The following is a 288,358-nucleotide window of genomic DNA, read 5'->3' on the forward strand; positions in this document are numbered from 1 at the left end:
CCAGGATAAACAGAGAACAGAAAGCCCCAGCCTTGCCATTGATTTTGATCCCTGAATGAATCATCACAGCAGCAGCATTAGCCTTGCCCTGGCACCCTGGATTCACGGGTGCTACGTGCCACTTACACAGCAATACATGTGTAAGGATGGAAGGACGTTGCAGACAGAAGGTTTAGCTGCCAAACACATAGCACCGTGTCCTACCTCTCTTCTACCTGAAGTCTTGCGTGCCCGTAGCATCCACAGCTCCAGCAAAGCATCATCTGCTCTGCCAGTCTCCTGCATGTATTCATAGAGGAGTAGTTTGCTCCATTGGTCTCTGCCACCATTTGGAGGGTATCTGTTTGCTTTTTCATATGCAAAACAGAGAGAAATAAAAGTCAGGTCATTCTTGTGGTGTCTTTTGATTGAGCGATGTAGGGATGTTTGGGCTTCCCTGGAGCTGTAGGCACCTGTGAAGGGTGGAAGCTTCCTGCAGGCTCAGGTCTCCACATGCACCTCCAGGATTTCTTTGCAGATGCCAGTGTCTGCAGAAAGGACCCAGGCCCTGCGAAAGAGAAGCACAACTTAGCACAGAGTAATCATACATAGGAATAAGGCAGGCAACGATATGAAAAACCTCAGGACTTCAGCCCAGAGCCTCCTGCAGCAGGGCAGGGGATGGTGGAAACCATGCGGGTAGCATGGGACCCATGCACGTGGGTCAGGAGTTTTCACCCCAGCCAACCTTTTTTTGCCTTTGCAAATTGATCTGCAGTGTGATGCCTTTGTAAAATTGAGAATAATTTGTCATGTGCTCCCAGAGCTGGCATCATCCCATGCCTGAGCCATCGGGAGGGCAAAGGTGGCTGGAGAACAAGTGACCACACTGTCAGGAGCTGCAGTGCAGGTAAAGGCTGACAGCATCTGCTGTCTCCATCCTTCTTGGCCCCAGCCTCAAGGTAAATAAAACCAGCAGTAGCCTCGTAACAATTATTTGCCTCATTAGCAGGCTGCATTTCACTCCTGGCTCTGGAGGTGCCCGTGAAGTGCTAAGATGCTCCAGTGTCTAATAGAGCATGAAATGTGCAGATTGCCCACTGCCTGTACCACCACCTCCGAATCCATGGGTCAGGCTGAAGAGGTATCCCACTTCTATAATATGGAATAGCTTCAATTTTTAATATTTGGAATATATTTCATGCCCTCTTGGCCAAATCCCCTTTCATTTCTGCTTAGTGAGAACTGTGATTTCCAGGTGACCGTGACAAATAAAGTTAGTTTCTGTCAGAGAATTCCTCCACCGGATTCTCAGCCCAATAATTGGCACTTTTTGTGAAAGTGCTGGAAAAAAAATATATTTGTTATGTTTATTCAAAAGTAGAGCTGTCTCCAAGGAAAAAAAATTAAAGATGAAAAGTCAGTTGTTCAGACAATCTTCAAAGTGCTCGACTTAATCCGCGGGGAACTCGATTTTGCTTTTCTCAGTGCAGATTTCTTCCCCCCTCGTTCACACACCTTGAGACAAAGGCTATAGTTAAGACAGCGAAGGGGGAGGGAAGAGGGTTTTTTTGTGTGTGTGGGATGCGTAGCAAATTTATTCTGGAGACCGCCTGAAATAGGCTTCAGAAAATGGATAGAGTGTCTTCTGGAAGAAAAGGCCCCTAAGTAAACTCTACCACCATTCAGAAGATTTGCTCCGGCACTTAACAAGTGGAGCAGGAAGAAAGAAAAATCTGTTGTCAGGTTTGGGGTGTTTATCAGCTACCCTCTAGACACTTGACCTGATGCCGGGGACCCCCTAATCCGCTGATCTGCATGCGGCGAGCCTTGCAGGATTCAGGCCCGTGGCCGCCACTGCAATGGGCTGGAGCACTTGTCCTAATGCGCTGATCCCGCAGCACATTGTCTGCCACTCACCTTCTCCCGCCTCCCGCCTCCCCCCGCCCCGCTCCCCCCAAATTTAATTCTACTCACAAATTGTGAAATAAGTTGTTTGGGCTGGATTTGTCGAGTGAATTGTCCTCCTAATGAAACAGTCTGGTCATTATACAGTTGTCGAAGGAAGATTTAGCTCTCCCATACCCCAAGACCCATGCAGGTTAACGTTTTGCGACGGACGGTTGACAAAGGAATGAATAGCCCAACGCTGTCAAATCAGGCTTACAAACAGCTTGGCATACAAACAGTTACTGCTTGTGTGCATGTGGATTTAGGGTCTCCGCTCTCTTAATGGCACAGATTTGTAAGTACAAATCGCTCAGTCTTCAAACTGTTTGCAAAGGGAAGAAAATGACCAAAAATTAGTTTGTTTTAGGAATTGTTTCCTCTTCCCCCACCATTAAAAAAAAAAAGGAAAATAAAAGAAAAGAAAAAGAAAAGGTGGATCAGGGAAGCACCTACTCCTATACTTGGCAAAGGGCAATGTATTCAGGCAACCTGGTTTTACCAGAAGACCCTGAATTTCTTCTCCCCCTTTTCTTTCCAAAGCAGCAGAAAGCCAGATTGAATTAATTCTCAAATCTAGGGATTTGCAGCATTCATTTCAATGATTTTTAATACCTGCTGATTAAAACTGTTTGCAATATTTTTTCCATTTTTAATTGCATTAATCATTAGCTATAATTATTTAGATTTGTGAACTCTTTTGTTCAGCAGCTCTGCCTGAACTAGATGAAAACAGTTTGATTTTCATGCGGTAGGACAACTTATTTTGCCTAATGAATTGAACTAAACAGAAATCCTAGAGTGAGAGTAGACTGTGGAAATTTTTTACCAGGTGATTTATCACCAGAGGGACACTTTAAATCTGGATCAGTTTTATTAAATCTACCAGGTGTTTATTAAAGCTGGAGCAGGAATAATAGCTGTCTGCAATATCACATAATGACCATCATTCTGCAAAGCCCCAAAATAGCCAGCCGAATACAGTGATCAAGTAACAAACAAGGATAATCTCAGGACGTGTTTGAAATAACTTGTGAGCGACAGCCTCATCCAACACACATTTTCCTCACGAGGACATGGGTTTAAAACCCCCTTTCCCTGCAGAAGTGCAGCGGCAGGGCTGGGGGTTACACTTGGATTCCCCACCATAGCTCCTTACTCTATCAAAATTTGGAGGAGCTGAAAGCTGCACCCCCAGCGATGCACAGGGACAAGCCGCTGGGGGATGATCCCTGGGGATGACCCCTCAGATGTAGTGTGGTCACCTTGTGTCACGTTACGGGGGTGTTACTGTGACTACATGGGACAGCTTCTTTCTAACAGCCCTGTGAAAGCCACAGAGGTGCTGGTAAAGACCTCTGACACGTCCCTGTTACCCCAATAGCTGAGGCTGAAGGCTGTGGTCCTTGGCCCTGCTCTCACGAGACCTGTACTGCCCTGGGATTTCAGGGTTTTTTGCAAGATTTTCCCCTTCGACTAGGGTCTTATTTGCAGTGAATGTGATTTCCCTCATTAGAAACAGGGGGAGGAGGGATGTGATTCTTCCCTTTTCTTCTCGTGGGGCCTTTCATCCTGCCAGGCAGCCACTGCCCAACTCCGCAGGGCACCGAAGATGGCAGAGGGATCTCTTCGGCTGAGACAACAGCCTCTGCTTCTGTGGGAGACATATAAGGCAGGGGGATGCTTGGTGTATGCTGCAAGCCCACGTGCCTCTGGGTCAGCCGGAATCTTTTTTTTTTCAGGTGACAAGGATTTTTGTTTGTTTGTTTGTTTTCGAACCAGTCTGAGGATGCTGAGATAGTGGTGCAGCTAACAGCAGGCCACACGGCGCCTAACTGGGCATGTCTGAAGTCTGTTAACAGGGCAAAATCATCCTCCTGTGGAGAAGCTGGTCTCCCTCTTCCCTCACTACAGAGGGAGCTTGGAGAACACCGCCAGGCTGGGCACCTAGCTCAGATGGATGAAGGGAGGTGAGATAAATCTCATGCCCTGACGTATCCTGAGTTAGCTGCAAAGATCTGGGTGACAGCTGCCGCTGCTGCAGCTCCAGCAGAGGACAGAGACAAGGAGGTCTGTGCTTGAATCCACTGAAAAAGAGAAAGCACTTGGTAGTTCTCCAGCTCTCAGGTAGCTACGTCTGGTAGCATCTGCAGCCCTGATCTCCCAGCTCTTCCCACCTGGCCACATCCCTGGGCCTGGAGCCAGGCCACCACCAGACATGGCTCATTTGAAAGTTGACATGAGTGTACCCAGGCTGCACAGCTATAATTGAAGGGTAGAGGCACCCCAAAGTGGACCAGCCGTGTGGTGAGACACAGGGACCTAGATTGAAGGCTAGAGGAGTTGGAGATGAGAGTGTCTGAAACGCATACAGGAAAAAGAAAAAAGCCTAGAAAAAAGATTGCTGATGTCCTTTGGTGAAAAACTGGAGGTGTGTGGAAGTGATGGAGTTTCCAGTGGGGTAGCAAAGGAACTCGTGTATTTTGGGGAGGACGGAAGGCAGAATCTTCATGGATGTCTGATAGGGGAAGTTTAGTGGAGCTGTGGTACCATTTTGGGTGAAAATATTTTTTTTAAATGATAGTGTTATAGACAGTTATCAATCTATTGAAAAATAAAGAGGAACACAATTGGTTAAAGTATCACCAAAAAGTTCTGTGCCCCCACTTCTTTAAATCTTCAGTGGCAGTTGCAGTCACACAGAATTTCTGAGATCAGAGCAACAGCAAGTAAAATAATCCTCCCTGACAATGAGCCCCCCTTCTCCAGCTTGTAGGCCCTTCAAAAACACAGGACTGAGAGGCTTGCCAGCTGAAAGAGTACAGCTCGGCCTTCGGACACCTGGTCGTCCTTTAGCATGCTATGGAGGATAGAAGTTACACGTGTCCCAGCTTTTGTAGAGACACTGAAGGGCAAACAGTATTGTGTAGGTTTGGTGGGTTTTTTTGCCTAATATCATATCAACAAGAGAAAGACAATTTCATTTTGTATATGAGAAGGAATGGTGCACCAAAGCAGCCTGGTAACATGCAGTCACTGCAATGTTTTGGAACAATTTTCCATGACGGTGTCGTTGAGCCTTTCATCTTTTAATTTAAAGCATTCACATCCTCTTGATGTAAATTACTGTCTTATTTGTAGGCTCCCTGAGATCACTAGGCATGACCATGAGCATATGTACTGTTTATGCACTGTACTATTAAACCAGTTGTGAACTGTGTTGCCATTAAAAAATGGAAGGACAATACAGCCTAGACTGGCTATTTTATGTTTATTAGTGTGAGGAAGAAGGGAAATAAGGAATTTTTCTTCAGCTGCAGTTAAAGGTCCGCACACGGGAGTTCAACAGTAAGATTTTTAAAATTCAAAACATAAGAATAAGCAGCACTTCATTGCAGAGTTGAAAGATAATTGTGCAATTAACTGTATGAGGTCAATAATGCCAGAGCTGGATGCTTCTGACAGATAGGGATAATCAATTCAGCCTCTGTATGAAAGGCTTGGAGGTAGCAATGGAAAAATAACAGAGCACAAATGTTTCAGTGTTATAATGAACACCAGACCAATCATTATTGACTTTTTTAAAAAAAAAAAACTTATTTTAAGTGCTAGCACACAAGTATCTTCTTTGATTAAATGTAACTTTAGAATTTTGTTTTAAGTTCGGTATCTGTCCCAATCTAAGTGAGGACATTAATTTAGAAATGTAGCAAAGTCTTCTCCTTGCAGTTTTAGTGTCTGTACAGGTAACCACCACGAAAGTTTTCAGCAGTGATGCCCCTACCTGGCTTGCTGCAGAGGGGAAGGCAACCATCTGAGGTCGCCTCATGTTGGTAGGCATCCAGACTTGGGTGTATCAGAAGCCACTTAAAAATCTGGCCCTGTGTGTGCACAGCCATGGCACTGGAGACAGAACGAGCCCTGGGGAAGAAAATCAGCAATCACAAATTCAGGAGGAAAGAAATGTGAAGCCATAAGGCTATGACCATGGACAAGGAGATCCCTTTCCTACTCAGGTTTTCCTGTGTAATCAGGCTGAGCTTCATCAGGCCAGCATGCCAGGCATTACAGCCCCTTACATAAAGGCAGAAATGTGGGCTGGAAGCACTGCCACCCTTCACCCAGGTTTGGTATTTACCATTCAATGTTGTGACTTGCTTGTACTCACCCCGTTAAGCTATTGTCACAGGGGGCAGAATCCTTCCACAGCCTAAACCATGTCCTAAAAGCCTCCTGGGAGGATGCTAATGAACAACGTGAAGCAACATTCAGTTCATGCCTGTGCTGTCCCCCACCCCTACCAAAGCAGTGCAGGCTCCATAACCTCACACCATGGGGTGAATGGGGACAGTGACTGCAGTGACGTGGTGACACCAGGGGAAAACTAAGCTCTTTCCTTCCTAACAATTAAAGCTTGATGCTGCAGGTTTTGCTGCGACCTCCTCCGCATGTCTTCTGTGCCCTGAAGCAGTGGGTGAGGAGCAGCCTTGCCACCAGAGCAAGTGGAGAACAGCACCTCACAAGACATCCCCTCCACCTGCCATGCTGCAATTTGGCCATTAAAACAAACCTCGGCCTGCAAAACAATTCAGCTCCAAGTGATTAAAAGGATTAATTTGGTGATGCTGCAATCAGAGCAAGAGCACGTGATTCATTATTCATCAATTAGGGGTCTCATCCACACACGGCTGATTAGGGTGCATCATTGCCTCAAATTAAGCACGAAAAAGATGTTTTAATGCAGCCATATGGTTCTACTTCAGAAGCAGTTAGCTTACAAATTAAGCACATTGACTAGTCATAACTATTGATGAATGAGGGAAGAGTGCACCAAATTTGTTTAGAGAGTTCCCCCTCCACTTGTGCTGTTGTTTTTTTTTTTAATGTGATCTAATGAATAAGCAGAGTCAGCTTTAATTGCCGACTCACTCCCAGATGAAAAAGAGAACCTCCAAAAGACCCTTTTCTCTCTCCTTCGCCGCATCACTTGCTGGAAAAAAAAGTGCAGGGCGCTTATATTTTTCCCCCTGGACTGCAGGCAAACCTCAGTTTTCCTTTTTCTTTACTCTGTGGCTACAGCTGAATTTAACCATCATGCTGCAGCCCAGCAGAGGTGAGGCTTTACACAGTTGTCAAGGAGAGAGATGGACTTTTGTCTGTGGTGGGGGTGGTTCTAGGGGGCTGGAGGGGTGCAGATGCTTTTCTGGGTAACAGGAGGGGTTGTGAGGAGCTGCCACCTGCAATGGCCTCCCGGCTAAAAGAGAGGACAGAGATGGAAATGGCAGCACACAAACAGCTTCTTGGTAGAGAGGGTGGCTGGTGTGATTTCTGCAGTGGGGCAGTCGGTGTGTCCAGCAATTACGTCAAGATGGATGATTGTACTGGCTCAGGAGATCTTCCTGCTTGCAGGTCCACATGAATATGCTTGTGATCTGGGGGACACCGCTCACTGCCAGCTCAAATCAAAGGTGAGATCCCTGCTGGCTTCAGCATGTGCTGAATCGGGCTCTTAACCACCAATATAGCCAAGGGGGAGTGCCAAAATACGTGAGATGAGGCTCCTACCCAGCTTTCTAATCTGAGACTACTAGGGTCAGAGATGGTTTTCAAATTATAAAAACTAATACTTTTTTTTTGCAATAGTTTGCTATTTTCAGTAAAACTATAAACTGTTATTCTTCCTAAGGATCAATATCCCATCCCTGGAGACATTCCAGGCCGGGCTGGACAGGGCTCTGAGCAACCTGATCTAGTTGCAGATGTCCCTGCTCATTGCAGGAGGGGTGGACTAGGTGGCCTTTGAAGGTCCCTTCCAACCCAAACTATTCTATGATTCTATAAAAATAAAGGAGGAGAGTCTTTTTGACTATCAGTTTTTAGGTTAGAGACTTTATTTCTTATTTGTTTGTACCCAGCTGAAGAAAATGGTAGGAACTCTGTTTATCTGCAGGCATTTCCCCCTTTTGTTTTGATGATTTAGTGTGCGTTGCCAGGCTGCTCTGGGGCTGCAGTTACCCACCTGGAAACCAGGACCATGTATTATAAATACAGTATGGACGGAAAATGACACTGCATGTCAAGTGAATGTATAGTCAGACATATACTAAAAAAACCCCTCACCCTTAAAATAAAGCCTTTTGTAATTTTTCAGACAAATTGTAGTAACATGGTATTTGCTGATTGTTTGAGCCGATATTTGTTTGGATTTCGCTTTATGGAAGTTGTCAGCATTTCAACATTTTGTTCTTGTTCAAAACTGGAAAATTACTTAAATTGGTGGCAATTCTTGAGGTTTTAGTGAACTGCAATACATCCAGGTCTACTTCAATTCAGTGGCTTTGTGCCCTGGTTGTTTAATTACAAACCGGAAACTAATGCAGATTCTCTGATTGTTTTCTCTTTTTTCTTTTGAAATCAAGGCATGTCCCACAGCCAGGAATTTATTTGTGCTAGAAATTTTTCTTTATGGGATTCCCATGGGCAGAATAGGAACCAGAATCCTTGAACAGTAGGCAACTATTTTCCTCCTATCTACGTGAAATGCAGACTTGTGTTGGTTTTGCAAATCAGAGTGGATCATGTTTTTTATGTGATTTTCATTTAGTTTTGAATCCACAGTACATGCTGCAATTAATTTCTTCCTCCTGAAGCTTTAAATAAAAGGTGGTTTAAAATAAAAAATGGCATCCATTAAATTTAATTAAGTTCTCCTGCAGCTGGCCTGGTGAAGGGGCACCTGCTAATTGAGAGCAGTTTCTAAACTGTAGATTAGTGAGACTATTCTGGTCAGCGCAGGGAAAGGCATTAATATTTTTTCCCTTGCACATGAGCACTGTGGAAATTGCCATGTGTAAAACTTACTTCAGTAATTTTACATGAAAGCAGAGATTGAAGAAAAGGTCTTGGTGACAGCTCCCTGGCCCGAACCCTCTGACCATCCCATGCAACACGTACGGCACAGGAGGCAGCGTGGGAGCTCAGCAGGAAACCCTCCAAAAAGGAAAAAGCCACCTGTTTCGGCATCCTTGTCTGTCACTGGCATCACCAACGATTCTCGGTCCCACTGGGAACTGGTTTTGTAATACAGCTTCTTGACCTCTGAGAGTTAAAATAATATTCAGCCACCAGCTTTGTTTTCACCAGACTGCCAATTTTGGAGCCCGCTTGCCACCCCTACCAGACAAAACGATGTGAAAGAGGAGCATAACTTTCTCTGTTACTTGATGTCCCCCTTTCACAGGTAGTTGGATCTCTTCGCCTCAGCAAGCTCCATCTGGGAACCAGCTCGGTGAGGAAGGACATTGCTCAGCTGATCCTGCCAGATGATTGCTCTGGACACCAGCGGCTTCAGTGCCTCAAGATCTTCCAAAATCAGCTGGGTCTGTCTGTGGCTTTTTGTTGTTAAAGGTAGCTGTGGGGAGGGCAATATACTGAATTCATAGAATCAGGGGCTGTTTATTCATTCAGTGCTCCAGTTGGGAAGACAAAGATATTAAATGAAGAAAGAAACGGTTTAGGGCAGCATCAAAACCTGTACAAGTTTAGCACAGCAGCAATACGAGTTTTAAACATAACATGGCCAACTTGCTCCAATACAATAATCCCTAATAATTTGCATGTCCCCACTTTTACAGCTTGATTTTGCAACCTTGTCACTAATAATGGCATTTTTCAGCTCATTGCCTTGTTTTCATTGTATTGATGAAGAGAAATAAGAGAGAGACTAGGGAGGAGAAGATTTTAAACCATTTTCACAGCATATCTTTGAGTCTTCACATTTTTAATCCATTATGGGATTTCTCAAGCTAACTATCAACACATACACACCACTGTGAACTGTATATGTCTCTCCATTCTGGTTTAAACGATCTGGAGCTCTGTAAGTACGAAATAATTTTTCTTCAATCTTGTGTTTCTTCACAAGTAAGGGAAATAAAACTGAGCAAGGTTTGTCATAACAGTGAGTCTGCATGTAGCATTCCCATCTGAACATAATATAAAACTCTCCCCTCTTTTGCGTAACTCCAAGAAGTCTCGAGCAGGCTTTCTTTTAGGCTTCCCAAAATGGCCTCTTCCAGATAAGATCAAGCAGGACGCTTTAGCGCAAAGGAATTTCTCTGAAAAGCTACTCAACAGGAAACAGGGATCAGAGCAGAAACTATGCCATTAGTTATTACTATGTTTCCTACCAGCAACTGGATAATAAAAATACAGAGTTGACTTTTTTTTGCAGGCATCGCTCCACGACCTCCAGCCTGTGCTGGTGCCCGTAACAAACAAAAAGTAAAAAAACCCAACTTTGCTATATTTTCCTTCTTCTTAAAATACTTGATTAGAAAGCTCCTTCAATAAAACTGGCAAGATAGGGCAGGAAGCTTTAACCTTCTCCAGGTGAGCCACTGGAGGGGGGCAGCACAATGAGCTGGTCAAGAAGGTGATGTTGGGATAGAGGGTGGTAAAAGAAGTCAAGATAAAAATGCAGAAACAAACTGAAAAAGGAGTAAATGTATCTGCTCCCTTCTCCGTCTCCAAAGGGAGCAATCTGGCTCGGTCTCCCTTTTTTCTTTATTAATTGGGGGGTGTGGGGAGAGGCAGAAATAGACAGCCTGATGGCATCTGAAAGAGATGGTCATCCTCCAACAGCTGTAATGAACTGAAAAGCTCATTATTTAAACACTAATGCTCTTTAGCATTGTATTTCGAAGTCATGCTTCGTATGAAAATTGCTGAGAGTAGAATTTTTTGTGGCATCTGCTTTTAACTAGTGATGGTAGCATAGTTTACTCCTGTGAAATGCCTGCAGCCTAAGCAGCCTGTGAGGTGTAAAACCTCCACGTGAGTAAGCAAGGGCGTTAGGAGCCACCATGGTGGGGGAAGCATGGCATCCATGGAGAAGAGTCCTCAGGCCACGAGTCGGTCTGCAGATCTGTGGGAGATGGGAAGAGCGTGTCAACACTGGAAGAAAGCAAAATGTGAGGCCAGGTCAGAAGTATCTGTGGCCTTTATGGGAGGTGCGTATCCAGCCTTTCCTTCTAGAGTGGGACTGATCAACTGCATCAGCTGATATTATAAAATTATGCTATGTATTAGCCATCTGTTGATGCAAAAGGAGATATCACTTCAAAAGCCAAAGTTACCGGGGCTCTTGGAAACAGTATAGTGAGAAATGTGTGCAGTCGTCTGGTCAACATAGACCAGCTGCTGAGAGCATGGGGACAGCCGCTGCTAGGTCAGGCCTGGGCTTTCAAGGCATTCTCCTGATTTATTCCTCTGGCTCTCAAGTCCTACATGGCTGTCTGCTACTTGGGACATACAAGACCTTGTATGTTTGTTGAGAGATTCAGTAGAAAATATGCCAATATTAAGTGTTTGTGAAACTAACAGAAACATGTCACAATTTGGGATATGTAAATCAGGTACTGAAATTGTTTATAAATGAGGTACCTGGTTTTTGTGTGTAGAATTAGTGTATTGAACAACTACTATGTTCACCCTGTTCATGACAAACTTCGAATGTAACTCTGGCTACACTTGAATGAAAGGTTTGCAACATTGAAAATCACTGTTATCAGACTCTGACAAACATCACTTCAGAGCTTTCACATAGATGCCTTTGGTAAAACACTGAGTCTGCTGATGGTACTTAAAAGGAATATATTGTTTGCTTGAATACTTTTGAAATCAAATGGCAACAGTTTGGGAAATTATGCAGGTAACAAAACATACTCCTAAAATATTTTAAGTGATGGTGTAAAATACTTCTGGTATAATCACAGGTTTACTCCTAATTTGGGTGTAAATCATACCACCCATGCAGAGACACCTGAGCTAGTGCTAATGCTGAGTTAATCAGGGTCCAACAGGGATTATTATTTTCCAGACAACTTGGGTATTGGCTTTGTATTGCTGCAGCCAGGCAAAGAGGGGAGTACCATGCAGAGACACCTGAATCTGTGCCACAGAGTCAGCTCTGGTGGCATTAGGGCTGCCAGGGAGTCTCAGCTAATTAGTTCTTTTGGGCCAGAACTTGCTCCGTGTGGAGCTATTTTGCTAATTTGGGTACCAATTTGAATCACTTGTACCATATTCCTTAGAGCATCTCATCTTTCATTTTATGTTCAAAGCAATCTCTCCTTGACTTGGTGTGATCATGAATGTTAGTAGAAACTGTACTTGAATTTTTTAATTTAAAAGCAAAGTATCTTGCCAGTTGTGTCACATTGTTAAATTATCCCACTGTACTATGAATGGACACAAATCACACTAAACATGACTGTTGCCAAGCCATGAAAATAATGCAAAACTAATATGAGTAATATAAACACGAAAAAACAGTCAGTATGGAAATGGGAATTTCCTTTGGGTATTATTTATACAGTCATTTATACAGTCCCGTTTTTCTTCTCTGAGCGGGCACCAGTCCTTAAGCTTCTCGTCATATTCCCTGAAATTTTGCTCAGAAAATCCCACTCCTCAAGGCTCACCGACCCACTTTGTCCTGTCACCTCCCTCTCTCCCTCCCAAGGGCAGCTTCTCTGCCCAGGCAGATGGAGCATCTCAGCCTCTCCACACCGTCCCTGTGCCCCCTTGCCTGCCCACCCAAGTTCCACCTGTAACGGGCTTTTTGGAAGTGGCATGTCCTTTTGCCCATTGAGACAGCAGGCTTCCCTACCTTGGAGGTGCTATCAGGGCAATAAGGAAAGACCTTTTGTACAGTCAAAAGTCTAAGGGCTGGAAAGGACTGATATAGAGACAATGCACAAAATCCCCATTTTACAAGAAGGCAATGTTTCTGTTAACAGACCCATGAAACCATATGAACTGTGTCTCAATCTAGTTAGTCTTTACCCTGTCTCTGCTGGACCACGACTAATCCTCTTTAGCCGAACAACTTCAAAGTCTTTGATCAGAAACCCCTTGCAAGCAAACAACGGCTGCCTCTTTGCCTCTGGTTACCTGCTGGCAAAAGCTGCAAGAAAAGGTGTTATTGGCGAGTGCCTGACCCAGGGCTCTGGGGCAGCCCTCGGGTTTCCCCCCACCCGCCACAAGACGCTGCTCCCCAGCAGGCAAACACCCAGGCTGGCCAGGTCCAAGTTACTGAAGCTGACCTCTTGCCGTCTGATTTGGGAGGGAGCAAGAGGAGAGTGGCGGTGAGGTGGGAGGGCAAAAGTGGCGGGTCAAACCTTGCAAATCTTTTTTCTCACATCAGCAGCCCCCACGGCTCCAATTCCATGAGAGGATGCACAGCAACACATGCATGGGGTGGAAGTGCCACAGGATGATTTATACGCATTTATGCATTGAGATTGAAAAATGCCACTGTGCTGGCACTGAATTTTGCAATACAGAGGCATCCACTTAGAGGTCAGTTTTATGAAAGTCAAGGATTATAGTTACTCTGGTTGCAGTCACACTCAGCTCTTGTAGAATGCCCGCAGCAGTTATGCATGCTGGGCCAAAGCAACATTAGCTCCGGATCTCTGCTTTTCACTACAATGTTCCACCTCTATTTCTCTCACCCTGGCAATAGTGTTCACTACAAACCTCATTGTGATGCAGCCTCTCCTTATATCCAAAAAATAGGCAAAACTATGGCAGCATATAGTCTACTTCCCCAGGAAAATGTATCTTCCACCAGTGAAACTTCAGCCCCAAACAGTGTCTGGTAACACCTTAGAACACACTTGTTCAACTGACTAGAACAAAAAGAAAGCCTACAACACAGAAAAGATTTTTTTTCTTTAAGACTTTGATATCACTGCTACTACTACACAGTTTGGTTTATAGGGATGGATGTCTCTCGGCTGTCCTTTCGGTTCTCCTTTATCCAGTCTATGTAAGTAAACAACAGCAATGTGCACCAGATAGGATCTGACAGTACCTCTAAAACAACATAAAAGCCCTTTGCATATGATTCTTTCTTGAGTTCCCTAGTTAGCTTTCATTTTATTACTATGAATGTTATATGGAGGCCAGGGCATTAACAACAGGTCAGGAACTGACTGCTGCTTAACCATTAAAATCTCCGGGTGCTGGCTCCAGAGCCGGTATACCCACAGCACGTCTTGTTTTGCAGCAACTGTGACAAACACGCTTTGCTGGATGTGCCAGATTTACACACCTGGGAATAGAAGTCCCTGTGTGAGGTGAGTAATCCCACATCAGCTTCCTGGCAGTCTGATGCAGGGCAAAAACCAGCCTCTGCCAAAACACTCAATGCTGTGAAGACATGCCCTGAACAATAACGGATTACAATAATCAGAATATTTTGTCTTCTTATGCAAAGATTCATTACAAATTGCCTTGCTCCTAGGGATGGGCAGTTTTGGGCACAACATGAGACCTGACTGAGCTCTCCACTTGACTCTCCTTCACCCTTGTTTGGGCTTGAAGCATATCTTTTCATTCTATTCTTCTAAAAAGATGGGAGAAAGCAAGGGTTGGAGCAAAGACAAACGGGACACTTGTAATGTTTGGGTCTCTGCAGTACAGTCTCTTCTAAAAAAGGAATGAGGGGGACCAGTGGGAGGGATCTAAGGCAGGGAAAAGCTGCAAGGATGGACTGGGGTCTTGACTCTGGGGAAAAAAAGGAAGCCTCCACCTCAAGCTAAGAGCAGTTTGCTGCCCAGATTGTCAAGGTGCTTCAGTTTCTGCTTGATGTGTGTGCTCAGTGGCAGGCAGACTTTCATGATAGCTTTCGGCCTACAGGACTGTGTAACATTTGCTCCCCACTATTTTGCAAAGGACAGGTCAATCTTTGTTACAATTTACATTGAAGATTCAATTAAAATATCTTAAAATTTAAGAAATAAAACACAGAAAACTTCTTTGTGGGAAGAAGGTTATCTGTCTTTGGGAATAATGTGTCCCATCTCTCTCCACTTCTCCAGCATCCCCCACAGCCTTCACATCTGAATGGTTTCCAGGCATGAACTGATTCATCCTTACGATGTACCTGTGAAACAAGGAGATGCTGGCAAGCCCATTCTGGAGGGCGGGGAAGACAGTGACATGTGCAAGGGTTAGGTTTACCGCACAGTGTCCTCCGTGTATGTGGTACACTTTGTGCACTCCAATCCACCGTCAACTTCATCCCTCTGGTGGTACCACTGCACCCCCTGCAGACTGGGGTCCATAGAGGTAAGGCAGCTTATATCTCTGCATTTCTGGATTTACTGCTTGCAATTCTGCTCTTACTCTGGTAACCCGTGGGAGAAGGAAGGAAGCTTTCTGCTCCCCCAAAGACGGGACATTTGTTTCACATTTACTGTTGAGTGATAGCTCACTTGCAAACAAATTACCATGAAGTAGCTGTTGTACTGCATGTTAGCGGCCCAGGTTGATTTACACCAAATTGTCCATCTGTCAATACGTCTAGAATAGATCCCTCTCTCCAGGCAGTAATATTCATGTCTAGTTAGTGCAGCACTTCTGAATTTAGGAGCTGAGACTGCACTTGAAATACAATGTCGTTCAGCAGTTAAATCACAAAAAGCACTCACTCTGTAAATAGTGGCATTATCCAAAAAGTTTGGAACTGCTGATCTAGTGCTAGCTGGAGCTCGGTCCCTGTAGGGGATCAAAAAAGGGGATTTTCACAAAAGTATTTTTTTTAAAACGGCAGAAAAAAAGAGACTGAACCACAAAGCCAAAACTTTTGCATTGGTCTAGATAGAAGTGTTTTGTTCTGGTTTTATGTACTTTGGTTTTAGAAAATAAAGCAGAAGGAAATTTAGTAAAAGAAATGCATAAGTAATAAGCATCCTAAATCTCCCATTGTAAACAATAAGATCTTCTGCCTGCTTTTCCCAAAGACTCCACAAATGAGTAAGCCTAGCATAAGCTTATGACATTCAGTGCATGTTCTAAGTGTGCAGCTTTTTTTCTCTTCAATCACTCGATTTTGGGAGGTTCTAGAACTGGATAATTACTTGTCGCATTCATATACTCCAAGAGTGGTTGCTGCAAGCGCCACGTGGAATCCCTGCTCTGCACCAGCGCCCTGGCTGCCACGGAGCTCCGTGGCAAACACCGTGGGTTCCTGGGTGGGCGTCAAGCACAACGTTCAGGAACCAGCACCTCACTAGCTTTACGGCATCTTGCATACTTTCATGCGGAGAGCAACAAGGGAAGAAACACTGACCACAGCATTTCATAACCTGAAGGTGAGCACGAGGGAGGTGCAGCGAGACTTGTACAGGAGTATTTGGGGGAGCATCTGAGATTCTCCGAGGCTCTTAAGGGCTGCTGATCTCTGCAATGCTGGCTGTGGATCTATCCTGCTTGTGTTTCACAGCAGAAGAATGGGAACTAACCGCTAATGCTCAGTTTCGCCTGAAAAATAATCGAGTGTCATTCACCAGCTGAATATAAGAGAGCTGGTGGCAGCAGGGAGGTTGCTCTTCCTACCATATGTCTTTTCTCTGGCTTTGGATCCATGGTGGCATTTGCGAAGTGTCAGCACTCGATTCTTTCCATTACCTGGTTTTAATTAACCCCCTGAAGCCCCTTTGTGAGGCCGGTGATATCAGCTGGGGCTCTGAATAGAAACCACCCCTGTCAAAAAATTTTGGAACAAGCTCCTCTTGAATGGGCCCAATGAGCCAGGGGGCTGTTTCCTCCTTAATCCCACATTTAATAGCACGAGCTGGGGACAATAGGCAGCTTCTCCAGCCTTTTGTGGCTTGATTCCGTTTGACATATCTAGCCCCGTTTTGTCCCCCAAGCGAGGACACGCCACCTCCGTGTGCTCCGCACGGGACACCCTCCCCGAGTGTCACCAAGATGAAACGGCCCTGGGCAGCCCCTGCCTTCGGACTGGCGCTGCCGGATCCATCACTGCCCACAGAACTGCTGACCGGCAGGGAGAGGTCTACCCAGCAGAGCAAAAAACCCTGGATGCCACCAGTTTTGGTTGGTTGGTTTGTTTGTTTGTTTGTTTGTTTTTCCTTATATTCCCGTAAGGATGTGTTTCCATCAAAGAAGTCAAGGATTATAAGATTTCGCCATGGCAACATGCTATTATAAATGCAAATGTAAAACTGTAAAAAGGGGAAGCCTTTATTTCTCATAATTAGATGACAAAAGGGTACAACATTGCAATTTTCCATATACTTTGAAACTGGATAAATCATCCTCTCCTCTGTCATCTTTTTTTCTGGAGAGCTATGTTTCTTCAAAAAGAGTTTCTGGCTGGTTACTGTGGAAGAAAATATTTTTAAATTTAATTTTTTATTTTATTTGAGTGATGAGATTGACACTTCACCTGAACAGTGACTAGATCTGACTGGCTGATGCTGTTCTAGGCAGGCATTTGCCATCCAAAAGGATGAGTAAAAGATCAGTGTTATCATCAGTCTGGGAGTCACATTTTAAATCAGGAGACTTCACAAGCAGAAGCTGTTCTGCCTGTGACCTTTCATTTGTATTTACAGCACCAAAGCTGATCACATGTTCATTATATATTTCTTCAAATGCCTGCTGCATGCAGAACAAGTGGACTAATTAGGTTTAGTTGGGAAAAAAACCCAAAAAAACCACAACACATGCTAGTACGTATACAGTTGGCTAGGTGTAAAACACTGAGCAGTAGCACATTATGCAAAGAACACCTGTTACTATCTTTTTTTACTTGTCAGTCAGTATTTATCTTCTTTGCTTACACAAAAAAAAACTTTAAAGAGTAACACAAAACTAAGCAATGACCAGCCTCAGTGTCAGACCAATCCTATCTCAGGAAAAGAATATACGTTTGAATTATATCATATATTATACTAAACCAATCTACTTTTCACATAAAAGAACAAACAAACAAACAAACATAACTCCAAACAAACAAACACACACACCAACAACAAAACACTACACACACAAAAAACCCCACACTATAAAGGCACTGGCCTAGTGCTGGCCCAAATTTCCATGTGTAAACACCAAAGTGTGGGGACTCTACTTTTGGGTAATGCACTTGGGACTCTCTTAAACAGACTTGTTTTCACAATAACGAGTCTTTCCAGGAAATCACAATGTCTTAAGTCTGGTTACAAAGATGAAAACAAAAATTAGTAATAACTCCTCTAATTTGTCTGTATACCATCCAATCAGACTTTTTCCCCCAGCTATTCAAACAGCCCTCTTTGAAGGTCCCTTTAAAAATAAATTTCTTTAATGATGCCTGCAAACTCTCATCCTGCCCTCCAAGGATTTTTTGCTAATTTGAAGAAGACCACACACATAAAATCAAATGCTTTTGTCATTTGTTTCTCTTTGTACCCACTTTCTAAAAGAAAGTATTGCCCGCGTTGTCCGATCACAAACATTGGAGTTCACAATATGGCATCTTTCCAAATGTTCTTTTTTCAGGGTAGCATTTTAGACAGTTGTTGAGCTTCATGGTAACTCTAAATTATATGACTTGCTGGAAGCACTGCACACTTTTCTGCGGTCCAATATACCTTATGCTTCGCTATTGGATTGGCTTTAAATCTCTTTGTGGTTTTAGTCCTCATCAACTCAAGCAAAGCAGGATTTAATCCTGTGACTTTATCACCTGTAAGAATATCCAGTGGTAAAAAAAGTTCTCTTGAAAGTGGTATTATTAAAAGCCACATCAACTGGTATCCATCATCAGGAGTTATTAAGCCTTATTCCAATGATGTATATGTCATATGGTACGTACTTCCAGCTACACGAGTATGGCTTGTGATCTCAGTTCTCAAGTTAAGCGGTGTTTATTCTAGTAACTATTTCCAGCACAAGCAAATGCAGAAGCATCACCCATCTAGGTGCCACAGGCCAAATCCTTCAGGGCTACAACATCCATTAACTCAACATCAAACCCTTAGACACCTGGGTCCTGACGTAAAATCCCTGCAGCTCAGATAGGCACTTAAGCTTCCTATGGGCTGAAAGAGGTTTGGGTTGTGGTTGGGATAGGATTTACAGCAGCCGTCCTGCCCAAGTCAGTCAGTAACATGTGCCAAAAAGGTACGTCTGAAACACACGCTTCAAGCACTAAACTCGAGCAACCCTTTATGCGTTTGCAGCACACCAAAACAGGCTCTCCTGGCACCTGAATGTTGGTCAACTTCATTGCATCATATAAATCCTGGACCACACTATTCCTGTTCTCCTTCCTTCAATATTGTTCAGTATAAGGCAACTCAACCACATTGACTCCTCCAACTACATCCTGACCTGACTGGCCAAGGACACAGTTGCTGTTGGGCAGACAATGCCCTTGTTGCCAAAGAAGGGGTTCAGTTCATGGTCATTTGTATCTGCTGTCTGCAGAGGGTCAAATATTGTCTCCATGCCCCTCAAACACATATTTGTCTCGCCTTTCTCCTTTTTCCTTGCTATCCTTGAGCTCTGCAATGCCTAGGATGCCTCACTAGCCTTGAGACTAGATCATAAGACATACTTCATCCGAAGAGGAAAGTAGCTGTTTTCCTTGTGATGTGATCACTCCCTGTAATGCCCCTGATGCCCCTGCCAGCTCTCCCCATTGGTGCCCCCATTGCCCAGGCACCATCTTGCTGGAGGGGCCAGAAGAGCCGGCAAGGGTAAATCTAAGTGCAAAGCTCTTGAGGGACCTTAGCCATGGCAGGCACCCATGAGGATTTAACCAACAGATGATAAGACAATGAAATATGGGGTCAGTGATGGTCTCAAACCATAATGACTCCAAAAACCTGCAGGCAGCACAATACGATGTTAAATAGATTTCTCATAATTTCAGAGAAATAATTTCAGATGTGCTGGGAGCCAGTATACCCTTTCATAGCAAAATAACTATCAGGACAGTAAACTTTAGCTAAAGGAACTCTCTTTAAATTGGCAGCTTACCAAGTAGAAGTGTGAGAGGCTGTTGCCTCTGGAAAGAGGTTTCTAGGAATAAAGTTATATATATACCTACCAGGAAACAATTAGAAATAATTAAGAAACGCTAATAACATCCTAACTAAAATGTCTCACATTTCTTCCCAAATCCTCCCAATTCACTGTTTTTGAGAAAATCCCTATTACCGTGTTGGGATTTATCCCTGCCAAGTAAAGAGGGAAAAGATGAGATTTCATCCTAGAAAGGAAAAAGTCTTCAAAAAGCCCATGAAATTAATCTGAAGGCATGAAATGGAAAAGTTGTTTTCATGTTAATAACTGAGTTGATGAAGGCTGTATGAAGTTCGAAGAACTAATGTAACATTAGAGTAGCAACAGCATTAGGAGTCATGTGTGTCTCCGCACTTGACTCCAGTAATTGTAACAAAGTCAGTATTGTGTTTACTCTTGAGAATTTTTTCAGGGCTTTTTAGTGATTTTACTCTCCACAGACTGTAGCTGGGAGTTAATAAAATCCCATGTTTGTAAAATGTTTGTATTCATTTACTGGTGTTTCTTAATTACGTAAAACTTATTGTTTGCACAATCGGTCAGCTGCTGCCCTCTGACTTCCAGGGGTAAAGCATAGTGGTGAGGTCCTTTTAGCTAGGAAGCTTCCTGCACTCTGAAGATCCACCTCCTCCATGAAACATGTTAGTTTTCACATCCTCAGTCTGAATTTGAGTACCTCATTTTTTGTCATGGGTGGATTTGTACCCATAGCCTAGTGGGCAGGAGGTTTATTAGGAGTGCTAAGGGGAAAGCTAGCTGGCTGATCGGATTTGTGGTTTAGCTGGGTATCAATGCTGGAAGCACATTTGGGATCCAACAAGCAGTAACAGACCTGAGCAAAAATGGTAACATACAGAAAAAATGTCAGCTAAACTTAGAACAAGTTTTAAGCCTTTGCCTCCAATGTTCACCGCTGGGTATGTCATAGGAGCACAGAGACATCAGAGGACATGAAGCTTGCCAGAGGCTCTGCTTCACTGAATGTTTCACACCTCTTTCTTCTGCCTGCTCTTTCAAAATCTGATTACACAAAGTTAAGGAAAGACCTTTAGCCTTCTGTAAAGGGATAAGGATTAAGAGGAAGTTTGCTGTTACAGAGTTCATCCAATCACACTCACTTCATCTGATACAGAGCCCTGAATGATACCCGAACAAATTGTTTGGTAGGACTGGGATATTAAAAGCTCTACTGTAAGGCTTCTTTCCTTCATTTTGAGTAAGGACCTGTCCTTCTCACTGGATGGTGCTTTGTTGTGTGATGGTCAGTAAATATGGGAAAAGCAATTAATCTGGAGGAACATACACAGGGATATTTTATATAGGAAACAAGAGGCATTTCTCCTTGGTGAGAAATGAATGTGCTCTGTTTCAATGCCTTTCCTGTCTTTGGTAATGAGATAAAGACGTGACACAAAGGGAAGGATATATTACAGAAATCCTGCATGATACTTGGTGCAAGTGTACTGCATCAACATTTACAAATGATTAGACACTGATCATCAGTAAAGATACAATTGTTTCCAGTGTTCCACTTCAAACACAGAACTGTAATAAAAGGAAACTCAGAGCATCAGTAATGAGATTTATTAGTCTAGAGGTGAACTTGGTGCACTTCAGGAAAACTGAGAAAGGATGTGCAGAGACGGCCTTAAAAATATGGCAGATAAGTCTGTAAGGTAAGAGTGACACAGCTTTGGTTCTTAAGCCTGTTTTTTATCAGGTACTTTTGTAAAAGATTTCAATGGCAGTGAAAACTATTTGCTTTCTACTAGCATCACTGCCTCTGAGGAGCAAAGAATTTTCCCATGAGCATATGGTCAAAACATAGGCAGGAATGTCTCACTCTTGCTTAAGCCAACTTTTTAACTCCCACTGAAACCACTGAGTCTTAAGCACCTTCTGCTTTGTTTTCCTGACCAAGCCATAAGATCCTTGCATTTCATCTTTAATACAAATACTGCCTTTAGTTTCATTTCCTGTTACTTTCAAGCACACAAACCAAGCCAGCATCTTCCCTGAACCAGACTCTTAGGAGAGTAATTCCAAAGACTCAGGCAGGGAGACAGGTAACAGGATTCTCTCTGTCTCCCCCATACAAATTTACCCTTGCCCAGGCCTAATATGTAAGGTCTCTCCAGCTTCATAAACCTCCCTCTTCTTTGGAAATAAAATGGTGAGAGGAAGGAAGGAAGGAAGGAAGGAAGGAAGGAAGGAAGGAAGGAAGGAAGGAAGGAAGGAAGGAAGGAAGGAAGGAAGGAAGGAAGGAAGGAAGGAAGGAAGGGAGGAAGGAAGGGAGGAAGGAAGGAAGGAAGGGAGGAAGGGAGGAAGGGAGGAAGGAAGGAAGGGAGGAAGGAAGGGAGGGAGGAAGGAAGGGAGGGATGAAGGAAGGGAGGAAGGAAGGAAGGAAGGAAGGGAGGAAGGAAGGAAGGAAGGAAGGGAGGAAGGAAGGGAGGAAGGAAGGAAGGAAGGGAGGAAGGGAGGAAGGGAGGAAGGAAGGAAGGGAGGAAGGAAGGGAGGGAGGAAGGAAGGGAGGGATGAAGGAAGGGAGGGAGGAAGGGAGGAAGGAAGGAAGGGAGGAAGGAAGGGAGGAAGGAAGGGAGGAAGGAAGGGAGGGAGGAAGGAAGGGAGGGAGGAAGGAAGGAAGGGAGGAAGGAAGGAAGGGAGGAAGGAAGGAAGGAAGGAAGGAAGGAAGGAAGGAAGGAAGGAAAAGAGACATGATCATCCGTGCAGCCTAACAGCCCCCATGATGCTGACACGGGCGGTTTGAAGCAGGGAGTTGCTCAGGGTACCGAGGTCCCGCCAGATGTTCTGCCCTCAGTGGCAGGAACAGCAGCAGGCACCTGGAGAGGGGCACTGCTCGGGAACCCTTCGCAGCATTTGGCTCCAAACAGGCACATCTAATCCCAGGCAAGGCGACCCTGCCAGAGCTGGGACAGCCACGGGCACCAGCCTCTCCTCCAGGGAGGATCTGCCCTGAGGGAGGCCAGCAGTCACCCTGGAGTCCCCGAGCACCCGTTCTCATGGAGACGGGCATTCTCGTTGCGACAGGTCTCTCCGGAACCTCCCGGTTTGTGATGACAAAGAGCAGTGCCCCCAGAACTGCCTGCGGCAGGGAGTCAAAGCCCCCTGGGGACAGCAGCCAGGGCTGGAGGGAAATCCCAGCAGAGCAAAGAAAACCCCAAGCCATCTCCGGTTTCTCCCCAGCCATCTGTGTCCCGTCCTGGCCGGGGAGGGCGAGCTGGAGGGGCTGAGCTCTGCTTGCTGTGTGCTGCAGGGGGCATTCCTCCTGCTTGGGAGCTGCTTCAGCCGGCGTGGTACAGGATGGCCGTGCCACGAAGTCGTGTCCTCCACAGCCTGCGGCGTGAGCAAAAGTTTCTGCATTGCAAATGACCCAGCGACGCACGATTCACTGCCTCAAATTGGGAGGGATTAAACCCACAACACGACCTGATCAATACCAGGCCGGGAGCTGGCCTTTCATTTCGGCCAGGAAGGTCGGGTGTGTGACAGAAAACGCTGCGGGGGCAGGGGGACTGGGGGTGCGGGCAGCTACCGCAACGCCGCCCCGGCCCCGCTCCTGCTGCAGCGCCCGGGGCAGGGGCGCGGCGGACCCCGCTCTCGGACGCCTCCAGGCCTCCGGGCGGGCAGCCAGCCAGGCTGCGGGCGCCGCCTGGCGGCACGGGCGGGCGCTGCGGGGCCGGCCGCGCTTCCCGGCACCGGCGGCGGCGGGAGAGGCACCAGCACCCCCCGGTGGCTGCCAGCCGCCACTTCGCCGCCCGTGGCACACGCGCGGGCACGCGTGTCGGCGCGGGTTGGTTTTGCTGTATTGGAAAGGCCGATGAATCCAGGACGGAGCATTTTCAGCTGCTGTTGCCCCCTATCCCTGAATGCCGGCAGGCAGCAGCGCAAGCGAACCCTGACCGCAGCAGCCCGGCCAGGGGCTTTTCGCGAACCGTAATTTTTGATTGCTTCCCCCCTCAGCTTTGCTCTTCACATCTGTGGTTTGCTTACATAAGAGACAAATCCCTCCTACAGCACTGAAAATCCCTGTGTTGATGCTAATTCCTTAATTTGCTGCTCAGATCTTTGCAATGTCTGCCACCTCAATTCAGCAGGTTTTCCAAACCACAGGTATTTCTAGGCAGCATTTTGCAGGAAGGTACAAGCTCCAGCTGCCCTTACCCTGAGCCAGCTAAACAAAAGCCAGCTGCTAATTGAAAATTGGCAGTATGGTTTCCATCCTCTGTCCTTCCCTCTTCCACCTCACGCTTGGCACAGCAGTGGAGCAACCTCTCTGCTGCTTGAGGAGGACCACAGAGATGTGTCTGCAACACCTGCGCTTCTCCTGCCCCTCTGATGCTTTTGGACTGTCAAGGGAAGCTGGTGGTTTGCTTCCCTAAAGATCAAACAGGTTGTAGATTACTAGATGTTGCTTGTTATTAGCTATATTTATCGTTGTAGAATCGACTCGGAGACTAGCCGAGGAGGCAGTTGGTGCACTAGAAGTAGAGAAATAACAAGGAAAGATTGATGGGGTGGGAAACTCAGCCTGCACATCGACTGCACACTGGCTCAGTTTCATGACCCTGCTACAGGCTGCATCTCCCTGAGGAACAGCGGGGCCCAGTCCTTTGCCTCCCCTCAGAGACCAGTGACTCCAGCTGGCCGATGACAGCTTCTTGCTGTCAAAGGACATGGAGAAATGGTACAGTTGGCCTGGTACATCACCGAGCATCAGCAGCCTGGTTTTCTTAATGATCTCTAAGCTGCTGCATTCAGTGGGAGATGGAGAGAGCTGAGGTTTATTGGGAAACTGCACCCAGCTGCCCTGGTGCAGTGATCTTCATAAAGCCAAAATCAGTAGAGTCATACGTCAGCCCAAATCTAGGTGTAACCACCAAGAACCCAAATGGTGCCATACACGAAATCAGCCAGAGCTTTTATTCCAGCTGTTAGCAGATGACTGTCTCCACAACAAAAACTACAGCCATAACTGACAGCAGAGCTCTTCTGGGGAGTGGCGGGTGTGACCAGCTCCAAGCCAACAAGAAAGCCCTGACTTACAGCTCCTAAATCAATATTGCAGTCATTTTGTGTAATGTAAGCCCAGACCTAGATACCCCATGTTAGTGCCAGCGGAATAATGACTGTTTGTCATGGGCAAGGCCCATCCTGCTCAGCTGTTTTAAACAACATTAAAACAATACATTTTTGTCTACGACATGCAATGAGAAAACACAATTAGGTACCCTGCAGAATTAAACTCCTCAGAATCACCTGCTGAATTGGGTGAAGCCAGCATAAGGTCTTCAATGCATGTGGTTTTTAACAGGAGTAGATTTATTTTTGTCAAGACCTTAGTGTGCAGCAAAATTGCTAGTACTGTACATAGAGCAGCAGGAGCAAGCAGGCTGTGCTTGAGAAATAACATTATGTCAGGTGGGCTATACATTTTGGGCTAAGCACATTGTTTTGACCTCCTTCTGAGAAGAAACCAAAGTCAAGTCCTCTGATATATTCTGGCTATCAGCACAGCCAGCTTCTTTCCTTGTTTTTCACCAAGTTTCTCAAGCCGTAGCAGGAGACATGATCTCGCTTATGTGTACACAGTCTTTGGCCCATGGGTTCACATAAGCACTGGTTGTTGCGAAGTGTGAAAGTGGAGTTTTGGCATTTGCTTAGAAATGTTTATCCAAAGTGGGATTTTGGTGTTTGTTTGGAAATGTTTATCCTTTGACAACAGGACAAAACATCCGGTTCACTTTATGGAAGATACTGAATGGTGACTACCAACCCTAATGGGTAACACTAGTCAACTCAGAAGCAAGCATGAATTTATCACACCAAATCATCATTCAATTCACATGGTTCTAATACTGCTGTAATACGTACATACATAATGTGTTTATTAGTACTCTATGTCATCATATGGGAAATTATACTATTCCATACTGTGAGATGTATGCTCTGTTCCATAAAACCTCTCTGCTACTCGGCCTCTTGCTGTTTATTTTTATTGACCTAAGGCTATAGCTTTTCTGATGCATTATAGGATTTCTCTTCACGTTCACAGGAGAAGAATGCACAGGACAAGGGGAAAAAGCACTCCAAACCCAAGCCTTCACATTCGCCCTGGAGGAATGTTGAAACTCAGAATAATTCTGATTCAAGAAGCTACATACAAATGTATATATGTACACACATGCACACAACCGCTATCAGGTGTATTTCTTTTCCTTCAAAGACAAATAGGAAAAGGTATTAGTCATCTTATGCAAGTGCTTTTGTAGCTGTCCACTTTGCACACAGATGGGAATACGATACCATTCCCCATGATGGCATACTGAGAGATGCTGGACACACATAAGCAGGAACACTGCTGGACAAAAGCCATTCAGCTCACTTATGAGTGTGTAAAACAGACCTAAACCCAGGCAAGGCTGATATCTATTCCTCAGCCTGGCTCTGAACCAAGTAGATGTTTAGAGCCTGACCCTGCAGTGTTGTGAGAGCTGAAACGACAGGGATGGGAGTGCCTGGCATAGTGCAGAATCTGGTCCTCAAGGAAGTAACTTATCAATTGCTGTCTAATGGGCTATGGTGCTACAGGGGCTGATGGCTGCTTATGGTAGCCGCCTGGCTGAGCAGAGAGCTACCCACAGGTGGGAAAGAGGGCATGGTCCTGCTGCAGTGACCTACTAGATGCAGGGTGTCAGAGGGCACAGGCTTAAGGAAGGCTAAATGTTGGGGTGGATTTCAGCCATCATCTTGGCAAAGTCATGTCTCGAAACTCAGCTTAGGAGCACAGGGTGACAGAGCTGTTTATTCCAGAAAAGGGAAGATTCAGAATGACCATTTTAAAATTTATTTTTTAAATATGTGGTCCATCAAGAGTTAGGGAAAAAAACCAATTTATTTGCAGGTTATATACTCAGGAAAACTTTCTAATGCTAAGTTTGATTAAATACTGAAGGCAGTTAAACAGGAAGGCATTGGAATCTCTTTAAGTGGAGATTTTAAAATGATGATCTAAAGTTGCTTTACAGCCTAGGAAATGGAGTACACAATGTTTTCAGGCCTCTTCAGGCGCTGCCTTTCTATGTTTCTGTGATTAATTTTAGTGTGTCCAGGAGAGTCACCTAAGATATCTACATTGCTGGAGCACAGCAATGTAGACAGGCTCTCTGGAGCAGGAAGGTACAACTGAAAATGAGACCTCTTTCCTCTGGGAATTAACTCTTCAACAGGTTTGGGTTTGGTTTTATTTTTTTTAGTTTTTACATAGTTCACAGACTTTGTGTCACATCAGGAGCTCTGCTCCTGGTTCCCTGTTTCTCTTCAGACCCTTCAGGGCAAGGGCCTCCTCTTGGTTTCTACAGGAGCTTGTATAAATAGCACTATGATGTTAGCTGGGCTCAGAAGATGTTACTCCAATTCAGATGTTAATAACAACCTCTAACAGATGTTGGAAACCCCGCTTGTGGGCTGCAGCAGTCCAGGGCTGAGCAGGGTGCCACAGGATGGCAGCCGCGCACTTCGCAGGCCTGCAGACACCATCTCTCCACCTCCCTCTCCCCTTGCTAGATAAGCAGCTTGTATAAAGGGTCTCCTGAGGGGAACCACAGACTTTGAAAGCTGCCTTCCCCTGTGTAGCTATAGCCAGGTACTGAAATCTCACTTTCTAGAAATTCTCAGCATTTTTAGCACAGACCCGAAGCCACCAGCAATTTGTTTCATCCTGTCATCCGGGTTTGACAATCAACATTTCCAGAGCTGAAGCTATACAGCAACCTGGTGCAAACAAGCGCTCTGCTGAGCTGAAAGGCTGGGATGAATAGTTCAGTACCAAACAAACCAAACTGGGGGGAATGAGTCAAGATGCTTAAGGGCAGGGCTGTCACTCAGAGGGACCTCAGGAGGTTGCAGGAGAGGCCGACAGGAACCTCAAGAAATTCAACGAGGACAGTTATAAAATCCTACACCTGGGAAGGAACAGCCCCTCGCAATGGCAAGGGATGGGGATTGACTGGTTGGAGACAGCTCTGCAGAAAAGGTCCTGGGGGTCTGGGCTGACAGCAAGTGGAGCACGGGCCAGCAGCCTGCCTCAGCAGCAGAGCGGCCATCAGCATCCTGGGCTGTTGGAACAGGAGCACAGCCAGCAGATCAAGGGAAGGGATTTTCACCATTTATTTGGCACTTCTGCTGCTGCATCTGGAGTAATGCATGCAGTTTGGGGGTTTGCAGTACAAGAGAGACATCATTAAACTGGAGTGAGGTCAGGAGAGGGCCACCAGGATGGTGAAGGCTGGAGCATTTGTCCCATGAGGACAGACAGAGGGGATGGGGCTTGTTCAGCCTTGAGAAAAGAAGGCTGGAAGGGACCTAATAGCCACCTCCTCATGTCTATTGGGAAGTCATAGAAAAGACAGAGCTAGGCTTGTTACTGAGGTGCACAATGGGAGAACAATAGACAGTGGGAAATACAGGAAGATCCAACTTGATATAAGGGAAAAAAATTCTCAAACACTGGAACAGGCTCCCCAGAGGGGTTGTGCAGGCTCTATCCTTGGAGGTTGTCAAGATTTAACTGGAGAAAGCCCTGAGGACCCTGGTCTGATGTCAGAGAGGTTGGGCCCTGCTCTGGGCAAAAGGTTGGACCACAGACCTTCTAAGGGCCCTTTCAGCTGAGTGACTCTGGGATTCTATGTAACCACGTACCTGAAGTAGCCCCCTGAGCAGTAATGGCTGAAGAGTTGGGGATGCAAAAGCTGGCTCTGTACCTAATTGCCTCCATAGCTGTGTGCGAGGAAGATAAGCAAGCTTTTTCATAATGTCAAATATCATGTATGCAGATACAAGTGTGTGAGAGACAAATGAGTCCTGACTAGAGCTTCCTATTGATCCCACCTATAATATGAAGCTGCAACATCAAACTCTGTGCAAGTGATGCCTAATAAACACATTGTCCACAAATTCTCAGCAGCAAGATGAAATCACTTGTAAGACTGTGGGCCTCATCCTGCTTTTCTTGAACATCAAGCTCTTGGGCATAGCAATACAAAACTTCTTTAGAAATCACTGGAGTAGAAAAAAATAAATTAACACTGTACTTCACAGCACAAATGGCATGCACATTTTTCAGTGTATTTGAAAGCAACAAACAATAAGCATGAGGAAAATCTAATAACCTTTAATTAATCACATTTTACAATTGACAGCATCTTATATTTTCACAGTGAGGCACATCAATGGAAGGACCTTCCTTTCCTTGTGACACGAAACCACAGTAGAAACACAAACAAACAATGTGGGGTGCCAAGGTGGAAAAGCAAGAAGCTGGCAGTAACTCAGCTTCAAACTGTCTCTCCATTTGCCCCAGGGACAGCTCAGCCCCGCACAGAGGAAGGATGAGCCAGCCTTAACAACCTATCATTTTCTTCTATATTGCTCGTACCAGATGATTATATCTTGCAAGAAAGGATTACAACTTGGTTAAGGGAAGACTCTTTATTCGTTTTACCTTTTTCTGATGTTTTGTGTTGTTGAACAACAAGGGCAAATAATGCTGTCTTTTGAGGACATTCAGAGTTCCTCCAAAGCTGTTGGTAACATATCCTTGGATTAGAGGTACGTACAGTGTCAAACCCAGGTTCACTCAGTTTCCATAGCTGGGCTATTGAGCTGGCTGTCAGCCAGATCCTTTCTTAAGTTACTTGACAGCACCCAGGTGACCCAAAGGAAGAATAAAATTACCAGAAATAAAGGCACTTTGTGTTAGCCCTAAAGGAAAATGTAAAGCTAAGGACAGTATGGAGCAAGGTGGAATAAAGGTATTCCCCTATTAGATGCATCCAAGAGGGACAAAATGGGTTTAAAGTGTTTATCCTGAAATACAACAGACTTTCTGATAAGTATATATTAAGTCAAATTTGCCACTACCTTACATGTGATATAAGTAAGGCAAAGTGTCTCATTGTGTAACATTACCAAATCCTATGTGCTCCTCATATTTACCTAATGCCCAGTTCATGCATTTATTACAAAACGGGGCTCCCCAGAGCACGTCTCCTTCGGGACCTGAATGGGCATCTTGTGAGTTCACGGGTCTGAATGGAGTTTTGATGAGCAGAGGGTGAAACAGTGCTCCTTTAATTCTGAATAAGGGTGAGAGGGGACTGGAGTTTCTCATGCACCAGCTCTCCCAGGAAAGAAAAAGTACAGTCACAAATCCCAAATTCACAAATCAGACAACTTGCCTGAAATATCTATAGCATAATTGGTTGGAATTTTTCCTTTACATTTGCATATGCAATATGTCTCATAAATGAGTAGGTAGGGCTTTAATCAGAACAGCATTTTAGTGTCTAACTTTCATTGGTTTCAGTGACAACAAAATGCCCAAACACTTCTCCAAATTGGGCCTAAATGACACTATCACTCCTGGCTTTGGCCAAATGCCCTTACTGAAGTGACAGCACCAGCAGTTCCCAGAGGGCTCTTGGGCATGTAAAGGCCAGGTCTTGTTTTTGAAGAAGCAGCAAATATCTTTTCATTTGAATCACAGCAATTTTTACTCTTTGTTCCCCGTGGGTGCCCTGCCAGAGTACCTTTGCCCTGCAGCACGTTGCCTCATGGCTTTTTTGAGATGCTCCTACTGCATTTCCTTGTGAAGCTACTTATGACTGGCCTCTCCTTATAAATCAATCTGCTGGTTACTCAGGCTAGTTAGTGCCAGGCTAGCTGTAGAGATTTCAGCTTTCAGTAGGTACTCTCTTGTGGTAACAGCATCATGAAACATGCCACAAAGATGTCATTTTCCATGCTGGATCATGAAGCAGCATCCACAGCGTTGAGAGCTATGTTGCACCTCTGCTAAGCTGTGAGTTGAAAATTTCCAGTTACTCCTTCCAGTTGGGTGAACAGGCTTTCAAAGAGGACCTGGGTTTTTTCTGTTTTAAACCTACACACAAAGCCCACAGAGAGCGGGCAGAGCAGAATCTGTCCCATGGGGACAGTCATGGGGCTCCACAAATGGAGAGCCAGGAGGGGAGCGCAGCACACCTGAGGTCCCACCTCCCTCCCTGTGCACCAGGCTGGACATCCCCTTGCAAACGTGGGTCACCGGCTGCCACTACCCAGCTACACACCAGCTCCCCTCCCAGAATTAGCGCTCCTGGGGAGGCCGTCAGCCACCTCTATGCATTTCCAGGTGATCCCTTCGTGTACGATGGCACGGGAGCAGAGGAAATAAAGACAGGTAGAGATCCTGCGGCAGTGGCGTTAATGACAGGGGTAGAACTTGGACCGCTCTCCCGCTTGTCAGGGAAACGGCACGGGTTGTCAGCTCTTTGAAAACATAAAAAGAGCAGCAGTGAGTGGGAGAGGAGGCAGTGCCAGCTGCCCTGCGGGCTGACGGCACTCCCAACCACAGCCCAGCATCCCTGCCTCGGCAAGCGCGGCCAAGCGGGAAGCCGGGCGGTGACGAACCCATCTGCTGGCACCCGGTGAAAGAGTAAGTCGCTCTCTTTGTTTCAGCTCAAAAAAAGGGGTAAACAACAAAGGAACATTTAATAGCTTGTATTTTTATGAATGAGGCCGTTTCTCTTCCAGCATAATTATTTTTTTTGCCAGTAACTCACTCTTCCTGGCAGGTATTTTGGTTTTCGATTTGTTGTTTTGTAATCATGGTGAAATAACAGAATCTGCAGAGTTTCTCTTTCATATGTTGCAATTGTTTATACACTGTACCTGTACGTCTTCGGTAATAATTAATAGCTCTATGAATAATAACCACAAACAACACAGGAAAGATTTTGCTACATCTCGCAGGCACTTCTTCAGGCAAATTTTTAAAGGTGATAGAAGTGTTAGTGGGAATTATTCCAGCTGACAGGAGCTGGGTCGTTTTATTCAACTACCTTGAGAAGAGCACTGGAAGAGGAGGCTTGGGAAAAGAACAGCTAAGACCTGTGTTTTATTCTGCCATTTAATATACCTGTGCTTTAGAACTGTGTTTCCTTCTGTCACTTAATGCATAAATCTGGCCAGTGATACAGCAAGGACAAAACAAACTACCTACACCATCACTATATGGCTCTAGAGTCTTAATGGCAATGTCAACATCCACTATCCGAGAGAGCGAACAGGACCTGAGACACCCAGCACCAGGGGGTCCCACTCTAGAGTTTCTGTCTCCAGCTGCTCAGTGGCCATTAACATTTCATAACAGCTTTCTGTCATGCAGCTTTCTCCTCTCACATATTTTTTTTCTTAATCTAGGATTTGAACAACAGAAAATGAAGTGTTAAAGTACGCTTTTTATACCATTTTCGTCCGTGAAGTACACATTATGTTTTGGGCTTGGCAAATCTTTAATTTCATGTAATGCTTAACTTGAACTTTTGTCCAGGTCAGGTTAGAAAGGGCATTTGGAAATAATAACAAGAAAAAGTTGCAGGCAAGTTTTCTTCCCTAGAGTTCACACAGTGCAAGTACCCTTGATCCAGGGAGTAGTTGGTTTGATGTAAAAAACAGAATTTTTAAAAGTGGCCTTAAAATTAATTTTAGTATCTCAGTGTTCAACTTGAGCCACCAAGGATAACTCTGGTTTTCAGACAGTGCTGACCACCCATCCTCAGCACACCTGATTTCCCAGAAGGTGTCCCTTTCTGGGGACAGATAAATAAACAGGGATTTGATTGTGCCTACCTTACAATTACAAAAGTACCTATTTTATGAAAATGTTGTGCATTTGTGAGCATACAAATGCATGCTCTATGCATGTGTATACACTTTTTTTGAATACTCAGACCTTAAATCACAGGAAGCACAAGCCTCTAACATTGTAGCTTACCTGCATTCAGCACATTCAGAGTCAGTACCAATACTGAAGGAAATTGTATTTGCTAAGCCTACTTTTTCACAAAAATAAATAAAAATAGCCTACTGGAAGGCAAAAGGCTAGATTTTTCAAGAAGTGAAAGAGGAAGTTATTGAAAAGTATTGATCTATGATTTAGAGTAGAAGATCTTTTCACAGTGTAACATATAACTGTGTACTCTGGGGTATCTCCTTAATGCAAAGCTAGGGTGCAATTTTTTATTCCTGACACCTTTTTGGTACAGGCCTCTCTCATAAGCATCAGGACCAGAGTTCAAGCCACTAAAGTTTCCATTATTTGAAAGCTGCAGAAGGCACTTCAGAGAAATATCAGTCAACAGACTGGAATAGCTGCCTGGTTAGATAGCAACATGAAGAAACTTATTTTTCTATAATGCCTTCCCTCTGAGACTCTTAAAGCACTTCATAACCACTGAACAGAAAACTGCAATTTGTAGTCATAGGTTGTAATAGCAGTCAGGATGCAAACACACTGCCATATAATGGCACTACTAGAAATAAAGTTCTGATTTTCTGTTTCATTAGATCAGATTTATACCGATTTCAACTCAGTTAAATAGGTGTAATGACAAATCCTGCCTATGGTGCTCGAGCAGGTAAGGTATGTTTTATCTGGTGCTGCTTTGTAAAGCTGCACAGAGCAGCGTCCTCCTCTCGTGCTGGTAAAGTTTTATACCACTTTCTTCTCACTTTTCATTTAAGTAAATGCTTATCCTGGTGCAATTCAAAGGTGAACACCCAGATCAATGTGTCAGATCAGTGTGCATCAGCCTTCCTGGACAGCACGTACTGTGCTGGAATAGTTGGAATAGCTCCATGTCTGTCCTGGCAAAGCAAATCCTGTCACTCATCTTAGTCCCCTGCTCTTTATTAGGAAAAGTGCAGACCATGTGTGTGAAGCAGGGCATGAAAATGAAGACCTCACATATGCATCCTTTCTACTATCAGGGCTGGGAATAATCAGGCTGTGACCTGCTGATGGTGACATACGTCCAAGGGAAAAAGGGAGGTATCATCACTCCCAGTTCTTTGGGAGGACAAGACTTCCTCCTTTCCCTTGGGTTCTCTCCTATTAATCTGCCTCCCTGCAGTTACATAGAATCAGAGAATCATTTTGGTTGGAAGAGACCCTGAACATCATGGAGTCCAACCATCACCTAAATCTAGCACTAAACCGTGTCCCTAAGAACCTCATCTACACATCTTTTAAACATTTCCAGGGATGGTGACTCCACCACTTCCCTGGGCAGCCTGTTCCAATGCCTGACAACCCTTTCCGTGAAGAAATGTTTCCTAATATCCAATCTGAACCTTCCCTGGTGCAACTTGAGGCCATTTCCTCTTGTCCTATCACTTGCTACTTGGGAAAAGAGACCAACACACTCCATGCTACAATCTCCTTTCAGGTAGTTAAAGAGAGCGTGTCACAACCTTCCCCACTGTAACATTTGCCTCCAGTATGGACAGAAGCTCTGCATGGGACAGACGGGCTTGATGACACCTGCATTCCCAGTCCCAGTGAGGATCCATGAGAAACAACTTTCTTTGCTCTTTCAGAGGAGTGACATCTTGCACACCTCCCACCTGGCCTTTAACAGAAACACTCTTTCTTTGCATTGCGAGAACCTGATTTTGCAGAGGTGATTTTAGATGAATTGTCTGTCTTGGAGCCTGTGTACACCTGAATACCAAAATACCCAGACATGAACATTTTCAATGGTCTGTGTGTTGTTCAAGTCGCCTATTTTATCTTGCATTTTTATCATTGCTGGGAAGGAATTTGTCTCGCTACACTTGATGGCACCACTGCTTCTGCACTGGCTGCTGAGCCTTATGACAGCAGCCCCAGCTTTTGCTGCACAAGCGAATGCAAATACAATTTTCGAGTTATTGACAATAAGCGTGGATCATGCTGCAGCCTGGGAGTCTGCGGAATGTCAACTTTTATCACTGAGCTATTTTCCCACATTTATCTGTGGAGTAATTAAATAGATATGGTAATTGTTTAAACAAAGACATGGAAAACAAAATACTGGTCTCTCTGCCACTTAGGAAACTCCTCAAACTCCCACAGAGTAAAAAGGTCAAATCCAGCAATTTGTTTCCCTCAAGGCCTGAGACTCCCTAGGGCCTTCTGGTCAGATAATGTAGCTATGCTGCAGTGAAGACTCCGACTCGACTTATGAAGAGAATGACTCTTCAGATTTGACATAACTCTTTACATTTTCCTGGAAACTTGTATCTCAACACCTGCTTAGTTCAGTAGAGGTAAACTTGCTGTTTCTTATGTGCATACCTCTCTGCAGACCAGAGATGTTATTTTTTTCAGCTATGATTTAACAATAAAAGTTTTTTTCTTTTTTTTCCAGAAAATCCGACAGGCTTTCAAGCAAATTGTTAGCATTATCTTTGAACAACAGCAACAAAAAAACAAACAAAAAAAACCCAAAAAACCCCCAGCAAAACAAAAAAAAGAGTTCAGTTTACTTTTTCAAAGGCCAAAGAAATTGCACTTCAAAAACCTCCAGTTAGTCATGATGCAAACACAGCCACCCTCTGCATTCTTTAAAAATACCATTTTCAACTAGCATTTTACAGGCTACACTGGTATTAAGTATCACTGAGAGTGTGCACAGATGAAGGCAAGTCTGGGGCATGCTTTGCTCCTTAGAGTAATGGGAGTTTTGTCTGTGCTCCTCTCCCTCCTGCCTCCCTTTTGTAGTTTCTGGGCAGCTGGTGAGCGACACATCGGCCCCAGTGATATGAGCCCATTGCCCCCCACATCCTCATTGCCACCCTTGCTGTGAAATGCACCATATTTTTTTACACGTTCCTCCCATACCTGCATGCATACGGGAAAAGATAGAGGCAGTCTTGCAGTTCTGCTACTAAATGCTTTTGGTTTTGTCCAGCCTTTCATGTTATTTTGATCTAAAATGGGTGGGTTAGGTATTCATCCTGTGTACATTACTCAAGCTGCACAAGATTATATGGATTTAAGCTCCTCTTTGCTTAATACAGCACTTTCACATAGGCACATGTTAACACAAGTGATCAATGAGGGGTTTTAATTAGTTTTTTTTTTCTGAATAGAGAATGGAAGAAAGCACCCTGTGAAGAAATTAATTGTATAGGCTCGGGACTTCCATTGAATAGGATTAACTTTCCTTGAGACAGTAGCATTCTCACACAACAGTCAAAGGCTTTTTATTGCTTTTTTGCAGTCTTTGTAATACACAGATCTGCAATTAGCAAAAAAAAAAAAAAAGTGGAATGATCAAAGCAAATTCAGAAACCTGAAATGACACTATTACTAAATAAGCATTGAAAATCTCCTTCAGCTATCAAAACCTATGAAGAGAAAAGATTGCGGGTGGAAGCTTGAGCTAGAAAACTTCTGGGATAATGTGTTACAAAACAGTGGTTTCAATGCTGGAGAGAGGATACACATCTAAAACCATGCATGGCTGAAGCAAGCAAACTGGAATAATTTTCTGCCGGTATCTATGTCTAATCCGATTTTCTCTCCAAAGGCCCTCCACTCAGGATAAAAATGAATAAACAATTTGCTAGATTTAGATCACTCATTTTTTTTTTTTTCAGAAGCAGGTTATTGCTACTGAAAGCAAGCAAAATTTCCCTAAAATCATTATGATTTTTGCTGGCTGCTAAGCAGAGAATGTAGCTTCTCTTCTCCCCTCCCTACCGCAGAGATCACAGCTCCGAAGCAGTGGTTGCCTTCCCCCTCCCTGGGCCGGCACAGTAGGCTGGACGGACTCCAAGGCAGCTGCTGGGATCTAGTTTTCCTCCAGTTTTTGCACCGAAGGAACAACACATTACTGAAGAACAAATATTGGACTGCCTATGAACTGCACAAATCAGGAGCCAAAGTAGAAGCAGAATGAGAGGCTCTTCTAGAAAAACGTTGTTCTTTCACCTTTACTTTCTGTTAGGAGATGTTTGTGAAGTTAGCAAAAAAACTTGCCCCGGGACCTCAGTTGTATACTCTTTCCCTATGTTCTGCTCTATTAAAGAGCTTCCTGATTTGTTCGGGAAGGCTTCCCACTTCTTCCTTCTCCTTCTCTCTTCCATCCCATCCCTGGGTTGCACTTGCCTCTCCTCCACCAAGTCCCTTATCGCCACCTTTCCCCCTTCATTCTACAGCTGCTTTCTTTGCCCACAGCTTCCTCCTTGTTCCACCACAGGAGCTGCTGTGGTTTCCTCCTCATCCACCTGCATCTGCTGAGTCTGTGCTCTGCGGTTTAGGTACTGCGTCCAGGTACTCGTAGACATGCTTTACTATGGACTCATTCAGTTGTTATGGAGCTGCTCTTGGTGCTTAGAGGTGCCTTTTCTTCCCTGTTCTCCAAGTATTCAACTCAAAAGGCCTGGTTGTATCAAAAAGTCCTCCAATTGGGAGTGATGCGAGAGTTTCCCAGCAATGTCAAGGAAGACTTTTCTGAAGCAGTTTATGATGAAAACTGGATGGTAGCTTTGGACTTCAGGAAGCTTAAATGCCAGATGAAAACCAAGAAGATTATACCAATCACCAAAGCCACCTTGATTCTGACGGGCTGTAATTGGCAGGTAAACACTGGGGAAACACTGTCAGCTGTATGGAGGAGAACTGGATCAACCATCAGTAATTCCTATAGGGCAGTCATACTCTACCAATGCTTAGTGAAGTTGGGTGACTGCTTAAGAGAAAAAGCAGACAGAAGAAAAGACCTCAGGGGCAATGCGGTGTAATTATTATTCAAGGCGCTGGCTCATTCTCATACACTGATTTAATTTTTTACTTCATTCTCAAACATTAAATGCTTACTACATTGTGACTACTCTGGATGGCAAGGCAGTGTGGGGGTATGACTCAGCAGCTATTTATCTACTAATTATACTCACCTCTTGTTTTTTCCACTTCAAAACGTACTTCCAAAACCAGACTAGGTAAAGATAGAAAGGGAAGGAAAGCAGGCTTTATTTTATCCAATTTACCTGGATTTATTTTATCCAATTTATCTTGATGTGTTGAATGTTGTAGCTGTGACAAAAACTGACCAGATGAACAGAAACGTTGCAATTACAGTGCATAATTTCAAAACACTACATAATTGTTTGCTGACTGTATGAGACAAACTTAGAAAAAGTATCAGTGCAGTTGGGTGAAGGACTTGTTATTATATCCCACCTATGCCTCATCTGAAACATGATTGTTTGGGTTATTGTTAGAAGTAATATCACCATGAAGAAACCATGTTGTTAGAATAAATCACCATCTTTTTGAACAAATTACTTCTTTACTGCATTGGACAAACAAGTGAACCCATGGTGGTATTACTTCTGCTGGAGGTCATCTTGTAGCCTGGCAGAGCTCTAGATTCTTTTACTCAAAAGTTTAAATGAAACCTTCAGCAGTAGCACAGGACTCCTATAGCACATATCACGCTTAGGCTACAGAGCCATTGTGTGTTTTAATCAAAATGTATTTATCGATCAGCTCAATGCAACTGGTTAATGAACAAATCCAATCACCTCCGGTATGAAAATTGTGTCACCATTTCTATTACTCCAGTCACTTTCAAAGACTGATGAACACCACATGTAAGGTCGGACGAGAATGACTGTCTAGGACAGCTGAATTGAATTTTATGGAAATAAAATGCAGATTAGCTCCTTCTTAGCTCGAGCTTCTGTAGACAAAGGGATTATTCTCCGCACCAGAACAGGTGCATAAAAGCAGGCAGGTTTTTGTTTACTGACCTGTAAGGGAAGCTCATTCAGATCATTTGCCAAGTTCAGATTTGAAGTACAATTCTCATTTCTGAAGTTCATCAATCTTCTAGAATAAACTGAAAAGATGAAAAATGCTTATGATTTTATTTTTACAGGACTGCTATACCCACTACAATGTTAAGCAAGGAAACGTTGAATGGCTTATGGAAACGAGCTGTAAAATTAGTTGTGTCAGGTGAAAAAGTCTTTTAAATATCTATAGATTTTTTTAAATGTTAAGGAGAAACAACACCCATAGATGTTGTCTTTGTAATTGTATGATAAGCCTCCCTTTGCCAAAGTGGGTAGCATAGTAGAAGAGTAAGACAGAGACTGAGTCTGTTGGGTTGTTTTATCACTAAAATGCTGCCTCCTAGCCATAATCAAGGCTGAAGTCGGCAGAACTAGCTGAACACACGCATATAATGAGACTGTTGCTTAGTCCCTGAATATGTACTGATTATATTGCTAAGCTTGATTTAAAAATTAGGGAAGAGAACAAGGCATATCCACCAGTTTTCCCTAGAAAATGGTACAGAAATTCTTGACATTTACCAAAATCTGATGCATTCCTTGGGTTTCCATAGGTTATACGTAAAATATTTTAGTGAGCTCAATGGGTAAATTATCTCTGTTAAGGGGAGTGGGTAATTCTCAGAGAGAGAGCATGATTGAAAGATGTATCCCATAACCCAAATTCTCCAGTTTTCTAAAGACGTTCCTTCGTTCTTCGTAAATTTGGAGATGATGGAGAACACAGCCCCAAAACAGGCAAAAGAATTGCCCCATATTTTCTTTCAGCTTAATGACAATATTACAATAAAGGGTTTTTGTGTATCTCCAAGATCCCTGCTGAATACATCTTTGCATTATGAGCAATCCAAAATATAAGGAATCTCTGCAAAGGAGGAAGATTTTTGAAAATAACTCAATTAGCTTTTGCAACTTCAAAACTACTTCCTGAGAGACTAAGGGTTTATTCTTTGTGTAGCTCACCATGACATCAACACAGCAAACTAAAAAAACATTAACAATTTTGCGTTTCAGTCCTTTCAATGATTAAACTCGGATCACCTCAGCCATTTAGCTTCGTAACAACAAGACATCATCCTGCATAGATTCAGGCCCTGGCCCTGTTTTTCAGACCCATGCTCTTCCTTGATCCTCTTTCTTTTCCCCCCATCTTCTGCCCTGGCAAAGTCCTGTCCCTCAACTACGCCATGTCTGCAACTTTTGCTTCACATTCTTCTTCCTTACTGAAACTCAGACTCTTCTGAGCCACCCCTAGAGAAGACAAGCTAAAGACCTCCTCCCCCAGGCTTTTAAGTGAAAAGAAACTCTTGGCTAACTAGTGATCCCCTCCCTCCTAACAGTGCCTTGACAGCAGTAATAGTTCAAAATGATACAACTCAGAGCCAACAACCTAGTGCAGTTAATTCACTTCTTCCTTGCAAGGCAGCTCCCCCCACCCCTAAAAATTTAAGTCAAGCTTTTTCCAAGCCTTAATCAGTCCAGACAGCAAAGCAATTTGATTAACAGCCACATAATGCACATTTTTCTATAGATAATTGGTAGCTTAAGTAAAGGTGCATTGCAGGTGTATTTGACACTTCACTGATGGACAACCTGCAACATATATTTCACTGCTTGCATATCACTCACCCAAACCACACAGAAACTAAATACCAAGACCTGAATTGATAGGAATGTTTCTGCATTGCAGGGAGCAGAAGAGGATATCAAGTATTTCTGGAGATAACATTTCCTGGAATGCCAAAATTAGAAATTTCATTTGGATTTTGATGGACAGACCCCAAATGCTATCAACTAAGCTAACCTTGAAAGAAATTGGGTTTTGGTTGGCTGCAATACAGTAGTCAATAATAAAGACTCCCCACTCTTCAGGTACTGAAAAAAAATACAAAAAGGAATGAAAAATTAAAACTAATCAGAATGCATCAAGGTATTTTATTCTAATGTTTTATGACTAGTAAATCCTCACATGTTATGTGGGAAAAGCACTATCACCCCTTTTGACATAGGTGGGAGTTTGAAATGCAGACGTGCCGAGTCTTCAAATAAAATCTCTTTTGCTTAGTTCAAACTCACATTGTTAACATTGTCTAGGAATTCTTCTTTAAAATATTACCTCCAAGACAGATAAATGCAAACAATTTCATTGAGTTGTGAAACAGCAGTGATATTACAGATTTCTGATGTATCACATTTGTTAGCAAGCATAGTGTGAAGGTTTAGTAATAGGATTTTCATTGTGATGCATGATTAGATGTCTAGATACTGGAGACCAAATTAATCTAGTAGTAATGATACTAGAAGAGCTACAGCTTAGATAAGTCTGACCTTTGAAGTTAAACATTAGCCAACAGTTGGACTGGTATTTCTGGTATGTCCCACAACACAGATTAGATATTTGATGTAAGCACTAAAATGTCTGTATCCTCCATTGAAGAAAACAACACACTGAATTCAGGAAGTACATACAGAATTAAACCACACTCGAGTCAGTTTGCATACATTTGCACTATATAGGTCTTGTACAAGAATGGCCATATTCTGTCAGACCAAAGACCCCTCTAGTCCAGTAACCATCTCCATGTGCAGCCATAAGAAGGTGCGTAGGAGAGCTGTCGAATGGGATAAGAACATGTGATACTTACTGCTGTAATCTCCTTTGCCTCCAACTCTTTCCAGCACAGGGAGCCAGATGTGTGGTGCATGTGTACATGATAACTGCAGCGGACTTGTCCTCACTGAACTTATCTCCTCCTGCCTTGGATTTGTGAAAACTTTTTGCACCACCAACATCCTTTGCTAAGGATCAACAAGTCAGCTGTGACCCTACTGTTTTTGAGATGTTTTGTTCTTGCATGAAACAGGGAAAAACTGACCTTTACCCATCATCTCCATGTTGTTTGTGCTGTTATAGGTCACCAATGTACCCTGCCTCAACCTTCTCTTTTCCCACCTACAGTCCTACCCTACTCAGTTGCACCTTACTGTAACAGAAGCCCTTCCATATCTCATCACTCTTGTTGCTTTTCTCTGAACTCCAGTCCTGTTGTCTCCTTTCTGAAATAGTGGGATCTGAACTGCACACAACAGGCAAGTGTCAGCAAATCAGTGACTTATGCAGTAGCTCAACACCATGGTCTCTTTTTCTCCATCATTTTCCTATTACATCTTAACAATTTAATTACTTTTCAACAGTTGTTAAGCAATGAACTGATGTTTTCATGCAACTGTCTATCACAAGCTAAAGATCTCATTCCTGGAAAGGATCTGGTTGTAATGACTGGCCCAGAGTCCACCATTTCTTATGTGCAGATTTTTCCCCCATGTGCACATAACTTTCCCTTTTCTTTCTCTTCCTATGTATGGTAAAGTGCTGGTCATTTACAAAGCATCACATTTTCTACAGATTCACTGACAGGAGAATGAATTTTGAAGAAAAACGGTGGACTAGAGGACTATATCCTCTATAAGTGAGAAATGTGGAAAGTTGGACACAAACTATTCTGTCAAGATACAGTTTTGTGGGTTTCCTAATATTTAATATCAGGCAAAGAACACTCTCGAACTTTCAGCAGGAATTGGACTTAAAACATTTAGATCTAAATCACATTTCTTAGTCTGTTAAATGATTATGGCATTTATAGCAGAAGATTCCACTGTCTAATGATGGAAGACTGAGTAACAGACAAAACCAGTTTGTATATTTATTATAAGTACTATTATTTGCCTGTTTATCTGGTATGTTTCTCCAAAACTGCAGGTGTATTGCCATGTTTTCTGAAGTGCTAGACACATGCATTCTTGACATGGAACAATCTTTCCACGAGCTAAGGACCAAATTCTGTCCAGTGCATACCTTATTGCTGCCTTCACTAAGACCTGCTGCTTTTGGTCAAAATCTGGCTCTAATGTCCCTGGGTGCTTCAAAACAATTACAGTAAAATCTGACAAACTTTCCAACATCTTCTAATTTGTGTTGATGCTTGTACCATCATTTAATAATATGCCAAGAGAGCTCAGATGCTCGTGGTTAGATCCAACTCCGCTCTGAAAATCAAAGGGCTGGTAGCTGAGAATCCAAAAGTCCTCAGCAAACCTGCTCCCAACCATCTGAAGTGGAGCGTGGCTGGGATGGAAACTTGCTCTGTTGTCATAAGCATGCGTGGAGGTTCTACTTTGTTTGCCAGGGTAAATAAAGAGAGCCAGAGCAACCAACAAAGCCAGGAACTATCCTACGCTAGTTGCTACGTGGAGACACAGTGAGAGATGGTCCTTGCTCCCCAAAACATACAGGTGGAGCAGACATAGCTTCATATGGATCAAAAGCAGGTTTTATCAGCAACAAGCTATTAACATCCCACATGGCTCAGGAAGATATGTGCTGCATCCAGCAGCACTTCTGCCCTTAGCCACTCTTTCTTTCTTTCCCTTTGCCCTGTATGTCCCACGCGCAGTTTAAAGGGAAGGTTGTCACAACTCTTACTTAACAATTCGGGTGTGAAACAAACGACTTCCAGCTTCCGCCTTTAGCCCTTCTCAGACTGTCTCACTTCTCAGAGCAAAGAACACGGTCATTTGGGAGACAGACAAAGGGAAAGCAGAAAGGAGAAAAGAGTAATAGGAGTCCTGCCCTTACCTTCAGACTGGGCGGGCTGAGGAGCTGCCTGGGTAGAGAAGTGGGTCCCAGCCGTCCGATAAGCAGATGAAACCATCTAGAGCAAAAGAGGAGTGAAAGACAAATCCCAAACATGAGTTGCAATTTGTTTTTCTCAGTCAGCGTAGCTATACTTCCCCTCTAAAGCAGGGCAACCTGCAAAACTGCAATACGGTTCTGAACAGATGAGACAGATAATGAGAGGGAAAAGCAAAGCAATATTAACCTTTGAGTGGTCTTCAGTATAATAAATAAATTGTTTTTCTCAGCAGGTGAAGAAAAGTGATATAATTCACTGAGAAAAAGAAGACATTTGGCAGCTTGGCACCCCAGTACTAATGAAGCCAAGAGCCTTCTCTGCTTTCTCCTTTTGGCTGCTGGCTCTCATTTTGGCTGGCTTCCTTGGCATACACATCACTGGCAGTTTTGTGACAAGTCAGAAGAACCATACGCTAATTTTCACCAAGGAAAATACAATTCGCAACTGCAGCTGCTCGGTGGATATCCGTGATTGTGATTACTGCCTGGCAAACTTGATGTGCAATTGCAAAACAGTGTTGCCTTCTACCATGGAAAAAACTACCTATAAGAGCCACCTGACCATTTGGTTCACAGACACCTCTGTGCTGGAGATGCTCCTCAACTTCACAAGGGTGTGGGATTTGAAGCTCTCCTTCTGTGGCACCACTCCTCTCCCAACAGAATACTTGGCTATTTGGGGACTTCGAAAGCTCCGGGTAAACAAGGTCAAGGGACGATTTCTGGAGCAGAGTGTAACCATCCATGGCAGCAGCAACAATGAAAAAGAAGACTTGCTTGCAGTGCACAACAAAGGCAGGCAAATGCTTGCATACATTTCTTTTCTGGATACCTCACTTTTCAATGGATATTCTTTGCTGAAGTCATACAGCGTGGAAAACGTCTCTAGTATCACAGAGCACTTTCCCAGCCTGCTCTATTCTGATGTTTTCTCAACCTCAGACAACAAGAGCTATGTTGTAACATTCATTTACTGAGTTATTTAACATGTTCTCTAGTTGGAGGCATGGTAAACTTCTAGGAGAGAGATGGGACTTCTTTAAGTCTGTTTGGTTTGGCCAGGAGGAGCTGTTATGGGATGGAGTTTTGACTGTGATAGCACTCTACAAAGAGGTGTTTAGAGTGAGACAGACTCATCAGACTAATTCAGCAAAATGCTTTCTTAAAGAACAAAGAAAATGTGAAACAACTGTTTTAGAAAGCATCAGTACAATTTTCTTTATACATATCGTCAGCTAAGAATTGAAATCTGCAGATAAATTTTGGTTTAAGGTTGTGCCTCAGACAGAAAGAGACATAACTATGTACCTCCAGTTTTGGAAGAGCCTGAGCCTCCAGATAATCACTTAGGTTAGAGGGCAGCTCAGGAGGTCTCCAGTCCAACCCCTTGCCCCAAGCAGGGCCACCTCTATGACCAGACCAGGCAGCTCAGGGTTTTCTGCAGTCAGGTCCCAAAACCTCCCAAGGACAGAGCCTGCACAAACTCTCTGAGCAACCTGCTCCATTGTCTGCCTGTTCGCATGTGGAAATTTTTGTCCATATATTAAGCCCAGACTTCCCTTCTCCAGGCTGAGCAAGCCCAGTTGCCTCACATTTTTCTCACAGTCACATGCATCAGCCTCTGACCATCATGGTGGCTCACCACTGGACCACACCAGTTAATCCATATCCTTCTTGCACTGGTGGGGACAAAACCTCACACAGCACTCCGTATGCAGCCTAGGAAGTGCTGTGACAAGGGGAATAATCCCTTCCCTTCATCTACTGGCCGTGCTCCTGTCGATAGGGCCCACTGCTGTCAATTTCAAGGGGTGCGAGGTGGCTGCAGGTTACTCAGACTGGAAGCACAGCATTGTCCTTGCCCTTGGGCAATTGTCCTCTGCCCTTCCCAGCCAGAGCTGGGAACCCTCTGCTTGGGCTGGGTGACGCAGCCTCTTACGAAAGCAAGGCTGGGTTACACAGGCAGCCTCCAACCTCAGCGCACAACCGAAGGTGCATTTTGGGGATGACCAGGATGCTCTGCTCTCTACCAAGCCCCAGCACACATCACGGAAAAGCACCGGGCAAGAGGTCACCTGACAGGTGAGACACCACCATGCTCACAAAGGGGCTTTTCACAGGGAAAGTCCTGCCTCTTGTGCGTCCGGTGTGCCAATGCCTGCAATTTCCCCAAATTCAGGGAGCTTGACTTCATCTTTTGTGATAACGGCAAGTACTGCTCATGTTCTCCCCTATGAGGAAAGAGAAAAGCCCCATCCAAAGACTCTCATCTGATAAGGGAGGCAAGGCTTCTGGCAGACATGTAGCAAACGATTTTCAGATGCACTATAAGAGAAAGATTGCCATCCCCTGAAAAACGTCAGGACTATTTATATAGCCCAAAGTCTGCTCCTTGGCCATGTCTGCAGGCTTTGCATTCTATGAGATATGATTAAGGCCGGGATCCATCCATATAGTACAATAAAGACTTTGGAATAGCAAGTCCTAACAGTCTGGCATTGCCAGCAAAGGATTACAACAAATTGTGATAAAATATGTGTATTGAGAAGAATGGCTATTTAGATTTGGAGGAACCAATGAATTTGCTTCAACAACTTTAAAGAAATACTTTTTGTATAACTATAATCAATGATGGAGCAGTTTTGCTAGGAAGCAAAACTTAATTTTTCAGAATACTTAAATACACGTACACCTTCCATTACTGTGAGTTTTCCCACTGAAATCAACAATGCAGTAACTATTGAATTAATGGGGTCTATTTGCAATTACAAATTAACAGATTTAAGCACACAGGTGTTTGAAGGCAGGGGACTGAACTTGATTTAACTCAATCAGAGAACTATTAAATCAGCTGTTGTAAAGATGTTCTTTTGTCAGCACCTTGGCAAGAAACCATAAGCCTTCTACCCAGATCACAAATATTTCTTGTGATACCTCTCATGCTTGTGTCGCAGGTTACAAAATGGTTAGGGCTGACAGAGATTGGCAGCAGGGGTGGTGGAAAGGTGGTGTTCTGAGTATGCTGCGTGCCTGGAATGTATTGCAGCCACAGGCAAATAATTCTGATTGTCTGCCCAAGAATCTCATGCTCCAACTGTCGGTGCAACTAACCTTGTCTTCACAAACTGGCTACTCACTAATCCTGCACAGGACAGCTTTGTGGGGAAAAAAAAATTTAAAAAAGAGCTGGCACGCACAAATATCTTGATTTTTAAATGTTACTGCCCCTCTATTTTAAAGTCTGAGAAAATCACATTTAAATGATCTTCAGTGAACTCACTGAGGTTCTGCTGCCCTCTAGTAAAAAACGTGCTGAATAACACAGTACTTCCACATTGCGGTGACAGCAGTGGTTGGCTGCTGTTCTTGTTCAAAATTCACACATGCAGCAGTAACAGAATGTATGTATTCTGGCCTTGTCAGGAAAAAAACATAACATTAATAAATCCATGGGCTTTCTCACACTGCAAATTACAGTTTCTGTTAGTTTTGCCACTATAGTGTTCTCAATAATACTCATGTAAAAGACCTTTTATTCCTGTGCCCAAATAAGCACTGCAGATCTTCCTGGAATCAGGAAAAAAATCCTCCTCTCAGTTACATGTGCAGCAGAAATCCACAGCACCAATATTGCAGTGATCTTTTCAACACCCCCATTCTTCTCCCAATTTCAATTTTATATGGCTTTGACATATGAAATTACTGTATTAGAAGCTTGCAGACTTTCTTCAGAGCAACGCATACAAAACATATACGACATACGTTTTATCAGTTGGTGGAGGTTTCTTTTGTCTGCATGTAAGCCACACACGGTACATTAAGTATCACTCTGCAGAAATAATTATGTGATTTTGCCGATCTGTTTTAAATCCCAGTGTAAGACACTCGTGCTTAACCACACTCAACATCCTATGGCATTTGGTCATATATTTATAGCAATTAATGTTTATGTACACAATGGCTTAATTCTCAATGTATCAGATTCAACCTGTATGTATTTGCCAGTCCTTAACCTTGATGCATGATTACTGGATATGCCAATCAATGGAAATCAAGGCGATTTTTTTTTTAATCAGAAAAAAAAAATGGAGATAGAAGCTGTAAATTTACCGTTTTCCTTCCTACTAGTGATTCTGGTGTGACTTTGGAAAGCCAGTAGAGATTGAGGACACCATGAAAGTAATGCAATGCTCTACAGGAGACCCTGCAGTGCAGCCACGGTGAGAGGCTGCAGGAGGCCAGCCAGGCCCCTCTCTCTCCTCCTGGGCAACCTCCAGAGGCGGCTGGCAGAGACAGACTGCACCGGAGTCTGGCCCTCCTGATATGGCAGGACTAAAACCAGGTTCCTTCAGTTCCCAACAGTTGTACTTGGAAAGACTGCCCTCAAAAAGGCCAGTGATCTTTTGGTATCTGCCACCCAAGTCAGTTTTTCCTTTAGCTAACACTGAAGCACAGGAGGTTCCATCTAAACATGAGGAGAAACTTCTCTGAGGGTGCTAGAGCACTGGAACACACTGTCCAGAGAGGTTGTGGAGCCTCCTTTTCTGGAGATATTAAAAACCACCTGGACACATTCCTACGTGATCTGCTCTGGATGAACCTGCTTTAGCAGGTGGGTTGGACTGGATGATCTCCAGAGGTCCCTTCCAACCCCAACCATCCTGTGGTTCTGTGAGGCAGGCTCGGCGGACTCCCGAAGATGCCCTCGGCCCCGATGAAACTGAACCCCACGGGGCCCCACACATAAAGGACGCTACTGTGTAGCACTAACGAAGACAACACCACATTATTTCCTCCCTCCAAGCCAGAAGCCAAGATTCCCTCAGGGAGGACAGGGGCTTCCCGGCAGAGGCCGTGTGGAGCCGCGGAGCCCCCTGCCCGCCGAGAACGACGTTGTGGGGGTGGACCTGGGTACCTGCGCCCTCTCCGGGCGCCCGCTGCCGCCGTCCCCAAGCTGGTTGTGGAAAACAAGCCCACCGGGCCGGGGACGGAGAAGCCGAAGCTCCGCATCCCGCCTCACCGCGGGGGGACACCGGCCACGATCGCCCCCCGCCCGCCCCGGGCAGTGGCGCATTCCACAGGGCCGAGCGCGCCCCCCCGCGCCCCGGGCTTTCTGGACACAAGATGGCGGCAGCCGCCGGGAAAGGAAAGAGGGGGAGTGGCGGGCGGTGAGGCGGGCTGCTCTAGCCCTGGGTCTCTACACTCCTCGAGGTGTACGCTCTATCCCCCGTCTCCGCCGCGTCTCTATGGTCGGGCGGCCGCTCGCCGTTGGCGGGCGGGCGGCAGCGGGCGGCGGGCGGCAGGTGGCGCTGTGGCCGGCGGCGCGGCGGCGATCATGCTCGGGGAGCCGGGACTGGGCCGCGGCGCGGGGTGGCGGGAGCGGGCGGTGCCGGAGCGGAGAGGCGCGGGGGGTCGGTGCCCGGCGGGATGTTCCGTAAGGCGCGGAGGGTGAACGTGAGGAAGCGGAACGACTCGGAGGAAGAGGACGAGGAGCGCGACGAGGAGCCGCCTCAGGAGCCGGCGCCGGCGGCCGGCGCGGGGGGGGAAGGGCCCGGCGAGGCCTCCATGGCGCTGGCGGCGGGCTCCGGGCTCCTGCCGCTGCCCCCTGGCTGCGTGCCCCTTGCCCTGCCCGGCAGCCCCGCGGCCTTCGCCTGCGCCGCGGGCTACGGCGCGGCTCTCGGCTTGGGGCTGGGCTTGATGGGAGCCGACAGGGCCGGCCTGGGGGCCTTGCCGGCGTCCGCCCTCCTGTCCCCCCCGCCGCCGGCGCCGCCGCCGCAGCAGCAGCAGCAGCAGCAGCAGCAGCAGCAGGGCAACGGGCTGCCGGGGGCCGGGCGCCCCAAGGAGAAGAAGCGGCCGCGGGAGAACAAAGAGGTGCCGCGCGCCAGCCTGCTCAGCTTCCAGGACGAGGAGGAGGGTGAGGCGGGGGGCTGCCCGCCCGCTGCCTGCAGGGCTGGAAGGGACCTGGGGCTGCTCCGCCTGCAGCGGGGCTCTGCCCGGCGTCTGCGCAAACCCCGTCCCCCCAGAACAGCCGGGGTGGTTTTATTTATTTTTTTTTTAAAGCCAGTCGGGTTGCACCGTGTGACATGGGGGTGATGAGGGGTCGCATAAGCGAGGGAGGGCCCGGGGGGTTCGCGGGGGGGCAGCGATGCGCGGGCAGGGAGCGCTCCGTGGGCAGCCGCCTTCGGCCCCGCTGCCCTCCCGGGCCAGAGCCCCCTCCCGCGGGGCCAGCGTACTCGAGCACCGGGGTGGTGTCCCACGGGCTTAATTCCGGCTTAGCGGGTTAGAGCGCCTCTACATCTGTATCCCTGATGCCTGGCAGCTGCACCCCTGTCAGGCGCACTGCAGCTGGGCACAGGCTTTAACCTGACCTGGGTTTGTGCGGTAGCAGGTACTAGGCCTAGGGCCTGTGCAGCTCCACCCCCCCCCAGAACCAGCAGTGCTGTCTGAGGAGCAGCTTTGTTTTTATCTGATGTGGCTGGTGTTTGCAGATCGGGCTGGATGGTGTCCTAGCAAACTCCATGGGAAGCCACTGGTGGTTTGTTGCAGTGAGTTCATTTAGCTGCCCACAACGTTTATTAGATTAACCTACATAAATAGTGGAAAAAGTGGTTGAGCAGCTTCTGGACCTCAGATTTTGGAAAAATAGCGTAGCTGTGTTTGTACCGTGCTTCAACGAGTAATTCTGCTGTATTCCAGCAAGTGGTGTACAAATTAAGCGGTCCATTCACAGTCAGTCTAATAATGGATAACAGTTATTACATATTAAAAATTATCAAAAACCACTCCGCAAACTCCAGAGTTCATTGCATCCCAGAAGTTCTGGGTGAATAAAATGAGAAGCTTGTTTTTGTGATACCATTGTCATCAGGAGAGTTAGTACGCATCTTGAATTTTCTTAGGAGGAATTCTTTTGTAATCACTGTAACTTGGATTCTAAGACTAGTGATTTGAAATCTTAACAGAAGTACTGGAAATGTGGAGTTACACTACAGACTTAAAAAACCAACCAAACAAAAGACCACCAGATTTGTGGATTTCCTACATCAAACTTTGATTTTTTTTTTTTCTATGCTATGTAGTTCTTTAACTTATTTGATACCTTTTGATAGGTTCTGCTGCAGACATTTGAACTGGTTGTACAACCAAAACCAGCCATTCCCTTATTCATGAGTTGTGTATATGTGTGGCTGTGAAAAGACTGTTGGTCCAAAATGTTGTGGCTTCACGTCCTTCCAAATTTGTAGTTGCAGTGAAGGATCAGCTGGTTTTTGTTTGTTTTTTGTTTGGTTGGTTTTTGTGTGTTTGGTTTTGGTTTTTGGTTTGGTTTTGTTTGTTTGGTTTTGTATTAAAAAAAATATTACTCCAGTCAGATAAGAGCAGGCCATGTGTGTACACTTTTGTGTAACTTCTGCCTTGCTCTTCTGTGACCATGTTGTGAGCGGGATGAATACACTTGAAAATAACTCCAAAAAGATGAGACAGACATGAGTCCACATGAAAGGGTATGGGACTGGTTTTGTTGCAACAGCACCAATGTGAAGTCACATTAAATTATGTTGTCAGTGGCACTTATTAAGTTCTAGATATAAAATTAAGACACTTAATAGGTAAGTATACTTCGTGGCAAGTCTAACGTAATGTTTTCCAACTTCTCTTTTAAAGAAACTGAAGAAGTTTTTAAAGTGAAGAAATCAAGTTACAGCAAAAAGATTGTAAAACAATTGAAGAAAGAATACAAAGAAGATCTTGAAAAATCAAAAGTTAGAACAGAGGTCAATTCTCCAACAGATGGTAACTGCAAAACTAACAGTAACTTTATAATGGGGAAGATTAAGTATTGTAAATACAAATTACTTATTTTCAAGATGAATTGTTAGTCTTTTTAGAGGATTTAGCACTTAGAACTGAAGTAAAGCATGCATTAAATGTTCAGTTGAACTTTACAAATGCTGTTCTGAAGCTCGTAGAGAGTTCTTTGATTCTCTCTCATGTGGAAATGAGTGTAGAAGGATGAAACTTCTCAGCTGTGTATACAGTTGTCAGTTGTTAAATTAGTTTAGAACTGCGTCTGGTGCTTATCTGTCAGGATGTGTCCCTGTAATCCATCTTCTCAAAAAGGAAGATTTTTGGGGTGAGCAGAGCGGTGTTCTTTGTTATTAAAGTAAATTATTCAACAGCTGTCTGTTTCAGGACTTGGACCTTAGAGTAGACTTGATGATCAAATTGACAGGATGAAAGTGTTGGAGCAGAAGGATCTTTAACGATGTACAGTCCTCCAGAGCTTAGAGTAGAGCCTGGGATTTCGATATCATTGTAGAGTAATAACCTACAACGCTACGAGCACAAGCTGAGCAGCCTGTGATCTAAAGATTGCAATGATATAGCTGAAGCATATGAGAGTTGAACATGGTCCCATGCAGAAAATTGCCCTAGTTTAATTAAATTAGTCTTTTAAAAATCTTTGAGATTTTTAAAGGCTTTGTCTGCATTTTAAAAACACGCAAATTCTTTCTTATTAGAATCTTTAAGTTACCTATGCAGTGGTATGAGGCATGAGCAAAACCAGAAATAATCATTTCTGTGGCTGATGTTCAGGTGATCTGTAGAAGCCTTGATCTTAATTCTTGCCTCTGTCACAGAGATCCTTAAAAAATTGCGTTTTGCACATGGCTTGTGTGTACTTCATTTTGTTTGTCTGTTTTGCAGTCTCTGTAGTTGGTTTGGTTGTAGCACAAAGACCATGGCTGCTACTGAGTCAGTAGTCTGGATTCTCTAAACAAATGCTAAAGTCTGAAAACTCAGATATGTGCAGCTTGCATTGGAGAGCTGGATTGAACATGCTTTTTTATTCATAATATTTGTACCTTCTGCCTGTATATATATGTTACCTACCAAATGTAGGGTAATGTTGCACCCAGCCCAAGAGGAATATGAAAATATTCTTTTGAAATGAGTCTGTTCTTGTGGGACAATTTGGCGTAACAGAGGCAATGCTTTCTAATTACATATGTAAGAGGCTGTGTGAAGGTTGCACATATGATTTTAATTATTGAGTTCCCTCGCTTTTTTAGTATTTGGCAATATGTAGAAAGTTCAGTGGTTGCTGGGGTGTCTGCTTTGTAAATTTTGTTTTGAGAGAATGTCAGTGACTTAATTACAATTAAGAAGGCATATTCTACTAGATCTCAAGCAATAAAATTATCATTTAACGTTTTCATTTAATTTTTACCTTTGGTTGTTAAACCTTAAAAAATACTTCTGAGCGATCTTTATAAAAAGAGTGAAACATGGACTTTGTTGTCTTACCAGTTGAACCACCACTAGAAAAGACAGGACAGATTAAGGATATAGGTCAAGAAGATGGGACTGCAAACAGTGAGCATGGTGAGGAAGAAATGGAGGTTGAAAGTGAGAAGGAAGAAGAAAAAACAAAAGCCGGTGGGGCTTTTTCAAGTGCTCTGTCATCACTGAATGTTCTCCGCCCAGGTTGGTTATTGTAATATGTCTGATATGTTAACAAATGCTTTAGCCAGCATTTGCAGCAGGCTAATGTATTTGAGGGATTAGGAAATATTTTCCAGCAACTTATCCAACATCTGGGAATTCAGGGAACTTGCTTTTTTCCAAAGCTGTTCAATTTTACAAGCCTTCTGAGAGAAAATGTTTTCCTATGGAATGCTTAATTTTGATGTCAAAAGCAGGAATTTGTCTAAGTGATGACAAGCTGTAAGAAAATCTAGATTTGGAACAGGTGACTTAAGTGAAATTTAACTATTTTCAATTAAAATTCTGTCTTTAGTTTGAATGTCTCAGTTAGAGGTCTGCATGGTACCTCAATTGTTTTCCTATCCCATTTTCTCTAATGAGGTTCTACTCAGGCCCTGAGGCCAAAGAAATTGGTCTGAGGAAGTATTTTTGAAACTATTTTACTAATTGCTGGCTAACTTATGGCAGCTGGCTCCTCAAACAGAAGATCTGTTTGCTTGCCCTGGCCATATTTCAAGGGAAAAAGTATTTCCTAGTTGACCCTCAAATAATTTTTCCTTTTAGGGGTAATTGCATAGTGGTACGAGATGTACATTATTGTATCTCTAAAGATATTGCTGGCTTGAATAGAGTATCTCATGTCAAGTGTAAAGAAAATTTGAACTCTAACCTTATGTGCATGCCTAATCAAAGTAGTGCTAAAATTAGTAATGTTTCAAAAACTTGATTTTGAGGGACCATTCTTTATATGACGTGTAAGTTGCATTGATTTTGTGCTAGGGATTTTAGTGTTTTGGTCTTTTAATTTAGGTGTGCTTTTCTTTTTTTCCACTTGATTTTTCAGTCTTCTCATATTACCTTTGTCTGGTTTGGCGTCCTCTTAATCTCTGAGTTATCATCATCTGTTGGAATGGCCAGTGCTTTTTGTTCCTCCAAATTAAGAAGAGTTGGGAGCAATATAACAACAGGAGGTGTCATAGTGAAGAACCTTGTTTTCTTCCTCCCTTTGCCATAGGCAACTCCTATAAAAGGCTTCCTCTTCTTCAGGAATATTTCCCATAGGGACATCAGGCTTCTGCTGTTACAGCATATGAGCTGCTGGAGGCAGAGCCACACTTTTTGGGGAGGATCCCAGCTTTGAGTGTTTCTGGTCAGAGAGTTTGCATGTTCAGCTTGTAAGTTGCTTGCAAATGTTTCTGTGAGTATGGAATTTTTTTCCTCTCACATTTTTTTTTTTCTGTTTGCACAGATGATTTGGTAGGGTGGCAGAGCTGAGTAATAAGAAGTCATAGTACCCGTTTCATTGCAGTCGTTGTTTAATGGTGCAAATATCTATCTCTAGGAGAAATTCCAGATGCTGCATTTATTCATGCTGCTAGGAAAAAACGTCAAATGGCTCGTGAACTTGGAGACTTTACCCCTGTTGACAGTGAACCAGGTAAAAGCCGCCTTGTTCGAGAAGATGAAAATGATGCCAGTGATGATGAAGATGATGACGAGAAGAGGAGGATAGTTTTTACAGTGAAGGAAAAATCCCAAAGGCAAAAGATTGCTGAGGAAATAGGTAAAACCTTTTTAGGACAGCTGATAAACATTCACACTGTTTTCACTGCAAGTGCTCCCATTCAGCATTTTTAAACAACCAGTTTTTCAAACAGGGATGAATCTGGAGTTGTATTCCATTTCTAAGGAAAAGTACTGCATATTGGAATCTGCCTATACATTTTTTTGCTCAAACTATGTTTCTGTGGTTAGAAGCGCACAACTCTACTGAATCTGGTAGAAACTTACACTGAGACTCAATTAGTATTGTTCCTGTACTTTATTAGGAAGTACATAGTGTGAAAGGAAAAACATTAGTTCTTTGATATAACCTTCTTGCTGACAAGCAGGTAAAATGACCCTTTGGAAAAGGAGAATTAGTAAGATAATATAGGATTTTAACATTAGAGGGTTTTACCAGCAGTTAATTGTGAATTTACCCATTGGATTTTTAAAGTGGAACCTCTGTGATAATAATTCAGACGCTAAAGTCCTTAGTCCCTTGTGAAGAGGGAATGAGGGTGCACTGAGATGTTCCCAGCAAAGCATGGTCTCTCAGGTTTTTGAACCCTTGGCGCTTACCATGAATACATTATCTTCTTTTTGTTACCTGTCTGTTTTACTCGTATTAAGGTATTGAGGGAAGCGATGATGAAGCACTGGGGGCAGGGGAGCAAGATGAAGAACTCAGTAGATGGGAGCAAGAACAGATACGGAAAGGAATCAACATACCTCAGGCATGTATTTAGTTGTGAATTCTTTGTTGTTTGTTTCTGCATATATTGGCTAAATCCATTACAAACTGGAGTAGTTTACAGAAAGCTGTGTCATCAGACAAGTTCAGTGTGTAACTTCTGATGTTCTTTACAGAGAAACGAGAAGTCAGATTTTAAGTATCCAGTGGTATCGGTTTCATTAGTCTCTCTGTTCTGGGTAGATAGTGATTGTTCGTGGTGCTGTTAACCGGCATTTATTTGCAGCCTAAACCAGAGCTAGAATAATGCCCCATTGAAAAGACCTCTGTTCTTGTTTATCACTGAGTTTGTAGAGTCTATGTAAACAGTGTCTGTTTCTTTGCTGTTTCTGTATCTGGTGTTGCAGCATGGAGCTAGAATTTGTAGCAGGTTGTACCATATGTTGTCTGTGCATTCATAGTGGTGTTGCCACTCAGCTGAAGAGGATAGGTTTTTTTAAAAAAAACATTGCAGCAAAGTCACAACCAAATACCCTGACTCAGAGAACCAATACCATTCTATTAAATAGTCGTAGCAAAATGTGGTATAGTCCTAAATACTTGTAGGAGTTATAGGCTGGTTCAGATTGTCATTTAATAACTGTTGCTAAGTATAAATATTTAGAATTATAATACTGCTAAGAGCTTGTCCATTTAAGAAGGTGCTTCTGAGGGAATTTGTTTCTTCCACCTTAAGTGTTGGGAGTTCTACACTTAAATCCACTTGATACTCACACTTTGCAAACGTACCTGCCTACATTTTTGACTTTATAACATTTGAGATGTGAAATAAAATATGTTTGTTCTTTCTTTAACGTCTATTATATTACAATTGCATTTTTCTCTTCCATTAGGTTCAACCAAGTCAGCCTGCTGAAGTGAATAATCTGTACTACCAGACCACTTACCAGACACTGTCTTACGGTTCATCATATGGTGTTCCATACACTTACGCTGCATATGGATCATCAGAAACCAAGTCTCAAAAAACAGATAATACAGTTCCTTTCAAAACTCCCAGTAATGAGATGACTCCTGTTACTATTGATTTGGTAAAGAAACAGCTTAAAGACAGGTAGGACAGACCATCTTTTTAGACTTAAAGACCTGTCCCCTAGCTTTCTGTTCCTCAGGCGTCTTTTAGTCTGGTGAGCAAACACAGAGTTCATCGCTGGAAAAGTACTGACTGGCACATCCATTAAAAAAATATAAAAAGGCAAACAAAAAAAGCTCAAAGTGAAGATGACATTGACAGTTTGTTCGAAAATCTCCTTGGATTGCTTCTCTGGAAGTGAAGCTTTAAATGTGAGGCCATTGATCTTGTTGAAGACAGGTCTGAGTTGCATCTTCTGGACACTGCACAGTCTTATAGTCAAGAATTGAAAGGCCAGTGAGGTTTTAGCTTGTCAAGCTGCATTCTTTTAAACTGAATCAGATTTTTCCCCTTCAGTAGGTAAAGAATTTAAATTTTAGTGTATACAGGGTTTTTTTGGTTTAAACAACTGTAATCTGCTTGTCAGGTATGCAAAAGGTCCTACTGAATGAACAGTGCAATTGCAGTGAGAAATCATTTGTAATGAACAATTCGCACTTTACATGTCTTCAAAATTGGTTTGTATGCCCCTTGTAGTGTTACAGCCTTTGACAGTGAGTCAAGATAGTAGAGGAATAGAACTGCTTTGTATAAGCTGTAGTTCTCCCCACCCCAAAACCTTTCCTCCCAGTTTTACTTTAGGGCCAGCCTTGCACTATTCTGTGCTGTCAACTTCTGTAAGAATTTGTAGGAGTCGGCAGTGCAATGCGCTCAGCATAGTGCAGCAAATAAATTTAAGCCATTAGTTTTGCTTTCTATGTAGAGAGGGGAGAAAGTGACACGTGGAAGTTAAAGAATATGTCTGTGCAGTATTTCCCATACATAGATTTGGTACTTGCACTGTCTGTTTAATATCTCAACGGTCTGAAATATATAGACTTTTGGATGTAAATTTGCTATTTATCCATTGCCCTTCAGGTTGGACTCTATGAAAGAATTGCACAAAGCTAATCGGCAGCAATATGAGAAACATCAGCAAAGCCGAGAGGACTCTACCAAGGCAATTGAAAGATTAGAAGGGTCTTCTGGGGGTATTGGTGAACAGTATAAGTTTTTGCAAGAAATGCGAGGGTATGTCCAAGACTTGCTTGAATGTTTCAGTGAAAAGGTAAGGATGCAAAAACATTCATCTTTTTTTCTTAAAAAAAAAAAAAAAAAGGATTCTTAGTACATGCCAAACACCACATCTCTCTCTTTTTGAAAAAACAGTGCCCTGAGAACATATTCTTCCAAAGGTTTGATTATTTGAGGGTTGAAAAGAGAAATTTCATCATGCTAAGTTGGTTATCAAAAACCTGTCTTTCACAATTAAAGAGATCACTGACTTTAGATCGCCTAAAAGTACTTTGAGATTATATGTCTTTAGAGTTTTGGTAGATATTCTGGCATTTCAACTTTACTCAGATGCTGCTCTTGTGTTGGATATCAGGTTAACAAAAATAAGGGCTGAATTACAACATTGCTATTTTCTGGAATGCTTTATGAATACAGCAACAAAGATTTGTATTTTGTGTGTTATTATAAACTTCCTCCTGCCAGGCAGTTTCACATACTTGGTATTGCTCTAGTAAAACTAGTGTAGCTGTCTGAAGACACCCAAACTTAAAAATATACTTCTTTCATGTAGTGTGATACTTTTGTATATGTCTAATTTGAAAACTTAGTCTTTCTTATGTTATTCATTATGGTTTAGTTACTTACTTTGTCATAAATATAACAGGCACTCCCGAATATATATATAAAAGCATATATATGTATATATATTCAGGAGTGCCTGTTATATTTATATATTTTTATACATAAAAAAATATATATTTTTAATATAGATATATATTAAAAATATATATATAAAAAACCCACAGGAGCTATAAAATGCAGTTAGCAGTACATAGGCTATTTCTTCATTGTCTTCTGACTCAAATACAACAGTATAGTATCTTCTTAATATGTTAGCTGTGAGAACTGCTAGAGTAGTTGAAGCTACTGCTTACCTGGCTTGTTAGATGTGGACTATAAGGGGTTGCTAATCAGTTAAATGTTAATTGTCCAGCATTAGTTGGTATTGGGAGAGTCCCATCTTCAACCCTGTGAACTGGAGAAAAACTGTGTCGTGAACAAAGCCAGGAAGTGTGATCCAGTGAATTGACCCAGCTAATTGATTAGTTACAGTAGATATTGCTCACTGAAGCAGCAGTATTCCGGAGTCTGTATTGGCATTAGCTGGTGAGGGGTAGGAAAGGCACTTTCCTTTGCAGCTATGTCAGTGCTGGTTGTCCAGATGCCTAGATTCTTACTTAAAGATCACTTTTTACATTCTTTCTCTGAGATAAATTTGTATTTCAGAAGACAAATTGAATACCTGTATCTCTGTTCAGCATTTGCTTTCCAAAGACTTCTTGTTACATTTTTTTTGTGATAACTGTAAGCCATGCAAGTCTGGAGGTTCTCCTTGATAAGCCCGTGCTGTCGTGTTCAAGTGTTTTCTTTAAACAGATTGTTTTAGAATGCACCATTCTGAGCATAAACCAAGCCCTTAACTCTCCCAGATTTGGTATAAACCAGAAAACCTTACTGTTAACTAATAGTGTAACAATTTCCATTCAGTTTGTAGGAAGATTATTGACCTATCTAGCTATAATAGGAAATAAATCAATTCCAGCCATTATACAGCAAATTAGCTGCTGATAATTTAACAAGCTTCTAATGTTGCTTTCTTACAATATGCCTTTGCTTTCCTGGTAGCTGGTCTTTTAAGAATTCTACACCTGGATACCTTCTTCCCCCTTCCCACCCTCCCCATGCCCCGCCTGCTGTGCCAGTCCATTGAACTTCTAAGATGTGATTTTTATCATCTCATGCTTCTTAGGAGCATTCACAGAGTTTTGCTGTTTTCAGTTGGAGGCTGCTGCAGTACCTGTATGTAAAATGAGTTGCAAAATTAGGAGGTGACGTGATCAGCTTAACAGGAGCATTACATTTATTATGATGTCCTAAAATTCCTCAGTTCTTTGGTGAGATAATCTGTTTGGGAATTCAGTGCTTTCAGCATGATAAAAGTGGTATCAGATTCAAGAACAATAGCCCACAGAACACCACAAGGTTTTTTAAAAAGGTGGTGGTAGAAGGGGACAAAGTTATAAAATCAGTATCAGGTTTTATTTAAATGAACTAACAATATGCAGTAGGACAGTAAATTCCTATCTTTTGAGTGTAGGGATAAATTACCTTCAGCTTTTTCTAGAACCTGTGCCCTGATTACTTCATATTTAAAGAGCGTGTGTGTTTATAATGTAGGTAGCTGTTATTATAACATACATAAGCATATAAAATATGTATCTGTATGTGTAATAACAATATTGTGTGTATTATATATGGGTATGTACATATATATACACACATACATGTATGAACACAAAATCTAAATAAGTATAAAGCTAGATACCTCCCTGTCCTTTCATATAAGATTCTTTGATGCTTTATTGTTATTTTGTTAGGACTAGTCATGGTTATTAGTCGAATTCACATTGATACTGATCTGAATGAGGAAGTAGTTTGCTGAAGAAGCACTAATGGGTGCACAATATACTTGTCCATTCCCCCAGAGTTTTCTTGTATGTCTATTGAATTCATTTTGGGGAACAAAAAAAAAGCATAAGAAGTTAGACTTTCTTCCCCCTACCATCTTATTTCTGCTCGATCCTTTGTGACCCCCAACCAATCAAAACCATTTTGTTTGTTTTCTGTTTTGAAGAGATTCTGGACGTTAGAAACACTTTGCTCATTGGTAAGGTGCAGTCGAGAGTATAATGAGACAGCAGTTATGCAAATTTGAGAAACAGGCAACAGAAATGTCAAATCCTGTATAATTTTTTTTTTTCCCTAAGTGATAAAACCAATGGAGCTGGAGATGCTTGCATGACTTCCTTTTCAAGTAGTTACTGTCAAAATTATGCTTTCTGAGAAGGCTAGAAAGTTGTAATGGTGTCTTTACATTTCGAATGTAGGGATATGCAATGGATATGGAAAGATTAAATTGTTCTGAGCATATCTTTGACAGTACAGTTAGATGAACTGTTATTTTACCTGCAAAAGCAAATTATCAAAACACACTGTGTGTGTCAGAGAGGAGGACGGTAGGTTAAAATTATCCTTGGCACCTACATGTTCAGAGAGCTTTCCGCTTTTCTTTCTAGACTGTTCACAGTGAAAGCGAAGGAAAAAACCCCAAACCACAGTTTTTGTGGTACTGACTAAACAAAACACAATGAACGAGAACTGTAACTTCATAGTAGTCAGTGAAACTGTCAGTCATTCATCAACCACAGTATCGATTATAGAAGAATAGTGGCTTCTAAGTCTCTTGTTTTACATAGGAAATATTTTGAGTGGATTCATATATCTGAATACATAGCTGAGGTTTTTTAATCCTGAGGCAATTATAGAAAGAAGCTCTACAGATGCTTGGAAAAATTTTCATTTAACTTTTCAATTTTAGAATTCCCGTTACACACTTAAGAGAAGAAGCTATTATTTTCTATGGTAAACTACAGTAAAACTAGTTCGTTTGGTTTTAATTATTATTTAGTTTTAATTATTTGGTTTTAATTATTATTTCTGTTTACAAAATTGTCTAAAATTCAGAATATACACTTACAGCACTGGGATATTACCTCCTCCTAGTTCTCTCTGCTGTTTTCTCCAAAAGAAAGTTCTATGTATTTTGAGTTGGTGTGGAGTTGCTTTCATTTTAATCCCTGTAGCCCAATTTATACCACAAAGAGCTAATATTTCTTTCCTTTTAATATCTCCTGATGTCTGTCACAGACAGCTGAAACGGCCCTGTAGCTATAATCTCATAATCTTACGTTTTACTGGAGGAGGTTCTTTAATAGCTGATGAGTCACATTCTAAATTACATCAGGAAACTTTTTTATTTTAGCCTTTGTTTTGAAAAAAAAAAGGTGGTAGGCAGCAGTGAAATATTTGAGCTAAAAGCTGGAAGACTGTGGACTAAGCATATGTCTTGGAGGTAAGGAGGATACGGCTTTAAAGTTCATACCAAGATGAGTTGCCTTTCCAAATTCAGAGATTTTGAAAAGTTCTGGTTTGTGATTGAATATTTTTAATAATCTAATTTCAACTTGTCCCAGGAGATGACTTTTTGCAAAAGTGAGCAGTGAATCTGCTATTTAATGTCAATAAATTCCTAGTTGTTATAACATCATCTGTTTTTGCTGTAGTTGCTACTGAAATTTAGTCCACTTAAAAGAAGAAAAAAGTGTCAGGTCTGATCCAGCTTAAGTCTGTATTGTTCAAAGGTTATACTTAATGCGTAACTCACACGAATTGCACAATTTTAATGGTAGGCTAGGGTAACATTTTACTGATTTCAGTTACCTTTTAGCATAACATGTTTATGCACCGTTTTATTGCATTTTAGTAATAATATTTCAGCATATGCTAATAAGAGTTATATCAAAACAATACCTGCTGACTTCAGGAGGTTAGATTCATGCTTTGTTTTTTCACTCTGTACAGTTAAGTTATTTTCTCATTAATGTGTAGAATACTACTCCATTCTTGTTCAAAGATAGAGAAGAAACTAAGGTCTGAGAATTGTAAGCATTGTAACACAATACAGAACACACTTGGTAGAGAAAACACACTTGAAATAACATTTCACACTCTCTCATTCAGCCAACAGAAGTTACTTTCAGAATGCTGTTGCTACAGTTGAAAGCTGTCGACGTTATTAAGTGCATGCATTTTATTCACATTGAAATATTTACTGGTCCAAGTGATGCAAATGGGTAGAAGGAAACAGTTTGTGCTGCTAGAAGTACAGTGACAGCATTACGCTTCGGAATAGTACGGTACCCCAGAAACTAAGCACCTGAAGAATTTGATATTACGTAGTGTGTTGTATTTTTACAGGTGCCTCTGATTAATGAGCTTGAATCTGCAATGCACCAGCTGTACAAACAGCGAGCTTCCCGCCTTGTCCAAAGACGACAAGATGATATTAAAGATGAATCTTCGGAGTTTTCAAGCCATTCAAGTCAGTCCATCTTGAAGGTTTTTATTATTCATTAAACAACCTTGTTTACTTAATATCGCTTAATTTAAATGTAAATGTTTAAAGTATGACTGTCTAAAAGTTTATCCTTACTCTTGACATGGGTAGAAGCAAGTTTAGATTAAAAGTTCTCTAATCTTTTTTGTTTTAAACTCAAACCCACTTGCAACTCTAACTTCATCTCTCCTTTCTATTGCTCTTAACTATATTTTCTCTTTCCTAGCATTGAAAATGTATGCATGGTGGCAGTGGTAGTAGTGGTAGCATGTGACTACCAATTTTCCTCTTATGTCAGGACTTTTTTTTCTTTTTTTTAATCTCTTCGAATCTATAAATTTCCTCTAACATCTACATTTAACTCTGTACAAAGCCATGAAGCACTGGGCTAGAGTTGACTTCTTTCTAATGCACTCTTTTGTAGGCAGCATAGTATTTCATTTTAGGCACTTAACTGGTATAGCTAAGGAACCGGAAGAGACTGATGCCATTGTTAAAATTCAGACTAATACAAGGTGACTCTATATGAAATACAGCTTAAAATTAGCCAGTTAAAATGCCTGCTTATTGTGAGTGTGTGAATGGGGGATTCTCATTGAAGAGTCCTTACTGCGATTAATCTTCGGTTTGTAAAACTCGACAAAAGTATGAATGTTAACTTGTATGGAATTGTATGTTCCTTGGAGGAAGTTTTATTCAGCATGTTAAACAACAGGTAAAATACCATATTAATAGTAATTGTCTTTCTGCTTTGGAGAGCTTCCCATTTTTAAAAACTGCTTTCTTCTCTGTCCCGTTGCTGACCTAAAAATCCTATAAGAAGTCCATTTCCTATTCTGTCATGGTGTGTCCAGAGATGAAATTTTTTTGATACCATTAGATAGAACTTACTGAGGGCGATAAAGCGTTAGGGCATCAGAGTTGGCTGTCCCTTTACAAGAGTGGTTAGCATACATACTCCCTTTACAGCTTTATTTGGAGCCCCAGGCATCACATGTAGGCCTTGCTGGTTTACCATGAAAATGCTGTTATGAGAACTAGAAACCTGATGTGCTAGGAACATATTTCCTAAAAGAAGCTTGTAATGGATTATTTTAGACTGGAATTTAATGGTGGGGTGGAAAAACTTGTTATTGTCAAGGCTAGGTTTTAAAGGAAGATGTTATTTAGTATCTGGGAGTCTTGAGAATGAATTTCACTGTGTCTAGACATAGTTCAGTTCTGCGCCTGAAATCATCAGAGAAACTAGGAAATGATGCCAGCCTTTGATTTGGTGTGTGTTGTGGACATAGACGATCTGCTTTTCTTCGTACAGCGTTGGGACACTAAGGGGCTAGAAGTGAATTTAAGTTTGCCTGCCAGCTTCTGCTTTACTTCTGTGTAAAGACAAGTAGCTCAGCTTCAAATAATGTTTTTTAAAGTGGAAAAACGATGGCATCATCTATATGTTAAAACTCTTAGTAGTTCTGGTATAGAATTTGAATACTGACACAGGTCATCATTAATATTTTAGTAGTGGATTTGTAAATAGCTTTAGTTAGGATGTGTTAATTTACTCCTGAAATTTGGGTAGGCTTTTGTTTAAAGTTTCATGTTTATATTTTAGTGGGTAGACTTGGGCACTGGCTAACATTCAATCCACTTTTAAAAATTTACCTGAAAAGGATGAACTGGAAACACGCTTGGGTCTGCCTGGTGCTTCAGTGGTTAGCTGTGTTGTTTTCCATAATCAGAAACATCTATAATGAATTGCAGATGGAGAAGAGGAGGGAAGATGATTCATTATGCTGTAGATTTTGATGTGGTTTAAACTTTAGGCAGTCTAAAGCATATAAACTTAGAAAACACTAGAACTAGAACTCAGAAATATCATATGTGCCTGCTCCGGTCACTCTTCTCTGCCTTTCTTTTTATTCGTTTTCTTTTCAAAAGATACATGGTGAACATGTTTATATAAGGCGCACTTTTCATCTTGGAACATTCAGTTTGAGCAATTTCTATAAAAACTATTGGCTGTTATATAGTTGGGCACTATTGTGAGAGGGATGAGAGTGATGTTTAGTGAAAACTATTTGACATTTAAGTGGAGATTTTTTTTCAAACTCCACTACTTCCTCTTTTAACCTCTGCACTTGCAAATTCAGCCTTCTGGGTGCACCTTTTTGAAAACTCCAACTTTCTACTTCAAATTGCACTTAATTTAAAGTAGGTAAAAGGCTCTTATGAAACTGCCTACAACACATTTATATAATTGTAGTTAAGCATTTTAATTTTTATCAATGTAATTTTACAGATAAAGCCCTGATGGCACCAAATCTTGAATCTTTTGGACGAGACAGAGTGATCTATCAAGAACAAGTAAAGCGTCGGACTGCAGAAAGAGAGGCTAGAAGGTAGTTTTGAGATTTCTTGGCCATTAGAAGTCTCTACCTGCTTGCAGAATACAGTTGTCCTGTGTGACACAGTAACATAAGTAGCAATGTTTACTTCTTTCTTGGAAAAGGAAGAAAACCCTTAAGCTGGTGTGCTGGGCAGGGGTATACTTACATATCCCATCTTAGCATGCAAGTGTACAAAACCAGGCACCATTACATGATAGTGATTTAAAATTGCTGAAAGAAATCATGGTAAACCCATTCCATATCTGTATGGTCTGATTCCTCTTCCTTCTGTTGTTTGAGGCAGCAACATAGTGGAACATTGGAGGTGGTGACATAGTGAAAGTTTTTTTTCAACCTGAATTTCCTTGCATGAAAAGTTACAGCAAGTTTAGGCAGGTCTGTTCATTGTATAAGGGGGGAGAAGAAAGTAATAGCTGTTTTCTACCACTGATCTTTTTCAGAACTCGCCGTAGACAAGCAAGAGAGCAAACTGGGAAGATGGCAGATCACCTTGAAGGCCTTTCCAGTGATGATGAGGAAACTTCAACAGATATTACAAACTTCAACATGGAGCGAGGTTAGAAAAACTACTGAAGCTTCATGTAACAAAATACAGAAGATTTGGCAGAAAACCAAATTGATCCGAATGCAGCCTTGTCTGTATATTTCACCATATTTTGGAGAAGGTTTAGAAACTTCCTTGCTGGATCGTCAATGTGACCAAAACAGTCTCTTTCGCCAACGTGTTGCATAGCTTGCAGCTAACTAAATACAACATCCTTAGTGAGATTATTTTTAGTTAATTTGAACATTATTGTGCTGTCAAGCAGTAAGCTTTTTGTACCCTCAGTGGATACTAGGTCTTCCTTCTAATTTGTGATGTGGTTTATTCTGAAAACCTCAGTGGTTTAGAAACCTTTTTTTGTCTAATAGGAAGTATTTTCTGGAGTTTTGCGTAAGCATCTAGAAATCCAAAGACAAAAGTTTTGTAGACTCTTGTTACAGCCAGGCAAACATTGCAGATGACAGAAAACGATGTTGAATGCAGACTCTGCAGAAAGATTTTCTGGTACTGACTTGATTTGAAATTCATCTGCAGTTTTATGATTGGTTTGCTCAAAGTAACCATTATTATTTAATTATGCATAACCCTAATTATGCAATAAAGGGGGTTGTAAATTAAGCTAGTGCCTCTAAAGCACTGGGAGAACTTCAGGAAACCTGAGGTTTGGGGAAGTAGGGATAGTTCGATCAAACAGTCATCTTCTACAGCAGCAGTTAAAAGGCAAAAAAATCCAGTAGTTACTGTGAAAACAGTAGTGAAGAAAGTAGAACATTGCTGTAGTTATCCTGTTACCTTCTCATTTTGAACCTGAGTACAATTATCATTCTCTCTGTTTAAAGGGGATTTAATGAGATTAGGTGAAATGTGGAGAAGGGGAGCAGCAAGGATCACACGCATAGAATTGCTTGGGTTGTATGTGAGGAGGGATTAAACAGTTTTGGACTTCAGCTGAGAGAACGATGCTGACTTTTCACAGTGAGAGATGTAGGGGGCGTGAAGTGACAAGAAAGGTTTGAAGTAAACAAGTCACTTCCCACAGAGAATGTAATAAAAATGCCAAAGTCATTGCTGTAGGTGGTTGTGAAGACCCAAAGTATGAACAGATTAAAAAAGCAATTAGATCAACTGTCTAGCAGTTGGATCCTTCAGAAATGCAAACAGTTCCTACACCTTTAGTTGCTGACTGATTTACCAAAGTTGCAGATGCAGGGAGAGAGCTCTTTGATAAACACAGTAACTGTTTAGGGTTGTTAGGTGCTATAATTAACTTTGCTAAGTTAAATGATCTAGATTAAAAATTCAGTGTGGTTGAATTGCTCTTTGTAACTTGGCACTTCTACAAAAGTCTTTTGTAGGAGTCTTATCAGTTTCTGAGTAAGTGTAGTATTTCCAAAGCTTTTCGTAGCTCTCAGGTTAGTCCAGAATCAGCAGTGAGCTATGTGGAACCTGCTAACTTTATTTGTAGCATCTATTCTTGGTCCTAGTGTGAAAAGTGTGTATATGTGACATAATCTCATATTCCTTCAGCCCTGTCTCTGCCTGCTGTGTGCACTAGTTATGTTAGTTGTGTGCAGGTTACTACTCTAACTGAACATTTAAAGCTGTGGCTGCAACAAAAATGACTGATTAAAATTAAACTAACCCTAAGAGTTAGAAAATATGAAGGGAAAATAAAACATAGAGAAAAAGTTTTGGACTGCATATAATATTGGTACTGTAAATAAAAAAAAATTAAGGAAGATGCTAAGGGATTGTAATGGTTGCCCAGCGCTAAACCATGTGACGTTCAGCTGTTTAGTATGGTGTCTGCCAGAACCCACTCTGTCCAAAGTGCCATTTCAGTGGGCTAATGTGAAATGCCCTCCTGTACTTGCACTTGGATGAGCAAAGTTGTAGAATAATTTGGGTTGGAAGGGACCTGGAGATCAGCTGTTCCAAATTCCAATGCAGAGCAAGGCCACCTTTGAAGTTAGATCCACACTTAGCTCTGCAAGTACAGCCAAGTTCATCACCAGCCCAGTGTCTACTAACTGAAAATCATTGTATGAAATGTTTAAAGCAAGACCTGTGATTAAACAGTATATCAGAAGGTAGTTATGTGCTCATGTTTTTATTGCTTTGTGCATTTGAGGCAGAAGTAAGGAAACTTCTAAAGGTGATGGTTGTTTTGGTTGTGTTCTTAGGAGTTAGCTTAGACCAGTGAGCATCAAACTCCATCTTGAAAGAGGTATTACAGGCAATAGGTGATTAACTTATTACTGTTTTTCTTCCCCACCAGATCGTATATTGAAAGAATCCAGCAAAGTTTTTGAAGATGTTTTGGAAAGCTTTTACTCAATTGATTGTATCAAGTCACAGTTCGAAGCTTGGCGCTCAAAGTATTTTGCTTCTTACAAGGATGCTTATATTGGCCTTTGTTTACCAAAGCTGTTTAACCCTTTAATCAGACTTCAGCTGCTTATCTGGACTCCTTTGGAGGTAAGGTTCTATGCAAGCGACTTCTGTGTAAGCTTCTGGATAGTTGTTCTTTCATGCTTCTGCAGAGCAAAGTAAATTGCACCCTTAATGTGTGCTTCTTCGAAATGTGGTATTCTAGGCATGAAGTTCAAAGTGGGCACCCCTCTCCTTGGGGTGAAGCTTTTCTGGGGAGTTTCTGGAATGTTGTCCTGCGTCTTCCCAGCAGGCCAAAGTTCAGTTCACCACATGCGAGTACTACCTCTGTGAGTGGTATAGACCAAGAGCCAAGCAGCTCCTTAAATAATACATTTAGGTGTTAAAATACTTAGGAGAAAACTGTGATTCTAGAGATGTTGTTTCTTCAGAAGTTTTTTTCATGTTCATTTACAATCTATGTCTCTACACTCTGTCTTTTACCTGCACCTTTGTACCTTGTAGAACTGGTTGGCAATTTCCAAGTATTCCTCATAGTACTCATTGCCCAGTTATTAAGTAGGGAACATGGCAAGAGCAGGACAGCATTGTCACAGCCCAGTATCCCTGGCACATGTTCATTGTCTAGTCTGCACGTGTGTGCTGACATGAGTAGCCATCAGGACAAACAGTTCAGGTTACTTTTGACTCCCGCTCTGTTCTTCCTACCAGTGGAACTTCTTGTAAAGTATTTCTGCTGCAGTCAGCTGCTTATTTTCACTGTACTGGTAGGAACTTACTTTTTTTCTGCTATGTTGGCTTTTACTGGGGACTAGGAGTGTGTCTAGGCAAAGTGAGTGCAATTGCATGAGCTCCTTTTTTTAGGAAACTGGGCTTATAAGGCAGACTGTCTTCTCCCCTTTCGAAACTTAGCTCATCTACAGCACCGTCTGCAGATGTGTCAGGCTATCTCACAAATGACCTAATCTCTCCTTTTTTCAGAAGTGTTTTTTTTTTTCTTAACTACTGAGAGAATATTTGTAGAAGGGGATCTTCTGTCGCCTCTGCTCTGATTGCAGAGAAAGGGAATCAAGAGTCATCTTCAGAGACCATTCAGAGTATTTAATTTGAACAAATTAGGGAAAATCTGTGAAGGATGTCCTCATTAAATTCAAAACTGTGTTTGTAAATTCTCCCTTCTCCCATGCTATTTCTATGTGAGTTCCCAGCTGGCAAAAAAAAGCTCAGATTAGTTGGAGATGTGGTACAGGATTCTCATACGTGATCATTTTCACTACTCCATATTACTGGTCCTGTTAAGCTTTTTGTTAAGTTAGAAAAATTACAAAGCATTCATAAAAAGAGGGGTTTAATCCAGAAAACATGGTTTTATAATGCAGCACAAATGAACTATAGTTCTCACTTTTACCCAATCTGTGGGCTTTTATTTGACTTGGGTCTAATTAGAAGTTAAAATCTGTAAGGCAACAGCTGCCAAAAAAAGTCGTATTTCAACCATTTTCACTTTCATTAGATCTAGAGATTCTGTGTTTGTAGAATGAATTGGTTCATTTGGCTGTTTTGTGGAAAATTTACCTTGCTCCCCATCATCTCTCCGGTTTTAGTTGTGTTGTCCATATACACTAATCTGACCTGTGGTGGCATGATTAGTAGTGTCCAGGCAAACAGACAGGACATTTTCTTTACTTTGCAGGAATCAGGCTTTGCCTGTGTTTCTGAAGGAAATGATATCACTGCTTTAGAGGCAGGGGAGTTAAAGCAGGAGGGGAAGTCATTTTCCCATCCTTGTGCCAGGTTAAGAGACTACATAGAGGCACTATTTTTTTTTTTTTAATTATTATTATTATTTTTTTCTAGTGCAGGTGAATACCTGACATGTGGACAAAAAGGACTAGATTTTGAGTCGTTGTTGTGCTTAATTGCTGCTTAGCCTGCCTGCTTAGCACACGTGGTAGACTGTTTTAAAGTAGTTTTGTTCTGGTTTGTGAGTGTATCATACTTGCACAAATATTTTGTTGTTGTTGTTGATGATGTGTTGACTTAAAATCTCTGTTTAGGAATCTAACCTCAGTTCTTTTTTTATTAGGGCAAGTGTCGAGATTTTGAGACTATGTTGTGGTTTGAGTCATTGCTGTTTTATGGCTGTGAAGAACAAGAGCAAGTGAAAGATGATGCAGATATTTCACTGTTGCCTACCATTGTAGAGAGAGTTGTTCTCCCTAAATTAACAGGTATAGTCTTAGAAAGAAAACTGGGGGAAAGGAATGTCTGTGGGAGCTGGTGCTTGTTTGTGCTTTCAGATTTTACTGCTTTGTAAATTAATGTCTGGCTGTCTTAACACCTCTATTTTAGTATTTGCAAAGTAGAGTAATTCTTTGATCTCTTACAGTGATTTCTGAAAATATATGGGATCCTTTTTCTACAACACAAACATCTAGAATGGTAGAAATGGTACAGAAACTAGTAGATGGATATCCTTCAGTGGTGAATGCAGAAAACAAAAATACACAAGTAAGTTGTTTTTTCTTAAATATCTTGGATAAGTTAAGGAATTTGAATATATTTTTAATACACTCTATTGGAGAACAGAGCATGCTTAGTGAAGAGCAAGAAAGAATTTTGCAATTATTTGATGCCCTGCAGCCTAGTTTCAGAGATTCAAGTAGAGTGATAAACGAGAAGAAACTCAGTGAAATCTCCCCAAAATAGATGCTGGAGATGAAAAAAGATGCTGAATGTACTAAGACTTTTTGGTCTGCAGTTTTGCTTTGAGGGTCAGCCACAAATAGTCAGGCTTTTCTTTCGTAGATCTTTGTAACCTTTTCAAATGCATTGCCTTGAAATTTGATTGTTTTTCTTATCTTCTATGAATACAGCAGCTGATGTCATGAGTTCAGGTGCTGTAGCTAATGCAATGTATGCATTGCTTTTAGAATAATGGGGCAAAGATCAAAATGCATGTGTATGGGGAAGTTAGCGGATTATTAAAAATGACAAAAGCCCTGACTTCACAGCAGCTAATTGTGTAGCCAGGCTTAACCATGAAGTAATTCCATTGCCTTCAGTTTTTATTGAAATTGTCAAATTTCAGCTCTGTTAATTATTATAGGCCTCTCTAAGACTTCATTTATACATGTGCTTAAATATGTATGCTTCTTACTGTTGGGGTCACAAATGTTTTTTGTTGCTTTGAGAATTGATTTCTGAGTGGTTAACTACTAAGCAGTGCTTTGGACACTTTTTGAAAAAAAATTATCTGTTTCAGATGCTTTTAAAGGCATTGTTGCTAAGAATGAGGAGAACACTAGATGATGATGTATTCATGCCCTTATATCCAAAAAAGTAAGTTTGCTTTCAACTATCATGTTCAACTATGATGTTTATTAGCAAGTCAGTGTCTTCTGTCTGTAGTCAACAGGGTTTTTTTTCCCAGTATGATTCACTGGCTGGATACAGGAGATTGTTATCATGCTGTGAGGATTTAGCAAGAACAAGCAGGATTGAAGGGAATGTTTATAGGAATGATCTGTGTGTGGGAAGGAGGAAGCCAGCAAACTCCAGACAGAGGTGCTCTTGGTTGCTCATTAAAGAAATCTCTTACTTTCCAGCATCTTAGAAAACAAGAACTCTGGTCCATATTTGTTTTTCCAACGTCAGTTTTGGTCCTCTGTCAAGGTAAGTCAGTAAATACATCTAGTAAATCTTTGGTCTAGTGTAGCAATAAAATCCTCTTCAAATTTGTGGAAAATGGTAGATGGAGATTGCTTTAACTTTAGTTGAAAGAACTCTAAATTAGGATTCTTAGTTTTTGATAATGCACTGTGCCCTCTTCAAAAGATTGCCAAGTGAAAGCACCATCATTTTAACTTGCGTGTTGTGGGTTTACTTAGCATACTCAACCCACTTCTTTTTAATGTCATTGTGCTTGACAGAATAAAATATGGTGCATTTATTTCCCTTATGTGCAAATGAGAGAGCTTGGTTTGGTTTGTTGTTTGGGGGGGGTTTTGGTTTTTGGGGTTTGTTTTGGTTTTAATATATAGTGTGAGAATCTTCATGAAAATAACTTGACCCTGTTCAGAAAGCTCGCTGCTATTTGTAAAGTGTGAGAGCGTTTGTAATCTTAGTTTCATTGAAATGATAAAGAGTGTGACAGAAAAAGCCTGCGTGTGGAATGTGCAATGTAGAGTTTGCAAAGGTATGTAAGAAGCTATGACTGATGTAGTGTATTTCCAATATAAGGCTGTGAAGGAAGTTAACTCCCAACTGAACAGGAAAGTAAAGTATGAGACCCCTGTCAATTAAACTGCTGATCTCCACGATCAAGCTAACAGAACTCTTATCTGGAATTTTCTATGTAAACTGCAGCAGCGAGGGAGATTGTATTCTGAATAGGTTTGCAATCACTTCATTTTCATAAAATATTTGGCACTGAATTCTTTCACTTGGAAATAAAAGTTGACTCCTTAAATGCTGTCTAGAGCAAAAAATGCACAAATATAGTTTATTAAAATGTTGGTTAAAGCATTAAAAGGTTCCTTGTTTAGGGCTTGTGTCTCTTAAGACTGAAATTGCCTGCTTCTGGTAATGTCTATTGGAGCCTGGGCAGCTGAGAACTATGCGTGCTGTTACTGCTGTTTTATTTTAGGGAAGCATTAAAAATACATCTCTCTTGCACTAGCAAGTCAGTTATAGCATCACAGACGAGCAGAAATAGAAGCTGGGAGGCAAGCGCTCGTCTGCTGTTTCCTGGTGATCTGCCTCAACAGTAAACTGCTGGCGGCATTCGTTTGTAGGAGGCTGGAGCAATTCGCCGGCCATATGCCAGTGGGGAATAGCAGCTTTATGGGTGGCTTAGCCAGCACCCCCTGTGACACCTTCTCTGTCTCTTGTATCACCGTGCCTTGGGAATCAGGGTATGCTGACAGCGTAGCTGGGGATTTGATTGACAAAGGGGCTGTGAATTTGTCCCCCTATGGCAATGCTCGGCCTCACTTGACGTTGACGTTAAATTTTGAGAACGAGATGACTTAAAACTTCTTTTTTTCTGATTTCTTGTGCAAAATATGAGCAAAGTTGTGGCTGGGGGTTGTTGTGTGAGAATTCATAACACTCTGAGCTGGTACTTTATTGATTCTGAATAGTTTTGAAATGAACAGAAGGCATATTTCCACTGCTTATCTTGGCTGGGCTGTTGCATTTGAAGAGGCTCTAGAGTGTTTGATCAACTTTCTCGTTTTAGTACATTTTAAAATACTTAGTTTCCCTGTGTTGTATTTTCAGTTATTAGGCAACTTTCTCCAGTGGTATGGAATCCTTTCAAACAAAACTCTTCAGGAATTGTCAATAGATGGTCTGCTAAACAGATACATTCTTATGGCTTTTCAAAACTCTGAATATGGAGAGGACAGCATTAAGAAAGCTCAAAGTGTAAGTAAAATCAAACAAGGTTTAAAATAATTTGAAATTTGTGAGTTAAGGGAAAATGTAGTTAAAACTTGAGGTTACCTATAAAATACCGGCTTTGATATATCGATATCATCATGTCAGTGAAAAAAATAGATTTTTTTTCTTAGTTCGCAAACTAAAGAAAGCTTCTCTGGCTCATACCTGTAGATGGTTTAGGTATAGTGCAAGTTTCAGTGTTTTACTTCTTGCATTTTGGATCTCTCCCTTCCCAGCCCCTCTCCAGTTTCACTCAGTTGGACCTTGGAACTGCAGTCTCACCTGGCAGACTTTGCAAATCATGTTAGATAGCTTTAAAATTTTGTTACGTTTTGTTTAACTTTCTTTTTCCTGTTATGTCTAGGTAATTGCTTGCTTTCCTAAACAGTGGTTCACTAATCTAAAAGGAGACAAGACTATTTCTCAGTTGGAAAACTTCTGTAGATACCTTGTCCATCTGGCTGATACAATTTATAGAAACAGCATTGGTTGCTCTGATGTAGAGAAGAGAAATGCAAGGTAACTTACTTTGAGTTAATGCAATTCTTGCACTGCAGTTCTTGTGCTTTGTGTTATTTTGCCGATGCGTGCAAACATGGGTAAATAGCTTCATACTGCTGCATGTCTTTTGAAACAATTGTGAACTCAAACTTTTAAAATATTATGGTATGGTAGATGGGGAGATTTTTAAGGTGCCTGAAAACAGCAACTGCTGGAAATCTTGAAGCATTTGTAATGCTTAGTGTCCCTGATTCTGGCAAGTTTCTGGCAAATTTTGTAGTTACTGGTTTTGGACTGTTCCACCTTATGAACCGTGTTGCAGATTCCTGCATCATGGCTTCTAAATTACAGGTTGGGCTTTTGTAGAGTACAAAAGTTCTGGCTTTATTTACACAGCCAACTAGATGAACCTGTTTTCCCCTAGATGGAGGAGTCATTTTACTTGTATCTGATAACCAGCATAATTAAATTTCGGATTAGATGTGTAAATATTGCTGCTAAGTCACCTGAAATGCTACAGGTGTATTGTTTTAAGTAATGATACACTTAACATTGTTGCACAGATACACAGGAATACAACAAGGCTGGAAGACCCTTTATTTCTGTTCTGTTGCATGAAAAGGAGAGGTTTCAAGGTCAATGGTTCCATTGAAACTTGAAAAGACAAACCCTTGCTACCTGCATTAGTCATTCTAGATATTTGTACGTGCTTGAGCTGCTGTTGAGTTGCTCTTCAATTATTGAAGATCTCTAGGGGATTAGAGTCTTCTCCCTTTTTGATTTTATGCATAGCACTGAAGCATAGAGACAGAAATTGCCCTTAAACCGTAGCACAAAAATCTTAGTTAAGAAGTTTTGGGGTTTTTTCTGGTATCAATTTTTTTTACAGTTACCATGTTTTTTATTAGACGCTTTGCCGTCTTTAGAGTCACTTCTGGCTGTGGCATATGAATTGTCTCATTTTCAGAGAACACTGAGCTTTGTGCCACACTGAGTTGTGCTCAAACAACTTTTCATCCATGTTTCGATTATGCCTCAGAACTTTGTATCCACAGTGTCACATACCAATTTAAATTTCCCTGTGATTCAAATTCAAAATAGACTTTTTGCTCCTTCCTTTCTAAAACCAAAATGCCTAGCCTAGCGTGATACAGGAATTGAAACAAAGGGAGCTGAGAGAGAATCCAGTAGAGACTAATTTTGGTAGCCTCTTTGTAAATTTGAAAGAACTTTCTTTACCAGCTGAAATGAGAACTTGGTAAAAACTTTGTATTGGAAGAGAAACATCCAATTTTTTTTCCTTTTTTTCATAGTGAGTTTTAATTTAATTTCTTTCTTCTGTCCTCCTTTTTCCCAGCATTCAACAAATCCGTTGCCATTGTCACCATTAAGCAGATACAATAAGACTGCAGGAGAAATATTACTTTTTATAACTGAAGAATGTCATGTCTTTTCATATAAAATCTAGTACAGTTATTTGAAACAAAAATGCATTAACTTCTGCCAAGAGGGAGGTGTATCTTTACCTATGTCTGGTGCTAGTTTTCCAAATATTGGATGCTTTTTCACAGATCAGCTAGGTGCATTTTTAAGATAGATTTCGAACTTCTAGTATTTTTTTGTCTGAATTTCATGCCCATCCCCCTACCAAGATACCAAAATTGTTCTTGACAGCCAAAGAAGAACAGTCCTCCTAGCAGTTTGTTCACTCTAAGCTTCCTGGACTGACCTGAATTGTAATGTAGTTTGTTGACGGCAAGTTCGTACCTTTTTAAGGCATGCATTGAACCATACTTGCTGCCTTGATGTTTTTTTGTTTGGTTGGTTTGGTTTTGGTTGGTTTTTTTTGCTTGCACCTTTGTTTTACCAAGAGAGCTGTGACTCATTGCACAGTACCATAAGTAATCCAAGTATTTTCCTTGAGATTGTACTGCATCTAGTATTAAACCACACTGTATGATTAATTCCTACTCCCAAAATAAGTTTTTCAATTTCAGTACAAAGCTGATAACAACCTTATTTCATCAGACTAAGCAAGTGGTGGAGAAGATGATAAGAAGTTAGCTGAAAATTATTTGCTCTATGGATTCATAATGTAGTCATCAGTTGAAATGCTAATATTTGTACATGATTGTTCCATTCCTGTATTGATTTCTCCTTCCGCTTTTTCAGGGAGCACATAAAGCAGATCATAAAGCTTCTAGCAAGTATCCGAGCGCTGGATCATGCTGTGACAGTTGCGAATGATCACAACGTGAAAGAGTTAAAGATTTTAATAGAAGGAAAATAGACTTTTCTGACAACTCGTTTTGAGCTTTAAAACCATTCCTGATGTGTAATTTATGTACATATGTAAAGTTTCTTAAACTGTAAAGTATTGATCTTTGTTTTAATACAAAGTGCATTCTTATATACAGCATCCTTAAAGAAAAAAAAAATGACTCATTTGAAAACAAAAATGAAATCCCAAGATTGTCATCTTTCCAGAAATCAGATTTTCCTTAAAGTTTCTCAAAATCTTGTTTACAAAAATACTTTGTACCCATGATTAGTAGTCATCTACTCCTGTTAAGTGTTCCATGGTTAACTGGAATGTGTATATTATATTATGTGTAATGCAGTGTGTGCATATATTTACACCACCATGTTGCTTTCACACTGGATATAGAGATCTTGTACTGTTGAATAAGCTTTTCAAGCTTTTTGTTTGCAAAAAAATACTTATTTTGACAATAAAATGATCATAGTATTGGTCAAAAGGGCTGGCAAAACATTCAAAAATGTGAAAATCATTTGAGCTAGAGTAGAGACACTTTCAAACGGAACCTGACCTTTAAAAAGCAGTTGTGTTGCACTCATTGCAATAGCTAAAAAATTATTTGCATTCAGAATATGGAACTCTTAAGACTGTTCTTAGAAACAAAAGAAAGGAAAACCCAAATCAATGTGGGGTTTTTTTGTTGTTGTAAGTACAGGCATACAATAAGAGCTTGTGATTTATTTCACAAGTATACACAACAGCACTTCCTAGACCCCAAACACCTTTCATTTTGTAGGAGTAATAGTTTAGCCATGAACTCTGGGCCCTCATTCCTTCTGCTCACTGTTTGTGGTTTGGGTTTTTTTGGTTTGGTTTGTTGGTTTTATTTTTTTTCATACATGGAACCTGTTTCTTCTGATTGGCATGGCTAAAGATGTCAAGCAAAATGAAGGTGAAGAAAATTGTGTATCCTATGATTTGAAGTATTAGTATTGTCCTAAATATCAAAATGTTACACTTTCCACTAAACACCATCTAAGAATAGTCTTGCAAAACAAAACATTTAATTCAGATGTAAATTAAAAAGAAAGCAATTTAAAAATCTGTGATTTACATCAAAACACTAGTGACTTGATCTTGGGGTCCAAGGCATGGGAATAGCTGTAATAGCCTTGGATTAAGAGCTATTTCCAGGTGTGCCCTACTTTTGGGGGGATCTGTAGCAATAAATTGGCATACTGAATTACGTAAGAAATCATTGTATTCTATGCTCATGTCGTGGTATAAATGAGTATATTAAAAATGTACAATTTGTAACTTGCACACTTCATTTGGACACTGAACCATTGTTTTTCTGAACTGTTGGGGTTGATGGACTACATTCAGAAATACCTGCTTTTAAAAATTGTTTCAATAAATTCGTCTGTCAAGGAGCAACTTGGTAAGCTTTATTCCTTTGAGAAGATGTTAGAGGGGAAGATGAGTGTGCTGGTCTATTCTATTTCAATATGTCAGAAAAAAAGTCCTTAGAAGGTGGATTTTTGGAGTGAATAAAAATGTTATTACTTTGAAAAAGCAATGGGATAAATACTGGACTTCATATAACGACGTAAAGAGTAGTTAAGATATTTCAAAATACTATCATGCTGGTAGTTACACGGTTTAATAGTGACAGATTTGGCATTTTCTGTGCTTAAGATTTTACTGATTTCAGTATTTTGTTAGACTGAAGAGGACACAAATAATCCCTGCTGCTAATGTTCCTAAGAGAGTATTTGTTTATACTCAAGTAACATCAGAGACATTCAAAGTTGTAGCATGTTTGGTTGAGGGAAGGAGAAGGGGGATAATCAGTGAAAATATGCAAAATGAGATGATGGGGTTTTTTTATTATTTTTTTTTACCAGGAGGACCAATACTGCACAGACACTTTTCTGCATCTTAACACGTGCCTCCCTTCTACTCTCAGGGTCTCCAGGGGTGAGGATGCCCAGCTCAGACATCTTTTGCACAGTCTAGCTTGGCTACTCGTTCTAGTGTAGCCACTGCAGCACAAAGCTCAGTGAAGGTTAACTTCCTGGCTTCAGGATAAAGCCTTTAACATAGGCTTTTATGGTGCAACAAAACTACTGCCAGTATTCAGAACAGCTGCTACCCTTACACCTGTGATTATACATGTGGGTGGGGGGGTGGTATATTCTGTGGACGGAATAAAAGTATGTTCGAGCAGTTCTAAGAGTGGTGCTGCTAAGTTAGGTAGGTTGTCCAACTGGATAATTAGTGTTACTGTTTGCAAATGAATGTAAACAGCTGATGTTACTGCAGGGCTGAAAAATGTACCTAATTTCTATTTGGATCATTTAGACAATGGAATTCAACTCAAAGAGTTGCAAAAATTTAGAAGCTTGTCCTCTCTGAATATATTAAGATAAATGAGCATTGTGCACTGTCAAATTTGTTCAGAATCACTGAGTAACAACCTAAAGTCCAAAGCTTTTCACTGTTTTTTCTGCGTCCAGAATTTTGACTGCCATCCGATGCTGAAGCCAGATTCCAAGATTTCAACATGGGAAAACAAGGAAAGCACTTGACCAGGAGGTGTCAGAGTTTGGCTCTTCAATTATGACATTTTTCAAACACTGGGGGTAATAATGCTAGAGAGTGCAGGAAAAAGGTTGGAGCCTCTTGAAAAACGTGGCTCAGCAGTGACCCACCTGCTCTGCAAGCCCTCTTCAGATTTGCTCTGCCTGGGTTGGTGGTGTTCTGGGCTGGGCTATTAAAACAACAGGAACTGGATTTGGATTGGAAATGGTGTTTATTCACACACTCTACTGCCTCACTGGGAAGAATACTTGTGATGAGTCATTTCCCCACTCGTTCCCTGGCTGTAGTTCAGGGAGGAGAAAAGCTGTAAGTTCAAGCCTTCGGCTATCATCTCCAACCTGGCTTTTCTTCTAACAGTATGTATATATATATATAACTACAAAACTTAAATGCAGGTTTGCAACTGCAGTTTCAGCAGGTGTGCACGCTACTAATGGAGCTCCAGACTCGTGGAGCAGCAAAGTTCAAGACATTTATTATTAAAAATCCAGGCATTTTGCTCCAATTTGGATTGTGACTGGGACTGTAAGGGAGGGAATGAAGATAGTATCTTCCTTGTAACCTCATTATAAATTACAGCTACAGAGAATCTTTTTTCAAGAGAGTCTGTAGTCATTTTCCTAATTAACTGCTGTGGAAGACCAGCTATTCATATTGCACTTGGTCTGTCCTCCCTCTACAACAACAATACCACGTGGTTGCGGCGTCTAAGCCCTTGTGCACTCAAGGAGTTTCTCCTTCCTAAATTTATGGGTGTAATCTAACTTCTCATTTGGGGCAATGTGTCACCTTTCCTATGTAATAAATGGTTAGAATTGTACAGGCATTTAAAGACTTTATGTAAATAGTTTTACCCAATTTTATTTATAAACAAAATAACCACTTTCACTACTTCCACTTCACCTGTATCTCATTTATTGATGCAAATTAAATGCTAGTAGTAAAGCAGTCATACTTTATGCAATGATCTTTAAACCATATTGCACAACAGTTGCTTGATTGAGGTATAATCTGAGGACATTAACATTATTGTCCCACAGTTTACCATGTGTGTCCCACTGTTCACTATCAAAATTAACAAATAATTACAACATGTAGGAGACTGATGTCCTAGATGATGATGAAATCCCATGTGAGAAGGTACTAACACACTAAATGACATGGCAATCTTATTTTTGCTCAGAACTCCACAGGGACTCATGAGAAAGTCTAATAACCTTCTTAGTAGTTAGCGCTGTTTAGGAAAAGGAAAGATGTAGAACACGTAAGAAAAAATTGCACAGAAAATTGTCAGTCACTGACATTTTTATGAACAGGGTAATATATTACAGAATTATTACAGTCTAATTATTATAATTATTTTATTATACAGTTATGTATTACAGTTATTACAGAATTACCTTTACCCTAAGGACTACGAATAGCAAAGAGAAAAGCTTGTCCTTTGCTATAAAGGAAAACAAAATGAAATCTGAAATGTGAAGTGGAGGAGTTTGAAGAAAAATTGTGCAGATACAGGAAGCCACAAGATTCCTCTTTCCCCTCATTTCAGATACATTTAATTTTCTGCAAAAGTTTGCTAATTGGTGTTTCTGTTTTCAGTTCTCCATAAGTTACTCTACAAAAAAAGGCATTTTTTTAGAAAGAATCCTAAATATATATACTGGGGGAGGGAATATGCACCTGCAGTTTTGATGTGGTGTACAGCTTTGGTAGAATGACTTTGTGATATTTGTCTTAAGAGGCTGAACTGTCCTCTTACCCGTGGTGGTGCTTAAAAGCAGTATCCCGGTCATCTCAGGTTTATTAGTGAAAATTAAATGTCCTGTGATCAATGCTCTAAAAGGAAATAACAATACCTGACATCTGACCATTAGCTTTACCTGTGAAGTCACAAGCCTGCCAGAGTCAATAGTAGCGTTTCCAGAAAAGAGAACTCCGAGGAGGCTTCAAAAATGGTTCTTGCAAGAAGGAGGACGGTTGGTTTTTTGGTGGTTTTTTTGAGAAACTTGCACACAACCAACAGGATGGACCAGAGCTGAGCGGTTTTGCCCTGCATGTGGGGCATAAACATAAAACTTCAGTAGTCTTACAATTGTTAGTTGAATTACTCTATCTGCACCATGAAATAATGTAGGATTTTTTGTCCAAGAGTACTTAATTTCTGTATATAACTAAAACTCTTGCCCTAAATATGCAGAAGTAAATGAACAGGGATAGGATAATAGCATGGAGACAAACTTAATACAACGGCCTGCAATTTCAGGTTCTGCTCCAAACAGTGACTGAAGCATATGGTTTTGTTCAAATAAGTGAACTGTCCTACTGCCTCCACTCACATTACTTTTGTGCTTTATGTGCATAGTTAAACTTCTTCATAGAGCAGAGACCTGGAGTAAAGCACAGATATATCTCCGAGATTTGGTGTAGATTTTTTCTTACATGCTTAAGCCCAAATTTTCATAGCCTGGATTCCATACATGTTCTTGAGTATTTGCTACTACTCTGTCTTAAGACTTTTGTCAGACCTAGCTAACAGAAAACATGAAATGGGATGTAGGTTGTGTGGCTATGGGCCTCACACACCCTGGGGACATGTGGCTCAAAACCATTGTATTGTACTTAAATTACCTTTTGCCATTTTACCCAAAAGCTCAAGTCCAGATAAGATGTCCATTGAACTAAAGATACTAAAATTATAATGCACGCTCATGGTTGCTACCTCAAAGAGCTAGCAGTTCAGAGAACCTGCATCCACAAACATGTGATGGATAGAGCAAACCCAGTTTTAAAGTTCTAATGAGCAATAAGAGCTTCCAGGAGTAAAACCTACAGTGAGTGTTAGGAAGGCTATGCAAATTATATATAATTCCAAAACCTTTGTCTGTTTGCTATTGGTGTGCCAATTTAGCGAGGCACAGCACCACAGATGGCCCTGAGAAAATGTTGAAGACTTAGTGGAATGGGTAAAATAGTGGGTGGCCTCACTGCCAGTGGTGCACGTGCCGATGTCTGGCAGCCCTGGGCTGCTGCCACCATGATCTGCATGCCCAGAAACCTTTCTCTTCACTTTTCAGGCATCCCAACTCTGCCTCTGTGTCTGTCTTACCAGCACGACCCTGGGCTTTCTCATCTTTTCGACACCAAAGGTTGCCTAGCTTGCCGAGAAGCCGACTCTGCTTTCAGGCAGCAAAGCAGCTTTAAATGGGCTCTGTGCTGAAGCTCGGGGAAGCCGTGGTGGGTTAACCTTGGGCTGCAGTCAGATGTCCATGCAGCTGCTCTCTCACTCCTATCCTCAACAGGACAGGGTGAGAAAACAGGAAGAAAAAAAACTTGTGCGTCAAGAGAAAGATTAGGGTATAACTTAACAATTGCTGTCATGGGCAAAACAGACCAAACTTGGGGAAAAATAATTTAATTTATTGCCAATTAAAATAAATTTGGATCGTGATAAACCAAGATAACACACCACCTTCCCCCCCAGGCCCTCTATCCCAGGCCCAACTTCACTTCATTCCCGAGTCTTCTACCTCCTTCCCGCTCTGCAAGCTCTGGATACAGAGGTATGGCTTAACATTTCCAGATATTTAAGGCTGGTGATTCTGAAATTCAGTAGTCAGATGGGTAAAAATTACCAAACCCTTTTATTACACAAAACTGAAGAACAAATTAAACTTTGTTTGTAATACACTTTGCCATATTATGCATTATACTACTTTGGCAATAAGCTAGAATAAAATATTCATTCTCATTGTTCATTAATGTATAAACAGTAGTATTTTCTGAAGTTAATAATAGCTTTATCAAAGCTCTCACTATTGGATAGCAATACACTTTTTACATTCTCAGCTGATGTAAACTGGTACTGGTGGATGAAAATTCGGACACGAGCCAGCAACATGTGCTTGCAGACCAGAAAGCCGGTTGTATCCAGGGCTGCATCAAAAGAAGCGTGGCCAGCAGGTCGAGGGAGACAATTCTGCCCCTCTGCTCCACTCTGGTAGGACCCCACCTGGAGTACTGTATTCAGCTCTGGGGCCTCCACCATAAGAAGGACATGGACCTGTTGCAGTGAGAACAGAAGAGGGACACAAAAATAGGGACCTCCCATTTGGGAGGGCTGGAGCACCTCTCCTATGAGGAAAGGCTGAGAGAGTTGAGCTTCTTCAGCCTGGAGAAGAGAAGGCTCCAAGGAGACCTTAGAGCAGCCTTCCAGCACCTAAAGGGGACCTACTGGAAAGAGGGTGATGGACTTTTTACAAGTGCATGTAGTGACAGGACAAGGGGTAATAGTTTTAAACTGAAACAAGGTGGATTTAGGTTAGATATAAGGTAGAAATTTTTTACTATGAGAGTGAGGAGACATTGGAACAGGCTGCCCAGAACAGCTGTGGATGCCCCATCCCTGGAAGTGTTCGAGGCCAGGCTGGATGGGGATTTGAGCAACCTGGCCTAGTGGAAGGTGTCCCTGCCCATGGCAGGGGGCTTGGAACTAGATGATCTTTAAGGTCCCTTCCAACTCAAACTATTCTGTGATTTGATTATTCTATGATTATATTTTCAACTGATGCACTTCTCTGATGTTTTGAAAAGTCACTGAGCAAATAATGGAGTAGTCCATTTTCAACTGCATAATAACAATTAGTTATCAGAAAAAGAATTATATTACCCTGAGGCAAAATATATGTTTTCATAAGGAAACAACCACACATGCCAACCGAATCTATTTTATCTGCTGAAAAAAAAAAGTTAATGAACTTGATGCATCAATTGTTTCATGCTGCAAGTATATAGCATTTTAGCCTTGGGTGTATCTTATAAAACAATCTTTAAATTGCTGTCCCTGTTAGTGATCTTTATGCATGGATAAAACCAGGACACTCTTGCTTTGCTTCCACAGCAGCCACATCGTCATTCTTTTATTTTCACGTTCTCAACAGTAAAAAAGTTTCATGTGTTTCTTTTTGATGCTATGCTAGATAGAGTTCAATTACATACAAACATCTACCACGAGCAAGTGGGAAACAGCATAAGCTGTTATCAGCTATTAGCAAGTATGCATTCTAATTTAAAAACCCATGAAACTTACCTTTAAATAAGCTTTTAAAATATTGTACTTTTATTTATCTATAGAACATTTTCACAGGGGTCATCATAATGCTGGCCAGCTAAAAATACACAGATTACTTGTGCTGTATTTTATATCACAAGTATTTGCTCTGTGTTCTCTCCCACCAGCATACTCCACTCAACTGGTACTTAGCCTATGGTAGGTATGTGCAATAAGCCCATATTTAAGTATCAAAATATTATGTATACAATGTACTATTTCTTTAGAATAGACCAGAGCTCTTCAGGTAATATATACCAAACATAATTTTTTGTGTTTCAGTATAAAGGTTATAAGAAACAAAAAGGTCTTTCCATTTTTAATTTTGACCTTTGATGAGAAGGTAGTGGGATGAAATGCTACGATCAACAATCAAACATGGCCCAGCTCTTTTCTCAGGAGGTAGCTATATTTCTCTTGTTGGCCCTTATGCACATTCTTTAGTTCAAATTATAGTCTCAGTGAAGGGAGTTTTTACAGAGTTATTCAGATTTTGTTTTTTTCTACTTCAGCTCTCTACTCAAGCTGCCATCCTGGCCCAAGCATTATCTGAAGTGCAGCAAAGCTCACTTCTCTCTTGATTTTAGCACGTAGCTCTCAAACCTGCCTTCTGTAGTCTACTCAGTAGCTTGCAATGTCTCACCAACACAATACAGTAAAGCTCCTGTGAAGCAATACTCCTTCATGGCTGAGCTGAATGGAAATTTCTGAAGAAATGCTTATAGTCTGTCCCTAAAACTTCTGCAGCCTATCAGGAAGAGGCAGGCGTTAGCAGTGATTCAGCACTCCCACCTGACCCGAGGCACTCAGGTCAGCATCTGTGCTGACAGCTCCTGTGCCCATCACAGACTGCACAGCGAGGTTTTCCAGCGTGCTATTTGTAAGCTTAGCCCTGGGATTTTTCTCCCTGCTGCACCTGCAATAAATACACAACTGGGACTGGGGCTGATAGCGTTTTAACATAGCCTCACAGTGCATCCATAGCACATTTTTCAGCTTTGAAGCCTGCAATCCAGCATTGCCATAAGACAACACCAAAAGCGAACTTAGAATCATAGAATGTCCTGAGTTGGAAGGGACCCAGAAGGGTCATCGAGTCCAACTCTTGTCCCTGCATGTGACAACCCCACAGTTCACACCATGTGTCTGAGGGCCTTGTCCAGTCTCTTCTTGAACACTGTCAGGCTTGGGGCCGTGACACCTCCCTGGGGAGCCTGTTCCAGTGCTCCACCACCCTCTGGGGGAAGAACCTTTTCCTAACGTCCAACCTAAACCTCCCCTGGCACATCTTCCTGACATTCCCTCAGGTTCTGTCACTGGTCCCCAGAGAGAAACGATGAGCGCGTCAGAGAGAACAGATCCTTCTTCTAAGGGCCCTCTTCTTTTCCCTCAGGGGCCAGGTTTCCTCAGGCTGAACTCCACCCCAACAGCAGGCCTTGCCCAACGCTCACCGCCAGCGCTCCGGCTCAGCTGCCCCGCACAGGGCCTATCCGAGGGACGCCGCTCACGGGAACCCGGCTCTGGCAAAGCCTCCACCCGGCCCGGCGCCGCTGCTCCCGCGGGCCAACAGCTGCCCGGCCGCACCCCCCGCTTCGCCCGCCGACCAACCGCCCGCCCTCTGTCCCGCGGGGCGCCGGCAACTGTAGAAACAGTTATCTTGCCAATAGAATAGGCCCTGGCAGAATCTCTCAGCAAAGCGTATTTTATTAACAATTTTGCAAGACTGGGTGTTCTACCTAGTGGCAGGCACGCGGAATAGGGTGAAAAGCCCCTGCGTATATCCTCCCCAAATCCCGGCCGCAAATCCCCTCCCCTGCTCCCCACTGGTTGGTACTGCAGGGTTTACAGACTGGCTGACACCTGCCTCAGTTTGCCTCTCTCATTCATCTCATTCTAACAACCCCCTCCCCCTCATCGATTTAAAGCATGGGTTCCAGGCTCTCTGGCTACCCCTCCCCCTAGCTTAGCTTTTTAAATACAGGAATCAGTCTGCATTCCGGGATTAGTTCGAAAAGACTTTGTTTTACATTAAGGATTCATAGCCTGATGTCTCTCAGTCCTTCCCCCCTGCTGGGGTCAGATGCCAGATCAGTTGTAAGCACAACATTCCTCCGTTAAACGTTCACGGGAACCCGGCTCTGGCGAAGCCTCAACCCGGCCCGATGCGGCTGCTCCCGCGGGCCAACGGCCCCCCGCCCGCACCCCCGCCGACCAACCGCCCGCCCTCTCCCGCCTGGGGCGCCGGCAGCCAGCCTAACGGCCACCCTCGCGCCAGCTCCGCACCCCCCGCCCTCGACTCCCTCCGCCCCGCCGCGGTCCGTGCCGCCGTCCCCTCGCGCCCTCTACCGACTTCCGGTGGCGGGAGGCGCAATGCGGAAGGGACGGCGGCGCCGGAGCGGAAGTGGGGTTCCGCCGGCTCCCGCGGCACGGAGCGGAGCGGGCGGCCGTTGGTGGCAGGTGGCGCGGCCGGTGAGGGAGGCGCTGGTACCGCTGCGGCTTTGGGGGGAGGCGGAGGGCGGCGGCGGCACCGCCGCGGGCGCCCGGCGCCTGTCAGCGCGCGGCGGAGCCGGCCCGGCTGTCGCCGTTGCGGGGCTCGGGCCGCGGGGGCGCCGCTGGCGCCAGACAAGATGGAGGCTCTGTCAGCGCTGTGGGCACCGGCCGCCGCGGGCTGTGGCGGGCGGCGGTGCGAGCCTGCCCCGGGCGGCAGGTGGTAGCGGGGCGGGGGTCTGCTGGCCCGGGGCGGGCTCCGGGGAGGCCCCTCGGCCGGGCGGTGTGGAGGCTGTTTGGCGGCCCCTTTGCCTCCTGCCCGGGAGGAGAGAGGGGCTGCGGGTGAAGAGCCGGCCCGGCGCCGCTGCTCCCCGGGCGGTGCTGCTGCTGCGCCCGCCGGCGTTGCGCTGGAGGGTGGGGGCCGGCGTGTTCCGTACCGGCGGCTTAAAGTCCGTGTCCGCCCTAGAGGTGCCGGCACTGAGCGGAAGGGAGGGGAGAGGGCAGAAAACCCTGCTCCCGGATTTCAAGAATCTTGCGTCCTGAGTTTAAGCCCTTAAAATTTGGCTCCTCTCGCGTTTGTTTATAGTTTCTTATTGTTTGGGGTTATTTATTGTTTTAAAGGAAGGTCTTATCTCTGTGGCTTACAGGCAGTTTCTCTAGTACAATACTGCAATGTTTCAGTCATCAGCTACTGCAGGGGAGGGCTTACGTCCAAACAAAAAGCTGCTTTCATTTAAAAAAAAAAATAGATTAATGTTTCAGTATGATCTTTTAAGACGTCTTAACAGCTTTGTTGTTTAAAATATGCTGTCTTTTTGCACAAGGTCAGAATTAGTAAAGTAGATCTGAAAATTGAAGCCTGCCCAGGCTTCTGTTGCTCCGCATTTGGCACTAGTTTATGATTAAGATAACGTTTTCTAGTGGCATCTGTTTTCATTATTTTTTTTCCAAAAAGAAATCCTATTTATTAAGTATTGCGAAATAAATTATTGTCTCTGAGAAACGTTTAAATAAATCCTTTATTTTGAAAGATGTTTCTCTGGGTAATTGTGGTTTTGAAACGTTGTGTTTTCTTTAGATAGTCCCTACATTTTGGAACGTGAGATAAAATAAGTCTCATAAGGTAGGAAGAGCTAGCAGGTCTTTTGTTTTTGTTATTGTTTAACATGTAAAATCCTTGGGAAAGGATGCAAGTCAGACCTGCTTTGCAGAAGGTATCTGGAAGCACAAGAAGGTTTCACTAACATCGTCTTGTGTTGGACAGGACTGCCACAGATAAAGGCAAAATGGCTTTCAGTAAAGGATACCGTGTCTATCACAAGCTGGATCCACTTCCATTCAGTGTGATAGTGGAAACCAGAAACAGAGAAGAATGTCTCATGTTTGAATCCGGAGCTGTGGCTGTCCTCTGTAAGTCGATATGTTTTGATAACTACAATGTAAAAAGTTAGCAGACTTGACATTGTATAGGCTGTTTGTTTATGGAATATAAAGAAGCAACTGTTCTGTTTTCTTATTTGCTAATGGAGAGGCTTCTGATTTAAATGAGAAAAGACATTTTCATATGTTCATCTGTTGAGAGAGAATTTTACACATTTAATTACATTTCATCATGCATGTATATTTTCATGTATACTAAATTTTCTTCTAATAGCTTCCAACAACATCTGCTTATTTCTTTGGTTCTGAACAACCTCCTTTTGAATACATGATAACTCATTGAAAAGCTAATTCTCTATGTTGTATTTTATAATAAAATTTCTATATTCTTAAATGATATATAATCCTAATTTGTTTTTTATCTCATTTTGTATCATGATTTTTTTGTGGCTTTTTGATTTTTAGCTTTGTTTTGTTCCTGTATTTTTAACCTATCTTGGACTCTGTATTGGTTTTTCTTGTAATAAAATGAGTAATATTTGGAGCAAGGTGTCTTGCATTGCAAAGTTATTTTTACATTTTTTTCAGTGATAAATGCATTGAATGTTTCCTTTAAATTCTTTTTCTCCCCTCCTCCCCTTTTAAAGTCATAGTTGAAGGAGGACACTAAAATGAGAAGTGCAGAAGAGATCCGTGAAGCCTATAGATAGGGTTTTTAAATGTAGTTTGGTTTGCATTCTTCAGAAAGTCTGAGCACCTGGTTGCAGAGGATTTCTAAGCTTGTTTTTGACTCTTTTATAGAAAGCTTTCATACTGAGGAAGTATTCTTTTTTTAATCGATAACATTTTGATTAATTCATTCAGGTGCCTGTTTGTAGTTTTCTAGCCTAGCTATTCTAAGCACCTGATCAGAAAATGCGAGATTTGATTCCCTGCCTGAAGCCTGAGGGCGCTCAGAGACCTGCCCCTCGGGAGGATGCTCTGGCTTTGAGACTGTGGAGTAGGCTGAATGGGGAGTTCATTCTCTAACAGGACTCAGAGGTAGAAATGTGATTTCCAAAGAAGAGTGGAACTTGAGATGTATTTCCTTTCTCTGGTATTTGCAATTGGCTGCCCAGTATGTGAGAGTGCTCCTTGGCAGTGACGTGGTCCCTTTCTGAGGTCCATTTGTCCTGTGTAGGGTACTTAGACGTCGAGCTATAGAGTCGTCTATACAGGACAGGCTATATGAACAAGTGCTCTCTAGCATACAGCTTCATCTGCATCTTCAATGTGTGACTTGAACAAGCTGGCATTAACTGTTAGAAGCCTGGCAATGGGACATGCAGTGTGGTTGACATTATAGCTGTAATTGTATGACCATCCAGGTGAAAAGAAGTGCTTTTCTCCTGGTTTTGAGAACTGTTGGTTTGGTTTGGTTTTTTTCTGATACAATTTCTTGCTGTGTATCTAAGTAATCTCATTGACTTTGCCAGCAGTATTTGAAAGGCATTGCGTAGTGTGGATTGAGTTGGGAGTAAGTGTAGAGTCATAAAGGTAGTGGAATCTATAAAACGGGAAAAATGCTTTGAAGGTTTGTGGAAAACTTTATTTTATCATGTATTTAGTGATTACTAAACATGCTTAAGCTACTTAAGGAGCAATCTATTAAAAAGAATTTATTCCTGAAAGTTATGCTCAAAAAGGACAGTAAGTTAGATGCTTTTTGTGCTATGATACACTGTGGGCACCTGGATAAACTTTCTTCTCTAAAAACTATATCAAAGTTCCTGCCCTCTTCTATGCCTCTTGTTGTTCCCAAACAGAGGGAGTAGAACTCAAAGGAAGTTTGAAAGGCTCTCTCCTCTTGGGCTCTGTACTTAGCAATAGCATGTTCTTAACCTGTAAAGGTTTGTCCTTGGTATTCTAATTGGTAGTTTACAATGTAGTAAACATTCATACTTAGCTAGAAGTAGTTACTCTAAATATTGTTTTCAGTAACCTTAACCAGTAAACTGCTTGCTCTTTTTGTATCTGGTAAATGGACATATTTCCCCAATACATATTTAGCTGTGACGTTTTGCTTTATTTCCCTTTTTGCACCTAAACTCTTTAGGTACTGAAACATGATTCTTTTGTTAATGGTTGAAAAATCACAGTCATACCCTTAAACTAACAGCAGAAAAAGCACTACAGTTCCCTAGGTCAGGATTTTTTTTCTTCTTTTTCTCCTTGCTGTTTGCTTCTAGTATCTGTTCTTTTTAATACAGATTTAAAGGAGTACAATTATTAGTGCTTGGGGAAGATTTGAAAAGTACTACTTCTCCAACTCTCTGGTCATGCCACAGAAACCAGTCAGAATATTCTAGTCTGTAGCCTTACAAACTTCTGGATATTGCTACAAATCTAAAAGGCACAGTTAATGAAATACTGGCCCTTAGGAAGAATCTCCAGATGTTTGTAAAATCTGTCTGAATAGATAGAAAAATGGTCAGATCAAGTATATATCAGTTTAAATCCAGAATAGCATCACTTCAAACTGTTAAAGAGTCATATATTTTGCTGATGGTGTTAATGCTTTTTAGACTTCTCAAAAATTGGCAATACTGATCTCAAACTGTTGACATTTTTCAAAATATTTTAATAAATCTTGAAGATAAAATAAGGTATCCAGCCTTATACCCAATCATGGTTCTTACCTGTACGCAGAATGTATCATATAGGCACAAACTAGTGAAATACACTTCACCATTAAAAGTGATTCATGTGGTTCAGTTCTGAGAACCTTAGTGAACTGCATCTTCTGGGGTATCCATATATAGAAATTTGGATTTGAAATGGGCTAAGAGAAAGGCATGAAAGCTTGCTGATCCTTTAAATGTCATCTTAAAGGAAGTACATCTGTCATTTTGCTAAGGGAAGGATAACAGCATTAACCTTCATCCCCTTTACATTCGATGAAGCATTGCAAGATGATTCAGAGGGTTTAGTTAGGCCTGTGTATGAAATGCTATATAACTTATATGGTGTGCGATTTTTTTTCAGTGCGTGTTGTACGTGTGCTGAATCTGTTATTCAAGTCAATAAAATAGGATGGAAGAAAGGAAGAGGGTGGAAGGGGTGTTCACAGAGGTGGTTATTGCATAATCATTCACCCTTAACCTGGAAACAGCCCAAGCCTTGCTTCTGCCGGCAGTGTTCTATGTGGTGCTTGTAACGCGGATTAGCTAATGTTACTGTGACCAAAACATCTAAGAAATACTGTGCCTGCCTTTGTATATTCAATATCTCTTTTATTGACTCACTCCTAGTATTGGGTTAACCCAAGATGCTGAAGTCTGAGGGGATCCTGCCAACTTGCTTCTCCAGGCCTTGTAAGAGCACTTAGTTTTAAATGTCAGCAGCTTCACTGCTGATTTGATTAGAATTTAGTAGGAGGATGTCATTTTTTTCTCATTTGACATATAAAATAGGCAGTATATTTATTCTTTTAAATAAGACTGTCTAGTGACATATCTTACCTGTAAAGATTTCATTGACTGAGCAGGAGGATGTTCTCTCTCCCTGTTCCTCTCTGGTGAGTCATAACAAAATGAGTAGGAAGCTGTCTTTACTCCTGTCGCCTCTGATGAGTAAAGGAGAATGTTCTGTCGTCTGGGAAAATACTGAGCCCTGAGTGGAGAGAGCTGACGCTTCATGCACATCCTTTGACTTCAATGTTATGGTAAAGCTGAGAAGAGAGCAGGTGTGAACAGGGAGAGGCACGTATGCCCACCCTGAGCTGAGCTTTCTGTAGAGCTACATAAAGCAGCAGATGTAAAAACCTGTGTGCAGCAGGCATACTGGTTTTCATAGGCATGTTTAGCAACACTCCTCTATCAGCTATTCACATTCCACCTCTTTTTAAAAAGAAAACTCTTCCACACTGCATTCTTGATGGGAGGGGAAAAGAAAAGGCAAATATGCAATTATCTGTCCACAGTAGCAGATAGGATATAATAATTTTGCAAGAGATTTTAAGCTGATATGGTGCCTGAGGAAACTTAGACACCCAGACAAGAAACATGCTGACAAATACAACTGGTGAGCACCTGCTGTATGTACCTAATTATTAAGGAGGGTAACATTCTTCTGTATGCTCACAACCAGAGTTGTTGGTTTGTTTTTTTGGTGGGTTTGTGTGTTTGTTTGTTTATTTGTTTTAGTTCTGTGTTTGCTGCCACCAGTAATAAACTACTAATGTGTGATTTTTTTTTTTTCCCCACCCCCCAGATAATGTTTATGCAGAGTTAAAACATTAATTAGGGAAGGAGAATATTTCAAAATAAATTACTATATTACTTTTTTTGTGATGGGATGCTACAAAATAAGTGTGAGATAAATGTTTTCCTGCTTTATATACATATATAAATGTACAATAATAAGAATTGAAATTCTTCAAGCAGTAATTCGTCCTCTGGAAAAGGTGTCTTTATGTTAGAGAGGAAAGATCAAATACAAGTTGTGGTAGAAACAATTTTGGAATGTATTTCGATGTAATTCACCTGAAGCCAATTTGAAGGGACTGGGATGCAAAGGCAAACAGCAATTTCACCTTCCTGTCTTTATTACTGTTTTGACTAAGTGTCATCTTCCGGACTACGCCTTCCCATTAAACAATATCTTAAAACGCTTAAGAAGCTGCAGGGAAGCAACAGCTCCAGTGTATGCCAAGAGCAGTCGTGCTGGTGGAAGAGGCTTTAGCCTGTCCTCCTGCCTTTCCTAGAATTCTACCAGAATTCACTGTCCATTCGAATCTACTGGGAAGATGTTCTGCTCATTGCTTTCCAGGCATTTCCAACAAAGTCACATGATTTAACAAAAATCACAGTGCTAGCCTAGCACACTTTGAAAAGTACAAAAAGTATGGTGAGAATCTTCTCAGGAAGTCGGTGAAGGCAGTAACTCTTGCCTGGGAGGACAGGTAGAGGTAGAGATTGATCCACAGTTCTGGAAATAGTAAAAAGTTGTTACTTAGAATCTGAAGGCTTTCTGCTTCTTAAGGTAGACTAGCTTCACAGCAATAATCAAGACTATTCTGCATGTGTACCACAGCCCTTTGCATAATTTTAACAAGGGATTTCACTGGCAACAAATAATTCTTTTTATAAATGTTCTCTTTTCAATTCAGTACATTTTAATTTCTATGGTAGCATGTGTGATAGTAAAAGTCTTGGTTTTGCCCTCCTGGACATCCAGTTGAGTGATAGCTCTTGCTAATTAAATATCCGTTAAGAAGTTTAGTTTGCATACTTCTGGAGTTACTGAGACATCATTTGGAAAAACGAATTAGCATTTCTGTATTTCAGATAATTTGGTAGATTTTTGCGTCCTAGCACATATTTAAATGGAAAGTTTTGTTATTTTGTGAATTGATTTGTACAGGCGAAAGTTGCAACAGTTGGCTTTTATGTAAAATAACTATATTTTAATCAAATCATTCAGTTTTAGAAGAAAATATTTAGATTATTGGTGCTATACATTTTGTTTTCAGTGTAGAACACGTGACTGGGTCAGAAAGCCCAAATCTGATTGAAAGGAAGTGCTTGTAGGATGTTACGTAGGTCAACTTTGTTTTCACACTTTTATTTCTCAGTTTGTTTCCCACCCCCCGCTTCAGTGGTGTTAGATGAAATGATACATTTGGTGAAATAAATTTGCATAATATTGAAAAATAATGTTAAAGCAACCATGGCTTTTATTTGCTCGTCTGTTATAATTATTTTTTATTGTTCCGACTGGTGAGGGTTTTTTTCTGGTGTGTAGTATTTAAATATAATTGCTAACATCTAGAGATATATACGGTATTTTTCATTGTTGGGTAGAGATTATTTGTTATTTGGGGGTTCCTTCCCATAATCTTAAAATACATGTTGATCATGGTAATGTGTAGATGTCTTTATCGAGTAAATAATGGTACCTTGTAATTTGAACTATAGCAAATAGAGTGGAAAAAAATTAGTCCTATACATTCAAAGCAAATATCATATGAATTATGGTAGTCTTAAATATCAGCTGTTGTCCAGTTTTCTGTGCATCCATTTATGTCAGCAAAGAATCAAAAGTAATAAAATGGTGCTTCAGTTGGTTGATTTATAAATGAAAGTGGTGACTCCTCTGATTTTAATGTCACTTATGTGGTAATATTAAAGTGTTAGCTTTAATTTAAATACTGAAAGTTTAACTGTACTAATTTGACAAAAAGCTTGAAAACCTCAATCTTAAAAGCTCAAAAATAAACTGTGTAAGAATAGTTCATAAATTTTTCAGATTTTAAACTTTTAAAAGTGATAGTAGCATGAGCTTTTTCTTGTCTAACTTAAATGAGAAGTCTTGTTTCTGAAGGAACTGCACATAATTTCAGGAGTGTGTCTTTGTTCCCAACTCAGGGTCACATGTTCTAACTGGGAGTTGTAGCCACTAACTTAGAGTTTGTCATCGTGGCACCTGGTGAACCCACCAAGAAGAGAACATAACTGTAGAAAGCCTAAATGATAATTTTTGATGTGACCTTAGCTTTATCGGTGTTAAAATTGCAAAACTTAATTTCTGATCTGGAATTAAACAGAATACATGTTGAATCAAGTTGTCCTGAAGGCAGGATTTTTAATGGGGTTCTGTTCATGTAACAGTAAGAGGGCTGACACAATCCTGCTAGAATAATTTAATCAGTCATCTTTCTTAAACAAGGCAGTGATTGATAAGGTGTGATTGTTACACATGCACACCTGTGGTTTAACTTGGAACACATGAGAACTTAACATTTAAAAATACTATGACCTATTAATTTTTAATAAAGATTGACTTAAAATTATTTTATCCTTTTTCTCTTGACATCACAAATGAGGCTTGCTGGCTTTCTACAAGAATGCATTACAACTTGACCTGAAAACCACATTAAAAGTGTTATGGTTTTTTTGTACTGCTAAATAGCGAGTCATTATTTCTGTTTTAGAAATTAATCAACTTGAATCTAATTAGTGCAGTGGGTTAATCAAGAAGCTGCCTTTAATTTCCTTTTTGCTTAACATCTAAACTGACACAAAGTAATAGAAGAAATACTGCCTCATAATGTTTCGTGTCCATCTTTATATACAGACATATGAATGCTTGCATTGTCTACTGTTCAGTGCTCCTCTACAGTATAATTTAAAATTTGTTAAGTCTGGTGTTATGGATGAAAGTTGTCATTCCAGTTGGAAATTTGTGTCTTTAGAAGTTGCACATCTTAATTCATTCTTCTTACTGAGTGAAAATGTTTTATGTTTTTTTTTTTTCAGACAGTCTTAATTGTGTTGGTTACTTCCATCTGTTGAAAGATGAATAAATAGAAAAATCAGTTTATCAGGGAGAAGTAGGTTCATTAATTTGTAAGACTTTGTTTTTCAAGGTGCATATTTATATTACCTGCATTTTTTTCAAAATATGGAGCTCATAAATCAAAATCAAAAGGGTTCTCATGGCTGCAGGCCAACCTACGGTTCTGGGAAGAGGTGTTCCCGTTCATTAAGAATGTTACAGAGGAAATGAGGAAATGCTTTTGGAAATGCTTGCTCCTGTCAGGATTACCTTAGCCTTCCTGTGGTTTAACTTTTAAGCTGCAGTTCACCCAGTTGGTAATTTCAACCATTCACAGAGGAAACTGCAAGTTGGCTTTGCATACGCTAGGTAATGATATTATAGCAATGAGGTCTTAGCCACGTGTTTTTGTAACTTCAGCAGCTCTTGCACATCCAGCCGTATGTGATGACTTTGCATGCGGAATGAAGTGAGGGAGCATAGATCTTCATGAAACTTACTGCTTTGGTGAAGAAGGAAGAGTTAAATATGATACTTATGGTGAGAATCTTACTTTGTTATTCAGACTGTTTGGTAGGGAGTGATATGAAAACCTGTAAATTTAATTTTGGTATCTTCAGAAATGGGAATTCCCATGAGCAATGGCAGTCAGAATAGGTTACACTCTGGCCTGGGTGTTTGTTTTTTTGTTTTTTTTTCTTTTAGCGTCTGTAAAGGAAAGGCATCCTTGTGCCTAACACCGTTTGAGGTGCTGGTGCAGGAAACTCCTGTAGATTTTTGGAGACCAAATGGACTTTTGTTCTAAACCACCTGTACAAGCGCTTGCAAGTTTTCACAGTGTTACCGCTTGTTCATGTCAAGGTACTGAGGGCACCACACACCCTGCCCACAGCCCAGGACCCCGTTTTAGTCCCTCCTGGGTGGTCAGCCCATGCCCCAGTGATGCTGTGGCAGGGCTGGTCTCCAGCTCCCCACAGCCTTGCCCAGCCTCCACATGGGCCCTGCCAAGTTGGGCTCATGTCCCAGCCCAGCCTTGCCCTGTCCTTGTCCCTGTGGCCTGCCTGGCCATCCTGGGGCTCTATCTGGCCATGGATGTGCCCAGTGTCCAGTGCCCCCGCCTGCCCTACCTCCCTGGGGGAACACCCAGAGAGATGCTGGTCCCCACGGTGTCCCAACAGTTCAAATGGAAGAAGATGGAAAGGAGCATGGTGTAGCTGTGTCTTGTTCCTGATTTCATCTGGGTTTTCAGAAAATTCAAGTGCCTTTTCTCAATATTGTAGCACTGCTGATTGTGGGTAGTCCCTTGTTGTACATTATCCCAAAAGCAGCCTGAGCATTACAGAATCACAGAGTCACAGAATGGCTGGGGTTGGAAGGGACCTCTGGAGGTCATCTAGTCCAACTCACCTGCTAAAGCAGGTTCACCCAGAGGAGATCACACAGGAGTGTGCCCAGGTGGGTCTTGAATGTTTCCAGAGAAGGAGACTCTGCAACCTCTCTGGGCAGCCTGTTCCAGTGCTCTGTCACTCTCAAAGTAAAGAAGTTTTTCCTCATATTCAGATGGAACCTCCTGTGCTTCAGTCTGTGCGTTGTTGCAGCCAACCATCCCAAACATCCCTGCGTAGCGTGAATTGGTGCTGCTGTGGCAGGGAAGAGGCAGCAGTGCGGTGCTGTGGGGTTGTTCCCTTTTCTGCTACCAGTGCTACTTTTGTGACTGCTTTCTTTTTAGCTCCGTTTCTTAAGAAAAAGGAGTTTGTGTGATAACCATTTTTTTATCCGTGTCGGCTAATATCAGTCATCACCAAATCTCATAATTCTTTCAGGTTTCATGAACACCGACAGCTAGAGGTTCAAATGGGTGCTCTCAGTGAAGGGGAATCTGCTGTATGAATTTATATTATATGTATTATGATGTGCCTTATGGGAGGGTGGTAGGAGCATAGTGCGTGTAAGCTCTTCTGCATCCTGGCTGTCTGCCGCAGGGCCTGTTAAATGTACCTTGCACCTAGACTCAGATTCTGTGGAGGCGATGGCTGAAGCCTGAGGATAGGTGAGGATGGGCCAGGGCAGGATGGATGAAGTGAACCTTCTGAGGTGTGTGATGTTTGCCATTTTCCCATGTGAATTTTGGCCTTCAAAAAAAACCAATGGGACAAGTGCAGGCAGCGCAAGGTAGAAATGCTTACACGCTCGCTGTGGAAAAGCTTTGGTCAGAATTCACACTATATTAGATCTAATGGAACTGAAAAACATGGCATGAACTGCCTTTGGTTGGTACTTGGATGCTTTGTTAAGAAAAACAATAGAGTAGCCACAGTAAGTTTTTCTCTTTACATTTTTTAAATTTGTTTTTGTGACCCTTTGCTATGTTATTAGCCATGCCTTTTTGTTGATGTGAATTTGCAAAGCTCATATTACTTAATTTACTTCAGGCATTTACTTATTAAGGCTTAGCAAGCATAACAGGGGTTCTATGCAATGGAAAAAGAGAATAAATCCATAGAAGACAGAAAAGCCATTGTTCTGAAATGTCATTAAATGCTGGCAAAAAAGTTTGAAGCTAAACCTCATCTTTCATCAGTAATTTGAAATGTGAAAGAAGAACGTGGCAGTTCTTTGGTTACGAAAAGCTGAGTTTAGGAGAGTATGGTGACATCATTAAATGCTTGCTGGAAAAATGGATTGAAAGAACCAGGTTTTGAAGTTTAGAAGTTGTTCTTTCCAGCCTTATGGTGATCTGGTTAAGAAAAACATGGTTTGGTGATGCTGACAAAATCGCTATCTGTAAACCATGTGGTTAAATTGGCTGTGAATCTTAACACTTATTATGAGTGAGGATTTTGCAAATAATCATGCTGCTGTAACTCCCTTATCTTTAGCAACCGGATTACAGGAATACAGCATATCAGTGCAAATAGTCAAAGAAGGTTTTTTTAAAATGCACTTAAAACATTGAATGAGCTTAGATTTCAGGCTGAGGTTAAATGTTGTTTCATCTATATTGGAGTTTCTGATCCACTTTAATAACAGAGCTGGCGGACATTTGAACAGAAGGGATAGGCTTGTGCACAGGCAGGACTATGCTAAACTTAGGGAATAGTCATTAGAAAGATTCACAACAGCAATTCTAAAGAAAATATAGCGAATGTGAGAGAGAGCACAGAAGAATGCCAAGGCAATGGGCATTTTCATTTACACTTTTCTTTATGTCAAATTCTGATTTTTTTCAGTGTCAGATTGAAAATTAATTAGCAGATAATTTCTGATGTGTGAGAAGGTGCTGATCCTTGGTGATGCAGAAATCTCGGTCCCTGTGAGTCCAGTGGCACAGCTGGAATTGTCAGTCCTTGTGCTTCAGGTGCTGTTTTAGTCATGAGTAAAAGCTCAGGACAGGTGGGATCCAGGTTCTGCTCTGCAGCATCTTTGTCCCCTGCCTCTGCATTCAAGCTTGTGGGCCTGGTTTTTCAAGTGCTGATTCAAGTTCTAAAGCATACACTAACTCCCAGGTGAATAATGGTAGATATACTTCAATTTCTTCTAAAATATTACTTTTTTATGTCTATGAAAATTATGTTTTCCTAATCTAAGATATGGCTTTTAAATAACATTATCTTGTGGACTTACAAGAGTTTTGATTTGCTTGGAATATATGTAAAACTAGTTAAAATGCACTTGTGATAGTCCTGTTTACTTATCTGAAAATAATACCCCTACATCATGGTTTTATTCTTGGATAAAAAGGATTTTTTGTTTTTTTCAGGGAAAAAAAGCATTTAGCACTACTCTGAGTTTAACTATTTACAGGAGAGCATTCTCATGGAACTCGTTTGCCTGTTTTAGATGCTTTTTATATTAGGAGATGACGATGTGAAAAATGTCAACGTTCTCCTTCAGTATCAGTTGGAGTTTTTGCAAGTCCTTTTTTGTTGCCTAAAAACACAGCATGATCATACTTTGTCATAAAATCAAATACTCATTTTCCATTATAAAATACTGTATGCTCATACATTTTGATTTCTTTCCAGAAGTTTCACATCAGCACTACTTTTGTAATCTCTTGGATTTTCAGTTTAGAGTGTACTCATTCTCCCTGCCATAGTGTGTGGTCTTTTATATCTTAAAATCTTATGTTTTCTCTCCATAGCTGCTGCAGAAAAAGACACAATCAAAAATACCTACTCCAAAGTAATGGATGCATATGGGCTTTTGGGTGTATTAAGATTAAACCTTGGTGAGTAAAATATGTTAAATCTTAGTTTTTCATTTGGGAAAGAAAATTTTATGGCTCCTGTAAAACTGCACAGCACAGGATCTTTGCAACAGGAACTGGGTTCTTTACTTTTTTTTTTTCTTTTCTTTGTAGACTATCTTGCAAGTTTGGAGCACTCCCAGAAATGAGGGAGTGGACAAAAATAATTTCCGTTTTCACAATCCCTGTTATTTGCAGTGTAATTTTTCCTGTTTGCGTTTCCTTTTCTTCTGTAGAACCTGAGAATAAGTTCTTGATGTTGATTCTTTTTGTACTTTTTTCAGGCAAACCAAGGTTAGATTGTGTGCATTTAAGCATATAATTACATCAACATCACATTCCGCTAAGATTCATTGTTACCTGGGCCTTTTCTTGTTTTACAGGAGACACATTGTTACATTATCTGGTTCTAGTAACAGGATGCATGTCTGTGGGGAAGATTCAAGACTCTGAAGTGTTTCGAGTTACTTCCACTGAATTCGTATCATTACGAATTGAACCAACAGATGAGGATCGTATTTCAGAAGTGCGCAAAGTTTTGAACTCAGGAAACTTTTATTTTGCATGGTCTGCAACTGGTGTCAGTTTAGATCTTAGTCTCAACGCTCACCGCAGCATGCAGGAGCACACCACTGACAATAGGTTTTTCTGGTGAGTTCATAATGCGTTTTATCAGACATTATATAGAGTAATGCCTGCCTGTATAAACTAAGCCATGGCAAGTTTTTATCCTTGTCTTTATCAGCTCTTAAGTGTACGCCTTTGTCCCACAAATGTTGATGAGAGAGAACAGCATTATTTTAACTCTAAGGGCAAAAATATGGTGCTAATGATACATTTCCATGGCCACTTGGAGTTTCTTAATCAGAAGACACAGATTTTTACCGCTCATGATATTGTACTTTGACCTGAACAGTTCTTGTGGTGTTGTGTTTTTGCTTTGGTGTCTCTTAATTCTTCATCAAGCATGTCAGTTTTTTAAAATGAATGTGGTAATGGAACTTGAGAGAAAATTTTAATCTTTTGAACATTCTGGATTCTAAAATGGTGTGGTGTTTCTATATAATTTCCAAGTAGATTTCCAACCTACGAAAGGGCATTACAAGTTTTATTGCACAGATAATTGTCATGTCACTGATTTTGTTGAAACAGAGCATGTATGTTGTGCTACAGTGCACACTGCTTGGCTGCTGAACTGTCTTTTTACAGAACATTTTTGAATAAAGTATAGGTTTTCACACAGAGAATTCTTGGTAAAAGGAATACTGCTGTTTCTGCCAATAAGCAGCTTAAATAATGCCAGTGGTGCATACTGTCGTGTAAGAAATTCTGCTCCCATGTTTTCAGCCTTTGTTAAAAAAGATGTATGTATCCATGAGCTTTGGGAGGGTCCTAAACGCTTGGCAGTATGCTCTTAGAACAAGTGAAAAGCTACGTCTTCCTCCCTCTTCTATCCAATATACACCAGACCAGCTCTGGCATACGTGCCAGTGCTATTCTACTCTTTGCCTCTATTTTGGTCAGATAGAGGAATATGATCAGATTGCTATATAAGACGAAATATCTGTGTTAAGGTGGAAAATAAGCTGTAGTCTTCAGAAATACATCTACATGTAGGTTTACAGGATTTCTAGCTGTTTGTCTCTCTCTGCATCTGGAAGAAGACTGGGCTCTCTGTTGATAAGTCAGTATTTTGAGGTTTGAGAAATGATGATGCCTGTTGACCCCATCAAAATCAGGTTGGCTGGTTTTTGACTCCTGGCATAAAACTACTTATGTTTTTTTTTCTCAGTAAAAATCAGTCCTTGCAGGAGGTAGATTGGATGTCCCAGATTCCAAGATCTAAAAATGTAAACACTAAAAGCCAATAACAGAAAGTATTCTGCTTATGCACTTCAGTAAGCTTTCTTGGGCTTTTTCTGTTCAAAAGTTCCAGTCTCATATTGCCCAGCGAAAGAATATTGTTTGCTTTTTCAATCTCCTCTTGTAATGCATCTGTACACTTTTCTGTAAAATGAATGCATATATGATTCACAGAATTTGAATCTTCACTAATGATTGAACTGGGATGTTTGATAAGTTGCAGATTTTTTTTAAATTGGAATTTTTGAATGAAAAGGCTAAAATTAAAATAAATAGCTTCAATCTTTATACCAAATATGTTATTTACAATTAATGTAAAATTTTCTGGGCAGTGACAAAACCAACCATCTTACTAGAGTTTACTTTTCTTTGCTATGCAGAAAACTTTACTCTCTTTTTATACAAGTGAATGTTTCCAAAGAAGATCAAAAGCCAAGCTCCACTAGAACGAGATAAAACAAAAAACTCACAAACCCCAAACTTTAGTCTTATTTACTTACCGCAGTGTTGATTGGTACTGCTTAATGCACAGGTGTATCCAAACTGTGGATCTTTCTTTCATTTGAGCAGTAACTGCTATTAGAGAATGGTAAATGCAGTATATAGTGTACCAATGCTCAACCTTGAAATTGATATTTACAGAAATTTGAAAATCAGCTTACTACTAATGTATTCCTGGAAGCTTGTCTGGGCAAGTGATGCATTATGGTGATGTATAATAGAAACAATCAGTGTATTTTGACAAGATTTTTTTTCTAGGTTTATTTTATGGTGTTGTGAAATTGAATGGTGCTTTACTCATCATGAAAAATAACCCTGAAACTGGAATTCTGGTTTGCTTTTCTCAGAGTCTGTAATGTGTGGCTTCTCAAAGCAAGGCTGAGTAGAGAAACATAAACAAACTTGGAGTGTTGTTTTTTTGCTTGGAGGAAGAGCAGAGGCTATAAGGGAGGCTTTTTTAAGGTGTTAAAATACGTGGCTTCACCTCATATTCTCATCGTGCAAATGTTTAAGCTCTTCTCTTGTAAACTTTGTTGTTTTGAGTATGTTTAAATAAGAGTTATACCATAAAACTGTAACATGCATATTTTCCTTTGCTTATTTGTAGTAGTGGACATAAAATGTAAGAAGTCAGTAGCTGACTTAACAATTTGAGCTATATTTTATTTCCTTCCAGTTAATTTATTATTTTCTTTTCCTAATAGGAACCAGTCACTGCATTTACATCTGAAGCACTATGGCGTGAACTGTGATGACTGGCTGTTACGTCTCATGTGTGGAGGAGTGGAGATAAGGACAATTTATGCGGCTCACAAGCAGGCAAAGGCTTGTCTCATTTCACGACTAAGCTGTGAACGGGCTGGCACCAGATTTAACGTTCGGGGAACAAACGATGACGGTCATGTTGCTAATTTTGTTGAAACAGAGCAGGTATGTTACACTACAGTGCACATTGCTTGGCTGATGAACTCAAGATAAGCATGTGTGCGGTTAGATTTTTGCTCTGAATCAGCAGATCACGAGTCAAGTCTGTAACCAACAGATATTGAAATAATTCCTTCGATGCTAAATAAGGAATCTAAGTAGGTTACATAATTTGATGATCTTGGTTTTTCGTGTAGCTTAGGGTAAGGGCATGCGTGAGTTTCAATAGCTTAAGAAGCTGTTATCCATCAGCTGGACTGTTGTAGGTGACTGTACTTCTTTTTAGCCTCCTAAGCTGTAGATGAGCCTGCACTTCTTTTGCCCTGAGCTGATTGTAAAGTAAAAGACCTTAGAAACAAGCAAAAGAGGTTTTCGGCAAGTACACGTTACCTTGTGGTTCAGGAAAGATAAAAGCATTCCTATGGTTACTTAACATGGCTCTACTGAAAGGTAATTTTTAAAGCCACTGTAATTCCACCGCATTTGATTGCGTATCCTTGCCCTTATTATACAGAAATGTAAGAAGCTAGTAAATCTTTCTTTGCTGGCCTTTCTTTGCTCGCTTCTTACAATAACCTAGTTACCAAGATGTTGTTCCTGCAACTGTATTCATGTGAGCTGCTATCTTTGGTTGACTCACTGACTCTTTGCAAAGCCTAGCTGACTTCTATTGGATTTTATCTGGGAAGGGCTCTGCTTATACACATCCGGGAGTTTAGTCAGAACGCTGTTGTTACAGTTTCTCTGTCCGAGTTTCCTGGCAGGTTAATGTCGCTCAATGACTGTGGCATATCATTCCACTTAAAGTTTCCTTTCCTGTATACTTATTAGACCATTGTATTTTGGATTCTGATGCACAAAATCTATGCAGGTGTTCTGAGTAGGCTGCATTGTTGTTATCTGTGCATTGGTTTACATTGCAACCTACAGGAAGGTCTTATCAAGCTTTTTAAAACAAGTTACTCTTAGCACAGATGTCATTCAGGCCCAAATAATAAATGCTTGCTGTGTTATCTTATACACTGTGAATCATGATTCTACAAGGAAGCATGAGAGTGCCAGAACTTCTCTTCTGAATTGTTCAGAGGGGATAGAGAGAAAAGTCTAGGGAGCACAATATTTTAGCTTGTAGTGTGGAATATGTAATATGTAAATATATTTTATTTGCTCTACGTTTAGCTAAGGTTAAGAAACCTAAAACCTTACACCCTTTCATTCCTATTAATACTATGCTTTTATTTTTAACAGGTGATATATTTAGATGACTCTGTGTCATCTTTCATACAGATTCGAGGATCTGTTCCATTATTTTGGGAACAGCCAGGCCTGCAGGTAAGCAGGAGATAGATTTAATTATATGGATAATTCTTATTAATGTCTTTTTAAACATCTTACAGTAGTATTTAGGCTCTTCTGCACCACTGCCTGTCAGGATGAGGTTATCCTTTGGGAGCAAGTTGGAACTATTGTTTAATTCAGCATGCCTGCCACTTTTGAGTATCCGAATGCTGTTTTGCACAAGATTTAATGTCCATTGCTTTTTAGATGTTTTCTCTTTGAAATTCTGGACTTTTATCCTTTACTTTAAATTGCTATTTTAAAATAGTGTATCCAAGGGAACTCAAAACACTGTTTTATTCTGAATTGTTCTTGAGGATAAGTCTTTTCAAGAAGTCAGTATGGATCAAGAGTTGCTATAATATAATTGCATCCTAGTTTATTTGAAATAGGGATTGTATCAGTGACTACTACTGTGATACAATTTTTACAGGCAAGATTAAAAAAAGTTCATGCCTCACAGTGACTCTAGGTTCCTTAAACTAGACATATAAGCATTTTGCAATAGAACTATTGAAACATTTACATGCCTTTTTACTGAAGAAGTAATTAGATGATATGACTAAGTAGATTTAGTGATAAAGTGGTTTTTTAGGAAAAAGAAAAGGACATTAAGAAAAGCCTGTAAAAAGAATGCACACTGTAGCAAGCAGAATACATTTTGGAGATTTAATTTAGAAAGTGAAATGAATTTTTAGGCCATATTTAGGATCAAAAGAGGTCTTTGAAAATGTGTAAAGACCAATAACTTAATGTAATCTTCGTGTCATAGGTGGGATCCCATCGTGTCAGAATGTCAAGGGGTTTTGAGGCGAATGCACCAGCTTTTGACAGGTGAAAGACTGTCTTAAAATTTTCTTTATGCACTACAAACCTCTGATAAATGATGCATCAGAGGGATGGGATATGTTATTCCAAATGGGAGGCTTTCGCATGTTATACAAATGTGTGATTCAGAAAGCAGCTAACTGCCTGGGCAGCTTTTTCAAACTTCTACAGGATTGCTCGGACCTTTGAAAGCTTTGTTGAAAAGTTAGAAGAAATTTTAAAATAGTGGAATACTTTGTTAAATTTAAAACAAAAATTATAGCATGTTTAAAATGGATAGCCTATATTTGTCAGCTGCTGTATATAAGCAAAATTTATGTTTTGGTTTTATTCCTGCCATGGCACTTCAGCTTCACAGCCTTATGGTTTTAACTACACCTATGTTGTTAAACTGATGCTATTATCCTAATTAAATAGCAGACAATGGTTGTATGCCATTATTGAGTTACATTGATTTGTTTGGACATGACATAATAAAAGGCTTACAGGAGTTCTTAGGGTACCCGGTACATTTCTGCAGTGTCTCAGTCAGTGCTGCAGGTGTTCGTGTTAATTTTTTGAATGCCAGAAGATGAGTGTGGAATTTTTCTTCTGTTAACAGGCATTTTCAAACTCTTAAAAATCTATATGGCAAGCAAATTATTGTAAATTTACTTGGAGCAAAAGAAGGGGAGCACATGCTCAGCAAAGCTTTTCAGGTGAGTATGACAATTCTCTTACTGTACATATCCTTGGAATTTGCCTGTTTGTGATGAATCTTGTATATAGGCTTATAAGGTGAAGTGAATTTTTAAAAGCTCTGTGTGCGATTAGTGTTTCATTATGCTCAGATTGGTTTACTTTACTGAAAAATTACAACAGCAACATAGACAATGTTGAGGGATTTTCAATTATTTTCGTATTTCTTGCTTATTAGTGGCTTATTTATAAAATAAAACTTTTTTGCACTCTAAAATTAGTGAATAAATGATACATTGTTGTATTTAATACTGTAATGTTTCTTTTTAATAATGTTTTCCTTGGATTTCCTGATATATTCCTTAATATTTTTTAAAAAAATCATAAATTAATTGATCAATTTAAACATAAAAGCTGCTTCATGATTAAATAGAAATGCTTGTTCAGATGATGTTAACTGTAAGTGTCCATTTTCATGAATTCCCACTGGTTAGGTTAAAAATAACTGTCGCGTTGTAGTCCAGAAATACTGACAAATTGAGAAGTTCTGTCTGAAGCCAGAGAACATGTCAAGAGCCATCTGTTGTTTTTCCTTTGTATGATAATGGTTGAATATCTTGGGCCATTCACCAGCATCTGTCTGTATCTAACTGTCCTGGGAGGAGACATTAGTGCTCCCAGGTCCGTATCAATGCCCAATGCAGATCACAGCTTTGCCGACAAAGACCGGGTGAGCTCTTCAAGATTTTTCAGAGACTAGTAGGGAAAGTTCTGCTCAAGCCACCCTCCACAGCAACCTAAATGATTCGTCTGGTGTTTTCAGTAGTAGTTTATGGAGCGTTGCTGGCAGGTATGTCTAAAATGGTGACTGTTAGTGAAAAGAGTTTCCACCGAAACAGCTTTTTGCAAATTGAAGCATTTGTAACAGTAAAAGAGGCTTTAGACTGTCTTAGTGACCACTGGTATAATAAGGGAAAAACTGACTTTGATTGTGACAAGAAAAAGAAAAAAACAGGTGAAATGTTAGTCAGTTCTGAGTGATTTGTTGAACAACGGTAAAAATGATTTCATGTTACCTAAGGGAATGCATGTAATAAACAAGATGGCTAATTAAACAGCTTTAAAAATATTTGTAGCCTCTTATTTAGCTTGTACTACTATATGATCAGATATCGGTGTATTTATACTTTTTTCTTCTCTTTTTACGATGTCAGAGCCATTTGAAAGCATCTGAACATTCAGCTGATATCAAAATGGTGAACTTTGACTATCATCAGATGGTTAAAGGTGGAAAGGCAGAAAAACTACACAGTGTGCTTAAACTTCAAGTCCAGAAATTCTTAGAATGTGGATTTTTTTATTTTGATGGAAAGGAAGTTAAAAGGTTTGTGTGTATAACTTCTGTAAATTTCTTTAAATTAAACGATGGTTCTGGGGTGCTTTTCACCCATTAGCAAGAAGATAAAAGCAAAAATGTTACTTTTGTTATTGCATTTTTATTGTATCCAAGATGATACTCAACAACTGCAACAGAAGTAACTTATTTTACTCTATTAAAACTTTGTTTCATTCTGAATATGCTCTAAAAATCTTGATGCAAAATATCCCTGAGACATTGATGGGGCATGAATTATTTTCAGGTCTATGAGCTCACAATTTTTGTGAAAATGGGCAAGTGACCTTTTTCTTGGGTACACCCACATGGGATTGAAGAGTGAATATTTTTCCATCTTCCTGTATAAGGTTGTTCGTATTTTCCTCAGCGATGGAGCATACCGTTTTCTGTTTTCAGTTCTGCCTTTTTCTAAATCTGTTTGCACCTGGGTCCCCCATTTGAGAGATTTAGTTCTCCACAAAGTATGAATGGGATGCACGTTTTCTGCCCTGCTCTGCACTTCCCGGTCCTGCTGTACTTGTGCTTCTGCCCCTGTTTCCTCACACCTCCTCCCAGAGCAAAGGCTGTGGTAAGGTCAGCAGGCCAAGGGAAGCAGAGCTAGAAGGAGGCAACATTCCTGCTCTTCTCCCTTCCACACCCTTCCTCCTTTTAATTAATACCAGAGCAAACCGCTGAGTGAGATTCCCCATGAGAATGAGAATTGTTGAGTGAGGAGATCATGCACGTGCAGTGGGGTTTCATCTTCTACTGCGGTGGGAGAGGAGAGGATGGTTTCCATCCTGCTCTGTGCTCTAACCTGGCTGTGGGATTAAATCCTCCAAGGGCAGGTCTTAGGAGGTTTGAATAACATTAGATTTAGTGGGAGCATGCTTAGGTCCCATCTCTACCTCAAAATGTCACCGACCATTCTCCAAAGAGCTTTAAAAGTGGTGTGACACTTTGTGTTGGGAGAATGCTATTTGGTCTCGTTGGAGATTCAAATAGTATCACCTATCAAAAAGACTGAGAACAGAATGAAAGCAAAATAGGCTGTGGCTTGTGATAGCTTGAAGAATTATCTTAACAAAAGACACAGTGGTGATTTTTACAAGTTCATGGACTATCCCTTTTGGACAATGTAAGTTTTGGGTTTTTTTCTAACACAGATAACAAGTTGCTTTGCATTTCAAATCAAACATAGAGATAGTAATGAAAAACGATCTTGGAGAAAGTTCTTCAAAACTTTCTACAATTTATGGTTAGATCTCCAAGTAAATGTTATGGAGCTTTACTGATGAATAAGTGTGTATCACTGGGAGAGCCATCAGAATTTTGTAATCATAGCCAGGCAAGAGGAACATGGATGTTGCCTGATATGATCCTTCTGAGAGCTTTATAGCACGAGCTAATGGGCATCTCCAAAGAAGGGGAAGCAGTTCAGAGTCCCTGAGGGCCTGAAGCATCTGTCAAGCTAAGGGAGATAAGCTTATTTTTCATTTTTATTTGGGGAAGAAAGAGAAAGTAGTGAAGGTTGAAATTTGCCTTAGTTTTATCACAAAAATTTGTTACTTTTAGTTCGGTTAAACAAATCAAATAAGTGTCTTAATATTATTTTTTTTTGTTTTGTTCAATTAAGAGTTATTATTTCTGTCTGAGATTCTTGGGAAGTGTGTTAGTTGGGTTGTTTGAAAAGAAAACTTAATCCTGTATAACACCTGAACCGAGCAAGCAAGGAGAATTGAGAAAAACTGAATAAGAAAGATTCATGTTATTTGCAGAAAAGAAATTATTTTTATATAATGAACACTGCTGCAAAATTCACTGCTGTTATTGGAGCTAACCCTCTGTTGCTGACGCATTTATAAACATACTTACCATGGCAGTAACATTGCACTGACAATACCCTGATTTACTGTTCTGGTTTAGATCTTCATGTCCCTGTCTTTGTTGATATGTGTTTTAAATGAGTTATTTCAGTTGTGTTTTTCTCTCTGTCTCTCGTTGTCCTTGGCACAGATCTCAAAGCGGCACTGTCAGAACAAACTGCTTGGACTGTCTGGATAGAACAAACAGTGTGCAGGCTTTCTTTGGCTTAGAGGTAGGAAAAACAGTGTCCTGATACACAACTGCTCCTGATGCTTCTGTAGCAATTAGGCTGTAAAAGTAGCATTACCTTCCCTATGAAAGACGAATTGAAATGTTTTGTAGATGGCAGTTTGATTTATAGTGTGATACTTTTCTCGTTCTGGGGCAACCAGATCTTAGTAGTTACAGAAGCAGTAGTTGTCTAGTAGTTGTAATTAAACAGTAGTCATGCAGCATTACAAAAAATGTTCATTCTTTTTTAGATATCAGTTTCTTATGTCTCTTAAGGTTCAGGCTTGCATTTCCAGAAGAGGAAGTGGTGTTGTAGTCCTTCACAAAAAGACTTGTATTCACAGTAACTCTATTAAATTAAGTTCTTCAGCATATAGAGTTACTGTTCTTAGCATCTGCCAGGCCTGTGTCTTCATATTTTCACAGTGCTGTGCTGCGAATAATTTATGGGATGATATCATGGTTGAGGCTTTGGCCACACTCAAATTGAGCAGCTGGAAATTAACTGGGATTTAGTCCTCCTGCAGGGTTGTGCTTCAGCATATTGGCTTGCTGTTGAAACAAAGGTTCTGGCCTGCGGGCTTATAAAGTAGAGCTTGAACACATGAACCTGGTAGGAATTGATGGAGTAAAGTAGTACTGATGGGGCTAGAAGAGTAGCTCTGAAAAGCTTTTGATGGCTCCATTCATCTTAATAAACTAAGTCTGACTCCTGCTAATTCCTGCCCAGCCTTCAGAATTTTGCCTTTATGCCATTTTATGTTCATAATTTTAGACTACTTCTTCCTGTTGGACACCTCAAGGTTTTAAAGATTTTTTAAAACTATTGAAAATAGCTTTTAAATTTAGTTTTAATTTTTGGTATTTATTTTCAGTATTATGTTGGTAGCCACAAACACTAGAAACTTGCTTGACTTTTTAAAAATAATCATGATTCCACAAGCCAGGATTTCAAAAATGGTACAGTGACCCATTCTACATCCAGGAGCATAATGCTACATTTAAGTAATATATTTAAATGTAAAACAAGACATTTATATTTATTATATGTATACAATCGAAATGCATTTAATGTAGACCATGCACCGTGGAAAATTAATTCAGGTATATTGATTGGAAGGGTAAAGATTGCTACGTGTTATGCATGAAAAGAGTGAATGACAGAAGCCATTGCTGTTTCACTGACCGCAGAGCTCTGTTGCTGCTGCATTTGTATAATAGAAGTCAGTGTGTTTGGTATTACACTTTTTTGGGGAAGAACATGAATTGCTCTAATTCTCAATTATGTAAGTAGAAAGACTTGAGAACCAAAAATAGCTTACCTTGTAACTAGTGAGTTTTTAGATGAAAATATTTACAAATCAACTGCATAATTATTTTCCTATATTACTACCTATTTTTAGAAGAAAATGAAATGCTGTTGCTAAAGTTACATGTGTAATGCAGCTTTTCAAACATGACATGGTGTCAGTTTGTTCAGAATGATACATATAAACCAAAGATTTTTTTTTGGGGGGTGCATATATACTGAATAAATTTGATATACCTTTAATAAATAGATTTAAAGATTTTTCTTTTGCAAATGTTGTCCTCAACTGTTGCAGATGCTGACAAAACAACTGGAGGTACTGGGATTAGCTGAGAAGCCTCAGTTGGTTACTCGCTTTCAGGAAGTTTTCCGATCCATGTGGTCTGTGAATGGTGATTCTGTCAGTAAAATTTATGCTGGAACTGGAGCCCTAGAAGGAAAAGCTAAGGTATAGGACCTTTTATTAAAATCTTTACCAGTATTCAGTGTGGGTTTTAAAACACTCTGTTATAAATATAACAACTATGTGCTTTTGTTGTAATCCTAAAAAAACTTAAACAAACGAAAAATTAACATTAAAAGGTTGCTTATGTTGATAACTAGATCTTGTTTCAGTACATCTGTTCTCAGCCGTGCCTGTGCTTCCCAGACAATACCATTCTGTAGGAAACAACGAGGCTCAAGACTTCTTTCTTTAGATCATAGCTAAGAAAAATGTATATTCAAATCAACTTTAGTTTCTTTGAATATTCTCATTTTTCTGTCTGTGACTCTGCCTCCCATTGTTTCAGTTTCATTCAGTATATCCTTTCTTTCAAAATGTGTTTCACTGGATGTTGTTCTTTATGCTTTTAGTGTTTATTAACTGTGTTAAAAATTAACAGCTTGCAGCTGAGTGTTTTTTATTTGCATGTTCCTCCAGCTATTTCTTTTTAGTCTTGCAGCTACTGAAAAAAAAAACAAATTCTGTTTCTGTCTTGCTTTCTAGTGTACTACATGACAGTGTAATGCTCTGTTTCTCTTCAACTTGTTTTGTCTTTGTTGATGCCTGAGTTGTTCATCTTTCCTAATGCTGTATTTTATTTTTCTTCGAACAATGTTGCTTTTTTGTTTGTTTCCATAATCCTCTCTCTTATCAGGTGATACCTGTCAAAACAAACAAATGTCGAACCATAGCAATTTTTGCGCTTTGTTCCTTCAGGAATTTCTTTTCATACCATTCTTTTAGTCAAGAATATGCTGCTGCTTATTGCATGTTATATACTATATATTCATAGTCAGCTGTTTTGTTTTTCCATCAGCCATTCATTCATACCATATCAGGGTCCTTCTATGCACATGTACAAGGCATCACAGTAAGCTACATAAAAAGCAAATAAATAAAATAGACTTGTTGCTTATTCTACCCTTAATTGGTGCATACAAGACTTTTTCATTTGGGAATTGCTTGTATTTTAGTATAAAGTGGAATTTCATTAAAGACATTTAGTTTTATTTTCTTACAAAAATGTCACCCAGACCATCAGGAAAACTACAGTAAGTATTTTATGGGATGTCTCTCTCCTGACTTTCTCATTCAACCTTACTTGTTTCTTTTCCTAAATTAATTGTTTTTGCCATTCATATGGCTACTTAAATTTTTTACTTTAAAAAATGTGTTTATTGTATCTACACTTTGATGTTTAATATTTAAAGCACAGAGTAGATTTACTCTGCTGTCTGTGTAAGAACACAGGATCCCTGCCCTGGTACAACTGTTAATGAGTACCACATCTCATAAATCAAATACAGCGTCCCTCAGAAGTCCATCTACTTGAAGAGGATCTTTAATACTTGCAAAGCCATGCAATACTTGCCATTGTTTCAATGAAACCTGACCAGGTCACTACTCAATATTTTCTTGAGTGCTCTAGTAATAAACTTTCAAATGTAGTTTTAAAGTTGTTAGTTGTACTCTCATTTCTAAAATGAAAAGTTTGATGGTTGAAATTCTTCCATTTCTTGCTTGTCAGTTTGCTTCTTCAAAGTCCAAGAGTACTTAGAAGTAAAAATATGGAAATTTAGGATAGGAGAAAAAAATATTTTAACCTTAAATGTGTTAATATACATTTCTATACTGAAAACCAGTCCTTTTTAAAGTATTACGATACTCATTAAATCTAACTCCTTACCTACTCTTTCTTTTGCTTTCTCTGGGTTCCTTTCAATTATTTGCCTGATATGTGAATGGTGAGTGTGTTTTTTGGATCATGTCGTAAGTTATACATTGTCTGATGGAAGGGGAGCAGCATCCTATTAAAATCCTATTGCAATAGTATGCTCATCAACACCTCATCCACATTGTCTTCTGAAAATCATGGTGCCAGTTTACTACTACTTATCCTTGACAAAACAGTAGTTTCTTTCTTGTTTTCTAGTACAATTCATAGAACTAAATTATGGGTTAGTTTTGTAGTTTTCTTAAGCTTTTGTCTTTTTTTCTCATGCATTTGGAAGACCTTCAAGAACAATGCAAGCTGTGAACTTGGAGTTTTCTTAATAGTAATTTAATACCATGCAGCATCCCTGATGGATTACAGTCTGTATTTCATATACATGCAATGGCATGTGTTTACATAGAATCACAGAATCATTTCAGTTGGAAGAGACCCTCAGGATCATCAAGTCCAACCATAACCTAACTCAGCGCTAAACCACATCCCTAAGAACCTCGTCTAAACGCCTTTTAAACACCTCCAGGGTTGGTGACTCCACCACTTCCCTGGGAAGCCTGTTCCAATGCCTGACAACCCTTTCTGTGAAGGATTTTTTCCTAATACCCAATCTAAACCTCCCCTAGTGCAACTTGAGGCCATTTACAGACACCCCACAGGCAAAATACACTTACTCGCATAAGACACAATAAACCATGTAATCAAGAAAATGTCTTTGTGCCTGTCATTGTCAGTGCTGTGTACACAAATTAACATTCCTGTTTTTTGAATCCAGTTTGAGACTGCATGGTGTGTTGATTACATTATCCCCTAGGTGTCTGACCGTCAGGGAATATCTGTAGTAGCAGTACATCTCTTGGAGATTCTTGTTTAGTTCAGGTGGTTGGACACTGTTCTTTTGGAGCACTGTTCAGTCGTGCCGCTTGTGTGCGGTGTGTGCAACAACAGGGTCTTCGTATGTATGTAGCTATAGATTAGTGTATGTGTTCCTTCTGGGATACTGCATGAGACTTGCATGTTATTTTAAAAAGTTAAGGGGTTGAGTTGAAGCTATCTCTTTTTTTAACATGGATATTTCAGAATGTGAATTCTGAACTAATGTGCTTATATGTGCATATACATACATATTCATGTATCGTGACATTTGGACTAAAGTGCTTGCTCATCTCTCACTATTTGGGGAAAAGCCCAAAATCCTATATCGTGGTCTAAGCATGGCATCATATCAATTTAATTTTTGAAGACCAAGGGTTTAGGGAAGAAGAAAATATACCCCTCCCTGTACTATTCTGTTTAATTTAAATAATTTAAACTGGAATAGATATGTTGTTAGATATGCCTTGAAGGTACTACTGTGTTGTTTAGCATTTGCGGGGGGCAGAAGCACACATAGTACAGTAGTCTCAGAAGACTTTATTTAACACTTAAAGAAGGAAATTTACTTGATTTGAAAATCATAGCTTACAAATATGTTACTGAATATTGCCAATGTTATTGTGAGCAGTGTCCAACATAAAATATTTTATACGTGTTCCTCCCTAACAGGCTGGAAAGCTGAAGGATGGTGCTCGTTCTGTGACCAGAACGATTCAAAATAACTTTTTTGATAGCTCCAAGCAGGAGGCCATTGATGTTTTGTTATTGGGAAATACCCTAAATAGTGATTTAGCAGATAAAGCACGGGCTCTCTTAACCACCAGCAGTTTACGCGGTATGTGTCTTTCAGGATTTTAATCTGTCTGATAACTATTTGGTTTAAGAAAGCTGTATGGAGTCTGTTTTCAAAGCAATATTGGAAAGTATAAATGCTATTTTATGTTCTGTTGGCTTATTAAAAGATGAAAATTACTTCTGCTTTACTAATATTACTAAACTAACATGCTGCAGTAATTTCTTTACTGTTTCTATTTTGTTGGTGTCTGCTGGTGTAATAGGTAAATATTTGTGGAGCATACTTGTAAGAACTTTACTGAAGATGAGTGTTAGATATGTTCCATTCAGTTCTTCAAATCCATTTATAACAAGTGTTAATCTTGACAATTACGTGCTCAATTTGGGAAAAAATCCTGATTTATTAAACTATTAGGGGTTTTTATTGTTTGCTAAATGTCTCCTTAATTTGATATGTCATGTCAATGAAGAAATTCTCACCATGATGTTAAACTAGATAGGAAGCATTTTTTCTCTTATCAAGCTTAAAAATGCTGGTATTTATCTTCATTTTGGATTCTAAGGTACTGAGGAACAAAAGGGGTTTTGGTAATAGAAGAAAATGTAAGATAACAGGAGCTATCAGAAAATTCCTGATGAATGATTTTCCATCACAAAAATGTTTTTTGCGAGAAGTCGTCTTTCCCAGGAATATGTGCACCACAAAAGCTTGTCAGGCTGTGGGTGAAATTCTACATCACAATCAGAGAGATTTCAATAAGAAACTCTGCTTAGGCAGAGTAGCTACGTGGGACTTGGCTGGTTTGGTTGCAGGAAGGTGGGTCACTTAAGGAGAGGAGGGAGCTCAACCACAGCATCCTGCATCCCCAGCCAGAGGTGTGGCCTACATGGTCCCCAGGACTGCAGCCATGTCCCATCCTTCTGCAGGTCTGATGGGCAGGGAATATTAAGTGGGCCAAGTGTAGGACTGTGTTTAGAGTACTCTCCTGGGATCTGAAAACTAGAGAAGCTAATTTTGGGGCAAAGAACGAACTTAAATTTGAGTCTTCTTTCCAAGATCCCAGGTAAGGATGTCCTAAGTGGTGGATTATCGCTGTTTTCAGGGATTAACAAAATTCTTAATTTTTCCTTTTCTTTTTTTCCCCACCTTTCTCATGGACACTTCTCAACCTAGAATGAGAAAAATGTGTCAAAACTTGAGTGCAAATCTGTGGCACAAGAAAAAAAATTATTGCCCCGTTGTAGTCTTCATCTTATAGGTGTTTATAGATTTCCTGTGTGGAACCTGAAAGTCTGTTTTCCTCTCATTTCTTTACCACAAGGTTTCATGTTATTGTAACTTTTTCTGCATCTGAAACCTGCTAAATCAGCCTCAACTCAGAATTAGTTGAAAGTCATTTTTGTTTCTTCTCACTTTCTCTATGAATGCAAGCTGTCCTTTCAATATTTGTAGCTCCTGTCAGCTGAGGAACATTAATCCCTCTTCACTGAACATACCATCTTGGCATTGTCTGCTAGGCAGTGAATTAACTAGAGAGATACTTCATCATGCGTAAATCCACTATTAATAAAGCAAGAAAAGCGAATTTGTTAATACCGTTGTGGAACTATTTGATTTTGCAGCATAAATGATGTACTTTAACTGATGCAAATGCTTATGTGTAATAAGTTGTAGATTACAGCACGTTCTCTCACATGTTACTGGAAAAAATTTAAAAGCAATTACTTATTTGACTAATTTTTTTCTTGTTTCCTTCTTACTGCATCCATAGTTTCAGAGCAATCATTACAATCAGGTATAGTATAGTAAATTAAGCTGTAAATATCTGTGCAGCTACTGTTGTTCTCTGGTTTTTTCTTGTGCCTATTTGCATAATATTTGGTTGTGGGCTCACATTTTCCTAGTAGTGTTTGGATCAGGCATTCCCGTGCCCCAAAATCCCTGAATCCAAGAAAAGCTCTTTAATACAAGAAATGCGAAAATATAAGGGGTGAAAAACGTTGCAATTGTGCTTGGGTGTGAGTTATGAAAAGAGGCAATCAATTCTGTGGGTTTTATTTTTGCAAAAACTTTATTCTAGCTGTAGAGGAATTTGCTTTTTTATCTGGTTTGGGAGCTTCTGTATTTTTGTTTTATCTAAATGTTTTGGTTTAGGATAAGAGGTAAAATTCTTCAGTACAATTTGTAACTTCATCTTATTTGCTGTTAGAAGGCTCTACCTGCTTGTGTTCTTGCACAAGACAGACTGATTTTGTAGTATCTCCCAGCAAAGGTTAACATTGTACTGGAATGAATTGAAATAACATGCTCACACTTGTGTTTTGTGGAGCAAAAGTACAGTCAAAACACTGAGATACGGTTACCTCTGCATGTGACACAAAATGAAAGTATTAGAGCATCTTTTTAGGTGAAACTCTTGGTGAAGAGGAGGCCCGAAGAGGGAACTTTATAGTTAGCCCCTAATCTTCTGCTTTGAGACATTGCAGTACTATCTTGACCGATGTCTGTGATGTTGGGCTTAAAATATGAGAGTTTGACTTTGGAGGATTCAGCAATACTGTGAACATGAAGAAATGATGTGTAATAATAATAAGGTGTAGGGGTGAGCCAGACAGAGGAAAATGTCATGAAAGGTCCCTTCAATTTAAGAAGCTTCTGAAAACTCTTAGTTATTATCATTATAGGTTAACAGCGTAAGCAACATAATGCCTTTGAACTTTGTTTCCAAATTTTTCTAATTCTTAGTGGACATTCTCCTTTTTGTTGTAACTTAAGCTGTTTACATGAAGCTACTCCATTTGGGGAGATATGATATATACACATTCCATATTTTAAGGGAGATCTGTGAGTACTTGTCAGCTGTGTAACACTTCATCATCTCCTTGTTTCCAGAAACTATTATTTAAAACAAAATATTTCTAATACTTGTAGGTTCAGATTTTACTATGTGTTGAGAAAATCTAAACAGTCGTTTCTGAGCTATTGTCTTGATGGGGTTCATTGTGCTTCCCCTTAAAAGCAGGTTTAGTGAAACCAGGTCAGATACTTATTTTCTGGGTAAGAGGAAAAAAGTATGTTATTAATACCTGGGAAGATGAAGGGAGAGGAAAAGGGAGCGAAACAGCTCTTAATAATTGTTCGGAGAAGTCTCCCATTTGAAGAGAATAGTGAAGTTGTGCACAGTATCCCCTGAATTTATATGCTCAGGTCATAGCCACTAGCCTCGGGTACTGAAGATGGACAGGGGAGGATTATTGGAAGAAAAGCATGAGAATTTGTGGTTGTCTAGATTGTTGTTCAAATACATCTGAAGTGTTAAAGCTTTCCCCCTGCACAGCCCCCCGCCCCCCTTTTTTTTTTTCCGCTTGGAAAACCACTTCTTTGCTATTACTGTTTTACCGTACCTACTTAACTCTTACGGAGTACTTAAATAATAAAAGCTGAGTCATAGGTAATATACACCTGAAATTACCTGATTCACTGGCATTTTGTCATTGTTAAAAACCATTTATTGGAATAAACAGTCACATTGTCACTTATGGTGTTACCATCTATACTATATCAACTGAACTTAGAACTTACAAAGAGTCATACATGACAACTATTTTTTAACTTTTTGATGTAACATTTCACCGTGGGTTTTATCTGGATCCAAATTACATACGTTGAAACATATCTACAGTAATTTGGATGTTGTAGTAAAATAGTTCAATCAAGTTGCACAGTATATCCCACCAAGAATTTTAAATTAGTATTCCCTTCGTAGAACTGGTTTCCAAATATCTGCCTACATAGTATGAACAGAAGTTACAGTATTTTTGCTGCAAAATAATGGAAAATGTAATTGATTGGATTTTTAACATTGTGGAGTGAGACACAGTTTTGTTGAAAAGCTAAATAGCCTGAAATATGTAGGAAGATTATATATGTGGGAGGCTCAGGAGCTCTGAAAAACAATTGGCTCACTCAGTATTTTGGAAAACTGATGACAAATTAATCTTTTTTTAAAATGTATTTATTCTAATTTAGAAAAAGAGTCATTCTATAATTTAGAAAGTTTAAAGGTATTTCATGTTTGTAATAAGCATGTTGTCAGTTCACTTCCAACATTAGATTCTGTCCTGGTAAGATTTTTCACATTAGGGGTTCATGACAATGTCAGGAGTTAAATAATTCAATTTTACAGCTTTTCTTGAAAGCCGCTTGTTAGCAAATATTAATTATTTTGAGTAACTCTTTAAAATTAAGCTCGAAGTTGCAAAATTTGCAAAAGAAAAAGAGGAGCTGAAGCGGAGATAATAGAAGTCCAAACTGTGCTTTTAAACTTACTCAGAGTACTAGGAAGGCTCATCTGTGCACATCTCCAAAGCTGGCTGTGCTGCTATTTTGGATTCCCCGGGTTCAGCTCACCCTTTGGATGATTTCAGTACCTGGATGTATCATGGCTACATTGCTTGGGTTGGTTTCTCTTCAGTGGTCAGGTGCTTGGGTAGCTTCTGTCCTTGACCCTCGGAGGCTTTGCTGGCATTTGGTGGACTTCTTGGCCTGTCACCCAGTGTGTGGAGACATTCGGAAGTAGACTCAGTAGTGGGCTCTCACCTGAAGGTGTGAAGTATTCTGGTAGCTCTTTACTGTTTTCTTGACTTCATTTACCTGGATAATGATAAAGAAAGCATGATCCCAAGCATGATCTGCTTGTAGTACCCCAAGGAGACACCAATCAGTTCGTTATCTTTTAGATGCGATTAGCCCATATATGGATATACGATTTCTTCAGCAGTGAAACGATTCACAAGCAACGAATACAATATATTATTTTGTTCTATTGTTTCCAGTTTGTTTCAAAACCATGAGGGCTAGACAGTCCCTGATTTTTGTTTTAATTGGGTAGCCGAGATCCTGTAGCAAATTTAAAGGTGGTAAACTTAAAAAGAATAACTAAAAAGACAACAACAGCTCACTAGTCATCCTATTTTGGGGAATTAAAATATTGTGGCCAGGAGCTGACCGTTTTGCAAGACAGCACACAGTGAAGGGAGGAATTCCATCTACTGTTGTTTATCAGATTCTCACAGAGTCTCATAACCATAAGAGTATTGAAAATAGGTAAATTAATACCACTTAGGTAAAGTACAGTGCTAACAGTACTGTTTATACCTGATGCAAAATTATATTCCACTGAGATTAAAGGAAAAAAGGAGCATAATTTTAAAAAAATATTTGTTTGCATCAGGAAATATATCTGTATATTATGCAACTGTTTTATGAAGGGACTTTTAAAATCTCTGTAGCTCTGGTGTCTGACCTTTGAATAATCTTGTCTGTTATTTTTCTCACAATGCCTTTACAGACGGGTCATTACTCTCCCATCTGGCAGATTAGAAACAAGGCACAGAGAAAGGCTGGTGTGACAGAGAAATGAATTTGTTTCAAATCCTAGCCTACTTCCCTCACTAAAGCAGAATTTTAGGAATTCAACTGACCTAAAAATAATTCAGATTTGTGGCTTAAATAGGCATACTCTAATATGGTAAAATAATGTACCTATCTATTTGGGTAAATGTAGTATATCAGTCATTTTTACATTGCTAGAAATTAACATATCTATAAGTTGTTTTTGTAATGTTCAATGAGATTGAATTTCATAAATTCAGTCTGTGAAAATGAGGTAGATACATGTGTTGCTATATATGAAAAATAGTGGTGTGCATGGAGAATTGCAGATAGGCTGAAAGAATGACAGATATTTATAAAACATAGATATTACATTTCTTTTATATATTTTTACATATATATTACTTTGAACAAATTACTACTGTGTTTTATTCAGTCAGTATCCTATCAAGTAATACGTCTGCAAATTTACTTTCCCTTGTGAAAAGCTGCATTCATCTTGCTTTCACAGTTTAACTTTCTATATGTCTGTGCATGGATCTGTTGCCACTTTTTAAAGGGAAAGATCTCATTGCCAAGTTTTCTGAAGGAAAATTCTATATAAAAATGATGCCTTTTAAAATGTTTTTGCAGCATCTGTAAAAGTGCTAAAGAGTATGTGTGAAAACTTTTATAAGTATGCAAAACCGAAAAAAATCAGAGTCTGCGTCGGGACATGGAACGTCAACGGGGGGAAGCAGTTTCGAAGTATTGCTTTTAGAAATCAGACCCTCACTGACTGGCTTCTAGATGCACCAAAGTTAGCTGGTGTCCATGAATTCCAAGGTAGGATTTGTATTCTGTCAATTTTTTCTTGAAAACTCTGATTTTCATAATTAGCTTGTAAACATTAAAATAGATATTTGAGGTTTTTGTTCTTAAGTTAATTATAAATGGCAAACAGCTTTTTTAATATTTAAATGCAGATCGCAAAAGCAAGCCTGTAGACATATTTGCTATTGGATTTGAAGAAATGGTGGAGTTAAATGCAGGAAACATTGTGAATGCCAGGTAGGTGATACAATCTATACAGTACTAGTTCAGTTGATAATCACATCTTTTGAGTAAAACATTATTTACATTTTTTTCTCCTGTTTTGTAATGGTTGGGATTGGTCTGGATTAACTTTTGACTGTATTCAGTTCTCTCAGACAGTTTCTGTGCCAGGACTGCAGACTTTATCTCAGCTTTCCTAGCAATGCTGTGATCACTTAAGGTCATGTATGTAAAGGATCCAAACAGGCATCACTTGACCATATTTTGGATGACACCTTCAGCAGACTCTCCGCTTTTTCCTTCATTTAACACTTAGAAGGAATTTACCTTCAATGCTTATAGCGTTCTGTAGACTCTCTGCCTTCCTACTGCTGGGAACAGCAAGTCCTGTGAAATTCCTTCCAAAAGCATGTATTGTTGCTATGCCTTTATATAGTGTCTTGCATCAGATTTTGGTCTGTATAAAGCAAGGCTTCCTTCCATACTGTCAGTTTGCACTGTCATTCCATATATTATACGTACATATTATCATGGCGTTTGGATTTTTCACCCCTAGCAGAGTGGGTTGTGAAAATATATTTTTACTGGTGCTGGGTGATACCAGTGATGAAGCCTTTATATGTAGTCTTAGGATCGTGTTCACTTTGTCCATTGTTTTGTCTGCCTGTTTTGCGTGTTTTCTGGTGTTCAGCAAGCTTTACCTCGTTGAGAAAAAGCATCTAAAGCCTGTAGCACTGTTAGCCTTTGCACAGGCTTTTGTCTTGAGGACAAAGTGGCAGTTTGTCATCCCCTGATTTCATACTATATCTAGTTAATGCCATTTCCAGGTCTGACATTTTTTCATTTATATCCAGTGCTAGCTCTGAAAACCATAGTCTGTTAGGTCTCCAAGGAAGTTTCTTCTTGATCAGAGAGCATGGACATCTCTGTTTTCCAGTATTGACTGAGCTCTAGGCTTGGAAGTAAGTCCCTAGAAAAATTCTTAGGTTTTGCTCCTGTAGTCCAGCCTTAGAAATGCAGGAGAGAGAGCTTTGGCTCCTGACATTGTCTGTAGTGTTGAGAAAAGTGAGGCAGCATTTATGAGGCTGAATTTGAAATGATGATGTCATGGCAGTCTATAGCCTGTGTCTCTGCTAGGAGGCATTTGAGCACCATTCACAACTTGGCTTCGGCTTACTACCTCAAGGCTTGGTTAAGGTTGTTGTATGAAGTTTCTTTAACTACATGTACAGTTTAGATACCCGCTTGATTTGATTTATGTTAAAACTGGCATTTTTAATCTCACTGCTAGCACAACCAATCAGAAACTCTGGGCTGCTGAACTGCAGAAGACCATATCAAGAGATTACAAGTATGTGCTGCTGGCTTCTGAGCAGTTGGTGGGCGTCTGCCTTTTTGTGTTCATCAGGCCCCAGCACGCTCCTTTTATCAGGTCAGTGAACACACAGCTGTGCCCAAGTTGGGTCACCTTCCGTTTGCTTTGTGTTGCAAGTGAACGTACAAGTGTACTAACAAGCATATGGGGCTCTAAAAGAGCTGTTCCATTTTCTGGGGAACTAGTTGCTTAAATTCTTTTATCTTAGTTTTTAAATGCCACATCAGTTGCCATGGAAGCTTGAAAAGCTGAAGTGTTATATTGTTACCTGCTCAATAGCTGCTGGCATTTCTTAAAAATAGCCCAGTGACCTTATTGCTAAAAGAACAATGTGAAAATGTTCTCTTACCAACATAATGTCATACTCAGACATACTGACATCTATTAACTTCTGTGCCATTGTATTTAAAGGTTTAATAGTTGTTAACTCTTTTAGGGATGTTGCTGTTGATACTGTAAAGACCGGCATGGGAGGAGCCACTGGTAATAAAGGTGCAGTAGCAATTCGGATGTTGTTTCATACATCGAGTCTTTGCTTTGTCTGCAGCCATTTTGCTGCAGGGCAATCACAAGTTAAAGAGAGAAATGAAGACTTCGTAGAAATAGCTCGCAAGCTCAGTTTTCCAATGGTAAGCAACAGTGTTAAAATTTCATAAAGAATGAGAAGTTACACCCCTTGGACTGCAGCAGTGTCATCCAAAAGCTCTGTTTATTATTTTCCTCTCCCCAGATTCCTGTGGAAATCAAATTTCCTTGGGCTGGAGATCTCAGAGATAATTAAGTTCCCACAATTTTTATTAAGATAGAAGACTGCAGAAAGAATAGATCTTTCCATTGCAACGACTGATAGAGAAGGGTGAAACATGAATTCACTTGCATTAGGCATCAAGGATTTAGCACAGGAAACAGATACTATAGATTTCTGACTTTCTATGGGAAACAGCACTATTTTCAGTACACAAGAATGATTTTTTTTTTTTTTTTCTAACCAATTTAAACTTACTGTTTACTCATTTTTGTCATGTTGGATTGTACAGTTCTCTACCATATCCTCATAAAGGATTACCAAACACCAAATAAATACTTGATAATTTTATCACTGCAACAAAACACCTCCTTGAGACTTAAACCTGTCTTAAATTTTGTAGTCAAACTGTCCTTTTTTCCTTTCTATGGCACTGTGCAGGAGTCTGACATCTTATTTTACAGAGTTTTTTAATTTCTGAATTTGTCCCCGTGGTCAACTACTGTATTCTTATGGTCCCCAGAAACAGTTTCCTAAATGCTGCTGTTTTAATCTACCAGTGTATCTGCTTTGATTTACTTAAGGGCAATGGAAAAATCAAAACAAAGGAGGAGGTGAAGGTTCTCACTTTAAACCCTAGGCTTTGTTTAAACAGAGCCCTTCTGTCTCTCCCTAGCCTTGAAAATTGTATGTAACTGAAGAGTCTTCAATTAGATCTGAATAATAAAGTGATTTTCAGTTTGTCGGGATGTTGTGCCACAAGATCCCAGGGTAGCGTCTTGTTCTTCTTTCTAACCTCTTTGTGACACAGGTAGCAGTCATCATCTTAGAGCAGGCTTCTAGAACAGGAGTAGAAAGATGAAGAATTTTAGAATCTAATTCAGATGATTCATGTTTCTTTAGAAACGCAAACTACATAAGAAATGTTACTTCTTTCATATTCTATATGTGTGAATACCATACAGTTGGCCGTGTTGTTCTAACCATATAAACACTAAATGCTAACAGCTCATCTGCTGGTAATGATGCGTATTCTACAGTCAAAAACTCAACTTCTGCACCTGGAACTAGTAAATTGGTCACCTGGCTGTTTTTAACTTCATTGTGTGCTTCTGTTTTACAGGGAAGGATGCTCTTTTCCCATGACTATATCTTTTGGTGTGGTGACTTTAATTATCGAATAGATATTCCAAATGAGGAGGTTAAGGACCTAATACGACAACAGAACTGGGATCCCCTTATAGCAGGAGACCAACTTATCAATCAGAAGAATTCTGGACAGGTATCTTACAAATGTTACCAGACTTAAGAACATTTTATTTTTCTTTTTGTCTTTAGCAATTTTTTGTGGTGCTTCTGTAAATCTATATCCTTGGCATGCTTTACTTATCACTTTTGTCCAGGTAGTGGTATGAAAGGGTGGAACACAGCAACAGTTAGTAACTTAGTAACTGGCCTAAAGAGGCAGTGATACAAATACAGCCGGTAGTTGTAGGAGTGAGGTTTTTCTTTTCTCTCCTGAAAAAAAAGGAAACGTTATAATCTTTTTAGAACTTTGTGTTGCAATTTACTAATTATTTTATTATTTTCTTTTTATCAGGTGCAACTATTTAAAAGAATATTTATCCGAGTGCTTTTGGTCATGTTACTGTTTACTTTAAATTGCTCCAGTAAAAGGTCTAATGCTGTTACTGTCATTCTGTCGGAAAAAGGAATAGTCCAAATGGTAGCCTTTTTACTTAATGAAGAAAAAGAGCATAGAATAATAAAGTATGGAGAAGGCTTCATATTTTAGATTTTTAGGGTTTCTTGGGAGGCAGCACATAGCAATTAAAGGAATATTTTTAATGAATCAAATTCTGTGTGAAAGCATTATTTCTTTCCAACTTTATGTGGGAATGCTGTAGATGGTAAAACGAGAGACAATCCTCTGTTGTTAGTTTTGGTTGCTTGCCAGCACTTTGATCATAAGCAGTGTTTTTTCTGAATTAGAGTTCTCTTCCATTTGTGCTGCTGTCTTGTGTGCCAGAACAGGAGGAAAAACACTTGATAATTTTAAATTTTTTTGTATAGCCCTGTTCCTAGAGAAAAAGCAATATATGTTCAAAGGGGCAGACAGCATGATTGCCTGTCAATTCAACCAAAATAAGAGAGGTGTAGGGGTCTTGGGGACACTTCCAGCAGTTATGAAACTGGAAAGATCTGTGGAAACTACTGGAATATGAAGAAGACTTAAAATAGTCTCCTGGCTGGGAGAAGAATAGTATTGCACTGTTGGGCTAACATTCCAGTATTTGGAAGTGGCTGGCAGGGCAGCAGAGAGAATCAAGTGGCAAAGAAGTTAATAAATTGTCTCAGAAGTTATGGATCTTCCCACAATGATCTTCTGATGTTGATTTTTAAGTTGACTGGATTTTAATTTTTATTTCCAACAAGAAAAGCAGGCTAACCTGATGCAGACCATAAGATCTAAGTTAGATTTATATTTTACAGATCTCTGATGTGAAGTAAAACTGACCATGCAAGATTACACTCAAGACTGGAGCTGGTTAACTAAAGGGTTTTAGCTTATGTCTAGTTTAAACACTTCAGGAGTGAGCAAATCTCCTGGCCTTCCAGGGTCTTGTGTCAGCTGGCCGTAACTGTTTATGTTGCAAAGTACCTAATGGACTCTTTGATTCCTTTCAGTTGACTGTATCTCTAAATACCGTACATACCCTTGACAGATAATTTCACACATCTCTTTTTATTCTGTTTTCCTATTCACTTGAGAAGAAATGGTGATATTAGCTCTGTAATCTTTCAGTTCATATTGAATGTATTAAAGGCTTTTTTTTTGTTTTCCTGCTTATCTCCTGTTTATTGGTGAGGCATCTTGTGTCAATCTGGGTGAATGCTTTGCATGTTCAGAAAGGTAAATAAAATATAAACCTTAATTTCCAATGTTTGCTGACACATGAGCAGCTAATCAACTAATTAAAATGCTTGGGACAGCATCTGTGTTCTGGATGACCTCAAGCTCTGAACAACATTGGAGGAACAGTAGGTTGCTCGTGAGCCTGAGTTTAAAGATAGAAATGTTGACATACTTCTGTTTAATGATGATAGGTCTGGGTCACTATTTAGTCTTGGGGACAGACGCGGCATGTTTTCAGCAGATATAATTTGGGAGAAGGATTCATATTATCAAATTAACTTTTTTTTTTCCCGAGATGAGTATACAGGTTTTCACTGTTAGAAAAGAGAATTCTGATTAGTTTCAAGCTGTTACCATCTGTTTCTGTCTTCTGGCATGACACATAAGTGCTTTATTTCTTACAGATTTTTAGGGGATTTTTGGAAGGCAAAATAAATTTTGCTCCTACATACAAATATGATCTATTTTCTGATGACTATGACACCAGTGAAAAATGTCGCACACCAGCATGGACAGATCGTATTCTTTGGAGAAGAAGAAAATGGCCTTTTGATCGATCAGGTTTGACTGGTTCCTTAAATTGTTTAAAATATTCTTTTAACTGGCTTATAGAATCCATTTAGGTACATTCACAGTGCCAGTGATTCTGAGCTTCTGTCCCTGACTGTGCATGAGACAGAAAGCTTGTAATAGCATTTGCAATAAATACAGTGAGACTGAACAGGAGGATAAAGAATTAGATATCAGTTGTATTTCTGTAGTTCAAGAGGAACTTCTGGGTTTTTTTTGTACAACAGTTGGTTTTGGTGTACTTTCTTTTTGATCTTTTTACAAATAGCTTATTTTGTAAAGCATATTCTTGCAGTCACTGTGTTTTTCCCCTTTTGTTTTCATTAATACTGGATGTAGCGGAAGACCTGGATCTTCTAAATGCTAGTTTTCACGATGATACTAATGTCCCTTATACATGGAATCCTGGTACTTTGCTGCACTACGGAAGAGCAGAGCTGAAGACATCCGATCACAGGTTTCAGTTTTATTTTATACATTACTTCTTAAGCATCAAAGATTTAGTATTCATGCTGTATGTTTTGTTGCTCAGATACTCTGCTTACAGGTTTTTCTCATGTATTTTTTTCCAAGGCCTGTGGTTGCATTGATTGACATCGACATATTTGAAATTGAAGCAGAAGAGAGACAAAAAGTTTATAAGGAGGTGATTGCAATGCAAGGACCACCTGATGGTACTATAATGGTCTCCATCAGAAGTTCTTCAGCGGAAGAAAACTATTTTGATGATAACTTGATTGATGAACTTCTTCAAAAATTTGCAAGCTATGGTGAAGTTATACTGATAAGGTTAAAAGGACTTTTTAAATCTCTGTTCTTCTTCTTTGTTCCTACCTATTTCCTGGATTTCTTTCGTATTTTTCTTTTCCTGTTTTCTTAGTGGGCATTTCGGTTACGATCTGCTTGATTTTCCACATTTAGATTTCAACTTTAATGTCTTTACAGTTGAAAATTAGTTTTACATACCAGTATGTGCCTCTGTTTTCAGACTTAATTTTCCCAGATACTCTTTATTTTGGAGATAGAGTATCATACTGACTTTCTCAGAAACCAGTCACACTTAAAATTTGTTACTTATGTCATTTTATACAAAATTTGTATTTTAAAATTAGGTTAGTAGTTTTAAATGAACTGAAGATGAGAGGATCCCTGTGAATGTTGCATTTTCACTAAGCTGTGAATTGAACTATAAGTGTTGTGGTATTTCATTTGGGGTTTTGAGGGCTTGTTTTAGTTTTGTTGGTGGTGGTTTTGTGTGTGTGTTTTGGTTTTGTTTTTATTTTCAGAAGACTAGCAGCATAGTCCCAAGTCCATAGTGTGATGTAACGTGGAACACCTAATACAAATACCTAACCTGTAGCCACACAATTAATATTGAATGTGTAACTGTAGTCACATAATTTTAAGAGGACAGTGCTTTTGGTGTATGATATTTACCTGGTTCTCTTTTGCTTTTTTGTTGTTGTTGCAAGGATACATTAAGCTAAAGCTTGTTATCCAATTATATATATTTTAGCAAACTTAAAGTTATTCTTCTCCATCAAGTGAAACATTGAAAAACCTTTAAGTAAGAGGCTTCAAAAGTTAGTAGGTAGATTAAAGTATTTTAATTTTTGTTTCCAATGGACTTTGCAGGTTCGTGGAAGACAAGATGTGGGTAACATTTCTGGAAGGAAGCTCTGCTTTGAATGTTATGAATTTGAATGGTACTGAGGTAATGTAAAAACTACTGAACTCATGTATAGCAAGAGAAAATTCAACTGTTTGAAGAATACTTGGTTGGATTCTTTTTTGTTTGTTTGTTTATAATTCTTAAAAGTTCTTCATGTTCCATACTAGACAATTGCATCTAATATTTTTTTATTTTATTTTAGCTTTTGATAGCCACATAACATTATGTTGATTATCAAAAGCCATTTGAGAGAAGTACCCAACTTAGTTTATTTTTAGGAGGAATGGGCTGTTAGAGAAATGAAGATCCCATATTGAGGGGCATCTTCATCAAACGAGGGATTTTGAATATGTACTTTTTTTTTAGTGATTTAAAAAGCTGAGTTTTAACCTTGAGTTTGTAGTATGAACCAGTTTATCATATTTGTAGCCTGCAATTATTTTAAATTTGGCACTCCTGTACTGCAATCACTTAAATTGTCAAAATTTCAGCTCTCATTGACTTCTGTAGGGCCACTATTTAATCTTTGTAAAAATTTTAATTTTCATGTTCAACTTCTTACTGATCTATGTTATTGCTAAGACTTGGATTCTGTGATGTGATGTTTGCAGATGGATCCTTGCATCTGCTGAGAGTTTCGCTGACAGTCCATGCAGGAGAGGGCTCAGTGTCATGCGTCAGTTTGCAGAATGAAGGCCTGCTGTTCTATCAGTCTCTAAAAATAATTTGATTAATATAGTTATGAAACAAGTTGTTAGCTTTTCTTAGAAAACTATTGTTGTATTTAACAGTTTAAACTACCTAAATGTACTTAATTACCAAAATGAAATGAAGAGGACAATTATTTTTTGACTTGTCACTGTCATTGTTTAGTCCCAGAAATTCTGATAACCTTATTTGTGATATTTTCAGTAATTTTTTTTTCACTTTTTAAATCTAGAATGCTGAATTTTAATGTTCCTACTGTTAACAATTTCTGGTTTGTACATACCTTTTTGGCAATTCAGCTACTAGGAAGGATTATAAACATAAGCTTGAAAAATCCAGATTGGATCAGAACTTTGGAAGAAGAAATGAATCTAGAGAAGATTAATATTGGGCTGCCTTCATCGACAAGCTCCACTTTGCTTTGTGAAGATGCTGAGGTTACTGCGGACTATGATATGGAAGGTTTGTTGAAATAAAGCATTCCTTGTTTTGAAATGCTTACAGTCCTAAATAATGTGGTTAATTTAATGTGTGTACAATACTTTTATTTAACAAGTTTATGCCCATCTAAAACAGATAAATTAGAAATCACATTATTTCCAAGACTATCTTGACAACTTGCTGAGCAGCGTCAGTTCGCGCTGTATCTCTAGGTTTTACTAATTTGCTGACATTTTATTTATTCTGCTTGCTTCATCCTGTGACCTGCCCTCTCAGGGTCACTTCATTCAGGCAATTTTTACTGTTCCTGGAGACTGCCTGTAAGCAGGATATACACAGCTTCAGAATGCAAAGCAATTATTGTTTTGCCAATACACATAATAGATTAATAGGTCTAATGAGATCCCATGCTAAGCATCGATATGCTTACCAGCCCCCAGAAGACACCTGGTGAGCCTTTGACTGGCAGGCAAATATGAGTTGGGCAGGGAAACCTTCAGCCTCCATTGTTCTCTGGTTTTTGTTGGCTTTGGTTTTTCCCTGAAGGGTTTTTATATATTTTTGTGTCATACCTTTCTAGTGGAATCCTGAAGTTACTGGATATCACTGTTGCAGCAATTATGCCTCTGCATTTCTGCTTTTCTTTACTTGCATGTTTCTAATCTATGTACTTTGTCACAGCTTATATTTTAATCTATTAATTAATTTAATGAAAGGTCTGCTTCACTCCCTCTCTACTTTAAAAGACATTCTCCTTACATCCTTGGCAAGTAAAACATGTTTTTCGAACAGCAGCAAAACAAATGTCCCACACCTTACCTGCTGACACTTCCTCTGTATATTGCATTCCCGTATGTATTTTACAGGATCTTTTTTTGTAATTTCTTGAAGAGGTGTACTTTCTAGATGTAGTCATTGTGTCTGTAATGATTTATTTTAAGTTTGAGGAGCTCATTTGCTTTGAATTTCTATCAAAGTTCCTTAGTGTCAAACGTAACATTGCAAAAGTTTCAAGAAAAGAGATGGCAGTTATATATTCTGGAAAGAGTAGACTGAGGAGTTTTTGTACAGGTGTTTCATAAAGGAAGATATGTTTTGGTAAGGGTACAGATAAGGAAAACCTGTATGAAAAGTTGGAATTTGTGTTAGTCTCAGTGTCACAAGATACTTTATCTATTTTCCAGTGCAGGTAGGAAACAGGACTTTAACAATTTAGGTGCTTGCATGATTGGTCAATTTTATTAATAGTCCTACGCCAAATTGTGTGTTTCCCTTGAAATGTGACATCTCAAATCCTACAAGACTCTTAACTCAAGAGCTAACATTGAATTAGTAGCCTGGTTACTCTGTTACTGCTGAGCAGTGCAGAGTTGAAGCTGGAACTTCAGTAGAGCATTGTGTGTCATTCACCTACCTGAGGAGAGTGAAGCCTACAAGTTATGGAAGAAAGGTTATTGTGGGCTTACTGGAGTGTGATGGACTAATTGTCTATTTTAGGCGTCTTGAACATCAACATCAAAATATTCTAAATTGACAGTTTACTTTTCAAAAACATGTCCATGTTGAACCTTTTTTTTTAAACATCATTCCACCTTTTGAAACAGAAGGTATTACAAATAGCAGATAATCTTGAAATCCCCTGCTCAGCCTTCTGAAAAATAAATGAAGCTTGCCATCTCTTGCAAACCAAGGAAATAATTTTTGCAAAGGTCTTCTTTGTAAAGGTAATTGTTTCTTAGATTAAGCAACATAACACTTGCCACACTATTGTAATTACCTATAATATAGATCTATAATATATATTATGCATTTGGAGTATGTTCAACTGGTTTCAATACACATGCATTCTTCATGTGTAATTTTATAATGGAAGAATCACACTTGGGTTGTTGAGCTAATTCCTTGGAACTTGAGGACTTTTTGCAGGAAATCCCATGCCCAGAATCAGTTTATAATTTCCCCACTTTTAAAAATAACTGTAAAATAACTGTTTTTCTCTTTATTTGACATGCTTTTTCTTTTTTGGGGATGGGGTTTGTTATTTAGGAGACATTGATGACTATAGTGCCGAAGTAGAAGAAATCCTGCCTCAGCATCTACAGCCAACTTCAGGCTCTGGTCTTGGAACCTCCCCGAGCTCTTCACCACGTTCCAGTCCCTGTCAATCCCCTACGCTGTCAGATGGACCTACGCTCCCAGTGAGACCGAGCCGAGCACCAACAAAAACCCCAGGACCACCTGTTTCCACACACAGTGTGTATTACATTGCTCAACTGCCTCTATTACTACTATACAATCTGGCAGCTGCATGGCCCACTGGTAGAATGCAACCTTATAGACGACTTTTAAAAGAGCTTTTAGATTAATATAAAAGGCTATTCTTGTCATTATCTAGCATTTTATGCATAAGTGGCCTTGGGTAAATCACCTCATTCTTTGTGTCTTGGTTTTCCTAATGGGCAGTGGAAGAGCTTTGTTTCCTGAGTCATATTTAATACACTGTCCACTGATCTATGGTGCTGCAAACTACTTAACTTGTTCTAGTTCTTTAGTGTTTCATCATGAAACAGACACCTCAAAAAGCTATGCGATTAAGACACTTTCTGTGTTGATTAGTTTGAAACCTCTGTTCAAGGATTCTGTTGCAATGTGTCAGTATAATCCCAGTTCACTTTAGTCATACTCTTCAAATACAGCCCATATCAACTAATGCTCCTCTCAGCTCTAATATGTAAATGGTAATCAGTAGATTTGTAAATTGGGTGTATAATATGAAGGCTTCTGTTTAAAGGCAGCTTTAATGAAAAAATGGACATTTAGAATTACAGTGTTTGGAATGGCTTCTAGAACAGTTTATTTCAATGTAATTTGGAGTAACTTTATAAAGACTGATAAAATGCCTTCAGAATTCCCCTTGTAATGCTTTTTTACAGAGCACTTAATTAACAGATTAGCATCAAAATCAAAATTTGGAACCTGCAGGTTTTAAGAATGTTTAGGATTCCATGAAAAGCATATACTGACTAGAGCATATGGGACAAAAATCTTGGTTTAGGAAATCTGTTTGTTTTTACCATGAGTTTATTAATCTTGTTTTCCCTCTTGCAAAAATTTCTGTATCATTGTTTCCAGGGCTGGGGACTGTCATCTCTGTGAAAATAACTTGCTGTTAGAAAAGCTTTAGTGTGATTACAACGTACAAGTGATTAATTTTTGCATTGTTTTCTGTCATTATTCTCCAGCTGAACTTCAGCACGGTGCGCAGCAGAAAGAGTCTTCTCAGAGCCTGGAGCCGAAGCGTCCTCCACCACCTCGTCCCGTTGCTCCTCCTGCACGCCCTGCTCCACCACAGAGGCCACCTCCACCATCAGGTAATGTGGTGATGTACATCAGGAGGTCAGGAATATTTTGTTTCAGGTCTGTGAGCTAAACTTTGAAGTTCCACGCCCAAACTACACCTTATATGTTGGTTTGGGGCTCAATGGAACATACCAGTTTTTCAGTAAAATGTTTAGTTGATGCATTTAATAGCAATAACAGCATGGGAAATAGCAACATTTTTCAGTACCATTTAAATATTATGGTCTTTGCTTAGTGAATAAGTTTTAAACTTATTTTTTAAACTTATTTTCACAGTTTAAATGTGTGGGCTTCCCACAGCAGTGTTTACTCAACATTTTCATTTTTATAGCATCTTCATTTTTAAAATAAAAGGTAAATAATCTTGTACATTCATTGATCTATATTCCTTTAATTTTTGCATCAGTATGTGTGCATTTTATCATGTCCAAGATTTTAATGTAGAGTTCATCTGCATCATCGGAGAATGTAAGCAATTGAGCACTAAGAAACTGGATGTTCAGAAGCATATGGGCAACATAGTTACTAACAAACTGACCCTTGTCATTTTTAACTTTCTCATTCTTTTTCTTCCTTCTTACTGTACTGATATTTTTCATTATTGCTGCATTCATTTCTTAAATACTGTAAGGCGGTAGGAGTCCTGCACCTGCTAGAAAAGAATTTGGAGGTAATTATTTTAATTGTTTTCAATATGAATGACTACATAGCAAAACTACTGTGGTGGTCTGTTGTGACAATACTTAATATGATGATGTTCAAAGGTATAAAAATCAGTAGTTCTTAAAGATAAATGTAATTCCTTTCTCAGGGTTTGTTTTCTCTTCTGAATTACATTTGACTTTTTAGTGAAAAAATACTTCTCCAGATGTTGGTACATTATAATCAGATAGGTCCAGGTTTTTATTACTTTGTCCTGGTCAAAATATACCCAGCTAACATTTCTGTGAAAGCAGAAACTTGTCTTTAGTTTAGGTGAGATTTTTAGTTTAGGTGAGTTTCTTCCTCACAGTCCATGACAAGGAGCATTGTACAATGGATTGTGATTGTAGTTACTTGCAGTGATTATCCATTAATTAATTGTTCAAATTGTCCCTACCGCTGGTCTGGCCCCATTTCCCCTGGATGATGACCATTTAACAGAGAGCTCCAAATGGCTGAGCTGTATTTGTCTCTAAGCTGAATAGGAACATATAGGTAGTTTATTTTCTGTTTCCAAGTCTGAAATGTGTTCCTAAGCTCTTCCTAGAGACATGAAACATCCTCCATAGTTCCTGGAAGCAGCATGTAATTCAGAAACACAAACTTAGCTAAATAATTTATTCAGTTACTTTCAAGAGAGCTGCAGGTCTTTACAAAATAACAAAATCCCAAAATAATTCTCCCCAAATTCCTTCCCTTTTGGTAACACTGTGGCCGTATCAACCCTTCAGGCTAGTTTTGTTTTGGTCTGGTTTTGCATGTAATAACGACTCGCACGTTCTCAAAAGTGCTTCTTCATGAAACTAACCCTTGTCCTTCTTTGTCACACACTTCATCGTTGAGCTGTACTGCTTGGACTTAAATCAGCTCATTAATATATGGGATGGAGTGAGAATAGTTAGTGGCTCTGAAATACTTTCTTAATGGCTTTTCAGAGGTTGCCACTGAGTTGGTAGGAAAGAAGGGTTTCTGAGAAAATAATTCAAAAGTTTTGAGCAATCTCAGAAAATAAGTAGACTATTTTACATAGTATATAAATATCAGCTAACTTATAATATTCTGTTGTTGGCTGGAGATGTGCAAGGCTCTTTAATACAGTTGAGGGCAGGAGGGTATTATGCCAAAGGCATAATACTTTGAATATTAGTTAAAATGCTGAAGTTTTAGAAAATAGCCAGTTTATACATAACGCACAACATACGTAAGATTTAATTAATTGTATTACTTCAGTCCTAGGTAGTTTTATGTGCACTGATACAATCCTGTTTGCCTAGTTTCTCTCAATTGCTCAAAGACCAGCCACCTTTTTTTACCCTTTCCCAACATAGCTTTCCATGAAGAATTGTAGCTTGCATAAAACTTGCTTTTTATGTAATCTTTTAAAAGAGACAGTAGTATATTTTCTACCCTCTTCATTTTCCACTCATGGCATACATTTATAAGTCACAATGTTTTGCTTTTCAGTGGTACCTGAGCTCAGCTCTGAGTAAGCTAGCACAGGACTGGAAGCAGTATAAATGTCATAGTGTGTCACTACACTTGGGGAAATGGCATCTAGTTCTCCTGCCTAGAGTGAAAGCTCCTAAAGCCCCATGAAAATATCCCTGTGTACTGTTAAAGTGTATTAAACTTTGGTTTTAGACTTCTGTAGCAAAGTGGCATTGATCATGTCTTTAAAATGTTGTACATTTTAAATGTACACTTTTTTTCCCATGTGTTTTAACCTTTTTTTCTGAGTGCTTCACTTCCTTCAGTGCCCATAGCATCTCTTCTAATGGCTCAGTATGCTTTGAGGATGGGAGCAGGATTTGGGCACCCAAAGGTTTTTTTTGTCATATTTTACATCAAAAGTAACTCAGAATTCAACGAAACAAGGCTATCTACTCATTGCAGGGATTTGCAAAGTGTAGATTTGGATATGGATATGTAGATATGGAAGATTTCCACTGAGGATTTTACATGCTCTCAATATTTTATAGTTAAAAATTAAAATGTTGCACTCTGTTTACCCAGGAATTTTTTTTAATACATTACAGAGTAGATTCTTACAGAACATTAAAAATTATAAAGACTGATAATTGTTGATTACTTGACGTTAAAAAATAACTTTTGTTTTGTATTTCTTTTTTTCCTTTAATAACATTAGACTTTTCCTGATTAATGCAGGAAGGGTGTACAGTTGTATCTTATCATTGGTTTAAACTGTTAAAATGGCATTAAGATTGGGTTAAGATTGAGAGAATGCACAGTAATTTCAATATATGCAATAATTTGGGTAAAATTCGTTATATTTTCACTGTGATTATCGTCCAAATAAATAAATACACCCAGAAAATAAAGTAATAAAGTTGACATTAAGAGAAATGCAAGTACATTAAGCTATGAAAATACATGCACCAAGCAGCACGTACTTATTAGTAGTGTACACTGATATTCATCATCATGCATTAAACTTACCCTTGCAAGAACCACCCAACATCTTTATTTTTGCCCCGCAGCTTTTTTTTTTCTTTCTTTTTTGTTTTTTACAGAACAGAGTTCAGGTTTGGGTGCATTAGGATGTGGCAGTCATTTTGAAAAAGCTTTTTTTTGATGGTGTTTTGGGGTTTTTCTGGTTGAGGTTTTGTTTGTTTTTAAAAAATATGGGGAAGAGCACTTTTCTTACTGAAGAAGGAATGTTCAATAATGGAGGAAACAAGAAACCTTAATGCTAAAACAGTAAATGCATTGTTCAAATGTAGGCAAATGGCCTGGATTTCTTATCTATGTATATGCACACACACGCACACGTGCACACAAATGCACGTTTTACTTTATGAGAATGTGGGGTTGCTTTATTTTCCATTAAGCTAGTGTGTAAAGGTAGTCTTTGCAAAACATGCAGTTCCATCTAAAATGTGTCAGGGCATAAGTTAGAGGTTGTTTCTGTATAAATCCAACCCCTTTCTTTAAAATACTATTCAAAACAAGTATGTGATATCTTTACTTGCAAAGTACTGTTTCAAACTGCAATAGAGATTTCAAGCTATATACAGACTACAGTAACAGTTTAAAATGATACCCAAAAAATGTGTGTCGGGTTCAGATGTACATTTTTCACTGTCCTTAAAATTAAAATCTTCCTATAACGTCCACTGTGATAGTATTATCACAGCACCATAATTTTGCTTTATCTCTGAAGAATATTAGTAAGTGAAATTTGTGGTCTTTCACCTTTATGCTGTTTCTCTTCTATATAATGAAAATTTTTAAATTTGCAAAACCTCATGCACCAGAAGTCTGTGCGCCCCCACATGGTACCCCAACATAGGAACATGTCTTTATGCTATGGGCAAAGAGGTTCTCTGCCTTCCTTCTCCTGAAAGGAGTTGATTTCATTGAATCAATCTTGTATAAACCAGGACTTGCTTAACAAGAGCAGCCTGACAATACCTGTCCAAAGTACGGGCTGAGTTGAGCTTTGGGAGGGGAAAGTGCAGAAGATCTGTGAAGTGAAGAGGCTGGTTCCCTGCCCTTGGAGAGGTTTTATTGTGTCCATTTCCATTAATACTCTGAGATGCACAGTTAGCTTTATGTCTCTGTAACCACAGAGGGTTCAGAGGAGCGTCCTGTACTCTTTTGAGCTGCTCTCCACCTCCCTTTATTTTCCCCCAGTTAGCAGGTAGGCTTCCCATAGCCTGTGGGTTTCCACTTTCCTTCCAGCCCCAGGGCCCCTCTGGGTTGCATGAGTGAAGGGCAGGGCTAGTACCCAAAGGCAATGAAACGTTCCCAGGCAGCACTCTCCTCCCATGCCCCGTTTTTACAAGCACTCTCTGTTCATCCCTCCTTGGTGCTGTTTTCTCTCAGAGAAATTCACTGTCAGAAGCTTTTGTGATGGAAATCTAAGGTTAATTGGCAGAGCCTGGAACTCACCCAGAATATATAACATATGCAAGTATTTAACATCTTTGAAACAGATGTTGAACAAAACCAGAGATTTGACATCTCTGGAGACAGTCGCATACCAGCCTCATCTGCAGCCTTCACTCTTCCTACTCTGACACCTCCACCCATATCTGACAAAATTCACAGCACTCTTTCCAGATCATAGAGAGCTCCTGAGCAGATACCACACATTGGCACATGATGAGAAAGCATGACGCTGTGTCATCGCTAAGGCAAAAGTTGCTTTTAAGGTAGGATTCTTGAACACTGGCTCCCTTTCCTTCCTCTGTACTTGAGCCACTCCAGAGTTGCCAGATATTACTGTTAGTTATTCCTATGCGCATGCCTTACAGATTTCTCCTTTGCATACCCTCTAGTGTTATCTATCTCCTGCCATGTTTTTACCATACAATTTTACGGACCCCGTATATACTTGATCATATTGCAGAAATAGAATAATTCAGCATGGTTATGCATGATTGAAAATCTTCTTTCTCTCAAACTGTGCACCAATTGATACAGCTTTGCCACATACAGAATGCTGCTTGGAGAGAACTTAATGATACAGTTCTGTAGGAAACAGTACATTGTATAAAATGGGAAACTTATTTGGTCCATAGACTTGCTTATTCATATGTAGTCTTGGCAGAAACATACTACGTAGTATGCTCCTGAATTACAGGAAACAGACTTAATGTTGCAGGATATAACTGATGTACAGGTTTATTTTCAAGTGTTTGAGCATAGGTATGTGCTCTGCTTTAGAAGAGTTTCAAGACTGACGTTTAATATCATTCTGAATTCATGAAAGTTTGTGGAGAGTGAATACCAAAGAAGTGAAATTCTCTTTCAACTGTAATGTAAAATTGAAATAATAGCATGTTTCTAAACATGATTGTACTTGCTGATCCTTAATTCATATCAGTCTGGTTTCCCTATGCTGCTGCAAACAGTTATCTCCTACAAGTAACTACAATCTAGCTAGGCCATTTTTAAATAATGTAAAACTCTCTTGTGGCAGTGTTCTTTCTGGTTTTTACTTTCTCAATCTACTGCTTTTCTTATGCAATGTACAGCTTCTCTTCTTTCTCTGAAAAGGTCTTGGAGCTCCTCCCAGTCCTGGGGTAGCTAGGAGAGAAGTAGAAGGTAACATAACGATTTTTGTATTCTAGAAACAGATTTCTAATTTAATACCCAAGTAATATTGTTGCACTTGTGATACTAAAGGTGGTTTCATGAAGGTATTTATTGTGTAGGGTTTATTTTCTTTTATTTAACAGTTTTCAGACAGGCAAGTTGCTTGCCACTTTTCAGCCATGGTGTGAATTGTTATAGAAGGCAGTCTTCCTTTATGAAAAATGAAGTGAAAACTTAGACTGCACTAATCAAGAACACCACTTTGGAGCCTGACTCAGAAGAAGAAGCTGTAGCTGACTGATTGCTGGAGTAAATACTATGCCTGTAACTAAATCAGGAAACTAGGAAGCCTAATTTTTCCATAAAGAACTACATATGTTCATGTGTTTTGGGGAGAAAAAATTCCATTTAAATAATTTACCCTATAATTTAATGTTTGTATCGCTTCCTTAAGAGATGTATGTACAAAATACAGTGTATGTATTTTCATTCTGGTGCCTAAGTGTATGTGACATACATTTATGAGAAGCGTTTCTCTTGCATTATTCTAGTTGGAATATGTATGTATAGTGCTGAATGGGTCCTATTTTAGCCATGCCAGTGGAGTCATGTTTTGGGGTTTCTTAATATTCCCTCAGGAATGGCACCCTTTGCAGCAAATATAGGTATAGCAGTGAAAGTCCTAATATAGCTACAATCAAGATGTCCTCCTGTATACTACAATTAATTTTGGCTGTATTGCTGGTTCATTTTTCTAAATTGGCAAAATCACTATATGCATAGAATAGTTCAGGTTGGAAAGGTTCTCTGGTGGTTATCCAGTCCAACCCCCTGCTCAAAGTAGGATAAACTAGTGCCAGGTTGCTCAGGGTACAAGTTGCAATACTGAGAACTGTACCCAGAAGCCCATTCTAACAGGTTCTAAGAAAGCAGGGTTGTCTGACAACTGGAAGTCAATTTGATAAACTAAGTGTCTTGTGTACCACAGAATATTCCTTCCAGTTACTGTAACTGACATGGTGATTTTACCTTCTTGGGAAATAGGCAACAGAAACACAAGCCAGAATCGTAAACTTCTTTGCCTGTTAGAAATTGTGCACTTTTCTGAGGTAAAGGTAATTTTTTCGTATCTTGCACTTCACAACTTGAATGTTGCATACAAGGTTGTCATTAGCATCAGCATGTAAATGTTAAGGTTGGTGCCGTAATATATTTATCCCATAAACAAAGACAGTAGGTTCAAGAACTTTGGTGTAGACCCTGTAGGTTGCTGAACCATGTCTAATTAGATGTACTCTTCTGATCGCATGACTTTCGAATCAGCATGTTACATAAGTTCTCTTTGTTTTAAAGACTGCTGTTAGAATATCTGCAGAATATACTACAAAAGAAAACAACTGCTTCTAGCACAATTGAGAACACAGGGTGCCTGTACAAGTGGGTGTCTTTAGCTTACAACAAATAGGAGGTGATTTGACTAAATTTGTAATTAGAAGGGTGAAATTGCTTCACGTGTGCCATGGGATAAGAGTGTGCTAGAGTAACAGCTTAGCTGATGGTTAGACTTTAATATGTATAAACTTAAATCATTAATGTCTTTTTGCTCCCATTTCCATTAGTGATAATGTACCAGTGCCGTATAATACCCATTTCTAGCTTATCTAACAAAGATAATCTAATTTTTTTTCCATGCTTCAAAGCACCAAAAAGTCCTGGAACACAAAGAAAAGATAACTTAGGTAATACAGATAGATGCTTTGTACTAATTATAATACAGAAAGAAGTCGATTTTGAAATAAGTTCTAAGTCAGTGATCTCTGATATCTGTTCCAGTTCGTAATCAGCCTCCACCTTCACCTGGAATTTCAAGCACAGGAACTGCTGGATATGGTACAACCAGACCGGTAGGTGTTTTGTCTTAAAATAATTCTTCTCCTAAGTTTCAGCAGTTTATTGCACTGGCAGTAGGGTTTTGTAAGTCATAACAGATGTAAGAAAACTGCAAAATTAACTAGTCATTTTACGCCTTATATGAGTTAATTCCCCCAGCAATTCTTGTCTGTTGACTAAAAATACTCCAGAATATATATACTGGACATGACTTTATTGTTTTGCACTCCATGCAATCACTTCATAGGCTCCCAAATTATATAATATTTTCTGTCTACTTTCAAATAACTGTGAAGGGTGAAGTTATTCTTTTTATTATATGTTCCTGTTGACTACGTTGCTGATTTGGTGTGATAAAATGTATTATCTTCTGTGCTGAAATGTATATCCTGGTGGCAGTTAAGTGGTTACAGGCAGTTAATGTATTATATAGGCAATTGATATATTGCTGATTACTTGACGTGTAATGGAATTTTGTACCTTGTTTTAAAAATCAATTTTGATAAGGGTCTTCATGTAAAAGTGAAACATTCAACTATCTCAACGAAACATTCAATAAACATTAGTTCTGCATTTCATTCTTTATTTGTGGAATTGAACCGAAGGAATTGAATGAAGGGTTCGTGGGCGCTTGGATGCTTCACTACAAGCAAGAAATCAAGAGATGGAAGACATCTGCGTTATTTCTCTTAACAGCACCAAGTAGGAGCCTTGTGTTAGGGAAGGAGGAAGTGTTTTAATATCTATAGGTCATCTTAAAAATTACTAAGAAATGGTATTGTTTGTTGATAATTCTTTAGACTTTGCAGCGTATTTCAGAGGAAATTTTTGCAGCAGTGTGAAGGACTTTTCCTTCTACATCTACATCAACCACAGTATTCGTGCTTACTTTGTTCCCTTTGTGTGAGTTCCAGGCTCTTTAACTTAGATCATACCTCTTTATACCTGGACATTTTTCAGACTAAAAAGCAGCAAAAGTTGTCTCTTTCTTATTAGTTTCTTGGTCATTAGAGAGCTTTGTTTTCCATCTCTAAGGCATTTCACTCATCTCATTGGGATAACGTTCACAAAGACACTGACAGTATGGAGAGTACAGATAGGGGGTTTTGGTAAGGCTGAAAAGCATTCTGCTTGCGTAAATGTCAGTGGGATAGATACCAATGAGTTTTTTGACCTACGAACAAATACCGCACTTCTTCTTTGATGCCGTATCTTTCTTTCAGGTAAAGTGTTAGACCAGTTTTTGTGAATGAGAGAAAGAGAGAGAGTGTGAAGAAGCCATTAAAATAAAGATCATAGAATCATAGAATGTCCTGAGTTGGAAAGGACCCACAAGGATCATCGAGTCCAGCTCCTGTCCCTGCATATGACAACCCCACAGTTCACACTCTGAGGGCGTTGCCCAATTGCTTCTTGAATATTGTCAGGCTTGGAGCCGTGCAGCTAACCATGGGAGTTTAAGTTAAATCTGTATAAATTTGTTTTATAAATGGTTGTAGAGTTCCTTTTCCACCTTATTAAATGAGCAAGAAACAAAAGAACGCTGCGAGCAGTGCAGAGATAGCAGAGTTCTTGTAGAACTTAAAACAGTTGTACCTTACTGCTATTGCCATTTCGATTGTACTCTTGTAGAGTATTGAAACCACTGAAAGCCACCACTGAAATCACTTTCTGCTGATTCATTTTTCTTAAAGAGATTGACTCTCACAGTGAACCGTTCTTGATTTTTGCACTTTTTTGTTATTTTCTCAGAAATGTAGAATGTCCTCTTCTAAAAATCTGGATAAAGAAAACGTGGTATACAGAGGAAAGAATGTATTAATTTATCGCTATGTGGCCCAGTTTGTTTGTTTGTTTGTTTGTTTGAATCTGGAGCCAGCACAGGATTTGCCATTTCAAAATCAAAATAATTCAATTAAAAAAATCCTTGGCATACAGAAGAGACTCCACCAGTATCTTGGAACTCCATAAGTGCAAGAATTTTTATTCATTTGAACAAGACAGAAAAAACGTAGTACTGTTCTCTTGTGCTGTGCTTCTCAACACCCAGACTGGACTGCAGTTGGAGCTGCTTACCCATTTCCAGAAAGGACCCCAGTACTGCAGCGCCAGCGTAATTTGACAAGACACAGCTGACTGCATGTCTTCTTTTGCAGATGATAAGATTTTCCTTAAAAAAAAAAACCAAACCAAAACCACGACAACAAAACCTCCAACAACACAATAAACCAACCAAGCAAATATAATAGAAGGTCTTGAAAAAAACATGTCCTAAGATCTGCTTGGTTTTTCAAGCCTTAGATCTACCTTTGCTGGGATTTCCTCCCTGCCATTGCTGCTTTCCTTTTCCTCAGGTCGGTTTTTGGGCAGCGTTTCATGTCATGGATTTCAGAACCACGGACAGTCGCCATGGCGGCACCGCCCCTTCCCCCTTCCCCCTTCCCCCTTCCCCCTTCCCCCTTCCCCCTTCCCCCTTCCCCCTTCCCCCTTCCCCCTTCCCCCTTCCCCCTTCCCTCTGTTAAATGGACTCAGACAAGTATAATGAATCAGGTGTTATAGAAAGCCTTTGAATTAAAGTACATACATCTAGTAAAAGTGAGATCAAGGATGATATGTGTTTTGTAGTGGTGAAGTTTCTTTGCTTGTTCTTCAGTCATGTTTGTGTAGAGAGTTGTGTAATGAGGTTTGTTCTGAAAACCATTTCAAGAACATACATTTTGTCAGAATATACCAAGTACGTAAAATTCTAGAAGAAACAAATCTTACAAACTATCTTGCCTCATGATTAAATTTTTTCTTTTTTTCTTTTTTTTTTCCCCTGAGAACCAGCAATTTTTTTCCTAATACTTTACATTCAGCTTTCCAATGTGGTGTTTGTAATTCATCCATCTTCAGTTGTAATCTGGAATAATTTCCTATTTCTCTTTAAATACTGATGTAGGGTTTTTTATTTTGTTTTTTGAGAGCAATTCCATTCCCAGCATATTAACTTCTATTCCAACAAGTCTGGGAAGACTCAAGCCTACAGATGAGGCAGAATGTATGTTTCATTAATACTGTTTGCTGAGGAACAACAGCAATTGCCTTATAGTTATCAAACAGAAGTTTCAGAGAAAAGAACTAACCATGGTCTTGTATGCATATCTTGGGCTTTCACTACATAAAATTGACTGTAGCCGCCATTTGCAAGTGGCAGGCTCTAATTATAGCCTAAAATGTAGATGGTGTCTACAGTCTGCATTGACAGTAGGTTATCATTGTGTCCTTATGAGATTTCCAAATAAAGTACTTGTTGTTTTTGTTGCTTACAACAATTTGCAGATTTAGGTAAAATCACCTTACTAAGACTAACAAAATATAAGTGTTTCAAACATTGTCACACAGGTAAATATTTATATAAAGTTGAAAACTCTTGTAAAAATCCTTTACTTTGAATTGAACCCTCATAATGTTATGAGAATATATTCTTTGATTTTTTATGTGTATTAAAAAATTAGCTCAGCAACTGTTATCAAGTAATGTATTTTTCACAGAATCCTAATCATCTTGAATCATTTAACAGTAAATGACTACAGATCCAAAGTAGAGCTAAAATAATTTCTTTTTACCAATTATTCTGTCAGACTGTTCCACCTCGAGCTGGAGTTATTAGTGCACCACAAAGCCATGTCCGTCCCTCTGGAGGAAGACCAGCCCCTGAAACTCAAACCAAACCAGCTGAACCACCAAGGGGTAAGTTTGCTTTAGAAGTTAAATATTTAAGTTACTGTTCAGTCAAGAGGTGCTGTCTCTGGTTTGAGTGCTTTGTTTTCAACAGATGTCTTTGTTTTTCATTAGAAATTAAGATTCTCTAATGTAGTGATATTTGGCAGTTTATGTTAGTGTTGATCATTCACAAGTATTGTAAACCCTTATCAGATAATAGGCAGCAGTCAGAGGAGCTCTAGACCCACAGATTTCGTGCCATCGGAAACTTTGATCGGATTGCTGTGTTCTGGTCTGGGCACATTGGTGTGTTCCTGTCATAGGTGTTGATCACTGGACCATTCTGTGAAGTGGTTTCTCTGTAATCATAATATTTGGAATAGTGTTTATGTTTGACTTTCAAAGCCACTTCCTAAACCTAAAGGGTTTTAAAAATTGTATTAATATCAAAATATGCATTTTATCATAGTGACTTCCAAAATGCTTTTAAATACAACTGAAGTATATTTAAGAATGACATGGTTTCTGGTTCTCTATTTTGTATCTATAGTAACAATTTTTACTGGTGATGACTTCTAATCTAGTGGCCTTGAACACCCGCCATTCTTATAGCGCCTTCTGCAGTTCCGTCTGGTACTTCCACAGCCACATGTTCTCATTCTTGCCATTCCTAAGATTACTATTACGATTCTTTACAGTGAAAACCACTGCAAATGTACTTACAGGCTCACCAGTGCTTCCTGAACCACTAAAGCCTCAGGCTGCTGGACCTGCTCAGCCCACCACTCAGCCACCACCTGCGCTAAGGATGCAGGAGCCTCTGATACCTGTGGCATCACATCCATCTCAGACGAGTGCCCCACAAAGTCTGGAACCCCCACAACCGCCTCCTCGTAGCCGATCGTCCCACAGTTTGCCTTCTGAATCTGCTCCTTCGCAGCAGCAAGTAAGTAATAAAACCTTGCGTATATGTTTTTTCATTACGTAAATTAACACAGCTTGTACTGAATGCTGTGGATGTGTGAAAAACTCCTAAAGCAAACAAACTAAAAAAAATAAAGGTCAAAAGATTACATTCAAAGATCATCAGGCTCTAGTAGGATGATACTTAATTGCTTATGTACTGTCCATGAATAACTAACATCTCAAATACTAAACATGTAACTTAAGATTTTGTATGACGACTTATAACTTAATGGACACCTTATTCTTAAAATTACATTGTCATTTGGCAGCTTTGTATGGAAAAATACTCAGTCTAAGAAATTTAATTTTATAATGACACATGCATGACTTCAGCTCTATAGTAACTAGCTAAGCGGGGTTTTGATTATAAAGTAATCTTTATGGATTGCATGATGTGGTGCTTTATGTTGATAATAATTCATTGCAGGAAGATGATACTGATAGATACTTAATAGAAATACATTTCTCCCCATTCACCAGTGTCAGTTAAAATATAGAAACATATCAAAACAATCTGAAAATTTAATACAGTAATATAAATATTCTGTTCTGTGGGACAACTTAGAGTGTTATTTTGAAAAAAAAATCCTTTTTCTTTTCTTACTACTGTTTAAAAAATGCAGAAGTACGTTTACAGTGTTATCTATATATACATAAGGCTAAACTTCTTCTCTAAAGGCCAGTGCTGTTAGTTTTTACAGTTTCAGGTGCTACGCCAGATAATACGCTACTTGAATAAAAGCACAAATTTATTGAACCTGATGGATTTGTGCCCAGTTCTTACCAAGAGTAAATTTGTGGTTTTGTTTTCTGGTGTTCGGGTTTTTTTGTTTGGTTTTTTTTGTTGTTGATGGGTTTTTTTAATAAACTCAGCTGTAGATATTTATAACTACATAAGTTTTCATCAGTATTTTAGATTTTACCTTATCTCTACATCTGAAGCCCACTTTCACTAATGCAGTTAGTTAATACCTATTTTGTACCACAATGAAGCAGCCAAATTCAGTCCTCAATGACTTGATTTTGAATTCTAATTTAAAAATCTTTAAAGGCTTTTCCTTTCTTTCTGCTGAACCTCTCTCTGCCTCTTAACATTTTTTCATTTTGGAAACTTAGGCCAAAAAAAGGTGGATATTTTTGAATATACAGATAGAATATCAGGACTTTTTGCAGTTTGTTAGAAAGTATGAAGTGTTGCCAGCAGAGAATATACATGGAGGCATAAGGTACTTGAGAATGAACCAAATTTGTGAATAGAAACAGATTTGTGGAAGAGGTGCAAGCAGTTCTCTCAAAATTATTATGAAAATTACATTTATCTGTGTGTATACACAGCAATCAAAAATATGCTCAAGAACACAGTAAAGAGGTTTTTGAGCTGCGTAATGTTCTGACTAGATTTTTAACAATATCCAAACCTGTTAGTTTAACACAAGTTCAGGGAGCTATAATTTTCTCTGCAATCAGATTTCTTTGATTAACACAGACTCTGCAATCACAAGGAAGGCCCACTTTCAGCTTCATTGATTGTCTCCAGCTTAGGTTTTTTTATTTCTGGTTTGGTTTTTTGTTTGATTGTTTTTTTCTTTTTAGTTAAATGTTTGTTTCATTTCTTGATTTTTGTTTGTAAATATGAAGTTTTGTGGGAAAAGGTCTTTACATAAATACAAAATCTTTTGAGAGGTAGTGGATTCGAAGCCCATCCTTTGAATCAAAGCTCAATTGTGATATTTAAGAACCTAAATCTCTCCTTATAAAAGTAATTGCTTGTATACAGTGTGAATATTCAGGACTCTATAGATTACTGAGGAATACTTTAAAAAAGAAAAGTAGTTATTTTAAATAGTTTTATTTATTGTAAATTAAGGAGATTCGGGGTTTTGACTGAATGGGAAGTCTTTATATATAAAGACTTTTAGACTATATAGAAAGTCTAAAAAATGGGGTCTTTTCAGCTCGAAAAACTATTACTATAGAACAGTGATTATACAAACACAGTTCCCAGAATGAGGGCTTTTCATGTTAATAGATGGTTAGAATTAGACCATCAGTAGTCAAACTCTTATAATCAGTCTTAAAAAAAAACCACAATCAGCTGCACAATGAATGTCTGTATGGTAATAACGTTAGAATTACCTTGAGCTGGGATTTTTTGACTCTTAATGGTAGAGCTTGTAAGTCTTACAATAGAATACAACAGAAATTTAAAATTTAGTGTACTGTGTAATAGATATTTTTTGTTTGTACTCATATGTCCAAAAATGGTTTTGTGAAAACTTGAAGTGTTTTTAACTTGAGGTTGCTTTGTTACTTGGATTTTCTTCCTAATTTTCTTTCCTTTGATGTCTGTTTCTCTTTCACAAGCAGGAGCAACCATCAGGGTAACAGGTATCTGACTATTTACCAATCTTGTATGTGGTCTCCATCTATTCAAGCAGAAAAGATGTATGAATCTTGTTTTCATACATCTGCAGTCTCATCCACGTTAAAAATCACCTGTCCCCATTAATGAATGGACTGTCATACCATAGTTTGCTTTTTCCTTTCATAATGCAATTAAAATTGATACTGTTAACTGGATTTAGTAGCACCATAGCAAATATTGTGCTTCATCATCTTTTATGAAACAATTAGAACCTCACGTATGTTGCTTAATCACTGCTGAATCTGCTGATCTCAGTCCGTCTGGAAAAAAATGAGTAGGTGTTGGAGTTAACATTTCTCTTTAATGCAAATAAATCCTGATGCTATTGCACTACCAAAGTTTTTTCAAAATAAACCACATTTTTCACATTTCTCAAAGAACCGATAACTTACTGTTACCCAAAGTAAAATACACTGTTTGTTACAATTTTAAAAGCATTTCGTTCCAGAATTATTCAGAGCAAATTTTACTTACAATGAAGAGCAACTGGGATTCATAGTTTCTTTGGGATCTTGTACTTTTTGATTACTTGGTTGATGAACACAAGACTTAACCAGCTGGTGCCAAGCTGCATTTGATTTATATTCTTTCTACAGTTCAGTTTTTCACATTTCCCCCCTCAGTTACTTGATGCTTTTGTTTTAATATTATTTTCCAAAACACTTACTATATACATGTAAGAATACCAATATTGAATTACTCTGTTTATGGTTTGGTAACATGAGCCTTCATCTATTTTAGAAACTCTCTGACATAGCAGCGCCAGGGATGCACGTAACTGACATTGTTGTTTCATAAAAAACATCAGAGCAAATGATTGTTGCCAGCATGCTTCATTTCTCCTGCTGACCAATTCACACTACAACTACAGGTTTTTGGAGGAAATTGCTATGTTGGTTACATTGGGAGAAACTTACAATATTCTTATTATTCCTGAGAGTCTCTAAAGCCTGTAGACTAATTTTGCTTAGCTGCTTAGGCAGTAGTTATGTGGAGACATGCCTCAAACTATTCATGATAAACGCAGTAAAAACAAGATGCTTAAAGATTAAGGTCAGGCTATAATAGTATTGTATTTTAGTTGACAGTTTTAGCTAGCATCCTAGTTCAACAAAACATTAGTTAACAGAATTGTCATGCTAAATATCCAAACTTTGGATATATTAAGGTGATGCGTTAAAATGGCAAATTTGTGAAATTTGAATTCTCAGAAGCTGTTTTAACTTAAGCTTAATTCTTTCATTCGTTTACTAAGGGAAAGCTCCAAACTCTGTTCTGTCAGTGTGATGACTTGAACAAAGGTAGATATTCTGCCTTTTGGACAGTTGTTACAAGGTATAAATGTTGCATCGTTGTTTGCAGAAATGTATTAAAATAGGATTATTTTGTTTTTAAAAGATGATAAGTTCTGTGGAGAAAACTCTGTTGGCTCCATTTGGTATTATTCTAAACAATGATAACTTGCCATTTTAAAGTATTAAAAACTGATGATTGTACATTCACACGTCAAGAGGCACTGGAGATGCCTACAGATGCACACATGTACACAGAAATGTCTGAAGGGCATATACTAATAAGACTAATTTTTCCTTTCATTGTGATGCTTAAATATTACTTGTAACATCAGTGTTATAAACTCTCAAACAATGAAACCTAGAGCTTTTTATTTCATATTTGTGCTGGGTTATCACTTGTTTAGAATACAGCATCATTTCCCAAGTTTCTTAAAGATTTTCTTAAACAATGGCCACAAGTGCTTTTAGCTAGGATTCTGACCTGCATGAAGTAGAGTCAAGCTGCATCAACCAGCAAGGGGGAAAGTTGTGTTTAACAACTTGTAGGCTTTTCTTCAGAGAAGGGATTAAGGGCTATTGTTTTCCAGAAAAGAAGCAATCATTCTACTACAAGTGCATTGTGCACATTGCAACCAAATTGTATTGAAGTTTCAGGTTAAGAGCTTCTTTTCTTCTCATAAGTAGAGTGAGAACTGGGGAGTTACTGGTAATCTCAAAACAGCCAGCTGCGTGATTACTGAGCACCTTGTTTTCTTTCCAGACTAAAACAAATGGAACGTACTGCACTAAACTTGAAACACAGTTGAACAGTGACCCTTTTGAAGATTTGTCATTTCAGCTGCTTGTGTCGAAGATGCAGACGTCTGTTCGACCATCACCCCTTCCGACTCTAAACCAAAAGGAGTTGATACAGTTGCCTTCAGCAACACAAAGAAATGCTGATGCTTTGAATACCGTAAATTGCATGCCAGCAATGCCTCCTATTCCAGCCTTTAACACGTTCCAGGAACATAAGCGCAGCTCTCCAAATCCATTTATTACTGGACTGAACTGCACAAATCCATTCACTGAAAGAACTCCTAGTACTGGAAACCCATTTAGAACAGAAACACGAGAGTCCGAAATAACTTCACATTTACTAGAAGGACGTGCAGCTTGCAATCCTTTCCCTTCTCTAACTTCCCCCAGCTGTAATACAAGCAAGCCTGTATTTTCTGTTGATGCACCTGAAAACACTTTTTGCTTGCGAAGTAAATCTCTCATGGTAAAAAATGTACAGCGGAAAGGATGGGTAACATTTGATGATGAGGAGGAGAATTTCAATGCAAAGCTAAAGCCATCTAAATGTGTTACAGATTTTAAGCAAATGAGTTCCAGGAAGTCAGCTGGATCTCCAGATTTGCTGTGCACTGAACAAAATACTTTTCTTGGTTCAGACTTTAACTTTGGTAATGACTGGAATAAAAGTTCTACTGATTGCTTCTATACAATGCCAGCAAGAAGACCACCTGCACCTCCTGTACCATCGAGAACAACCAGCAACAGATCGCCCGCAGATCCTTTCACTTCTTTGGCACCTAAGGTGTCACCAACGCAAGATTTTACAGAAAGATAGATGTTCAAAAATATGAGAGGTTGCATTTGTTGCTACATTTATCCAGTAGAATAATTGGGCATTTGAGATTATTCTGTGTGCAATAATTAAATGTCAAATGCACTGAAACTTAACTTTACTCGTAAACAGCCACTATTGTTGGTGTATAAATTTTGCATATGTATATATGGTAGAGCACAAAAAATGGTCTGAAACTTATTAAAATCCCGATGTGATAGTATTTGGACAGAGAGAAGCAGGATGAGCTACTAATCTCATTAAAATATACCAGTCTTGGAAATAGTTTTTGCTTAGGGAGCTCTCTCATTTCCATTCCCCTTTGTGGAATTTCAAAAATAGAGGCTCCCTGCTGGTAGCCTCCCCACTCCCTTTTTACTGTTTTGTTCATTGATATTTATAAGTATTTACCAAAGAACTGCCGAAGTTTATTGAGATTTGAATGTTAACAAGTATCGTTTAGAAGTTGTTTGATTTATAACAGAGGCTATGGATATTTGTAAGGCTTATATTTGAATTTGAGGCACAACAACAACAGTTTAATTTCAAAATACAAGCAAAACTGTGCACATTAATATATTCAATATTTGACTAATTTTCTGTGTCAGTACATTTCAGCTATTAAATACTATTGTGACATATATTCACTAGCATTACTCCAGAATAATCGTTCCATATCATCCATTTATTCATTATTATTTTAAAGATACTTTTTTCCCACAGATTGGAATCAAATGATACAGTAAGTTTTCCCTCAACCTCTGGAAAAAATTTCCCCTTGGGTTTTGTGATACAAAGCAGTCTTTACCAGTTGCAGACATGGTATGGTAGCTGGCTTGTCCCACTCTTTTGCACGTTAGAAGGGCTTTCCTGTCCTGTAGAAATGCCCGAGTGAGGGAATTGGCCACCATGTTACAACATCAGAGAAGGAGAAAGTCATCTCGTGTGACTGGGCTTGTTTGCTCAGCATCCTCCCCCTCTGCTGGACTTACTCCTGTGTTTTTAAAGTCTTACTTTCAAAGGAAAACTAATTCTCTGAGCTGAACAATATCATTCTGTCACTTCTGCACTTAAAACTCAACGAGTGGCTCCTCCTCGCCCAGAGACAGGGACTGTCCTCTGTGTGGTCCTGCTTTGAGGCTGGTGAAGGCTGAGTCACAGCTCTACATATTATGCTATAAACACACAACTCTTTCTGCTTTTATGATTTTCTAAAGCTCACAGGAGATTACATAAAACAGGATCTTTTGTTACCTTGAGGCAATTTAACTGATTTCTGTAGCTCCACCTAGGTATGCTATAAAACCCTGCAGTTCTCCTTACAATTGGCAGCGTCTTAGGGCAGGACCGGTATACGCAGCTGCGTACCTTCATCCAAAGCTGAATGTGTCGCGATGTTGTCACCTCTCGGGGGCCTGCAAACACATGCCTACATGCATTGGCTTCCTTCTGAACAAGCTGTTCTGGTTCTGCAAAACCAGGGACTGAAACACAACAGACTAGCATTATATTTATGGTAGGAAAATACACGATGACAGTACTTTTTAAAAAATTCTCAAATGCTATTGAAACATTATTTATAAATTAATCCATTCCTCCTTTAAACAGTATGTGGTTAACCATGAGCTGCAGTTTGATAGAGAAGTGATGATAGTGAGTTTTATATTGTGCTTTTTTTCTGTTTGGGTCATTAAACAGTACTCGTACATTTTAAACAGCAGTGGTACTATACTCGTTGTGCTTCAGTATGTGAATTACCTTGTTTTAAACTGTTGCTATAAACATCTGTGTGATTGGTGTTTTGGTATATTCTTACATTAGCAAAACAATTTTTGGGTAACTTTTTGCCAGTGGGAGTTCCGTGATAAATATGTTCTTTGTTGAATATTTAATTACAGTGATTAAAAACTACTGTCTAAAATGTACCTGGTAAATAGCACCTCTACACTTCACAGGATTACAGAAATTGATGGCCAAGTGTGGCAAAGATCACAAGAAATGCTCAAAAAATATAGTGTGTATATATATATATCTATATATAGCTGACCACTGTGACCGTGTATTAAGGAAAATAATTACTAGCAGGAGTTCTGAAAATACTAAGAATTAAAATTAGAGACGCTCAACACATTTTCATGGATTGTGTGTTCCCTGTGGCAAATTGCTCTGTTCAATGTGACGATGTTCTGGCTTGTGGCACACGAACTCTTCCCGGCTGCGCGACCTCTCCGGGGCTGCCCTATTGAAACCCTGTCCGCCCTGTGGAAGGCGGTGGTGTATTCATGAAATAAACATACCTGCCCTGATGAAATTTTAGCTTTTTTTTTTTTTTCTCTCTCTCTTTTTGTGCCTCATGTACCCTCCTTCCCACAGCGTTTCAGGGCTGGCAGTTGTGGCTAGGAGGGATGGCGCGGGCCCTTTAAGAGGCAGCGGGAGGACCGGAAGCGGAAGGGCCGAGGGCCGGTGCCGGGCGGGGGGGAAGGTTGTTCGCCGCTCGGGCGGTGCGAGAGGCGGGTGGGCGGCGCCGCGCCCTCGGGGTGGGCACACAGCGCCGGGCGCGGCCTTTCCCCCCCGCGCTGCCTTCCCACCGCCGGTATCCAGGGACGCGGAGCGGTTGCTGTGGGGGGAGGGGAGACGGGAGACGGGCAGCGGCTGTAACGGCACTAACGGCCTCCCGCTTTCCCCTCACAGGCCCCGCCATGGTGCGGCTGCACGTGAAGCGCGCCGACGAGAGCCAGTTCCTGCTGGAGGCGGCCGGCAGCACCCGCCTGGCCGAGCTGGCGCCCCTCGTCGCCCGCATCTACAACGGGAGGCTGAAGGTGCAGCGCCTCTGCTCAGGTACCGGCCCGCCGGGCCCGTGCTCCCGGCAGCCGGCGGGCGCTGGCTTCTCCCCCTGTGCTGGAGTGGGCTCGCCGCCTGCCCGGGCCGGGCCGCACCTCGGGCGGGTGCGGAGCGCTGAGGCGGGGGGGACAGGCCACGTTAGGTGCGCCATCTCCTGAATAGTTTGTGCCCCGCTGCTCACAGGCTGGGCGCTGAGGGGCGGCACTCGGAGGTTACTTGGCTGCGGCCTCGCAGGACTTCTGTGCTGGCAGAGTTTAAGAAATACCTCTCAAATCCCAGGCTTGCTGGAGGGAAGCCATCCTCCCCCAAATTTAACGGAAGTGCGCATCCCCACCGAAACTGCAAAATCGTGTAAATTCCCATTTTCGGGTAGTTTAGTAATACTTATTTTTTCGTAGTACTTATTTTCTTGGAGGCCGTTTGGAACTCTGAGCTTCCTACTCTACATGGCTGAAAATTCGTCCATTGCACCCCTGAATGGGTCTGGAGCACAAGTCTGATGGAGAGCAGCTGAGGGAATTGCAGTGGTTTAGCCTGGAGAAAAGCAGGCTGAGGGGAGACCTTATCGCTATCTACAACTACCTGAAAGGAGGTTGTAGCATGGAGGGTGTTGGTCTCTTGATTCCCAAGTGAGAAGTGATAGGATGAGAGGAAATGGCCACAAGTCGTGCCAGAGGAGGTTTACATTGGATATTAGGAAAATTTTCTTCATGGAAAGGGTTGGAACAGGCTGCCCAGGGAAGCGATGGAGTCACCATCCCTGCAAGGGTTTAAAAGATGCAGAGATGAGGCTCTTAGGGACATAGTTTAGAGGTGGACTTGGCAGTGTTGGGTTAACAGTTGGACTCGATCTTAAAGGTTTTTTCCAACCAAAATGATTCTATGATTCTGTTCCATGAAGTGCAGCATGTTCTGTCCCACAGTGGCTGCATAAATCCTTTGTGACCAGAGGTGTACCTGATATGCAAATGGAATTCTTGTGTTTCCTAGTGCATGCATGGTGCAAGGCGTCCACTTGCCATGTGATGGAGAATCACTGGATGTGTCTAAATTGATTCTTTAGTTCAATTCAGGAGTTGGCTTTGAAAAACATTTACTGTTTTTCTCTGCTGACCACACTTTGCATTGTGGCTAAGTCTGGGAACACATGAACTGGGATTCCCTTCAGATGAATCTGACCTGAAGGGTGCAGCCGTCTACACTTGATGAGCTCCAGTTGCAAATACATGTGTAGTGTATAAGGCCATTTTGAGAGTAATTTGAAATAAAAAACATTCCAACCCCCAGATACTGTGGTTACCATATTTTCAGCATTCTTATTTTGTACAGATCTCTTGCTGTTTCTCCACAGTAGTTGCTAATTTAGTCTTAGCCTTTATGTTTTCGTATGTGTGCCTATATTCCTGGCCAAGGGAACAGAATTGCCATGTCTTGAGACTTGGGGTACTTCTGGTGTGTCTGTTGTGAGATGGATATGCTTTAATTAATATGGCAATGGGAAAGAGGCTGGAGGGCCTTCAAGAAAGGGACGCTGTGAAGTGGGCTGACAGCCAGATAAGTTGTTCTGGGGGAAAGTAGTGAGTGTAGCTTGCAGGCCACGGATCAGGTGCAATCAGCTAGACAAAAGGGTTAAGAAACTGCATCCATGCGCTTTCTGTTTTACCTGCGTCAGACTGTGCATTGTTAACCAGCATTTATGCCTCTCTGTCTCAGCTGGAGTTCCCCTGTACTGTTGTTTCTTGGTTACAAATAAATTATTATAGAGACTTTTGTTCATTTTTAATTCCGTACTGGGTGTGAATCTGACCCCTTGGATTGGATGTCATATTGACAAAGTTATAGCAAGTCCAGTTACATACTTTCTGAACTGCAAAGAAATCCATTACTGTATACCAATAAAATGTTTCCATTTTGAAAGAAGTTGCTTTCCCAAAAGTATTTTGAAAAAGGAATATGCAGTCAGCTAAAGCTAAGGAAATATGAAAAAGTTCATGGCCAGCAAGTATTACCTAGGTTTTCATACCTGTCCTGTGTAATTTGTTACATTGTTTCATATATGTGTGAAATGTATGAATTGTAATATAATTACAGTGCATATATCTGTATAGGTGTATTTATACACGTTGTTATTTATTCCATATACATAACTCTAAAAACTGAAGGCTAGGGGTAAGATTTTGCCTGCATGTACACAATGTGAAAGGCTTTTGTAAACAGTATGTTTTCAATAACACAGATTTTTAATCTTGTTCTCTAAATGCTGTAAAGAGATGGAGGATCTAGCAGAGCATGGTGTTTACTTGCCTTATAATATGCAAGGACTGACAGATGAGCAAATTGAAGAACTGAAGTTAAAGGATGAATGGGCAGACAAGTGTGTACCAAGCGGTGGAAGCATCTTCAAGAAGGATGAAATTGGGCGAAGAAATGGACACGGTAATCAAACGTAAATGTTTGCTTCTTTCCCTGCAGACCCAGATAATCTACAATATAATGAGGAACATGAAACCATAATTTTGGACCTTTCATTTTTACCTCACTGCCCTGGAAGTAATAAAAAATGGGTAGATACTAAGTATAATTTGATTATAGGCCAGCATGGCAGCTGGCTCATGTTTATTTGCTAATTATAAAAATCATCCTATAAATAAACTATATTAAAGGCAATCATAAATTTGTTAAGTAGTAGCTATTTCAAGAGCCTGTTTTCACAATAGATCAGCTAAGCTGTCAGTTACATATGTAAGTCTTCTGTCTTGGTTTAGGACCTGGTGTAATTTTATTTTAAAAGCCTAAATAATCATATATCACTTCAGCACATACACTGTTTAACTTTACAACTGTAGTACTTGGAAGTAAACAATTATCAGAAGCAAGTTTGACCGTTTCACTTTATTCTCCCCGTTTGTAAATGCGTACTTGAATACTGTTTTTCTCCAGAGGCTCCAAGATGCATAACAGGTTGTTTTTCTAATATTCCTCCATTTTTCTCATTCACTGGGACTCAGACTCACTGAACTCATTCCTGTCACTTTTTCTTTTTGCAACTGCTGCCAAGTGGTTTTGCCTCAGCACTTGATATGTGTATCGAGCACCACTTTAGTGTCAAGAGCCTGGGGACTGATTGCACAGAAGGGATCGCTATTGTCTACTTGCTCTCTGTCCCTCTGCTCCAGACACCACGCAGACACCATAACAGCTCTCGTTTGGTCGCAGACACCATAACAGCTCTTGTTTGGTCCGCAACCCTTCAGACGTTGATTGCGGGGCAGCTCAGTTAAGCAGGAGTCTTTGAATTAGTCTTAACCTGTAACACACAAACCGCTTACTCCAAGTGTCTTATTTTAGGGAAAATAATTCTTCCAACACAACATGTTGCCCTATCAAATTTAAGCCTTTGATGAACTTGATGGAGAGCTTATGTTATAGGCAAATGTTTTCCCTCCTGTGTTCTCAGAAACAGCTGAGTGTCCCGTATGTAGGCATGCAGACAAAGCCTGTCTTGTTTTGCATGGTTGTTAGCAGTGTCAGGCCTTACAGCAGAAGTTTGCAAGCATGTTAATGTAAGGACAGTACCACTACTATTGTACTTGGGCATTTATTTGTTAGTGGGAGGACAGCTTTGTAATATTAAGAAAGTTGTAATATTGAACAGTGTATAAATGTGGGCCAAACTAAATACTATTGAATGATGCACTTAAGTATTCAGCTGTGAATGAGCATGATTTAATTGAATTTTTGTGTTGAGGAGAGGCTTTTTATAACAATTAAAATAGATAACTTTAATATGAAATGCACATTGTATTTACAAAACTGCATATCATGTTAGTTTGAGATTTTAATTAGAAAAAAGTCAGAAAACTCCAAGCTGTTGTCCCTGGTTAAAGCACATCTGCCAGTAAAGCCCACAATAGTCCTAAAGTATGGCATGGGAAAGTCCTGGTTTTGGTTGTGGGGAGTATGAGGTTATGGCTGTTGCTTTCTATTCAGTACTTTTGTCCCAAATGAAGTTCCAAATACCATCCAGATGTCTTTGTGGAAAAGTCAGTTTGGCTCTCCTAGGAGAAATATTGTTGAGGTTTTTTTTCTTAAGTTAGTAAGAAATGTGGCAATGAACTATCAAACTGGTAAAAAGGCTGCAACTTAATAATGTCTCTCTTGCTTTGTGATTTAATAATGTTTCATTTGCTTACAGTAGAGAATAACCTGGTCATGTCGTTTGCTTGGTTTCTTTATAGTAAGTGTAGAGTCTTAACTAAGCATCTCTTATTTTTAGCTCCAAATGAAAAAATGCAGCAAGTTATAAAGAAGACAATAGAGGAAGCCAAGGCATTAATCTCTAAGGTGAGTTTCCTGAAGTAACATGTGGTATGTGGGACTTGCTTAACAGATTCTATGTAGTTGGGCAGCTTAAGAAAAAAATAGACTTTTTCAGGGCAAGGGCTGACCGTTTTTGACTAATATCACAAAGTGATGTGAATGGTCTAATAAAAACTGACATTTCTGTTAATGATTTTCTTAATGGCTTTTGGCAAGCTGGTTCAACAAGTTAAGGAATCAGATATTAAACTCCAAGTGAATGTTGGCAGCCAAGACCACATTGAATGATTAAATCACATTTAATTTTATCCACACGCTCTTAATTTGCTATTGATGCATTCTTTAGGCAAATGCTTGTCGTGTTTTCTGGTGAAAAATTAACTGCATTCTGTGATGTTCCTGGAATAAAATACCTTTTGCTCGTTAACATAGTCTTTTGAGTTTTATGTATAATTAATTGAAGAATGTGTTCTAATCTCTTAGATTTTACAAGCAGTTGGGCTCACACTCAGTCCCAATGAGTTTGTGTGTTTAAAGATAAGCGTGAGGATATGCCCTGATGGGGCTATGGTCTCAGTTATTCAATTTCACCAAACCTGTAGGTGCTCTGTGTTGTGTTTCAGCTTTCATATGACTTTGAAACACAAATTAAGTAATATTTATTATCAGATTTCTTTTTTGTAAACATGCGCAAGTGATTTTCTTCTCCCTCCCCTTACCGTTCTGGTAATTGGTATGTGTAGAACCTTAAAACAGCTTTAAACCAGTTATGCAATTAGATAATGTTACTGAATTTTTAGTGTGGCCTGTGCACTTAAATTGGCCTTCTTCACTGTTCTGTCGCTGATAACAGTGTCATATCAGTTATTTAGAGTGAGCAGCTCAGTGTTTCCAAGGTCCTCCTGCAGGCAAGTGAGGAGCTGCCCTGTCGCCTGTCAGCGCTTCCAGTGCACTGAGTTGCAGCAAACCTTTCCTGAATTGAGGCAGGATTTCAGCCAAAGTGTCGAAAGTCCTAGCAAAATCTACACAAAATGAGAGATGTTTCAGATTAAAGCTTCTGGACTATAAAGATTTTCTCCAGATGGACTTTTTTTTTTTAATTTGTTTTTCTGTTGGATTGCATCCCATCAGCTCTGTTTCTAAACAGGGAGGAAATTAATAATGCGTAGTTTTACTTCCTGAGTCAAAAATATCTGCAGATCTGGTCTCCACTTCGCAGATCTTCCTGGATGAAACTTCCAATTATATACCAAAACCAATCGAAAGTTGCAAAAATGCCACACTGCATGCGCACTCCTGAAATTACTGCCATTCACTGGTGAATGAAGTTAACGGCAGTTGGGGAAGTGGTTTGTTAGGTTCATCACTTTATAATGACGAAAATGAAGAAATATGCCTGTGTATTTACAAAAAAAAAAAAAAAAATAATTTTAAAAGTTGATAATCTGAGATTGAGAAACCAGTAGTACTTGTCAGTTAACTAGTTTAAGAATGTCCACAAGGAGGCAACATTCTCTTGCTCTCTTTTCTATAAACCTAGTTACTTAAAATACTGGAACTGTTAAATCCGTAAGCAAAAGCTTTTATTTCTTCTCTTCCAGATGCATCTTGCTTTTCCTCTATGTGTTGCAGTAGGATTTGGAATGATCTCAAGTATCTGATCTTACAGATCTCTGCATAAGCCATGCAATACGTGAAGCTTTATTCTTCTGCTCAGATGTGCTCTATTTTTTCCATCAAGTTTTAGGCCACTTCTCCAGCCTTCACTTGAATTCTGCTGGTTTGAATCTTGTTCATGAATCACAAGTACTTGGAAGAAAAGACTTCCCATCCGGTTTCTGTGATCAGATGCATACTTGTTTGAATGCCTGTATTCCACAGACATTTGTTACTAAATGTGTTCTACACAATTTAGTTGAAGATATCTTTTTTTTTTTTCTTTTTCTTCCCCACGTCCCAACCAATGTAAGCAAACTAGAAGAGGCAAAAGTTTGGGGATGTATTCAGAAGTCAGTATTGAAATAAGAAAATTTGCGCTCCTAATAACTTTGTGCAGCCAGTTAGGTTTGCTCGAATGTCCCACTGTTGAACCTTTGAACTGACTACAAAGCGAAGTCTTTTTGCATATTTTTTTTAATTACCCATGATCCCTGCCTGTATTTCAGAAACAAGTTCAGGCCAATGTGTGTGTTACGATGGAGATGGTGAAAGATGCATTGGACCAGCTCCGAGGGGCTGTGATGATTGTGTATCCCATGGGATTGCCTCCACATGATCCAGTTAGGATGGAGCTTGAAGATAAAGAAGACTTGTCAGGAACTCATGTATGCAGTAATGTATTTGGATTATGTGTAGTACCTGGGATAAACTCGTGCTATGCTCTTTGTTTTATCAATGACGGTGGTTTTCATTTGCATGGCAGATTTTGTTTAGTATTTTTATCTGATAATTTATGTAAAAGCACACGAACAGCTTATCTAGAAGTAAGGTGAATTAAGTTTGTTTCAAATGTCACATACAAAGTTCAGGTAAGTCTGAGACTCATTTAAAATAGCTTGTCATTTCTTTCTAATGCCCGTATTGGGAATTTGTTGCCCAAAGTGTTTATGTTAGATCAAGATTGAATGGAATATGAACAAAAATGCCATAGATTAGTATGAGGAGGAAGATGTGGCAGAAGTATAGTGTAAAATTACACTGGCTTTTCTGTTAGGAATTCCAGAAAAAAAATTCCTGGAAAACTTCTGGTTTTGAAAAAAAGCAAAAACCAACATCCTCCAACACTTCAGCTTGTTTGTTTATTTGTCACAGGCTGGACTTGAAGTTATAAAAGAATCAGAAGCACAATTATGGTGGGCCGGAAAGGAGTTGAAAGAAACAAAGTTGCTCTCTGACTATGTAGGCAAAAATGAGAAAACAACCATCATTGTGAAGATACAGAAAGTAAGTATCACTGGAAAGTTTTCTTCACGCTATTAATCTTTGGCTAATTCTCTGTGGAAGAGAATCGTCAGTAGATGTATAAAATCGATTAGATGAGTTCCGGCTTGAGCATCTTAGAACAGTACATCTATTTTAAGGTTTTAATTATTTTATTCTAAGTTTTTCTTCTCTTTTTCGTTTGCCTGTCAGTTAAATACTGTAGTTGCTATTACTTGCTTCATAGCACTTTCTAAAGTACTGCAAAGAGGCATTTTAGAGTAGATGAAATACAAACTGAAAAGTCTAAAAAAACCTCAGCTGGCTCTCAGTTCTGTCTCAGGGCAGAACACTGAACAGAGCCCGTCATTCAGTCTGCCCAGTTTTAGTAATTGTACTTGTGAATGTTTTCGTGTCTCTATTCTGGCCTTTAAAAAGCAGTTTTAGTGTTTAGTGCATATATGATGTGGATACCTCTCATCCCCTTTTCATTCTGTTCATTGTCTGAAAGAAAGTGTCTGTAACTCAGGAATTTCCTGCCTGTGATGTCCTGAGTTTCTTGACAGCAGGTCCTCAAACTCTCTCGGTTGCCTTGGAAATGTGGACATCTCCTCTTTGAGAGGCCATGGGTTATGGAAGAGCCCAAACTTATGCGCTCCCGAAGTGTTCAGTGAGAATTTGCTGAGTGCTAGAAGGAAGAACAAGCTGCTGGGCCTGCACCACTGGTTGTGCTGTTGGCTCCAGCTCACCTAAAGCTCTCAGCTGAAATTTTTTTAAAGAAATTAGACTTCCCGGTCATCAGATGTGGTGAAGCAGATGAGGCCGTCTATTAATTGTGAACACAGGTCTGAGTCATCCACTGGAGTAATGCGCTAAAGTGAGGCAAAGATCTGCTGCTCCTCAGTTTGTAGACCTGATGCTTTGGCAAAAGCCAGTCATTGAGTGTGTACCGTTGTCTGACACAATGGTCATGTTCTTGCAATATCAGAATTAGCACCAAGTTCCTGGGGCTGTTCATTAGTTTTTGGACAATGTGATTTTGTGCTAACTGTGCATTTGTGTTCGTCTCTGAGAATGCCATACTCGAGGGAAGAATGTTTGATGTTTCAAGTGACTTTCAGAGCTTTGTCAGAAGATGCTCACCCTGTTTGTATGTGTGTATATATATCTATATCTATCTGTATATAATACCACATTCAGAGGGTGCTTTTGTGATTGTCAAATGTCTCGGAGTACTTAACCATTGCTCAGAATTATTCTGGAGCGGCATTTTGCTTCTATGTCAGTCAGAGCTTCTCTGCCACAGAAAGCATTAATGTTTATGGCAGATGTTATTATCTGCGGGTGTCAGCAATACAATTCAGCAAAGATAAGTCGAGTGATGTATGTGTTTGTCATTTAGAAGACTAGAGTTGTTTTCTCTTTCCTATTATTGTGACTGAAAAATTGTGTGACAATTTAACAGCCATTGAAGCATAGGCTCCCAGGAAAGTTGTCTTGCTGTTTAGTTAGTTGATGGACCTCTTCAGAGAACGCAAAGTAGTGTGGTCGTTTTCTATCTGACAAGGAATGCCTGCGTTCTTGGCTTGGGGAGTTAATTTAAACCACCTCAGACCCTTTTTGTTCCAGAAAGGGTTCACCATCTCTATTCAAACTGTTGTATTTGCTATTGTTGACAATAGCTGTCATCACGTACTTTCTGCTGTGGCTGTGTGCATCATTTCTTCCATGAGACAGTTGCCTAGAAAAAAAAATATATTTGTGGTAACAAATAAAATTTGTTTTATTTGTAGTGTTTTGTAACTGCCTTCTTTCCCTGCTTTACTAAGTCATATGGCATTTTGAGTCTGCATTAGCAGGGGAGCCAAAGATGGATGGGCCCATCCTGAGACATCTAGAATGGCTGCAAAGCAAAGAGATTTATTATGTCTTTTACAGCCGAAGTTTAAGTAAAATAGACTCAATCCTGTTTGTAGCTTCCATTGATGTCCACAAATTTGACAGCATGATTCAGATGCTGAGATGAAAAAATAATTCTTACTTGAATGCAGCAGAAGTTTCTCAACATTTATTTTCCTATCCTGTGGGACCTTATTAAATTTGAGAAACCCTATTGTCTGAAAGAAAGATTTTGCTATCTCTGCATAGCAGCTTCTCTTTCATATCGCAAATGCCATCATAAATAAAATTTATTATTTCCCTTTCAGAAAGGACAAGGAGCTCCAGGGCGTGAACCTCTGATTAGTCATGAAGAGCAAAAACAGATGATGTTGTATTACTACAAAAAGCAGGAGGAACTTAAGGTAACAGTGTCTTTTTACTGTATGTGAGCTGTGCAGTTGTAGCCACTAACCACAGGTTACGTTTATTGTTGTCACCTTAACCTCTCGCTTCTTTTGACAGAAACTAGAAGAGGATGACGACAACTCGTTTCTAAATGCTGAGTGGGCAGACAACCATGCTTTGAAAAGGCAATTTCATGGTGTAAAAGACATCAAATGGGGGCCGAGATGAAGCTCTGCAAACACCTTTTTGCCTCCTTAAGCTGTTTGGTTGATAGACTTGTTTGCCACCAGGAGTTGTGTTGTGTTCGGTAGATTCTGCTGACAAAAGCTGAAATTGTCACTTCTGTAGCAGATGCCTATTTCAGCCTTAGGTTTTCAGTAAATGTTTACGTCACTATGTAACTGTAGCAGCACTTGTCTCTGCAACGAATAGAATCAGTCCTGTTTGAGTTCATTTTATTATTAGAAATTTGTAATTTGAATATTGAAATATTAAGCTGTTTAATAGATAATATATCTAGTAAATATGCACTAGAATGTTTGGTATTGTTTTGAGTGGTCTTTATACTTTCTTCCTGATTCTTGTGTTTCTTTTAGATGGTATGGTCTGTAGAAGGTAATTTCTTTTATAAGAAATCAGTTTTCTCAGGCTCATCCAGTGAAAGTTGGTGATTTTTGTGTTCGTTTGCATTTCAACATAGCTAGTTCCAAAGTATCATTTTAAAATTAGTTGACCTCTTAACAATTGTTTAAAGGAGATATTTTTATATAAACACAAATAACATGAAAATCATTGTGGAATGCTTCATTTTCATTCTTTTGGTTTAGTTTTCACTGACACTGGAAGCCAACCGAATGATCTTATTCAGTTTAACAAGCTGTTAGCCATGATGCTTTTATAGAAAGATTGGCAGAAATCTGTTTACAAAACTAAGCGGTGTTTGCAAGTAGATTGGATACAATAAAACCAAGTTTAATAGGGCAAGATCTCTGACATGGAAGTACTTCTAAGATTATGACTTGAAGTGTTTATTTTCTAACAAATCAGCATTTTTAAATGATAAATCATTAAATGTATCGAAGAGTGTTTCCACTAGGTGCTTGATGTTTAGGATCCCGTTACCATTTATAAAACCTATCATCAGTCAGTTCTGGGTTCAAGACTGACAAAGGAAATGCCAGCAGGCCTGAAGCAAACATTGTGTCTGTTTTTCAAGGGAGGATTCTGATGTGGGATGCTGCATGACTGATGGATAATTACATTTCTAGAATTATCTAGGTAGATCATTAATGTTTAGAAACAAGCTGCTTGAGTTTTACATGTTTAGACTTTTGTATCCTTAAAGGAGATGCTTTTCTGTGGAGGCAGATGTGCATCCTCATCAGGTCACTGAGCAGCAGAAAGCCAGGGTGCCCTGAAAGTGAGCTGGGTCTGTTCAGCCTGGAGAAGAGAAGGCTGAGAGGGGATCTCATCAATGTTTATAAATATCTCAAGGATGGGTGTCAAGAGGATGGGACCAAACTCTCTTCAGTGGTGCCCAACGATAGGATGAGGGGCAACAGGCACAGACTGAAGCACGGGAGGTTTCATCTGAATATGAGGAAAAACTTTACTTTGAGGGTGCCAGAGCACTGGAACAGGCTGCCCAGAGAGGCTGTGGAGTCTCCTTCTCTGGAGACATTCAAGACCTGCCTGGATGCATTCCTGTGTGATCTGCTCTGGATGAACCTGCTCTAGCAGGTGGGTTGGACTACATGATCTCCAGAGGTCCCTTCCAACCCCAACCATTCTGTGATTCTGTGAGAATCAACTGAATCTTTTAAAAAGAGGTGAACCGGTGTGTGCACTCAGAGCCAACAACTAAAATGCTGTCTTCATTCACACCCCAAAGCAGTTGTTCCTAGGGCAGCAGGGAACTGAGAACATCCACCTTTACATTTCTGCCGTGCAGAAAAAACAAACCAGCTGAGGGTCTTGGTTCTGTAGTTTGCAGTAGACTTCAGGACACCAAGTGGGCTCTGTAGACATGTGCTTCTTTTCCACCTGAGCCAAACTGGATCGTGTTCACTAACTACATCAGTCTCAAGAACAGGCAATTGCTCATCATGATGTAGTTTAAGTAAAATTTTGAAGTGAAATATTTTTTGCAGATGCCATGTTATGGCACTGTGGTGTTAGGGCTGGTCAGCAGCTCTGGCAGTCAGATGGGTCGTGTTTGCTGCCTGAACTTACACCTGCATTTGATGTTTGTCACTGATAGTATTTTTGTTTTATTCACACCCTAATCCCCATGTCAGGAAGACTTAGTGGCAGAGACACTTCAAATCACAGATTTCTGAGATATCATCAGCCAGAACCTTTTGTCTTGCCCAACCTGCCAGTGCAAATGGTGGAAGCAAATTCTGTGGTCGTTGACTGTTCCCTAAAAATATCTGGCTGTGGCTCTCCAGATTTACAAATCTCAGTATTTATGGCTTAAATCTCTCTGCTTGTTTGTGTGATTGTAAAATAACAAAGATAAAGTGTTTTGCTAGTCCTTTTTTGATGATGAAAAAATCAGCATTTTCATTAAGTATTAGTGTGATGGAAGAGAGGCTGATCAAGTGAAACCAAAGTGTTTGCTGAACTTGCACCTGGAAGATTAAATGCAGAAATGAGAATTAATGCCATCCAGTGAACTATTCATGGTGGTTTTACTTCATCACTGATTCTTTTTACTTTCAGGAAAGTTTGATGTCTGATAGTTTTTCTTGAATGTCAGTGTTACAGTAACATGTTTTTTACAAAAAAAATCAGTATGTGGGATTTGCCTAAGTTGCAAAACTTCAAATATTTTATGCTTTAAAACTACTTGGAATTATTTCTATGTGGTAAGAAAATGGAGCGTGTTTTAACAGAACACTTTGTTCTACAACTTCATCAGATGAAATCAGCATCCTGTACAACTGTTTGGAGATTTTTAACCATTCCCATAGCTGATGTTTTTTTCCTAGTGTGCTGCTTTGCTGTCATCAAAGGATGGAGTCAAGAAAATCTGGAAAGACTTAATTTTGTAGTATCACTGGCATTGCAACCCACAGTGGCATGGTAAATGTTCTCAATCCATAACTGGGATTGGGAGAACTCAGGGAAAACATTATGATAAATCAATGACTCTTAGGATTTTATAAGGTTGTTAGTCACCTAGCTCCAGCTCCTGCTCAGTCCTGCCAGTTGTAAGAGGCTCAGGTTGCCAGAGGTGTTGCTGTGGCTTTTCAGGGGGCTTCTACAGGGACAAAGCCTCCCTTTCCTCCTCACTCTCTCTTGCAATGCTCTCCTTGATGGGTTTCACAGGGGTGTGTGCAAATGCTGGCCAAGGACCCAAATTTCAAAACAGGTCCTGCTTGGAAATAATTATTTTGTTTGGGCAATTTTGTGTGTGTATGTATATATATATATATACTTTAAAAAAATCAAATTACTATTTATAGATTAATGACTTAGGGTTGTTGCACATTTGTTTTCCTCTTTTCCAATAGAGTTCTAAAATATTTACATCTTTTTGGCAGCCAGAAAAAAAGATGTAGCCCTGTTTATAAGCTTTTAAAGCAAGTTTTATGGCAGCCTGGCACATTTTTTATCCGGGGGGAGTTGTAACCTGGTGGTTCCCAAACTGAATTCCTTCAGGCATCACTTTGTTCCTTGTGCTGCTTGTGACGACACTTCCCCCTCCCCAAAATCTCATCTTCCGTTTGACAAGCCAGCAGAGGGTGGCCAGCTGTGCCACGTGGTTTTTGTCCTGCCGACTTGGGAGGAAGACTCCCAACAGATGGGCTGCCCGAGAGCTACCCGAGGTGGGGCTCTGCTCTGGGATCAGGGGTTGCAACATGACCTTACCTAGTGGTATTTATTTATTGGCATTTATGCACCCCAGTACTTGTTTGCCTGCTCCCCGTCATCTGAAAGTGGTTCTTTCAAATTACTTTGTCATCACTGCATTGAGAGCAGTGGCCTTGGCAGGAAGCTTTCCAGATGTTTTGGATCAGTTATAACAAATGCTTGAAAATATCCAACTGAATCCCTCTTACAAATAGAGCTTTCATCTTAGATTAGTACTGTTCTGAGGGGTTTGTTCTGTGGGCTCCCAGTCCTGTAAATAACTGAAGTCATCATTGGCTTTTGGCCATTTGATTTAATGTCCTTGATGCCAGGAAAGTATTCAATAGCTGAGGAGGCAAAATACAAATAACATGAGCAGTAAAGTATCTATAATCCCTGGATCTTGCTCGTTAAACCCCGCTGCCCATCCATGACCACAAGTAACTGCTCTTCTGTGACAAAACTGTCACACGTTGCTCACGCCTTCCTCCCAGCAGAGTTCTCTCTGCAGCTGGTGTACCTGTCAAGGGAGCCCAAGAAGCTTCATTGCGTTTCCAAGACTTGTTGACAGTTATTGTTTCAGTGGAAAAGAGACTTTAAAATTACCATCATATGGAGGATTCTGAGGGGGGCACTTGAACAGGACCTTTGATTGTCATAGAATCACAGAATGTTAGGGATTGGAAGGGACCTCAAAAGATCATCTAGTCCAATCCCCCTGCCAGAGCAGGAACACCTAGGTGAGGTTACACAGGAAGGCGTCCAGGCGGGTTTTGAATGTCTCCAGAGAAGGAGACTCCACAACCTCCCTGGGCAGCCTGTTCCAGTGCTCCGTCACCCTCACTGAGAAGAAGTTTCTTCTCATATTTAAGTGGAACCTCCTGTGTTCCTGTTTATACCCATTGCCCCTTGTCCTGTCATTGGTTGTCACCGAGAAGAGCCTGGCTCCATCCTCGTGACACTCACCCTTTACATATTTATAAACATTAATGAGGTCTCCCCTCAGTATCCTCTTCTCCATGCCAAAGAGCCCCAGCTCCCTCAGCCTTTCCTCATAAGGGAGATGCTCCACTCCCTTCATCATCTTTGTTGCCCTGCGCTGGACTCTCTCCAGCAGTTCCCTGTCCTTCTTGAACTGAGGGGCCCAGAACTGGACACAATATTCCAGATGAGGTCTCACCAGGGCAGAGTAGAGGGGAAGGAGAACCTCTCTCGACCTACTAACCACCCCCCTTCTAATACACCCCAGGATGCCATTGGCCTTCTTGGCCACAAGGGCACAGTGCTGGCTCATGGTCATCCTGCTGCCCACCAGGACCCCCAGGTCCCTTTCCCCTGCACTGCTCTCTAACAGGTCATTCCCCAACTTATACTGGAACCTGGGGTTGTTCCTGCCCAGATGCAAGACTCTACGCTTGCCCTCATTGTATTTCATTAAATTTTTCCCCACCCAACTCTCTAGCCTGTCCAGGTCTCGCTGGATGGCAGCACAGCCCTCTGGTGTCTCAGCCACTCCTCCCGGCTTGGTGTCATCAGCAAACTTGCTGACAGTCCATTCTATTCCCTCATCCAAGTCGTTGATGAATATATTGAATAATACTGGTGTTTATAATATTGTCATTTCAACTCTAAAAGCGAGGGGGAAACAGGCATAGGAAGTACTTAACATGTAAGAAACTCCATGTTATCCTATGTAACTTTGATTGCTGTGCTCTGCTGTAATTGGCTATTTTCTTCTTCAGCTGGGAAATGGTCTGTAGGATCAATGCTCTTCTGAGTTGTCACAGCAGCATCTGTGGATCTGCTGGATTCGTTTTTTGTGGCTGAAACTGAATGAACTTACTGGAGAAAGATGAAAGAGTACAAAGGAACAAAGCAAAGCCTACATGTAATTATATATCTGCTTCAAAGAATTGGAGAATTATGAGATAGGAACACCATACATAGGTTTGCAAATGTGTGAAAGCGTTTTATCTTTCTTCTAAACTGTTTATTTCTGGAAGTTTGATAGCAGACGTGCCCTTCTAGAGGGAAAATCCATTCTCTATCAAAGGACACGCACAGCGGAATGTTGCTGAAATGTTTATTTTGTGGCGATATCACCATCCTGATTAATGGAAATTTGTATCATGTGTTGTGAGAGTTGCTAAAGCCATTGTAGTCCTTAATGTGCTGTTGAGGTTTCCGTGAACAGGAGGAAGGAAGCAAGGCACAGGCACTTGGTGCTGCATGGACATGGTTCCTCTGCCGTTTTTCCCACAGGGAGGTGGCTGCACTCTGTGGGGTGTGGGATGGGCGCTGCTCTGCCCCGGGACACTGCCACCATTCCAGGCATCTGCCCACCCCACGCCCACTGGTGGCTTCTGCTGACTCTGCAAACCTCTTGTCCTGCTTCATTTTACCACACGAGTGGCAAAAGCCACTGGGGAGCTGGGATTTGGCTGTTGTACTGGAAGGCCTTCGAGCAGGGTGAGCCAAATGTACGCAATGCGGCTTAAAATACCCTGATGGCTGTTCCTGGTTATTTTCCCTCTCCATTCGCCTATTCTCTGCCCACAAACTCCTGTGCTCAGTTGGAGGTTTTCCAAATGTGAGGAGGGGACCACTGTCTGCATGGCTGCGTGATGAGGTATCTGTTGTGGGTTGCTCTTGCTGCAGAGGTGACCCTGGGGGGCAATGAGCCCCTGGCCCCCAACTTGCAACTGGAGGTGGGGGCCCAGTGGGTGCAGGGAGTGGGAGCCACTGCTTTCAGCAGCACTGATGTCCTGCTGGGGCGCAGCTCTTGTTCATGCTCAGTGGTAACAGCCATGGGAGCCTGCAAAGGTCTGCCCTGGTGGGGCCAGAAAGCAGAGGAGACCTGTCACCACGGGCAGCAGGATCTTGTCAGCAGATGGGAGGATTTGCCAGCTGCTGGTGACCTCCTGAGCCTGCGTGCTCTGGTCTTGGAGGAAGATTCAACAAATTACATCCACCTGCCTGGTTGTCATCAGCGTGTGAGTCAGGAGTCACCAAGAGCACAAGCTCGTGCCTTTTCTCCGGCTGTTTCTGTCCTCACCTCACATCTCACATGTCCTCACATCTCTGGGCACTGGGTGACCGGGCAGCGGTGAGCTGTTCCCTCCTCGCCACCCAGCCCTGCTGTGTGTACCTGCTGGGGGTGCAACTGTGCCTCCCCCAAACCCACCTGCCTGCTGTGTGTGTCCCCATGCGCCAGTGAGTACAGGCTGCACAGCAGCTACTGTGGAGTTGTGTTGTGAATGAGGAAGTTTATAGCAAACATAGGAAATCTGGCGCTTCCTTAAGAAAAAAAAAAAAAGGTAATTGTCGTTCTATTCCAAAAGTTATGTTTGTGAGAGCAGCTCTCAGCAAAGGCTGAGTAATACAGCCGAGTATTTACAATGGTGTAGTTAAAAATTGTTGCGTGGAGATTTTTTTCCCCTGATAATCAACATGCAGCTGCTACTCCTTACCATGTGAGGTTCTGCGGGCACTGCTGTGTAGGTGGTGTGGTATTTCACACCACCCCTGCTTCATCTCTCACCCGAGTGACAGCTCCTGCAATTTAAGGATTCAGCCTCTAATTGTCACCTGCGCAGTGGTCAGTCCTGAGTTTGCAAGCTCTGTTTCTTCCTGCCTCTCCCTCCCTCAGCAACACCCTGTGGCCTCATTCAGAAAAGGACACGTCATCTCTTTCCTCATCAGGGATTTTTTTGGAAACCCTATTTTAAATTTTTTGCTGCGGATGTATTGGCAGGGCAGTGGAGTTGCAACACGACCCAAAGGCTGTTGCAGCTCCAAAGGCTGGTGTCCAGGTGGGGTTAGCACTGGTCACAGGCTCATAAAACAACTTAGGTCAGGAGAACCTCTTGAGGGCAGCTGGTCCTACCACGCCCTTGGAGTGGGGCCTGATTCTGAACTTGATCCAGCTTCAAAACTAGATCTTGTTGCTCAGGGTCCTGATTTTTCAAAAGAAAAACAAACAACAGGCAGCTCTGTTGCAACTGGACCTGTTATACCAAGGTTTCCTATGGATTTTTATCTCCCAGCTGGTTAATTCTACTGCATGATGAAGGTGTGAGCTCTGCCTGATGCTTTCAAGCTCTTGTTACCCCAGGAGAAGAGTGACTGGGCATTGCCAGCATGTCTTTGGGTCTTAAAAATACATGGTCTTAAAAATGCAACAGTCTTTAATAAGAGCCTGGGGAGTTGTCCCATTGTCTGGGGAGCTGTCCCAGCTGGGTCAGCGCTCACCTCATGGCTGGCACACCAGCGGTCCTCTATAGACATAATTAGTCTGCAACAGGGATTGTTAATGGACAGTCACTAATGCACACCCCTCCCTGGATGCATGTTGTTCAGGTGTTTGAAGGCACGTTCCCAGCATCTGATGCCTGCCCAGGCTGTAACCAGGATGTCCCAAAGCTGTTTGTAACATCAAGCTGGGATTTGTCTCTTTCTCCATGAGAAGCCACAAGTCCTGCCATTTCCCATAGTGCTGGAAAATGAGTTTTTTACTGGGGCTGGGGTTTTTTTTCTTCCAGAAACAGTCCCATAATGCTGAAGGAGATCCTCGGAGGACTTGGTTTGCCAGCAGCATCTCAGACTGCCTGTGCCAAGGGTGACCACTGTGGGACAGCCACCCAGAGGATCTGTTGGGGTGGCAGTGCTTGGGGGCTGGCAGGATCCCACTTTCTCTTCATCTCTAAAAGCGACACTTGGCAGCAGTGTGGGGAGCACCCTTGGCACAGCTGAAGCCATGGGGTGAGGCACACCAGCAGACAGGGTGTTTTGGGCACAGGCCTGGGCAATGTGGGGCCCTGGTGCATGACTCTGCACGCTGCAAACATTGTGGAGCTGAACCGTGCTCCTCGGCAGGGTGTCTGTTGCTTTCATGCTCCCAAGCTGGAATTTGGCTCTGGCACCTGAACCCATTGTCTCTTCTGAGGACAGCAGTGCTGCTGCCTCAGTGGTGCTCTGCTTTGAGCTCCAAAGCTCACTGGAGGGTGACCCCTGTTTGCTTCACGGGGCCTGGGAGGGCTTTGTGAGCCCAAGAAAACCCACCACAGGTGACACCACAGGTGACATGAAATCCCCTCTCTTGGCCTGTGCTTCAATCCTCCATCACTCAGCCACACATCTTACAAAAATAGCTGTTAGTGGTCATTTAACCCGCAGGCTTCCCAGCGTGCAGATGAAGCCAACTGGATGCTTTCCACACCTGGTTTTGCTCTTTGCTCACGTACAGTTTTGCTTTCCTGGGTTTCACTTTCTCAGGCTTTGCCCTCACCCCCAGCCCTGCCCGCATCTTCTATCACCCCTCTCTGGCCCCCTGGGCACCAGCGCGCTGCCCCGCTGATCACAGGCACCTCCCGCGAAATCGCTGGGGTGACACTGGGGATTTTTGGCCACAGCATCACACAAGCATTGGGTGCCACACCTGAGTGGCTGCTGATAAAAGGTGCGAGTTTCGGAAGGATTTATTATATTGACTGCTTCCTGCAGCCTCAGCCGGGGATTCCCAGTGGTGAACTCTGGGTTATTTTAAAGGCAGGACTGGGGAGCTAGAACAGCCACACCAGCAGTGCACATTGCCCTCCGGTGAGTTTAGGTGTTAATGCTGGGTTATGTCATTTTCAAACACATGTCATTCCCCAGCCATGCATGTAGCACAAACCTAATAGTTACAGCCAAACAACTTGCAAGCTCTCCTTTGTGACGTTTTTCCTCTTAGGCTGCTCTTCTGGGCAGTTGCAGAGATTTTACTGCTGAAACTTCATCCTGCTGCCAGCTCCGAATGCCCCCACCCTCCCGTAGTGCCGTAGTTCTGCTGCCCTGTGGCACCCTCCTCAATGATATTTCTGCCCTTAGCCTCAAAATGAAGTAAATATCAGCTGCAGCATTTCTGCTTCTTTTTTTTAATTATTATTTTTCAGCTTACACATCCCGCTAATAACCAGGCAAATCCAATTTCTTCTTACCATTGCTCCTGTTCCAGTAAAGCAGATCTACCACTGAAATGAGCCTGACTCAATGTGCATGCTGTTTATCTTTAATGGGCATATGCTGTGTTTTTCCATAAAAATGTGATTTGCGTGGGCTTGGGTCAGGTAAGTAAGCTCCCCATTAATTTTCTGGTTTCTGTGCTGGATCCTTTCTCTGCAGAGGGTGCCATTGCAGAAAGATCGAAATGTTTCTCAGTTTTTTGTTGTTTTCATTCTAATTTTCAGGCTGCTGGGAACAGTGGACATTTGAGAATGAAGTGAACCACTAATTGGTAGCTTTCCCCAGTTAGACTTGGAAAGTTTATGCAAAAAGAATAAAATAGCAACCCAAAGTCAGACTATAAACAATTCAGTCAAAGGAACAGCTCCTGAGTGAAACTTGACCTCCCAGTCTGGAGCAAAAGCTGCTTTCCCTGCCCTGCTGAGTTACTCCTGGTGTTGGGGCTCATGATATGGCTTTGCCACCATGTTTGAGGATACATTTACACTGGCATGCATTATTAAGCACTTTTTTTTTTTCCCCCTCAAAACATGTTCCCTGAGGCTGTGAAATGCTCCAGATTGGGAAACAGGCTCTTCTCTGTCACCCATGGAAATCTTCTATTGCCCTCCTGCAGCCTGTGGCAGCAGGTAGGGAGGAAATTCAGGGGAGAATCTGGTCTGTTAAGTCATTTACAGGCAAATAGACAAAGGTAACAGAAAAATAAATCGCTAATTTTCACTTTAATACAAAGGATTTTTTTCCTTCAGGGTTGTAAAAGTAGTTGAGAAAACTGGGAGTTGGGAAAAGTGAAGTATTTCACAGTTTTTCTCCAAGGAAGGGACCAACCTCTAAGTCAGACTGGCTTCTGCTGATCTGCTGCCGTTTGGTTGCTTCATCACCAGGAATAAGCACCCCTGTTTTCAGCTGGGAACCACAAAGCAGGACTATCAGATGGAAAATGCGCATGGATGAAGTGAGCAAAACAACTGGGAAAGGACCTGTGGTGCCCAGTGACAGGACCAGAGGCAATGGACACCAAATGGAACATACGAGGTTCCCTCTGAACATCAGGGAACACTTTTTCACTATGAGGATGACCAAGCACTGGCACAGGTTCCCCAGAGAGGTTGTGGAGTCTCCATCCCTCAAGATACTCAAAAGCTGTCTGGACATGGTCCTGGGCAACTGGCTCTGGGTGGCCCTGCTTGAGCAGGGAGTTGGACCAGATGCCCTCCATAGGTGCCTTCCAACCTCAACCACTCTGTGATTCTGTGACCATCTCTGGGATGTGCTAATTTTACCAAGGCTTGAGCAAAGTGAAAGCCTGGTGGGAGACTAACTCCTGTGTTTTGTTCTGATGTCGGGTTCAGGACTAAAACATCACAGGAGCTTACAGATAAAGAATGACAAAAGAAAATACACAAATTTTAGTCAGTATTCACACTAACTGCCAGACAGATAACTTAAAAAATAGGTCTGCTGGAGATCAGCTGGTCTGTGGGTGGGCCCCAGGCTCTTCAGGAGGGAGTTTCACTGGGGCTCAGCATTTTGGGGACAGCCAGAACAGGGCCCCGTGCTGGGGAAGGGGCAGCCCCCAGGAGCCCCTGCCCTCAGCCCTGCTCACCCTGTGGTGGAGCCCAGCTCACCCTTTGCAATCAAATGGTGGCCTCTTCTTTACTAGGATGGTTTGTCAGCAGGAGGAATTGTTTGGAGGTAGACCGGTTCCCCTTTCTTTCTGACCTTATTAACAGGGACATAGACAAAGCTGAGATGTTTAATGCTTTCTTCGCCTCAGTGTTCAACACCGATGGTGGACTTGGGGGCCTCCATAACCCTGGGCTGGAAAACTGTGGCTGCGAGAATGATAAACTCCCAATCAATCCAGAACTTGTATGGGATCTGCTATTCCAGCTAGATCACTACAAGTCGATGTGGCCTGATGGGATTCATCCAAGGGTGCTTAAAGAGCTGGCTGACATCATAGCGAGTCGTCTCCCCGTGATTTTCAATGGTCTTGAGAACATGGAGAGGTCCCAGAAGACTGGAACCTTGCAAATGTTGTCCCAATCTACAAGAAGGGCAACAGGGATGACCCTGGCAACTACGGGCCTGTCAGCCTCTCTCTGTGCCTGGCAAAATCATGGAGAAGAGTGTTGTGGGAGTTACTGAAAAACATCTGAATGACAACGCAGTCATTGGTCCCAGCCAGCACGGGTTCATGAGGGGAAAGTCTTGCCTGACCAACTTAATTTCATTCTACAACAAGGTTACCCACCTAGTTAACCAAGGAAAGCCAGTCAATGTGATCTTTTTGGATTTCAGTAAAGCCTTTGATACTGTCTCTCACAGTATCCTCCTGGACAAGATGTCCAGCATACAGCTGAGTGAACACACAATGCAGTGGGTGAGCAACTGGCTGACGGACTGGGGTCAAAGGGTCTAGTAAATGGGGTTATGTTGGGCTGGTGACCAGTCACTGGGTGGGGTTCCACAGGGATCCATCTTAGGGCCAACGCTCTTCCATGTCTTCATAAATGACTTGGACTCAGGACTTGAGGGATTGCTTTGTAAGTTTGCGGATGACACAAAACCAGGAGGAGCTGTTGACACTCTCAAGGGCAGAGAGGCCCTGCAGAGGGATCTGAACAAATTGGAGAACTGAGCAATCACCAATGACATGAAGTTCGATAAGGGCAAGTGCTGGATTTGCACCTGGGACACAGCAACCCTGGCTGTACATACAGACTGGGGAACGAGATGCTGGAGAGCAGCTCTGCAGAGAGGGATCTGGGGGTTCTGGTCGATGGCAAGTTGAACATGAGCCAACAGTGTCCCTGGCAGCCAACAGAGCCACCCGTGTCCTGGGTGCACCCAGCACAGCATGGCCAGCCGGGCAGGGAGGGGATTGTCCCGCTCTGCTCTGCACTGGTGCGGCCTCACCTGCAGCACTGGGTGCGGTTCTGGGCAACACAGGATAAAAAAAGATATTAAGCTACTAAAAAGTGTCCAGAAGCAGGCTACAAAGTTGGTGAAGGGTTTGGAGGGGAAGCCGTATGAGGAGCAGCTAAAGTCACTTTGTTCGGCCTGGAGAAGAGGAGACTGAGGGGAGACCTCATGGGGCTCCAGCTTCCTCACAAGGGGAACAGGAGGGGCAGGCGCTGAGCTCTTCTCTCTGGTGACCAGGGACAGAACCCGAGGGAATGGCAGGAAGATGTGCCAGGGGAGGTTTAGGTTGGACATGAGGAAAAGGTTCTTCCCCCAGAGGGTGTTGGAGCACTGGAACAGGCTCCCCAGGGAGGTGTCATGGCCCCAAGCCTGACAGTGTTCAAGCAGAGACTGGACAAGGCCCTCAGACACATGGTGTGAACTGTGGGGTTGTCCTGTACAGGGACAGGAGTTGGACTCGATGATCCTTGTGGGTCCCTTCCAACTCAGGACATTCTATGATTCTGTGATTCCCTGACCAGGAAATGAGTGGCACCTGCCCCCATGACTCAGGGGGAAGGAGCCAGCTCCTGCCCAGAGCTGTCCCACACAGGGCTGGTGAAAGGAAAACTTGTGTTCCACCACCCTCAGGACAAAGGCATGGGGTTTTTTCCAGACCAAAACCTATTCATCAGTATTGGGCAGTGGCACAGGCTATGATGACTTTCTACTGGAAAGGGGAGGAGAGCTGAGTCCCAGTGGGCACGCAGCCCGGCTCCTGGGCTGCACTGTGGGCTTCGTGCGGTTTCCCAGCACCACAGCGACCTCAGCTCTCTGTCCGTCTCTTAAGCCTCTCTTCCTTCCGCTGATAGGATGCTAATTACTGCCAAGATTTTTCCAGTGGAGCACGGGATTGCGCCTTAGTCATCCAAACAAGCCCCTTCCTCCCATTAAAGTTTTTCCTTGCTTAATTTGACTTTGTATCAGTAGGAAATGACAAGTCATGTCACTTTATTTCCAAGCATTTCATATTACTTCACTGTACCTAGACGCACAGCATCTGAGCGGGGAAGCACAATGAACCCATGAAGTATTACCAATAGGAAGTGACATTTTTCCTCCTTTTGTTCAGTAAATTCCCCGTGGACTGCAGTTAAAATGTCGGAGACATTTTATTTAAAGATAGGAAGGTTGTGTTTTCAACTTCGATACATTTCTGATTTAATTTTCTGTCCGACTGAAACCAAATCTGACTAGTCTGAACAATTTCCAAGTGAAGATTCTGAACGTAAAAAAATCTTGAGAATTTAACCTTCAATCAAATGCTGCCTCTGAATCATCCTTTAATATTGGAAAAACTGACACAGCATTTCATTTAGGATGGAAGTCTTCTTAGTACATGTCAACTTACAGGGCCTTTTATGAAAGCAGCCGTTTTCAAGCTTGCGCTTCACACATTTGCCAGCACGGATAGCAGCAGGATTACATCTCAGGCAGGTATCCTCTGATGCTTGAATGGTGACCTTTTCCTTAACAAGAGGGTACTGAAGGTCTCAAATGCAGATCGATTTTTGCCTGGATGTCCGTGCTTCAGCAATGCATTTCTGCCTAGGGCTGGCCAACCCTTTTGGTTGTGCGCTTTAAAACAGCAGCTGTAGATGATGAGAGGAATTGTGAAATCTCTGCACACTGAAGTGTGCCTGACTTCAGGTGCAGTTACCTTACCATCCAGAGGACTGCTACTAAGGAAACTCATTCTCAAACCCTGAAAATTTTCACTGAAATACTAGGCACTTCTTTGCAGTTTAGTTTCCAGACCTCGCAGCCCAGAGGGACCCTTCTTTCACGTCTGTCTTCTAAGTAATTGCATCAGCTGGACTCAAGGAAGCAGAATTTAACCCCCTTGGAATCAAGATCACTGTACCAGAGGAAGGTGATCTATTGAGGAACTGTTCGGTTAATAAAACACCAGAAAATCTTCAAGAACGTTTGTTTAACTTTGCTTTGTCCTGCTCACTCTATTAATAATATTTGTATTTCTCATCAACAGAGCACATTCTCATATAATTTATGAGCCGCAACACACTAACTGGTTACAAGTGCCGTGTCCTAATACAGATGTTTCTCCATGTTATGCTGCTTAAATATTTTTGTCCTGTTTTAATATTCCTTAACCTGCATATGGCAATTGGTCCCAAATTACAATGAAAAGTAATCCATAACATAGCTTTAAACTATGAAAGCTTGTAAACACGTTTTTCACAAAATGATTTCTAGACAGTCAAGGGTTTGAAACTCTCCTTTTATTGCATATATTTCTTCTTACTTTACAAATTATTATATGCACTCATACAAATGCTCCTTCACAGAAGGTACATTTCTTTTTTTAAAAAAAGGGCTAAGGCGTCATCCAAAATAAGCCATTTATTGTTCATTAATATAAAATGTATTCATATTTCTAGGAGGTGTCATATCCAAACCACTGTTCATCCAAATTTCTTGCATTATTTGCTCCCTGCGCTCTATCCTTTCGGCCAGTTCTGCTGCCGCTGTTGAATTATAACCTGAGTAAGAAGGTCTGTAAAGTCCCGCTATCTCATCCTGGACATCCGAATCAGAGGAATCTTCCTCCTCCTCCTCGTTTTCACTGTTCTCATACACTCTGGCACTTTCTGGCACTAACTGATCCTTCTTCCTGTGCAATTTCTGGAAGTCACTCCAGCACGACACGCGGATCACCAAAGCACACAGCGTGAAGATTAATCCCACACAAACGCTGGACACAAAGAGGAGAGCGGCTCTTTCAGAGTGATCTGAAATCAGAAAGCCAGTGCTTAAACACTTTACAAACTCTGCCAAAGCCCAGCTACAATGAAAGTCAGCTCCCATTTCCAAAGCGCCCCGCGTTATGCAGCCATAACGATGCGGGGGTGCTTGGGGGGGTCAGGGTAGGAGGCTTTTACTGTCATGCACCAAAACCACCCTGCACTTGCAGTCTGAACACTGCGGTCTCTGCCCCTTCCAATTACTGTGCAAAAATCCCAGCCTCTTAATAACATTATAAAATAACAACATTATCCTGTCTTTTTATTAGCAGCTTCCTAGCATTCTCAACCAGCTACCAGAAGCATACCCTTTTTTTTTTTCCAGCCATCCTGCCAAAATGGGCCTTACCCTTGTGAAGAGGGGGCATGGGAAAAGCAACTCTGGGCTCTGCGGAGCCACGGCAGCATCTCCAGGCCTGGGCTGGGTAGGCAGTGTTTTAATTCCTTGAGACAGTCAGAGGTCACTTCTCAGTACAGCAACAAGTAAGACAGATGTGGAAATGGCCTTTCTGGATGGGTTGTGAAATCTGGCCCTGGCTGCTTGGGGTGTTGTTGGGCAGTCTCAAGGGTGGTGGGGCCTGGGGGTTTGAGGACAGCTTGTCTCGCTGTGCCGGCACCTTGCGGCCACCCGTTGTGCTGGCGGGGGAAGCCCTGGCAAAGGCTGCGGGATGATGATCAACAGCTGCGTGGTTCTTGCCATTTTCCAGAAGAGCAGCAATCTTCACTCCAGAATCACAGAATGGTTGGGGTTGGAAGGGACCTCTGGAGATCATCTGGTCCAACCCACCTGCTAAAGCAGGTTCACCCCGAGCAGATCGCACAGGAATGTGTCCAGCCAGGTCTTGAATGTCTCCAGAGAAGGAGACTCCACAGCCTCTCTGGGCAGCCTGTTCATTTCTCAACATCAGCCTTTGCTCACTTCTAAAATTTGTGACTTCTCCTGTGGTGTTAGAGATCTGGGGATCACAAATTCATCTGCCTGAACAAAATTTGCCTTAGTATTGCTAAGTCACAAACCTGCCACACTCCATACCAGAGATGGCTGGGTTTGGTGGTTTTTTGTTGTTTTTGTTGTGGGTTTGTGTTTGTTGTTTTGTGGGGGGGGGGTTTGTGTTGTTGTGGTTGTTGTGTTGTTGTGTTGGGTTTTTTTAATGCCTGTCAATGATCCTCATATGTATGCAAACCAACATTTCCTAAAATGGATGTCTCCAGCACTGCTCCCAGATCAGGACCAGGTTTCCAAAAACACTGAACAACTGACAGTCCCCATTAAAAATATTCATTAAAAAACTCTTGGCTGCAGTGTCTAAAAGAGTTTGGATCCTTCAAGATGGAAAATATTCTATAAATATAAATTATGCTGCGATTGTCCCATCTACAAGGCCATGATTATATTGCAATAATACCATTACTATAAACATGGGATTACCAGTCATGACCTTCTGAGGTGATCTTCCCTTTTCCCAAAATGCCACAATTTAACGAACCAAACAATCTCAGCCTCATTTTCCTACCTCTAATATACGCAAACGTAGCCAAGGAGCTGCTAACAAAAATTCCACCTTTCTTTGGAAATCTTGATTCCTTTGGATCAAGGTCGACACCTGTGACACAAGGTGGTAAAGCACATTAAATCACATCATAGATGATGAAGCTACTGAACTGATATTCACCTAATAACTTTTAAACTAACAAGCACACCTAAAACACAGGCAGGGCAGTGCTGTGCTGTAGGAACCTTGCAGAACATTAGACCAAATGATGGTTGATAATTAAAATAAATATTGAAATAAAAATAACAAAGTATTGAAAATATTGAATATCTAGAAAATGGCAAATTTATTTAAAATAATCTATTACCAAGTGAAACCCCTTCCCTATTCCCATTAAGATTTCTGAAATAATTTTACTTTATTGAGCTTCACAGCTCTCAAATGGACTTCTCAGCCACATCACTGCAGTACACTCCTGTTATTGATGACAGCAGATACACATCAGCCACTTGTTAATTTTTGTTTGCCTTTAGAAGAGTAGGCGTTGGCATAACTCTTTTAAGAGTCTTAACCCTGAAACAATTGCAGTTTCACTGTTACTCTTCCCATGATTCAATCAAAGTCAGCAGACAGCACGCTGGTTATGGGTAGGTCTGGAGGAGTCACTTGTTTTGCAGTGGTGCTGTGACAGCAGCTATTTCAGCAGCGTTTCCATTACCTTGTCCCACCTCCCTCAGACCAAGCTCTGCAGTGGGAACAAGTCCTATTTCAATCAAAGACAAAGGAGAGCAGCAAACCATATTTTTTTGATAGTACGTACCATCATTCTGTTTGACAGAAGACTTGCTATCGGTGACCAGGGGGTTGACAGCTGTGAGGATAAATTTAGGAACTGAAAAGATGAAAGACAAATTGTTTACTGTTAGTTTTAGGAACCAGATCCCCAGCTAATTACCAACCCCACTGTCAACGCTGGGTTTATTAACTGCGATTTTGATGGTGGTACTGAAGGGACTGGAGCAGGTGACTCCAGTGCTCAGAAATCAGAGTGGGCAGCTGTGTCTGGAGCCAGCGAGGGCAAACGCCAGCCCTGCCGGTGTGCGAGCCTGGCCCAGTGCTGCAGCCAGCCCAAGCTTCCTCAGTGGCCCAGAGATGCGGCCTCATGCCCGAAATCCGGGAGTGTTTGCAGAGGTGGTGCGTGGTGCAGCCCCAGGCAGAGCTGTGCTGCTTATCCCACTCTACCAGCCCTGGCTGGGGCTGCTGCCGTGTCACCTTGACTTTTACTAACTCAGTTGTCTTCTAACCCTGATGGCCGGCAAATGCCCCAGGAGCGGGGCTATGCCAAGTGACGTGTCCTCCTCCCTCCACCACTCTGTACAGATCTGGAGCACTGGGATGCTGCGGCACAGGATCACAGAATCACAGAATGGTTGGGGTTGGAAGGGACCTCTGGAGATCATCTAGTCCAACCCACCCGCTAAAGCAGGTTCATCCCGAGCAGATCGCACAGGATGGTGGCAAAGAGCACGCTGCTCGCAGGGTTAGCGCTGGTGGGAAGGGAAAGGAGGTGGGAAAGGGAATAAAGTAACTGGGAAGAAGACTGGAAGGAAGGTGAGGTGGGCAGGGAAGGGAGAAAAAGGCAAGTGTGGCAGGCAAGAGTGAGCGTGAAAGATGGGATGCACACGTAGAGAGCCAGTAATATTCACCTAAAGATCGGCAAAACACCAAAGGAACAGACACTGAACATTGTCATCTCTTGCCAGAGGCCAGTAAGGGCAGCTCTGGACCTGTGACTGGATTCACACACCAGGCCCTGGCCCACCTGGAGCTCCAGAACGTCAATGCGGCTGCACGCAATGCGGGGATCTGCCCCCTTGGTTCTGGCCCCTTTTTATTTCCTACCCCATGAGGGATGTGCCAACCAGTGCATAGGAGACAAAACTGGCCAACAACTGGGCTACAGTCAGATGCTAAACTGTGTCTAGAGACTGTTTTTCGATGAAGATAGTTCACTAGAATTCTCAGAGAAATGTTTATTTTTAGAGAAATGTCTGCATAGCCTCTGAGGCAAATGGTCACTGGGGGGCAAGGTGCTCAGGATGGGATGAGATGCGCTGTCAAGTTTTCACACTCTTCTTAAAATAATTAAAATAGCTAAAAGCAGGTGCATCATGCAGACATTGAGAGTTCACATATTCTGTGTTAGATGAATGGGCCCTTCAGATACCCAGATCTTGGCACCTGTTCCCTGTACTACATGAAGACAGACTGATTGATTTTCAGACTGATGTGAAGGGGGAGGAAAAGGAAGAAATGTCAAGTATGAAGCTCACCTCTAGCCCACATAGAAACATTTACCAAGAAGTAGCATTAGGGAAAGTTAAATGGAATAGAAGAGACTTGAGGTTTGGGGCTTAGCATGGTTTGCCTTTGAAAAACAACTAAAAATAGCACTCTTTCTGAACAGAACTTTTCTTTGTTTGTGGGCTCAAAGTCCTTTCCTAATGAAGGAATTTTTCTGGGACTCTTAGCTCCTGTTTGCAAAAGAAGGCCAACAGAGATAGGGGAGAATGAGCTCATTTCTATTTTGGCTTGTACCTCATTGGAATTCTGAACTGTTTTCCAGCAGCAGGGCGCTCTTGTTGGTGCATGAGACAGACAGTGAGCAGGTTGGTTTGTGTTCAGACTGCACTTTGAATCGGCAGGCCTGGTTGTTATAATGTGCATGTGTTATGAACAACATCCTGGGAGGACACACCAGACCCAGAGCCTTTGCCTGGTGCCCAGGCAGGGGCTCCTTCACTGTGCTGATGTTCCTCCTGCTCCCCTTCCAGGGCTTTGCTTGCTACAGGACTGAATCCTTTCCCCATGTCTTCCCGTAACGTTTGAACAGCTATTTAATATACCATTCAAATATTTGCTGTAGGGGGATGCTCAGTTCAAAACAGCATGGACAAAAAGGGGTCTTGACTGCATGTATTTGTTATGGCTTTATTTCAGACACAAGGACTTTAACTAGGCCAGGCTGCATCAGGTCGCTGAACAGAGTAACTGCTACTAGCATGAGGAATTTTTATCAAGATAATCACATCTGTGCTACAACTTGTGCCAGCACTACTTTGTCAAGTAGGGTTGGAGGCAGTCACCTACCGAGAGCTGCCAAAGGCACCCACAGACCGATTTTGAGTGGCATCCAGGGAGTGCAGATACAGGCTCCTGAAGTCCAGCCTCAGCAAGAGCCAAGAAGATGTCACCTCATGCAAACACGAGATGATGCTGAGCAGATCATCAGGGGCACTGAGCCTGCAAGAAACCAGAACCTCCTGGCTCCTGTGAAGTCTCTTCTAGGTGGAATTAGCTGCAAAAATAAAAATGCAGCCAGGCACACCAGCCCTAAACAGTTGCTGACCACTGAGGTGGGGAGTATGATTTTTTTCACATTCCTGACCAACAAGGAAATACTTTCAAATGTGGCACAGACCTCAGAGAACGTGATCTGCTCTGTTGTGCTCCTGTCACTTCATGGGGGAGGCCTATATACCATATCTTGGGAAGCATCAGGTTAGCAGGGATCTTCTTGTGAGGGAAAAGAATGTAAAATGTTATTCTGGAATATGCCCAAACTCTTCCCATGTTCACTAGATGATCTGTAAAATAATTAGACCTGCAAATAATTGGCTAATGCTTCAGATTGCACAGCTCAGTAGGATTTGGCAGAAGAAGACAACTTCAAAATGTGCCAGCAACACACAAGAACTCTATTTATTACCCATGTGTTTTTGCAAAACCACTTCACTAAATAACAGAATGCATAACCTCACTGCAAACAAACATACACTGGTTTTCTAGCAAACAGATGTGCAAGAAAGAATGATCTGTTATAATTATCCTTACTCTAATTAAAGAAAATTCCATTAACTCATTCATAAAGTTACTACAGCATGAAGGTAACTGTGCAGTATTATAACCTATCAGTGCAAAGACAGACCTCCAGGTCTCTTCAACAACATAAAGCTGAATTACTGCAGTGCCTCTCACCTGACAACTAACTCACGGGGAGGCTGAAAATCTCTCATGCCAGCAAGGAAGCAGCCAGGGCTCATTTTCCTCTGATCTTCACGTACCCGGTGATTTGGTAATCAATCCTACACTGCTGTTTCCAAAAACATGTCTCAGATAACCTGTGCCCTTTGACCAGTATTCGCTAGAGATGCAGCGAAAGGTCTCCATGATATGTCCCCATGGACCTACTGCTGTGACTCCCTGCAGACCAGAAAAAGAGCCAGAAAGGAGCAGGGCAGGCAGCCTTCCAAGCGGTGCACGGTGAGCAGAGTGGTAACTGCATGAAAAAGCTTTCACCGCATCCTCTGGCTGAAGCAGCAGCGTGAGAGACATGATCACCCCCAACCCTCATGCTTCTACCCCACAGCCAGCAGCAGAAAGCAGAGCCTGAGGAAACCTGTTATAACGCGCAGCCATTCCTAAGAATGTGCAATGCCAAAATAAGGCACTGCATTGAAGTTCTGCAACCCTTTTTCTCTCACCTTTATTGAGATTACACTTTGCTGTCCCCTGGCCTTGACTTTTGAGAAAAAGCACTGTAGGGAATTCTGCTTTGTCCTGATGTAAATATATTAGTCTATGGTAACGAATACGGAAAACTGTTCCCACTTGTCTGAGGAATGAGCTGAAGTAGGCTGCAGTCCTGCAGGGTATGTATAACCTCAAGCCTTTACTTTTCATGAGACTCTGCCCATGAGAAAGGAAATCCCTCTGCAAGGCGGAAGGCTGTAGGTGTGCTCATGTGAATCAAATTTCAGGACTGGGCTTGCACACAGTGCTTCAATTATGCTGGGCTGCTTTACCTGCACTGGTGGCAGTCAATGCCAGGTTATTTTTCCTAGCTCTGCTGCAGATGAATTCTGTAGAACAGACTCTCATTTTGATAGCATTTCTCAAAATATTAGAACACATACTTTATATTTTATTGGCAGTTGCATTTTTATGGGAAAAAAATCCCCTTACTGCCCACGTTTACATTAGGTGCGGATTGTTTGCATATTTGATTGTTCTTGTATGGTTATGTCACAAACTTCCTATGCTAAAAAGAAAGGGAGATTTAGAAAGCCTCTGTGTGCATGTGTGTGTGTGTCTGTCTATTCCCATATGTGTGCACCATTTGGCATTGGTTTGCTTTGCAAGCAGAATGACAGCTTTTTGCATTTTTGCATTTGCTCTTACCACATGCATAGCTGACGTTGAGGTATTTTGTCACTCCAGGTAGGCACGGACTTCCAAAATCCCGGCTAGTGACAAGGATTTTGCATCTCTGTTTCCCATAACACCTTTTTGATAAAACTTCTAGTGCTGTGTAAGACAAACAGTCTGAAAGAAAAATACATAGCATAAATATACAACACGGATGTTATCAGAAATGATAGCTGCTATATGCACGACTAGAGATACAAATCTGCTATTGACTTCAGGCATATGTTTGCCTAAGCAGGATTTCAGAATTAAATATTAAGATTTGTCAATGTAAGGAAGCTCTCCATCTATTCCATCTCAAGATGAGTGTGCAAATAAAGGGAGATGCAATCCTGTTTGCAGATCTTTCTCTTGGTCCCCGGGTTATTAGAGATGATTTGACAGAATGCCTAAATTCGGTTCAAGTCAGGTGAGATCAATTTTTGTGTGTCACAACAGCTGGGGCTACAGCGAAGTTCCGTGTATTAAATGTAGCTTTTGTTTTTCTATGCCTCTTGCTTGTAAGAGCCATTCTGTACTGGCGAAGAGGTCAAAACGGGCTCAATATTTAACCAGGGAAGCATTTGGCTTCTTCCTCCCATACCAAATTCCAGGCTGTTCTGGTAAGGCTACCACCACAAGCCAAGTTTGCCTGCCTGAAGCAATCTCAACGGCATCTACACTGCACTGCCTTCATGCCCTAATTACATGAGGTAACCCACACCATTTCCAAAGCAGCCTAAACTACCCTGACTTTGTGCAGATGAAGAGACTCCAGATTGCTGAACCTCTCCCTGTGGACTGAGCAAGAAGTATGTGCCGTGTGTGAAAACCTGCCTTGCTAATAGCTACACTTGGAGCTGGGATTTCTTTATTCAAGACGTATGCCTTTGACCACAATTTATAAAATAATAAAACTTGATTGCCAGGATTTTACAGTTACGCTAAAATTACTTGAGTGGGAGAGCGTATGTATCAGACAAACTTTAAAAAATCTGCTTAAAAAAAAAAATCTATAGATGTGATTAAATTCCCAGTATCTACATGAGCTAAACTCCAAGCCTCAAAGGAAAAACAAGCCATAGTTTTGGTTTCTAAACAGTCTGGAGTAAGTAATGCTTTTCTGAAGCTGTCTGCTTCCAGTCAGCGATACCTCATGCATTTTGTGACTTTCTGTGGATGACAGATATTTCTCATGCCAGTCTTCTGAGGGAGGGACAATATGGAGGTCTGACAACATCCTGCATTAATCCAGTCCTTCTTCCTATAACAAAACCCAGATTAGGATGACACCTTGTCAGCCTCCAACTGCTGAAGCTTATTTGTGCCTCTTCAGAGCAAGGAGAAATAGTGCTCATAAAGACTCTCCAAATGTTCCTCAAATCAGTCTTGTTTGGAAAGAAGGGGAGGTTTGAGACTGGAGTTCCTCACAAAGAAGATTCACCTTTAGTATGTGAAAATGGGGCACATTTATGATTTTTAGAGTTAATCCCCTGACACCAGCACTAAATAAGTCATATACTTGAGCGCAGCCATCGTGATATACTGGGCTGATCTGTTTGCTTGGCAAAGGGCTTGCAGGTTACCTTTGGACATGGATTTTTGGGAGAACAACTCTTTGTCTTTTCAGAGACCTAAAATCCTGATGCCCCCGTGTCCTGGGAGGCTGCTGGGCAGTCAGGGAAGGCTGACCCAAACCACTGAGTAGTTCTAAGTAACTCAGCTGTTTCCCTCCCTGGCCATTTCAGATGAGTAGGGACATTTGAGGCAGCCAAGTAGCTTATTTTGGCAAGTACGAAAACAGCTAAAGAATATCAGGAGGAAATATCAGATGATTCATAAATGAATGGACTGGGAGCACAGGAGCAATCTGGCAAACAGAGTTACGTTTTCTACAAAATTTCCTGCCCTTTGAGCTACTCATAGTGTCTTAAGAAACAGGAGGCTGTTCTGCTAATGGTTTTCTATAAATTCAGTGATACAGTGAATACATGTTTCACTTTGCCTTTGGTAGATGTTTGCTTATGTTTCTGTGGGAGTTAATACCTCCTTATCATCTATATTCATGTTGGATTTGGCTCCTCTACCTGAGGAGCCAGTCGTCATATGCCTGCAGGCTCTTGGCAGGCCAGTTTCTGGAGAACTTCCCAAGGCTTGCCTGGTGTCACAGGTGAGCAAATGCAAGGCTGGCTTGCTTTTGCAGGACAGCACAGAAGCAAACTGGAAAGATTTATAACAACAACAAAAATATATTTAACAGCTTCCTGTCATCTAACAAGATTTTGGCTTTTAGTGATTCAGTCAAAAAGTGTTCAATTTTTTTCTCTCAGGTTTATGTGCATCCTTGTTATCTCCCCACTAGCTTTCCTGGCAGCTACGATGCCAGCCTAGCAATGAGTTCAGCTCAGAGGAATTCTGTGTATTTGGTACTGAAGGCTACTTTTCCAATGTTTGCAGCTTCATCTGTACAATTTCCCAAAAGAAGACATTACAGAAGTGTCTCTGCACCGAAGTCTGAGGGATCGGTGTGTGCCGAAGGGACGGTCAAGCCAGTTTCAGCCAAACTTGCCTGGGGTCTAATAGCAATCCAGCTGCAGCAACACAGGGCTTGAACTACGAATAACTTGTCCTCCTTCTGGTCAAGCACCTTATTGCAGGGTCTGAATGAGGAGAGGATTCAGTCAGTGCTGCATTTTGAGTAAATGAGTGAATGGTCCTACTGAATGGTCCCAAAGAAACCATGAATCAGGAGATGAACATAAATATGCCATGTGTCTTCTTTCTGAATATCTAAGTGAGCTACGCATATGTTTATGGGGCTTGCTAAATTGGTACCATGTGTTTAAAATAAACTGCCTCTTGAAAGGCACTCTCCTGGCGTGCTAGGAGGCTGGTGGCGTCCACCAGCAGTGATAGAAAAAGCAGCAATGTGTGGCTGGGAAAACACTCTGTTTTTCACGCCTTTCTCCCAAAGTTGCCTGCTACATACCAAGACTGTTGGTGGGTCTTTTGAAACATACACTTATATGGATGGCCCAGAGATACGGGTGTCAAGAAGAGGTTCTTAATGCAGTAATAAACTATCAATCTGACTGCAGCTATTTAACAGTTAGTGTAGAAAGCCTTGTTTCTGGAGGAAAGGCTCTTTCAGCTCCCTAATTAGCTTTGCTTAGGGAAGTTTTGGCATGCAAATGACATGCCATAAATTAGGCAGGCTTTAATGAGAAGCAATTTGTCTTCTGTTTTCTTAAAGCTGCTCTCAATGCAGACAGTAGGAGCTTTCCCTCCGTGTTTTTCTACTCTGCCACACAAGACCCTGCAGGTGATGGAGCTGCCAGAGCTGGTCTGAGCATCTCACGCCAAGCTCTGCCAACAGTGTCCTGTCATACCCTGTCCAGACGACACTGATTGCTGCCTTCTCCCATATCACCATGCACAGGCCAAGCCCAAGACATGGTGGGTAGGGAATGTGTCTCAAATGTAGATCTGCGTGACATAAAAAGTGAAGGACCAGGCCATCCAAAAGAGGAGCCCCTCCACAATTTGCCACCAGAGCCCAGCCACTCCTTGCTTTCATCCCAACTGCTGGCTTATGGTGCTTTATGCTTTTTGGGCTGTGCCTACATGCAAAAGAATAAGGAGCTTGCTTTTAATATCAATTGAAAGCAGAGATTTCACACTACCAAATCGAGATCACTTGTGCTTTGTGGAGCCCAAATATCAGCTCTGGGGGTAAGAACTGACAAGGGGAAACTATGAAGTTCAGAGCAAATTAAGGCTGCAGACTCCTAAAGAAAGTTACCATAATAATATGGTAATTTATGCAAGAGCATGGCACACGGGGTTCTGCCTATGCATCAGAAAAGGGCCATTTGAACTCTGGATTCTAGCAAAAACACACAATATGATCAGCAGCACTTACGAAGTGTTTTGGCACTTCCAAAAAGTGTGCTGATACTTTTATATTCCAGGTCCAAGTATTGTCAGTAAACAAGGCAGTATGATACACTAAAAACACTACTTACTGCCAGCAGAGGCCATTCCTTGGAAGTGAATACAGCACCAAGGCTCTCTGAAAAACTGCACCCTCTCTCTGGCCCTCTCCGCAGTGCCTTTGTGAGGCCCTTGTAAGCCTGCATGAGATTAGCCCATTGCTTGGTTTTATTTAAAAGTGGCTCTGAGTTCAGAATTCAGTCTGTAAGTATTTTGCGCAAAAAAAAACCAAACAAAAAACCATCGCTTGGTCTTTCTCTCCCTTTCGCACATGCATATGCACAGAGTGGGGGATCCATCTGCCAGCACAGTCACCAAGGGCAAGAAGCAAGTGGAGCTCCACATTCGCTGGCGGCAGCAGGAACCAGATTCCCTCTGTTCAAATGCTCATTGCTTTGTTTCCCACCATTTGGGTCTGCTCGTACATAGGCACAAGTTCCTTGGCTTATTTTAGACTCAAGTGCCAAGTGTACTTTGACTAAGTGCTCCCTGAAGTGTCTGTACTTCAATATCCAGCACGTCCTAAGTTTTGGCCAGCTTACATGGTTTGTGTTTTATGGCACCTAGAAGTCTACAGCTAGCATGAACCTAGTAACTTCTGTGTGTAAGCATTTCCAGACTGGCCTATAGCTGTTTGTACCTTTACTTCACTTATATTTGCTCTCAAGAGACATATACAAGGGACTGGCTCACACTAGGAGGAGTATAGATCTCTTAGTAAGAGAAAGAAACCAAAAGCTTTTCAATCACTGTTAGGGAATAAGAGATGTAGGTCTTTTGAATTGTCCACAATACTGATACAAAAAAAAAAAAAGAATCACAGTATCACAAAATACTGTTATATAACAAAACCATGACGCCTTGTTGGGCTGGAAGGAACCTGTGGGATTTTGGAAATCTCTCTCTCTTGCCTTGCTAACAGCCTTTCTTCTTAGCTGAATGCCGTTTCACTGGAAAGAGGAGATTAGGACAAAACTCATCCCCAGGGCATGTCGTGCCTGGTGCAAACTGTGATGAGTGCCTGAATTCTCCACCTCCCCTCTCAAGCGCCCAAAAGAGGGAGCAGGTAAAACAGACGGCTGTGCTGGAAAGGACCCAACCTCCCAGCAGCAAAGAGACGCAATTCAGGGGTCTGCTGGTCATTAGTGCTGGAGGAAGGGCGCATCCAACCAGCCAATGCACATCCCGGTGATATTTCTGGGAAGGATATTTTAGCGTTCTAGCTTGCAAGTTGTAGCTAGAGGTGACCTGCTACCGAGCCTTCTGTCAAGTACTTTCATGTATTAACAGGAGCAATTTGTGATTTGAGTAGTGTTTGTTGACCTGAATCGTCCTTGTACTCCCTGTGGTAACCTGTTCCGGCATAACTCTCTAACGTCTTTTGGCCAATAAATTTTCTCTTTCCTCGTGTACATGTTAGTACAAATAGAAAAGAGATAAATATGCCAGAAAAAGGCAACAGCTCACACAAGAACAGCTAGGGTTTCCTGCTTTGGCGCTGGGCACAATAGATTCCTCTAAGCAGAACCATCTGCTACCAAACTACACCCAAAAAAGTTTCAGTTTTCTTGTGACGTTTTTGATAATCTTAGTAAAACAGGGAAGGTACTTTCTGTAAATTCTGTACAGTCTTAACAGTGCCAGTCATTTGAACAGCTGCAGAAGCAGGACACTGCTTGGAGCTTTTTATTCTCCTGTGAAGATACAGTGATCTTACAATGGAAATAATTCCCTGTGCTTCAGTGAACTCTGCTAGTTACAGTAGGAGCTTAATCTGCAGAATGAACTTTTCCCGAAGGCAAAATATCCTAAAATGCCTGGAGACAAATGTTCTGCACTGTCCTTTAAAGTGGGCACTAGTGACCACTCATTGGAATGAATGGCTCTGATGACAAGTCAGAGAGCAAGATCAGAGACATGTAAAAATATCATATTTCAGTTTGATGGTGAAAGTGATAAAAACAGGAAAAATATTTCATAGTGATCTTATATGGAAATTTCACATTCTTTGACAAATCCTCCCCCTTTCCCAAACTGCATTGAACAAGATAAGTTGTTCTAAGTGCAACTTCTTGTTTCTGGTCATTTTTAACAAAAGCAAGAGACATTTGGAAACGAAGGGTGCAAGTTACATGCATAATTACTTATCAGTCTTGGGACTGAAGTAGTGCTGTCTTACGACTGTGGTACATGGTATAGAGTTTCTTGTGCCCAGTAGTTCAAACCCTTACCAAGATTCAAATCTTACCTTTATCCAAATCAGAACAGGAACTTGAATGTGTGTTTCCATAACCCATCCTGCATGGGCTGTTTGGTTGGCACTGTCTCATGCTAAAGCTGTTTTGCTGCCTAGTGTGAGACTTAACCAGACCAGGGGACAACCCTACTGTAAAGGCTTTAGCTAGCAGGGATGACACCATTATGCCATTGCTTTTCTTCCTCCTCTGTATTGAAAACGGCACCAAATTTACATTATTAAACCGGCTCAGAAAACTATTTCCAAAGGGAGGCAGTCATGTTAAATGTTGAGCTGAGGCTCAGGATCCTACAAGTGCTCTGAGGCCACACAGATATCACCAATACCAGAGATGGATTTATATCCTCTATTTCCTACATGGAGAAGTGCCTTTATGTTAAAGAAATTTTATGCCTTCATGTGTTTCCTTTGAAGCAAAGCTCCAAAAATCTGTCAGCCAATTTGATAGATTATTCACAGAAAAGTAATAATTCAGAATACATGTGTCTCAGTTCAAAGCTGCTGTTCGTCATTAATTGCTTATGAGCTATATTACATGTAACATGAGGTCACCAAAATCTAGAGAAGTATCTAATTAATTCAATAACCAGTACTCCTAGAAGGGCCATATCCAGTATGGATAGACACAAAACTCTTGAGCTCAACAGAGACTTCCTATACATGTCATTAGGACCTACAGATGACTTCTCTTCCGCATAGTCCTAAAAACACCTCACAGCTTCCCTGTGATGCACTGAAAGAAATGGAAAGGCTCAAGTACTATATTTAGGCTGAGATGCACAAACATGGGTAGAAACAACAATTCCATGTGTCTTGGGGCAGATTTAGCTCTTGGTGCAAACATAAGTGTATGTGGACTCTGATTCAAGAATGGAGAGCAGATGAAGTAGGTTTTCTAAATTGTCTCAAATCATTTAAATCAAGTTGACATTCAAATTACCATTGCTTTCTCTTAGAGAAAGGTACACAGGCACCACTCATGTGCTTAAATAACCACATAAATAAGATTTAAGCTTGAGATGGATTGATCTGGAGGCAATTGGATTTGGCTCCCAAGCGCTAAGTCTGTTGCGATAAATGAATGTGTATTCCCAAGCCACACACGTGCTTTTGAAAATTATACTCACCGCAGAGGGTTACTGGCGCCATGCGGGAAAAGGCCAAGCACTTTCATTAAGTAATGGGAAATCTATATAAGGATCTACCTTCTACAGGTCCACCTTGTGTTTGTCTCAGGTTTTATGCTCTCTCCTATTACCACAGTTTTAGGTCGCTTTATAGAACACAAACCCAGCGACAGCCAAGGTGTTGCTCAAGAAGGGCTCATATGCAGGGGGCTGCAGCTGAGACTTTGCTGCTGTTGCAAATTCTCTGTACTGGGAAACTTTATCCAGTCAGAGGGGCTTGCAGTATTCTGATCTGTGAACTGTAAGTGCTGCCATTAGAGGCGAGTGATTTCCAGAGGTGAATAAAGTGCAAGAAATAAGTATGATGGCAGCCTTTCTCGATCAACTGAGCTATCTCTGCTCTGCCTTGCATCATATGCTAACGCCACCATCACGAAGGACATATGGGTCTGTCAGAAACCTGCAAAAATGTTTTCTCCACAGAACAGCCAGGCAGAACTGAAGTCTGTGTGAAGCACCACACAAGATAGCCAGTGTGAAATACAGACCTGGCAATTTGAAATAGATTCTTGTGTAAGACCAGATTGCAATTTTGAACCAATACATTTTTAATATCTCTACAACTAAACAGGAACATTGGCTTGCAGACAAGTGCCTTTTAAGACTAATTATCGATCTCTTCTTGATGTTCAGAGATGCTTATTAGAAATTTCACTTGTAGCATGTTTCTTAGGAGTACAGTTCAGCCTTTGCACAGGGCTGGCATCAGTCATATAGGTCCTACCCTGTGTGGTATTAAGGGATTTGAACAGTGCACGTATCCTATGCTGGCCTTCTCCATGGCATGAAAATTTACCTTCATACCTTCAGTGTCAAACACTGAACATATTATTTATACAAGCATCAAGCACGCTCACAACCACATACTACTATAAGTTTACATATTTAGCAATAAAAAGTGAGTCATAACTCGCTAATCATACACCAGCTGAGACTATACAGTGAAGTCAACGACTGGTTATCAATGTAGACCATACAACTACTTATGATGTTTTGGGTTCTTTTACCTGTTCAAAAGCGAACGATCTCTGCCTGAAAGTGTTCAGAGTCTGATCAAAGTAATATTAACATTATAGCAACATTAATGTATTGTTTATATATTAATTACTCATATAGTGACATTAATATTATATATTAATATATCTATTGGGATGCACCTGTATCAGTAAATCAGCAGTGAGAGGGCGTGTTTCTGGCACCACAACAGAGTGCTCCACTCTGATAAATGTGGTCCCTGCACTCGCCTGGCTCGGGCCAACAGCATCCTTCCAGTAACTCCTCATCACAGCTGGGGACGTAGCACAGGCCAGGGAGCAGCCCCAAGAGGCAGTCTGCGTGCAGTCACCCTGCTTTGGAGGGAAGAGTTTAATACTACATACAGAGGACATTCCTGCCTGATGGACTTGGTGCCAGAGGAAAGTCCCGGGCACATTCAGTTTTCTAGTTCACATGCACAGTCTCGGCGTCTGGTCATACAGCAGCATCTAAAGCAATGGACGTTGACCTATGGGCTCTAGCCTTACAGTCTGCACTTAAGCCAAGAAAGAGTTGACAGAAAGAGAGATCAGAGAAGAAGGTAACAGTAAGACCAGGTATTGTGACACTCAGGTTGCCTAATCATTGCCTGAAGTTGGAGGAAGAAGAGAGGCCAACAGCAGATATTTAGTAAACATCACCTAAGTTCAAGACAGCCAACAGAACTAGAGTTTTTGATGTTAACCATACTAAGGACTGATTAACTATATGAAAGTTTATTACTTTGCTGCATTTCTTACTCTGCTTCTCCCTCATACTGAGCAATTTGTTTGATTTCCAGAAATAATCTCTCCTATGTTTCAACCACTGGGTCTTCCAAAATGCCACCACCCTCGTGCCCGAAGTTTTCTCCCCATCTGTTTCTCCCGTTCTCTGTGCACCTGTTTGAAGAATGTCTATCAAGAGCATAAAAACATACCAAAGGGGGGGACGCGCTCCACTTCTGTCGAGCAGACGTTCTCCTCGTGTGCCCATCTGCCATAGGTGGCAGAGTAGATGATAAGGAACTTGGACTCCTGACAGTGGAGTTTCAGTTCCTGGTTTTCACATGCTGATTTGCTTTTGTATTCAGCTAAAATAGAAGCAAACAACAATATGGTAGCATGAGGCAATTTACTCGGCTGGACTGTTAATAGCAAATAGCAGCATGACAGAAAACAGCTTTTCTGCAAGTTCTGCTGCAAGTGATATTTGGCACTACTGCAACCAGAGGCAAAGCCAACAGCAAAGCGGAGTGTTTCCTCCAACTGAATTGCTCCCATATGACTATCTAAATCCTCCGGCTCCTTTTTGAAAGGAATTAAAAAGTTAATTTTTGCCAATCTCCTCTCCTGGTGGAACAGCCTCCCCCTTTCCCGCCTGATTTCCTGGCTTGCTTTCCACTGCTGCTCAGTAGGAGAAGCCTCCTCCTTCCCTTTTGTCTCTCCCCAGGACAATGTTGCATTCTGTGCCTACTTCAGATGCCCGCTGGAGTGCCGAAAGCCTCCGACCGCTCATCAATCATGGGGATGGGCTGCCATCACCCAGTGCCACCACACATAGCACCGAGCGAGCGCTGAAGAATGGGAGGCACAAAGGCACGGGGACGGGCTGCGCATCCTCAGACACAGAGTCCTCCCAGCTCTATTTCCATGGCCCCACCAAGGCCAGTGGGTTTCCCTGGGCGTGACTATCCCACACGGGCTCATTTGAAAGCTTTTGCTGACAAAGCGATGTGAATTGGGAGCCTGAGAAAAATACACCCCCTCCCTTTCTCGGCTGGCACAGGCACAGAGGTGGGGAAGCCGCTGAGATGGTCTCCAGACAGCACCGCTCATCCCTCCCGGGGAACCCGTTAAAATCTGACATCTGGCCAAGGGGGTTCCTTGCCGGCCTCAGCAGCCGCTCTGCTTGCAGCATTTTAGTGCTCAGGTCTTCCTGGTGTAGGTATGGTGGCAAAACTTTTTACTGCAGATAAGGCCAGGGAGAAGAGTCTATTCTGCTCCATTTTTTTTTGTCCTTTGAAAATGAGAAAACAGGAAAAGGAGGTTCCTGAGCTGAGGAGGAGAAAAGGGAAAGCTTATTGTTACTGAGCGGTATCCCTGTGAGTGGAGTGTGAGTGTTGGTGCTGGGGGAACCGGAGAGAGAAAAACCTCCTATCTACTCAATAAAGAAAACATTACTGTTTCATTTAGAATAGAACAGATCAAAAAAAAAATGGGTTAACGGTTCTTGGTAATAGTCCAATTTCTTCCATTTGAGCTCATCAGCAGTCACAAGTTTAAGTCTAAAAAGAGTGGTTTTTAAAACTACTTGGCCTGCTGCAGGTTGTTACTTCTGCAGAAGCACCGTACACCCATGGGGATCATGCCAAGAAAACAGAGGCTCTGGCCCAAGGGCTGACAGCTTGAAGCTGGGCTGTGTGTCTGTACGGCTATGCTCTGTGGTTGCTGGAGAGGCCATGGAAATACAGACAACAAAACAAACCCACGAGTGGTACAAGACAGGGGTAAGAATACAAGAGACTTCAGCAGAAATACAGCAACAATATTTCTAAATACATGAAAAATTAAGGGATTCGGGCAATTGCTTAAGTGCCCATTTGAAGGCAAGGAGACTGTAAAATAAAGTTATATTCAAGTGATTTCCTGAGAAAGGATGTTTTTCCACAGCCAAGCATAACAACATTGGTATCTTACCTACAAATATCAATTTCCTGTCACATGAAATCATGTAATTTGCACTGGAACTGGACTATTCCTCAATTCTAAAGGCAGGACTTGTTGTTAAGTACACTTTTGACCAGCTTTTGTAAAATTCAGATCACAGATAATATTACTTATTCAAAGTAGCTCATTTCCAGTGGGAAAAATATTAAGCAGCTTATAAAAGTAACAAACAGGATCCCAATTCACTTTTGATTAGTAAAAAGAGATTTCTAATGACACAGATACAGCTATGATACTCAAATCCATCTACTATTAACCATGCAGTAATTGTAACATGAAGAAAACCCAACAAACTATTAAGGTAATAAAACAGATAATTAAAATTTTGAATTTCAGCTTTTTTCTTTTCCCTGATGATTGGCACAGTAAATTTCATTGGGAGTTCTTGTGTCAGTGCTTTGCCAAAGGTAACATCTGCCCACTCCATTCCCGTATCTCTGCTCTGACTTCAATACTCTGCATAACCTGGCCCTTCGGTTTGCTTGCCACCCCTGTTCCTATTCCACCAATGATGCCTATCTTAATGCTCTGACTAAAGAAAATCCCCTTTGTGCTTTCTCCTTTAGTTGTGGGATGGTATTTCTGAGTTGGCTGGTGAACATACCCATAAATCATCATTCAACTATTTTCTTTGGGACCCAGTTCAGCCACACTGCAGATTAGCTGCCAAAAAAAGCCGAGCTCCTGGGCTACTGGGGCTTGTTCTCATGTACAATAGCAACAAGAAAAACAATTAAAGAACACCAATAAATGAAACCTCATGATGATTACACTTTTCTCATGTTTACAAAGTGCATTCTCTTTGAGGCATGGTATGTCCCTTTACGTATCACCATCAATTGACCGCATAGAATACAGGTGATTCTACAATGAAATTCTGTGATAAAGTTAGCCATGCATGTGTATCCTCCAGCCATTATTCTATAAATGGGAGGTAGTAACAGAGAATCCTTGAAAGCTTAGGTCCTACCTCCTTGAGCATTTTTGCATATTCCTTATTATGATATCCTCTTCATCATTTGGATCGTTAGCCCAAACACCTGTTTTTGCTGTTCAGCTCTATCTTTCTAATATGACATTATCATTGCCAGCTCTTTAAAAATAATTTCCCAAACATTTTTCATTTCTAGTCTGATGTCTGACATCTGACTCTGCGAAACTACACTGGTCAAGAAATTGGCAGTACACACAATGAAGTTGCAAACACAATGAAGAGCTAAGGTAAAGTAGAAAAAACAATTTGCTATTAATCTAAGAGTCTCAAAACTTCACATGGATTTATGCAAAGCCTTGTGCAGTGGCAACAAAACACACACAAAAACACATTTGCCTGATGTGGATTACTTACTAGGTTTGCATTTAAAGGAGACAAGGAGGAATTTAGTGGTCCCTGGACACAGATCAGGTCCAAAAACCCGACTATTGACAAGGAGTTGGCAGGATCTCAGGTTTTGGCATTCATCCAGCACTTTCTAGAACAACGGGCAGAAAGGACAGGCTTGAAAACAAGGTATGAAGCTATACAGCAATGCGAACAATTAGTTGTACTTTGTTCTATACAGGAGACAAATCATTCCTTCACAACTTTTTTTGCTATAAACATGTAAGAAACATCTGTATCATTGAATTTAGGCCACATCTCTACTGGACTTTGAGTCATGGCCAAGTTTATGAGAACACATTCATCCCGGTGATGCCCATGGCGACTTAGGATGTTACTAATTTGCTGTCATTTGTCACTTTTCCCTCTGCCTCAAGTGGGTCAGCCAGATCTTGCTGTGTGCCACCACCACCTTGGTGAAGTTTGGGACTCCATACAGAACCCAGAGCAAGTGGGAACAGGCTCAGCGCCCAGCCCCTTCGCTGACGTGCCTGAGGCACATTTATGGGAGTGCAATGTCCAGGTGAAGCATGCTAACTCAAAAAGATGTCTTTTTAACCATTTCATCTTGATCTACTTAAGTTTATCTGATCATGCTCTGTAGTATCTTCACTTAAAACAGTTCTAATGACTTGGTGTGCTTAGTGACACTTAAGCACAACCTTTAAGCCATATGTAGGACCTCCTGCTTAAGGGGCGCTTACTTCTTGCTTGTAGTTACACACATTATCAGATATTTACTTGATTTGCCACTTGAAGAAATTTCAGAATTGGGTTGATCAGATAGCACGAAAGCACCTACCCACCCTAAACCTGCTTGTCTTTTTTCTTTTTTTCTTTTTTTTTTTTTTCCAAATGCTGTTCTAAGGCCACATCTACCCTAGATTTTTTTGCCCAGCAATATGCCATAGTTCTTACTGTACTTGCATCACTGTGAGTGGCAACAGAGGAGGACAATAAAAAAGTCAGTAGTGTTATATGCTAAGGGTCATGTGGACCCTCTCCAAGTCCAGCAAAAGGATTAAGCACTGCTAATGCTCACATCAGTGTTTCCACTTCATCAGTGGTTTCAGAGCTGTAGCTACAGAAAATACAAAGACATTGCCCAAGATGACTCTGAGTCCACTTCTTAACACAGTCACAAGCCAAAGCACCTAAAAAACCCCCAGTTTAAATGCAGCAGTATACTTACGAAATTCCTAATCACCTTCAAAGCCCAGTTTAGAGAGGGCTTTCTACACACCGTTTTTTGGATAGTCTGTGTTGTTGTGCCCAGGATTCTTGATGTTTAAAAGCACAGCAGATTGTGATAAGGAGGGTGCTATCTCTGGGTCATCCCGCTCTTGACAGCAGTAACTGTATCATTCCCTGATAGTTTTAGGTACCCTTGTAAAATCTGTGGGAATGTTTGCCTTGTTTCTCATCAGAAGGGGTCTCAGTCATACCAAAAGGCCAAATCTGAAGTTTACCACTGTGATAACACAAGCTGTACTCTTGTTTGCAGGCTGAGAAAGCTGGCAGTGGCTGAATCTCTCCTGCCATCCCTGGAAGCCATCCCTCCTGAACAGAAATGACCCACATTGGCAGCACATTGCAGTGATCCTGTAACACTCTTGCCTTTTTGTTCCCATTGATAGAAGAGGACTTGCATCCAGCACTTTTTGAGCATTAAGTGCACTCTAAAGAGTTTAAAAGGGAAGGAAAAGCACAGCCGACTTAATTGTATCAGTCAATTCTTCTTTTACAGAGCTGGAAGTCAAACAAATAACTCCTTAATTGGGATTGTTCTGGAACAGGCCAGTGAAATAGAGTTACATCTTGAGCAAGTGGAGATAGCTGTGCCCTACAGAGTCACCTTCTGTTTGCACCTGAGCTGAATCATCTCCTGTGCATCTGTTTGTATTGTCTCCTACTTAATGCAAACAGCAGTCGCATTTTCTATCGTGTTGCTGTACAGAAACACACAACCACAACGGCCAACAATGATACTCATACTGAAACAGAACTCGGATCTTAATATGTCGCGACAGATCTAACTTCGCAGTGATCCTTTTAATAGGAGGTCACTGTAAAAAACGCCTGTTATGCTTCCTCCCGACTGCAGGGTAGCATCATGCCCAATTATGCAGACTGCAGATGTGGTTCCAAAGGGAAAGGGAGGAGGGATGAGATCACTGGTGCTCTTTTCTAAGAAATCAGTTTACAGGATGTGCCTCTTCTCCTTGACAGAACCGGAACTCCCTGAGATGCAGAGCATTCTTATCTCTCACGTTCGTGGCCTTGTCAAAATGCCCTCATGCCTTTGATCGGCGACAGTGCCTGAATGACGATGATAGTTTATACAATAGTTATTCCATGCTGTGTTTATGATATTCAAGGGAAAAAACTACCCATAGAGACCTCGCAAAGGTCAAATCATTGGTGTCACTTCAGCGCAGTCAGTAAAATGACATCAAGGATGCATCCGGCCTACTGTTTTTAGCAGGGAGCTGTACTTTCACATGGCCCAAAGGTCATGTCTGGCACGTCTTTAGAAGTTGCAGTACAGCAAGGGCAAGCCACACTTAGAAAACTGCGCTCATATTGTTTCTGGAGAGAGGATATAACCACCAAAGCACTCTCTTAAACTCTTCAGCTCACTAGTGGTGGCAACAGACATTCCCTGTTGTCAAGAAGCAGTATGTTGGCTGCAAGCACCAATGTTGCAAGCTTCATCAAAGCTTCCATAGAGCATTTATAACAGCTTCACCAACAGAACATGTGCACGTTCTACTGACTACTCATTTTTGCAATGATTTACTGAATTTGGCTTGACACTGGGCATTTTCGCTATGATGAAACAAACCTTTGACAGCAGTAAGTCAGACCTTCTAAGTCTTGTTACAAAAATCTCCGCAGCAGAAAGTAATAATTTATGAAGTATAAATCATTTAAAGCTATACTTAAGTGAGCCTAGAAGACAAACCATACAATATTAGCAATACAAATCATGTATTCATAGAAATGCAGTTATCTGCAGAAGGATTTGATGTTTAGCTGTCACAGTGCCTTCCTCATGAGGGAAGACAGACATGGAACAACCCAAACATCAAACAGAAAGCCATCTTACTCAGTGGATTTGTAAGCCAGCTCTGTCGAATGTTTGTACTCTCTCCTGGGGACAAGGAGAGCCTGTATGATGGATTAAGACTGGTCTGCTCAGTCATGACCAGCCCTTGATTAGGAGGGAATTGATTATTTTAGGGAACTTTGGGAAGGGGGTTTCCAAAGCAAGACTTTTTAAACTAGAAGGCAATCTACAAAGCTTTCACAATCCCATGGTAACATCCTGCTGGCCAGACAAATCCTTTCAGTTGTAATACTCTTCATGGTAAACTGACACAGATGTGATGTAATTTCATTCAACGCTGTGAATAATTGCGGTTCTCATACACCATAGCTTACCGCATGGAAACCGTCAAAAACATTCTGTGCATTAAGAACCTTTACAACATGCAATACCTGCAAAGACGTGGGTGCCACACAGTTTACGGGTTCTGTCATCCTGGTTTCAGGCTCCTGAGTACTACACATGTGGTAGTCTTGCCCATAAAATGCTGACTGAACACTTATTGTTGAATGACGAGGACAGTGAAGACTCAAATGTTCCCCATCGCAGGCATAGGCAGTATGATTTTGCAGAAGTTTGGTTAGGTAACCTAGAAAATATTCAGCTCTGTTACAACTAGCACAGGAAATGACAAGCTCGTTAGATAATAAGAAAACCACAATCAGTCTCTGGAAAGGGCACTGTATTCAAGGTCACCCGTATGGCCCGCTGCCACGCCACAGAGTTCTGTGAATGGGTCAACTTCTACACGCTAGTAACACTCAGGTCTGCAAAACAAGAGTTGGCGTGGCAGGGAGTCAGAGCCTTACCAGCACTCCGGCACCGGCACTGCGGCAGAGGTGTCATTTCACAGACAATAAATGGGCTCAGGCCCCTGCCAGTCGCGGCTGCAGAGGTTGGAAGGGCTATTAGTTGGTTTTGCGGGCTGGACTCTTGCAATCCAGCTGGCTAAGGTGCTCCTTACACCTCGTCTTAAACTGATGCTTTGCACTTCTGGGCTCCTAGGCAGTTGCGCTTCACACAAGTGATAATAAAAGTGATTCTCACCGTATCACTGATCAGATGCTGGGATAACAGAGGAAAGGTGGTCCATAAGTGCTGGACACCGTATGTGCTGGACAGAAACCCAGAAGTACAATACATAAAAGTTTTGTATTTGCTAGAGCGTTTGTCGGTGTTACCAGGAGGGGGAGAAGCAGGATCTGCATACAGCTGTCCAGCTGTACCAGCCATTTGCATCTCCTAATAAACAGGTCCATGAGCAGCAGAGCTTATGACAGAATAATTTAATGGAAACATACAGGCTCACACCTTTGACCATTATGAATTAGCCACTGTGATGGGAAACTATTAGGAGTAATTGAATTCAAAGTCTTTCCTCACCTATACTTAAGAAGCTTTGATATCTCTACCACTTTGTCACACTTGATTGAAATCTATCTTTAAGCAGAAAAGGTTTGTGGGTGAAGGGGAGGAAGAGGCATTAGGGACAGGGGAGATAAAGAATACAAAATATCAGTCTACAAATGAAGCAATATCTTTCCTCATACCTCATCCATAAACACATGGAAATTACACCAAAAACCACTTTTCCCCCCATGAGTTTTATGACAACCCAATATACTACAATCAAAGCAAATCTGTTTTCTAATTCTTCTACTATTAGCCAAACATTTTATTAATGTGGATAAAATAACTATATTTGAATAGTTTCCTTATTCTTATACACGCATTACATTCTGTATAATTCTCTCTAAAATCAACCACATTCAGGTCAAACAAAATTCTCAAAATGCAACATATTAAGTAATGAGAAAGCAACTCAGAGTTTCCATTGATTTATCTGAGAAAAGATTTTTAGGAGTTTGAAAACTGAGACCATGATTACATACATATCTTTTTAATTTACAACATTATAGTTTTCTGATCTTTGCCTCTTTTCCAAACATATAATTGGTCTAATTAAAGATAAAAGTTAGTATCTGCTCCTCAGAAGCCTTGCTTAGCCCATTGTGGTGACAGCAACATTATTACCATTAAGTATAACAGAGAAAAAAACCCAAAAACCAAACAAACAAAAAAACCCCCCACCATATTTTCTTGTTTTGGTGGCTGAATCAGGACTAGAATGACAATTTTTTTGTATCATTAAAACAAAAATTAAATTTCCCAAAGAAAATATTGAGAGTTTGCTCATGCTATTTCATTTTCACAGGTTTTGCTCTGTTTAAACCTTTCATAAAAGACAAGTTATTTTTAAAACGTTTTTTAAATATAAATGTACGTACTCTAAATAAATGATAGGAAAATAAAATATTTCTGTTCTCTGGCATCTTTTCCAGCTCCAGCTGTGCAACTGGATAGGAAAATTCAGCTCCTCTATCAGTTACTAAGTCCGGAGAAAGGCGAAGCCTACTCCACTACTGTGTTTGCTGTTCCTCATATGGAGCCCAAGAGAGGGCAGGAGTCAGCTACACGCACCTTCCAGCCCAGCAAAGATGCGAATTCCTCGCCTCACTGAACTCAGTCTGAGCGCTGGCACTAAAGTCAGGATGGAGAGAATTTCATGCCCTGTATTTGCAGTCTAGACCTCAAGGAGACCAACCCAGCAGAAATCATGCAACTTCTCAAAAACCCAACAAATCCATCCCCTACATTTTCTGTGTAATCGAGATCACCAATAATCGAGCTTTCCTGCCAGAGCCGCCCCTCTGTCAGCATGCTCCTGAAAGGTGCTGAGTATTGCCAGGAAAATGGGCCGAATGCCCAATTGCACCCAAGTGACTTTGCTACGGTCCGATACCGCAAAGGGGCCTCCGGTGGCATTTATTGCCACTGAATGCCTTTGACATTGCCATCACAGCATAAAGGGCCACAGTGTAAAAGAGTATTCAGCACAACGTGAGTTGTGGGCACTCAACACCTTGAAAGATTTAGTCCGATATTTGCAATCATTTCAATTCTTCAGGTTTTAAGTTACTTGGAGCCAAGAGTGCTGTACACAAACCAGCTCAGTATTCCCTAAAGAATATCAGCTATGTTGTGATTTGGATGAGTTCCCTGGCATCTTAACTGCTACTTTGATCCTGCAAATTCCTAATCCAGTATCTAAGCACCTTTCTCCAACAATTGCAACTATTCAATCCTTTAAAAAAATGCCTTTATAAAAAGCTTGCTCTCATTCTGTATAAGCAATATGGTTCACTTGTAAAAATAGCATTAGATGGACTGGTGAAAATAAGACATCACGCTGTCCAGCCTTCCAAGTGGCATTTAAAATGACTCTGCTGTTATTAAAATCCTTGTGTATTTGCACACAATAAAGGATAAAAATAGTAATGGAAATTGGCTGAAACTTAACGTTCTCTGATAAGAGAAGTGGTGACGTACTAGTATCTGAATTGCTCGCCTGACATGGCAGTCCACGTCAAACTGCATTTTTTATTACTATACACCACACCTCGTAGACACAGGTGGAGCAGTCAGCCCTCTGCGACGAGCAGTGCCAAATGGGCAGCTCACAGCCACAGCGAGAAGGGATTCCCACTCGAAAAGTCATTATTTCCTCTTGCTTCTTCCCTCAAAACCTCCAGCTTCTTTCCTCTCCTCATGTACCAGGCGCTGCCTGCCCCATGCTCGGCAAGGGAATGAAGTTTTTTGGGTAGCTGCTGCCTCTCACCTCGGTCCCAGAGCAGCGCTTGCACAGGAGGGAGCAGTTTCCAGTTGCTTTTCCACCTTTCCTGTGCAGCATTGCCTTCTAGTCGCTCCGGTAGAAAACTTCGTCTTTGCGAGCACATGAGCATCCCTATATTGTTTACCAAATTTGGTACAGAAAGACACTTCCCTGGAGGCAGCAAATTTAGCCAAACAGCAATGTAAGGTTAGGGGAAAAAAAATAAGTTATTGTCTCTACAATTAATAACAGCTGTGATCATCAGGAGAGAGAGCACTCTAACAGTTGAATGGATCCATCACTCTTTCTGAGGCACGCTTCCTTTTCTGCATTTCTCTCAACCGGCACAATTAAATCAGGTCATCCAAAACAGACAGCGGGGTTGTGTCACTGTCCAAATGAGACAGCAGGATTGTGTCACTTTTAGGCATCGACCCAGCACATCGCCCGGGCTACAGGCACTTCAGGGCACTATTTGTTGTTCAGAATCTCTTGGTTTGTATTTGTTTCATTAATCAAGATGTCAGTTGTCAATTCTAAGAATTTTTTTTTTTTTTTTAGAATATCTAATACGGGAGGTAGAGGCTGTGCCTGGATTATAACACACCTCCAAGTCCTGGTCCCCTGCGTGCTAGGGGACTACTCGCTACCTCCTCTCCGGCCAGCACACGAGGAGATTCCCTTGCCCTGGAAAGCAGGACACAGGGATTGCTGGAGCACAACCATGGCTCGTCCCAGCGTGGAGGGAGTCAGGTCACGGCTGCGTGTGCAGATACGGGGAAACCAGAAGACTTGTGAGTTTTGGGGTTTCTTACCCTAAGCATACAGAATCCTATGCAGGCCCTATAAAAATCCTTAGACAACTTGAGGTTTTAAAACTGATGTTTTTTTCTCTTTGTTTTCTGAGTTGTTGGGTGATAGGTGGGTGAAGGGGGTGTAATTAGCAATGGCAGTCACTTTTTCAAGCGTTATTCTGCAATGACCAGGACTATGGGTTTCCCCTGTCTTTATTTCAAAATAATAAATGTGAATCTTTAAAACAATAGGAAACTTTACAGAAAATGCCAACTATTGTGAGGATTGCCTAAATTAGAAAAACTTGGCAATACTGCAGAGCTCAAAAAACATCTCTACGCCTCTGTGTGAAAGCCTCACTAGGAGCTTTCCCATTTATCCAAGACACACACTCATAAGCATTGTATGGGGTGCTCTGCATACAAAATCATCTACAAGATGTTACAGACGGGCTCAGAAGTTAAGCCTGAATCATACCACAATAAACAGATCCCATTGATTTGAAGGCCAGAACGTATCATCCCACTCAACTGTCTGCATAACCCAGACTACTCACTCTTTGTAACTTTTTTACTGAGACTCAGAACACCAATGCAAAATCCAAGCATAATCCTTTCTTCCAGAATTAGCCAAATTAGTCACAGCACTCACTGTGTTGACAAAGAACTTCAACTAAAAACACACAGCACCAGAAAAACACATAAAACACTGAGGCTGAGCAGCTGAACAAAGCTTTAAGCTTTACTGATTACTTCTTCTTGCAAAGGGGGACTGATAACCGTAATGACAACGACAGACAAAAATAGCTGGCCTAAGGAAGTAAAGGTTGTAAATAGATACCACTTTGTGTGAAATAAAGTTCTTAAATGTTATGGTTTTTATACTCAACATTTGCCCCTGGCATTATTGCTTTGAATAGCAACAATAATGGTAGCAGTGAACCTGAAGGTATGAAAATCTGGAATTTTTTTTTTTCTCTTAAAAACACTGAAAAACTGGGAACATAGAAAGTTTCAGTTTAAAAAAATATGACTACCAAAAAGCCTGGAAGTGGTCAGCGAAGTGATGTGTTACATCTCCAGTGCATGGCACAAGGCACTTCAGGGTACTCAGATTTGCTGGATTAATTCCTTATGGTGGAAGATGCTAACACAAGGCCTTAAGGCCCTTTTTTAGTTGTCAGCATCAAAAAGAAATGTGTATATTCTGTCCAGCCTCACTGCACTGGCATGTACCTCACCATATGGAAGCATCAAGGAGAACAGCATTTCAAGCTGTGAGTCTAATGCCTAGCACATATCAAATGCAATCTCAGTGTTGACTGAGGTAATGTCTTTTTGGCAAGAGAGCAGCTTTGCAATGTAATATTTTTAGAGCCTGAAGCTGAGTAGCACACAGACTGCGAGGATTCTCAGAATTGGGCCTTTATATACCAATTCAGTAATATTAGTTCCTGTGCATCGTTCAATCTAGCTTAATTAGCACAGCAATTTGCTCGCTCATTTTAAAGACACACAAATCCATTTTAGATCAAAATAGATGGAAATAGCACACATATTGTTATGGGAGTCCCAGAAGGCTAATCCATTTGATAAATCTACATCAGCTCCCACAATTTTATGAAGAATTGTGCCAAGAGACATTAAAAATACACAAGGAAGACTGGCAAGTCTGAAGGAAGAGATCTCGTGGTAATAACAGAATTGTTGATAAACCCTATTAGAAACACCATTAGAAGCATCAGTCTGATATTGATCGATATTTGGGATCCAGCTGCAGTACTTCTCCAGCAATATTTTCTCCACTGGTTTGCGAAGGAAGAATTGAAGAGAAATGAACCCCTAAGTTTTCCACCCCATGCCCTCTGCCATACCCTCCACTGGTCTTCAGAAGCAGCTGTGCCACAGACCGTGCAGGTCAGGGCCACTGCATGGTCACAGCTTTCGGAACTCCCTTCAGTCTCTTACCTCGCCTGTCTGCAAGTTCTCTCTGTGATAGCTCTTTTTTTAGAATTAGTAATTGTGACAGGGGGCAAAATGTTATCCAGGAAAGACACTGTTTCTAAAATTCTCAGCATTACGTTTCTTGCCCCATCATTTTATTCTTTTTCATCCAAGTGCCTTGTAAGCATGCCGTTTGAGTCATTCTAGCCAGGCCTCCTCTTACAGTCTTTTATCAGTAAGAAATACTCTTAGGCAGAAGCATTGTTTATTCTGCTCACTGTTCAGAAATCAGCATAACAGTTTCACTCAGCAGATGCCCATAAAAATCCATATCTGCTTAACATATGCTGTCTTGCATAGTCACTAATTTGATTTAATTTCCCTCCATAACCTGTTTTTTTTCAGTATGCCTTTTTCCACTACTCCTCTCGACACTCCTATGAGTGACTGCTATCCTACTAACTTCATCCTTTTGCTTGTACAGCAGGAGATGGCATGAAAGGCTGGTTTGCCAAGCAAGGACAATAATTTTTGCATAATCACTGCATTTTTTTATATTATCTAAATCGTTTTGACATGGGGATAGATGTTTGCTTGGAAAACCTAGTGGTAATCTAGTTTCACTGATAAACTAGCGACCATAAAAAACCTTCCAACTTCCAAATGTCTAGTTTGGTTTCAGAGCATCCAAAACTGTTGCTTTTCTTAGAATCAAACCTTGTGAGTTTTCAGTTGACTGTTTCTAAAGGAGATGATGCTTATGAGATCGTGATCTCTGTCTATCTGCCGTTCCCTTACTCAACTCAATAACTTCTAAGCTCCATGGCCAGTTTCAAACCTGAGGGGCACAGGACTCAAAGAAATAAAGTTCCTACAAGTTTCATGAAAATTGAAGCCTGAGCAGACAGGCCGAAATAAGAACTGTCACTTCCATCTCAATCCCTTACTAATGCTGAAAGTCAATGGGCTGCTGAAGGGACAGCACACATTTACTGAAGAGTTAATCAGCCTGCTGCTAATAGAGTGATTTGTTTTCACTGCCCTTAACGACAGATGAAGGATTAAGCCTTCAATAAGAACATGCTTAAGTTAAAAGTGAAAGTGCTTTCAGGACAGTATGGCAACCAAAGCAGGCATCAGTGATGAAGACCTCAGTCAAGTCTTCCATGAACTGTTTTATGAACATGTGTGCTTTCCTAAGGAAACTGTTTTATTTCTTCCCTCGTAGTCATGCCTCATGGATCATAGCTTGCATCATGACCTTGTCATTCAACCTAAGTCTTGCTGTCTGCTAAATCTGAGGGTCAAATTAAGCCAGAGCTTGGTTACACTTAAGCTGGAGAAGGGACTCAGGTAACCATCAGATAATTTAGCCTAAGAACCCATTCAAACGCTAGTATATGAACAAGGTTTATTCAGTGAGTAGCAGCACACAACAAGAAAGCAAGTCATGGACTTTTTTTAGAAAAACAAAACCAAGACATCATGAAGAAAGCACAGATCTCCTGTGGCTTTTTGGTTATGTCAAATGGTCATTGTTTCTCCAGGAAACACATGACCTCTTCCTATCCATGCCACTCAGCTCAGACTTGCAGTTATGTGTATTCAATTTTTGCAGAGTGGGAAAATCAATGAATCCTGCACTCACAGACCAGCTGCCTATTCTCTCTCTCATATCCTCCCACAGATGTTCTCTGTTTCCTCCAGATCTAGAGTTTCATATTGCCTTGCGTTATCTCCCAAGAGATGCTTATTTTCATTGTATCCCAATGGCTGAGAGATCCCTATGCACTTCCTTTTTCTCGCTCACTTTCTCTTTTCATTTCCTTCTTCTCTTCTTGTGTCAGGAAGAGGAAAACTACTACTGATCCCCAAAGATTTTTGTCTGTAGTAAACTCCATGCTATGGCTGGTTACACTTCCCTCAGCTATTCCACAAAGCCATAGGGGCAAACACTTGTCCTGGGACTTAATATGGAACTGTTACAGTAGAAAAGGAAGACTTTCTCCCTCCTATCCCAAGATGCTGATAAGAGGTACAACACCATTAAGAGAGACTGTGAGGCTCTTTTCTGCCCTGGCCAGAAAATCCTTCTTTTGACTGGAGACAAGAGTAGCCTCTTCTAGTGCCATGAAGAAGAAATAACAAGAGAAAGGCTCAGCGGGTGGCAACTGCTTCTGGACAAAAAACAAGTGAATCATTATGCCCAAGAGACAGTAAAGTTATAGTCTTCCCAAAGACTACAAGCAGGAGAACCCCGGGGACTAGAGGAAAATATTTCTTCGAAAACTTGGATTTATTAACTTGAACCTCCATGCAAACTTTGAGACAGGGGAGCTGTTCATTGCCAGCCCTTCAGAAAACAAAATACAGGTTTCGATTTTGCAAGCAGAACTCTGACTCAAACTCTACATTTTTTGTATTCCCATTTATATTTGACACCCAAAAAACTAGATAAATTAGAGATACGGGAATTTGCCAACTGAATCACTGAATCCATCCTCTGGCAGCTCACAGATCTACAGTGTTAGGATGGCTTATAGCACAGCGGGTCCAAGTCAGAAAAGTCAAAAACCCTGTCCTTACCCTCACAGCCTGATGATTTTCTTTACAACATTTCATCTTCCTCAACTCAGTCCTAGCCTGAGGAAATGAAAAGTCCAAAATTGCAAAATGAGTCTGAAACATTAATGCTTGTTTTACCGTCCAAGAATAAATACAATGAAGAAAAATAAACAGATATTTGTGGGTTGAAACCCCCATCCAAAGCCCAGTGAAATCCTTGGGAATCCTTCCAGTGACCTCCATAGGCTTTCAATCGGTTCTTATGTTATGAGTGATGTTTTAAAATTAATTCTAAATTAAGAGCCAAACATCACTGGTATTTAATTTGTTGCCAGAAGCCACACAATAGACCTTTGAAACAAAACTCTTAAAATGCACAGAAATTCAGATGAAATGAGTCACCAACGCTGAAAAAATAAGGCACAATCACCCCTCCTTCTGCTCTTCAGCCCCCTTTAAGACACTATTTTCTCTGTGTTTGGTAACATATCAAAATATTTCAATTTTAATTGTAGGTTATGGTTGGCAGATGACAGAATTCTGATAACTGCTAACTGGTCAGACAGTGCTTTCTCTGTCTGGGGACACTTCCATCAAAATCTGAGTATTTATTTGGAACAAGTCTGTAACCCCTTTCTCTAACAAACCTGAGACTGTCTGGAAGCTCAGTCTTACTAAGAAGGGTATCAGCAGCAGATAGAATAGGAAGGTGGGGAGAAATAATCCCTGCTATTTATTTTGAATAAAAATAATGTATGATGTATCAGGTGCCAGCAGTCTGCACGGTGAGAACAAAAAGAGCCCCTGCCCTAAAGGTGCAGTAAGAATCTGCAAGACAGACTCAAACATGTTGGTCTCTGAGCAGTGGCCCTCAGAAAGTCATGTTTCCTTTAGGTTTGGTTCTCATGCTTGAACTTCCTAACATCTGTTGTAGGGGCAGAAGCATCACACTATGTTTTAACTCACTTCAGGGGAGCTTCTGGAGCAGCATCCTTTTCTGGGGATGCTCATGAAATGTGCAGGAACTTAATACGACCAAAGATTTTACTTCTCTAACAAGGATGATTAAATCTGATCAGTGGATCTAACAGAAAATCTTAGGCAAAATCCACATCTAAAATGGGATTTCATAAGCTACAGTTCATCAGGAAAGCAGCGAGAACTGCAGCAATAAGTCTGAAACTAAACTTTGAATCTCAGCACCATGATCTAAACTAAAAATCTCACTTCTGACACACACCTCTTTGTTCCACAGAAAAAATCCCAAATCCAAACCCACTCCAGTTTGAGAAACTTTAAACCAGACTTTGAACTCCCATATTACTGAAGTGAAACATGTTTCTAAAATGAAATGTTTTTCTTTAAACAAAGCAACCAAAATTTGCATTTGACATTTACCAGGCAGTATCAAGAAGATCCATCATTGACATCACTCCTTTGAGCACCTCTTTAAATATCCTGGTCGAAGGACAAGCTCCACTTGCCACGGTGAGTCAACAGAACTGACTCAGGAAAATTTATACAGGATTTTATCTGACCAACACAAAACCAACAAAAAAACCTCTGCATCATTGTGGTTGGTCATGATTGATCCTGCCACCTTATTACAAACAAAGCATTTGCTCCAAGAATTGGTTTGCCTTCCTTTTGCCTGGGGGAATCTGGGAGGGGTGAATGCCACAGAACTTAATGGAAACTTTTAATGCAGAAAGGCCACAAGATCAGATTATATTTCTTGGGTGAACTGGTTTGTTTTTTCATAAGATCCATTTGTTTTCTATTGTTGGGTCAGAAGATCAAGTCTATGGATTTAAAGCAATGCCTAATTCTGTCTGAACTGCTCTGGAAAAAGAAAGAAAAGTTGACACCAGCGGACAAAGATTAAAAGCTTCTACCTAAGCAGCGGCTGCTTTTTCTGTTCACATCCAGAAAGTCATTCTTCAGCCCAGTTATGCAATCACACAGTTACTTCATTTTTGATCTTTGGTTACAGCCACATTTCTTGAAAGCTGCCCAGAAAACCTGGCTGGGAGTCAGGTAAAGAGAGCGAGATTGATGAAGTGAGCAAAGGAGGCCAGTTCAAGCTGAGAGCCTAAGCTCAAAGTAGCACGGAGAAAATAAAAAGAGGAGGAAGAGAGTAGTACAGAAAAACATGAAAGGGTGTTCCTCAGTGTTGCCAGAAAGAAGGATTTTTTTCCAGAAGGATAACAGGACAGGTCACTTTTGCCACCAAGGAGGGCAGGGGGATGAGATGAGGGAGCAGTGGCTCCTGTTGTTGGGAAGGTACATGCTCCTGAGCAAATGCCACCAGCCCCAGCAAAACCAACCCTCCCTCAGCAGTAGCTGTATCAGACAACTGGGCTTTCTATTGCACCAATATAAGTACAGGATATAAGTTTGCTGCTCTTCCCAGCTCCTTATTTGCCTGTTTCGGGAACCAGCCCTTGAACAGAGAGGAGCTGTGAGGAAATAACTGTCATGTGGCCTTGATTTCTTGAAAAATGTGTCCCTCTTCACTTCTGACAGTCTCCTGGGAGCACAGAGTATTTAGGATTTAGGTTCCCAGAGATAAGAGAATTGGCAAAATTCACAGCAGTCTTCTGGACTGGCACCTGATCTGAAATGTGAAAGCTGCAAGTAATCACTGGGAAAAACAATGTAAGGATAGAGCTTTGTCGAGTAGGAATGAAACTGTGGACATGAATAATTATTTTGGTGAAAAGGTATTTTAGACGTCTTTTGAAGAGCAGGCATGGGGAAAAGAAAATTCTCTAGCTGTAGGATCAAACCAACACGCATGAAGATGTAAAGAAAGAACTGTGGATTAAATCTCTCTTCTTCTAAACGCTCAGTTTGCAGTTTCAAATTTGGGCATACATGCTTGGATTCCACTTTAAAAAATTAATCACATAGAGGACTGCAAACCTTAGGTTAAACCTTCACTTTCAATAACCAATGCAATTAATAAATACGTTCTTTGTTGCCACCGAACTGCTAGAAAAGAATAGGTTATGCAGATCTTTAAGTATCATGTGTATTGACATTCCTTTACCTCAAATAACTTGTGTTATTTAAAGGAGAAACTAATTTTGCTTACTGACACCAAGTCCTCCTCACAGAATTTGATTTAGAACTCTGCTGCTGGAGTCTTGTTTCAGAACATTTTTCTACCTAGAAAATACCAGTTCACATACCAGTTCATGAAATGTTAGTGCATGGTGAAGAAATGTCTCAAAAAAAACCCCCAACACCCACCAACAAAGAAACCTTTTCATAGTTAAAAGCCAGACTGAGAAACATATGAGAACAAGAACCTGCAGCTGTATGTCCTGTAAGGGCAAGAGTAATAACAAGATCACAATGGCAACTGACCTGCAGTACCCAAATGAAGAGTTTCTACTTGCAGCCAGAGCCACCAACCTCTCTTTTATGAAAAGAGAGGAATAAGTACTGTAATAGTTTCACTGTTTCTGTTCTGTGAAGTGATCCATAAAAAATTACTACAGTTTTCTAAATGGGGAAATAAATACAAGTCAAACATTAAAAAAAAAAAAAAAATAACCCTTCCCTATCCACATACACTGTTCCTTGCTCCCCTTTTCAAAACATCAAACAAGTCTGAAGAGGGTCATCACTGCCTTGTTACAAGCAGCAGCCAGGTCTTGTGATTAGCAAATAGACTCTGGGCAGGTTAGAATTGCTAGCACGATTTAATATACACATTAAGAGAACAACAAAGATGCCACATGCAGTTGTTGCAATCTGACAGCGGGCTGGGAAGTGATTAGAGAAAGCTGTCAGAATGGAGGGGGCAGAGGGAGAAGGAGAGAGGAACAGAGTTTGGGCTGCTGAGGTAGAGATCTGATGCTGGAAGCACCCAGAGTGGAAAAAGCCATGAGCCAAGAAAGCATGCACCTGATAATCTGAGTATAAAAGCCTGAAATCTGTGAAAAAGAGGAAAAGTTTAAGCAAACAGACTTCCAGTTGCTTGTGCACTCCTAAATTCCCAGTGCCAGGTCAAATCGTGCTGAGCACACTCAAGGTCCACATCTCAGTTCCTTTTGCTATCACATGGAAACCTACAACCTGCTGCCTGGAAGCTTTACCCTCGGAAGGGCAGAGTTAGACCTGACCCCTTCTGTAAGAGTGAAAGAAGCGCAGGTGGCAGTTTAAAGCCGGGGGAACCAGCTCCCCGCTCCTCATCCCCCGGGGATAATCTGCCAGGAGCTGCCCGCACCTTGGCAGCTGCTGGGCGCTGCCCCTTTAAACGGGGAAGATTTGTTTTCCTGTAAATTCAGCAGAGCTTATGAAAAGCAAGTCACTGTTCCTGCTGAGGGAGGGCGCAAAGAAAGAAATTCAACAACTTTTAGAAGCTCAGCTTGAAGCTGCTGTTACGGAGCTTGTTGTAATTCTTCAACAGGTATTAGACTGCGGATGGCACTGCAGGGTGTCCTGTTACCTCTGACAGTTCCTGGCCCACTGCACCTACTTCTGAAGTACCTAAAAACTTCTCCGTGTGCTCTGGATACCTTTTTTTAAAAGGCTGGCATAACATTTTGGACTTTTCTGTCATTCTGGATTACATCTCCATGTTAAAAGTAAAAAGAAAATGGGAGAATAATTTGTTCAGGCTTGGAAACTTCCCAGTCTGGCAAGAATTTTGGAATCCAATTTTCTTTTCTACATCTTATTTACTGAATTGTCTGCATGACATTTTTAATGCTGATCTCTGGGGTGAGACAGAGATTTTACTTTGGTCATTCAACCTATTCAGAAAGTTCAGTACACAATGAAATACTGAATACAGCTGCACTTCTGAAATGTATCTTGGATAACCTTATCTAAATAACTTCATTTGAAATGTGAATAGACTTTTGTGAGAGGAACTTTGCTAGATAAACTGGAGGGATATTTTTTAATTCAGTGGCTATTTGAAAGGGAAAATTCGAACATTTACTTTATTTTCTTGTGGAGAACTACTACATGATTCCAAAACTAACAACTACGAGCCAGCAGTCAAGCCAAAAAACCACCAAAGAATGAGATAACAAGCATTTAAAAGCCTTTATGTGTGAAAAGAATCTAATAGGAGAAAGGTAGTTTATCCAAGTAGATCATTCTGGTCTTTATATTTGGTGGTTGCTTACTTAGAAATGTTCAGGCTTACAGAGCTGGACACAATAATAAAATCATAAACTGTATTTTCCTATTGCTGAGAAAATAGTTTCTGCAGAACCATCACTGGCATTTTGAACTGTATTAACATGAACGATATTAATATGCGTAACAACACATCTGGACTATTAATTATATACTAACATCGTTCTGGTGCACCCAACTGACTTTTGGAAAGTTCTCCTCTCTTCATTAAGGGTAAGGTTTGCTTTTTGCCCTAGAGGCAGTTCCTGAAGCTTGCAACTGCCGGGAATATGCTGTGCTTATTGTGAAATACATAAAGGAAAGAAACCGCTCTTCTAAATAATTTTCTAACAGCAGTGAGATGTCCTGGAGCACAAGGAAAGTTACAGGAGTGCAGTTTTCTCAATCAGAAGAGAAAGATTGCCTCTCTGTTCTGCTGGAAACAAGGGCATCTTTCCAATTTCTACAGTCGTAACATTTTGCAACGAGACAGCACCCCCGCAGAGATCACATACGTGATTTCTGAATGACAGCTAGCCCCCCTGCTCGCTTCGAAGCGGCTCTCACCATCCCAGCGCTCCCAGGCGAAGCGCTCTCCCAGCGGAGAGAGGCGCGGCGTTTGTTTGCTACCGGGGTTAGGGACGGCTCGCTCAGGGCCCGACTCCAAGTCTCCAGGAGAAAGTGGGAATATTTCCAGGGACTTCCACGCACTTCGCGTCAGGCCCGGGCCGGTTCACGCGTGGCTTTCCCACCGCGCAGCTCAGGAGAAACCGACACTCCGAGTCCTCACGTCCCTTCGCACCTGACCCCTCTGGAAGCCCTTCACCCCTCTCTTCCTTCCTCCCTCCTTCACACGGTGCCGCGGCTCCGGCACATCTGAATCATCCGCCCTTGCTCCCCTGGGTCCAGGCCCGTGTCCGGGCCCCGGGACACGCCGTGCCTGCAGCTCGCCCGTCCGATACGCAGCTTCCCGAGCTGTTTCGGGCGGGGTCCGCCAGCCGGCCCGGGAGCGCAGGACGCAGGTGGCCCCGGCACCTCATACCCGCGCCTGGCCGGGGGTGCCAGCGTGCGGCGGCCGCTCCCCGCTCCCCGCTCCGGCGGCGTCACGGAGGGCGGGCAGGCGGCAGCGCCGCCAGACCCCTGGCGCAGGTGCCCTACTCCTGCCCCGGCGGCCGCCGCCGGGCCCCGCAGCCGCCGCGGCAGAGCCCCGAGCCCTGACGCCGCGCCCCTCAGCCCCCCGCCCCGGGCACCACGTCCCGGCCCTCCCGCCGCCGCCGGCCCGTCCCGTACCTGAGAAATCGGCGAGCGCCGCCACCTCCGCGCTGCACACGAGGATCAGGCAGGAGACGAGGCGGAGGAGCCGCCCGGGCTCTACCTGTCTCCGGCGTGGGTGCTGCCCCGCATCCCCGTCCCTCATGGTGCGGGAGAGGGCAGCTCCGGGGCGGGGGGGCAAACCCGCCGCCTCACATGATGGAGCCGGCCCCGGCTGGCGGCGCGGCCACCCCCGGCCCGCCGGGCACCCTCCGCCGCGGGGCAGCGCCGGCTGCCCCGGGACAGCGCTGGCGGCGGGGCGCTGGAGGAGGAGGAGGAGGAGGAGGGCGGAGCAGCCCTGCCCGAGGCCGAGGCCGCAGCGCAGCCACCCCCCGCCGCGGCGGGAGGGGGTCCCGGTCGGCGTGGGGTCCCGGGAGACGCGTCGCCGCCGCTGCGGGGGAGCCCGCGGGGGCGGTGGGGCAGGGGAGCGACTCCTCGGCGGCGCCGTGCCTGGCACTGCCCTCACCGCGCATCGTGCGGGCCGGGCTGACTCAGACCCGCTGCACCTCGCCCGCCCTCCCCCGGCTCTCTCCACCCCTCTCCGGGCAGTTCGAGGTCCCGGTACCTCCCTCTTGGCTAAGGGGCGTCGTTTCGCCTTTACAGCCCGTGCGGAGGGCTTTGTGTTTATTTTTTCCCCCCTCATTCCTGCTTGGCAATGGTTAGAGTGCTGTCACGGACTCAAGACACACACCCTGACTCGTGTGACAACATTTTCCCTGCTTGTATTATTCCCGAGACAGATCCAAGATGCTCCACATCACTCCCTGTCCCCTGCAGCACAATTTCCCCGCTTCCCCTCCTTCAGACCTTCTTCTTCAGACCCTGCCAAGTCTACCGCTCCAGCCCAGCCTCCTGTCTTCAGACGCTATCTCACAGGTCTCTGGGGAAAGCCCAGCTGACAGCTACGCACGGCAGGATCCCTGCACGGGGGATTTCAGCGGGCAAACAGCTGTGTTAAGAAATGGCCCTAACTCTCCCATGTTGCAAAAGAAACTTTCCGTTTCTCTGTTTCATCATGTTGTTGCCTGACGACACCTTATCGCAGCCCTTTTAAGACTCCTGTAGTTCAGCATAGCTGAGTTTGAAGTGTGTAGGCTTGCTGAAAGCTTTCATTGCAAAGTGAGAAAACATCTTGACGTTACTTTGAGAGAGTTCAGGTTGTTCCCCGAAATCTTTTGGAAGGCTGAAAAGTAAACCAGTGGGAAGTTCAAACAAATTGTCATTACAACCTGCCAAGCCACCATCAAATATAATTTGAATCTCCTTTTAAGGTATAGCGGACTAAAGGGAATAAATCAGGACACTCATTTCCTAGTTCCTGTAAGAGCTGCCCTTGGGAAAGAGAGCGTAGAAGCAACACTGGAAACAGGGCATAAAAGCATCTTCTGCCTTGGGGATGTGCTTGAGTATAAAGTGGGTAGGCAAGAACATCCAGCTGTTTACATCCTGGCATGCATGTTCACACTGATCTTTCTCCTGAAAAAAACATGAATAGGTGAGAGATGACAGAACCAAAGTAATTCCGTTAAATCCGTTCCTCTCCTCCTGCTCTAACTGAAGTTGGATCATGTCCAGGTTTGAATTTCCAAACTTTGGCACCTCTTTCTGGAGGTTACACTGAACTTTGACCAGCTTGAACTTCATGTTTGAATCTGAATCCACTTTCTTTCCTCCCCTCTCTCTTTTCACACACAGAACAACAACTGGGTAACACACATATTATAGTCATGTTTCCTTAGCCCTGGGCAGATAAGAGCGAACCAGGTTTAACATGAACCTGCCTGAGGTCAGGGACATTGCATCACGTTTTACTGAATTCATATAAATGGGATCAAAGATGCCGAAAAAATGGAATAGCTCTGAAGCATCTGCAACTGCAAACAAGCATGCCAGGTGTGTAAAGCTTTTCCTTCTGGCTGCTTCAGATAAGGACAGTGTTTGCCTCTGAACTGAACCAGTTGCCCCGTGCCTTCCAACTGTGGTACTGGAAGGAGACTTGTGGGAGTCTCCTGCCTACTCCTCTCAAATTTTCCCTTGATATTGCCATACCTGGTCATTTAATCTGACACTTCCTGCCCTTGCTCTGACAGGTCAGTTCCATCAAAGGTAGAAATTAATGCCAGAGGAATGTTATAAGTGGCATAGATTTTTACCCATCCATAAAAGAAGCATTTAAGGACCACACTTGGATCTTCTAGAAAGGTGTTTAGATGACTACAGTGAACCTACTTGTCTATCATAGCTCCATACCTGCCATATCTACCATAACTACATATCTACAATAACTTGAAGTGAGTGCAGTCAGATGATCTGTGGCTTCAGGATGCCAGAGCCTCAGTCCCTGTACAGTTCCTGGAGACAGTTCTCATATTCAGGCCACCTGTTATAGCTCTAACAGGAAGTGTTTCACCTCCTTCTCTGTGAATTGCTCCTTAATCCCTGGAACATGGATGTCAATAATGGCAACTCAGTCTGTTGTGTGTGACTTCGAGTAGACAATGGATCTGTGACAAGTGCACAAACAATGCAGAAGAACATATAAAATGTCAAAAATCACTGAGAAATATCCTGTACTCATGCTTTAAAGTCTTTGAATCGGAAGATCCTGCGCGGCTGTTTGCCTGATGAAAACTTGTGAATCTTCTCTTTCCAGTGAGACAACATGGCTTTTTCTAGACCCCTGGTGCTGTAAGAAAAAGACCATCCCAGTGGTGCAGGAATGAGCCTGGTATGTTTTTGGCACTGTGCAGGTATAACCCAAATGCAAAGGCAGTCTTCAAGTGGAATAACTAAACTTGGAGAGGTTCAAAATGATGTAGGTAACCTCCAGGGAGGTGAAGCAGTGAGGGTTGAATAACAACACAAGAGGCAGCTGGGTGCTCCTATGTATAGATATCTGCCTTTTAGGGAAGCCTCCCTATGGAGGAGTGCAACTTCTGGACATTGCAGCCAACAGGAATTGAAAACATGTTTTCAGTAAAATGGCACTGCCAGGTTGTTTGGTTTTGTTTTTTTTTTTTTTTTCCCTGGATGGGGCCTACTTTGCTATTCAACATTAACCTAAAATCTGTAGTTTTTGGTAATCCCTGCCATTCTCAGCACTGTAAACCACAAAGGTAGGAAGAGAGAAAGTATTATTTATCCTGATGCACAGAATGTGTTTCTTTGCCATAGCCTGGAAAGCAGCTTCTACAAGCTGGCAATGTTCAGTTGTTGGAAGACAATTTAACTAATCCGGACACGTTCAGCATGTAAAATTCCAGAATCTCTCAGCTTTGGCCTTTCCTTATAAGTAACAGGAGTGAGATTCATTTTTTCCCCAAAGAAAAAACGAAAGCCTGTAAGTTCGAATGCAGGCTAGATAGCATGTCTGCTTCAAACAGTTTCTTTTCAACTTGGGGACAAAAGAAATCATTTCACAGTGTCAAAAATGCAGGAACTGTGTTGTGGCATGGAAGCTTTTCAGGAGCAAAGCCAAAATCTGAGCTCTTCATTTCTTTTTTCTCCATATTATTCATTTTTCTCTGAACTTTAGCCAAACTGCCAATTTGAAACTCATATCATGGCTTAGCGTATGGAAATTCTAACAAAATTGGTGCTGTCAGTTAGGAAATGAACAAACAATGTAAAATAATAGAAGACAGTTGAGTTAGATGGCTTAAAATTTTCTATTAGTAAAAAAAAAATCACAAGATCTATGGCACCCTAACAAAAATTATCAGAAATATACAATCTCAGAAATACTTTTTCACATACATATATATACACATCTACCCACTATACCTCCTACTGCTTTTTCTTCCTCTTTTCTCTCCCATAAATTTATACGTCATTTTCATTTTTTTCTCCCAGAATAAAGTTTCCAAGAAGTTCACTAATGTTCTCTTTGGCTTTCGAGGGTAAAAAAAAATCTAAGTAGAAAACCCCAGGCTTTTCCCACATTTTAAAATGCTTTATATTCCTGCATTGTGACACAGATGAAATCTACATGACAGTTCAAACAAGCACGCTGCTATCCTCCCTCTGTTTCTATGGAAATGAGTGTCAGACCTGTTAAAACAAAGCACATGCTTTACAGTAATCACTATATGGTGGTTATTTAAAATAACATAGCACATTTTTCCTGATTCAACCTCTATTTCTATGGATACAAGAATGAAAATAGTGGTAGAGAAGCCTCTTTTGTCTTTTTTCAATTCTAAACGTGATTTGGATGCTGTAAGTTCTCACGGAGTGCTACAGATTTTAAGTTCTAACAAGATCTTCAAGTGTGCAAGAATTTGAACTTGAGAGGACCAATTCTGCAAGCAGTAGTTAGGAAACAGTCTCAGACATCTCAGCAGAAGTTTGAATGAATACAGAGCACAATACTTCACCCAGCAGGTTTAGAAGGAGGGGAAATATTTCCTATTTTCTGCCATTTTTTGACTCACTTCAGAGAAAGCAAAATTAGCTTACAAGTTTTGAGTTTTGTGGTCATAAGCTGCTTCCTGCATAGTCAGCTCTTGGCTGAACTAATCATAATGCCATAGAGACCCTGACCACTTCACAAAAAAGAAGTAAGATGTAACACATGAAGTTTGTGAAACCAATCTCCTTGTGTTTCATTCCATCTGAATGAAATCTCATTCCAGCATCCTCTCCACACACAGCAGAAAGGTCACCGCTCCTCACCCTCCTGAATGCTGCCAGTCTTACTGGCACCTCTCCTGTACACAGATTATTTCTTCTAGCAGTACACCTGGGCACTTGTATAGACACGAAGTAAGAGCCTGTGGTGGATGCACACAGTGGATTTAAGAAATCTAAACATTGTTCTGCAGCAAGAAGAACCCTAAATTACTCCCTTTGCGACAGAGGCATGCCCCATTTTACAGAGCTTAGTGCTGAAAACAAGAAGAAAAAAAGACCTAAGGTGGAGGAAGAACAAATGCACCAAGAAAAAAGGTCCTGGCTTTGTTATTCTTGCCCTCTTAAAACATGTAAGTCATCCATAGTCACTTCTGTCATGAATCTTCCAAGACAGACTAGAAAAGACTGTGTGTCTTACCTCTCAGTTTAGGAAGGACATTAGGACAGAGCTTCTGGGTGGACCACAGTCTTGGAAATCAGCCTGTTTACTTGTGAAAGTGACTTACTATGGGTTTATGAGCCTGCCTTTTGGCTGGTTGTCACTGTTTCTCCTTACGTAGGTATTTAGGATAAGATTTTCCAAAATGTCTAATGATTTTGTGTATTCGAAATTCAAGACAGCAGCTTTTAAAGCCACAGAATCAATGTCAAAGCACTGCGAAAGTGGTGGGTTTTCCAAAAGCCTTGGAAAATCAGTCCTCAAGGTCTCTCAGGTTAGGCATGCAAACCCAGTAGTTCCAGAAAAAAGAGTAGCCTGTATCAATATCTGATCAATGAAAGTGAACAGTTTTGAGATCCAGCCTCACACTAATTTAACCTGAGCACCCCAAAATTAGGAGCAAATAACAACATTTGAAACTAATACTGCATTATTTCTAAATGCTTGCTTTTCCTCTCCGGGCCATAAGGGTTCCATGGTAAATTCTGAAGAGGTGTTTAATGACTATGTTAAACTAACTCAAGCTTGATGATTATTGAAGATTATTCTGTAATAGAAGGTAGGAAGGATTTCAGTATGCATGGAAGATACTATTTTTCTGCCTCTGGATGTAACTATCCCATAGTGCCAAAGGGTCTGTATGTTGAATTTAAGGGTTCATTCAGTTTATCGCAAGCAAATACCCATAGCTGCTTTCAGTTCATACCTCCTTTAGCTCTTCCCAGCCTGCTCACTGACCTTCCTGCTCTTCTGTCCTCTTCCCTTCTTTTCTAATCTTTCCACCCATCTTCAGCGTGTGGGCAAGCAGCCTGATTCCCGACTCATACCACGCTCTGGCTCAAAACCCTGGTGCTAATGCATGTTAATACTGCTGACGCCACAGGCGAGTTAGGTCCTTTGATATTGACAAGGTTCTGGTGTAATGGTAGGGAAGATAAACTGTCATTAGTCAGGTTTTTAAATGCACTCCTTGAGCTATTCAGAGAAGTGCTGCTCCAGCTGAAATAACTAAGAGGCTGGAGGAGGAGGAGTGATTTTATTTTTCATGATGGAGAACAAAAAAAGCTGTGGTTTTACGAAATTGCTGAACTACTTACATCAGAGAGGCATCAGCATTGCAGGGCAGTTTCACTGGAGTTCTTGCCTCAGCCCAGCCCACCCACTCAGTTCCTGAGTCCAATTACCATTCCTGTGCATCACCCAGACCTCTTGTTTCTAAATTTCTGGAATTCAGGCTTTGCAATGTCCATTTCTCCAAGTGTGTGAGCTGGCATTGGGCTGCCCAGAGTGAGGGTGGTGGGAGTATGGGGCACAGGACATGTGACGAGGAAGAAGTAATAGTGTTGGGCTGTGTTGGGAATATTCCCTTCTTGTGAGGCTGTGTTGAAGAAGTGGTCCTGACTCTTAGTCCGTCTCTTGGCAGCATCTGCCCTCTCTCCCTCTGTGATCCCATGTCTCAGGTGTCAAAGGCTGGAAAGTGGAAAGATCTGATGAACAGCTGTATGTCACACAGGAACTTGAAATTTTGGAAAAAGCTGAAGGAAACTTTTCTATTCTGTAAACCATGAAAGAACTCTGAGAACAAAGATGTGATTTTTGATTCAATTCAGCCCCTCTGAATGCTTTCTATAATTAATTTAAACATCAAATGAAAAATTCATTATCAGAAACTACTGCATTTCCTACATGCTGTGGCCCAAAGTTAGTGTGGAGCAGATCACAGATCATATACGGCCATCAAGTGGTACCACCACTAAGAGCAGTAGTGGTGCAGTGGTACTGTAACTGCCAGGGGCTCCGCTAAACCAAACATCAGTGGTTTTAAAGGTCAAGTCTGAGCTGGGATTCGAATCAGATGTATAGCTCAGTTTAGGTACAGGTCTGTGAGCAGCCCTACTCATAAGGATAGTCGCTCAACTGTAGTGTGAGGTTGCAGGCCAGGAGATCAGGCTGAGCTTAGCAAGGGTCACCGGGGCATGGTTAGGAATGATACAAGTTCATATCAACAGACTTAAGCTTGAGGGCTGGTGTAGCCAGTGTTGCTGAGCTGCAGCTAAAGGCCAGAGATAGGGCCTGGGTGAGGAAGACAGGAGAGTTAGTGGCTGAAACCAGAAAACAGACCTTGATGAAGGTATTGGGTAAGGACTGGCCTAATCTGCCAAAACAGATTTTGTCTTCAGGATTGCATGAGTGAGGATCCGCGAGCTAGGGATAACGGTCAAGTTTGGGAGACAAATTAGGCAGGACTGCAGGGCTGGAACTTGTTACTCTAGATATGGTTCAAGCCAGCAAAGGCTTCAGAGGTCAGATGATGGCTGATGCAGGAAAGGGTCACTTGGCTTGATTACTTTTGTTTCTGGAACTGTTTTTTGAAGGAGGGCAAGAGCTAAACTTCATGAGAAGGACTGAGAATTATTTTTCAGACTAGCAAATGCCAAAGGGGTAATGTGTATATTGGAAATGATTATGTGTTCATCATCTTTCATCATCTTTCAATTTACTGAAAACTGGGCATCTTAGAGGTTAATTCTTGACTCATTCACTGCTTACATCTGTTAAACATGTAGGCACAACAGAGCAGATGAACTTTAAGCTTGATCTCTCATTCTTCGATTGTGCCTTCATGAATGGAGCTGGCCAAAAGACAGACTTGGGGGAGAAAAACTGTCATAGATATAACAGAGAAAGAAAAGGACACAGGCTTCAAAGTACACTATGGCAAGAACAAGGAAACAATCTGGCTTGAAGTGAAATTAACAGTCCTCCTCACCATGCCTGTTAAAGCCTATGACAACTACTCAGGCAGCAAGAGGAGATAGTAATTTAATTTAAAGTTGAAATTAAAATAATTTTCAATAGCACTTTGCAGTAATATTTTTATACTAGATGTTCTATGAAATACGGTGTGATGATAGTGATCGGGCTTGTAAGTCTGGTAACTATGACTTTTACCTGGAAGATATCAGTATGGGTGCTTTAAGCTTTTTAAAAGCTGTGCTACATAAATATTTTTTCAGTTCTACTAGCTCTAGCCTTCATCTTCATCGCCTCAAAACTAAACCAACTCTCTCTTGAGAATGATATTTACTTTCCATATTATGTGCAACCCAACTTCTGGAAAACTTTAAGGTTGAAACGAAGGATTCCCATCATCCAGAACAAGCCACGAGTAATGTTTCATGGAAGAACTGAACAGAATTTTATGGGAGAATTGAGCAGTGCTTTCGCATAGAATTTGCTATGCTATGGTGAATTCCAAATGAAACTGCTATCAAAACAAGCAGAAAAATAGTTGAAATCTACTGAGTTATAATTAAGTATTTCTGAAAATATCATAAAGCAGTAGTAGAGTTTGGAGTATGATGTAACTAGCAGCATTAAGATGCTTTTTAGCCTTGTTCTTCTAAGTTACTTTAAAAAAGCCCTTGGACCTAGTATCTAGCAATTCATATTTTCTATTTCCTTTATGTCTCAGGTACTCCTTTTATTTTACTCTTTTCTGCATTCTAACTTTATCTTCATTTATTTTATTTCACCATCTATTCTCAAAACATCATAGCATGTTCCATCAACATTAAAGCATTTGTCCATCCTAAATCCTAGAACGGCTGTTAATGTTGCCCACTTCTGGATCACTTTTTTAAACAGGATTTTGTTAAAAAACCAGCTTTAAAATTTAAATGTTGGGAAAAACATTAATACCGCTTTTATTTATTACTTGTAAATAGAAATAAGAATCCATTTTTGATAGATCTCTAACTTGATTTTCATTTTCTCTTACTGACATAACAATCTCCTTTATCTTCTGCTACTGTTTCAACTGTTGGCATTTCATATCAGTTATCAGAACAAGACTTTTTCCATTCCTCCTTATCACTCTGCTTCTCCTGGAATAATTCTTGCTGAAAGCAAAACCTCTGGTTTCAGTTTAAGTCTAGAGAACAAAATATTTGGCCACCTTGAGTAATGTGTTTCACAGGCTGACAGGCAACCTGTACCCTTGTATGGTATCTCATTATTTGTTTGTAATTTTTAGTGTTTGTATAAGGTGTTTTAACTGGACAGATTTGAAAATGTAATGGAAACATAGCCTGTTAACTGGAAATCAGTTTATGACTATTGCTTTTGCAAACATCAGCCATTTTACTTTTCCCCTAGTATCTCAAGAACTTATCTCCTCTCTCTGCTACTCCATGCTTTCCCCTTTCACTCCAAAATCTGTGTCTCCTTGGTTCGGGACTGCATGGGACTGTGAAACTGTGATGCCAGTGGAGACAAAAACCTGCTTGGCTTTGGGAGCACCGATGGATGAGAGACTGTTGCAGGGTGCTGGAGATCTGCTTTTGAAGTCTTCCTACACCCGAAGCTTTCACCTCTCAGAAGTACCAGTCAGGACCACATGGATGCACTTCAAATGAGGTGATCAATGCATCCCAAGAGAGAAGTGGCAGGAAAGAAAAAGCATTATAACTGTTATTAACGCTTTTTGTCAACTTGGGCACTGATTGCACTGACAACCAAATGCATACTCACACTCCTGTGCAATCTACTCTAGGTGAACCTACTTCAGCAGGTGAGTTGGACTAGATGATTCTGGGCTTTCCAGTTTAAGAAGGACAAGCAATTACTGGAGGGAGTCCAGCTGCAGGCTACAAAGATGATTAGGGGCCTGGAGCACCTTTCCTATGAGGAGAGACTGAGAGAGCTGGGTCTGTTCAGCCTGGAGAAGAGAAGGCTGAGAGGGGATCTCATCAATGTTTATAAATACCTCAAGGGTGGGTGTCAAGAAGATGGGACCAGACTCCTTCCAGTGGTGCCCAATGATAGGATGAGGGGCAACGGGCACAGACTGGAGCACAGGAGGTTCCATCTGAATATGAGGAGAAACTTCTCTCCTTTGAGGGTGCCAGAGCACTGGAACAGGCTGCCCAGAGAGGTTGTGGAGTCTCCTTCTCTGGAGACATTCAAAACCCACCTGGACACATTCCTGTGTGATCTGCTCTGGGTGAACCTGCTTTAGCAGGTGGGTTGGATTAGATGATCTCCAGAGGTCCCTTCCAACCTCAACCATTCTGTGGTTCTACAACACAAAGTGTAGTTTATGCTTTATGTACACGCACGTACAAAGCACCTTTGCGTTTCGCCCGGGGGACCAAATGCCCCACTGGAAAGGCGGCTGTCTGACATGCAATAACTGTAGGCACAGGGCAGTTTTGGGCAACGAAATGTCAATTGAAACATGTGACAGGGACAGGGCCGTCACTAGAAACGAGCGGCCAAGTTTTACAGGCACAAAACCAGGCCCATGCCAGTGGAGCAGGATGCCGGAGCCGGGACGTTTTCTGCCGGGGCATTTTCCTCCAGGAAAGCTCCGAAGGGGAGGCCGGAGGGGCTGTGGGGCAGCGCTGCTGGGGAGGGGGCTCTGTACGAGCCGCAAGGCAGCTGGGGCAGAGGCAGGAGGAGCAGCAGTGCTGGGAAATCTCACAGAGAGAGACGGGCCCGGGATGGGCAGGGGCTGTAAATGCCGCCCCCTGCACAGCGCAGACCACCGGCCGAACTCGCAGCGGAGAAACTTTAGAAGTCTGGATTTCTTCTCCAGTTCGTGCAGGCAATCACCTTTTACAATCCTCTATGCCCACCTGAGGAATACAGACAGCATCACCTGCCAATCATGTTGGGAGGGGCAGGAGGATATTAGCTATTTCTGCAGAACGCCTTGAAACTAAAACTTGCTGTGCAATGCTCCTTTGCAGTTGCATGATAGTAGAGAAAGTTCTTGGGGTTCAAAACTGCTTGAGAAGGAAGGAGCAGCATAGAGGTTTTGAACTCTCATTCATTTTCTTTGTTCCTTTGGGGCAGATGTGTGCATTTACCTGCCTGTTTTGCTCAGTGGTGCTTTTTCTGAGTAGTTTAAAATACCTTTGACTTTCTTGACAGGAATTGCTTTGCCAGATCCCATGCTGGCCTGTGCCTTGAAATATCTGCAACTCATTCCCAGCAGTGACTCCAGATCCCACAGCACACCTAGGAGCTCTTCGGTTGAGCAAAACCTCTGCCATGGTTTAACCACAGCGAGCAATCAAACCCATGACAGCCGCTCGTTCACTCCCCACCTCTCCCTGCTCCTAAGCAGGGGAGAGAATCGAAAGCAAAGGAAGAAACTTGCGGACTGAGCTAAAAACACTTTAATAAAGTAACAAAACGCCACTAATGACAGTAAAGATAAAATAAAATATAAAATAAGCGATTCGGCGGGGGAGCTTTGCGCTGCGGCCGGCCCTCGGCTCCTCACAGCGGGACACGCACCGCACGGCCCCGGCGCGGCCCGGCCCGGCCCGGCCGCGGGGCGGAGGCCGCAGCCGCCGCTGCTTCCTGCCGGGGCGCGGCGCTTCCGGGGCGGCCTCGGAGGGGCGGGGGCAGCGGCATGGCGGGGAAGCGGCGCGGCGTGCCCGCGGCCGGCCCGCCGGCGGCCAAGCGAGCCTGCCGTGAGGAGGAGAAGGAGAAGAAGGAAGAGGAGGAGGAGTTCAACGGCGCCCGCTTCAAGGCGCTGCTGCGGGACCCCACCACCGCCGGGAAGGGTGAGGGGCCTGGGGGGTGCGGTGAGGTAAAGGCGTGCTCCGCCGGCGCGGCGGGGGCTGGAGCGGCTCCCCGGGGAGCCCGGGGACGGCGTGGGGATGATGATTGATGATGATGATTATTGATGATGATGATGATGATGATGACGGCGGCCGTTGCTGTCCCATTGCTACGTGCTGCTCCTCTGGGCCCCGGGCCCATCGTGAGGCGATGGCTCTCGGGTGACACTCCGGCCTCGCAGGTCTAGAGACCTTCGTCTCCGTTGCGAAGACGCTGCCGTCGCCTGAGGTGTATGATGTCGTGGAGGGATACGTAAAAATTTCCATGGAGTGTGCCGAGATCTTCAAACTTCTGGACGGGGAAAGGAAGCCTGAAAGTGAGGTAAGTCGGTCGTGTTATACAGGGCGTTTCAAAAAGATTCACCCAGTTTGGAGTCCCTGTATCTCCACAACCACGGAACTCTGACAGCCCGTACAGCTGGTGGAGGGAACATAGAGCATTTATAAAAAGGTTACTGAAACTTGATAACTCATTACACCGTTCGTAAATTTTTGTGTAATTGTAACACGTTGGGTCCATCTTTTTGAAACACCCTGTAGTTTAATGACTGGCAACATGCATCCAGGCTGGGAGAGGAACCGCTGAAGAAATGCTTTGCAGCATAAATAACTGATAATTTGGTATGGGTTTTGCTGTGTGTGTTGTTTGTGTTTGTTTGTTTGGTTGTTTTTTTGGTTTTGGGTTTTTTGTTTGTTTTGTTTGGTTGGTTTTTGTTTTTTTGTTTTTCTGGAAGTCGCAGTGGCAGAAGCACTGATCAAGTGGGAGATAATGTCCTTTTCAGTGCAAGGATGTTTCTGGATTTAATGATAGACACAACCGGAAGTCCTGCCAAAATCGAGCCGTTAAAGGTTCTTTAAATGTTATCAGAAGGCCATTTAAAAAGTAAGGAGGTCAACAGATGCAGTTAGGCAAACAAAAAAATAGTCCAGTGGAAGTAATTGTTTTCGATAACTAGACATCTCCCTGATACATCTGTATTTCTAGGAAGCCACTGGTAAAGTCAACTTCACTTTTCTTATCCAAGCTGGACACAATTTTTCCTCATCAGAATATGATGAATGAACTAAAGAATTTAAAAATGCTTTTCACTGTGAATACTGTGCCATTATTAGCTTAAATCTGCTTATAGCATAAAATTGGACGGTGTTGTTTTCAACTTCCGCTTGTCAGTCTTTGCGTTAAATGATCATTTTTGTCTGTGTTATGACAACCTGTGTCATGTTCAGTGACGTGCTTTCTTCAAGATCCTTTTACTTATAGAGACTAATAGTTTTAATGAATACAGTCCCAGTGCTGTGTGGACTCTGCACTCATCTAGGAGTTAATTGCAAGACTGGAGCAGCTCAGAGGGTTTTCTTCGGTGTGTTTCATTGTGCACTTACTAGCAGTTGTGTCATAAAGCATTGGTTTGTTAGCCTTTGCCTCCAGCTTGAAAAGGGCCTTCAAGATCCGTCAGCCTGCGCTGAGAATTGTGCTGCAGTCTGTGTTTGCACCCCTACAAGCTGTTGTGCATATGCAGACGAGTCATGCATGTAGGTCTCAACTCGCATGTGAAGAGGAGCCCTTTTTTACATTCAGTGTATTTGTCCAGGCCTTTAGTCAACATGTTGTCTTGGGCTTCCAGCGGAACTTGTCCAGTCATACTACTGAATTTCATGAGTTTAGCAATTGAAAAAAAAAAATGAGGAGTTGACTGGCCTCCTGTGGTTCTCTGGTCTTTCATATAGTATCTGTTTAGGGGCTTCCTTGAAAATTCACACTCTCAGAACTAATCCGTTAGAAAAGGAAGTGTTAATTTGGAAGAGAATTCAGAAGTTAACTTTGACTTCATATATGGAAGCTTTCCTCTTGTGATGGGGTTACTCTTTTTTTAATGGTGTTTGTTACTGTTTGCTCCACTAATAATTTCAAGCCGTACCTGATATCGGCAGATATTAACATATTTCTATGTCTTACAGATGATATTAATCTTTCAAGCATTAGAGGCCATTTTACTGAGGACAGCCAGTGACCTCTCCCATTTTTCTGTTGTGGGAATGAACATAGTCAAAAAGTTGATTCATTCCTACATGAGACTGGTCTATGCTGCTTTATATTCTGAAAATCACAGGTAAGTTTTCTTTGTACTGTTGCAGAGAATCTCTGTCAGTTGCTCTGAATTGATCCTGAGGGGCCGTCTGGGTCTTGCACGTGTGTGAGAGGAAAAAATAGAGACTGCATAGCTTGTCTTTCAGTCTTTGGACAGGCCAGAATTTTGTGCTTTTCAGTTCATGGACACAACCGTGTTTCCAGCATCACTCAGTTGATCTTACTGCAACAAACTTTTCAACTGTACATAGAATTCCAAAGATGAGTGGATAGGTATATTGTAAAGTCAGTTTTGAAACTATGCAAGATCTGCACTTCATTACAGCTTTTGGAGAAATCCTTCTAGAACCTGCATAGAGGAGGCTGCAGATTTCTGATGGTATATGCTCTGCTTTTTCTGTGCTACCTCTTTGGTGTGCAAAGGGATTTTATTATGGTGGTATTTCTAGATGGGATCTCTGCTTTAATCATACGGCTTTCTTACAGATTGTCCATGAATGAAACATGATTGACAGATTCCAAACCCCATAATGGTAGTGGCTGTTCAGATTATGGAGGTCTGCAGGCTCGTAGCCAATGGCCCTGTCATGTTCCTGTTGAAATAAATGGCAAACTCCCATGAATTTAGGAGTTCTTAAATTTTGGCCATTTCTTCCTTTTATCCTACTTTATAAAGTGAATATCCAGCCTCTCATTACAGCGTAATTTTTGGGAAGATTATAAATAGTCATTCCCTTTTCCCTTCTTCCCTCTCCCCTCCTTCCCAGTTGCCATTATCACTGCCTAAAATAATGTTTTTTGTTGTTTTAACTTCCATTCTGTTTTCTCAGACAAATTTTTCCAGTGGTCAGTAAGCAAGAGTCAAAACTGAGTGTAGATCTTGGGATTTAGTTTATGACAGGGTCATGCCGCATGCTTCAACTGAAGAAAACCTCTGTCATTCAGCTAAAACACACAAAAAATCAGTCTTAGTTTGGCCTGTGCTGTGTGTCCCCTTAACTTTAGCACCAGCTGGAACTCCTATGGACCTGCTTGTGGCAGTAAAGTGGAGAAACATTTGCATGATTGGGGGCTCTGTGCAAGACATAAGCTTGTAGAAATAGGCTGTTCACAAAGAAAATCTTAGTCCTTTGTGAACAGCGGAATAATGTGTGTTTGGCTTAAATCTGTATTGTGATGGTCATTAAAATGGTTGGTTACTTATTCAGCTAAAGCTCCCTTCAAGTGCAGCAAGAGCTTTGCGTGACCGGGGATGCTTTCCTAGCAGCTATCTTGATTGCTTGTGTTGGGACTGACTCAGAACTGCTTCATGCCTGAAGCTCCCAAAGGCTTGGGTGGGTGTTGGAGCTGGAATGGGATAATTTCTTTTACAGGAAAAAGGTATTTCTTTGAATTTTGATCTGTTGATTTGGTTGTTTGTGTAACTGTCATCCTGGAAATAACCTGCAGGTTTTCCTCTGCCTTTTGTTTTAGGATGAGCCGTGTGTGCCTTACCCTGTTGTCAGCAATGGTGGCTCAGGGACCAGATACAGCAAGGGATGTGTATAGCCATTTTGATTTCAATAATAAGCTTCTGCCTGGATTATTGAAAAAAAGATGTAAGAAGGTAAATTAAGCTGCTGTGTGCCATGCAATGCTGCACCATGGTGCCATCAGTTTTCTTCTAAGCTGTTGTCAGAGTCTCTTTACTTTTTTTTTTTTTTTTTTTTTTTTGTCTACAAGAGCTTGCCTCTTCCTTCTTGTCCTATGTCAGGCTGAAATGCTTCTTGATTGTTTTTAATTGCCAGCAGAACTGATCTATAGGGTAAGAGCTTCCCATCCACTTATATAAGAAATCCCCAGGGGATGTTTCTGAGTATTTGCAGTAGTGGGAGAGCTGGCCTACACCCTTGAGGTGCTGCTTTGTTTTCCATCCCGTGCTGGTCTTTCTCATCTTGTCAGGGTGCAGAGCTCCTCAGGATAACCTTGTTTTTACATTGCCTTGTAGAATTTACTGCAGAACATCAAAGTGCCTTGTCTGGTTCTAATAAGCTGTGATGAAATATAAATGTGAAGTTTTTGTGGGCTACCCTTTTAATGTCTAAAATGGAGTGAAAGGAATCTTAAACTCCTGAAAACTATTCAGTGGTGTGTTTGGGAAGAGCTCATTTTTTTTTTCAAATGCGTTTGGTCCCACTGAAATAAATTGAGGTTCTGCAGTTGTAGAAATGGAGAGAGTTCTTTGCCCAGTAGTAGTGCAGTCAGAGTAATTGCATTTGAAAATATAACCAGGAGATTTAAACAATCTCTTCGTGGAAATCCTTGAGTGAGTAGAAAAAGTCACTCTTCTTTTTCCAAAAGGAACTTTATTTCTTGTTTCCTCTCCATTTGCTAAAAATAATCAGAGCTGACTTGAACTAGTGTCTCAGAACAAGAATATTTATATTTCATTCCAAATAGAAGTGCATAATGAAGCCAATATTCTTTTAAATGCTGATAGATTGTTTCTAGTTTTTAAAGATGACTTGCAGAAAAAAGTGTACATTTGTGTTGGGTTTGTGCCACCCGTGGTCAAAAATGGGACTGTAAAAGGTGGTTTAGGGAAGAAAGGTGTGTGTTTGGTTTTTTGCCCTCTACTTGATTGCTTTATATATAAACCATTTAGGGAATGTCAGATTTCATGTTTTTGACCTTACTGCAGAGGTTGAAGAGTACCTCCACTCCTTAAATTAAAATGTTTGGATGCAGGTAGTCATTTGACCATAAGCTTATTAGATCTGCAAGTAAGGTACAAGAAAAAAGGTTTCTAGAAACAGATTGAAGATCATACTCTTGTTCAGCTTTCAGTGAAATTATTGTGTCAAAACTGGATATCAGAGATGAATTTTTAACGCAAAAATATCAGGCCCAAAGCTTACAGCAAAATCTCATTTCTTTCTCTTTATTTCTTCTTTCAACCCTTTCATGAGTCACTTCTCTCTTAAGTTTAGCCTAGCCAGTATTTTCTTTCAGGCATTTCTACACATAGCTTAATTTTGCACAATAAGTTTCAAAAGGTTAGAAATCATGTTCATATCCTGTGATCCTTTTCTAGGAAAAACTTTCATTACTTCCACTGTGCCTGAATTTGTAGTTTTATAACATACTAGCCCCTTTTTTAAGAGTTGGTTTGTTTTTTTTTTTTTGGCAGTCTTAGTTGCATGACCTGAGTAGCTGCATGAGCAGCTGTGATAGCTGAGGGATGTGCATAATGCACTGCAGCTCAAAAATGGCAACAAGAGACAGGAGTCCCCAAGACTGGCACTGCTCTGGAAGCCTGTGTAGTAAGGAGTTGCAGCAGCGCTGTCGTTGCCATTCTTGAGTGTTTTTGTGAATTCACCAGTGTACCAAGTGGTGCGGAAGTGAGGATGTTCAGTGATGTCTGTACAAGGGTTTGGCCTAAAACTACTGTTAATGTTTTCTTTTTTATTTACAGCCTGTCTCATATGTTGAGAATTCAAAAATAGGTGAATTAGGACACCTGCCTTTTTGATGTTAACTAACAGACTGTGGTCTGCTTAATGCAAGAAGTTTTTCAGATTAATATACTGTGGATGTATTGTATAGAAAAATGTGTATGGCTACATGCAACACGTTTATAGAAGTTGTTTAATTTACCTTTTTGTAGTACTTACAATGATAATCAATTGTTGCAGTATTAATTTTGTGGTTGTGTACAATCTGTATGCTCACAGTGCCTTTTGTTTTTTTTAGGGGAGACCTGATGTCCGTATGGCCTATATTCAGTTTGCTCTCTCGTTTTTAATTACTGGTGACAATGCAATCTTGACACAGGTGCTGGAACTAAAAGGTACAGCACAATTGCTTGTGTTGTTTGTTTGGTTTTTTTGGCGGAGTCTTTTATAGGTGATAATAAATATGAGCTAATTCAAAATATGAAGCACTTAAACTGTACTAAGATACAAAATACATATTTTTAATCTTAGTCCCTGAAAAGCTTTAAGCTTCTTCAGTATTCTAATGAGTGCCTCTTCTGCTTGAGAATAATGTTTGCTGTCTTCTAAAACTCTGCAAAAATAGGAAGCCCTTGGTGACACAGATGGTGACACAGGTAATATAACTTTGAGGCCATAGATTCAATAAGCAGAAAAAAAACTTCATGGCCTTCAGCCTTGCTCATAACACAGTAATAGTGGATATGTTGCATGAAAAGTATTTTTTAAAGTGTTAAAGACTGTGCATACCTTAGTATCCTTTCTATCCTCATGCAGGACAACTGTTGCGTACTGCATTAGACTGATTTTTATCAACAATTTGGGAGACCAGTATAATGTCCTTTGCATCCTTTATGGAGGCATCCCATGGGACTGCAGTCCAGGAGTGTGTTACACCCATGTCTCTTTGGGAGGGAGTCAAACAGGATCCAGGAAGTTGAATCTAACAGACACTTGATTAGCATTTGATCCCTTATGGGCTGAAGATAATGTAACACTTCTGTTGACTTCAGTGGTTTGCAATCTATTGTTGATGTTCCTTAAGTTGTGAATTATGACTCTTGGTAAAGCTATGAAAGAATTCAGAAAGGATCTAGAAATGCTCTAAAAAAATAGAAGTAATTAGCTGGCAGCATTTAATTTCTTCTATGATGAAGGAGTGAGAACCAGCCATAATGATCTACTTCTGTTGTTCATGCTGCCCTGGGGCTGCTGATTTCCTTTAATTGCTTGCAGTTGTTTAGGTCTTTCAGAACAGGGAATGGCAGTGCACACCTAGATCGAGTCAGCACAGCTGGCTTGCATTCCCCTGTGAGATACTGAAGTTCTCTGTGAACTGAAGTTTTCTAACTTTGGGATGCACAGGTGAGCCAAAAGATGAGGCATGTGGTTGAAGATGTAACCTCCAAACATCTGAGAACCACTCAGTGAAACAATTGTGAGTCCTTCAATAGAAAGGATAGGTATTTACTCAAGTTTCAATAGTGCACAGCACTCTGGGGCCCAAAATACATTTGAAGTTGACAGATGCTGTTGCAATAAGTGTTAATAACCAAGTTGACAAATTAGCTAGTTACAATGAAGGTAGGTTTGCCAGCATTACTTGTTCATCACTTTAACTACAGACACATTATCCTCCTGAACTCTGACTGCAGCCTTGTGGTTCATCCTTAAATATAACAGCATGGTAAATAATATGACATTGAAGAGAAATGGGTATGAATTCCCTGGAGCATTTTAGTATGAAAATAGCTTTCACGTTTTCATTTAACATTTGAAATGTCTTCTTAGATTTCATTCCAGATATTCTTCGCTCTGAAATAAAGGAAGACAAGGTTTCCACTGTCAATCTTCTTCTTTCCACACTGAAAACTAAGGTATGATATGCTCTTGAAACTGCATTGTCTCTTGTTTTTTGTTTTATTTGCTACTGGAAACAATTTTGCAGTAATTTCTCATAAAATGTATCGTTCTTTAAGATGTTGACACTGTGGTGCTGCAAGTTTTTCAGTGTGTCCATTACTGCTAATGTTCGTTCAAGGTTGATAGCTTGGCTGTATTACTGTTTCAGGAGAGAAGCTTGTTACGCTTTTCCAATGCCCTCCTTTAAAGGAAGTCATTGCATAGCTTGTACTTGGATGCTAATTTCAGCTCATCTTTAGCATGTGGTGTCCAGCACATTCCGATTGTTTCACTGGTTGTGATTGCATCAGTGCCAAGCCTGAAGGTCAAAAGAACTGGAGTCTTTTTGGTGCTTCCAGTGGCAGTAAGATTGGTCCTTCAATTAATGTGTCTCATGCTGAAAGGGGGAGGTCAGCTAGATTTGGTTAAGTTTATTAGCTCTGAACTAGGTAATGACATGCAGTATTCTTTGCAGGAGAAAAAGGATTGTGTGTGTTTTTAGTATGGAGACTGTGACACAAAATGGGTTTCTAGGAGCTGTCTGGTTGCAGCTGAAGGGTGTGCAGTACCGTTCCCCAACCAGCCTTGGCAAGGCTCTGTTGGGGCCACATCCTGTGGTTCTGGTTAGCTGGTCTTTGGACTTGCTTACTGCTAGGATGGAAAAGTTTCTGCTGCAGGAGATAAATTCGGTCAAAGTTACTTCTTGGTGGGGCAGAGGAAAAGGGAAGTCTTATCATAAAATTGTCTTGCCAAAATCAGAGAAGTTTTTGTGAAAAAGAAAGGGTACCTTCCACCTGGTATCTGAAAGTACCATTGGAGAGGTAAGTCTGCTCCTCTTTGAAGTTGTTTTTTCTGATTCTTTCATAGCAGACAGAAATAACCTTGTGATATAGCACAGTTGAGACAGAAAACTTGAAAGCAGGAATTGCTGAAAGGTGTGAGAGTTGCTTTAGTCTTGACTGCCTTTCCTGTGCTCTGTTGTCCCTTAGGTTCTGAGCATGGCAGTGCCTCTTTCACTGTGATGCACCAGCTTATTACTGCTGTGGGTACAGTAACTGCACCAGAGATTTATTTATATAAAAAATTTTTAAAATGCTTCTAGTTCCAGTATCTATGATTTTTTAAAATTTCTGTTTTGAATTACTGTTGCAATGTTGCACGAGCTGTCGTATGACCAATTGAGGAAAGGAAGAAAAAATAGTTTCAAATTTAGAGTGTAGCCGTAAGAGCCTGTCTCAGACTCACATTTTCCACAACTGACAATTTAAAGCCAAAAATATTATTTCATTTTTCTATTGCAATAACCTTGGAAGATGGAGAAAAAAGCTAACATTTAAATGTGAAATAAACCTCCCTGAAACTTTGTTTTCTAAATTAAGCTTTTCCCATGTGGGAATCATACATCATGTCGTGTTATGTTATTGGTGAAACCTAGCACACTGCATGACTCCTTCAGTTTAACAAGGAAGATGAGATGATGAGATTTAAACAAACAAGGACCGGATAAAACAGTAGGAGAACTTCTGAGAACTTCCTCCACTGTGTTTTCCCTTTCAGCCAAACTTTACTTGTAGCAGATCCTACCATCTGAACTGGTGGGTTTCCGTGATCCTAGTCTGTGGCTGTGCTACTCTAAATACATTCTGTGCTCTGTAGTTGAACTTGAAAGTCTGTCCTGCTCAGCATGTGCAGTGGAGTCCTATGGCTTCAACCATATCAAGGTGGGAGCAGGAGCATCTGAAAGAAGTGCTAACAGGACAGGCAGAACCTTCTGTCACTGTAGTGAGGAGAGCAAGCTGTGTCTGTACTGGAAGAATGAAGTTCATTGCTAATTTCCTGTTATTTTGTGATAACTTGCAATTAATAGTTGTTTGGGGTTTTTTCTCATTGTTTTCAGGTCGTTCAAAATAAAAATATCACCAAAACCCAGAAAGTGCGCTTTTTTACTGCAGACGTGTTGATTCACATTTCTTCACTTTACCGGTGGAATGGGATTACTGATGTCAGCCCTGGGGATTTAAAGGTCTGGTAACTTATTTCTTTGTACCTCCTAGTCCTTGTCCTGCGTTTCCCCCCGTGCCTCTCTTGCAGCCCACAGGCTTTGAAATAGCTCCCAGTTTCTCTAACCTTGAGCTACTCAAGAAGAGAACTGCAGTGCAGATCTGTTAGCCAGGGAGAAATGCGGCTTTCGGGTGAGAGTGCTGTATTCATTCCACAGCCTGAACAAACATTTTTCTCCATACGAGAATATATCAGGAGCAACGTTCTTGCCACATGCCTCATTCCCATCCTACACACTGATCTGATATGAGAGTGCCGTGGTTTAATACGAGCTAGCAATATAACCACAATAGCCACTCGCTCACTCCACCCCCAGCCCCCAAATAGAGAAGAGAATGGAAAGGGAGAAACTTGGATTGAGATAAACAAAGTTTAATTAAGTAACAAAATACTAATACACTACTACTAAATATATATCTATATATAATAGAATGTAAAATAAAAGATACTCAATGCAATTCCTCACAAACTGCAAGCGCACCGAGCAGCCAGGCCCAGGAAACAGCACCTGGTCCCGAACAGCTGGTCTTGGAGAGAGAAGAGAGAAAAAAGGTAGAAAGGCCCAGAGGCCTCTGCAGAACAGCAGGATGGCAACAGGCCAAACTAATGAAAGTCCCAAACTGAACTCCCCCGAACAGGTTTCTGTCACAGCTCCAACAAAGAGAGAGACAGTCAAACCAGAAGATCCTGACTCTCCTCAAATATGAAGCAAGACACTAATGGGATGGAATACTCTTGTTGATCAGTCTGGATGTCAGTCAAGCTCTGCCCTATCTATGCCCCCCCTTTCTCACTGTCTCACACCTGTGGGGAGAGCGCTCAGAATGTCCTTGGCTCCCAGACTAGAGCAATTAAAAACATTAAATTTTTTAATTTTAATTTAAATTTAAAAATTAAGAAATTAAAAACATTAACTCTGTGCTGGGGTGTTATCTCTTGTTTTCGAACTAAATTCAAGCAAGGATGGTGCTAGCTATGAAAAAGAGAGGTTTCTAACTGCATGAAGGAAAATTAATTCATTTTCAGTCAAACCAGCACAGAGAGCTAAACTCCCGAGATGGCTGCCAGCGTTTTCAGTTTGCACTGTTTGAGAGGCTGGCAGGATTTCTGAGGGTTGAGCCATTATTGATGCTACTGGTCCATGAAATCACATTCTTAAAGTCATAGATGAGACAAGGATCAGGGCCACAGCTGGTGGGTTAGTACTGCAGATATTTTGTCATCTCATAAACAGGTTATGTTTCTGCTTTTTTGCTTTTCTTAATCTTGTAATCTCTTTTTTTCCTCCTTTTCATTATGGGAACATCTAAGGTATGACTGTAAGCCCAGTGCAAAGCAGTAGAAAGGCTTCTGTGTTTCCACTGGGTATGGGCTGCAGACTTTTCACCTTTGTGTTGATTAACCCTTGGTCTTTAGAAGCCCAACCATTCTTCAAAACTTCCAACACTGGACAACTGCCTTCCTCTACTGGATGTTTATGGCTATGCCATTCCAATCCTGATATATTGTAAACACCCTCTGGAGGAGTTCTGTTTCTAGTAGTTGTCTGCTTGGAGCAATGCAAATCTGTGATCCTATTCGTAAATGTGCATTTCAGTTTTGAGTGATTTTAATTTCTTATAATTTCATATAGTCCTTGTGAGTCATATGGTTTGTGATTTCCCAACTGCAGTTGTCAAGAGACTTCTCATTCGTAGGGGTCTTGAGTTGTGCTGGAGTGTTGGCATATTTGGTGCGTTGTTGGCTCTCCATCTTTCTTGCCCTGTAGTAAAATTGTTCTGTCATCTACCGAATTGGCTCAAAAAGCATACCCATGCTTGTTTCATGTGTTTTATGCTGACTTTTGGTCTTTCTGAACTACCTCATAGTGAACCTGGCTTGTACGGTTGAAAGTTGTTTATTTCAGATTAAATATTAGATCCTTGACTTCAAAGTCCCAGGATGGCCTTGCCCAATTTATTCAAGTTTTATATCACTACTTTTCTTTAGCTTGACTTTTCTCTATTTTCTTCTGTCTAGCTTCTTAGCAAAAAGCCCCAAGGCACTAATGCCCTGCAGATAGTACATGTGTTCCTAAATTCAATAGGTTTACTTTCCTTGAAACAAAAAATATTGTAATATTTAATACAGAAATTGAAATTTGTCATGTTAATCTGAACAAAAGTCAAACTATCTTTTAGCATTTTTATATAAAAAGAGCTTCATAACATTAAGAGTGAAATTGGTGTAATATTTTCTTCCGTGACAGCAAAAATCGTATGCCTTTTTAACTCCTTTTTTGGTTTTTATAGCTGACCCAAGGTTCTGAAGAGGTGGGAAAGGTGATGGTACGGGAGCTTGTCCATAATTTCTTAATGGACCTCTGCTGCTCTCTGAAACATGGCATAACTTTCTATGATCCAAGTCTTGGAACTTCTGGCAAGTAAGTCACCAGACAGCTGAGATTGTATGTGTGCTCTCTGCTAGGAACAAGGGGGACCTCACTAGTTATCTTGTCTGTACTTCTAGGCCTTTGCCAGTAACTTCACTGAACTTCACTGCTCCCCTTTCTCTTTCTTCTGCGGCAGAAAAAATGAATATGTTGAGTCGTTTTGGTTTTATCTTTTCAATAGCAAACTATGGGATCTCCTTACACCTCTGCGTACTAGAGAGCACCCTACCCTGTTCATAGGGGCTTAGGCCACAGTCGTGTTTCTCTGAGCCATCTCTGTGAATAACTAGATAACGTCTCTTATTGTAAGGTGTGATTTTGGACCATATATTTTTTTGGTTTTGAGGGGAAAATAAAGCATCAGAGCTGCAGTGTAAACCAGGTGGTAGTAAAATATCTAGTCTAATTTGCTTTTTGTAGAACCAGATGTGGTTTATCCTGGATTTTGACAAAATGTCAACATTGGTTTCAGTAGTGTCAGAATTTGACCTGCAACACTTAACCTAGAAGCACCTGTTTGCCCTGCTGTTTTCATTTGCTAACTAGTTAAAATATGTGTTCACTGAGATTATGATGGATAGAGAAAACAGAGACTCTTGTAATTCCATGGAGGAGTTCTCAGAGGATGAGTTTATACTTCCACATTAGGTGGACAAAGAAGGTACTAGATTGTAGTAGTGGGTACTAACACTGAGTGATGCTAGATCAGATTGTCTCTTGCCTTGAGCAAAATTTTAGCTGGTATTCGTCTGGTATCTGCAATATTCTCATTTGCTTAGGGACATGCAGAAGTAAACTTAAAAAAGAGGACTGAAAGACCACAGAAAATACTTGCAAGTTTAATGTTTTAATTCTACATTTTTAGCTTTGTGAAGTTTGGTTAGAATATTTCTGAAACATTGTGGGTTTAATTAAAAGTAATTACTCTTCGTTATGCAGAAAACCTGGAAGTAAATTCAGTTCTTACTTTTCTGAGTATAAACTTGGAAATTATGCCAGTGGTGTGAGATTATGCCAGTGGTGTGTCTTGTCTTGAATTTACCCCAGCAACAGTTAGAGGAGTTGCGGAGTTAGCATTGCTTGTAAAGTATCGAAATAGGGATTTATTTTTAAAAGTTTTTTTTTTTTTTGTCTTCAATAGGGGAGGAAATATGGTGCTTCTGCGCTTTCTGCTTGGTTTAAAAACTGCAACAGAAGATGAAATGGTTGCTGATCTCATGGTGAATATTCTTAAAGTATGCCCAGATTTATTGAATAGATACTTTAAGGAGACCCACTATTCCTTTGTTCCTAGACTGAAGTCAGCTTGGATGGACAATATAAAGTTACTCAAAAAGGTAAGAGTATGAATGATGCACAACACCTCTCCAGTAGTGCAGAATTACACAAAATTGTAGTAGGAAAGATGGTAAAGTCAAACGTTCCTGACCTACAGAAAAGTTACCAAGCAGAGGAACTTGGTAGTAGATTGGTAAGCCTGCCTTTGATTGCTTTTGTTACAGACAGATATTATAGTGCCAGTCTTTTGTAAAATTTGTTACAATTTGGGTACTGTGCAGTACAGAGCCCGGCCAGCCTGTGGTGTGGCTCTGTTAGGTATAAACTAACTCTGAATTCATGTTCTTAGCTGAGGTCTTCCTAGTGACAATGAACAAAATGTCACTGATTTTAGAGGAACTAAGCTGAGGATCAGGGAGTGGTGTTTTTTTGTTTCAGAAGCAGCTGTTCTGTGTCAGGGGAAATTCATATCTGAAGATGTGTTCACAGCTGTAAAGGCACAGTGCTTTAGAGTTTATTGAAATCACTAAAAAAGCAGACAGGCACAATATTTCACAAATAATGATTTTTAAAACAAGCCAGTTCAGCCCTGGGGAAGTTAGGTGACTGGAGTTTAAGTGAGCTAAACAGGAAGGACTTAATGGTTCTGAAATAACACCATCAATTACTGTAGTTATGTTAGGAAAGGACCAGCAGGATGCTGCTGAATGTCAAGAATGGTAAATGGAGGGGATGAAAATGCTATCCTGTTTTCTGTGGGTCCTGAGGAAAGAGAGCCACGGCTTAGAGACACAGCTGCTTTAAAAAGTGTAGATGTAGAGTTGGAAGGTCATTTGGTAAAAAGCCATGCTCGAAGCAGGAGGCTCTGTAAACATTTAACTAAACTGGGCAGGAAAGAATTGGCATAAGAAGCAGTGGGAAACATCACATTGATGGTACAGGTTTTGAGGTGCAGCAACATAGAAGCTCAGCTGGAAAAACCTTTTGTCCTTTCTGAGTGTTCCTCTGACTCTTTGCTTTAGCTTAAAATTGGCAAGTAGGATTTGCAGTCTGTTGAAAAAGGGTGGCCTTTAGCAGTGGTGCAGGTCACATACAGATGTTCCAATTAGTTGAGCAGGAGTCCGGGGGATGCTCTGTAGCATTTCTGCATAAAACTTGATATTTAATGCCATCATTACTTTAGACAAGTCAAAGCCCTTCTGTAAAATGCTCCCTAGATTAAACTGTTATCTCCGAGGCTATTGGAGATTGATTAAATTGTTATTTTTATTTCAGATCTATGAGGCTCAACCGGAGATTTCGAATTCTTTTAAGACTTCAGAGTTTATTCCTCTTCCCAAGTTGCTTTCCATGGTGATGGTAACAACAGTCCCTGCAGTGTGCAATAAAATAGTGTTCACCCAAGGACTAAATGTAAGAACAATCTATAGTATTTCAGTGGATTTTTCTGTCCTCGTTAATACCGTTTAAATGTGTGCTCGTCCATACGTTTTATATTGTCTGTCCCAGCATAAAGCTGGTTTGGGGAAGCACTGGGAAATGGATTAAAACCCAATACCACTGCTTTCAAGAACCATTCACAAGCACCAGCTCTGCCAGTGCTCACTAGTGGTTGAGGCTGGGAATCTGAAAACCTACAGATTCTTTCCTGCAAGCCAAGGTTTAGGAAATAATTAATTCATTAACAAATTTTAACATATATTCAGAGTACAGATTATGTGCAAAGCATAAGAGGAAGTGATGAAATGTAACCAATTTAACTTCCTTCTTTTAGTTACCTAGCACAGTAGTGAAGCACAGCATACTGTCACTTGTATCAATGGTTCTGAGAAGAGCCCTGAAGAATATTGAGTACTGTTTGAATGAAGAAACTTGGCAAAAGTCAGAAATATACACACTGTCGATGATGCAGGAATTCGTACAGCTGTACAGAGAAGCCGTCAGCAAGGTACAAAATAAAGAGAAAATTGGGGTATAACGTGGGTAATTTTGCAGCAGATAACTATTCCTCTGCGCTTTTTCCACAAGTGGTTATGGCTTGGAAGCCCAGAGGTAGTATCTTTGGGCAAGGGGAGGGGAAGGCTACCGGTTAAAAGGTGTTACTAACTAGTGTGATAGTAGTCTACATTTCCTAACAAAGCTGGCTGATGGAAATGCAAATAAAATTTTGTTGTGAGACAAATTTGTTACCTTGGCAGCTATTGTGCTGCAAATGAATTCCAAGAGCAGGCTCTCTCTCTCCAAGAGCAAATTATCCTCTTGGTTCAGGTAAATTGTAGCCAGCAGAGTTCATTCCGAGTAAGAAGTTACAAGACGATGTAGCACTTGGATTGAAAATATACCATGAGGATGAAGAACCAAACATAATTTTTTTACAGGAAACTTTTTGAGTAAGATGTTATTTCCAGTATTTATGTTTTACAGAAGTGAAAGTACAGTAGTTGATTTGAGATCTTTTTCTGATTGCATTTAAGATTCATTCCAACCTTTGTCAAGAGCAGCAAATCCTCGTATTGGTTGTGAATATTTTTATCACAGTAGCTTTGTCTCACACAGGAGAGCTATTGCAATTCACTGGTTTTGCTTCTAGCTTTTACCAGACATGAACAATATAGTGGCTGTTTGGCAGTCCCTTCTGAAGCAGGGAAGAGAGCACCGTGATGGCCAAGAGGAAAAAACGAAGAGTGATATCTCCACTGTGAAGGCAATGACTGAGACAGCAGAAGCTGCTGAACAGCATGGTAGGCAAAGCAGGTGGAGTTACCCCTTCCAACGTATGTGTGAACGGGTGTTGTGAAGTCCTTATCCCGTGTAAGGTAGTTAACTTCAGCAGAGTCCAGATGTCACCAGTGCATTTACTGTTCATCTTTGCTTTGTTCAGTTCTTTGGGCAGTTTAATTCTGACCAGTCCCAGAATTGCCTAAGAGCACAGTTTGACAAATAGGCTGCCATTGCTACTAGGAGGTTAAGCAGTTTGCCTTTCTGCTGTCACAGTATCACAAATGGTTGAGGTTGGAAGGTACCTCTGAAGGTCATCTTGTCCAGTCCCCCTCCCTAAACCTGGTTGCCCAGGACCATGTCCAGATGGCTTTTGGATATCTGCAAGGATGGAGACTCCAACCTCTCTGGGCAGCCTGTGCCGGTGCTCGGCCACCCTCACAGTGAGAAAGTGTTTCCTGATGTTTGGAGGAAACCTCCTGTGTTTCAGTTTGTGCTCATTACCTCTGAACTTAACCCTCCCATTCTTGACCCTTTTACAATAGTAGGAGTATTTTTCAGCCACACGATAAAACAGGTAGGGAATGTGATATGTCTAAAAAATAATTTTTGGAGGGATTTTAGTTTGGCCAACCTCTTTTATCATGAGATCATTTTTTTTGAAGCAGTTACTGTGACTGCACAAATGCTTGTGTTGCTGTAGCACAGAAGTAGAAACGTGTGAGTGTTGGAAGAGGGAGAGAGGGTGGGAGTGAAGGCTTCAGTTTTCCTCTCTCAAAAGCAGTGTCACTCCTGAAGGACTTGCTTTCATAGTCCCTTTGCAGAGAACTTGAAGTTTTAGTACTCTGTGTAGCTTGGCTAGCAGCCTGCAATGTTTTACTTTACAGACTAAAGATTAATCTACGGCCAGTTTCATGCCCTTCATGGGACATATTCCACAGTGAGACTTCCTGGAGCAGAGTGTTTCAGTGTGTGTCTTATGCGTTTGGCTTTGGGCAACAAAATAGTTGTCAGTGCTGACACTTCAAGGCTCTTTATTTGGAGGATGCCTGCTGAAACCAATGGGGTAGCAAATCTTTACTGTAGCTGTATTTTTTCTGCACACTAGGGTGATAAGACTGTATCGCTTTCTCTCAGCCCACCTTTTACAGCTTTATTTGCACTTTGGCCACTAGAGAATTCTTTTTTTTAATGGGAGTTGAGACTCAGGCAAACAAAGTTTATGCATGGCATCCATCCAGTTCTTCATAGCTCCCTGAGGGAGATCCAGTTAACAGGGAAAAAGTAGGTGCTAAAAAAAGTTTTGGCTGCCCTTTGCTTATTTTGCTTCCTTTCATTAGTGACTGGATAACAAGTAGCTTTTATGTGTCCTCATGTTATGAACTAAAACAATATTTAGCTGCTCAAATAGCTTTTCTTAAGAAGTAAATGGCTGCCTTAGCTGCGGTTGGTGTTTCTCTCATACGGATATTTGTTGTCTTCCTCTCACTAAGAGGTCACATGAAGAAATTATTATTCTGAAAGAGAGAAGGGAAAGAAAGAAATCTTTAACTGAAGTAATAAATTAGCCTACTGTTTCCTACACTTCTGCAGTCCAACCTACTGGGCATTAGGTAAAAATAGTGTCCCTGAAAACCAGCAGTGTGACCATATCCTTTTCTTCACTTTTTTCTGTTGTTCAGCCTTAAATTGAACAGCAGTGGGACTGATTGGATTCTTCTAGTGAGTGTTGAAATGTTGAGGTCATCTTTTATATGTGTGAGCGTTTTAGAATCAAGTTAGAAATGTCAGCTGCTAATTTAAGTGCTGAATAAGCTGATTTAGTTTTAAAGTATTCATGTAGGAATGCTGGGGAATGAAACTGGAGATTCCATGGTTTTTTGCCTTTCTTCTTGTTAGCGAGGAAGATACCTGATCACCTCATAGTCAAATCTATTGGAAATATAGTTAGTAATTCTCATGTTTGATAATGTAGGTGCTACACTGTGCTCTCTTGGTATGAAGGAGAAACTGATTATGTCAACACTTTGTTTAGGTCCAGATGATGCTGAGACACTGTTTCTGAAAGCTGCACTGCTTCAGGTCATATGCCTTTATCAGAAGGTTGTGCCCCACTTGGTAGCACGGAGCAACTTCGATTTTAGCAAGCTGCTAAAAGGTATGTGATGGGTATTTCTGTTACCTTCATTGCTTTCTCTGGCTATTTACAAAGTCTACAGCAGAAGGGAATGTTTGCTCTTGTGTGTAAATAAAGAACTGTTTTCTAAAAATAACTCATTTTAGTTTCTTCATTGCATTGGCATTTATTGTTGCTATTTCTGCAGTGCTCTGGCACTCTGCCCTCTTAAATTCCTTAGCTGCTTTGCTGCACTTGGTTGTTTTAAGTGCTACAGTCTTCCTCTTTGTGTGTCATATTCTTGCAAAAATCTGGTTTTTATGGGGTTTTAATGCTAATGTTTCTGAGGAGGATTTATGTCCACCTCTTAATGAGATTTCGAGGTGTAATTATCCTAGACCTATGTCAACAGTCTGACATAAGTAAATTATTTCCAAACTTATTAGCTGCAATGGTACAGATTTGTTTAACAGGACGGTTCACAGAAAGTTTGGGGTGGGGGAGAAGGACATACCAATTCACCAGTCACCTCTGGAAAATTGTTTAACATTCAAGTTATTTTTCTGTTTGCTTTGTTTTGAATTATTTTATCATAGTTTGACAGTGTGTAGGGAGAAGAACAGCATTCCTTATGGTATTATCTCTTGTGGAAAATCTATATGAGGAAGCACTTTGGCAATATTGTTGTATTTTTGTCTCTGATGTCATATTCATGGAGGGTATATCATACAGCAGAAGTAAATGGAGATGTTCTGTACCTGCAAGGATGATGAGCCACAAATTATGGACTGTGGGCAAGATCCTCCAATACTGTTTGTGGTACAATAAATGCAGCCATTTTAAATTGAGGCTGGAGGAGAAAGCAAAATGTTTGGACATCATTGCTGTCTGTGGGCCACCAGAACTTGCAGGCTACCAAGCTAGAGAATCTATCTGTGTTTTAGTGGTTTAGGCAGGTCTGGGATGTGTAGGAAGGGGAGTCATGTAAATGCCTCAGTTAAAGTCTGTCGGGGAAAAAAATCATAGAATCATAGAATTGTTTAGGTTGGAGAACTTTAAGATCATCGAGTCCAACCGAAAACCTAACACTGCCAAGTTCATCACTAAACCATGTCCCTAAGAACCTCATCTACATGTGTCAAGTGCCTCCAGGGATGGCAACTCAACCACTTCCCTGGGCAGCCTGTTCCAGTGCTTCACAACCCTTCTGTAAAGAAATTTTTCCTAATATCCGATCTAAACCTCCCCTGGAACAACTTGAGGCCATTTCCTCTCATCCTATCGCTTGTTATTTGAGAGAAGAGACCAACACCCTCCATGCTACAATCTCCTTTCAGGTAGTTGTAGAGAACGAGAAGGTCTCCCCTCAGCCTCCTTTTCTCCAGGCTGAACAGCCGCAGCTCCCTCAGCTGCTCCTCATCAGACTTGTGCTCCAGACCCCTCACCAGCTTTGTTGCCCTTCTCTGAACTCTCTCCAGCACCTCAATGTCTATCTTGTAGTGAGGGGCCCGAAACTGAACACAGGATTTGAGGTGGGGCCTCACCAGTGCCCAGTACAGGGGGGACGATCACTGCCCTGGTCCTGCTGACCACACTACTCCTGATACAAGCCAGGATGCTGTTGGCCTTTTTGGCCACCTGTGCGCACTGCCGGCACTGCAAGGTCGTTTTCCAGCCACTCTTCCCTGAGCCTGTAGCGCTGCCTGGGGTTGTTGTGACCCAAGTGCAGGACCCAGCACTTGGCCTTGTTAAACCTCGTTAAAAACCTTGTTAAATACAATTGGCCTCAGCCCAATGATCCAGCTGGTCCAGATCCCTCTGTATGGCCTTCCTACCCTCCAGCAGATCAACACTCCCACCCAATTTGGTGTTGTCTGCAAACTTAGTAAGAGTGTGCTCAATCCCCTCATCCAGTTCATTGGTAAAGAGATTAAACAGAACTGGCCCCAATACTGAACCCTGGGGAACACCACTCGTGGCCAGCCACCAACTGGATTTGGGTCCATTCACCACAACTCTTTGGGCCCGGTCCTCCAGCCAGTTCTTTATCCATCGCAGAGTACACCCATTCAGGCCATGAGCTGCAGCTTCTCCAGGAGAATGCTGTGGGATACAGTGTCAAAGGCTTTACTGAAGTCAGGTAAAAAACATCCACAGCCTTTCCATCATCCACTATGCAGGTCACCTTGTCATAGGAGGAGATCAGGTTGGTCAAGCAAGACCTGCCTTTCATAAACCCATGTTGACTGGGCCTGATGACCTGGTTCTCCTGTACATGCTGCATGATGTCACTCAGGATGATCTGCTCCATGACTTTCCCTGGCACCGAGGTTAGGCTGACAGGCCTGTAGTTCCCTGGATGCTCCTTCCAGCCCTTCTTGTAGATGGGTGTCATATTTGCTAACCTAAAAAAGAGGCTTTAAACAAAAAAACCCTTTGAATCATCTGTCTCATGTAAGATTTTTTTTCTCCCTTTGACAAAGTAGATTTAATTGGTTTATATACTCAGTGACTCACTGAATCGCATATCCCGTTCATCCCGTTATTTCTTGCGTCGGTCTGCTTTTTTCAAAATGAACAGAAGCTGGACACCTTTTTGTGAGGCAGAAATCTCTGTGATGGTATGTTTTGTTACAGTATGAAATAAAAAGTTGAACAGGATGGAAAATAAAGTGTCGTTATCCAATAAATGTAATGAAGTAAGCCTGGATATTAACTTTGATGAAAGATGATATGGAAGAAAATGATGGTGTAATTTAATCCTGAAACTTCCTTCCCTCAGATGCCAGCTTCAGAATTCTGTCATTCCTTCTCCTCACCCTGATTGAAACATACACTCCAAAGGCAGGATGTTTTTCTACCTTGTAGCAATATGTGCTTTTCACATCTGATGCAGCTTTATTGTTTGGTCTTACTGTAGGCTAGACTTTGTAGCGATGCTGCATTTTAAAAATCTGTTGTTCTCTCTCTACTGTGGGCCACAAGGGTACTACACAGACTATGAAAGACACACTGACATCAAAGCTTTATACAGCTCATCCCTGTACATAGCTTAACTGCAGTTAAAGTGTGGGCAGGTCAATTTTTGTAGCACACTGCAAGGGTCGCTGCACAGCTGTGAGGTGAATAATTCTGGGGCTATCCCAAAGCAGTTATTGTAAGCAGATGATAAAAGTGATGTAGAGACACACACATGTCAAGTTCCATTGCCTGTAGCAAATAACATAACTGTATAAGCATTAAGATTTGCTATCGACTCAAATTCTGTGTTTTGATCTCCAGTTTGTCCATCCTCTTTACTTCCTGTAGGACACAGCTTTTCAAGGTCGCTGAGAGTGATAGAGATTTTGTATTCCCGTGCACCAGTGATGGCTTGTGCCGGGTGGGTGTTAGACTTTCCCTGCTAAGGGGTGGATTCCAGCCTTAGATTGGCTAAACATAACCATAGTTTGTCTGGGGATCTGATGGTATGAAAATTTGTGGATTGTCAGCTTATGTCACAGTGGTGGTTTAAAACTCTAAATGGTTAGTGTTCATGAAATCTCAGGAGGATACACCAAATTGGAGTTGATTGTGTTGCTTTGAAACCTCAGGTATTGTCACTGAGAAGGGCCTGCGAGAGGAGGTCCCTCCTGTTCTGCAGCACCATATACTGAAAGTGGCTTTGGAACTTCCCGCGAATAAATTTGCCTGGTTCAGAGTACAGGTAAGAGACTTCAAGGCAAATTTATGTTTCTGTGGCCTATTGTCCTCAAATCTTTACATCTGGCACTGCCTAGTTTTAAACTAGTCCCAGTCCAGTCATTTTAGGAGGTGACTCTTTTGTAAAACCAGTAGGAATTAGAGTCTTAGCATTAGTGAAGAATCCCTTCTGAGCTGAGAGCTTTTCTACAAGGACAGAAAACTTTGCCTCCCTGAAGTGGGCTGGACAAGGTTTCTTCAGCTCTTCTTGTCCTTGGAGAGGGGCAAGACTGAGAATTCGCTGGTTTCCACTTGTCTGAAAATCCTAAGATTTCAGACCAAGGAAATGAGCTGTTGATGGGAGCTATCCTGCCCATTCCCAGAGAAAATTCTGGCACTTGTTAAGTCTGTCCCTCCTCTCCATTTAATTACTGGGAAGCCTTCAGGGCACACACTCTTCTCTTTACTGCAGGCCTGTAGAGCAAGAAAGCTATAGAGAGCCTGCTTTTCATATCTGGAGAGTAGGCCTGGCTTTGTGGGGAAGCAGAGAGAGACCCGTGGGTGTTGTGACTGTGACCCTGCCTTGGCAGAGACTTTCTGTCCTTTCCAGTTGGCTGTAAAGGAAAACTGAGGAAAAGTTTAGAGCAAGTAAAGGAAAACATGGGAACAGACAAAGAAGCTAAAGTATTTTCTTGTGACTTTGGCCTTCTAGTATAGACAAATTTTAGCAGAAAAGGTAAAAGTCAAATCTGGCAACGTTACAGAGGGTTACAGTTGTCAGATATCAAGTGCAAGTCAGTGAGAAAAGTGGGGGAGGTGGCTGAAGGATTGTCATTTGATGTTCAGAGAGCGTTCAGCATACCTGTGACTTTCGTTATTTTCCTCTTCTTTAGGGATCAGTCTCTTAAATGATTATATTTCTTATTCAGACACTACTGGTAGGAAATCTGAAATCCTGGGGATAACAGAAATAGAAGTAGGATGGATGATTGGGGAGGAAGGTGGCTGTATCTTGGACCCTTGTATTAGTTGGTGTTTCTGTTGCTCTTCTACTCTTCCACTTTCCAAAAAAGCCATTGTACTCGTATTCCTGGATCACTGAATGTAGTAGTATGAATTATCCCATTCATTTCTGGCCTTGGTATTTTTGAGCAGGTCTTTAAAATAACATACTTTTAATACATATCTGCTTCAGTGCAACATAACCCTGTCCAGTGTTGCTATACTGGGAAATTTTAATTTATTTTTCTTTTAGGATGTCTCTGAGACAGAGAAGGTGTCTGGTGAAAAGTCAGTATTCTATTTACTGATGAAAATGTTTGTTACAAGTAACCATTCTCATCTTAAAATTTCAACCAAAAAACTGATCATCAAGGTAAGTGTTTTGTCTGAAATATCAGGATATTCACTATATCCCATTGGTCTAAAATTCCTGTATCCTAAAATTTTCCTTAAAGCAGATACCTTTACTGCAGTTGTGTGGCCAACAGTTATCTTTCCTGTTTTCCATGGATGTTCTTGGAAATTCCTGTAAGATAATGATGTATTGGCTAAATATTCTATGAAATTAAATGCTGCCAACTGAATTTGCTGCAACAGTTGATGAAATAACAAAGAAAATGTCTTCAGTGTTTGCCTATCCCCCCAGCCTGAATGAATTCCAATGCTGTAATAAACCGATGTAGTTAGTACTTGCAAAGATCTTGACATTGATCAAAAAGAGATTATTTCTGGTCTTTCTATTTTATCCTCCTTTATTTAATCTGTACCTCATCACTCTAGCCTTCCTAAAGCCTTAGCTGGTTTGCTTTTGGCCTTGCAAAATAGTCCTGTTTGTTACAGTCCGATATGAGCTCTGATGCAGGGAGTACTTTTGTCTTCAAAATGCATTAAAATCCTCTTCTGTGCATTTAGATAAGTTATCTGACTTTTCAGAAGTGCTGATCAACTACACATCTCATGAGGGCACCAGCAGCTGTCAGTTTCAGTATCTTTTTTTTAAAAACTGGGCATATTTTAGTTATCTAAGTAGAGACCTTTGCCAGAAACAAACCCAACCAAACAACTGTCCCCTCTGACAGATAATCCAAAAAGTTGTTCGAAGCCCTGAACAAGGCTCCTTGTGTGGTGTCCCATAGTAGTAGTGGCATGCAAGTTTGTATACATCTTTGTGCATTTAATTTCTGCATTTAGTGTCAATCACAAAGTGCAGTTGTAACATCCAATCCACTACACTAAAGCTGGCTGAATTAAGGTGACTGAATTAAGTTTTAGTTGCCCTTGATCCCTGCAAGGGGTTAAAGGCAGGTTAGCTTTGTCTCACAGCAAGGAATATCTCAACTAAAATCTACCCAGTACAGCTTTTCTAGTGTATTTGGATTCTTCTGCTGAGTGGAGACGTGGGCTGCCTGACTCATTCTTGTTTCCTCTTTTAGATTCAGTCCATTTCATTTTTTCTGAAAAGAATACAGGAGCAGTGAAGTTAAGGCAGTTATGTCAGCAGAAAGACTGCTAAGAATAGATGTTAATGAGTGCGTTTTGCTTATTTTTCAACACAGTGCCATATAATCGGAAGGCATGTTTTTGGATTTCACATGCTGTTCCTGCCTGTTTTCACAAGAGCTGCGGGTGTATTTTCTATTTTGAGACTCTGCCAAAAATAGTTTATTATTTAAAAATGAATCCTTTTTCTTTTTTTTCCCTTTCTTTAAATGAATTATCCTGTCAGATTCGTGTAAGCAGTATTGTTATTTTTATAGCTGATGGTGGTATACACAGAGTAAATGTAGAACAAATGAGCTGTGATAGCTTCCTTTGTATTTTGTGTGTGGGGAGAAACAAAAGCACAGATTCATCCTGTGTAATTACAGTTATCTAACATAGGTGTTGGAGTTAGGAAGCTGGTCAAGGTTTCTTCTGTTGTTTAGAGTGAGGAGCAGGTGGTTCTACCACTGTGCCGTTCAGATTGCCTGTCATCTGGATTGTCCTTCAGACAGATCTTCCTCCTTCTCCTCTTCTCCATCCTCCTCCTTTCTTTCTTTTACAGACAGAGCACAGAAATCACGAAGTTCCTAATTTAGGTGCCACAGATAAGGGCCTGAATTTAGATAGCATGGAAGTGGGAAAAAAATTCTAAATATGTTAATGTCTGTTACTTGATTGTGGTAAAATTGTGTCTACCTCACCACCCACAGCAGCCATGAGTATGCCTACGCTACTCTCTGGACCTTGCTGTGTTGTGACCCACTGTTCATTTATTTGACTGTTTACCCATCTGCTCAAGTCTTCTAAGCACAAGGTGCCTGATTTAGATTTAATTTAGGAGTGATTTTCCTTTATATTACATCAATAGTTTTCAAAAGCTGACCTACAGGCTATTTTTAAGGGTATGGTTCTTTTTGTTTCGTGCTATAATGGTATAAAGATGTTCAACCCTCTTAAAGCAGTATAGCCTGCTCCCCTGAAATTGTAAGAATAAGATTTAATGAGGTGGAGGGAACAAGTGCTCTGTGTCCAGGCAACTTTGATCTCAGTAAGGCTTTTGCCGACTGACTGCTGACAAAAGAAGAATGTGCTTGGACCAAAAGTCCTGCCGGCCTTTATCCTGGCTCTTACCTTTGGCTGTGCCGTGGGGGCACCTTCCTTACCAGTGTGTGAGACAGTGTTGTAGCCCTTGTTGCAGGGGAAACATCTTGTATTTCAGGCCATGTGATGGGTCAGAGGACACCCTAGCTCTGCTGAGGCTGTCCAACATACAAGGCTCTTTTGCTGACTGGGACCAGTGAGGTGGATTGTCCCTGGCTGTGGCTCTGTGCTGCAGCCAACTCTTTTCCTCTGTGTCCCCACACCGTGGGAAGCGGCAGAGGGGCTGCAGTGCTGCTGGGTTTATAGCACAATGGCCTCTGAGTCTGCTCCACGCTGTGCTGGAGCAGGTTCCTGAGCACTTCTGGAAGTCTTGTGTTCCAAACGCAGGGGAGTGGATGTTCACAGTGAGATTGCCATATGCTGACTGGCCAGGCCGGTGAGTAGCTGTTGGCAACGTACTTGAATGGGGTGCATATGGGATCCATCCCATATGCATGGTCAGTGTGAGGGCAAGAACCACGCGGAGCTGTACTGGGTTTGTGCTGCAGACAGAAGGTGAGAGGAGGAGAGGCTCTGAGAAGACAGGAGCAGAAAGAAGTTGCTCACAGCTTATTTTTCCCAGCTGTGAGAGAGTAAGCCATGTTTTTCCTTTTACTTTGGTCATTCTTAAAGGCCCAGGACTGCCTCTTGCCCTTTTCCTACAGCTCCTGTGTGTGTCTGGCAAAGCTTAGGGTTTCATCTGTCATCTGTAATGTAGTCATGTATCGCCTCTTGCTGCTCTTCCTGAGAGAGCAGTAAGCAAAACAGCTGTGTTGAAGACACTAGGCCTTGGCCCTGGTTATGCTGAGCTCAGATGATGCAGTCTTGGGAGATTTTGTTTTAAAAAACGCATTCAGTTTTACCCTCTCTTACGCAGTTAGAATATTCCTGGTGAGTAGCAGTAAGGCTTCTTGAACTGAGGGGGTAAGAATGACAGATATTTCTTTTCATCAACTTACTCTTTTTCTTTCCAAGAAGAAGAAAATATGAAGCTGCTATACTAAAAGATCTGTACTTTTTGGAGGTTTGGTTTAGTTTTGTGTTTGTTGGTTTTTTTTATTTACCCCCTGCTTTGGTTTTCTGTACAGGTTTTACGTGACAGCGGAGTGTTCGAGTACACGTGGAAGGAACTTTCGGTTTGGCTGGAACACTTGGATAATACAAAAGAAGACAAAAAGGAAGCAGTGATTCAATTTTTGGAAAGGGTAACTACTGTTGAAATTAGCCAGATAAACAATGCCAAGAATAGCAGTAATGGAAACTAATTATTTTGTTCCTGTTGTTGAGAAAAGTGTCGAAGATCAGTGAATGAATTCTGAGAAAAGCAGTGTTCATAATTCTTTATACAGAGCTGACATCTTTCTTGTCTTGGGTGGGAGGACAGTGAAATGATTTGGAGGAAAATTAAATCCAGAAAGGTAAATTGTTATTACAGCATCCTTGATAGAAGGGTAGAATGTTGTGTGTGGGGGTAGCTCTTATCTCCTCTTAATGTGGCAATGTCTGCCAGAATTATCAGACCTGAGTAAAAGGTAATCTTTTACAAGAAAAGTTGACATTTCCTGTTTACCTTTCAGGATGTTAAATGCCCAGTGCTTCCTTTTCGTTGCAATTTGCCCAGGGACTGAGTCTGTGGTAGCACTTCAGGTGCAAAATTGCAGTGGAGATTTCTTTTTCCTTCAGACCCAGTGTCCTATGCACAGCAGTAACCATAGGTAGATTCCTGCAGAAGTGTATGGAAGTTGTCCTCCTAAAACTTTCCCAGCTTCCAACCACTTTTAGCACATAGTCTGTCTTAACAAGATATGGTTCCCATAGACTTAATAGCTTGTAGTCTTACATTTCTCTCTCAACCTTTCCTGACAGATCCTGTTGAAACTGGTGACAAACCCCTATCCATATACAGATAAAGCAGCAGACCTTGTTCAAGAAGCAAGTATGCTCCAAGTTAATATGTTTAAACAAGACTCTGATAACGTCAGCATCCCTGTCTCTCACATTGACGGTATGTGGTGATTCCCTCAACAACGGAGGATTCCAAGACTTTCTGCTAAATTTTCAAGCCCTAATGTGCAAACTGATGACTGGTAACTGTAGAAAACTCGCTTAAGTAAGGGCTTACAGGATTCAGCCCTTCAGTTGTATTTTGTATCAGAGGTAGAGGTCTCAATTGTAAAGTTACCACTTTACCCCAAAAAGTAATTTTTTATGGAGTTATGCCATTTTAACAGTGTTTTAGATCTCTCTTCAGGCTTCTGCAGTAGCATTTTCTAAGTAAAACGAAAACTACTACAGTTCTTCTCCCTGGGGCTGCTCATATGTGTTCATCCAGGAGGAAAGGGCTCAGGTGCCCAGGGAGCAAACTTACTCCCTGGCACACAGCTGGAATTTTGCTGCTCCTGCTTTTTGGGACCAGTCACAGCTCTACTGCAGACAAAGTAAAAATTCTGCAGATGTGGACACGGGCAACTTACCATGTGCTAGTTGTTCTGGTATAACAGTCCATGCGTAGGATTTTGCAGTACATAAATGTAGGATAGTTGAGGTAGTTTAACACTCTGTACCAGGTGGATCAGTTGCCTTGAGTTGACTGCTACAGAGGTGTAATGCCAGCCACAGAATACATGATATTTTCTTCATATGTTAAAGCTGTCTTTGACTCTTTCGTGACCAAGATTTGTTTCTCTGGCCATGCAGAGCTGAGAAACTCTTCAAGGACTGCTCAGTCAGGATGTTCTTTTAGTGGGGAAGTGGCTGCTTCCTTCATACTTTCCCATGTGTGTTTGCTGTCACTGTTATGCTCTGATAATCCTTACCTAATGCCATTGTGATAGCAGTAGGTGATGTAGCTCTTCCCTTTCTTCTGTCAGTTGGACAGTAATGTTGAAAAGCAAGAAGTAAAGCTAAGCACACCGTAGGAGACAGTGAATTGTACAGTTGTGTTTACCATTACATTGCTAGACAAATGTGTCTTTCATACTTTTCTCTGCTTGGGGAATTCAGAATCTGTCTTGTTGGATTCTACTTCCATGGTTTTCTAGTTAGTCTGAACCGTCTGCTTACGTTTTGTTTTTTTTTTTTCCACTTAATAGATGTCCTGGATATGGTGGATGTCCTAATTGAGGGCAGTGATGGCTTGGATGAAGAAATTGGGTTCACTTTAAAAGACGATATGATTATCCAAACATTTCCATTCAGTGCTGTTGTCCCTGCTGCATTAGAAGCCAGGAATATACTGTTGCTTCAGACTGAAAATGAAACAGGTACAGACTTTTGTTTCTATGTATCATATGTGCTAGTGGAGTGGAAGTGAGATCATCCTTACTCAATGAGCTCCTGTTTTATTGTCTTTGTTGCAAGCAGAAGGAGGTGCAGTTCCACGGCATTCCCTGCTCAAGAGAAGTATTAAAGCTTATGAGGTGCTTCTGTCCTTATTTCCTGACCCTAAAGAAGCTTTGGGTTTCTGGAGCAAGGAAAACAGATGGAAATTTGGGCATTCTATGAACTGCCATTTGACTCTAGGGAGTTCCTACTGTGGCAAAACAAACTTGCCCAGGTTAGAAGAAGAGAAATCAGTTTTCCCATATGAGATGCAGGTAAATGGAGGAGGAGAATGACTCCAGGCTCTGAGCACAGATTAGAGGGGATTTGAGGAGCAGAGATACCTTTCCTGCATATACAGTCTTGACCTGGAAGCTCCAGGGGTGAATGCTGCTGAGTTCTACCAGCTTCTTGAGGAAAGGATTTGGAGGAGCGAGGTATCCTAGGGGCAGCAGTTAGCCTCAGAGCACAATTTGCCAACTCCACAGTGCCTCACTAAGCCCTATGTATATTTGGCTGTTGATTAGCACCTGGGGTGCAACTGAGCATCCCAGTTCTGAAAAATCCTCCATATTTAACCAGTGCATGTTAACCTGGATGTGTTCCCCCCAGTACATATCTGTTCTGCTCTTAGGTGGTGTGGGGCTGGGGTCCTTATCCGTCAAAATATAGACAAGTTTAGCATGACACAGTGAAAGTGGAGTTAGTGTATGCGCGTCTGGAAGGAAAAAGGCCAACTCAAGCATGTATCTTAAAGTGGGGTGATTATTTACATCAGGCAAGGACTACTGTGTGGAGGATTTTTCCAGATACCTCAGTGGGTCAGAAACACTTGTCTAGCTTATCACAAACACCTTTTAATCCTATTCAGTACTTTTAAAAATGATTCTGTATGGCCTGTTGCACAGGCCTTAAGGAAAGAGGATCACCTTAGTGTCTGCTCATTCAGATTAGTTCTGTCAACAGAGGTTTAATTTTTTATTTTGCTTTTCTAGGAGCACACATCATAGAGTATCTTGTTGCTGTTTTCACTGACCTCCTGCACTCTCAAAGAGATCCCCTCGCCCTCTGCTTGATGTTCCAGCTCTACGATAAAGATCTGCAGTCACTGAAAGTTTCTAAGTATCCTCAGCTCTACCGATTTAACCAGTACTATAGTCTCTGGATACCCCAGCAATCTCAGCAACCTGTGGTATGGCATACCTGAAGTCACTTGAGCCAGTATTACTTACTATAAAACCTCACAGTGCATAAAGGTTACATTTCCATCAGAAAGTGCATTTACATTAAGCTAATTCTATATTGCTTCTTGATCACATTGTGACTCAAATTTGCTCAAGGGCTTTTCTCTAATGACAGAAGAGGTCTGTGCTGGGGTTGGGAAGTGAAGCCAGGGCTCAGGGGTTGTATGCAGTCACTCAGAGTACAGTTCCTTATCAGGCACAGTGTAGCATAGAATACAGTGTGGCCCAAGGAACCAGATTACGGTGGTTGGAGTCACCCAGGTATGGGGTTGGGCATGCACAGACCAGCTGTGCTTGGTGTTGATGTGTTTTTCTGTTAGCCCAGCAGTGACCATGTGCAGGTTCCCCATGGGACACCTGTGACTAGCTCTGTGACGATGGGACTGTACACATGTGCTTCTGGAACTTCAGTCCCAGTTTTAGCACAGAACTCATTTCAAAGCAAAGGTAGCTGAAGAAACTTTTGATTCATACTCATCTTTATTTTTCTCTTATGTTTTTTTCCATTTTAAACAGTTTAAAAAACACAAAGAAATAGGCAAAGAACCTGCTGTAGCCCTGGATTCTGTGTTTACCCCTTTGCTAAAGAAAGCCTATGAGAGAGGAAGCAATACCTTACTGGAAGACGATATCCAGACAAAATTGAGAGATTTGGCTTCCCAGGTCCTGCCTGAACAGCTTTTGTTGGGAGTAAAACAAGTGTTGCTATACCTGAAATCCACAGTGGAGAACTTCGGCAGTGTAAGAGCACTATTATGATGATATTATGGGTTTGTTTGGTTTATTTTAAAGTAGAAAGTACAAATGACTTGACAGTTCAAATGTAATAATCCAGTTCTGCAGCTTTTTCATGTGCTCAGCTCTCACTGACACTATAGAGCAACAGACAAACCTGCACCTAATTTGTGAACAAACATCTGTCCTTCTAATTGTTGAGGAGTCTTGGATTTATTTTGCATGGGTTACCTTACTGATCTATGTGTAGTGCAAATAAAGTCCAGATTTTAATTCCCTCTCCTGAGTCTCCATAAGAAGCCTTTCTAGAGACTGAAATTTACTGGCCTGTGTTACATGAAAAGTTGCAGTATAGATTAAAATGTAGAAATATTTATTTGACACCCTGAGACTTTTCTTAGAATCAGGTTTCTACAGAGGAGAGTGATTCCTTCTCCCAGAAAAGGTTGTAATCTAGGAAGTTCTTAGTTAATTTCTGTTCCTGTTGGGTAAATATCATTCTGCTCCCATCCTTCTCTTTTCTGAACTTTCAAGGTGTCTGTATTTTCACAGTTTAGTAAAACTTCTGGTCCTCACCTTGTTGACCTCTACGTGGACCTGCTGAGCAGCCTGTTGTGCCGGGGAAATCAGATCGAGTTGGATAATCAGAAGAAACGAGAAGAGCATCTAACTGAATCAGATCTCTTTGTGGATGAAGAAGCTCTGGTTACAGAGGAATCTTCAAATGACAAGGTACCAAATCTCTTGATACAGAGGCCAGAAACTCACTTGTTAGTAAACTTTGATTTGATTTATTCTCTAGGGAAATAGAAGTTTTGCTGCAACATTAATTTGACCAACTCCATCATCCACAGTCTCATCCTTAAGCTGGAATGTGTTCAGGAGAGGTCCTGACAGAGATCTCTCACCTTTGCAGAAGAAATTCTATTCCATAAGCCCTGTGTAAAGCCTGGTTATGCAAGTTATGTACTTGGAGGAGAGAATTTTTGCCCCCCTTTCATCAGTTCTGTGGATTTGCAAAGATTAGAATGGAATTGTGTTGACAAACCCCAGAATACAGAGTTTTCCCCTGGTAGTGCTGAGACATGTGAAGCATGTTGAGTGAAGGCATGCCTCCCACATCATATATGTTGAAAGAATGGTATTTATGTGCTTGTAATTAGTTAATATTTTTATCCTCTAATAGACCTCTAATTTTTATCCTCTAATATTTTTATCCTCTAATATCCTAGTTAATAGACAATTTCATGTTCACTAATTGTAAAAACATACTCTGGAAAATAGGCAGATGAATGATTTCCACCCCCCACCCCCAACCTATAATTATAAATTCAGTGATGTTGTTACAACCATTTGTTACAGACACTAGAAGATATGCTGATGTTGATTTTCAGACATCCTACACTGGAGACTTGGTTCCTGGCTTTAGAACAACGTTCTCTTCCTCAGCACAGTTTGAACCCTGTCACTGTGAAGCTCCTGTTGGCTCACCTCAATTCCGGTGTGCTCCAGCTCTTGAAAATGGGTGCCCCGATGCTGCAGAGCATGTTTCACAAACACGTGTTATCGAAGTATTTTGAAGCTATCACAAAAAGTGTCTTGAAAGAGCTACAGGCTGCAGGGAAAGACAGAAGCCAGGTCTCTCCCAAGAAGTCTCACCAGCTGGAGGCTCTGGAGGAGCTGCACATACACATGGCTGCAGCGCAGCTGAAGGAGATCACTTTAGCCATGCTGCGACTTCCTGAGATGAGCTTGACTACTCAGAAATCTGAAAAATCCCCTAAAAAAGGGAAACAGTTAAGCTTCTATGGACAGATTTTGGTGCAGCTTCTCACAGAGAGCTACCAAAGGCAGCCCCAACAAGGAGAACTACTGCTGTCCACAGAGCACATTAAAGCTTTGGGGATACTGATGACAGCATCAGCCAGCAAAGATTTGGAGAAAGTTTTCCTTCAGGCTCTCCAAAGCGAGCCAGTCCTTGCACACGCAGTCAGCATAGAGGTGCCTGTTCACTGCCTTAACCAGATGTCAGAAACCTGCCTTGCCATCGTGGGCACGCTGCTAAAACACTGTAGGACTCACCTGCTGCAGTTTGAGCTGTGGTGTCTGAGCAGTGCCACTGGAAAGTACCTCAGGAAAAACATGGAGAGTTTTCTTCCGCTCATTAATGTGTATTTGCAATGCAGAGACCAGTACGATTTCACGCGACCTTCTGCAGGTAAAGCTACAACTGATCCCCCTTTGTGATTTGAGAGGCCAGATTCTCAGTGTGGGTTCTGCTGGCTCTAAAGTCTTCCATCCTCTGCACAATAAGTAGAGGTGATAAAAGTTACATGTCTAACTTCTGATGATTCTCTTAGAAGCACCTCTCTAGTATAAAAGGTAAAGGACTGTAAGGAAGCTTGCCTGTTGGACTGAAGCAAAGTACTCTTAGAGTTGCTGCTGCTCAGTTTTCTCTTTTGAAGCCCTTACTTAAGACTTAGTGCATGTGAAAATCTGTCTTCATGCTTATCTTGGTTTAGTATAGAAGGTAAAAACTTCTTGGGCATAGATAGAACCCTGTCTGGTGAGTGGAGTGCCATAGCCATATGGTTTTGCAGAGTGTAAGCTTTCACTTGTACAAGTATAAGAGTCCAAAATTTCCTTCTAAAATAAATCTCCAAACACAGCTTCCTGCAGTAATGCCTTCCTAAGTTGACAGTCCAAAGCTTTCTAAACCAACAGCAGTATTAAATTGACAAGACTTAAATTTTCTACCAGCAAAACTACAAGTTAGGATTCAACTCGACAGAACATGATCACTTTGATTTCATATCTCATATTGCATAGAAATGTGAACAGCAACAAAAACAGGCTGACTGTAGCAGTTGGTGGGGAAAGCCAGCTCTATCTAGGAGAATTTCAAGTAGTGAAAACACCTAATGGTGCTATGGAGCAATACAGAGTGCACTTCTCTGTAGCAGATCAGCAGCTACTGTCATGTAATTTCCTAGAAGCTAAGTAATATGAGCCTTTATTAGAAAAGTGATGTGGGATTTTTTTAATTATAAGTCTATTGTTGCTTAACACACTTAGATGGTGGAACCTGTATCCCTTGCTCTCCCCCAACAGTGGTCTCGGCTGTCACACCTGTCTTGAGGAAAGCTCTGTGGAAGGAGCTCTGCAGTGTATTGCAAGACACAGAAGTGTCGCATGAGACCACTGTGAAACTGCAAGTTCTTTCGAAGTTGTTGCCATCTTCAGAAAGCAAAGGGCTGCGAAACCTTATTGACCAGCTTCCTGCTGCTCTTGAGAAAGCAGAAAATATCGAGAGGTAGGCAAGTCCAGTTTCCCTGTTTCAGGACTCAGCTTGTCCTATAAAGTGTTGTGATAGATATGCATGAATGAAAATATTGTGAACGAAGCTGGCATCCTCTCTTCAGAGAATCTGTCACTTTACGCTTTGGCAGAAAGACATGTTTAACACATACAAAAAGCATGTTACAACATCAAAAAAAAATCTTTCTGCAGTTGGACGGTGGCAGATGCCATATCTAGAGTGCTTGAAGACTCGGAAGAGCTGCATTCCTGGAGGAAGCGCCTGTTGTCAGCCTGCATGAAGGGGTTAATTGTCATGTACAACAGCAATAGAGATGAAAGCAAGCAAGAAGTGGAGAGGTCCATGCTGCTGAGGCTAGAACAATTATTGGTGAGGCTTCTTTTTATCTGCGTTCCCAGAATGTGAGTCTGTGCATATGTGTTATTGTGCTCTTGTATCCTGGGTAAACACAGATTGGACTTTATTTTCTGTTTTATAGATTATGGCTTCTATGGGGTTTTAATAGCTTCTGCAGAGTTAACTTAGCCCTGCTAATCCCTTATAAGAAGCAGTTGAGTTGTTCTTGATGGTGGCTTTCTGCTAACAGTTCCCTTTGAAAATCAGAGTTTGAGGTATTCAGGAGTTAAAAATCAAAGTTTGCCAATGGATGTCTTCATTAAAAAAAAAAAAGTGATAGAGACACTTCTGACAAGACCCACCTGCCATGCCCTCTAGGTGTGTGGCAGAAATCTGGTGGATTGTAGATAGAAATCTGGACTTTGATCATAAAGAGCAATTTTGTAGTTCAGTAAGGTAGGCAGATCCATGTGAGACATAAAAATGAAGGTCTTTTCAGGCAGTGAATGCTTTTAACCTCTTGCTGGCTTCTGGTGAGACTCCCTTTTAGGACACAATTGATTGTATAGGACAGCAGTCTTGCAGGACCTGAGGGGCCACCTCATAGTGTTCATCCTGATGATGTTCACAGGTCTGACGAGGTTAGCACCAGGACTGCTGGCATGTGCAGCTGTCAGTCTTCTTAAAACTGATTGTTGTTTATTGTGCTTTATAACATTTCAGGGAAGATCAGTTTTTGTAAAGAACATGCACACCCAGCCACCTCTGTTTGCAACAGGGAAAGGGTGGTTAGCTTCAGCACGTTGTAGGTACACAAAATCCTGGTACCCAAGTCTCTTGCTTTGACTTGCCAACTTTTTATTCCTTTGACACTTCAGGAGTATGAAGAGTTTCAAGACTCTGGGTTTTTTTGGTACCTACAGACCAATGTGCTTTTTAATTGCATACAGCCCATGTGCTTCCCTGCTTCTAGGACCAACAAAACCAGACTTGCAGTTTCATTTGAATCAGGAGGTAGGATCGTTGTATCCAGGAACTTTCTTCCCTGTTATCCTTTGATCATCCCACCAGAGTATTTGACTTGCATGTTGCTAGTGTGTCTGTTGAACAAAAATTGCTGGTCTCAATGATCTGTAGAAGCTCTATGTGCTAAATGTGAACATCTTTTTTAACTTATTACATGCACAGCGCTTTGTTGAAGAAGTGGACCCAGATGACTGGTACAGCCTTGTGAAGATGGGACTCAAGTAAGTAATTTTGAGATGCACCAAAGGTGCTGTGGGAGCTACAGTTCTGTTCACTTGGCCTTGTCCCGCATTGTACTGGAAACACCCTGTTTCCCTTGCGTTCAATCAGATTTGACAATGCTCCTTGTTTCTCAGGGTGCGCTTTATGTCACATCCACTGGCTTCATGTCACATCCACTGGCTTCATTGGAGCCTGAACCTGCACAACGGCAGGCAGATTTGGATTGTGTGCTCCAGTTAGCATAACTAACATAGCTAACTGGGTAGCTGGACTAGCTTCTTTTCGAATGGCATAAAGAAGATTTATGCTCATCTGATTTCTTTTGTTTAAGGTATTTCTTAAATACAATTCATAGGAAGTGAGAATCAGATCTTTCACCTTTAAATGTAAACCATTTAAATTAAAGAAATAAAAAATAGTTTAGGATAATCTTAGCTTCTGTAGAGATGGACGTGTTAATCTGAAGGGTTGCTGTCTGAAGGGTTGGTAGGCAAAATCCTAATCCTTTATTAAGATCAGTGCAGCTACAAGAGTCACTCTGCATTGATTCTCCTTTTTTTTTTGTAATTAAGATACCAGTATAGCTTAAAAAAATTAAAGCAGCTCAGGGAAAGAGGTACATGTGTTTTCTTTTTTTTTTTTTTTTAATTTTGTTTTGGTTTTACTAATTTTGCTTTCTTTGCAAAGTTCTCATGTCTTAAACAGATTTTTTTCAAGCAGCTTTCCTTTTGGTTGGGTCTGAATTTTCTGTGATCCTTTCTTCCAAAGGTACCGCTACAGAGATGAAGCATTTTTGAAAGTCCTGAACGTTGCTATTCAGTTATTATACAAGAAAGAATCTTCACTTAGTCAGAGATTAGTCAAGCTCTCCAAACTTCACATGATGGTCACGCAGCACTCTCTATTTTTGTCTGCCATACTGAGGTCAAGAGAAGAAGATGGCACGAATGTCCAGACCAGAGGTATTTTTTTTTTCTACTGCTTCCCTTTAACTATATTTAGTAATCTTGTCTTTCTCGCATTATATTCTATCCATGCAGTAACCCATACGCCTACATATACTTGCAGAGCTATTAAACAATTCCAGAATATTAGCATTTATTTTTAAATTTTACCTCTACTTAGATCCAAATGTTGTATTCATTTTATGGCTGCTGGTTTTAAACACCTTTTTTTTCCTGAAACTACTGAAAAAGTGGGTTTGGGTTTTTTATTTGTTTTTTTAACTTTGTTGAAACATTGAATTGATTCTTTTGATTTCTGTGAGGTTGCTGGTGTAGGGTCACTGAAGTGCACATAGATTCTGTTAGAAACAGGTGTGACAGAGGCCCTCATTTTAAAGTAGCTTGATTCAGAAGTTGATTTTGCAAGTTGTATCAAAACTGATGATTTAATCAATGCATATTTGTTATTGCAACCTTTCATGAGGAATATCCTTCCATGAGTAATATAAATTGGGTGATAGTTCACGTGTAGGATTGGCTTTGTTTCTTCATCTCTGCCAACTAAAGTACTTACCTGACCTTGAACTAATTATTAAATCTCCATAGACCTCAGCTTTTTCCCACTGTACAGGGCTTTGAGATTCAGGGGTTGAAGAAGCCATACAAAAAAAGGGGAGGAAATTCTCAGGGCAGCATGTTGATAACAATTTTTGTGTAGATTGGTTAGCAACATGTAAACAAACTTCAAAGTTTTAAATCACCTGAAAAGAGCAAGAAGCTCATGTGAAGTCACAAATCTAGTGAATTTAAAAGCAAGTCATAGATTTTTCGGCGTACTGCGTGTGTTTTACCTTTTGCATGTATTTCTGTAGAGCAAGATGGATTGTTTGAGACTAACTTCAGTAATTCAGAAACTTGATGTCAGGAAGGCATTCATTCAGGCTGTTGTCTTTATGATCTGTTTTGTTTTGATGTGTATTTTATATTCCTGTAGATACTAGGGGAAAAAGCCCATGCCTTTTCAGATGCTGGGAGTGAAGAAATCTGGATTCGGGTCTTGACTCTGCCACAGATACCCTATTTGCCTTTGAGCAACCTGATCACTTATTTGATCTGTTTCTCAGCTAGTTATAAAACAAAGGTGGATAATTTTTGTGCACCCCAGAAAAGTGTTCCTGTAGCTGGCTGACTAATTGGATCCTGCAGTGATGACCCCTGTTTAAATGCATTTTGATAAGTAACTGCAGCTGGAGTGTGAACTTACAAGTTCTTGCTGTAACTTCTTGAGTAGCTCAGAGAAGTTGCTGGGATGTCTGCCTTCACTCTCCACAAGTCCTGAGCTAATTTAATATGCCGACTTAGGAAAGGAGGGAGCTGTGGTATGGTAGGGTAGGATATAGCACTTCTTTTTAACCAGAGAGCAGATGTGTACACGTGGAAAGTTTCTGCAGGGTAGTGTGCCACGTTGTATACCCCAGCTCATGATAACATTTGTGTGTCCAGCTTAGAAGCAGTGTTTTAACTTCTTCAAAAATATTGTTCCACTTGGCTTAAGTGCATTGTAATTGTCCTTTAGTGCAGTCAAGGAGATGGTTTCTGGTATTTATAGAGATAGATCTTGATCTGAAATGTACAGTACTGTATGTACATCTATTTAGAGAAAAAAACAAGTGTTTTGTATGTGTGCGGGGGGATGTTTATTTGCACATTATCTGAGAAAGCAGCAAAGCTGAAGCCGTGTGTTTATTTCAGAGGCCTTGGTGGATATACTGCTGACAGTTGTGAAACTCAGCCCTTCTCTGTGTGAGAGCAGTCACCTTGCTGTGTTGCTGGGTGCCTACGGGGCTACGCTGAGTGCTGTAGGTAAGTGCGTTAGTCTGGGTAAGGTACTTCCTACTAGATCTGGTTTTCATCTTCATAGGTGACTGACTTTGGGTTTCATCTTGGTTTTTAGATCAGAAGATACTGCTACTGCTTCAGTTATATGAGAAGAATAATCAAAGTCTTATAAATTCCAGGTAAGCCAACCACCTTTCTTTTTTGAGTAACTACAGGGAAATAAGCAGTCTCATAATTGCCGTTTTTCCAGGGTCCTATTTTTAACTGAGATAAACAGTGAGCAAGGTCAAACCTAGAGGTGAATGTTGCTTTTAGAAACATTTTTCCTACATGTTTCCTATTCTTAGCGAAATTCTCATGTGTTGCCTGAAGTTTTGGGTGTCTGTGGGTTGGGTGAGGGCCTGTCCCATTTCAGTAGTGCCTCACTCTCTATAGTAAGAACCCACTATACGGATGTCATCACAGATGAAGGCCAAAGCACAACTTGCTAGTGTAGAACTCCTTCCCCTTCCCTGTTCCCTTGGGATACAGGATTTGCTACTCAGCTCAGCCCTTGCTGGCCCTTTTCAACGATCTTACCCCTGTATGCGTGATATTCAGCTCAGGTGCTTTGCTGGAAAAGAATATGCCAGTGGAGGATTGAGGGTATAACCTCTTGTATTACATTTATATTGTTAGTTTGGGGGTACTAACATGGTATCAACGCCTTCCTTGTTTTTCCACCAGTCTGAACTGTAGCTGTCCTTATAGTGCAATCTTGCAATACATCTGCATGCTTCATAAGAGATAACCATGTGTTGTATAAAATAATCAGTTTCTTTTCAGGCCCTGTACCCAAGCAGTCCACGGGGAAGTCTGTTGCTGTTAGTTCTTACATACACTGATGTTTTTGGTCTGCCTTGCTGAAATGCATTTTTCTGTCTTTGAGGCAGGAGCGTAAATATTAACAGCAGTGCAAGAGTACCGGCACAGCCAGTTGGAGCAGGACTGGACTCTGAATTAAGAACCTCCCTTAGCTTTGTCTCAGAATATAGATAATCCTTGTAGCCTGTGAAGGGGGACAGGAGATGAAGGTTCTTGTTAGCAAGGAGTTGAAGTGGCTTCCAGAAGCCAGGGCTCTGGCACTAGCTGCGTCCTGTATAAATCTTTACTGAAAACATTTGTGAATGGGAGGGTGTTATGTGAGGAGACTCATTTCAGAAGTAGTTAGGTCGCAAAACTTTTATAGCCTTTTTAAAGGAGAAACAATTTCATACTGTACCCTGAAGTGAATTGGTAGCCAGACATTTGGCTAGACTTGATCCCAGGACTAAAGAGTTTGAGTGACTACAGAGAACATTCAGGAAAAGTGCTGTACGTGCAACCCAGCAGAACCCAACTTGTGTTACAAATGGGAGTCTTTAGGTTCTGGATAGTAAGAAGCCTAACACCATCCCTCCAGCTGCCTCACTGACAGTACCCATGTAATAAATGACAATATCAGTAGCACTTTAAGCACAATAGCAAAGTAAGTGGCATCTAAGGAGCAACTTGGAGGAGAAGAGTAAGGGTTTATGTTTTACTGAACCACTGTGATGCTGGTTTGAAATGTCAATTGCGTTTGAGACAGCCTTGTCTGACCAGGTCTTGATCACTTGTCTCTTCATGCAGCTGCTGTCATACTTACCTGCATTTATAGTTCAAATTTTTAAAAAGTGCTTTTTTCTGAGAAGGTAAGTTCTGACTTGGGGTAGGAAATAGTTAATGAGACACCCTCAGACTGAGTTTGAAAAGCCTTTGGATGGATGAAGAAGGCGTTGCCAGGGAAACGAGTTCTAGTTTCAAGTTCCCACAGGATAAGTACAAGTGAAGGAAAATTTAAATACTAATTTATATCCTCTGTAATTGCCTTTCACTCACTGTTAGCAGTCTGTTGACTAATGCCTTTACTTTTAATGATGTCTAAGAATCCTGCTATGGGGTCCAGCAGCTGTGGAGCATCACAAAACTTGCAAGAGTCTGGGGAAGTCACTTTGGCAGCAGCCGAGCATGGAGGAGATTCTGTGTCTGCTAGATCGAGAAAAGATGATGAAGACAATTCTGTCTTTCCCCCAGCATCGCCGTCTTCTGTCATCAGAGGTACTTTGGTTCAGACTGCTGAGTTATCCTTTTCATATAGAAAAAGAGCCTTTCACTTCAGTAATTTATTTTTTGCATTCCTGTAATACATTTGTTTACATCAGGAGAATAATTTCAATTCATAGGAGAGCTGGAATGAACTATTTAGGAGCAGTTCTCAAATGAGTTGCAATAGACGGACAACATCTTGTCTGCAGGTATGATTGTGCAGCATTGCGAAGGTTGCCATGTATAAGTGAAAGCAAAATTTAACTTTTAAGCAGTTGTTAAATTTGACTGTCCAAGAATCCACTGATGGTGGGCTCTTCTTTCACACAGTCTGCTAACGTGCTTTTATACCTGTTTGAGCTATTTAGGGAAAATAGTTTTGGAATCCTGGTAATGAAAGGCGGTTTTAAACACAAGCACGTCTCACTCTGTGTTGCATTATATTTTGCGGGGTTTAGTATCAGCTACTTTATAATGGGATGAAGTGGTCAAGGAAGTTTGAAACCAAGCTGGAAATTGGTGTTACTCCTTACAAATACTGGTTTTTATTTCATTTCAGGAGGAACAAAAGTCACTGTATAGAGATGAAAGTGTCAAGAGTCTTGATGACTTCTACGATCCTTGTTTTCTACTTCAGCTCTTTAGTGAATTGACCAGACCAGGTAAAGTGAATGTTTTTCTCTGATATTTAATGTAATTTTATTCTGCTGTGAGAGCTGCATGGCTTCATCTGTAGCTCTGTTATTTTTGGTCTAAGAGCTAATACTACAAAGAAATTTGTGCCTGGCTTTGGAGAGAAAGAACATACATCACTTAACCACCTACGCCATTGCATTGTAATTTTCAGAACGACTTAAAAATTAACAAGGCATAATTGGCATTAAAGTTAGTTGGGTTTTTTTTAAAGCACTTTTCCAAATAATGCACTGCATCTAGTAAGATTTGGCTATTCAAAATAGAGCAATGCGGCAGCAGATAGGCATTCCTGCTGAGCTGCTCTTGTCTAGAAGACTAGGTGCTCCCTCATAGCTCTTTTAAACATAGTGGATTAACCCTTTGTAGAGGGACTGTTCTGCTTAAGATGAAGAGAAGTTTTTAAACTGTTGACTGGAAACAGCTTGGAAGAGACAAGGCAAACGCAGATTTATGTAGTCTGATCTATTGAACAGCATTCTGTATAGCACAAAAACCAGCACAATGTCATTATAAAATAGCATAAGAGGGATCAGTAGAGAATATTCCCCACTGGAAGGTTGTATTTTTTCTGATGAATGTGTAGAACGGTGTTCTGCATCAGCTATGGTGTCACAGCAAGACAGGCACGGGAGGGATGGTCCCTTCTGCTGCTACACACAGTGCCCCACTTGCAGCTGACAGGACTGCTCTGATCTGGGACCGCTTGTGGCTGGGTTTTTGGGAACAGTAGCCGGCTCCTTTCGGCTTTGCTGTCAGTGGGAGCTGGGCAGAGGTAGGGCAGGTCGGAAAACGTGCCCTGCAATGCTGGAGGAGTTCTCTGGGCATAAACCAGAAGCCACCATTGCTGGGGAAGGGTGAAGTTGTTTCCTGACCAGAGAGAATCTCTGCAGGGGTATTGATTTCTGTGAGGGTCACCATGACCGAATTGACTGGGAATCTGGCCTGTTATAGGCTGTGGTTTTAGTACAAGGAAACTTCACCCAACTCATTTTCCATTGGACAGAGATGCATGGGGCCACTGCATGTCATGAATAGGCCTGTGCTCAGAATTGTTGGAAAGTTTGATGAGATCTGCATGGTGCTGGAAAACTAGTTGCTTAGATTCACTTTTCTTGTTTGACATGACCCTGGTTTACTTCACAGGCACACTATTTAGAGAGCCCTTAAAGATCAAAGTGAGACAAGTATCATAAGGAATTTCCTAACCAGCCCTCTTTCTGTGTTATGACTAACCACTGTGTAGTTACAGCTGGATTTGGCTTTCCACAACAATAATATCAGAAGCAATTGGCAGGCTGATAACTGTCTTTCAGTGAAATCATACTTACAGTCCTTCTTTGTTCACCTAGGCCCTTATAGTACAGTACCTGGTTTGTGTGTTCTTAGCCTATCCTTAACTATAGTTGTAAACCGCCCTGTATAATTTTGACAGCAGTAAAAAGAACTGTCTCTTAGTCTACCGAGGGGAAAAAGGTACCAGAATTATTTAGCACTTTGCAGTAGGATGGATCTTAGACAATCCAGTTAATGCTGGGTCTTTTGCCTTGTTGTCGATTAAGAGCATAGACAGCCAGTGTCTTTTGAACCTGGGTGTAATAGTTGGAAAAAGCACCTGTCATTGTCACCCACCACCTGGAGGCCACCACCTTCACTGGCAGGAGGGATTTGGTGGCTGTTGGCCAGCCAGCGGGGACAACCGCTTGTGTGGGAAGCGCTGAGGTTGGGGGAGCGATTGCACATGGTGTTCTTGCAGAGCTGTTGAGGCAGTGTGTATCCTGACATGGATTGACTCTAAAACTGGAGAAGGGAAAAATAGGTCTCGTAACTGCTCCTTACCAAGTGAGAGTCTGTGTCCAAAGAGGGGCATTTTTAAATGGCCCAAGTGATTTATGAGTTCAGGTCCCATGGTGCTCCTAAACCATGTCAGCTGCTCTTGGAATTCCCAGTTCCTCTCTATTTATTTGCTCTTTGTACTGGCTGCGCAGTGCCCTGTGCACAGATGTTATATAACTGCTGAATTTATAAACATAGACTTGTTGCACAGTCTTTAATGCTCACTGAATAAAAAGTAAGTCTGGAATTAGGCAGATAGCAAGTTCTGTCTAACTTTAGCTCTGATAAGCATCTTGTGGAAAGCTTTTCCATCATAGTTCTCAAGGTACTTTAAACAAACTGTATGTCAGACTTGGAATTAACTTTTTTTTTTTTTAACTAATAGCTTGTTATTTTATGTTAGTTGTTGAATGCACTCTCCAAGGTCAGCTTGATGGAAAATATTTCCACTGCGTGTTTTCAGTGAAATAAAGTTTTCCAAATAAATCTTTCTGTGACCAGCATGTACTTTACTGCTGAAGTGAGGACCTTGGATTTCACTATGTGTTACCACCCTATAAAATTTTTCACTTTGTCTGTCTAGTTCATGTACATTAGTAGTTCTGAAGAACTGCATTCTGAAGGAGAGCCATGTGGCGGCTTGCTGGGAAAGGGCACACAACACATTTTTGATCCTGTACTGAAGAGGGCTTGTTGTGAAAGAGGGAAAGACTGTGTGAAAGAGGGCTAGGGCTCTCTGTGAGATGTCCGTAAGTGATGGAGAATCCTCTGCGCACAGACAAGTTTTAGATCATCCTTGCATGTTCACTTGGGGTTCAACAGAAAGCGTCCATTTCCGAGTGCTTACCTTGCACCCTTGCATCTTGCTCGAGGAGTGGGAAGTGTGGAGTTGCTTTGCCCCAGACAGGAGGTAGCAGAAGACTTATATTTGGTGTCTCTGGGCTCTCTCTTTCTCCTGGCCTGTTGTTGCTGCTCCTCTCATGGTTTTCACTGCAGCAGTCAGGTGGTGGCCTTGCCCAGTGCCTGGAAGCAGAGGGGGATAGAGCTGCATCTGTACGAGCTCTGGTGATGCGAGAGGTATCTCACGATAACAAACGAGGGATCTTTTCACTCACTAGGAGAATGGCTGAGGTGTTTTGCATTATGCCAGTTAAATTTGATGTGCTTTGGTGAGAAGTGGTGTAGCGAAGTGTACAGTAATCGCGGGTACTGAAACAACTTGTAAAACAACTCACTGAAAATACCTGTTATTGCAAGTCAGCAGTGCCTTCGCATTGGTCAGGTAGCAGTGGGCTGTTTTGGGGCAGTGCTGGGAGGTGGAGACCCTGCTGTTGCCTGGCCCATAACTAGCAGAGCTGGATGTGAAGCTGCCAGGCGCGAGATTTTGAAGTAGGAGTTCTGGCAGCTGAGGAAAAGATGAGAGAAAGAGCCCAGCTGCTGGTGCGGGGACACAAATAATCTGTGATTTTCACATAAATATATATAAAATATATATATATTTTAGTTGTGTCTGTGTGGTGGTGGGGGAGGAAATCAGTGGACTAAATATAGGTACTTGGCAGTAAGACTAGAGCCTCTTCTTAAATAGGAATATTTGTTTCTCAGAAACTTCCTCTTGACCTTGAGTGTGAATTACAAGAAAACGTGAATATTGTTGTTAAACTCGGAACAACAATACATTTGCATTTTAGCTGGTAAAACACTACTGAGGTGCCATTGCTTTCTGTTACTGGTGAATGGAATAGAAATAGCACAGGAGATATTCTGGAGGTTTTACATCGAGTCATTTCTAGTCATCAGTGGGCAGAAATGGCACAAGCTCTTCAAAACACACAGCCCTTAAATGAGAAACTCTAAATCTCAATTGATGGCAAACTGCTATGGAAGATAAATGTTAGATTCAAGGGTGTGTTTTCTGTTCAGCTGGTTACTGTTCATGGCAGGATTTTGTTTGTCCCAGAAGGGCACAGGGGCACAGTTTAGTGCTTTGCTTGCAGCATTCCTTGCCAGCAGAATCGCTCGTGCCTGCACAGTAACAACTGGTGTGGCTAATGGCTTATTTATGTATTATTCTCCTGTCCTTTCTCTAACAGAAGCTGTGTAGTGCAGACGGGCTTTTCATTGGCGATGCTGATCTTTCTTTCAGACATAGACACATGGAGTACCCAGAAAATGTTTTAAGGAGAATTTTCCCTCTTGTTCTTCTTTGTACTTAACTTTCCTGAGACAGTGAGTTATGTGATGTCTTTACAGAATTTACTCCTAACTTGGCATGGTCGAGCAGGCAGAGTCGTCTCTCTCTCACATAAATGAAACTAACCACGTTAGTTTCAACTCAGATAAAGAATTCCTGTTCAGAGTGATTGGCAGAATGCCTTTGTTAGCTGAAGCATGCAGTAAACTAATAGTTTGTAGGGGTAGACCTAGAAGTTGGTGCTTATGAATTGAAGTTTTTTTAAGGATTATAGTGCTATTATATACTCTGTGACATGTCACTATAATGCACTGGGTGTTTTTCTTTCGCTTTTTTTTTTCTTCCCTCTTCCCACAGAGTGTGTAGTGGCGTGTCACAAGTTTGTTGAAGTCAATGCCCTGGGTCTAACAGTAGCTGCCCTTAGCAGCTATGATTCCAACATGAGAGCAGCTGCATATTTTGTCCTGGCTTCCTTTCGTTCTCATCTGGAAGGAGCTCGCTTTCGAGAGAAGAGTCAGGTAAGACTGAGCCTGGTTGATAGTTTGCCAACTTAGACATTTTAGGTCATGGACACTTAAAGGAAAGTCTTTGCTTTACTCATCTGTCTATATGCACATGGTGAGAGAGCTAAAAGCAGCTTCTAATCCTCTGTTCTATTATTTTTCTTCTATTCTTTGTGTTTCCTCCTATTATGATTAGTGGGCAGAAAAAGGTGTTCTGGAAATTCCCTAGGAATTTTATTTGCAGGAATGGAAATCCTGGTGGGATTTATGTTTGATTTATGGCCTATGAAATACCCTAAAAGCTTATTTATGTATTCATGGTCTCCTGTTGTATTTGTTTGGGTTATGGTTCAAGCTTTTCTCCCCTGGGCTCTTGTGCTGCAGTTGCTGTATCTTTTGGATTCTGTGGAAAATGGAATCAGGCAGCCAAACCTCAGATTTACCTTCTCTTTGGCCCTCTACGTTGCTCGTGTGGCACAGCAGATTCTGAAGCCAGGTATGTAACCTACTGTGTGTGTGGAACTCCTGGGGTGTTAAACAGGAGAGAGCCACTGTGCTTGGAGTAATGATGGATCCTGGAGGTGGAGGTAGCCATGACACTGGTAGGAGCCATGGAGTATGCTTTCCTGTGTTTCAAAGAAGAACTTTCAGTGCTTGTGTAGACTGCCTTACTGGAGAAGTGGGAAATTCTGATTGTGTACAAAACTGGTCTGATCCATCAGGGATGAAGCCACTACCTCCTCGTAATTTTGGGTGGAGGTGGGCAGAGGACTACATGAGTGGAACTAGATGAGTGTGCGAGTCCTGTTCAGGGAATCATAGTAGCCTGTCCTTTTGTCCCTAGACAATGAATCAATGTAAGTCAATGTTGCAAAGGAGAATCATAGCATCAGAGAGTAGTTCAGGTTGGAAGGGACCTTGTGGGGATTCTAGCTAAACACTCTGCCCCAAGTAGGGCCAGCTATGAGGGCAGGCCACTTTGCTCAGGGCTTCATCCTAGAAAACCTGCAGACCTCTAGTCTGATCCTAGAAAACCTCCAAGGATGGGAACCGTACAGTCCCTCTAGACAACCTGATCTGCTGCTCATGGAGAATGTGTCTGGTCTGTAGGTTAAAAATGATGATTGCCTAACCCTAACAGTGAAGTGTTAGGCTTGAAATGTGGAGAGATTTGTCTCTCACTTTGCCACAGATTTTTGTTTTGTCAATGAAGCAGCATTGGATTTGCTGAAATTGGAGCCACATTGAATGTTCTTCTTCTCACCTGCTCTGTGTGCACTCTGAATGAGCTTTTCATTTTGAGGAAGAGGAGGGATGGCCAAACAATGTAATCAGCCTTAGAGCAGAAGGCCTCCTTCTGTGATTAATGTACTATTCTGATAACTAGCTGAAGCACTGGAAAATACAGGTTCCATTTATTTTTCTGCGTGGTTGTGTATTGGGAATGTTGTCCTCCTTCACAATAACCATTGTTTCTCTTCACAGAGGAGCACATGTATATGAAGATAAACAGATTCCTTCTGTCACATCAGTATTTGGACCTGAGGAAAGTACCAGCGTTTTTCCAGCTTTTCTACAGTTTTGATTTCGAGGTGAGAATCTTATCTTAGGGATCCACTAGTTCTTCAGAAAATAATAGAACAAAGCTGTAAAAATGCAATGAAATCTTATTCATCCATGGGTGATTAATTAGAGGCATCTTTTTTTGTTTGTTTTATGTTTGAATTAGAAGTATTACTTCTGGGTTTCTTTGTTGGTTTTTTTTTAATAGTAACACATAATGAAATGAGTTGTGCTGTGCATGCTCTGTAAGCACAACAATGTTCTGCCCTAGCTAGCTTACATTCATATTTGAGTTTAGATTACTAATGTTGAGATCAACTGAGATATTTTAGAAACAGCAACTTTTAAAGTTCCATTATCAGTGCATATTTGAGCTGCAGACTAACTGTTCCTGATGAATATTATTGATTAAATTTGATAGGGATGAAAACTGAAAAGTCCAGAAAAAGCTGCTGAGCAGTGTGCTGGCACTCCCAGGGAACCCGGGTTTTCGTGCTCTTATGAGCAGGCATTATTTTCATGTGTCTGATGCTGGTATTTTTCTTATGGCTTCTAGTACAAAACAGAACGTGAATGGATTCTCAGATTTCTTGGAGAAGGGTTGCGTGATAAACATTGCTACGAGCTTTATGACTTCCAGAGGATTTTCCAGGTCATTCTTTCCTTTTTCAACAGTCCTTTGTGTGATGAGGGCTCCCAGGTAAGAATTTAAAACCAAAACAAACCTAAAACCACAAAAGTTTGCATGGTTTGGAGATCTTAAACAAATACAAAGCAGAAAGGAGGACTCTTCCCTCACCCTCTTGAAAATCTGTTCCTTGTTGATTTTGAATATGTGTGGAGCGGGAAAATATTTGCTTATGTCTAGATCAGTGTCACATCCTTGTCCCACTAAAATTGGAATAGGTCCCTGCCCTCATGGAACCTTACGCAGTTTCATCAGCTGGTGGTCTGGCTCTAGCCTTTGTGGAAAATATTACAGATACCGCAGTATTCCTCATATGATCAGGGCCTTCAGTGTTTTAGGTCTGCTTATTCCCTAACCAGCATGTTATCTCTACAGTGCTTTAGCAGGAAGAAAATTCACATGCTGGAAGCTCTCGTGTTATCCGAGTAGTGTCTGTATGTATGAAGCCTTGAAAAGAGAATGTCTTTTCTTCCCTGGGGTTGCTAAGAACATGTGGTGTTTGGTAATACATTTTAACGTTAGGTTGATCAGATCCCATATGCCAGTCAGACTGCTAATTATATCCTTCTGAAAGGTTAATAATTAGATCTTGACAAATTTTGTAAAAGAACAAATTATATTTTCTGCTTCAGAATCGTATTCTGGACATATTACAAAATGCTGCCCATGTCACCAGAGCTGCCTATGAGCTGATACAAGATCACAGCCTCTTAACTTGGATACTGCACATCTTAGAGGAAAGGTAACTAGGGAAATGGTAGTGAAATGGGAAGAATTTTACCCTCCACGGTAGACTAATTACACAACTGAGTATGAAAACAAGGATGACAGATACAGAGATGGCCTGTCAGCTCTTGTGATGTTTGGCACCTAGGGCCATACTTGCAGAACCTGCCGAACTCTGAAGTGTTCCCTTGTGTTTCTAAAGACAAAATTGAGATGCTTTCACTTTGATTTCATCTCCTCCACATACCCTAGAATAACAAAGTAAATACAGCTCCTGGTATTATGCTGTAAGCATCGCTGTTTTACTTAAAGTCTGAGGAACATGAGGAACTGAGCTGTCTTGAGCAGGAACTGCTGTAAAGAAACGGTGGCAGTGGTTGCAACGTAGTGGAACGCTTGTGTCATGGAGGCGTCCCAAATATAAGTTTAGGTGGACTAGCACTCTGATAACATAAGATAAAGGTTCGGATATTAGGTTAGGAAATTATTTGGGGTGCAGCGAAATAAGAATGAGGATCCACAGCGTGCATATACGCACTCACAAGAAAACAAACCAGAGCCCTTTCTGCCCTGTTTTGCCCATAATAGATAAACACTAGCCCACTGTGGCCAGGACTTTACACTCTTCTGCCCCAGACGAGGAAGGTACACTTGCCTGCCAGGTAAGGACTTATTAAAGCATATATTCAGTAATTTATCACTCACCCACACGTGGAGGTGAGACGCTCCCAATCCTGGGAGGTTACCTTAGACGGCTTCTCCATCTAAGGGGAGGGACTCCGGCAGCATGGCAGACTCGCAGCTCCGAGGAGACCACACAAAGGGAGTCGCCGGCGGGAACCCCATTTATAGTCTGCTCAGAATTGGCTGTGGGCATTCCAGAAGCTTCTCGGCTTCTCTACACCCCGGCCCCCGAGTGTAGGCATTCGAGCAGCTTCTCAGCTTCTCTGGGCTGTGGGTGCTCTTGGCCCCTCCTCTGCTGACGACCCTGCCCACCGACTCTGGATCTCCACAAAGAGCCGTTAACTGCCCCATTGAAGGCCCCAGTTCTGAGAGGGAGATGTGCAGCTACCAGTGCAACTGCCGCACCAGTTCCAGGGCGTGGGGGGGTTGAAGTGCAACTGCCACAGCTTGGCAGAGCTGTGCGATGGAAGGTGCAAGTCAGAAATCACTAGTCTCCTGCAGGGGCCTTTTCCCCAGCTACAGCATGGCAAGAGGAGGGAGGGCAGTAACCAGGACCTCGGTGAGGATGTGGCTTCAAAGGAGCACGTTCTCGTGCCCTGACGGGGGTCCTGGCTGAGATGCGCCTATTGCCACGCGTTGCTCCAAAAGTGCACTAGAATATGGTCCCCTCTAGGGGATGGACTGGCTCCTGGTTAGGATCTGCTTTTCAAATGGGTGTTTGCTTCCTCTTTCTTTTTGTTTTTCAGGTTTCTGGAAAACAAGATGCTAAATAAGATTATTTCCTTACTCCATACTCTGTGGCTAACAAATTTAGGAGACAAGAGAGAAAACAGGAATCAGTCCAAGGAGAACAGGAAGTTTCTTCCAATTCAGCTTGTAAATGAATTTCTGTATGTTTTGATTGCATTAATCAAACACATTCGGTAAGACCTTTTTTTTTTTTTTTTTTTAATTTTTAGTCAGTTTGCATCTCATCCTCTATCTAGTTTGAAATTTACTAAGGCGAGAAGAATTTCTTGATCTCTGGTAGTTTAATGCTTTTTTTTTCCCCCTTCAGTTTGAATGTTGAGTAGTGAATTTTGATGAGATTTCTTTGACAGGGAGGTTTAGCTGTTTAAATAGATGGGGAATAAAGTAACAGCTGATGCACAGTTAGTGTCACGTTCTACATCCTTAATTACTGGCCATTTTTAAGCTGCCATGTTTTATCTTTTTCCTGCTGGATTAGAGCCTGCAGTTAACGATGCTATTTGCTGCAAGGATCTTTCACGCTCTCTGAAGGTTTAGACTTTGTGTGTGTACCACACCTGCAAACAGTACGAGGAGAAATCGTGCAAAGTTCTACATGACAAGGTTAAGAAGGGGTCAGTCTCTTCACTTGTCTAAGCACAGCAGTTGCAGCAGGGGGAGTAGAAAGCAAATGGGTAACCAGCTCTGTCTGGGTTCATAAGAGCACCTGCAGCTCCTCGTGCAGACAAGTATTGCCACAGCCTGGAGAAGTTGTGGTCATTTCCTCAAAATTTTGGAAAATCATGCAAAATAAGGAAGCGTGGGTGAAGCTCCAGACCACTCTCCTCTTCCTTGTGTGCCATCTGCCTTTGATATTTACAGGCAGGAGGGCAAAGACTACGTGTTTCATTGTTTTGCCAAACACTAGTGGAGCAAAGTACTGGCGATTCAGTGGGAACGAAACTATTTATTACTGGCATACTGAGAAATAAAAGTATATGTCTAGAGAACTGCATGAGAAAACTGTAGGAAGAAGCTGTAAGGAGAAAAAACCTGTACTTGTTTTATTTTATTAATTAGCATGCAGAAAAATACATGGCACTTTTGTTTTCTTTCCGCAGGACTAATTTAGATCTAGACAAACTGACTCAGTTTTTCAGTACACTCAATTCTGTGCTGGAATATCGTGCTATAGTTGTTGAGGCCTTCAAAGAAATGAGCCGGTTCACTGTGAATGACAGCGTTCTCTCAAACAAAGAGATCCTGCTGCTGCTGCATAAGTGGAGCCTCATCCAAAAAGACCTGCAACTGCAAGAGGACGTGCAGGCTCTTGCTCAGAAATACCAGATCAAAGAATTGCTTAGTAAGTACTAAAATATTTTGGAAAAGTGATATTGTTGAGGCTGTTAGAAGCTAACCACACAAGTGAGGCAGCCTTCATAGGAAGTAGTATTAATGACTTTTGCCAGACCATCTGATGTAGCTTGGGGGAGGAGGAATGGAAACGGAAATCTGGTTTTAAGGACTTTGTTGTAGTGATTTCTAACTTTAACACAATTCTGGAAGCTTTGGAGAAACACAGTTTTGAAAAGGGAAAGATCTGTAAAATGAAACTTAGTTGCAGATCTAGTGTCAAGCTTTGAAAAATCATGTTCTTAAATGAAATATTTGAAGAAATGGTGCCTGGAGGCTTTGTGCTCAAAGATTTGAATCATTCTGAGTGTGGATGAGGGATCTGAAAGAGAAATATGAGTAAAAACTATCAGTAAAGCAAGTGAAAATGAAATAGTTATTTTTTTCTTATTGTCATAAGTGCTGGAAGAAAGCAAAAATACATTTGGACTTGTGTGACTTCTCTCATTACTTCTGTGAATAAAATAGACAAGGAACTTTGTAGTGGGAGGCATTAAACAACACTGGTTTCCTGCAAATACAACTGCTGCTCTTGGTGCACATTAAAACTTCTTTAAATATAAACTTCTTTAAAAGTTTCTTTAAATATTCTGTATCAGTTAAACTAATGACTAAAGTATCACTATATTTAAGGGATACTATAAAAGCTTTAGTTTTTCTAAAGTTTTTCATGCCTTTTAGTGTCTTTCTGAGAATTTTTAGAGAGTTATTAATGACATCTGTAGCTTAATGTTAAAAAAATCTGTTTCTCCAAGCCTCAGGAGCTTATAAAGCAGTTACAAAAATGGATCCTTATCTGAAATTTTGTTTCTGAGGTTACATTTCAGGAGTCGTCCCCATCCCCCTTGGCCCACGAGGAGAAAATGCTGAAATGCATTTAGTTCCTTTTAAGCTGCAGAGTGCAACATAACTGATATTTCGGATTATTTTCTCAATGACTCCATGAAAGGAAACTGACAGAAAATGCTCTGCGTGGTTCGGGTTGGTGAAGTGCTGTTGCCGTTTGGGAGCAGCGCTGCTCCCCGGGAGATAGGCAGCATCTCACAGAGGGCAGCCCTGCCTCAAAAGTTTGGCTGCCTGCGTCTTCCCTTGGGGTGTGAGGAATTCACGTGCCCTTGGCCAATGGCACCTCACCAGCCAGACGCTGGGCCAGGACAGGCTGTGCTGGAGGGAGGTGGATGTCGCTGCTTTAGCCTGTGCTGTTCAACAGCGGTGCAGCTGTGCCTGAATCTCCTTCCACAGGCAGGCGCCTGCTCTGCCCCCACTAGCCCAGAGAGCAGCAGCCTGGGTGTTTCTCCTGAGGTGGTGTAAGTAATTGTAGAATCATAGAATCATTTTGGTTGGAAAGGACCTTTAAGATCATCAAGTCCAGGTGTTAACCTAATATTGTCACTAAGCCATGTCCTGGAGAACCTCATCTAAACGTCTTTTAAACTCCTCCAAGGATGGCGACTCCACCACTTCCCTGGGCAGCCTGTTCCAATGCCTGACAACCCTTTCCATGAAGAAATGTTTCCTAATACCCAATCTGAACCTCCCCTGGTGCAACTTGAGGCCATTTCCTCTCATCACTTGCTACTTGGGAGAAGAGACCAACACCCTCCATGCTACAGCCTCCTTCCAGGCAGTTGTAGACAGTGATAAAGTCTCCCCTCAGCCTCCTTTTCTCCAGGCTGAACAGCCCCAGTTCCCTCAGCTGCTCCTCATCAGACTTGTGCTCCAGACCCCTCGCCAGCTTCGTTGCCCTTCTCTGAACTCTCTTCGTACCTCAGTGTGAATAATGTAGCCTTACTGGCAAAACTGCATCTCATGGACCTCTGAAGTGCTGCCTTGGCTTTGCTGGGCTTTGGGCCAGGGCCTGGGTGGCCTCATTGCTCACCTCAAAGTGAGGCAGATCCAGTTCAGAAAAGTGTTTCAGCCTGTGGGTCAGTGGGAGCTGCCTGTAGCCCATTTGCTCTGAATTGCATAGGCTCAATTAGGGTGCTAAATGAGGCTAGCACGTATCCTTTTAGCAACTAAAACAACACATGATACCTTCTTCCCTGCATAATTTTGTACCAAGAAAATCCTTTCGAGTATCTGATGTTTAGTTTGATGGTGTTTTCCTTCTTACAGAAAACATTAAAGAAAAGAACAAATCTCAAGCCTCATCTCATGCATATCACCACATTCGGAAAAAGAATGAGATAGAAAGAGAAGACAACATTGCTGCAGACCTGAAAGTCTCTGAGCTGGGGAAGTGCAGGGATCATCTGAATTCCATATTTGCCCACTGGAAGCCTGTTTTCCCAGCCATACCTACCAAACATCCAGGGGAGCCCCTCAAATCTGCTGACCTTGCCAATGAAACAGTCAGCCTTACCTGCGCGTCCGCTTACATAGTAACCAAGTGGCTGGTGAAGTCCATGGTTGAGCACAGCCTCAACATGCAAAATGTTCTGTTAACTCTGCGGTGGCTACAGAATTGCGTCTTGCCACACTCGGTGGCAGTGCAGGAGATGCTCAGGGATGAGACATTGAGAAACAACATCTTCAAGTTTTACACCCGGGTCTGTGAGGCCAGCGGTGGGGCGGCAGGACTCAATCAGGAGCTCTGTCTGTTCAGTTCAATCATGCTTCACCTCATGGATGCCCAGGGCCTGACCAACAACAGCTTTCACGAACTTGTGAAGAAGTTGTGCCTGTCAGCAATGACGGAAGAGGATGTGAACAAGAAAGGTAACTCGTCGTTTCCTTTTCGCTCATGTTACAAGGCATGAATGGTAGAAAATAGTAGTAGTTCCATGTTATTTTTAATTCATCAGAATAATGTGAAGTTTCCCTGTGTCTGTTGGTGCTCATCACGAAGTTAAAGCTGTGTCTTTGGTGGTATGGGCACAGGGGTTGGTGGCACAGATCAGGGTCACATTGTTGGGGTTCCTGACAGTACAACAGTTGTACTCCCCCAAAGGAACTTTCCTTTCTAGGATGAAAATGGAATTCAGTGAAGTATAAAAAATAGAATTCCAAGGGGAAAAATAGTCTGCAACAAATGAATCCATATGGGTATGGGTTCTGATCTGTGTACTGTTCAATGTTATCATTTGATAGCAAAAACCACAGGTCGGATTTCAGACCTTTTTATTTAAAGATGTCAGAACGTTGTGCGAACAGGAAACTCTCTTCTACTGTTAGTGTCGGAAGGGTCATTAGCTTTATATGAGTAAAACCCCCACAAATTTTCCATCTAGGAAAATAATTAGGAAACCATTTTAAAATGTGAGTCTGGAGGTAAAATGGTTTGGGTTTGTATTGCTGTGTGGAAACAGAATATCTGTTCTGATTTTTCTCTTAATTTTTCTTCCACAGCTGTTTGTGTATTTCTGACTTCTGTTTACATTGGGGACATATGGCTTGGAGCACAGGAACCAGATATGTTAATAACCCATGTCAAATTGATCTGCAGTAGTACAGATGATGAATTAAATGATGGTGACTTGGAAACTCATAAACAAGGAGAAGAAACTATTATGTCTCTTTGCAAACCCCTTTACTTGGCTACATTGGGGCATTAATTCAGTGAACTGACACTTAATCTTTAATGTTATACGTTCTGCTGTCATTGCTGTGAGCCATGAAACCCTCCTGAACTGTTCTCCATACCAATCTAACTTGTTTTGTCGTAAAGATCAATATTTTATTACCGTGTGCAAACTCAGAGGGGGAAAATTGTATTCATCATCTCTCAGTGGAACATTAAAGCCATAATTTCCCTTTTCTTGAACAATATGGGACACTGAATGTTATTTATATCATTTTTATTACAGCCATTTTTAACTTTATGAAGAACCAAAAAAGAGTCATTGTTGTATTGCCTCTGGGTTGTACTTCAGTCCCCATGTAGTTAAAATCCATCCTTTCTCCAATATAAGATGGGAAAAAGAGACTGCTGAACTTCACCACAGTGTGGTGTAAGTGCAAAGAATGAGCAGTCAGAGGTTTTGCCACAACGATTTACTCTTTCTTGAAGAACCCAGTTTCTTTCATTATATGTGATACCAAAACCAGTATGAATAGAAGACTCCGAACACTGGAATCATGATGGTCTGGGATTCTTCTTGTTTTTAAATTAAATTGCCTTTGAAAACATTTATATCAGAGCTGTTCTGGTTTTATTCTCCTTTCTGTTTTGTTCTGGGTTGGTTTTGTGTGCGTGTGTGATTTTCCTTTTTTTTTTCCCTTCCTTTTTTTTTTTCTTTTTTAAAATTACAAAATATCCAGACCATCACCATGGCTGGCACCTGCAACAAAGACGTATTCTCTCTCCACTCTGAAAAGATAAGAGATGGAACTAAAACCCAAATGACTTGCTGCTCATTGATATACATGTTTTTTATTGAAAATTCTCTCTGAAATCTGATAAATTTTTCTTGAATGTGGCCTCAAGGGCAGTTTAACACACCATTCCAGATATGCAAACATGCAGAGCCTGTGCTTGAACCTTTGAAATGTAAAACAGGATTTATTAAATTGAGTCATGAATATATGCTGTGCCTAGGTACTTTGTGCAAATTCTGTACAGGGAAAAAATCAGAAATGCACACTCCTTGTGATGTTTTTGTAACATGCTTTTAAAAAAAAAAAGTGAAATGCAAATAATGTGGATTGCTTCTACATATAAATATTATTGTCCTAAAGAAGCCATAATATCTATATCAACACTTGATTTAAAAATAAAAAATGTTTCTTGAAAAAATTTGTGAAGCCCCCATTGCAGGCTAAACTGTGTGTCATATAAAAGCTCTCGGGTGTGACATCAAGAAATTTTCTGTGCCGTGGAAAAAAAATATTTCACTTAATTTAAAAACAAACAAAAAAACCCCAAAGCGAACAAAACAAAACACGAGAAAAAACCAAAACCAGAACAGACAAAACGAAACCAAAGGAGTTACAAGATGAAAGATGTCATGCTGTCTCATCTAACTAGAAAATACTCATGACACAAAGACACATAGGGAAAGAGGTTTTTCAGCTGTCTTGAGGGACTAAGCACATCCAGAAGTGGTTTATAATATTATTTTCTTGAGAGAATTAAAGAAATGAGGTAAGACCGTTCAACCAACCTCAAGCCAGTAATGCAGAAATGTATTTTATCTACCCAAATCTATCTTGTCAGTAAATTAGATTAATTTTCCCCAAGTTGACTCTATTTTTCCTGTGGTGGTAACTGGTAAGCAATCCTCCTATCTTAATCCTGACCCAGGAGCTTTTTCAACCCATTTTCCCCCTTGTCCTGCTGAGGGGCAGCAAGAGACCGGCTGGGTTGGTGTCTGGCAGCCAGACAATCCCAACCCACAACAATGTAGAATCATAGAATTATTTAGTTTGGAAAAGACCTTTAAGATCATCGAGTCCAATCATTAACCTAGCACTGCCAAGTCCACCTCTAAACCATGTCCCTGAGAACCTCATCTAAGTGTCTTTTAAACACCTCCAGGGATGGTGACTCCACCACTTCCCTGGGCAGCCTGTTGCACTGCCTGACAACCCTTTCTGTGAAGAAATTTTTCCTAATACCCAATCTAAACCTCCCCTGGCACAACTTGAGGCCATTTCCTCTTGTCCTGTCACTTGGGAGAAGAGACCAACACCCTCCATGCTACAACCTCCTTTCAGGTACTTGCAGAGAGTGACAAGGTCTCACCTCAGCCTCCTTTTCTCCAGGCTGAACAGCCCCAGTTCCCTCAGCCGCTCCAGTGTAGCCCCTTTCAATCCCCTAATGAATTAACAATACACAAATCCTGTAATAAATGCTCCAACTCAGTATGTTACACAGTCTCCAACAAGTTGCAAGGCCAGAATGTTGTTGGGTGTGCACTTGGAGGCCTGGCCTTAAGTACCGAGGAAGGCCCAGCGGTCGGTACTTTCTCCCTGGCTTGTAGTGTTTTGTTAGTATCTCCAATACTGCTATTACCAAAATACTTGGAGGAAAGGATTGTTCATACACGTTTCTTTTAAATGGTAGTTTTGGTAACACAAAAATAATGCAAATGGACTGAAAATTTAAAGCTACTAGCCCGTTGTTTAAAAGATACATAGCTCATATGGGCTTATCAGTGAAGAGTTGTGCATGTGAGAAATTTTAAAAATTAGACTTAATCTCTCACCGCCTCTGAGCTTCAATATATTCTAGTAATGTGGCAATTAAAATATAATTATGAAGTCCTTCTAGAAATAATGGTCAAGTATCTTTAAAATCCATGGATGGTTAGCAGTTGAATGATTTGTATGCATGAATTATTGCCAACATATTCAAATGCATTTTAATAAATTATACAGATGGTGAATCATTATCTTAAGAAATTAAGCTCGATTAAAATAAATTGTGGAGAGCATTTGGAAATGGAAAACTTGCCCCAGACACGGGCCTGTGTTTTAAAATAAGGAGTTTCTACAATTTAATACAAGTTACTCACGTTGATGCTGTTCTTGTGATGAGAACCATGTGGATGAAGCTCCAGGGTGCTCTGCAGCAAGCCCAGCTGTCTGCCCTCACAGAAGTCCTTGCCAGGACAGGCCTTTTGAGCCTCTTGCTCAAAATTCTCAGAAACTCAGTGAAGTCAACAGCCCCAAAGAATATATGGCTTCCTGTTGTAGTGGCTGTATAGACCACATACAGTTTTGAGTTGCAGGTGAGGCTCCTCAGGATTTGAAATGGATCTCAGTGATGGGCTGCTGGTGCTCAGATGAGGACATCTGACACGTTAGCAGGAGAGGACTTCACGTACCAGGAACGACTGGGCAGAACGATGTGGCCTTGGTGGGAGTAGTGGCTTGCGGTAACATTTTTATAGAAGTCAACTATGTCTTTGAACCAGCAGCATGAGCTGATTTGGGTCACACTTGGCTGACTGGTGGGTGCAGCGTTTCAGCTGTCCCTGACTGCTGCAGGCCACACGGGGAAGGCCTCTGTTAATGCAGGACTCCGGGGGAAGGGGAAATAAAGTGCTCACGGTGGAGACCAAAGCACCAAAAGACCTTGAAATGGGCGCGTTGTGAAATGTCACAGAAGGAGATGCATTTCTCCCTCCACGCGCTCCCCTCCTCCCAAGTTAAATGCTATAAGCTAAGCTTGCATTTTGCATATTATTTGCTGCTGTTCATGTACTTCATACTACATGCCTCTCATTTCCAGGTAATTCTAAAGGAGGAAAACAAAAAGTCTTTTCAGTGGTTATGTACTTTGAGTCATGTTCCAGTGCAACTAATGAAACAACACCAGTTGTTACCAATGGGAGTATCCACATGTTTCAGAAATCCCCTTGGAATCCATTTGTAGAGAAGAGATTCTTGAAAAACAGGATGATACGGGTCTGTCATGAGTCAGGGAGGAGGACGCTGGCGCAGACCATGCTGGCAGGCAGCGTGGTCCTGTTGTAGGAGAGATGTTCTAGCTCGGAGTAGACAGACGTGGCAGGAACGATTGAACTGCAGTTGCTGCATCCTTGAGGAGGAAAACAGGTCTAGGTGGTGGAGTCCTCTTCAGACTCTCTTTGAGGATACTGTGTGATCGCAGCAGGGTTAAAGGTAACTGTCCCAAATTGCAGCGGGACAACTGGTGCCAACAAGGGAGTTGATTGATGTCTCCCATGAGAAACACCTCAGCTCTAGCACAAGGTAAGTGTATCTGAGGGGAGGGGATGGCTGTTGTGGCCATCTGAGATGACTCATAGAAATGTTTGTTTTTCTGATATGTCTCTGTCCATGTTGCACCTTCCGTTGCTGCAGCCTCATTTTCTCTGTCTGCCCATGACTCAGTCTGACTCAACAGTCTTTACGCCTTGACAGGTTTCCAAGCCCAACACCAGTAGTCGTCGGTTTGCTCGGAAAGCAAACTGCAGAAGTGTTTATCTCAGAGATATAAAAAAATCAAGATTAAAAAAAGAAAGCCCACCACAATACAAACATATGCCTGGTAGTTTGGTCTGTCTCTTGTGTTCAAGGCATTTTTATCACAGCCCAACCCACCCACTCTCTGGTAACATCACAGCCCACGCTCCCTGTACGCAGCAGAAGGCTCCTCTGGCAGTGCTTCGCTGTAGGAGTTTTTGCTGCCTGCTTGGGGATGTGGAATTTCCAAGCTTCTCCTCAAATTTCAAATGAATTCTGTGTTGTCCTCAGCCTGGCAACCAGCTATGCAGTCTTACATCTATTCCAGCCCTCGCTGCCTTCCTCAGCCCAACTCTGCAGTCCCAGCTTCGTGCTTAGTGGAGCTCTCAGGGTTCCTCACCCACTCGTGGACGTTCGCCTGGTTCTGTGTGGGTTTGGTGGAGCTCCATGGGTGAGGGGAGGTGGAGAAGGCAGGGGCCACCCAAGGGGGAGGGAGTGCAAGTGGCCTTTCTGACTCTGCTCCTGCTGAGCTGAACCCATCCCTCCACTCCACCGAAAAGCTGCTGTGACCCTCAGGGAGGGCTGTAGCTTCTGTTAAACTGCTTTTCAGCCCCAGCTGAAAGCAGAAAACTCGTGCAGAAATGTGATGTTGCTTTTGTGGGTTTTGCCAGCATTTTCCTTTGATGTAAAATATGGTACACACGCTTCTCTTTTTTTAATGCCTGGGTAACTGGCAGATACCATTTCAAGACTGTTCGATACTGACAGTTTCTTTTCACTACCATTTCAAAATGGAAGCAAAAAGTAATTGGTTATTGGTAGCAAAACTGTATTACTGGGCAGTAGGTAAAGCTAATGACTTTATTCGGTAAGACACTCACTTGAGATAATTAGTGCTGCCATTAGCTCTTTAAAGGCTCTTCTGGGCAAACAGTGTTTTAATAAATTTTAAGTAACACAAATATTTTTTGCAATAAAAAAGTAAATAAAAAGCCTTTTCTATCCTTGAGGGAACTACGGAGCTTTAAGTTAATGAAGCAAGTTGTAACCCTTCTAAAAGCAAAGTTTTATTGTTGATGTTGCACTTGACATTGTTGCTTATTTTTCAGTGGATGGGCAAGTGGAGGTGTCACTAAAGTGCAGCTGATGAGTGTGACCTGAGGACAGAGCCAGAAATAGCTGACTTGTGTCTCTCATGATACATAAACCACATAGGTTATGCTGCCTCTTCAGTGAGATCAATGGGATGCTGCTTTCTTCCACCCCAGCAAGACAACCCAGTGAAAACTGATGCTGCAGAGACATCCCTGAGGATAACAGGACCCAGTGTGTGTTCAGCTGAGCAAGACAGAACCCTTTACAGGACTTGGGGTGTAACTGGGATAGACTGGCTGCTGGAGGAATAAATCTGCTCTGAGCCAAGTGGGTCTTAATGAGAACCACTCAACTGGCAGCACACCCTTTGCAGCACCTAACTGGGAGAGGAGTTTGAACCCTTACTTAGAAAAAGAGAGAGAAATTTTACAGTCTTCATCGTCAGGATCTAAAATGTTGATCTAAAATGCTGATCAGTCAACTCTAGCAGCATTGCTCAAAAATGGTTGTTAGGACTTCATCTTATGTATCCAGGATTTCTCAGGTTTGTCCTTTGGTGAAAGACATTCTTCTTCTTCTCCTGAACTAATTCAAGGTTTGTGGTATCAGCGTTAAACAGGCAGTCACAGCACTGAGTTTCCTCTGTGATCAGGAGAACTGTGTTGCTGGTTTTGTTAAACCTGTTCCAGTTTTAACGCAGGCTCAGATCCTTCCATGAATGCCAGTTTCACCTGACAGGGAGGCAGGTGTTTGAGAAGCAACCACATCTGAGTATGGGCTACTGAGATCATCGCAGTGAGGCTGTTCACCGCTGGAACTGCTTTCTTCTACCTGGTTCCCTACAACCACTTGTCTGTAATATGTGGAGAGAAAAAAAAAATGTAGAGTTATCAGG

The 288,358-nt window shown here is 41.3% G+C and overlaps 6 protein-coding genes across 15 annotated transcripts; 5 read left to right on the top strand and 1 right to left on the bottom strand.

Moving 5' to 3' along the window:
* Positions 1–43,515: 43,515 nt before the first annotated feature.
* On the top strand, positions 43,516–44,193 carry EPCIP (exosomal polycystin 1 interacting protein). Its single transcript, XM_065626743.1, has one exon. The coding sequence runs from the start codon at positions 43,516–43,518 to the stop codon at positions 44,191–44,193; it is 678 nt and encodes a 225-aa protein (XP_065482815.1).
* A 4,378-nt stretch (positions 44,194–48,571) lies between these two features.
* On the top strand, positions 48,572–77,119 carry PAXBP1 (PAX3 and PAX7 binding protein 1). The gene is made up of 18 exons (XM_065633633.1): positions 48,572–49,130; positions 50,879–51,007; positions 52,526–52,702; positions 54,045–54,266; positions 54,878–54,981; positions 55,832–56,052; positions 56,989–57,178; positions 62,005–62,128; positions 64,437–64,536; positions 64,986–65,101; positions 67,368–67,567; positions 69,567–69,711; positions 69,870–69,991; positions 70,746–70,822; positions 71,089–71,155; positions 72,764–72,910; positions 73,290–73,444; positions 75,599–77,119. The coding sequence occupies exons 1-18, from the start codon at positions 48,644–48,646 to the stop codon at positions 75,714–75,716; spliced, it is 2,901 nt and encodes a 966-aa protein (XP_065489705.1). The 5' UTR covers positions 48,572–48,643; the 3' UTR covers positions 75,717–77,119.
* Positions 77,120–85,794: 8,675 nt separating this feature from the next.
* SYNJ1 (synaptojanin 1) lies at positions 85,795–151,798 on the top strand. Of its 6 annotated transcripts, none has more exons than XM_065638803.1 (31): positions 85,795–85,869; positions 87,152–87,297; positions 98,729–98,815; positions 99,217–99,484; positions 101,902–102,127; positions 103,370–103,453; positions 104,232–104,293; positions 104,889–104,985; positions 106,180–106,349; positions 108,357–108,438; positions 110,042–110,194; positions 113,505–113,670; positions 119,659–119,850; positions 119,991–120,075; positions 121,352–121,492; positions 121,872–122,064; positions 123,304–123,462; positions 125,502–125,658; positions 126,007–126,124; positions 126,241–126,456; positions 127,303–127,381; positions 128,347–128,509; positions 130,535–130,741; positions 131,731–131,859; positions 137,573–137,620; positions 139,312–139,350; positions 139,445–139,515; positions 143,125–143,233; positions 143,932–144,152; positions 146,537–146,560; positions 148,653–148,732. In XM_065638803.1, exons 2-30 carry the CDS (start codon positions 87,174–87,176, stop codon positions 146,555–146,557), a joined length of 3,867 nt encoding a protein of 1,288 aa, XP_065494875.1. In that variant the 5' UTR covers positions 85,795–85,869; positions 87,152–87,173; the 3' UTR covers positions 146,558–146,560; positions 148,653–148,732. The 6 variants fall into 6 exon arrangements, with proteins under 6 accessions (XP_065494875.1, XP_065495705.1, XP_065492346.1 ...); XM_065639633.1 differs by having other exon boundaries at positions 146,540–146,560; XM_065636274.1 differs by lacking the exon at positions 146,537–146,560 and having other exon boundaries at positions 148,653–151,798.
* Positions 151,799–151,961: 163 nt separating this feature from the next.
* CFAP298 (cilia and flagella associated protein 298) lies at positions 151,962–162,877 on the top strand. Of its 3 annotated transcripts, none has more exons than XM_065658621.1 (8): positions 151,962–151,986; positions 152,196–152,342; positions 154,614–154,781; positions 156,622–156,689; positions 158,831–158,989; positions 159,477–159,608; positions 161,792–161,887; positions 161,988–162,877. In XM_065658621.1, the coding sequence occupies exons 2-8, from the start codon at positions 152,204–152,206 to the stop codon at positions 162,096–162,098; spliced, it is 873 nt and encodes a 290-aa protein (XP_065514693.1). In that variant the 5' UTR covers positions 151,962–151,986; positions 152,196–152,203; the 3' UTR covers positions 162,099–162,877. The 3 variants fall into 3 exon arrangements, with proteins under 3 accessions (XP_065514693.1, XP_065514691.1, XP_065514692.1); XM_065658619.1 differs by having other exon boundaries at positions 151,967–152,097; XM_065658620.1 differs by having other exon boundaries at positions 151,986–152,041.
* Positions 162,878–176,943: 14,066 nt separating this feature from the next.
* On the bottom strand, positions 176,944–215,488 carry EVA1C (eva-1 homolog C). 2 transcript variants are annotated; one of them, XM_065649223.1, is made up of 8 exons: positions 215,279–215,488; positions 200,266–200,462; positions 196,732–196,855; positions 193,595–193,747; positions 184,198–184,341; positions 179,777–179,848; positions 178,978–179,067; positions 176,944–177,451 (listed from the first exon to the last, which is right to left on the bottom strand). In XM_065649223.1, exons 1-8 carry the CDS (start codon positions 215,403–215,405, stop codon positions 177,063–177,065), a joined length of 1,296 nt encoding a protein of 431 aa, XP_065505295.1. In that variant the 5' UTR covers positions 215,406–215,488; the 3' UTR covers positions 176,944–177,062. The 2 variants fall into 2 exon arrangements, with proteins under 2 accessions (XP_065505295.1, XP_065505304.1); XM_065649232.1 differs by lacking the exon at positions 184,198–184,341.
* Positions 215,489–226,778: 11,290 nt separating this feature from the next.
* URB1 (URB1 ribosome biogenesis homolog) lies at positions 226,779–283,281 on the top strand. 2 transcript variants are annotated; one of them, XM_065650835.1, is made up of 39 exons: positions 226,779–226,948; positions 227,188–227,327; positions 228,965–229,116; positions 230,568–230,700; positions 232,827–232,923; positions 234,359–234,444; positions 236,367–236,492; positions 238,822–238,952; positions 240,103–240,298; positions 241,515–241,652; positions 242,014–242,187; positions 242,830–242,980; positions 244,993–245,115; positions 248,667–248,779; positions 250,010–250,129; positions 253,467–253,583; positions 254,245–254,383; positions 255,471–255,641; positions 256,695–256,891; positions 257,460–257,684; positions 258,231–258,410; positions 259,041–259,896; positions 260,790–260,991; positions 261,189–261,366; positions 262,522–262,580; positions 263,350–263,543; positions 265,278–265,388; positions 265,480–265,543; positions 267,311–267,482; positions 268,030–268,132; positions 272,551–272,711; positions 273,081–273,192; positions 274,182–274,288; positions 274,816–274,959; positions 275,580–275,689; positions 277,104–277,280; positions 278,208–278,449; positions 280,615–281,217; positions 281,848–283,281. In XM_065650835.1, the coding sequence occupies exons 1-39, from the start codon at positions 226,795–226,797 to the stop codon at positions 282,051–282,053; spliced, it is 6,864 nt and encodes a 2,287-aa protein (XP_065506907.1). In that variant the 5' UTR covers positions 226,779–226,794; the 3' UTR covers positions 282,054–283,281. The 2 variants fall into 2 exon arrangements, with proteins under 2 accessions (XP_065506907.1, XP_065506916.1); XM_065650844.1 differs by lacking the exons at positions 226,779–226,948; positions 227,188–227,327; positions 228,965–229,116 and having other exon boundaries at positions 230,614–230,692.
* The last annotated feature ends 5,077 nt before the right edge of the window (positions 283,282–288,358 follow it).

Source organism: Caloenas nicobarica, chromosome 1 (genome assembly GCF_036013445.1).
Source record: "Caloenas nicobarica isolate bCalNic1 chromosome 1, bCalNic1.hap1, whole genome shotgun sequence".
NCBI lineage: Eukaryota > Metazoa > Chordata > Aves > Columbiformes > Columbidae > Caloenas > Caloenas nicobarica.

Excerpts from the sequence above, each read along its gene's own strand:
- EPCIP (XM_065626743.1), top strand. The coding sequence starts at position 43,516 with ATGAAGCCAAGAGCCTTCTCTGCTTTCTCCTTTTGGCTGCTGGCTCTC.
- PAXBP1 (XM_065633633.1), top strand. The coding sequence starts at position 48,644 with ATGTTCCGTAAGGCGCGGAGGGTGAACGTGAGGAAGCGGAACGACTCG. Across the intron at positions 51,008-52,525 it reads GGTCAATTCTCCAACAGATG|TTGAACCACCACTAGAAAAG; the intron begins GTAACTGCAAAA and ends TTGTCTTACCAG. Across the intron at positions 54,267-54,877 it reads AAAGATTGCTGAGGAAATAG|GTATTGAGGGAAGCGATGAT; the intron begins GTAAAACCTTTT and ends ACTCGTATTAAG.
- SYNJ1 (XM_065636274.1), top strand. The coding sequence starts at position 87,174 with ATGGCTTTCAGTAAAGGATACCGTGTCTATCACAAGCTGGATCCACTT. Across the intron at positions 87,298-98,728 it reads CGGAGCTGTGGCTGTCCTCT|CTGCTGCAGAAAAAGACACA; the intron begins GTAAGTCGATAT and ends TTCTCTCCATAG. Across the intron at positions 108,439-110,041 it reads AGGCTTTCTTTGGCTTAGAG|ATGCTGACAAAACAACTGGA; the intron begins GTAGGAAAAACA and ends CAACTGTTGCAG.
- CFAP298 (XM_065658621.1), top strand. The coding sequence starts at position 152,204 with ATGGTGCGGCTGCACGTGAAGCGCGCCGACGAGAGCCAGTTCCTGCTG. Across the intron at positions 159,609-161,791 it reads TCATTGTGAAGATACAGAAA|AAAGGACAAGGAGCTCCAGG; the intron begins GTAAGTATCACT and ends TTTCCCTTTCAG. Across the intron at positions 161,888-161,987 it reads AAAAGCAGGAGGAACTTAAG|AAACTAGAAGAGGATGACGA; the intron begins GTAACAGTGTCT and ends TTCTTTTGACAG.
- EVA1C (XM_065649223.1), bottom strand. The coding sequence starts at position 215,405 with ATGAGGGACGGGGATGCGGGGCAGCACCCACGCCGGAGACAGGTAGAG. Across the intron at positions 184,342-193,594 it reads GGAGCGCGTCCCCCCCTTTG|ACTGTTTGTCTTACACAGCA; the intron begins GTATGTTTTTAT and ends TTTTTCTTTCAG. Across the intron at positions 179,849-184,197 it reads CAACGTCAGCTATGCATGTG|TTCCTAAATTTATCCTCACA; the intron begins GTAAGAGCAAAT and ends TCATCTTTTCAG.
- URB1 (XM_065650835.1), top strand. The coding sequence starts at position 226,795 with ATGGCGGGGAAGCGGCGCGGCGTGCCCGCGGCCGGCCCGCCGGCGGCC. Across the intron at positions 230,701-232,826 it reads TGAAAAAAAGATGTAAGAAG|GGGAGACCTGATGTCCGTAT; the intron begins GTAAATTAAGCT and ends TGTTTTTTTTAG. Across the intron at positions 242,188-242,829 it reads ACAGAGAAGCCGTCAGCAAG|CTTTTACCAGACATGAACAA; the intron begins GTACAAAATAAA and ends TTTTGCTTCTAG.